This window comes from Punica granatum, chromosome 4 (genome assembly GCF_007655135.1).
Source record: "Punica granatum isolate Tunisia-2019 chromosome 4, ASM765513v2, whole genome shotgun sequence".
In the NCBI taxonomy this organism is placed as follows: domain Eukaryota; kingdom Viridiplantae; phylum Streptophyta; class Magnoliopsida; order Myrtales; family Lythraceae; genus Punica; species Punica granatum.
Window position 1 is genome coordinate 7699527 of NC_045130.1, and position 266600 is coordinate 7966126.

Sequence of the window (266600 nt, forward strand, 5' to 3'; positions counted from 1 at the left end):
GTGGCCCACTCGTTGGGATGCATCTTGGCACTTGCTCTAGCCGTCAAGCATCCCGGGTCCATTAAGTCCCTCACTCTCCTTGCACCGGTAAGCACCCGAACGGTTAGATCCCACATTATGTGACCCCGTTACTAACGATGAATATGTTAAATGTAACAAGGATTCTTATTTTGGATCTTTCCTAGCTAATTCAATATTATGTTTCGTTTGTTTTTCATCCCCTGTTAACTAAACCTTTTATATTCGACGTACCAGCATCGTACCTGCTCAAAAATTGGATCTCATTAGCATGTTAGAAACGACTTGGCCTGAATTATTACTTTAAGTTGTCTAAGATTTTATGCACCGAAAAAGAAAAGTGAAAAGGAAAAGTTATCTAGAATTTTTTTTTCTTTTTTTAGGAACTAGCTAGGACTGCTCGACCATTTAATAAGACTACAGAAAAATTTCCACAACATATTCTTTATGGTTACAATTACAATTTTCAACACTATTCTGTTAGGTTGTCTCCGCATTTATTTGCATTATTAATTGTTTTGTCGCGACTTCCGATTCTGATCATGCTCTTTCATTTTTCCGATAAATAATAACGTATGATCATAATCTTAATTAAAGTTTTACTATAATTCCACTGGCCTCCCATGTTCAGTTTATGAATGCTATATTGTGACAGTTATTAGTGTTGTGGCTGAATTAATTAATGGCAAGAGAGAAAAATGATATAATGTAGTGACACACATTCTTGCATGTTAACGACAAGATTATAGGTTCGATTTTCGTAATAGCACTACTCGCATATATTTATTAACTATCAAAATTTTTATTTTATTATATTAAATCCATTAACTTCCTTGTAATCCGAGAAAAAGAATCACAATAAGTACTCACACTACTTAATTAATAGTACAACTGCCATTGTCAACTAATCCGATAAATAATTTAAAATTCCCCTTTTTTGAGTTTTTGATATAATTAAGGATGCAATTATCCCTCCAAGAAAAAAATGGAAGGTACAATTCAATTGAACTAATTAAACTTTCTAAAAGTTCAATTACTTGGCTCATCTAACTAGAAAAGCCGGTGGGGTCGATCGTGACAAGATTTTGTACTTCTTGACATGTGTGGATCTACATGGTGCCCCACATATAATTCATATTTACATAATGCATTCAAGCAACTGATGAGATCGAACCCACACGTATTTCTGTACCGCATTTCACGACTTGTTAGGCTTTTGATCTAATGAACGTGCTTAATCAGAGATGATGCTGAAACACTGGATGTTTCCATGACAGCCATATTATCAGGTGCCGAAAGGAGCCCAGGCAACACAGTACGTGATGAGGAGGTTGGCGCCAAGGAGGGTGTGGCCTCCGATCGCGTTCGGGGCGTCGCTCGTGTGTTGGTACGAGCACATCACCCGAACGGCCTGCTTGGTCATCTGCAAGAACCACCGGTTCTGGGAGTCCCTCACCAAACTTGTCACCAGGAACAGGTACACTTTCCCTGCCAAACTTTTATGATATGTTTTTGATCATTTAGGATACCGCTTCTGGTCACTGTGTGTTTGCTCACTCAACTCTTAGCACAAACATATATTGCCGGGTGCATGTTCCTCTCTTAATTGCGTGTTTCGCTGTCCATCGCCTTTTTTTGTGCATGATCGATCGTCTACTAAATTTCTCAGCTACCAATCTATCTTTTTTGCTTGTGTTCTTTGCCTGGTCAGACAAGATTTCTGCGGACCACCTGGTCACCTATAATGATCTATCACCACGGCCATCTTTTTTTTTTTTTTTTTGGGTGAATTATTTTGAGTGAATCGTCATTGCCATCTTTAACTATCATTTTTTTTTTCGGTTACAATCTTTTACTATCATTTTAAATCCTCACCTATACTGTCTCCTAGTACGTGCATACAATCCCCTTTTTATCAGCAAAAACAAAACTACCATAGCTGCAATCTCGAATTGAATCTCTCTTTTATGTTACGGATTGTGAGAAGGTGTTTGTGCAAGAGCGTTGCTACATAATCCCCTCTTATGAGAGTTGAATTTAGAATTTCTTAATTTTAGATTCACGATGGGCTCTTTGCACACTAAACCTCATTGAGAGAATAGTTTAAGTAGTTGGTGGCAATAGCATTGGATATCATGGGCCACAATGCATTACATAATATATTTTATTATCCACTGCAAATATTTCTTTTTAAATACCATATGCATCTACAGAGCGACATTATAGTTTGGCCCCAGAAAATACAGAGGTTTCTATTATTGCCTGCTGAACTTCGCCATTTTCATAAATTGGCCGAGGGCGTGACACACACACATATATATCTCGCCAGGGACTGATGTACACCAACTTGTTTTCATTCAAAAATTAAATAAAGTTCGAGGAGAATTACAACATAAATTTACAGGAAATGTTGTTAGGTATGAATAGGATAGGACTAGTTTTGTCCGGCATATGTGAATGTGATCCATATTTTATGAATCCTCCCTCATTATAATGTCCAGGAAGTCATTTCGTATTGATATCTTGCAAGATCCACCATCGTCAGAGCATATTTAATTCCAAAGTGTATCAGAAGATATCATGCATTTGTCCATTTCAAGGATATATATTCCGTAACATATAAGTTACAAACAATAAAGAGAGTACAATATATTCGGAACTGTTTATAAACTGTCATATTGTGCAAGTCCCGCCACACCAGGGGCGGAGCCAAGATTTTTATCCAGGGAGGGCAAATTTATACTTTTTGGGCAAAATTTAAAAATTTCAAAGTTCAGGAAGGGTAAAATACTAATTTTACATTAAAAAAAATACATACTTTTGGAATAAAATTTAAAAATTTTAAAGTTTAGGGATCCTTCATTGGCTCCACCCCTACGCCCCACATATGCATCTTTCGCAAATCATTGAGCATGTAGTACGGGTTAGAACCCGTGTTCTGTGGTCATCCTATTGCTATGGTTTACGGTCGGTTGTTGGACAGTCTTCGACGGTTTGGGGACCCCGAAGTATTTATGATGGTGAATCAATGGAAGATCCCTAGTGAGCAACTTCAGGTGTCAGAACCCTTAGCAACAAGAGCTGACGTGGAGGTGGTTCATAAATTTCTCCAACTAATATACAGGTCAAGTTGACCCGTACTCGAACATGGGATCACTGATGACAAGTGGCTTCGAATTAAATATTCTAGTCACTTTCACGTTCATGAGCTCCATCGCTTTCCAATTTAAATCTGGGTTCCCTAAAGAAGTTACGAAGAATTCACCATTGCAAATTTGTCTTGTTCGCGTGTGTATCTCTCTCTCTGTACATATATATACACAAACATATACATGTATTTTGTCATGTATTTCATGAATCTTAGTGCCATTATTTGATTGATGATTAATGAAAAGAATCTGATGAAAAACTAATGTACGTTCAGGATCAGGACGTTTCTGTTCGACGTATTCTTCTCCCACACCCACAACTCAGCGTGGCACACTCTCCACAACGTCATCTGCGGGGCTGCCGGCAAGCTCGACACATACCTAGACGCCGTCAACGACCTGCTGAAGTGTGAAGTGACCATATTCCATGGCAAGGATGACGAGCTCATCCCCGTGGAGTGCAGCTACAATGTCCAGAGGAGAATCCCGCGTGCGCATGTGAAGGTGATTGAGAACAAGGATCACATCACAATTGTCGTGGGCAGGCAGAAGGCCTTTGCGGGGGAGCTCGAAGAGATATGGAGGCGATGCAGCAGTTGAGGATACATCGCTCACTCTCATATTCATCGAGTACGTAGTAGGCACACCGAAAAAGAGAATCATCCCCCGTGATCCGAGTGACCATAGAAAGATTAATCCTATCATGTCATATCCATAGATATACAGAAATCCTACCAAGCTGTTTATGCCGTCCCCTCACGTATCCTCTTTCAAGTGTGAAGTTTTTACAGTTAGGCTGCAACATAATGCCCTTTGCCTTTCCTAATTACCCACTATTATTGGAATGTTAATGCTCCATATATAGAACTATATATGATCAATTTCAGAAAAACTACGATCCATGAAAAGTTGAGATGAGCGAAAAGGTTTTTATTACGTGACCAATTTCAGAAATTTGGAATGACTAAGCTTAAAGTATAGGCAAAGGGGTTGTGAATTGTGATTCTTCGATAAATATACTTATGAAGAAGGCATTTTCCAATATATATAAATACATATATCTTTGGGATCGCCCTTCCATGTCGGGTCACCCCGCGCTCCCAAAATGTAAGAAGGGATTTCAAGTCGCTAACCGAATTCTCTTCCTCCGATAAGCAATAGTATTGATTTAGTTATTTATATTATTAAAAAAAATTAACTTTTAGATGAGCATTTCTCTCAATGACTTGAGAAGGAAAAATCAATTAAAATATTTTATTATAGAAACACGTGGCCCACTACCAATATGCCAAAATAAGTGCATCCGTGCGTGAAATGTCATTGTTGTTTCCTTATGTTGTAATATAATGAGATAAAATTACCGAAAAATTTTCTAATTTGGAGAGAACATGAAGGAGACTTGGAGTTGGGATTTGGGCATTAACTACGTAATGGGAGATAATGTAGGGTTGGGCCTACGGATGGGCCCTAAGGCCCAATGGGTCTGATACTTGTGTGCTCGTGGTCCCAACCTGTTTAATGGGAGGCCCAAGTGGACCTTGTTCGCGTATGAGCTGCTATGACTATGAATATCTCCTAAGTGGGCCATGGGCCTAGTAGTCGAGTTCCAAATTTAATTGCCTCCCTTTGAGGTATGGTAACTATTTATTTCACGACCCGACCACAATTTGTATCATGCTGAAATACAATGATATCAATGTGAATTTCTTTATAAGGTGTTTTCGCTACTAAATTTTTCAAAATCACATTGCATTCTTAGTAATTTCAAGATTCTCAGAACGCAAAAGAAAAAAGTTATGCAAACTGGAAATAAACCCGTAAATTCTCTTACAGATACTGAATTATGTCTCCTAAATAAAAACAACACAAGCAGCTCAGTTTCTTCATGGCCTGAATCAAAAACCGTTTGAAGGCCCAAATTGTAAGGTTCAAAACTTAACCGAGGTGTGCTCCCTTAAACCATTTCTTTAGCTCTTTATACTGGGCTGAGAGTCTAGGCCCAGGCCCAAAATAAATAAAACATGAAACCCGATAATCATATTAATATCAATTTCATTCTAGTTAATTGCAAGAGATAATTCAGCCAAAAAAAAAGATAAATAAGTACAGCTCCGCGCCTCGCGTGGGCACGTGAAAAAAAAAATTAAAAACTTTAATTGGTTTGACCTTTTAATTTATAGAGAAAACTCGCTCAAGATTTTCTTTTTAATATTTATCCATGAATAGGTAAATTATTTTAATTTTTCTGAGAAAAATAATTAATGTTAGTTTGCAAATTGAAAAGTTTATTTTCCATTTTTCAAAACAACAATTACGAATAAACATAATTTTATAAAAGGGAAATTACGTCATATATCCTATGATTTAACCTTTTTTTTCAAATCTATCATATGCTTTAAAAAACGTCAAATATATTTCATGATTTACATTTTTCTCCAAATCTATCATGTCGTTATATCTTCCGTTAATGAAACGTTAGTAGGCTCCAAATCTATTACATGGTTTTAATTTTTTTCTTAAATCTATTCCATAATTTTAATTTTTTTCTCATATCTATCCCGAATAAAAGGGTCACAGTGGCAAAATTGTTAAACGTTAATGGAGATACAATAGCGGGATAGATTTGGAGAAAAATATAAATCATGGGATAGATTTGACATTTTTTAAAGTATAGAATAGATTTGAAAAAAAGGTTAAATCATGTGATATATAGGGTAAAAATCCCTTTTATAAATGATATTATATCCTCCTGGTTGCCGAAAAAATAATAAACTATGATTTGATATTTTTGAAGGAAAAAAAGGGTATTATGGCGTTTCCTTATATTGTGCTCCAACTTTTATAAATTATGACTGATGATTTGATATTTGCGATTCTTTATTTCCCCGTTAATCCTACCGCCATGTGAAGTAATTGGATAGGGATTTCAACATTGTATTACTTGTTTGGGGGGGAGGACGTGTGCTTGTTTCCGGTGAGGATCAATAAAGCAGGTTAAGAATAAAGCAATCTTCTAACGTGAATTGATTTAAGCGATTTTATATTTACTTTCTTTAAATAAGATTTCGATTTCGAATTTTGCGAATGAAAAAATTCATACTAAAAGAACTTTTATCTCTTAATGAGTTGGCTCTACTTGAATTGGATATGTCATGAGTTATTGGAATCCGAATATCATGGTTTACATTAAAAAATAAATAAAGCAAACCTTTGACATCATGATTCCATCATGACTGCACGACCGGCAGTGAATTCGGCGGAAATTTTGCATATATTATGACCTTCAAAAGGCTTAGGCCGGCGCAGGTGACAGATTAATTCCACCGCATAATATCAAACACAGAAATATATTATATTGTCACACCATTAGATGCATGAACAAGAGTCAATCACGCACTCAAAAGAGAAAAGGAAAATAAATAAATAAATAAATAAATATGATCCAAAGTGTGGTGCTATCTATTACAGTAGCCGGATTTGCGAGTCGAGGGAGAGTCTTTGGCGTGTACCGGTGGTCCAACTATGGCACGCATTCCCTTACTAAAAATCCCTTTCTAACTTACCTTACCATAAACAGCCTAAGTTTGATCATATAGGTTAATTTATCTAATATATAGATCAGAAAGGGAACAACAAAATATCATAGAAGCGCAACATAAGATAACATCAGCTGAAATTGCATGGATTGTGTCTCAAGTACATCTAACGATGTTTTATGCAGGGGAAGCTAATCTACTGCCGTCGATTGAGGACAAAAACTCATCCCTCTATGATAAATTATCGCATCGAGAGGATTTTCTAACTCCTACCGAGACCGATCAATATAAAAATCGTCTCATGCGTTATTTCATTAAAAGAATATTATATTTCTTATCCACAAATATAAAATATATAATTATCTCCTATAATATATTGTGATGTGTATCGCCCAGGCATATACCCTTTCCGCTACGTCCCCATCAATCATCGACAACAAATTGCCAGATCTTTAATCCGAGGAACTTCGTTGACAATGGCTAGATCAGCCTTGTGATTCTATTATTTTTGCGATCGCGAGTAAGATAAAATTTTCTTTTTTTGTCTTTTGATAAGTAATTTGTCTTTATTTCTTGTTGTAACTATAATTGCGACCAATATTCATCACGTGTTTCATTTATCTTCTTCTAGAATCCCTACGCAGTGTAAAAGGAACCTTGGAGATGATTTTTTTATTGTTACATATATTAATTTCGAAATTTTTGAAAACAATAAAATCCTATTTCAAATGTTCTAGTTCTTAAAATATCCAAATGATATTTCTAACATTTATCATATGTTTAGGGGGAAAATTTAATTTCAATCGAGAAAACGAGATGTCATGTGGGGTATACTCTCTTGATTGGAATTAGGAGGTTTCAAATTCGACTATTCATGTGAAATTTTATGTGCCTATTTATTTAGATTTTTTTCTAATTGTAAAAAAAAAGGAATACTCATTTTCCGGCGGCTGAGTTCAGGAGTTTGAGACATGGGTTCGTCTAATAGGAATTTTGAGCCATGACAGAGTTGTTATTTTTAATTTAAGTGTTTGGTATTTTATACTCTTTAACCCAAATAGTAGAAGTACTAAATGCTTAGATTAAAAGTACTGAATGTGTTCCAGTGATTCATATCAGGTTCTGAAACATATAAAGAGTACTTGCTAGGGATGAAAGTAATAATTATTTTTTTCGATTACAAAAGATACTCAAGCTCTAGTAAAATGAAAGAAAAATAAATAACTAATAAATTGATATAAATAGTCTCAGTGGGTATTAAACCTGTGATATTTAGGTCAATATGCGAGACGTACGTTACTGTGCTGCACCTTCTTTTGCTAATTAGAACTATTTTCTCCATTATTTTGGTAAGTACCGAAGAGAAATCAACCACATGCGCCAAAAAAGAAATAGAAAAAGTTAAATTCCACCGAAGACCTTTTCCTATTGGCCAGAAATCAATTATTAACCTAATTATTAACTCTCAAAAAGGAAACAACAATTAACTTTGTCAGCCAAAAGATTAAGTTAAAAAATTATAAAATAACGAGCTATTGTGCACAAAATTCACGTTTGTGACATTCCATTTCTATTATGGACTTCACTGTGGGTTGAGTTGATCGTTGACCTGTGGGACTAACTCATATCAGATGGGCCCCATCTGCCAATCAGATGAGGAGCTCCCCTTTTTCAGGTTTCATTTATCTTCTGTGGGCTCTTGATGAGTTCCATGTATCAGCCCTGATTAATCTAAACATAAGATGTCAAATCCTGAGAGTGACAAAATCTTAATCTAATGCCATCTCACAAAAAATGGTAAAGAAAAATCAGTAAATGTTGAGATATAAAATTTAACGACAAGACTCCACCCATTAATAAAAATTATATTATCCGTGTAATTGGTGTAACGCATTCATTTGTTGTACTTTTATTGTTATTGTCTCGTGCAATTAGAAAAAATCTTTTTCCAGAGCATGAACGAGGAGGTAGGTTGCGATGTAGTTTTTCTAGGATATCCTCTTGTCACAGTTGAGTCTCCCCTTATGTTTTCGATCAAAAGCAGATTTTGAGACACTTGTGATAATAAAACTGTCACGTGATTGATTTTCTAGAATCCCTAGCTTCATATTACATGGACGTTTTTTTTTTCCTTCAATAATTTTTAATACTAATCAAATCAGATGAATTTCACCGTATGTTCTATGCCTGCTAAATTTGATATTCTATAGCCGTGTACCACTTATCTCCTTTTTCAGGTTGAAAGGTTTTTCTCATCCATATGGAAATTGTTTATGAATTGCACATAGTATGCCCATTTTCCAGATATCAGCCAATTCCTTACAGGGATCATATCGATCTAGATGTAGTAGAGACTTCCGGTACACGAGTAAACGTACTGGAAATACCACTTGTCTTTTAAAAAAAAAATTACATCGATTTGGCCTGTCATACAATTATCTGTGTACATATTTGGTTTATAAATAATGACTTGACGGAAAATAAGGTTCATATGGTTGCATTCGGGATTTCATTCGTTAGAGTTACATTATAGGTACCCTTCCCCCTTTCTCATCTTTCTATCCCATTATTGTATTATGAATTTCCGTAAATATCGAAAATGAAAATACCACTTGTCTTCAAAAAAAAAAAAGTCCTGTACTATAGCTGAAACCACAACCATACGTTCCCAATGATTTCTCTCAAACCCTCTACCTCCATCTCCGTCGAACTTTCTCCTATTCTTGAAACTCGAGAAACCTCCATAACAAATTTTATTCTGGAAATATCTTTCTCCGTCTCCTTTAACCTTATGAGTTTATATTATTCCGTTTTCCTCATTTTGATTTCACCACACCTTAAATTAAATTCCTGAATCCATCACTGTTGGAGAATCTGGCTCCGACCGGTCGCATCTAGTGCCTATCTCCCGCCTCTAGGATTAGTCATTTTTTTTCGGGTTTTATTTTTCAGGTTTATATTCGATCAATGATGATCTATGTATAATACAAACTTGACTACAAGATAATAAATATGGGTAGATTCGTAATTAGGAAACCCTTTCTATAAAAACTAAATTTAAATATATAATACAAATTTGAGTAAAAGATAATAAATAGGGGGTAGATTCATAATTCGGAGAACTCATTCTATAAAAATTAAATTTAAAACTCTATATATAATATAAACTTACAAGATAATAAATGGGGTAGATTTGATACTAGGAAAACCAATTCAATGAATAAATTTAAATATATAATATAAATTTGACTGTAAGATAATAAATAGGGGAATTAGGAAAACTCATTCTATAGAAACTAAACTTAAAACGAAATGTATAGAAAAAAAGATTTTTTAAAAAAATCTATAGACGTATTATTCAAATCAGTTATTGTTATTTCAATAGTAAATAAATATTTATAGTTTTATTAATTCATTAATATGTTATGTAAAAATTAAATAATCATATATGTTATGGTAATTAATAGTAGCAAATATGAAAATTAAGAACATACTAATTCAAATCACTTGTTGTTATTCAATAATAAATTTATTCATAGTTTTAATAATTCATAGATTAATATGTTATATAAATATTAAATAATAATAAATATTATTGTAATTAATAAGAGCATATATGAAAATGAAGAAAATACAAATTCAAATCACTTATTGTTTTTCCAATAGTAAATAATATTCATACTTTAGGAAATTAAGAATATTTATAATCATGGGAATAAAAATTTAGTAATATTACATATTATTCTAACTAGAAGTAGCATATATCAAAACTAACAAATTTTATAATTATATAAATTTAAGCTTCATTGAATAAATTTTCAATAATATAGCTAAACTTATAAAAGTTCAATTAAGTAATGTCTCACAGAAGTAATTGAGTTATTTTTAGATAAAATTATCCAAATTTACAAAACTTATTATATGAGATTTGAGGAAAAATAGTACAAAGAATAGTGAAGTTTTCTGTATACATATATGCATCTATATATATTTGACTCCCTCTTACTAAATAGCAATAGAACGGAAATTGACTAAGTCAAAATATAATCTAATAGACTGTATGTACGCCTTACCATCAATATATTTTTGTGAAAAGATATATATTTTATATATATGGGAGAAAAATAAATTATTGACAATAAATTAAATTGTTACTTTAATTACAATAATATTAGAAATATTAATTTCCATCTCTCAACACTAATAAAATGGTTATGTATGGTCTCATAATATTATGTTATCATCAATGTCAATTCAATGTCAAATTTACCACCAATGCCACTAATTATTAATAAAAGAAACCATAAATTTAGTGATAAATAAGAGAAATGGTATTATTATGGTCATTAAAATTTTGAATTTTTTTCACTAAAAATATTGTATGCACATACGAAAGAGTTTAAAGAAGTCCTATGATCTTTTCCGTGAATATTACCTATTTTCTCTCAATTGGTAATATTCATAGAAAAGTAGAATTTGAAATAAAGTCAACATTTTATTAAATATATCATATATATATATATAATTTTAACCAATGTATTAAATTGGGGTAGAAAAGAAAATGTCAAAATAATATATGGGTAAAGTGGTAAAATTTTTACTAATTCTATGTTAATATACTCTATATATATATTATAAAGAAAATATTCAAAAACATATGAAAAAGCATTTCAATCATTTTTCATCATATTTTTAACAAATAAAAATATATTCATTATTTTAAGAAAATAAACAATGCATTAAATGGGGGTAAAAAATAAAATGTCAAAATAATATAGAGATAAAGTGGCAGAATATTTACTAATACATATGTTAATATATATATATATATATTATAAAGAAAATATTCAAATGTATAAAAATATTTCAATCACTTATTATCGTATTGTTAACAAATAAATATATTCATCATTTTAAGAAAATAATTAATTATGTATGCTTATATAAACTTAAAATTAATTAAAAAAATTTAAGCATTATAGCTAATTTTATAAAAGCTTAATTAAGTAAAACTCACATCCAAGAACTGGGTCATTTTACCTAAAAGTGTTCAAACTTATAAAACTTAGGGGTTTTTACTTAAAATTGCCCATGATTTGTCCGTTTTGCCAAATCTATCATATGTTTTTTTTTGTCAAATCTATCACATGGTTTACTTTTTATATCAAATCTATCCCGGCGTTATCTTTTCCGTCGACGTCTAACGGCCGTGCTGACGTGGCACGTGGAGAGATAGTGGGCCACATTTGCCACGTAGGCGCCACGTCAGCACGGCCGTTAGATATCGACGGAAAAGATAACGCCGAGATAGATTTGATATAAAAAGTAAACCATGTGATAGATTTGACAAAACGGGCAAACCATTGGCCAGTTTAGGTAAATACCCCTAAAACTTAATATATTGAATATTAGTTATAATAAAAACACACAAGCAAATAATGATGTTTAAAAGTTTTATCTTTCAAAAGAAAAGTTTAAAAGTTTTGATAATTTGTAAGATTCTTATTCTTTCATGAAATAAAACTAACAATCTTATCTAAAAGTATTCAAATTTTAGATTAATTTTTTGTAAAAATTAATTTGATAATTGCAATGATTTATATATTATATGAATTTCTTACGTAAGAACTTTTGATATATATAATATATTCTTTTATTACAAGTTTGAATTTACTGCATAACTTTTTACATGCTAATATAAATTATAAGTTCAAATCAATTATTGTTTTCATATTTAAAATTTTATATTAAAATTTTCTTTATAAAATCCGTGCAAAGCACATGTCCAATAAATTAGTAGGATAATATTTTAGAATATAATGATTAATAATATAACTAGTAATATATTGATAATTAATATAGTTATGTAAATTTGATCTATTTATCAATTAAATGTTTACGAATAATTAATATCTTAATTAGATAGTATGGTAAGATTTTTTTCATTTCATTTTTTTCAGTTCAAATAACATTTAAATTTTGAATTATTTTAGTTGCATATATATATATATATATATATTGGTTTTGAAGCTTATATGCACGTGGTGAGGTTATTTTGCCAATATCGATACAAGCTCTTGAATCGGACATTCCTATCTATTGGATAAGATACTTACAAGGTATAATTAATTTATATTCTCTTACTTCTATTTATATATTTTATGTTTTATAGAGAGTATCATATATTTTGGTTATGTATAACTTTTTTCTCTAAATTCTTTTAATATTATAGTTTCCTCACTTATCCACTTAACATATTAATGACTTATTCACGAAAGAGATTAATGCATATATTGTTTCATAATTATTAGTAAATTTGATTTCTCATTTTATATTCACAAATTTAAATTTTTATTATAAATTTTTATTTATAGATATGTGCATTGCATGGATTTAAAAATTTAGTAATATTATACATGGTAACGTAAGGTCGTCAGGACCCTTTATCCTCTATCACTGGATCTTATTTTGACGATATCTGACGATATTGAACATGGTGTCGCATGGCCAGATCACGTAAAGTTAGATCATTACCACGAGCTTATGTCACCATAAAAAATTCTCAATACTAATGGGGGAGCTGTCTCCTCAAGTTGATGGCTTTTGAATTTGGTACCGGCGGGGTCGCGTGATCCTCATGCTCTCACCTCTTCGTACATTCTCTCTCCATCACCCAATTTTCTTCAAGTATGACACGACTTATGAGCACATAATGAAACAATAATTTCTTGCACTCTTAACTAAGTACAAAGTAATTAAAACATCCAAATTCGATGTCCCCTGATTAAGAAAATTAAGCTTAAACGAAGAAAAAAAAAAGGACAAGAAGTCCTTTTACCTCCAACAAAAAATTAACATTGATACAATTTCTCAAGGATGGCATCCTTCATAAACTCCTCGCTCGTGCAGCCTTCGGGGATTTGAACCACGACATCTTGTAGTACGAGCGCCTTCACGCTGTTGATGCTGGCGTGTTGCACGTGCAGCTGGAGCTCCTTCAATGCCTGCATCAATCTGGCTGCCGGGTGGTCCGTGTCCGGCCCCTGAACCCGTACCATCGCCTCTGTTCCTACCACCTTCACTTCCACCTCCATACGCCCTCTTGTTCCATAGTATGGCCCATTGAGTCCGTTGGGCCTCACATGGTGAACTCCTACACTTAGGGGCATGTTCCTCTGCTGTAGCGGATGCTGGGAGGGCTTGGATCGAAGGCAAGACTCGAGCTCATCGATCTTTGACCGAAGCTCCTTGATGTACGTGACCGCATCTGAAAGGAGGGACGCCTTGTCCATCTTGGAGACTTTAGGTACGACTGATCGGAGCGCATAGAACCGTTGGTTAAGTTTCTCCCGCCTCTGCCGCTCGGCTTCGACATGGTTCTGTGGCGGTGACTCTCTCTCACTCAAGGACTTCCTCCCCCTCTTCTTATTGCCGGTCGGTGTGGTCATTCCTGTGTTGGTCGAGGCAATGTTACCATCTGAGTCGGATCTACCCGAGTCTGAGGATGTGGTCCCTGTTGAAGAAAAAGTTTTTTTAATAATTATCCATAAATTGAGAGAAAAAAAAGTAAAAAATTAAAACATTATTTTTTTCCGATCTTCACGATTGAATATTCAAAATTTAATGAGCCGACTAATTAAAAATATTCCGTCATCTAAGAAATAATAATAATAAAAATGGATGGCCAACATAAAGCATTATTGAAATATCTCTATCCTAATCCACCCGATATATATATATATATATATATATATATGTGCGCGCCCGCGTATTATATCTATCCTATAATAGCCTCCAAAAATATCTCTATCGTTTAGTTTGTCTATTTATACGTGAGTAGATAATTAAATTATTCTAAAAAAAGAGTAGAGATAATTAAATTGAATATGTTATTCTTTGATGTGACTAGTGGTGCTTACGTCAATACGACAGAGACGTCCACATCCAAGAAAACAATTGGGAAGGACACGTATTTAGCAGATTCCAAGGCCGAGTTACGATGATTTCTTTCTAAATTTAAAAGTTGTCCCACAAGAATTAAACAATTAGGCCCCAGAAAAGAAATTCGGTCAAATTTAAAACGTGGATAAAATCTTAACCCACGAATTTTATGCCTTGGACACTGTTGTGGTTATAAGAGTATAATCATAATACGTAAGTAGTTGATGATACAATGAACAACCACCTTAATAATTGGAAAAGATTGAACATGCTTGCCTGAATGGCCAACATCGATCAATAGGAACATTCACTCCAATATCTCAATCAATAAACTTTCAGGTCAAAATATTAATTCAAATATAAATCAAATATTAAAATTTTCTCGTTTTGTTCACATCTTATAAAGAAGACAATTTCTAGCCTAATATGATGTCAACAGACAAAATTATGTGCTCACAAGCTGAAATTTTCTAGTTATAGCAGACCGGTTGAGTTAAATCACCAAATCAAGTTCGAGTTCCATATTTTAGGCTAATGAGATAATATTTATTAAGTAGTATACAATATAAATCACATCTTTACCTGAAAAATTTACGGCCTGTTATTAATTTTTACTTTTTATCTCCATTTGTATTCTCTTTTCTGTATTTATTTCTTCATAGAAAATTATAAGAACATGTTTACTAATGTTAAATTAGAAAATTACATGATACGAGAATAAATGGAGAACAATGACTATTAGCAGATGATAAATTATAAATTAAAAAGACATTAAAAAGGATAGTCATAGTTTTTTTTTTTTGCTGGATAGGAAAGTCATAAATTAGACAGTGGAAAAGGAAACAATGGAATAATGAAAAATTAGAAAACTAAAAAGAGGAGCTTTAACCGACCTGACTCGACTGAATCAGTTGGGACCCAATTGGACTTTCGGATACTAGAGTTCACACCAAAAAAAGAAAGAAGAGCTTTACTATTCACCCTAAAAAAAGCTTCTCTAATTTATACACAAATTGTAATAGTAAAGAAGAAATTTTTCTCGTTAAAATCAATTCATTTCACTATAAGTAAACATATTTTTTTGCAGCACTCCATTTCTTAGGAATTTTTCTTAGAAAATTGAAGAATTCTCCAAAAGTAAACATACCCTTACGATTTTCAAATAAATGGCCATGATAATTGCAAAATTTATTGTTGTATAATAATATGGGTTTGGCACTCTGCATACAAAATTATTCTCTATTATTTAATTAATTCCACGTGATAATTTTCAACATTTATTACAATCCACAAGTGATAAAGAATTAAAAAATAAGTGATAAATCACTCCATCATTTAAAAATATAATTCTTTCAAAACATATGATCACGTGAAGAATATAAGAATTGAATATTATATTAGTTAAATGGCGTTAGTTAATATGGTATTAATATATAATAAACAAAAAGAAGTGCAACTTACAGGGATGAAATTAGTTTAAGAAGAACATCATCAAACGTTAGCTACATCCGGGAAATTTTCAGCTATAGTAAAACTGATTGGAGGCGCAATTGGTATTGCTAATAAAAAAATTCTTTGTTACAAAAAGAAATTATTAATTTTTTTTATAGATATAACAATTGAATATTGGATCATCATTTCGTATAATTTCCATGGGAGAATTATTAATTGACAATCTGTAGGATTTCCAAGAAATACTATAGAATTAGAAGTCACTAATTTTATCAACTTCTGTAATATAAACAAGTAAATATTTGAAACTAAGAATATATGTAATAAAAGAGTATTTTAGAAAATTTAACGAACTCAAGTTTTTCTATATTGTCTAAATTGAATGTTTGTAATAGATGTGTATGCGCAGATGATTAAGTAAATGTACAATGCAAATTAAAAACGATAACTAGTTGTAAAATTATTACTCAACCGTTAAGTCTAATCATATTGTGGACTCTTGTTTTGGAATTTAATTATGCTCACCATTATTAAACATAAATTCATTTTCCAAGAATATGAGTAATTAGTAATATAATCACTTAAACAAATGATGATAACTATATGAGAACAAATTGTTGCAGCACATATAATAGAACGATAGTAGTGATTTCATGTTTGGATCATTGTATATTACTTATAAATTTCTTAATCGTTAATCAGTGTCAGTGGGTGATCATTAATTTTATAATGTCTCTCTATATCAAGGTGCTCGAGACTATAGAAAAAGTTATGTTGCTATGTGTTTTTTTTTTTGGGTGAAACATTTAATTGCAAATTACTAGTTAATTCCAATAGCTCCATGCTTGGCATAAGATGATAACGTATACATGAAATGCTCATCATTGTGTACTTTAAGTCCAATGGGCCGGATTAGTAATCTCTCCAGTTCCTTTCTCATTGCTATTTGATTATATTTCACAGAATTAATTTCTATAATATCTTCAAACATTCTAGAAAAAGAACTATTTCCTTTTGAATTATTTTTGTTTTGAATTAATTTCCCTAGTAAACCTATTTACACCAAACAAACGAGTCCAAGAATGAGAAATGAATTAAAAAAGAATAAGTACGACACGAATAGACGACTAACAACATATGCAAATATTCATGCCCAACCGATCGATATAGCATTCTAACCTCTTGATTATAGAGTGTAGAGACTAGCAGTGGCCAAGTTTCATGTTATATATATATATATAGACACACACACATATAAATATATATTTTCGGGTTATTTTGATTCTTTTTTTTTTGGAATAAGATGATTCTTGTATTTTATCTAGTCATTTATGGCGAGATTTGTACATTTTTGTTTTCTCCTCTCTTATTATCTCGTTCTGCATCATTGGGCTCTTATGGCTTTACTCTATATATGTCTTGATTAATATGATCTTCAAACGAAAATTGCAACTATTAATAACCTTAATTTAGCATATCGAGATTTTTTAGGAGACTAATCAACCGAACAATTATAGGGACGTAATAGATCCTCGCATTCATTAAGCAAAAAGGAAAAATTCTTCTTTTTATTGTCAGAGAAAAACATTCTTTTAGTGCAACAGAAGAGTTAAAAATAAAGAAAATAAGAAAAGGAGCCAAATTGAATTATATATAGATTTTTGTTTTTTTGGGTAGGAAGCCAATTGAATTATTTGGCCAACATATAAAAAATTAATTAATGTCTGAGATCGTACGGACATCGTACCTGCAGCTGCGGTTTTCTTCCCATAGGCTGGCTTTTCTTCAATGCCCATTACCTCCTCCTCCTGCCAAGATCCCGAGAAGATCTTCCCGCTGAGATCATTTCCAAACAAATTGGAACTCCCACCAACGCCGTGGGTGATCACGTGGACACTCTTATTAGCATGACTGTCGCTGCAAGGGTTCGAGGAGAACAAGGATTTGGTCATCTGGACGAGCCCCCAGTCCTCCTTGATGACGTCCAGGGACCCAAGCTCGACCACCCCGCCCGGGACAGAGATGCACGCTACCGTCTCGATCCCGTGCGCCCGGGCCTCCCGGATGCGGTCGCACTCCCCGAGCCTCAGCTCGCTGCCGCCGCTCAGCCACAGGTACGCCCCGGAGCTGAACGCCCCTCCGAGGGCACCGCCGTCAGAGGACGCGGGGTACGACTTTGTCACCGAGACCATGTAGTGCCACTCGGAGTCGCATGTGTGGCCGTCGACCAGGAAGCCGTCAATCGCGGTGGGCTTCCTGCTCCTCGGGGGGAAGGATGGTGGGCGGTCCCTCGGGCCCCGGAAGTGACCGTCGCGCCAGGTGAGGAGGACCCGGCCCGTGGCGCGTTCGCGGACAGCCTGCCAGAAGATGGAGTAGGCCCACCACTCGGGGCGGGTCTGGATCAGGAGGCTGAGCTTCTGCTGGAGCGCGAGGGAGCTGTCCACAGGGCCAGACGTGACCGGGGACGTGATCTCGATCTCTTCCATCATTGATCTATTAGCTAGCTGGCTAGGTTATCGTTGAGTTCGGTGAATGATGATGATCAGCTTAATTTCTTTGTATATGTATGTAGAGAGAGATGGGAGTGGTGTGTTAAATGTTGGTTGAAGGGAAGTGGGGGTGGGGGACGAGGAAATAATGGCCAGAAATGGGTCATCTATATATGAAGGGGATGAAGGTGGTGACTTTGGATGGTAACTGAGGCACCGAGTCATGTTAATGTATCACGTGTGTGCTCTGCGACAGGAATCCAAATCAAGCCGAATATGTTAAAATTTTATTTTTTTTATTTTTTATTTTTTAAAGAAGTGGAAAGCGGACATCTGCTCTCCCTCTCCTCTCCTCGTACTCTTTTTTTTTTTTTTGGGGGGGGGGGGACCGCGGAACTAGTAATTGTGTCCCCGCGGGTTTTGTCTTTTCGTTTTCTAGAAATTCAGGACCCGAGGACATGCTAATCGATCGGATCTGACTATTGTGTAACGCAAGGGGTAAGGCTGAGAATAGCAGAATCAAGCTTAAAATCTAATCTCCAGAAGCAGAGGCAGATGCATTTCTGTCATCGTTAGCGTGGGGAGTTTGTTGTCCCATGTCGGAAAATAAATTAGAAATCCATAAATTTATAAAGAGAAATTTATAACTCAAGTTTTTGAATTGGAAATGGGGTCAATCATTTATAGGCCTAATCAAGATTTCACGTGATATCAAAGCGGGTTACACATTCATGCGCCAATGTCAGCTCATACCATTCCGGACCCAATTTTGAGGTAGCCATAGTGCACCTCATCCTAATCCAGCACGAGTGCGGAACTCATGGCAAGAGGTCGGTGTTCGCTCGAGCGCGGAAGAGGAAAAGATCATCTTGTGGCAGTCAGTATCCAGTAAGCTCAAGTGCGAAGAGAAAGTCTACTTCATTATGACACGTGTTAGATAAAGTGTCAAAGCCGCATTGTCGTAAGTTTATTGGAGACTCACAACCCATCAATTCGAGTTTTTGAGTTGAAAATAAACTCAATCATTTATAAGCGCAGTAAAAATCTTATAATTAATACTAGATGTTTAACAGGAGAACGAGAGTAGATTTTGTGAACGATGAACACTGAACAAGAATAGGATTTGTGAATAATCAATATGGAACGGGAGCCGAAGTTAAGAACGTTTTATGTTGTGTACGGTTGAAAGTGAATGGAATATGTGGAAAATGCAAGGAGATGACTGTCCATTATGTTGCGAGTTCATTACAATATCGATAATGGTTGGTCCCAAGTCCTATGTACTTGGGACCCACCATCGTGCCGCGCGATGGAGTTGGGACCATCCTAAAGTAGGTACTCACTCTTACAATAGTTAGTCCCAATTCTCATCCCAATTGTGGCCCACCATCTTAATTGTCATATTAAAAAAATAAGTTTGATATATTCATTAAATATGTTGCCAAAACTATTATTAATTATACATTTATTATTTTTGGGTTCAATAAAAAAATATATATATATTTTTTATTTTTTATAATTGAAAATTACATTAGTAATAGGATAAATATATATAAATTTTCGGGTTATTTTTTCTAAATAACCTGGAATGGTATATATTTAAATTTTACGGGTTATATATATATATATATAAATCTAAGATATAATATTTGTTTTTTAATAAATTTTCCTAGTTATTAATTGGATAAATTATTTATTAATATATTGTTCGGTATGCAACGGCTCTTTCCATTCTTTAAAAAAAAATTAAAAGAGGCAAAAGTGTGGCACGTATCGGTCACTGATTGGAGCGGCCCCCATCCAGCCCAGTCTTGGATCAGAGGGACGATGCCAGGACTTGCCTCCACGTCAGCAACCAGGACCAAGTCCTAACCCCATTACACATGCTTTTTTTTTCTGAATTAAAGATTAGATCGAGTTATTAGTCCGCTGTGACTGTTCCAACTAAAGGAATGACTGTCCCAACTAAAGGAACTTAACTGTCATGAAATGTTTCTTTTGTCATAGCTCGCTGAGACTTTAGCCCAACTTGGTTACTACAGCCCCACCAACACACTAGTAAATTAAGTCTAAGACCCACTGAATAAAACATTATGAGTCGGTTACTACCATCTTATAATACACCCATATAGTTGCGAACTTTACGTTCTCAGTGAGATTCGAACTCGTGATGTTCAAGTGGAATGCTTGATACTTAATCATTAGACCACCGTGTTGGTGGTCCATTACACATGCTCTTAAGGAGCAAGGAGAGAAGTTAAGAAGCATAACTTTTTTTTTAAGCAAAAAACTTTATTTTATTTTATATTATAATTAAGGTATATGAATCTAACAAAGGAAAATAGGAAGTACAATAAAAAGTACACAAAAAAAAAGGAGAATCAATCCTCAAATTTCTTGATCTCTGTAACAAGTAGCACGTGCTCCACACTATAACCCCTTCCTAACGTAATCCTCCTTTCATTTACAAACTCGTAAGTATCCAACTTTGGAAGATTTGGAAGGATTTAATAACTATAATTTTCGATTGATCAAAAAAAGAATTACCCAAAAATTATTGTAATTTCCCTCTCCATCCAAGAGCGCGTAGGAAATTAGCAATGAAAGCAACCACGCCGGCCACTGCCCACTCGGTGAGATCAATGGAGGCTAAAGACCGTACTGGCGAATTCTCTCGCGAGGGTGATGACCAACAAGGTAACCCCGCTAATACTTGGTCCATTCTTTTTAAAAACTAAATTATAATTTAAAAGTGTCATGTCAATTTTGTTTACATATAACCTCCATTAAACTACAATTATGACGTTAAAAAGAAGAGAATGTCATCACCGTATTTTATGAAATCACATGTTGATAAGGGGGATTTATCCTATAATATTTTCTCACTCTTCCTCTCCTTTATCCTCGCGAGTTAACAACTAAAAAACACAAGGGGGCAAAAAGTTCACTTTCCACTTATTTCCCTCCTCTTCGTCCTCTCCCTCTCCCCTTCTAATGCACATCCTCTCCGCTTGCTTGCCATGAAACTCCTGAACATAGCATTATGGTTACGGCAGATCCTTTTTTTTTTTGGGGGGGTTCTTTAATGGGCTTAATCAATCACCATTAAGACAATGCAACCAATATATATATACGTGTACTTAACAAATACTATCGGTGCATATATATCATTTAATAAGTTTAAATAAGCTCTCATATTATGGAAAATCCAGAGCAGACAACTTTTTACATGCCAAAATTAACAGCCACGCACACGGTTTCGATTTCGGACAAGGGAAATATGATCATAAGGAGAAAAGAAAGGGAGCTGTAATGTGGTATTGGTGGGGTTGAATAGGTTGGGAAAGTTTCTGAGGGGGGTCCACTACGATTATGGTTTTCTTCTGCGGCTGTTTGGCTGTTATTAATTTTGCTGATATATTCAACGGAACGGTTTGTCCTACTGGGAATGAGGGTGCTGTGTGAGACATGCTTTGCTCTCTCAATAAAATGCATGGGATGCGGAGCTTATCTAGGATGAGTTAAAAGAAAAGAAAAAAGCAAATATGCTTGGCTTGGCCACCAATAATTTTGCTCACAAGTGTACAGCTATACCCTTTTCTTTTTCTTTTTTTTGGGAGAAAAGAATATCATATATTATAACTCAACCAGGCGCTATGTAAGCAGCGTTGATACAAACATCCCGAGGATTGGATATCCCCATAGCATCAGCCAAAAGAGAAGAAATAACCTCAGCAGGAGGCGATTCAAAATACAAAATGTTCTGATCTATGATTGAGTTATTCCTAAATTTATCGGTTGCTAGGCGCGCTAGCCCATCAGCTACAAAGTTACCTTCTCTATAGATATATTGCATCTTAAAACCTATGAAGCGTCGTATGAGAGTCTCACAATCCAAATAAGAAGCATAAGAATCAGATTATCACAGGATTTAGCAAAAATAAGATCATATATTACCTGGGCATCCAATTCTACAATGAGGAATTGGAGGCCTATGTGGAGAGCCATGCGGAGGCTGCCCCTTAGAGCCCAAATTTCAGCACAGATGCTGTTTGATCCATCCCCCGGGATAGTTTCGGGGGACACCCCCCACTCCTGCATAGCCCGGACAACCTCTAGCCGAGCCATTTGTGTTAAGCTTCATCCAATTCTCAGGAGGGGGATGCCCTTTGCTTTAGAGTTCGACAAGGACATATTCACTATATATTTTGAGAAGTTATAATGTATTACCCAATCATATGATTTGTAAAACTCAATTGCAACTGATATGTATAAAAATAGCAATTATAGTAGGAGTATTGAAAATTTCTCTTTTCATCTTCATATGTGCCAATTGCTCATTAAATTTTATATCATGTGACTGTATAATATTCACTAAATATTTTCTCACACATTTTAATGTAAAATTTTCTTATTGGAAAAATCTACCTTGTCCCCTCCCTGTTACTTGTTACTTTTTATAGCAAAAGGCAAAAATGGTAAAACGTAGCTTTATTTGTTTATGAAGCTATATTATAGCTCATTTAACTTCACTTTACTTTTTCGTTAATTCAACAATATAATTATTACTTTTTTTATTTTTTTCTTTAATTTAATAATAAATTATCGTACATATTTTTTCTTACTCATTATTATAATTAATTTTTTGATACTAAATTCTCCTAACTTTTCATTACTTTTCTCTCAATTTAATAACACAATCATTACTTTTTTTTATCTTCTTCTTCAATTTAATAATAAGTTCTCTCACATATTTTTTTTAATCATTATTACAATTAATTTTTTAATAATAAATTCTCCTAACTACTTTCGTCTTCATTTATTGGAGTTAAGAGGAATTATATTCTTCTCCGTTACCAAACGCCACCTTAGACATGTATTTGTATTGTTCATTACCAAAAATACTCTAACTACCGACATGAATTAGTTCAAGTGGTTCCGCGCCAATTTCTCTTAAATAAAGTCTATGATTTTGAGTTTTCCAAATGTAAAAAATCCATTATTAGAAGATGTTTATCCCTTAGTGGACTAATTTGACTTAAACCTAAATTTGTCCAGGCCTATTGGTTTCTAGATATCAAGTGGCAACGGTAGAAAAAAAGAAAAAGCAAACTTGCAAACAATTTTTTTTACTTTTATATTTTACTTCTACAAAATAAAAATTGGAAAATGAGAAAAATAAAAGATTTGGAATAAATTTTACAAAATCATTTTTCGATGAGTGGGGTTGATTAAGTAAATGAACTTACTTAAATGACAAGATAATAAAAACAAATTAGCATAGGAGGACGAAGCTGTAAGCACTCAATTACATATTTTTGAGAAAACTGAAAGTAAACAAAGTTTGTATAGCCTTAATTTGGGACTAAAACTTATTTCTATTGATATATACTTTACAAAAAGATGAATATTACAAATGTGAACTTTTCACTTCTGAAAAGAATAAACTCATCGCTATCAAAGATTATAATATATATATATATATATATATAATTGAGCTTATAAAGATTAGAATCACTATCAAAAGAGGATATAGCGTAACAACGCACACCCTCACCTGATGACATAAATATCGCAGGTTCGATATCTAGCGGGACTACCCTTACCCTTTATTAATTATTTAGGATTTATTTTTTGTACTAGGTATTAGGCCTCCTTTGTAACCGAAAAAAAAATCATTTAAAATTCGACAGGTTAGAACATTCTGTTTCACCTAGGCATAGCATTGTCCTCATTGGGCGCAGCCCCACTAAGGCGTTAGTTGTAAGTAGAAAACAGCTTACATGAACTTTCTCAAATTCGTGTGAACTTACAATTTGAAGGCACATCAAAAAGCAATTGCCAACCAATTTTGCCTTACTTATTTTGTGGACATGATGATCTAAATATTCTCAACGTTAAAACCATATCTAATTTCTTTTGGGGCCGGTCTAGATATATCAATCTATGTCGAACCTATATCATTTAATAATATACTTCTACTGACAATCTCTTCACACCATTTAAACTCGAGATAAAGAGGGGAGGAACATACTCTCTTGCCATTTATCTTCTTCTTGAAATTCTATAAGAGCAGTTAGCGATGAATGCACCAAGTAACCTCACGAAGACAATAGAGGTTCCATATTTAACCGTTAATATATATATATATATACATATATAAAATTCATTCTCAAATTCCATGATCAATGAACTAAATAATTGATATTCTTAAAGAGAATGGAGATGTAGCATAGTAATAAATACCTTTTCTTGGACAGCAAAGGTTTTTGGATCGATTTTTAGCAGTAAAATTTTCAAACCCTATGATGTACCTTCCTCGTAACCCGAAGTTTATAAAAAAAAAAATTCTAAATTGCTCATGAGAGCTGCAAAATTAATTCTCCTCTCCGCCCTAGACTTCCATCTATCGGTTGTATTAAAACGCGTAGTACTTGATCGTGATTTCGCCATGCCAAAGGGCTCTAGCTACGTACCACCTATTCATTAGCCTAGATCGACAGAAAAGTCACCGTAAGGACGAGTTTTTTATTTTTCCCGGTAAGGGAACACCGTAAGGACGAGTTTACACTGCCATTTTTCAAACAATCTTTATTTCCAAACCATCAATTACTTTCTTAAATGGGAAAACCGATCTTCTTCAACGCGAAGCCGTCCTTTCCAACTATTCAAATATGGTTTGTCATGCCACATCCACCACGAACCCTCTTCTTTTTTTTTTTTTTATACCTAAAATAGAGGAGCTGGAATACAATAAATTCACAAAGTTAACAGCCGTGGAAAGTGTAGTACGAAAATTAAGACATAAAGTCGAACGGCGAAGAAGAGCTATGTCCACTTTCATGAAAAATAACTCTGAACCTACGTAAGTGTTTGGTCCGCCAAGTCTCCAGCACGAAAATCCCCACATATAGCCATCGAATAGAGGCCAGCAAGACACAAACCCTAAGGAAAATAGAGAGGACCGTAGGAAGAGGATGTGACAAGAATAGGGCTGGACTGGTCATCGATCCTAGAGTGACTCCTATACGCACTGGGGTGTTACACGTTTGGAGGGGAAGTAATAACCATTGGATCGTATTGGATGTAGACCTGGAACGTCACGAACCCAATCAATCTAACAGACTCAATTGTATCGGAATTCATCCTGCTAGGTCTATAGTACTAGGAGAGCACAGCTCCGTGTCCTTAACATTATACCATTTGTTGGCCGCATGGGTGGAGACGGATTGATGGGACTGCTTGGGGTCACAGCCTCCCAGCTCTGCAGGAGCTCCTTAATGGGCAATGTATGCCCACACGACTCTTCTTCTTCTTGCCATCGTCTTTTTGTTTTTTTTTTTTCTCTCTCTCTCTCTCTCTCTCTCTCTCTCTCTCTCTCTCTCTCTGTGTCTTATAACCTGAGAGGGCACCAACCCACCTATGTGTATTATATACTAGGACTCGATCCCGAGAGGCCACAAACCCACATATGTGTCTTCTATATTTCTTCAGGCTTTCCTCCATGGTGATATTGTTAGGATCTCTATATCCGGTCATTTTGTGTAATTTAATTTCTGTTAGACTTTGCCTCATTTGTCCACCAAAGAGAACTCCCTCGAAAATGGGAATATCCACGAGGACTCCTCAAATTGAGGTAGTATTATTCTACAATAAAATGGATTGAAGTGCATTTATCGTACATTCAAGTAAATTTTGCATTTTTTGATTTAAAAAAAAGTAAAATTTGCATTTTTAAGATAAGTTATTTAATCTCAAATAATTTTTTTTTGTACGTTTTACTTGAGTTATAAGTAAAATCACTTGAATTTTTTCATAAATACTTGCATGTAAATCTTTTTTGGGTATGTAACTTGATATCTCAAAACTCAATAGGTTTTCAATTAATCGAGTCGAATTGGATGGGCCCACTAAGGGATGAAAGTACTCTCAAAGCTTGGATTAAATGTACCATACTTACATGTGCTATACATTTGTTTTAATTAAATGTATTGTAGAATGTTCTCCCAAAATTGGGATTCACACCTCAAAGTTCAAACAGGCCAAATTTCCCAGAGAAATGGTAAACGGATTAAACGGATTCCCCAAAGAAGCCGGAATCTATGAGGATTCCTAGGAATTCTCATGGATTCCGATAAAATATAGTGAATCACAAACCATAAAAATGCTACATTCTCCTAAAAAAGTTACTAATAATTATCATAATACTCACATGTATTTTATTACTGTAGATGTTGTGTAAATTATCTCACATATATAGCAACACTTAGTGAAATCTGGTCCCTCGGGCATTGGTGGTGGTTTTAGATAATCGAAGGGCCATGTTATCTGCATTTTCTCTTCCCCTTCACGTATTATTGATTCCAACCATGTTGAAATGCTAACCATCAGGAGTACTCCAGCTTTCAACATCAAATACTAATCTCTTGGACTCCTCCTTCATCGTTGAATCAGATTGCTAAAATGTTATCTCTTGGATCAACAAGTTTGGTCGTTCTCCATAGAAGTATCAGATCAATTTGTCACTTTGTTCAGAATCGATGCCAGCACTCTTTGAGAAAATTGAATGGTTTTGCGGCCTGGATCGTTAAGTCAAGTGTTAGTAGTGTATCTGATTTTATTGTTCAGATGTGATCTATCTACTTGTAATCCTCGGACCCTTGCGTCTTCTCTATAGTTCTTCCTTTTCACGTATTCCGGTGTTGTGTTTTGCTGGTGACTTGCATTTTCTAAGATGGTAATCTCGATCATTGTCTCTTTTATTGGATCTTTTTTTTTTTGTGAGACCTTCTTTGTCTTATTAATGACAGATTTTATGAGTAATCAAATAAAAATAGCGACACTAAGGTGCGTTTGTTTCAATTTAATTAAATAAGTACTTAAAAGTTAGTTACAAGTTAGTTATAAGGAAAAGTTAATGGAAGAAATAAGAAAAGATGAGAGATGAAAGTACAAAATCACTTAATGAAATAAGTAGAAAATTTTGACTTAATGAAATAAATTATTTTTCACTTATTAGTGTTCTTTACTCATTACAAATTTTTTTTCATCATTATCATTCCTCCTCACTTTCTGTGCATTTCTTCCTTTAACTAATTAAGTGCTTAATTTTTAAACGCTTAGGCTGCGTTTAATTTATTAGTGTGATTTTAAAATCATGATTTTGATTTTGATTGTGGAAAAAGACAAATGAGATGGTATTATAAATTTGACTTGGGAAACGTGTATTTTTGTTGTGTAGTGTGTTGAGTTAAAATCAAAATCATGATTCTAAAATCACACTAACTTTTCAAACGCAGCCTTAATTTCTGAAACACCACCTTAAGTAAACATTTTCAATGGCCATAGCTAGCCTAAGTCAACCTTGAAATTAAAAGTGCAAGATCATACAATCTCGTTTATCCTAAGATAAGATTTTTTCCTTAACTAATTAAGCACTTAATTTCTCAAACACCACCTAAATGAACATTTTCGATGCCCATAGCTAGCCTATGTCAACCTTGAAATGAATGTGCAAGATTGTACAATCTCGTTTATCCTAAGATAAGATTTTGGGAGGATAGGTGGGCGGCATGGGAGTCCCCATCGCGGTCTCTCTCTCTCTCTTCCCCCCTTTCTCCTCAGTAATTTCGAAGGAGAGAGACACTGGGGTAGACAGGTGATGGAGGCTCCTCCGTTAACCACTTGGGGGTGGGTTGCCAGCGGTCCCCTTAGTCCCCATCTGATTAATTTTTCTTTTCTCTAATTTTAATTTTTATTAATTTTTTATTTGTTTTTTTGTACTTTGAAATTATAAATAGTATTTAAAAGTGCCACCTCATAATATTGTACACATGGCGTCCTCGAAGTTGTTATTTCAGCAAAAAACAGGGACGATGAATATCCTAGTTTAAAAGGAGAGGTATTGATGGTATTTTACAAATGTATAGGGTGTGTTAGTAGGTTTTTTTAAATAGTTATCAACAAAAAGAATAAAAATAAAAATAAAAATTGATTGCATATATGGAAATCCCCAAAAGAATTAGATGGATCGATTGAAATTTCAAATTGAATTAAAAAATTTATGATTTATGGCGTGACATTTAGGATGTGTTTATTTTTTAAAATTTGTTTAACTTCACTCAACTCCACTCCATTTATCTTTAATTCAACATTACAATCATTATTTTTTTTATTTTTTAAATTTTTTAACCATTCAATTCAATTTTTAATATTAAATTCTATCAACTATTCATTACTTTTTTATAATTTAACAATACAATCATTATTTTCTCTCAATTATTTATTATTTTTTCACACTTTTCTCGTAATTCAACAATATAATCATTACAAATAAATTAAAATCAAAACTCAACTCAACTCAACTCAAAATCCAAACGCACTCTTATTCTTTTAAATGCCCCGGACAATTACTTTTCATCTGTGAATGACACGAAGTCCTAGAAATTCCCATCGTTGTAACTCAGCAAGCTTTGTCTGGGCGGCTCCATGAGAGATATGTTGGGCAACAGAGCCAATACAACCTCTACATATGTTGATGGGGACATTATACAATGTGGTGCACGTGTCGAATGAATTTGGACATGCTTGTGTTCATGTATCGAACATTTTTTGTTCCCTTTTTGTCTCTTTCCAATTTTAGCGATGCATTAGATTTTAAAGTTAAAGTAATTTTAATTTTAATTGTGAAAAATGATAAATGATATTAAAGTTAAAGTTAAAATTTTTGTGATTTTAACTGCGAAACCAAACGGAACATGTGTTTGCTAGAAATGTCTTTCAGAGAGTTCTTAACAGTTAATATCGCACATGAAACATGCCCAATGCCCTAGTAAATAATATCCAGGACAGATGGTTCGCGAGTTGGCCGGTGGGGCACAAGGCCAGTATGACCGTACAGGGTCCAAGTTAGGATCAAATTATATATACACACGTAATATCCCATGTCACCATCAGGGGATCAAACTCTCTATCTTAGGCAAGAAGAGAGCAAGATATGTAGTCGTGATTAAAATATTTGATATGGCATCAAAGATGGTGTATAGGACTATCTATGCTCGATTATTAACTAATTAAAATCTTTATTTTATTATATTAGACCTATAAAATTTCTTTTACCTCGAAAAAAAAAAGATTAGAAATTATGGATGTTGGAAACACTGTATACAGCCTTCCAAGAGAAGCCCATCACTTTCCTCAATTGGCAGCACAAGAAGAGAGGGACCATCAACCATGTGGCGATGGATTCCTGACGAGTAGCCTTCGATCCCCATCCACCCTTGCTCTTTGATTGAGGCAGTTTTATTGTCTTATCAATTGGTATGTGATCATGGTTTATATCTAAAGGCACGGACGTAATTAATATATGCATATATGGATATATTTTGCTTTTCATATTTCTTCACAATCGTTATATACGAAATAGTTTGATACTCATTTAGATACTTTCATTCTAATGTGTTGATGAATGAAGGTTTTATATTAGCCTTTGATCCGATAAATTTGCTTAATGAGGATAAAATTGAACTTCATGCAATATGGCTACGTACTTCCGGTCACATGGTTGGGGAAGGATTTAAAGGGGCGGGGGAGGATAGGAAGGGATTTAAAATCCCTTCGTTAATAAATATCCAATCAAGTGGTAGAACATGTTAAGGTATAGGATTGGAATATAAAATGGAGAAAATCATGATGCCCTAAATTATATTTTTTAAAAAACTTTGCATAACAAAAAATTCAAAATTTAAAAATTGAAGGGAAAATTAGAAAATAGAATGAAGTACCAAGATGGGAGAGGCGGCAGTGGCGGCCTAACGCCGACGACCGCCATCCTGGCAAGGTGCCACCAACATCAAGGTTTGCCGACGACCTTGACTGGACGATGGTGGTTAGCGCCAGACCTCCCCTACCCCCAGAATCATCCTCCATCTCCTATCCTTGAAGAGAGAGAGAGAGAGAGTGAAGGGGGCGGTGGTGACTCGACACCTGCTACCACCACCCAAATCAAGGTTGTTGGTTGTTAATTGGTGGAATTGGAAGCTCAGAAGCTTAATTCTTTCATTATTCATATCATGTACATATACTGCCGGTGTACAAATAAAAGAGGAAATCTAATATTATCTAATATCTATTGCCTAATTTATGAATAACTAATAAGGCTAATATATGACACAAATATCCCGCTAATCTTGGTAATATAGATATATTCTGTAATACTCCCCCTCAAGTTGGAGCATGAGGATCACGAATGCCCAACTTGCCCAAGAGAAAGCGAAATCGATCTCGCCCTAAAGCCTTCGTAAAGATATCTGCAAGTTGCAGCCTTGTCGGAACATGTGAAGTCTTAATTACACGAGATCGAATGTGTTCACGAACGAAGTGGCAATCTATCTCTATATGTTTCGTCCGCTCATGAAACACCGGGTTAGCTGCAATATGTAGAGCAGCTTGATTGTCACAGAACAACCGAGTAGGTTCACTATAATCTATCCCAAGGGAACAAAGCAAACTTCGGAGCCATAGGACTTCACTGACTGCTCCTGCCATGGCTCGATATTCCGCTTCAGCTGAAGAGCGAGACACCGTATGTTGCTTCTTGGTCTTCCAGGAGATGGGACACCCTCCTAATGTAATAAAATATCCCGTGGTCGAACGACGCGTCATAGGACAGCTGGCCCAATCCGAATTGCAATAGACTTCAAGTTCCAATGACCTTGGCCGTAGAAAAATTCCCTGTCCTGGAGACTGTTTTAAATACCGAAGTACCCGCATCGCGGCATCCCAGTGTTCCTGACGTGGCTCCTGCATAAACTGAGACAATATATGCACAGGATAGCTAAGTTCCGGTCGCGTAATCGTTAGATAAATCAGACGACCAACTAATCGTCTATACTGGCTAGGATTACTGATAGGAGCCCCCGAGTCTGATGAAAGCTGATGATGTTGCTCCATTGGAAAAGAAGATGGTCGTGCGCCAAGCATCCCGCACTCCGTGAGTATGTCGAGCACATACTTCCTTTGATTGAGAAAAAGACCAGATTCCATCCTGCTTACTTCAATTCCGAGAAAATATCATACTGGTCCTAGATCCTTGATGCGAAAGCACTTATCAAGATACCGCTTGAAGCATGTGCACTGCTCATGATTATTGCCCATTACAAGAATGTCATCGACATATACCAAGGCCGCAAGAAAAATATCACCACGATTAAAAACGAAGAGCGAATGATCTGCTCCAGATTGCCGAAATCCATAATGCCGCATAGACTCTGCAAGTTTAGCGTACCAATTGCGCGAAGCCTGCTTCAACCCATAGAGTGATTTCCGGAGTCGACAAACCACTCCCTGCCTTTGAGAAGAATATCCAGGTGGCAATCGCATATAAACTTCTTCGTCAAGATCTCCATGCAAAAATGCATTATTGCCACTGCCACAGCTAATAGACATCTGACAGTGACCAACTTTGCCACGGGTGCGAAAGTCTCATTGAAATCCACTCCTTCAACCTGAGTGAATCCTTTTGCAACAAGTCGTGCCTTGTATCTCTCTATACTCCCATCGGCTCGACGTTTAATCTTGTACACCCATTTGCAGGCAATTGGTCGCTTCCCTGGAGGTAAATCCTCAACGGTCCATGTCCCATTGGACTCTAGCGCATTGATTTCTTCTGCCATAGCCTGTCTCCATCGAGGATTAGCCACTGCATCCTGATAGGACGTAGGTTCTACCTCCGAGTCCAAAGCACTCACATATGCCAGATATCGGTTAGATGTACCAGAATAAGATAAATATTGCTGAAGAGAATGAACCATACCTGAGGATTTCGATGGAGTAGATGAGCTGGAGAGGGGGGTGTGTAAGGCAGTGTGAATACGGACTTCAAAATCTTTCAGATACTTGGGTACAGACTTAACCCTATCAGATCGTCGCAACGTTGATTCCGCTACCTCCACTTCCTCTGTCGATGGTACATCGTTCATTCCATCTGCAAGAATGACATGTTCCAATTCATCACTTTCTTCATTCTCATTACCGATTGGGCCTAAAGAGTTCGTAAGCCCATTTTCTCCTTCTCTTTCAGCTGAAACCCTACATCTCGACTCCCCCTGACTCCTTATCTGATGAACATCTTTCTCAGCGTCAATAAAGAAATTAATCCGACCCGTATCTTCCTTGCCCGCATCAGCTGTCTGTAAAAAAGGAAACTCCCTTTCGCAAAATCGAACATCTCGAGTCACGAATATCTCGTTCTTCTCGAGATCATAAACTCTCCAACCCTTCTTGCCGTATGGATAACCGACAAATATGCAACGACGAGAACGAGGTTTGAACTTATCCTTGTCTCTCGGTCTGTCGTGAGCATAGCACAAGCATCCAAATATCCTTACGTTAGAATAATTCGGTGGCCTTCCAAACAGAACTTCATATGGGCTCTTACCTTCCAAAAGTGATGTGGGGGTCACATTAATCAGATGCGCCGCCGTGGTGACACATTCTCCCCAGAATGCGGTCGGTAGTCCTGCTTGGAAAAGAAGTGAACGCGCAACATTTAATATGTGCCTATGCTTTCGCTCGACACGTCCATTTTGTTGAGGCGTGTCTGTGCCAGGATGTTTGATGAATGATACCTTTGATGGAAAAATAATTCTGCAAATCCCGCGAAATAAACTCCTTCCCATTGTCACTTCGCACTATTTTCACAGTGCGATCAAACTGATTCTTCACCAATTTGCAGAAATTAATTAGATGACGTTGTGTCTCTGATTTTTCCCGCAATAGATACAACCAAATTGCACGACTATAATCATCCACAATTGTCAAAAAATAACGAGCTCCAGAGATAGATGCCCCCTTATATGGTCCCCACAAATCACAATGAATTAATTGAAATGGAAATGCAGCTTTATTCAAGCTTAAGTCAAAACTTGACCGAGTCTGTTTTGCTCGAAGACAAATATCACACTCCTTATTTGTAGCTGCAGTTGATTCTAAATTGATACCAGTAAGTTTGATTCGTCGTGATGGATGCCCAAGTCGCATGTGCCACAAATCACCCGTCTCATCACGGGCGACCCGATTAGCCTGCTCCCTGATGCCCCCACGCCGAAGATAATACACACCCCCTTGAAGCTCACCCACTCCAATCGTCCTCCTCGTGATACGGTCCTGTATAAGACAATAATCGGTGTAAAATATTACACAACAATCCAAGTCTCCAGACAGTTGAGATGCAGAAATAAGATTGCAATTGAATTCTGGAACCAATAGAACGTTCGAGAGGACGAGAGGGCCTATATGTATGCGACCAATCCTGGAAGCATCAGAATTTCCTCCATTCGGTATATGGATCTTCGGTCTCTTGGTGAGTATTCGCGATTCAACAAATAAATCTGCACATCCTGTCATATGTCTAGAGACTCCACTATCAATTATCCAATCATGCCCAAAATTCACTGGAATAAAATTTTTACCAGTATGAGGTTGCACATTATCATCATCGGGCCCGAGAAAATCAAGTAATTTCTGGAAGGCTGAATTTGAAAGACGAGAAAGCTTGTTCAAACCGCTGCTACTGGGCTGACCAATCTGAGACTGGTGGGCCGACAGGCCAGCGAATTGATTCGGGCCCAGGTGTGAATGCCCTAATTGGGCCTGATGGGCCTGCAACCCAGAGAATTGATTTGGACCCAGACCTGCTCCGCGTTTCTGCCCCTGATGGGCCTGCGGCCCAACGAACTGATTCGGGCCCAGACCGGCCCCACGCTGTTGCCCGCCCATTCCTCCTGCCGCTCCTCCTGTCTTCCTCCCTTGAGTCGAAAACCCTAATTTTCCTCCTCCTGCCGCTCCCTTCGATTCCCAGTTCGTCGGATAACCATGCAGCAGCCAACAAGCGTTCTTGATATGGCCCGGCCGACCGCAATGGTAGCAAGTCTTGGCCGTGGTCGTTGCTCCTTTGCCTCCTCCCTGTCCTCCGTAAGTCGAATTGTCGCCTCCCTGCATCTCCAATTTCTTTTCTCCCATTCTGCCCAGAAATGCCGCTCCATCCGGTGCGGTGTTTTCGTGCGATAAGGCCACCAAATTTTGCCTTTCTTCATGCAGGATCATCGCTAGCACCTTATTGAGGGAGTGGGCAGGCTCATGGCTAAGGATATTCGACCTCACCGTGCTGAATTCCGAGCCTAGACCCATCAAAAATTGATGGGTCTTCTCCCGTTCCTTCTGTGCCGTGTACACCCTGAACGCCGAGCACGAGCACATCGGTGTCTCCAGGTAATTTTCCAGCTCGTCCCAAAGGGTTTTCAGTCGAGAATAATATCTCGAAACTGTCATCCCTTCCTGTTTCGAACTCCCTATTTCAGCCTTTAACTGATAAACCCTTGTATCATTTCCTTGCGAGTATCTTTCCCGCAAATCTTCCCACAAATCTTGTGCTACCGTAGCACAGGCCACACTGGACTGAAGCTCAGGATCCAGTGTGTTGAAAATCCACGATATCACCAGCGCATTGCACATGTCCCATCGTGCACGATTAGGGTCGCCTTCTGGTGGTTTTTGCACTGACCCATCCACCATGCCAACCTTGTTCTTCGCGATCAAGGCCGTTTTCATGGCTCTCGACCATGTCAGGTAATTCGAGCCATTTAACTTGCAGTTGATTAAACTTACCCCGGTATAATCTGACGGGTTGACTGTGTAAACAGATGATTGATCAACCCCGACAGCCACAATGCTGCCATTCTTTGACGATTCTTCATTCTTCTCCATTCCTGCCAACACTCAGATAACAACAATGGCTTTATGCAAGGTATAATCCGAAACCAGCCCCACACTGCTCTGATAACATGTTAATTGGTGGAATTGGAAGCTCAGAAGCTTAATTCTTTCATTATTCATATCATGTACATATACTGCCGGTGTACAAATAAAAGAGGAAATCTAATATTATCTAATATCTATTGCCTAATATATGAATAACTAATAAGGCTAATATATGACACAAATATCCCGCTAATCTTGGTAATATAGATATATTCTGTAATATTGGTGGTTAGAAAGGTCAACGACGAACTTGCTTGTGGCTACGGTGGCTGGCATTGAACCGTCACCGCCCCCTTCCCTCTCCTCCTCTCTTTGTCTCTCTTCGATGAGAGGAGAAGAGGGATGACTCTAGGGTGGAGGAGGCCCGACGCCGACCACCATCGAACTCTAAGATTGTTGTTTAACATTCTAGAGAGGTGATAGCCTAGGTCGCGGACATTAGGCTACGATTGCCCCCTCTCCATTTTTCTTCTATTCAGTGGCTTATTTCGGAAATATGAGAGACAAAATCGGGGACGATGATAATCTTTCCCATCAAATATTATCCTAATGCGCTCTAAACCCGCCCGTGACTAGTATTAATTCCTTAATAAATATATCAGGCCTAGTCCCGATCCTATATCATATCCCGACACCACCCAACATGAGTTTATGATTTCAGAAATTCCATGATTTCTTTTGTCCGGCCTTCCAAACATGGCAGTATGTGTTTTCTTTTGAAGAAATCACATTACATAATAGAGTGAGCATATAATATATGGCACATTTCTCAGTTCAACTTTGATGTATTTGTTCATACAATATATATATATATATATATATATATATGTGTGATTTGCAAATTATGTTAGATTTGGAAATTATAAGGTATGAGGTGTTTCTAGCAGGTTTTGTATCCCTGCATTATTGAAATTTTTCTAAATAAAAAGATCAATTTGCGATTGAGTCATACGTACTGGTTTGTTAACTTTTTATTTTATTACGAATGAAGTTCATGGATCTAGTATTATGAAATAGAAATTGTTATAGTTAATAAAGGGATATAGGTAATCCTATCACGAGAATCGGATCTAAATTTTTTCAATTATTAGGCGGTAATGTGCGTCATTACGCAACACTCTCTTTCCTTTGGTTTGTTATATTGGATTACTTTTCTTTCATTTTTACCATGTGACGCACACTAAGTTGCCTTTGGACTTTGGACTCTCTTTAGATTTTTTTCCATATTTGGTCACGAAGTCCCTTTCATATATGATCTTTCTTAAATATTTTATTCTTCGCTTAGCCACAAAAAAAAATTATTCTTCCTTAAATGTTCCATTATAAATTTTCTTTTTCCATGTGCATTCCTTACGTTCATTTTACTTGATTATTTAAGACTTGTCGAAATTTCAGATTTAAAAAAAGAAAATCTTTTTGTAGATAATAATGCAAAGGCAACATGAGGGGCAAATTGTCCGGAAGCAAATCTAAGGATTGTCAATGAAGAAAGAAGAATATTATATGCAAAGCTTTAAAGAAAATTTCCGAAAATAATACTCTAAAAGAAAAAACAAAAGGACCCATGCCATCCCATCAGGAGGGAAAAATAGTAAGGATCAAATCGTAAAAGTGAACAATATTAGAGAATATAATTAAAGGAAAGGGAAGTATATGCCTCACATGCATTGGAACCCACGTTACAAACAAAAAAGGATGAAAATGTACTTTAAGTATTTTCTAGATAAATGATATTCTTGCAGTCTTTGCGCCACCATCGGGGGAGGGTTAAGTAAAAATGGGATCAAAGTGGTACAGGCAAAAGTATCCTAATGACCTGTTAAGGATGTCTCTTGAATTATCTTTATTCACAAAAATACTGTGAAAAAAGAGATAATAGTTACCGGTTAACGTCAATCGCTAAATAGTGCAAATTAAGTAGAAGGGTTCAATTATTCAGCTAAAAAAACGAAGAAGGGTTCAAGATTCCTCTTGGTTTTATACTTCTGACGGGAAAAGATGACGATTGATTGTGTAAAACTCTTAGAATACACATGTGCGATATGCATGTGACTCTAGCTTGAGACGCGACCTTAAGAGGGCGGACCAATCTTAGCATGTTTGTGGAATATCGATAAAGAAATAATGATACTCTATTTTTAATTACAAAATCATTTGACCACATCATCGTATCTTTCGAGATTCCTCATTTCGTCCCAAAACCACCCTTGGGGTTCTTTCTGTGGGGACCTGCCTCTCGAACCGATACATCATGCTAGAAAGAACGATAATACATGGCTAGGTACACTGCTACTGAAATAGGTAAAACATGCTTATACCCCAATTGAGATTAGAAGCGAATTCTCGAACCAATACTTCATGCTTGAAAGAACGATATTAGGCACATTGCTAGTGAAACAGGTGAAACATGCTTATACCCAATTGAGATTACAAGCAAATAAAGAGCGTGAAAGTAAAAGTGAATAACTAGAATAAAGTAAAGAACCATATACTCTTCAAATCATTGGTGCATGAATCGGTCATTCGAACGCAAACTGAGATGGATTCAAATAATCAAGAAAACTGAGATGGATTCGAATAATCGAAAAGGCAGTACGGCCCCAGCAAAGAATTTTGCGCGGGCATCAACTTCAGCAATTGCCCGTGCTCTTTTCGAGAGTAAGCCATTCGGATTAATAGCTGTTAGACTATAATTACTATTCGGCAAACAAATGATGATGTCTCTGTTTCTCATTGCCTTTTATTTCTTCAATGACATGAAATAAAGAAGAAGCGATGTTGTATTGAAGAATGTGCTTGAGAAACAGGAAGCTTTGCTTTATTACTCTTACAAATTGGTTTTAGGTTGATTTGACTGACAATAATTTTCTTCCGCGAATTCAAAGGATGAGAACTCACACGAAGATGAAGAACTACATTTCCAACCTATTTCCAGATTTGTTTTTTACTTTTCATGTTTGTTTCCATACTTAGGTCTATTATAATATATTTTGTAGACCGTTTCTATTTTCAAATTTATTTTTTACCAATTTGATCTATTGTTCCCTATTTTTATGTGTTTCATGTTGTCTTTTTTCCTTTTTTGGTTTACCTTAATGGATTTTTTCAATTATGATATATTTATATATGTTTCCTAATGTATCGTTGATTTTTCTTTTCAATGTGCACTATAATATCCGAAAGTCCGAGGGCCCTGATTAATCCAGTCTGAGCTAGAGATAAATCTCTCCCGGTAAAAAATATTATATATTCACAATACTCGAATCTGGAACCTTACTTAAAGAGAATAAGTGTCGAACTGCTTCTGAACCAACCATTATTTGGTAGCTATTTTTTATTTTTCTTTTTATATGTTTCATGTACTTTTTTCTTTCCTTTATGAATACTTAGTAAAAAAGCTGAGGACAGCTCTAGTTCAGTATGTGGAGAGCTTACCAGCTTCAATCATCATACTTACTACTTGTCAAAATTGCGGATTATGGGTCATGGAATGATGGGTTACGGAGAGTTACCAAGCTCTTAGGCCATGTTTGGACGTCAGAATAGGAAATAAGAAGAGGAAAAGGTGGGAGTTTAATCCTAAGGATAATTTTAATCCTAATATTGTGTTTGGAGCAAATTAGGATATGTTAATTGGATATAGTCTTGAAATAACCAATATATCCCCATTTTTCCTTCTTTTTATTCTTGTTATAATTTCTAAACAAATTCAAGCTATAAACAATGAACAGCTATCCGACAGCATGGAATTCTTGAAGAAAGATGAAAACATAAGGGATTGAATTCTTTCTGACATATATAGCTTTTGGCCGGTGGGGGACTTGGTCCTTTTTTTGCCTCTCAACACATTAGCTATACTTGTATACCTAAGTATTAAAGAGTCCGATTCATACGTATATATCGTAACTAGATCTTTTGGCATGTGCGTCACATGGGACTTTTACTACGAATATAATTGAATTTATCTGAGTCAAACTTTACTATTTTTAGTTAAATTTCAAAAATTTTATGAACAACATTTCTTTTTCCTATAGTATATAATATCTAATAATTATATCCAAATATTTTAGGAAATTATGATTAATTAATAAATTACTATTATATTGAAGAAGGATAACAGTAGTGTAACTTTTTCAAAATTATCAATTTTCTAATTTGGTAAAAAATTAATAAACATAAGTTTTGATGATAATTTTATAATTATAATATTTAGCATAAGTTTTGAGGATATATTAAAGTTAAAATATTTCACGTTCAAATATATTTATGCATATATAAATTAAAATATTGACAAACTTTTAATTTATATGCATTTACTAATTTAATCCTATTTAATCCACATCGTATATATATTTACGATTATATCACTACCTATTACACTATATTCAAGTTTATAAATTATATAGATTAAAATATTTATAAATTATTAATTTATATGCATTTATTAATTTAATCCTATTTAATCCAAATTATATAAAGTTATACTTATTACATTGTATTCAAATTTATATATTATGTAGAATAGATCACAAACCATCAAAACAACCCGCGCTGCAAGAAATTCGGCTATTTCCGAGGGACGAACTCACAAGAAATTCAACAAACTCAATCTTTTTCGTTTTGACCTCAACTTTCGTTTGTATCGAGGAATCATATCATGACTTCTAACTTGAGTATATAAAGTAAAGGCGTGCAAGCTAGGCGGAAAAAATAGCCAAAGTGTTCTATAGATCAACCTAAATTTTTTATAGTCAAATGTACAACTTTCATTGTCGATATTATACAGCAGAATATCATACACACGTCATCGTTATGTTGCATACGATATTTTCAATCTGCTAATAGTAGACGCGTCAATTTTCAAAAATAGTCAGCGTATATCGACACCCACTCGTGCTGTGTCATGTCATTATTGTGGTATGTTTCATGCTGAAGGAAAGAGATGGATCGATTCCACACAGAGACAAAGAACAAGAATCACATGGAACCTCTGTTTAATCAAGTTCCTTAACCAGCTAGAAGTTATGAATTTAGCCGAAAAGAGAGAGAGAGGATCTTTATACAGGATGGCATGAGTTCTAGAAAGGAAAGAGGGAGTAACTGCTTGAGTTTTTTTTTTTCGGTGATTTAAAATTATCGAAGATATTGTTTTCGCAATTCCGAGAGATTGAGTATTAAAGGTTATTCGCCTTCCCAACATGTGCGCTTCCGAAACTCAAATTTATGTTCTTCTCCTTAATGGGGCTAGAGCTAGTTACCACTCAACTAACACTTAGTTAATTACTGCTTGAGATTTTATCCTATTGTTATAAGGAGATAATCCTTTAGATATCAAGCCAATTAGATAGATCATTTATTCCTTAGTTTAGTTGTGTTAATGAATTTATATATCAACCGGTTATTATTTCATGTAATTCCTTCAGTTATCAGTACAATCTATTCTCATGACTTTGACACGTAACCAACACATACTTTTGATATCTCAACTCTCCTGCTCAAGTTAGTTTTAAGTTTCTTCTTGATCCAAAGAAAAGCTGATGTCTATCCCAGTGGGATGTCATTCATATTTTAGTATATCCGTAATTAAGAGAATATATAATATAATATGGTGAGAAAGTATTTCTTGTACAATGACATGATGAAGTAACGGGATGTCACCGATTACTGAATGAATATTAGTGATTATAGTACGATCTGCTCTCAGTATGTCTGAATTGTTTTGGGTGCCACCCTTACATATAGTACCTTCATAAAACAAAGGAAGATAAATGTATCTATAGCGGCCATTTGGATGAATCGTCACTCTTGGCTGTCAAAGATGCAACATGATATGTAATGAAGATTCAGTGTAGTGATATAAGACTCTTCTACGAAACTAAGAAATTATAGGTAGGATTATAACAAACAAGTTTTTTACTATATTTTATTAGTTCTCTTTCTTTTATATATATATATATATTCTATTTTCTTCCAAGATCATTTGCCTCCTTTAGTAGCCAACTTACACTTTTCCTCCGAAATCCCCATCGTGGAAATGCACCCTTTCTCCCCCTCTCAATTTTCCTTCGTCTCCCTAACGGTCCCTTTAAAATATTCCTTCTAAACGTAGGCTTTTTTCCTCAAGCAAATCAATGAATATCATTGACAACAAAAACGAGTATAAGGTAAAATATTCAAGAAAAAGATTATAAGGAAAGAAAAATACATCAAATTCGTAGATATTACTACAAAAGAAAATATAGTGTGGCAGAAACACATTTAATAAACTCAATGTGGTCTTCTAATGTGGCCTTCTAAATGTAGGCTGGTGGTGGTAAGAGAGCTTACTCGTTACGCGTCACGTTACGAATTTCACTAATGTGGCCCAGTTCGAAATTTATTGGACTTTACTCAATGTACACCCAAATATGTATATGTATATGTATTTGTGGATGGCTTACTTAGACTACTGAGGAAAGAGATTAGTTTGGCAAAAAATTACAAGGAACTCTTTATCATGCGCAAGGACGGATTCAGGATTTTGAACAATGGGTCGGGGATCCTTGGGACAGCAAATAAGAAGGTAATTTTCCAAATTAGGAGGCAAAATATAAGTAATCCCATTAAAAAAGGATAGTTAATATTAATTTTTTTTAGAGAGTGAAAATTTTAGAAAAAGTGACTGTCTGTTTCAGCACTCTTGACAGTAATAGTTTATTCAGCTCAGAGCGATGGGATTCTAATCTGATTTCTACCATAGAGATTTAATAAGGGCTTATTTGGTTCGTGAATACAATTTTAAAATCACAATTTTAACCTAATTCTACTCATAATAAAACAAAATAACTCATACAAAGTCAAAGAGTGGGCCTATTTATATCATTTTTTCCACAATAAAACAAAATAATTTATACAAAGTCAAACGGTGGGTCCCATTTATACAACTCTTTTTCAAAATCAAAATTTAATTTTAAAATTCTACTATGAAACCAAACGCAGTATAAACATCTCCCATACTATAATCCTCATACATATCTAGGATAATGCATGGGCGTCATTTGTTTAATATATATATATATATATACACACACTAATGAGTTTCTCATGGATCATTTGCTTGTTTTGCGGACACTGTAACTTAATGTCAATTCACGAATTTGCTACATCCCTTGTCCCTTTGGTTTTGGGCACCACTCCTTAAATTTTGTAATACTGATTTGTCCTTTGTATATTGGGGGCTTTTTTATTTCATTAAAAATATTTGATTTATAGTAAAATGTAATAAAAATTATAATAGCTAATAATAAAGTATGAGTAATCTCACCACGAAAATTGAAGTTTCAACTTCTTAGTTGACAAGCGGACGACTATACTACATCCTCTTTCTCTCTTTATTCTTTTTAGATTTTGAGATAGCATAACCGTTTAACCTTTGAAATTGTACATTGCGCATTTGTTTGCTTCCATTTAATTAATTTCATGTGAATGGGCATTCTCTAAGCGTGAAAGAGAGTGTAAAAGAATAACAAATAAATAAATCATATCCAATAAGATTAACTTTTTAAATTAGACAGTTATGGTAGCTCAAAATCTCAAATTTTTCGCACTTATTTTTTAGGGACATGTGAGACAAGTTCTTGTAAGAATGTAATGTCTTTGGATAATTTTTCTAGTGAGAACGAGTTTAATTTAACCTATTACTCGATACTATCACTGTTCAGATCAGCTCGAACCACAAGGTATTTTTAACGAGTTTCAAACTCCTGCATCCTCCGTTTTGCTGCCGAGAGTCACGTCTAACTAATTTCTTTTTTGTTATTAAGGTCCATTTGGCAATAGAGTTAAATTTCGAAATTTAACTCTATTTCCATTGAAATAGGTAAAAGACAAACACGTATGTTGGTGAAAAAGTATTTATATATATATATATTTAAATGATGTTGTAATAATGAGGTTGAGGAAGAAAATAAAAAAGTAATTATTGTGTTGTTGAATTGTGAAAAAAGTAATGAATAGTTGAGATAATTTAGTATTAAAAATTGAATTAAATGGTAGTTAAGATAAAAAAAATTTAAAGAAAAATGAAAAAAATAATGACTGTGTCGTTAAATTGAAGAAAAAATAAAATGGAATGTAGTGAAATGGAGTGGAAAATCTTTCCTCTAAAGCCAAACGGACCCAGTCTTCAAGCATGGCAAAAGAAACATCAGCAATAGTAACGCTCTCGTGTTTAACGAGGGCGGCATTCCTTTTTCAAATCAAGTGCGCTGTAGTCCGTCATCCTAGCTGGTAATACATAGAATTCTCCTATAGGTGCACTCGACTGATCGCCTCCATCTCTTCGACACATTAAAGATCAAGATATCTAATCAATCAATGGAAAAGACAGGGTACAACGTTAATTATATAGATAGATTGAGCCATATCACTGGTTTAATCAAGTCTAAGTTCAAGGAAAATCATGAATGCGATTACTAAGATTAGAGCTGGTAGGTCCAACTTACTTTTCAAATATGCCCCGAGTCAAATTTTTCTCGTGTTGGAGCGCTGTCTCACTAAATCAACTACCAATCTGCTCAAACGAACACGCGACGTATGCGCTACAATGTTGTCAACTGGTTCCTCGAAGAATGTCAGGTTTCAAAAACCGATGTTAAACGAATCTTTCGTAGTTATTAACAGCCGATTGATCTTGACAAACGACCTAATGTGGAGTTCTAGATGCCCCCAGAATCGTTCCCGAGTAGATAAGATTGTTTGGCATCTCTCATAAGGACAGAATGTATGTTCTCGAGTCTAATCTTATCGCGTAAAATTTCTCAATTGGAACTACTCTGTAACACCTACCCTTGATAAGGATCTTATATCTCAAGGGTACTCAAAGGCCTCTGGTACCATACCATGATGATGCACAGTCTTCTAAAAATAGTGGTCAAACTCGGACATCGTCCAATCCATAAAGGGAGGTCCTAGTCGGGGTGTGTATGAGTATCGGGTATACTCAGAACCGGTTGGAACCTATCCTAACGGGTAGGGTCCGGGTAGCTCGTATTGAAAATAGGGTAGGTTCCGGATATTAAAATTAGGAATCTGTGAAAATTGGTTCCGGTTTCGGTTCCGGTTCCTACCTACAAGGTACCCGAAACCGGTTATTTATTAAAAAAAAGAAAAGAATAAAGTTACTATATCGTATAATGAATCAGAACAAAGACACTTTGTTGTGTGAGATCGTATTATGGATGTTCAATTTTGTCGATGGATTGATGAGATATATTATTATTTCATTATTGTGGATTAATCTAAATTTTATTGATATTCTATTCGGCGTGATTACTGATTATGTATGTGATATTTTTTATTTTATTTAGCGGGAGAAAAAAATTTACAGGTTCTAACAGGGTACCCGGAACTTGTAGTATAATACAGGTTCCGGTTTCATGATTCAATAGGGTAGGGTCCGGTTCCAAAATCATGAAACCTGTCCCTTACAGGGTAGGGTCCGGGTATTATGAAAAATACATGGTACCCAGAACCGATCACCCCTAGGTCCTAGTACCAAATATATATATATATATATAACATAAAAAAGTACAAATAATTTCATCACGAGCATCAAACTGAAATCTCTAAATTATCAAACGTAGATATATATCACTATACACCACATTTTTTATAAATTTATTAAGCGTGAACATACGCTGCTACACTAAAATCCCTTTTCTCACTAATTCAAGTAATTTAAATTAATAGTTGATTGCGATCCACCCGAATCATTTATGAACCCAATATTCCTTATGGACCTTCTAATATAGGATAACATTATTCGTATTAATTCGAACTGATAGGTGATCTTTATATATTATCTATCACTCCTTCACTCCCTTTCCTTTTTTTTTCCTCCCAAATATTATCGCTTATAAAGCAAATTGAGCATTTTCTGGCGATTTATTTTCTTTTTTTCCCTGGCCTCCTGAATTCTACACATCGCAATTTCCCACAGTTTGATAAGTTTTCGCTTTACTGGGCCTGCGAACGAGACGGCGTGAGATTATTCAAGACTACCGTAGGTGCTTTTCGGGCTTGATCCTAATTACTGGCCAGGCCCACTAGCTTTTCTAAAGTTATGGGCCAGATGAGCCCATTTTCCCGTTAAGAAGGTGCGCTTCATGGAGCCCATAATAGAAAGTATACAGAAACGAAGTGGGCTGATGAAATTCAATTCATGGGCTTTTTATTGCTTTGGAATTATCCCTCAATTAGTTGATCTTGTCGACTTAGGCGGGGCCCAACCCATTAGAGCAACAAGATTCTTTTGTATATTGTTCGAATTAATTTTCTGAGTTAGATATTTTTGTGTGTGCATATTATATAATAATTTAAAAATATACATGTTATTCTTTCTGCTTTTGTTGCTTTCAAGTTTCAATCTCAACCCCAGCCAGAGTGGATAAGAAACGTCCTGCTTCTCTCAATTTTGTTTTCAAATAAAGAAAAACTAATGATCCTCGATGGGGGTTAAATGCAATCATATTTATTCTCGACAAAAAATCAAGAAATTCTTGGTTCGAATTTCATTAATGAAATACGGTTTGAATCAAGATATTTTCGGTTCGATTTTTATTAGTAGGACTCCTTACACTTCCGGCTCTCCTATCTAGGTTTATAAGTATATCCATTGTAACAAAAAAGAAAACTAAAAATTCTTTCATTCCCCGATGGATAGTCTGTCTCATGTATATATATATTCATCATGTTTGAGAAGTATACTTTGTTATGAACAAAATATATATAAATATGTGTATTTGTTTTATGTATATAACTATGTATAATAAAATTTCCGAGTCAGTTATTTAATAAATAATGAATGATAATCTAAGTAGAATTTTGCGCGTAAATTAATTAATAAGAAGATCTGTTGTAAATTTCTTCGTTGGGTGAATATTTGTTGTAAATTTTAGTACTTTCTTTGTACTACATGTTATATACAAACCACAACTATACATTGTAAATACTCCTATATGCTCATCAAACATACTATTGTCCATATATGTGGTAAATTTGAAAATGATATATATTTATAAGAAACCTTGACATTCAAATTCATGCTGCATAACTCGTACCAAACGCTTTGCAAGATTTTCTTGTTCCTTTTCATTTGATGACGGAAATGCGTGATTTATTGGATTCGCCCCTTGATCATAAGAATTGGATCAAATCGATCTTGCCCAGGATTTTATTATAATATGCATATGGAAAAGACTCTAAAATATAGGAAAAGAAAAGTAAACGTAGTTTTCAGTCCGGAGAAGCTAAGGGGAAAATAAGAAATGTAATGCAAAATTTTCTTACTTATCTCAAAATTATTATAATGAAAAGATTTACTGTTAACAAATATTAAAGATCATGCTAAAAACATGAAAGTATTTTTCTTTATTGAGTTAACGCCATTTTTTTAACCTCATACCATTTCCATTGGCTTTCGCAAATCATATCGATCAATAGTATAATATATTTGACATTTTATATTTTTTTTCAGTGAGATTATGAATGTCTTTAACCTATTAACTAAGACTTGGCCTATTTGGGTGTCAATTTGATCTTAACTATGAAATGCTTTAATAAATTTCCAATTCGTGCACTACAAATAAAGTTCTTGACACGTAATTGCTTATATGTAATTGTCACTAGTCTTCCCTGCAATGTTTATGCTTCTAAAATGGGGGCAAATATCACAAACCTTATTAACTCTAAAGAAAATCAGTATCTAAATAACCAATTTTTTTTTTTTTTAGAATAGTGGGAAAAGTATACATTTTATCCTATAGGTTGTCATTTTTCTGCTTTTGTCCTTTTTCTATTTTCCTTATCATTTTTATCAATTACCTTACATTACTTTTCTATTTTGATCATTTCGTCAAGTTTTCCGTTAAATATGCTGAGTTGGATTACCTTAACTGCCAAGTCAGTGACACATCATCAATTTTCTATTTCATTTTCCTCCCATTGAACCAAACCGAGCAATCGAGGGTGTGAAATGAACCCAATTCAAAAATCTAGCTTCTTACAATTATCCTTCTATTCATTAAGATTTATCTCAATATATTCTTAGAAAAAATTAAAAAGGAAAAAGGAGAAAAAACAAAGAAGAATTATTTATGGAAGAAGCTGAAAAGCCATGCAGCTATATCTCTCCTTCTTCTTTTTGGTCGAGAATCTAACAAAGCATAAGCAATATCAAATTTTCCATTAGACGAACCAAAATCTGATTCAACCCAAAGGAGATAACTTCGACTAAGAGTAATAAGGACCAAAACACAACGCAACCACAATTCCCAAACACAAAGACCGAATTTAATTGGAGCGGGCAAAGGAGATAACCAATCCAACTGAAAGCAGCCAGAAGAAAAAATGGAGAGGCATGATGAAACGGTCTACTTCTTCCTCTGCCTTTTTTTTTTCCCCCTGAATGTGATGTGAAATTGAATTTTCTTATACGTATAAATTTTGAGAATTCTTTGCATTAGAGATGATGTACTTCCACAAATACATATAATTAATACATAGAACAGGATCTCCACAAAAAATTTTGCTTCGATCTGAGAAGAAGAGGAAGAAGAGATGTGGCGGCTGTTCATCTTATTTTTCTTCTTCCTTCGATTTTTTTTTTTTTTTTTACTTTGAAAAAGTGTAGGATGAGTGTTACCCGTTAAGAGTTTCACCAGTTTCGACTACTCGATTTGGTTCAAGGGGAGGAAACACATTGAAATAGAAAATTGATGATATTTCGCTGACATAGCATCCAAGGCAAACAAAGTCAGCATAGTTAATGAAAAAGTAGACGGAAGGACCAAAATGGAAAAGGAACATAAGGTAAAGGATGAAAACAATAAAAGAAATAAGAAAAGGATGAAAACATAAAAGTGATCAAATTTAAAGAACTAAAAGTATACTTTTTTTCCAGAATAATTAATGTAAAAATTGAACATTATCAACTTCTCTCTTCAGCTGTCCTCTCACGTCTCAAAATTTGGTTAGCACCAAAAAAGAAAGAGTTTCAAAATTCCCCTTCTCTCTCCAATCCCAAGCCTCTCTTTTCGCGTTCTTCTATCCCCATCTTCCTCTCAGACATAGCCACCACTTAATTTTATTTCAACAATTATAATTTAAACTAATTTTTAAAATATATACTTGAAAGTACAAATTCTCATAATAAATTTCGCTAAGTAATTTTATTGAAAAATGCTCGAAATGACAACCATGAACAAGCCATGGTGATTTGTATCGGTGAAATGGTTAGGTTCTTTTACCTCTACATAGGACGATTCAAATGGTTTGATGCCTAGTCCCCTCGAGCAAGTTCATAAAAGTGGTGCATATAAAACGTGTCAAGTTCATATTTATGTGTGTGTGTGTGTGCGCGCGCGCGCGCGCGCTTAGCATTTACATAGTTTAACATAGCGTTTGATAATAAAGTTAAGTTTGATTTAATTTGATTTGATAAGATTAAGAAAAAAGTAGTTGAAAAAAGTATGTGAGAGAATTTGAAAAAAAAAAGATTAAAAAGTAATAACTGTGTTGTTGAATTGAGAAAAAAAAGTGTTGAAATTGAGGAAAAGTGTTGAATAGTTGAGAGAATTTAATATTATAAAATTAATTGTAATAATATATAAGAAAAATATTGAGATTATTCGAAGAAAAAGATAAAAAAAATGATTGTGTTGTTGAATTGAGGGAAAAGTAAAATAAAATAAAGTTAAGTTAAATTAAATAAAATCAAACTTTGTTATCGAACATAGAATAACAGTCGCAAATCTCTTTGAAATTTAACTTTTAATGGAGTTTGAGGTTAGATTTTCATGCTGGACATATTAAAGAATAATCTATGTATATATAAAAAGTTTAATACAAGTGCATTAAATAGTGGTGTAATTGTAAATAAATACAATTAATTCAAATTAATAAAATAAATATAAAATAAATACATAATAAAATCAATATACAAGTTCTGAAAATATATGCATACATATATAAAATAAAGATATGTGTTAATTCACATGAACAAAATAAGAAATAAATATATATGTTATGAAAATATATATACATATATATACATGAAAATCTATTCTAGTAATTGTTTTTAATAATTACTAGTAGACAAGTGATCATGTAATTGTCTAGATATATAAAAATTCTATGTTTCTTAGTTTATTTAATTTTTCATATTACGGGAATGCAACTTTGCGCTTTATATAATTCTTCACATTTACCGTAATTAAAATTAAAAATTAATTAAATCTAGAAAAAAGAAGTTCACTTCTAGAGTTAACTATATTTTCATTTTTCAAATTCTTTTAAATCCTATTATGTTTCTATTCATATAATCATCATAAGATTTAAAAGAATTCACATGTTATATTTTTTACAACAGAAACATCCTCACACACGTGCAAGGTAAATATGATTTACGAATACTATGATAAAATAAATAATGGAAGGTTTACAAATTATTAAAAATACCTTCTTATTGTTATTATTTATTTACAAGTTTATTGTTCTTTGCTACATTCTGTATTATTTTCATGTATGGTTGAAAATAACTGTTCTAAATAGTCATATCTATTGTATAATTAAAAAAATGAAATGATAGAAGTGAAGAGAGGGACGTTAATTTTCTGGTGAAAAACACAGAGAGTAGGATACATCGTAGTCTGAAATAATTCGGAGTCAGTGTAAAGGGCAATTCATGGCGTAAATGCTGATGTTGACTCCACTGTGCATTCTTGTAACCCGGGCAACCCCCCCATACCAAAAAAAAAAAAAACATCAATCCAACACAACAAATATAGACAGAGAGAGAAGAGTGAGTCAGAGAGTCAGAAGAGACCATTAAATTCACTTTGATGATCACCGTTTGATTGCTTTGCTTTGGCTTCTGAAATTGATGACAGAATGATACGAACCCTAATGGCCTCCCCACATCCTGACAAAAATCTAACCTAAGTCCCCTCCCTATTTCAAAAAGCCTCCCTTATTAGATTTCCTGTGTTTGCTGTCCGTCTCTGTTTTAAACATGATGATAAGGACATTTCGACTAGGTTAGGATCTAACTTAAAATCCAAGTTTAATATTCGCTCAATTATATGCATGCGCGTAATTACTATGGTTGTACCCATTGAAAAAAAAAATTCATCACGGCTGTTTTTGTGTAACATAGCGACATAGCTAATCATCGATCAGAAACCACGAGGATGTTGCTCAATAAATAATTGAACTCACAGTGGGGGGACTTTATTTGTAATAATAAAGAGGTTTTAAATCCAGTGAAAGCATCTCGTGAACAGACCGAGTTGTATTGGAATGACATTAGACTCAATCAATAGGCTGAGAATACCGGCTATCTCACCAATTTCTCAGTGAGAATGAGCTTTACTGTGTAGATCTAGAATCTTGATTTGAGAGTTATCACTTATAAACGACGATCGGGATCCAAAATATAATGAGTCAATAACATCTTTCTCTTTCCCTTTTATGAGAGCACATAGGAGGTGTTCCACTCTATTTGATTGAAACTATTCTTATTTGGATGTCGGTTCGGCTTGAATCTGACCATGATGAGGTGCTTTTAATGAATTCAATAACATCCGTTGATTACGATAAATCTTATAAGAATAATATATTGGCTGAGATTTGTCTGGACGTTTTTTTATTTTGTGCACCAATTAATTAGGGCAAGGTTTTTTAATATTAGATTAGAAACCCGCCAAGCACACACTTTCACAGCCCGAGCTAGAGCTCTATCACATAGAGGGAGAAGTGTGCCTGTCCTCTTTGAAAATACTTTTGGTGATCACTAGCTAGTTTCCATTTTCCCAGAGTCCTACCCCGGCCGCGGTCACAGGGCCAAGCTATATAAATGCCATTAACGATAAATCCCATAATTTTTTTATGGTTAACTTGTTTCCCGAAATTAAAGTAGTCTTCCAATCACATATACATATGCTTGATGATTATCAAGGATAGCTACATGGACTGCCAACCAAGGTCGTCTGAAACTGTCCTACTGTTTTTCTCGCATGTCCATTTTCCTGAAATATCAGTCGGATGAGCCATTAGCAACTTCTTCCCTTTGAGTCTTCATGCTTTAATTGCCAAAACATGGGATAGAAAATACTCCGTGCCCTAGAAGAAAGCACTGCACAGGTTCAATTTTAACAGGACCTTCATATTTTCTCCGATAATATCAAGCAACTGTCCAGTGACTATTTAATTCTCCCCGTTCATCGATCTCTTAACCTATCCTTAGTTACCATAAATATACAAAGATGCTTTCCGAACTCGCGAGAATATAGTATAGAGCTCTCATGGTCTAATCTCCTCTCCTCTTAAATGAAAGGGACAAGAAATGTAAGGATTCACGAACTCTTAAGATATAAAAATATTTTATTTAGATTCTTCCTGCCCCAGGGGTACTATCAAAGCCATTAATTTACTCATTTGGTGTTGGTAAAATAAAAAATATTCTGATGTATGAAATAAAATATATGAAATGTGTGTATTATTGTATGTATCTGTTTGATCTGCTGCAGCTTGCTCTCATATAATGTAACAAGACAAGACTCCATGGTCTAGGCATAATCAACAGGTCCCATCATCTATCACCTCTTTCGAAAACTGTAGACCTCACAGATGTAATAGGAGCCATTAGCATCGTTTTGATCTCATTTGCACAAAAAAATGTCATGCTTTCTTGAGGACAGAGGTCTTCCCTAAAGCTTCCCTAACTCGTGCAATTTTTTATCGACTCGTTTACTGTTCAACAGGTAATGCATTTCCCGGGTAAGCTGTTGAACGAATCCCATATATTATTAGGCGAGATTATGCAGTATCACTTGACAGCATCATGTCAATGCTGACAAGTTTCCATAAGCATATAGGTAAGTCCTTACAGCATGTAAAACTTCCCGAGGGATGAAAATCTTGTCATCGACAGTTACATATGTTCAACACAAGTTTACAAAATAAAGAAGATGAAGAAGCAAAAGCTCGAAAACAGAGCAAGAGGATGTTACTCCTTTATTATTTGTCAAACTAAAAGGATTAAGAATATACATCTTTACTGGGGAAGATAAACAAAGATAAAGCCCATACACAAAGCTGCAACTAAGACAAAAAGTTATGGAGGTTAACATTACACCAAAAAGAACTTCACTGTATATATAAAATAAAACCAAATGGTATCAAGCTACCAATTTGAATAGGTCATTTACATTAGCGACTACAATCGGATCGCATGTAAAAATCGTGCCTCCAATGTTAGATCCGTCGCTTGTTATTTAGTACTTGTGATGACTAACCATGTCTCCTGTGTTAGATCTGTCGCGTGTTCTTTAGTATTTGCAACGACTATCGTCGATGAGGTTTAGTATATATGTGTAAAGGTCCTCACAAGGAAACCCTAAAGTTCTACAATGGAAGTTTGGGAAAGAGAAGATTCTTGAAGCCATCATGAGGAAACTCACACCCAATGATGGATTCTTGGAAGAGTTCAAAACATAAACAGACACTGACAAAACAAAACAACCTCAGATCTATGCATGAAATGAGTCTGATCTGAATGAAAAAAGTTGTAATGATGATGAAAACTTTCCTCCGCCTCTTCCAGTCAGAGAGGAGAGAGAAAGAGAGGGAGATTCATCAGAAGGGTCAAAGTCTATCTATCATCATTACTTCAATGATTCAATCTGTCTCATGCACACTAAGGCCCCTAATATTCCACTCAATTCTCCATGTGATAACAAATTATAGAACATCCCAAACATCAGGTCGGGTCGTAAAAGAGAACGAGATTTCTTGACAAGTACATCGAGAACTATTCTACGGGAGGAGTAAACTCACCTGAAGGAATTGAAGGTATTAAACGGAAGCAAATAATTGGGGGGAATGAAGCCTGGTCCGACGACAGCTTGCTATGATCTAGTGCACCTCTTGAGTGGATATCAGGATCATCAAGAGATTGATCATATATGAGATGGATCTGATTGGAGGTCGCCGATCGATCTAGCTAGCCACGGTCCTCGAGCCAGACAACATTCCCCTCAAAAGAAATGGCTTCCTCATACTCTAAACCCGTAGCAATAGAGATCAAAGAGAGGCTTCACAGAAGCAATTAGAGCTAGGTTTAAGAGAGAGAGAGAGAGAGGGAGGGAGAAATGGAGAGGAGATGATGGGGGTTTGTGTGGAAAATGAGAAGGGAAGGGATGGGAGATAAAAAGGGCAGGGAAAGAGAGATGGGGGTGGGTGAAAAGGACAAAAACCCCCAAAGGGGCAATAAAATTAGCTGACCACCTGACCCTACTCCCACCGTTTTGCTCTTTGGCCATTGTCACATATGGCCTCCCATTTCTTGCATTCAAATTTTGTGCCACAACGGATTCAAATAATATCGATCGGCATGATTAGGCTGACGGATCATTTCGTATGTTTACCATTATAGCTTAAAAGAATGCCGTTCGCGGTAGCTAAGCAGAAAACATGTCAAATCCATGTGTTGATGGTTATAAGTATATGTACATACGAACAACTGTTCAACGGCTCAAACTCAGCCCTTCCTCGATAATCAGCGATATGCTAATCAATGATCAATGTTCTACTAAACAAGTTTGTGAGCAGAGTCAACCATATACATGCATTGAATTTCCCAAGCATCGATCTTGAAATTATGGATAGGACCCTGACGCTATATTGTTGCAACCCATCACGATATGACTCCATGAGCTAAATCCTAACTATTCTGGGGAAAATCATCGTTAAGTCATCAATTTAATTTGTTAGACTTTGCCAAAAATAGACATTAATCGTGAGTTCAAAAATCTATCTATGATTAGGTAAATCATACGCAAATAATGGGGGAAGGGCAGGGGAGGAAGAGGGAAGGGGGGGAAAGGGATGACGATGTTGATGCAAGTGGGTTTTGGGACAGGGTGACAGTGATGAGACATTAGAGTGGTAAAAACCAACGACGAGTCAAAATTTTGGTGGAGCTACTCACCGACCCAGTTTTGGCTATACATTTGATATGGCCATATTCCTAGTCGCCCTTTGCTTCCAGAAATTAAATTCCTATTCGGATCAAGTTATTAAGCCTGTTAATTGATTATTGTAGTCATAGAGAAAGGGGTGTAATACAGTAGGTAACACCCTCACCTGATAACCTAGAGGTTTCAGGTTCGATTCTCATCAGTGGGACTACTCGTTTCCTTTTATTTAGATTTCCTTTATATTTCCTTATATTAGGGCATGAATCTCCTATTGTAACCGAAAACTCCGTCATAAATCCATCATAAATCGATGGAAAAATTCTTACGTGCTCTTTCTAACTTTCATAAAACTCTCTTAATTTGTCCTTTCAATTCAGAGATCTCACGTTTCGGCGACCCCATTAAGGGAAAATCCTAGATCCGGCCCCGACGGTTTGCTTGCGATTAACCGAGTCTAAAGAAACTAATAAGTTGAGGTCAAATTTAGTTTTCACAGGGATTTGCTCTTCAAAGTTTTATCTTTTTTGTTTCTGTTATGGGTATTTTTGGGTAATAACAATTGACTATGGGGGTAACCTTTTATTTACATGAAAAAGGGATCCCTCGTTCAGTGCAATTTTTATTTTCACTTCTTTTTCTACGCTTGCGGGGGATTCGAGAGATGACGACAGAAGGGACGACTGACATTTAGTCTAGGGAGAGTCAGCGTTCTGCCAAAAACAAAATTAATTAATTATTATCATACAAACGTATCGAATTTTAATATATTAATGAAAAATCTCAGCTGTTCTTGCTTTATTAGCACTCTGGCTTGAGAATTGAAGGGGAAATTTGTTAGCATATTCTCCTGGTGTTCAAAGCCCTAGCAAAGGTACATGGAAATTGATCTCCATGCTCCGATAGGTGAAAGTTACCGACTCCTAATTTTTAAATAGAGCTCGGGTTGGGTATTTACTTGCTGTATTTTCGAAGTAGAAATCAATATAAATCGGGCTGAATTGTAGAGTGTTTAATTGGGCTGGAGGTAGTACAGAACGGTAGCCTGCGCCGACTCGTTGTTGAAATGGATCTGAAAAATGGTTGAAGGATTTCTGGTTAGCAGAGATCCGTCCTGGTCCTTATATTGATAGTGGTATAGCATCATTCTGTGATTTCTAATTATCCGAGGAGTCAAAGAGTGTCAAAAGTTTGGTCTACATATTGTGGCCGGTAATGTTTTGGGCAGATTGGATGGCTCGAAGTTCATTAAATTGGCCGCTGAGAGTCTAGATTTATCATGGTTCACCAACAGTTTTGGGAGCACACTTCCTTTTAGTGATATCGTTACGGCTATCTTACCACATCTTTAAATAATTATTGTCTCTTGTAATGAGGCTTTCCCTGATTAGTCCACTAAAAAGAAAAATGAAAAGCATTGTTTATTGCATTTTGAATTTGTCATACCTATATATATTTGACCTCAAGATTCGTAAGATCAGCTGATTAATGACTATAATGTCAGAGATATCCTATGATTAGGATCAATAGAAAATTTTACAACTATAATGCCACGCTGAATATCTTTCTGGTATATAAATTCATAGAAGAATCCCAGCCCAATCAATATTAAGAAGTTATAGCACCTCATCGATAATTTAATTTGCAAACACTCAATTATTATCTACAATTTTATCTTCTAATTTTGCATGATTTGGAAACTTGATCATATATATTGTCAACTATGGATTAATTAATTCTTAACCCGAGTTAAGCTGAAGGGACTGCTGGACCATGCATAAAGTTGATTTCCTTACACATATATGGGAGACGCTTTTGACCTCACTTCCACAAGATTGAGGCAAAAGATTTATGAAAATTTTGAGTGAAAGCGATATCTCTTTGGCTCATATCGAAAACCATACTTTCTAATTCATGACGATTTACCTAACTTTGCCATCGCCATTGCTTTCTGTTGTTTTCACATTAATTTCTCATTTCCCACACGTAAATGTTGGCTATAATTTGTCTAGTCCGACGACTCATTATTTCCTTGCATGATTATAATTTCAACTGCCCCCACCCGATATCCGTTTTCGATATCTCAACCCTACGCCTAGGCTCGGGTAAGTAGTTGCCTCTCCTACTTTCCTTCACAGAGTCCTCGCTTAGACTCTAACAAGGTTAAGATTAGACCGTCATGGTATTTTAAAATTTCACATAGTATCATAGTACATGCTTTATACGCATGTGTTTTCCTCTTGTTTAATTAATTTTACGGGATAAACCTTGAAAACTAATTCAGTTCGCGCATGAATGGGGGTGTTAAGTAGTAAATAAAATAATGACTTAACATTCTTCTGCTAAGTTACTTATATACAATCCACCTAAGGATAAATGTCAATCACATGTTACCGCGGAGTACGGACTTGTAATTAGTCTCTCCGGCCGGGGAGTCCTTCGATCAACTTGAAATGCTCATAAAATCGATTTGATATATACCTGATCAGAAGATTAACAGCTGGCTATATAAGATAATTAATTACTATTAATTTAAGCCTTTTTTTCTTTAATAATATAAAGACCTAATAAAGCATTCAAAACGAATGCCAATAAAAATAAAATAAAATATGAATAATCCCGCAATCCTGCTAATAAGGCCAGAAGAAATTGTGGAAGAGTGGTTGAAAAGAGATAAAGGGGTAAGACCCCTTTCGGGGTCAAGCCTTTTGATTGAGGAGAGAAGATTGAAGATTCTCTCTTGGAACTAAACAACATTGAAAATCATACCAAACCTTGTGCTATTATTATAATCAACTTCAGGAAAAAAAAAAAAAGAGGCAATATTTTCCCACATTAGAAAATTATACTACCAACAAAAACATGCATACGGCGATACATTGAACTTCATTAATTATTTTCTTATAATTTTGTCGACAGCACCTGCGGATGCATTGCGATGCATTTGTTTTTATCATGATATATTTGGATTTCATTAATTTATGCATCTAATTACAAATCCGCAACGGTCGCTTAAAGCACTAATTTTATATAAACCCGCTTCGCATCCTCTGGATGTAGTATTATGGCATTTCTTTTACGATTTGATTGGAGCTTATGTACCTCGTTTACCTTATTTATTTATTTTTTCATTCAAGATCTAAGTAAATCTCTTGTTTCCAAAAAGCAAAATGCAAACGCAATTAAGGACTTTCGGCCTATCTCTAGTTGTAATACCATTTATAAATGCATCACAAATATTCTTGTAAATAGGACGAAGCATGTGTTGCCTAGTCTTATTAGCGAAAATCAATGTGCTTTTATAAAAGGTAAGAGAATTTCTGATAATATTTTGTTGGCTCATGAGATTGTCCATAACTATCATAGAAGTGGAATCTCTAATCATTGTGCTATAAAGATTGATCTTATGAAATTGGGGGTTCTTGATGGATATCCTAGAAACATTTGGCTTTCTTCCTTCGTACATCAATTGGATTAGAATTTGTGTCACATTGCCTTGGTATTTTTTTGCTGTGAATGGATCGCTTGCAGAATATTTCCATGGGGAGAAAGGAATCAGACAGGACGATTCACTGTCGCCTTATCTATTAATTATGGCAATGGAGCTCATCTCTCAGCTCCTGAACTCAGCTGTAGCTATCGGTGCTATAGGCTATCACACCAAGTGTAAAAGAGTAAAATTAACTCATTTATATTTTGCAGACGATTTATTTGTCTTCACTGATGCTTCAGAGAGATCTGTTTCAGCCATTATCGATATCTTAAGGAAATTTTATTTGTTTTCTGGGCTGAGGTCCAATCGTGAGAAGAAAAATATTTTTGTTGTGCTAGCATTTCTAAGGAGCACACCAATGATTTGTTGGATGTCTCTAATTTTAAGAAAGAGAGCTTGCTCGTGAGTTATCTTGGAATTCCTCTTGTATTTAGTAAAATGTCTGCGAGGGATTGCGAGTCTCTCACAGATATAATTATTGCTCGAATAAGGATTTGGTCAATTAAATCACTTTCTTACTTAGGAAGACTGTAGCTCATCAACTCCATTCTTTTTAGCATGGCCAATTGCTAGTGTTCGAGTTTTATTTTGCCTAAAAAGGTCATTAAAGTTGTGCAACAACAATGCATATCTTTTCTTTGGAAAGGAGTGGAAAATGCCTTACATGGGGCAAAGGTGAGTTGGTATGAACTCTGTATGCCTAAAAGTGATGGTGGCTTAGGTGTGAAAGAGTTGGAATTTTAGAACAAAATCTGTGCTCTTCAAAACCTTTAATTATTGTTAGTAAGTTCAGGTTCACTTTGGGTTGCCTGGGTGAAGGCCTATCTTATTAAAAACATGTTCATTTGGGGCCTAGATCCACAAAGTAACAGCTCTTGGAGCTGGAGAAAGTTACTAAAGCTGAGAGATTTAACCAAGCCTTTCATAAGTTACAAGGTTGGAGGTGGTCAGAATATTTCCTTTTGGTATGACATATGACTACCCGTTGATGCCTTGGTTGATGTTTGTGCTCGAAAATTCCAATGTTTCCCTTCCATCAGACCTGAAGAAAAAAAAAAAGCTATGCATCCTTCTACGTTCTAATTCTTGGTGCTGGCCACGAGTTTGTGATATCCAAGCTCGTGAACTCATTGAAAAAGCCCCACGTTTGATGGTATGGGCAAATTATGATACTCTCTTGTGGAACTCTAAGCCTTGGAGTAGCTTTGTCACTTCTCAAGTGTGGCAGGGCCTCAGACCCAAAAAACCGAAGGTACTTTTGCACAAACTCCTTTGATTCCCAGGTCATATATCATGCTCTTCCTTCATTTCTTGGCTTGCTACATTGGATAGATTGAGCACTAAATCAAGATTGGTAAATTGGGGAAATCTAACTTCTTCTCCTAGTTGTTGTGATCTATGTTCAGCTACTAGCTTGAAAGGGAGATTATTGGCTACCATCATCAAGAAATTGTTTTGGACTGCTTATGTCTACTATATTTGGCTCTATCCCAAAGAGAGTTGCCTCTATCCCGAAGCTCGATTCTAAGTTGAATTCTTATTGTTTTACCTCTTGTTTGAAATTGTCAGAGCTTGTATAAGCCTTTTTCCTTTTCCTTTTTGGTCTCAGTCTCTTTTTGTAAGCGGGGTTCTAATGAACTAATGTACAGTTTTGTGCATATGATGGAATGACAGATAACTGCTAATAAAAAAAAAAACTTTTGTTTTGATCAATCATACTTTCATTATCACTTTTTTAATGACCATTTGTTACCCGTTAACCAGTATACCCACCTATGAAAGATTTTAATGATAATCTAGACTATAATCAAGATAATACGTACTAAGCTAACAATTAACTATGCGTTTTTATTTACTTCATTTTTTTTTCCACATACTTCCTCAAGGAGGAAATGTTAAATGATACTCTAATCATACTCGAATGACGGAATTAGTATGCAGATAAAGTTGCCGTGACTGTGATAATACATTCTTGACTTATTGATGCCCAGTTCGAGTGCTCTATTACAGCAAAGGTCCAAAATCCCTATGTAATCCAAAGGATTAAGAAACGAGTCGAACTTCAAATTTTTCCTGTACTTTATATATAAGTAATTGCGAGCATCCCTTCTGATTTGTGTTTTGTCCATGTGATGAGTGAATCCTCGACCCTTCCAATATTGCTAGCTAGAAGCTAGTGAGGACAGATAATGTATAGACGAAACTGGGGATATGATGCAGCTACACATACTTTCAGTTAGAAACCAAAAAATTTTGAATTTGATTCATGCAGTGAGATTATATGTGCCTCAATATTTGACTTCCTAATTTCTTTATACTGGTACTTATAAAAAAAGTATTTCTTCATTTAAAATTCATCAACCTTCTTGTAACCAAAAAAGAAAAAAGAAAAAAAGAAAGAAGAAGAAGTGTGTAGGCTCATGCAATGCAAACATTGCACTAGCCCTTGCATTATATGATCGAGCTTTCTCCATAAGTAAACTTTAAAACATGCTTTGATATGACGAGCAATTTCATTGGGTCGACTTAGAAATTCACGTTTGACCAATTATAAAAAGTTTAAAGTAGTGATACACGGCCCGAAAATTATAAATTAAAGTTATATTCGATGTATTTTCAATGTGGAATTTTATTCATAAGAATCCTGTATTAATCTCCAACACTCTGCATCTTATGTTGGGTATTACATGGCTGTAACGTTGGGTACTGCGCTGCCTTAATTGAAGTATGCACCTTGAACATGATTCACTAGTTTAGAAGAATTTATTTACTTGCTTTGGTTTATAAATTTTCCATGCCGGGTTTTATGTATTCTTAATAATCCAGAATCGAACAAAACTTTGCATGTCGCCTTGGTTACTACAATATAGCCGGCCTCAAAGCATATATAGTCGGACATAGTTTATAATGACTTGTTTTAGTGGTTCCATCTAGCTTACCAATTATAATCAGTGCGGACAATCAATTGTTGTAGCTATGCCCTTAGACTTTGTAGGAGCTTACAGATAAATTGTCCCGAATTATGCTCGAAGAACCTTGGCACTCTATAATACTCTCCGAGCATGGCGGCACACTGCTGGTCAGGAATTTAACTTGAATTGCAGCAAGTGTATCGCCCAATATATATCATGAAGAAACATTCCAACGTAAATGGACCTCTTCAATTGGTTATAAACTGAAAAAGCTAGATGATGAATGAACTGCATTCCACAGATATAAACAAAGAAGAGGCAACCAATTTGGGCTTTTTTATTTGGGCTAGCGCCCAAATGAACCTCAGTTTTACAATAAAAAGATAAATGTTAGCCCCCCCCCCCCTGTCTCTGCTCGAAAAGTCGTTAAAAATAAAGCGTGATAAATTTTTGTTCTTATTTCCCCGGACCATCTGGTATTTGTAAGCCCACTGTATCCCAACTAACCTAGGTTTAAGTCAGATCGGTTCATTAAGGGAGTATAATTCTCTTATTTGTGAATTTTATCCATTCACATGATTCAAAGCCGATATCTTATTTAAAGAGAAGAGATCCTGAAGCACCTAACAAACGATATTCGAATTTTATCCGACTAATCATCAGGGCCTATCTAAACACCTAGCAAGTGTACAAGATTGGTAAATCGGATCTTGCAAGTGACTCGATTGAGAATATTCATCTGCATAGTTGTGTAAAAAATTCAATCATGTGTCTCTGGCAAGGTTTTTTGACCATACTACTAGTAGGCCGGCACTAGGAGGTTATGACATTTTACGACTAGATGGACTTGCAAGGCTACATAAGAACGAACTATGAGCATCCGAGCACCACCTCTGTGTCCGATGTTGCAGCTGATAGCTCTCTGGGCTCGCCAACAATTTCGAATTAGGGGTGGTCAAAGATACGGTTCCCTCCACCCTCAAACCATCAAAGCTCCCTAGATTTCAATGAATTGAGGGTGGAGGAGCCGCCCCCCCCCCCCCCCCCCCCCCCCCCCCAAACTAGCCAGCAACCCCCGGCCCAAGCTCACTAGCCCACAAACAATTTTTCTTTTTCATTTTTTCACAACGATAGCATGTAGGATTAAAGTGAACAAACGGCATAATGATGAGAATGATACTAGAAAAGCCGGGGGGGGGGGGGGGGGGACTCATAGGACAAATACGAAAATGTAGTAAGAAATTGATGAGTAAAAAGTAAATCTAGAACTCTTCTAATTCACTCGATATATTTTCTTTGAAATAGTAATTTCTAGAGCTTCTACGCGCACTGTATCTCAGCTTTTCAAGAGTAGAACAGGAGAGGTCCGGTCAACATCCACGTAATGTGTACTATTATGAAAGTCACATCTGTCGCCTCTTCGATGGATGGATGGAGGGATAGTTGCATGTAATTAATCGTCACAAAGTTTCTTTTCTACTCATGTACGTAGAATTTGCACAGAAAGGTAAATTCACAATGATAACGATTCCTCCTTGCAAGAAAATACCCTGTTTAATTTCATTGATTCAAACAATTTAGTATTTTTTTTATTAAAGAATGTCTCAAAATCGAATTTTATAAACGAAAAAATTCATAATTTTGAGGATTTTACTCCAACGTGAGCTGACTCGACTTGCAAGAAAATACGATGCACCATGAATTAATTTGAGCGTTTGGTAATTATTCTCCTTATTAAAGTTTCTGATTTGAGTATTATAAATGAAAAAAATTTAAAATTTAAAATTTTATTCTCAAATAGATTAACCCTACTCCAACTAACTTAGTTGACGTCCATCAGACAATACGCACATAAAAAAAAATGCCATGCAAAATGTACGGAAGCAGTAATATGAATCACCCATAAGTAAATCGCAAATCTCAAAATGATGCTTTTTATCAAGAGAGAATATAGCGCAGTAATGTATCTCTCGTTTGGTGATTAAGAGGTCATAAGTTTGATATTTAGTGGGACTATTCGTATTCTTTTATTAGATACTTATAATTTCTATTTCAATATATTAAGTTCACGAATCTCTCTTATAAACATAAAAAAGTGCATACTTTTTTTTCTTTTTTAAGCAACGTAATCCCCTAAATCAAGAAATACTTCAATATAGATTTTCATTTGTCATATATACATTGATCGGCATATGTCGCTGGGGTGTACTTTTATTATCATATAATATATTCAAAGGTTGTAATTAAACTTCTTTATCATTGCCGATTCATCATAGGAGGGTGACGAAATTAGAGAAAATATTGAGTGAATAGTATACAATTACTTAGTTGTATAAAATTATGCTCCCAAATGATATGTCCTATTACATAACTGTCTCTCTACCTTATTGGATACGTATCAGTCGGGATTGCAATTTTATACAATCATTTAATTATGTATTATATTAGCATTTTCTCGGGGCTTTATTTTCACATGTCGAAAAAAATTTAATTAGCATATTCTCAAAGAGACCGCCAGAGGTTTGCCACGTTATTCACAAAAAAGGGGGGACCCTATCCCTGTGTATGTCAACAGGAGTGGGAAAGGCAACGATGGTGGGACCTATGCTTTGACTTCCCACGAGTAAGTGCCAAAGATTGATTGATCCGATGATGACACGTTACCCCCGTTTTGTCCTCCACTACCCATAAGGGGTCCCAAAGGTAACCCGTCTTTCTTCTCACCCTTTTAATATTTTATTATTATTATAATTAAATATATATTTTCGAAAGAAATAGATACCGACATGAATTGGTTAAGATAATTCAATATTTATTCTCTTTAAGTAAAATTTTGAGTACGAGTATTGTGAATAGAAAAAATTTATATTATAAGAGGTTTATCTCCTTAATGGGCTGACAAGACTCGAATGAGATTATTCAAGATTCGTTGAGTTCTCAGACATCAAAGTACACAGTGAAAAAATAAAAATAAAATAAACGATGGTGTGAAAATTCTTTTTTGGTAACGACAGAGGTTCGGCCTATAGAAACCCTGAATATATAATAAAGAAATACGAGTAATTTTACATGAAAATTGAATTTAGAATCTATTGATTATCAGGCGGAAATGTACACTTGTTGCCAAATGAAAATTCTTCAATCAATTCATACCTTCAGCCATATTTTATCTTTAGTACAATTCAATGTCGTACTTCAATTCATTTATACCGTATTTTGACATACATAACAAGACGATATAGTCTACTGTAAACAGAGTATAATACAAATGAATTAGAGTATAATTATGTCGTATTCTCACAAAACACAAAATATGACTGAAAGTCCCGTGACTTGACCTTAATAGCTCTGTGGTGCCAAAATATATCTGCCATAATAAATTTTCAAATAAAAATTTAAATTGCTTTCAAAAAATAAAGTTTCTATTTATTTTAATATATACTTAATCTTTACCATAAGAAAAATCAGGGGGTCATTAACAAGCCTAATCTTTTTTTTCTGACCTAATCATTATTCGAACTGACATTAGTTACCTAGTTTACAAACAACCGCCAAAGCGCTATAGGTTGTCATGATCGCCTTACTCGTCGATCTTCCCCAAGGCAAGCATGTCCCTAAATCCTGTTGCATACTGGTCACACGTACTAGTCTTGCCTTAGGTTAGAAGATTTGAAGTGGCAGGAACAGGGTTTTACTCGAACTTGGGATGTTTAGGCAAACTAACTACCTTGATTTCTAGGCTCCCTTTTGAAGAGAGAGAGAGCAAAGGGGCAACTCCGGTGGGGGCTCTCCGCCGCCTGACCTTCCCCCGCAAGCACGGTCGTCGGAGGCCATTTCCCCCCTTTTTTACGAATAATTAGAATTTTTTTTGTTCATTGAAAATAAGCCAATATGATGTCATTTGATTATGATTGTTTGTCATTAATTTTTTGAACGTTATCGATCCACCTGGGATTCCCCATTATTTTTTCATTACTTCAATTTAACATTAGATTATTTTGATGGATGAAATTAAAATTCATGAACGATATTGATGGCTAAATTTCTTAAGGAGCAAACTAATGGCCATTCCAACCTTTAAGGAGCATTTTAATTGGTTACTCATTGATAGATATAAAAATTTTCACTAGTGAGAAAAAAAATTACAAATTTATAGAAAGGATTTAATAATTATAAATAAATTATGGCTATTAGGTGTTCATCCGACGTAATAAAATCAAAGAAAGATTTTAATTTTTATAGTTGATAGTGAAGTACGGAGAACCTCATCATAAGTACCAAATATAAAATTTCTTGAATACAAAATGAGATCATATATTATTGCGCTACATCATCTTTGATCGGTTGGATTTTCTTTTCTCAAGTTATTTCCATGGTCCTCCCCTGCCATCTTCCCAACATAAATACTTCGAAAGGCCCCATCGTCGAGGTTCCATTGTTCCTCTTGAGAATCATCTCCCTTCTTAGGAATCTAAAGGAGAATGTTACCTAGGAAACACCAAGCTTTTACAGCAACCTCACTGAACATAAAGACCACATCTTCAAGCTCATCAAATCTTCTCATGCACCAAGTCCAGAATAAGAGGAACACGGACAAGACCAAGAGGAGGTTCCGTGAGGACCAGGTCAAGTCCCTGGAGGGCACCTTCGAGTCAGAATCGAGGCCCGACTCTTGCCTCAAGCACCAGCTCGCCGACAGGCTCGAGCTGGAGCCTCGGCAGGTCGCCATATGGTTTCAGAACAAGAGGGCCCGGTTGAAGAACAAGCAGATCGAGTGGGAGTACAGCAGGCTCAAGACCAAGTACGACGACCTCACCTCGAGCTTCGAGTCCCTCAAACGCGAGCACGAGCTGTTGCTTGTTCAGGTACCCAGGTAGCCATATTTTGATTATTTGATGCTATTCGAGTAGGCTCTCGCAGCGGCCAGCTACCGGCAAATAATATAACCGCTCTACTTGCATCCCTGTCCATGCCATTCAGTAAACTGATATGATGTTGCAGCACGACACGACCTGATCACCTATTAAGTGCGTGAGCATCGGGCTTTCATTGGCTGAGATCATGGAGCATATTAGGCACCGTTTAGATTCACAACCTATTGATTTTAACTTTAACTTTAATTTTAACTCAACATACTACACAACAAAAATACGCATTTTCCAATTCAAAAATTTTAACTTTAACTTTAATTCAATACACTAAACAACAAAAACACACGTTTCTCAAATCAAATTTATAATCACATCTCATTTGTCCTTTTCCACAATCAAAATCAAAATCAAAATAACTTTAACTCTGAATCCAAACTGCCCATAAGTTTCCTGTCAATTCTAACGCTTTCTGAAAATTTGATGTCAAAAGCTGCAGAAACTGAAGAGCAATCATAGAAAGGCAAAAGGAAGCGCGCATACGCAAGCGGAGGATCATGCCAAGGAAAGCCAAACGAAGCCCGGGTATGTCGCTGGGTGTCGACATAATGCTCGGACAGTTCAAAGTGGTGATGATTGCGGAATTGCAGAGACAGTGCCAGAGAAGTTTACATTGGAACATGTAGAGGAAATGGGGCAAGACTCGTTTCCGTCGTCAGGAAGCTGGTATGACCCTGGTTATTTCCTGGATGAATCGAGTTATGGCCCAAAATGGTGGGAATTGTGGTCCTAATCGAGTTCACTATTGCTAGTAGCAAAAGCTTGGACCTGGATATTTGGATTGATGAAAAGCTCTATCACTTGTAAAAATATGTGTATCATGTAGCTGCAAAAGGTTCAGGGCCATAATTCGACCAAACCCCTTCAATTCAAACACTGCACCAGACGAAGGAATTCCTCCAAGTAATTACGGTCTATCTAAAATCAGCGCCAAAGAGAATATACAAAATCCAAATTTTGAACTTTTATTTGCTTATTTAGTGAGATTGTACAACGCGAGATTTTGTGCCGTATTAAGGTCATGAATTCAGGATCTTGGCAGCACCATCTCATACGACCTCTTACATTGAAGATACTTATATCCCATTATCACAGTAACAACATTAGAACATCCATAAAAAAATGATTTGAGCACATGTACAGTCCAATGGGACTACACTTCAACGCACTGCACGTTATCAATGGATTGTCCGGACGCTTCCAATTCTATAGAAGACGCATGGGTTTCAGATGCTCCGCCTCTCTCCAAGTGCTCGAGGAATTCCATCACAATGGGGTCGGTCCAAGGAGCTCCAATAGGAGCCTCAGCACCTGCAACCCACCCAAGATGGCCTCCTTTGGGAGTCACAATTAACAAACAGTTGGGGTTTTCCTGCAAAAAGAGGATGACAGACATTTTGTCTTAACCAATTGGGTGAAGGGAAACTCGACAAATTCCGGGCATTGACACATAATATGATGTTAAAATGCTATCCCAGACATAAGAGGATATATGGAATGTGACTTCTGCATAGAACCTAATGATGAACCAGCATGTTATTCCTAGGAGTAAAATTATAAGATTTGAACACCAGTTGCTATCAGCGGGCATAAACACAATGTCAATGTTTAGCATTGAAATGTGAAAGTGAAAAAGGCACAAACCTTGATGTCTTCTCGAGGGATTCCTCTAGCTGGTGCAATGGGGTCATTGTCTGCCTGCAACCCATAAGAACTCATTACTAAAGAAATCATACTGAATTTTTTCTTCTTCTTACATAATCCCATTAGGATTATTTCCTCCTGGAAGATTGTGGAGACTGGAGCATACTTATTTTTCTCGGGTTCCAAGAGAAAGAACCAAAGGATCGAAGTGAGTGCAGACTGGCAGTTCACAAGATTTCTCACATCTGTGACAGAAGTCTTTTGTATAGGTCCAATTGTGCATATGATTTCTGGTCAAGAATGAGAACTATACAAATGTCTATATCCAGTTCACTCTTAGTAACAATATCATGTCCAGAATATATTATGATAGAATAGAAGAAATTGAGATGCTTTCTTGCTAATTCTCTTTTTGTTTAAGAAGACATTTGAGGATCCCATATAATTAAAAAAAAAAATGTACGTATCTTGATTCTTCCTCCAACAGTCCCTAATTAGAGTAGCCACTGGTAAGAGACTGAAACCCAAATGAAAATTGAGTCATGCATCCACATGACGGAGCCATTCCATTTCAACAAAACCATTTTTGGTCTCCTAAGAAGAAGTGCGGTTTGAGAAATTTAAAAGGCTCTACGAAAGAATACGAGTTCAGATGAAAATTTCTTCGAAAGATAAGAGATCATAGAGTATTAACCTGGATACAAAGCAAAGGCGTATGGACATATTTTATGCTATCTGAACTGCTTGAGTTAGCGTAGTACTCATCTGCCGACTTGAAACCAAAAGAAACTGCATATCATAAAGAAATTTCCATAAGCATGCAAATATTTGCTATAAACCCAGACAAAAGTTGTGATTTTGAAGAAGAAATTCTTCCAAATTCAGAGTAAGAGCAAACAAGCACCTCGGGTCAGTCCTTCATCAAACTCTTTTACAGTTTTAGCACTAGTAGATAGTGGAATATTGTATTCACCCTCCATGTCTTCGAAGAGAAGTAGATGCCTGCAGAAGTACATGCAAAAATTTATCTTTAAGACCGTCCCATGCATGTGATGAGTGAAGCCAATGAGGGAGAAACAGAAGTTCCTAAAAAGACATATTACAGATATATACTTCTTGATAATGTTGCGGAGAGCACGAGCTAGAGCTTTGTCGTAGACATTGTTAAAGCCCTTACGGAAATCCTCATCTGCAAGGACTAAATTGAAAGGATTACACAATGACACAGCTCCCGAAAGAGGACAAGTATGAGATTCCTGAGAGTAGAGAAGAAACAGAGATATATCAACAAATCTTTATTGGTCAAGAAAAATGAAATTCCTGAGAGTAGAGAAGAAAGAGATACATATCAACTAATCTTTATTTCAACTATAAATCAATGAACTATCTTCTATCAACATCAAATGAAAAGATTCGAGACATGGTTCGAAATTCATGTCCTCAAGAATTGTTAACTCGATAATCAAAGAGCAATGCAAGAAAATTAGAAACATGAGCAGTGCATGGATGGCCAAGACAAAAGTATCAAGAAATGAAGTGATTCATTTCCTACCTGACCCAGGTAGCGGACGAGAATGTTCGCCCCAAGAGACCACCCGACAGCATATAAATTGGATTTGGGGTACAGACTTCCCACGTGAGCAACTACTTCTTGAAGATCCCCCGTAAAAGAAGCCGAATAAAACTGCAACCCATTCATTCAAATCCAAAACATCAAGTCTATCTTCTATACAATGAAATTGGGTCCATCAACATTGCCCTTGAAACATGAGAACAACCCGGACGGATTGACTAGTTGTTCCGGGAATACCTGCGGAGTAGTGACAGGGCTGTTTGCGCAGCCCCGACTATTGAACACCACGACCCGGAATCCCTTGCTTCGAGCTTTCAGGAGCATGTGCCTCACATAAGTATCCTCACTACCTCCCGTTAGACCAGGCTGGCAAAAAACACAACTCCGTAATCAAAATCAAATAGTCGTGCTGATAATTGCTTAAGGTACTAGATTCAATTAGAGGACCCATATTTGTCTCTGAGAAGCAAAATAACATTTAGACCTTAGGAACAGATACAATTGCCAATCCATCGGTGAAAGAGTTGACAAGCAGTAGAAATGGGAAGCAGAGAGTGATAGTGTACGGGTAAAGTCGTAGTGTTTTTACCAGTAAAATGAGAACAGGGGAATTGGGGGGGAGGCGGCGGTCGTCGCCGGATACCCAGTCGAGGGCGACGGAGCCGCCGTCGGGAGTGCGGAGGCAGCGGCGGCGGAGCCTGACGTCGGGGAGGGACCTGAAGAAGGAGGCGAAGATTGTCTCCAGGTGGCGGTTCCAGCCGATTAGCGGGAAGGGGGAGTAGGGCCGCCCCAGGGCCTCCAGTACGGGGAGGAACAGCTCCTGCCGGGCCCCTCCGACGACCTCGAGGGAGGGGTGAGGCCGGGACATAGCGGCGACGTAGGAGGGGGAAGCTTCCGCGTGGGCGGCGGAGACTCGGAGGCGGATGGCCGAGGCGGGCTCCGGTGAGACGCGGCGGAAGAGGCAGGACGGAGGAGGTGGAGGGCCCAGAAAGGAGCTCCTGAGCATTACTGACGTCGGCGGCGGCGGCGGCGAAGGGGTTGTTTGTTTGTGGGAAGCGACAGGAGAGGTTACTGGAGAGACAGAAACGACCAAACAAACAGCTCCCACGGCCGCCGATTAACGCGTGAATCTTATTGGGCTGTACGTTTTCGCCATGTGATGTCAAAGTTTCACGGCGGGCCTATGTTATGATGCAATTACTTTCTATTTTTCAATTTTTCCGACATTAATTCTTGAATTGTCTGTTAACATGTATTAAACGTGATGTTAACTTCTTCTTCTTTTTTTGGTTCATATAAAAAGAATGGGATCAGCGTGACGATGGCAGACAACAATTTTTTTTTTGTTATAATTTAGGTCTTGATAATTTCCAGCTAAATATCTTGGGTTTTCACGATAGTATGATGATTAGATTAATTTAAAGGACACATATAACATATTGATTGAACGAAAAAGAGGTATTGTTTATTTTTCCAAATAATCGATGAATTTGTGAACCCCATGGTCCAAGGTCCTATACCTATTAGGAGGAATTGTATATATTTCTTTTGATGAACAGAGGAATTTTATATAAATAGTTAAAATCTCTTGCCTCACTTGGTAGACTATTTATTTAGAGAAAATAAAAGGCTCAACTAGCCTATTTTTTTTTTTTTCTGACAGAGAGCAGAGGATGAGGCAACATCTTATCTTTGTCAGAGGCAACATCTTATCCTTGTTAGAGGCATTGCTTTTCTGCCCACTTGAAACTTCCTCGAGGAGGCTTGGATTGGCTTCTATAGATAGAAGCCCCATTCAGCCATGGAGGACAGACCAAAGGATGCAGAGAAATCGGATGAGTGTTAATTAGTAGAGGTCTATAAAATGGAAGTCCGATTTTTGTATCGATAGTTATAAAGCTCGGTTTTTTTTTTTCCAAATTCATATTGATGCTATCTCTTTTGCTTTTTTATTTTTTTTTTGCTGGGTACATTTTGATGCTATCTAGGAAAGTTATGATTGCGCCCTTCTAAGTCTGTGATCAGTATTTGTGATGAAGATTATTTCTCTCCGTACCAAAAAAACAAAACAAAACATTTTCCTGCAACTATTTTCCTTTTCATTTTTCTTCTCTGATTTCGATTTGTCCGTGTACTGCGTTATGTTTAGGTAGCATTGCATCGGGGGGAAGCAGTCGTGCCCCGCGCATTTTCCGTACTTCGTGTTTCAATTAAGTGAAGATCACCATGTTCAGTAGAGTTGATCATTTGATTTGAGCATCGTGTTGTTTATTGGATTCATTCATCGTGGAGGACATGGGCTGAATTTGGGCTCAATTAGATTTCTCGATCTTGCACAAAACCGGAAGCCTACTCATCAATCCAATTCATATGGAGCTGGGCTAAAATGTTCCAGGCTGGCCTATTTAACTAGTTCAATACATTTATATGAACTCCAGTTATTTGTTTTTCGGTTTTAAGGAATGTCCATAAAACTAATAGGGGGTACAAAACAGAAAATCAATATAAACGGGAGCCTCACTAATGAGAATTAAACTGAAGATTTCGTGCTTCTGATGAGTAGACATTTTCTAAAACTCATTTCTTCGTATGAAATTTTCTTAGTTATCACTCATTCGCGCAATGATATATATATATATATATACACACACATATACAAATACATTTTCCGATTACAAGTTTTATTTAAGTCCGTAATCAGTTCTAATGGTTTTTTTATTTTTGGCTTTTCTGCTTCGAGTTTTTTATCTGTGCGTGTATAAAATTCTACCCGAGTATGTTATTCTTTGAAAGTGATGTCACCTCAATCTTCTTGCAGCCTGAGCAACACGATCAAGATGGGAAAGCAGATCGAGGCTGAGGGGGGGGGAGGTGGTTCATGGATAAGTGAGCCAGTATGTTGCCGAATTGTTTTTCCTTCTTCCTTTTTTTTTTTTTTCGCTTTCGTTCAGATCTCATAAGATTAGTGATGTGAATTCAAACCTTGTGAATGTGATTACTTCAACTTTTGTCTTTCTCTATAATGCATGTACTAATTTATAATTCTTATTTTCCAAGATGCCTTATAATTTATTTTTTACATAAGTGGTGAACCTTCATTAAAATTCGAGGGTATTACAAACCACTCATCCAAGATCAAGCATGGAAAAGTTAGAGTAATTAAATTATGGGACATCATGGACACAAAAAGCAACGATTTGATTAGCATGAATATGATTCTTCTAGATAAGAAAGGTAAAGTATTCCTTATTTTTTGTTATATATATAATGGATGAGGAAAAATAAAATTGTATTCCTAAATTTTCGTTTTTTAAGAGTTATAAAGACTTTTTTCTATGTAAGTTTTATCTTACCTCATTAGTGAAATTAATTATTTATTCAATTACATAAATTAGTTCTTCAATCAAAGTATGTATTTACAGTTCTACTTAATCGAAGAAAATTTTAACAACCGCATCACCTTGCATGAGCTTTTTGGCCCAACTACATATAATAAGTTAGGTGTTCACCTGTACGTAGCATGGGTGTTTTACGCTAATATATTTTTTATTACAATTCTTAATTCAGTCATGCATGTTATTGAAGTCGAAATAACAACGAATCGAACTCTTGCAACGCTGTAACTACTTGAATATGTGGCTTCATGTTATATTGGTAATTGCCTAACCCAGATGTCTCCTTGTCGCAGTATCATTTTCAGTCCTCAATTGATTTATGATTCTATGCATGAGAAAATATATGTATTTACTAAACGAAGGAAATTTTCTTTTTAATTTTTAGTCATAATTTCTTTTTAAATTAGTGAAACTATTACGTGCAACACACAGACTTAACGACTACTATATATATATATATATATATATAAATATTATATGTCCCAAATCGAGGTTGATATACCACCGCACCAAATCTCATTTCTTTGATCGACTTTTTTTTCATTTACAAATGATTATACGATCTTAATACAAAATATATTTTTCTTGAATAAGAATCCATCACATATTTAATCTATACATATAAAAATAAAGCCCAAGCTCAATTCTCACACTGCCACATCATCAAAAATAAGAAACGAAGTTCTCTCACTTTGTCACATCATCACTTATATATGTATTAAGGAAATTTTTTATCATTAATTATGCAGTAAAATATATATATTATTTGTACATAACCCAACATAATATATACTATATAAACTAGCTGCTATTCAGGAAATTTTTACATTACCTATATATATAGATGCCGTATAAATTACAACTTTTATCATCATATTTCCTTTTGTAAAGAAGTGTGTGAGACTCTGTGAACTTATATACATAAATTGTGTTGCATGCTCATCTAGTGTCAATACCGATCTTATGTCATTTTGGTCGGTTTCATAGGTTTTCTCTTTGCTTACTTTGCTCCGATGATATTCTGCTTGGAGTGTTTATTAATTTCTTTTGATTCATATATTTGCTTATATATATTTATTCAATTCTTTTTTTTCCACATATTTGCATGAGAATTTTTTTTCTTTTAATTGATATATTTGCTGATATATTTTGATCCAATTCTTTTTTGAAACATATTGGTAAGAGAATTTTTCCTTTCATCCTTTTGATTTGTCTATAGCATAACAAATTTTGAAGTGCTAGAATAGTTAATTATTTGTTAAAAGAATCAGGACAAAAAAAAAAGATAAACGTACAGATTGTTTTATTTATTTAGCTATCTTCTCTTATAATTCCTAATATCTCAATTTCTTCCAATAAGTTTTTAATTCGTATATATTTTTAATATTTTTCTTCACAAAATAATATTTATTTTCTTTTTATTCTCCTCTTGCAACACAAGGATATTCAGTTAGTTTTAAGTATTACTTTCTATTAAAAGCTAAACATCTTTTCCGCATAACATGTTTAATTGATGCCACCATGTATAGAAGAATGAATTCTAGATGCTGAAGGCAGATGAGAAGGCCTGCAAATAGGTCAGTTGAGTCGTCTCTCATCATCCTACAAGTAGTTCTCATGCAGTACAGTGGTCCGTAATTTGGTGCATATTCTGAAGTATTTCCTTGTGTAAATTTCGTCGGATATTCTGAAGTATCTCTCAACTCTTTGTCAATGTCGAGAAACTACTTATGTGTCTGGAGTGATTGGCCTGTTCTCTCTTGGCAGCTGCATATCTCACTGTCACCAGTCTGAAAGCACAAAACAACAGACTCAACAATGTGATGATAGTTTTCTCGGCTTATTCCGATTTAAATACATAGTACGTATAGAAGTCCGAATTGCATAAATAACGAGACCATGTACATAGTCATAAAATATCTATCAGCACAAGGCGAAAAATCTTCAATATATATCCTAGCATAGTTGCTCTCGGGAAGGGCCAAATTACTTAGTTTTCTTCCATGTAAACCAAAATGTAAAGAACTTTCTATCTAAAACGATTCATTTGTCCTTGTAGACAAACATATCGAAGTTTCATCTTGTTGGGACATCGCTATCCATATTCCTGAATTATTATGCAAGAAAAAGATGGATTTGCAATTTATAAATTCGCTTGGGTCAAGTTGGTCCAGCCGACTTTGTTGAACTCTGACCCAAAAGAGCAGGAAATGAAGCATTATAAATTATCTTGTAAAAGATGCCATTCTGAGCAGTACTTTATAGTTTAGATCCCGATCACATATATACAATGGGGAGGTATTGCATCTCAGGATATGTGATATTCAATATGCTCTTGTTCATCTCATGCGCCTCAATATGGCCTTGTTTTTGCAGAAACTCGACCTTGTTTTGCAGAGAAGAAGAAAGGGACGCTCTGATCAAAATCCTACAAAGTCTTTCAGACCCGCTTGGGTTGCTCTTGTCGTGGAAGGGGAAAGATTGCTGTAAGTGGCAAGGAATCAGCTGCAACGCAGCCACCAGACACGTGGTCCGGCTTGAACTACTCCCTCGCTTGGAAAACCGGTCGGATGGCTCTATTCCTGTGCCTGACCATCCGTTCTACGCGGTTAGGTTGAGCAGCTACCTCCTCAACTTGAAACACTTGAACCACCTCGATCTTACTGGGATCAATGTAGATGAGAATTGCGCCATCCCTGATTTCATCGGTTCGATGAAACAGATAAGGTACCTCAACCTTTCCAACATGGGTTTTCACGGAACTGTTCCTTCCCATTTGGGTAACCTCACGAATTTGGAAGTCCTTGATCTTCGGAATTCTCCACAAAGTTGTCCGACGTTCTTTAATTATGTATCTAGCGGGGATGATCTTCAATGGGTTTCCCGTCTCGTGGCATTGAAGCACCTCGATATAAGTGGAGTAGATCTTTCAAAAGTGCACAATCTGATGCAAGTACTCAGCATGCTTCCTTCTTTGTCACGTTTATCTCTGTCGTGCTGCAGGCTCGATAATTTTCATCTATCTCCTGGTCGAGGTCTCAATTCTAGTTTTCTCTCAAATCTTCGCTACCTAGATCTTTCCAACAATTACCTTGATCTATCCAGCCCATTCCAAAACTTGACTTCTCTCAATTACCTTGATCTTTCGTACAATTCTTTCAACTCTCTTGGAAGCCACTTCCTGTCTGGTCCCAATCTTGAACACCTAGATATCTCGAGAAACCAATTTCGAGGTCAAATACCCAGGGCTCTCCAGAATATGACTTCCCTCACTTACCTCGATCTGTCAAACAATGGTTTCTCTTCGGTTCCGATGTGGTTCAGCGGCTTGAAATGCCTCATCCATATGGATATATCCGGGAACCCGTTGGGGCAGACCGTGGGAGGATTGTCACTTTTATTGAGAGATAAATGCAACCTGAGGTTTCTCAATTTGGATGGCGTTCTCTTGCAAGGACAAATTATTGGGAAGTCTAGCGGGTTCTGTGCACCGAACCTTGAGTCATTAAGTGCAGGTGGCAACTTGTTCGAAGGAAAATTGCCTGACCAGTTAGGAAATCTGGAAAATCTGAAATATTTGACGCTGTCCAGGAATTTCTTCAATGGTTCCATTCCAGATAGTTGGGGAAAACTTCGTAGCTTGTTAAAATTGGATCTTTCTTCCAACTTCTTGTATGGGGCCATCCCGTGGTGGTTGGGCCAATTACAGTCCCTACAGTCATTGGATGTTCGGGATAATGATTTTAGCGGCACAATCTCGGAGAGTCTTGGACAACTTTCAGACCTTCAATATTTAGATTTCTCGGGTAATTCATTGGAAGGCTCGGTTTCTGAAGTTCATTTGGCGAATCTTTCAAGGTTGGAATCTCTAGACCTTAGCAACAACCATTTGACTGTGAAGATCAAGTCTGACTGGGTACTTCCATTCCACCTCACATACATAGCCATGCGATCTTGCAAATTTGATACCCGACTTCCGCAATGGTTACGGACTCAAAAGAATGCCGGTGAAATAATTCTCTCAAATGCATCCATTTCAGGCGAATTACCAGAATGGCTTGGTAATTGGATTGTGTTCATTCTAGATCTGTCGCACAACCAAATCACGGGACCATTATCAAAATTGTCCAGATTCATCGGATATTCATTAGATCTATCACATAACCAAATTTCAGGTCAGATTCCAGCTACTTTTGGAAACATCTCTGTGCAGTCATCTTTGTTTCTCAATGATAACCTCATAACTGGTCCAATACCGGCGTCATTATGTGAGTACGAAGGTTTAGAATTAGATCTTTCGGGAAACAAACTGTCTGGCAATATTCCTGACTGTTGGAACAAGTCTAGTGCACCCTTACACATGAACAAAATAAATTTGTCATCCAACAACTTGTCAGGCCTTATTTCAAGTTCAATGGGGAAACTCTCCTCGCTTTTATCCCTGCACTTGAACGACAACAATCTCCGCGGAGAGCTTCCAACAGCCTTGAGGTTTCTCACTAATTTGGTATTTTTAGATCTAGGGGAGAACAATCTCTCTGGATATCTACCTTCGTGGATCGCGGAGGACCTTCAGTCACTGAAAGTTCTGAAATTGCGGAATAATCATTTCAACGGCAGCATTCCGTTGAAGTTCTGCTCACTCTCTCAGTTGAAGTGGCTGGATCTGGCGTCAAACCGTTTGTCAGGAACTATTCCTACTTGTTTTGGCTACTTACGGGGCATGACTTGGGTATCCTACACCCACCCAGGTAACTCCTCTGCCATTGCTGAGACTCCAACGGTCGTGGATAAAGCTCCAACAGCAGGGATCATGAAGGGAAATGAACTCGAATATATCACCACGGACATACAATCCGTTTCAGCTATGGACCTCTCAGGAAATAACTTGGAGGGATCGATCCCGAAGGAACTGGCATCTCTCATGGGACTGCGCAGTTTGAACCTTTCGCATAACCTTCTCTCAGGGAACATCCCGCAGAACATTGGGGACTTGAAGGTGGTGGAGTCTCTCGATGTCTCAAACAACCGTCTCTCGGGGCACATTCCCTTGAGCATTTCCAATTTAACGTTCCTGGCCCGCCTTGATTTTTCAAACAACAACTTTAGTGGGAGACCTCCTAAAGGCAATCAACTGGATACGCTTTATACAGATAATCCTTTCATGTATGCTGGCAATCCCCAGCTCTGCGGGGATCCACTGCCAAACAGATGCCCAGGTGACAAAGTGCCAGAACCTCCAAATACTCCGGGTGAAGGAGAAGAGGGGAAAGAATCAGATTCTTCGGAGAGGATAGTCTTTTATGGAGTAGTAGCAACTGGGTTTGCTACTGGGTTTTGGGGAGTAATTGGAATTCTAATATTCAAGAAGAATTGGAGAGTCACCTTCTTTAGGTTTGTTGAGAAGCGCATGGATGGGGCTTATGTGGCTATCATGGTGAAGGTTGCCAAGTTAAAGAGAAGAATGAGAAGAACTTGAGCGAATAGAAGCCATTGGCTTAACTATCTTCCGTTCGCTCTTTTCTCGTATTTTCATCTTTTCCCTTCATCTGTTTCAATTCCAGGTTGTACTCCTTTCCGGCATTTTAATTTCCTTTAAACTGTGTACTTTGTTCAATAGCATGGCCTGACTTAAGTTCAGCGGATATAATTGATATGCATACATTGTACTGCCTTTCCATTTCACTGTTATCATCTCATATATTCGTTGCTCGTGTCTACCGGAGCCAGAGAAAAGATTTTCCTTTCAGAGGAAATACAGCATTCAAATGACTCTGCTATTGTGGAACTCACATGTACCTTGCTTCCAGCTCGTCCGCATACAAACTCAGGAGAGTCAACACTCTATGGTCGATTCAGTATATTGGTTTGAAAAGTAATGGTCTATGAATGCAATTCATATCATTATACGAATATGATCGTGAGCTTCCTCTGTGACATTTATTCTGTTATCTGAGATAGTGTATTTTTGGTCTACTTCTCTTCTTTCTTCTTTTCGTTCTTATCCTCTCTCTCTTCTTTCTTTTCTTCCTTCTTCTCTTCTTCCTTTGCTAGCCCAACCGATGTAATATCGACTTTCCCCACCTTCTTCAGCTTCTACTCCACTGCTACTGGGTCCATCTGCTCGATGACTGTCAGCTTCTGCTGTTTCAGTTCAGCAGTTATAGAATCCACCCTTATTACAGGAGAAAAAAAGAAATACACAATCATGATTAACTGATGATAAAAATCTGCCTCACCAGAGCACGCTTATGTCGATAAGATTTCAATACCATTAATATCATTCGCAGTCCACTGTTTTAGATTTTACTGATGCAAAGTTATCAGCAGAATAGCATTTTAAACGCTATCCAGACAGAGCCCGTCAGGTGCAATCAGCAACTGAACCATCTTAGAACTAATCCAACGTTATGGAATAACTACCAATGGAAAAGCTTCCACTTCCTTTCGAAACACCTAAGGTTTTCTCCCAAGTGAACAACATTTACAAATCTGCTGAGTATTTAGGAAAAAGTTTAACAGCAAATAGATATAGCTACCATACATATCTGCAGCAGCTACTATGTAGGCCTTTTGCTTGGTCTTTCCATCGGCCATAGTCAGAACCTTCAATAGACTACCTTTTGCTTAAAATTGAACAAAAATAAGAAGTTAATTTTCTGATACATATTTCCGAATACAAACAACTTTCTCGATCAAAATTGCAGTACACTACCCGAGCCATACTCAGGGGAACTTCATCAAAATTTCAGTAAAGTACCCCAGCCATATTGCAGCAGAAAATATATTCTGGTCTCACTATAACCATCCCTTGCTACGACATTAGCAAACACAAGATGATTAATTTCATCGATTACCATGAAATTTTTTGATTCCATGGATACAGTGACGACAGAGGCGCCGGCGGGTTGATGCAGGTGACAAATATGAAAAAGGTCTAATCATATGCTTTGACAATCAAGAAAATATATTTTTTTACAAATCATCTTTTTTTTCCCTTGTAAAAGTTAAGAAGGTATAATCAACATGGTTTTTTTCTTTTTTTTTTAGCAAGTAATATAATTAGTTCTGTAAATTAAAGAGGCACTCCCTTAAAAAAAATTGTGTTTAATTAGAGAACAGAGAGGTCGTGTTACTACTCACAGGGTCCGTGATCTGGAGATGGGATGCTTCCATGAACCAATCCATGATCATGTCGCTGGGTAGGTAAAACTGAAGCTGGAAAATCGATTAATGCTTTTCAAAGTTACGCTTTTTTTTTTTTTCAGTTACAAAGTTACGCATGTTTTAGTAAACAAATAGGAGGTATACGGACGTACACTATTTTGAGCCTATCCTCTCATATCATCCACAACATTCTGCTTTTTAATTTTGTTAGACTAATTGGTGATTAACATTTGGTTTTGGGTCATCTTCGTTTTCTCCCGTTATCAATACAAATATGTTAGAAATATAAAATTATATATATGACTAGAAATGCCGGGTATATTTATTTTATTTATTTATTTATCTATCTTTTTTTATTTTTTGATAGGTTCCTGACTGCCCGGTCCTTTGCTTAACAACTATGACAATTCATTTTATTATTGCAAAATAATCCGACAGTTCCTCTTTAAATCTTCTTATTTAAAAAAAAAACACGTGGAGAATATGAAATGCTCTATTCAATGATCCCTTCAAATATACATTAGCTATATTCTCAATGACACGGTAAGATATATAACATGGTAGCTAGCTTATCATTATTGTATAGTCCATGGTTTATGTATACATGTTATATATTGTTTTCCAAACTATACATAACACACGTGCAGAGCTATGTGTTGGGCATTGATATAGTACTCTCCTAGCTACAATTTACGTCGATTTCCCGCTAAAAGCATCTGTTTCCTCCCAAATCTCCTGCGAATAACAACATAAGGATGATCACAATTTGTTTCCTTTTCAGCCGAAAATAATTAACTTCCTTATAATTTTAACATGAAATGGATGGATGCACATAGATATAGATGAACATGAGGGCTTACTGGGTCCAAGGGTCGGAGGTGCAAAAGCTTCCATTGACGATTTCTGTTCACCCAGGTTTACGATTCATCCCTGAACTAAAGTTTCACACATCATGTATATTATGTGGTGGCTAGATTTATGGAGGATCCATGGCTATTTTCTTCAATATATATCTCCTGCAACAACATTAAAATCTTGTGATTAAAGTAGGTTACATAGTTGGGTACAAGACCACAATATGCCGTGCCTTTCAATTCTTGAGTAAGAAAGATTCGTGAAATACTCACAGGGTCCCTTATCTGGAACGGGTTCATTTCCAGAAATCGCCCCGGACGGCGTAGGTGGAGCTGATTCTGGAGAACATTGATATTAATGACTCTTAAAGTTAGTTACATTTTCTATCCGTACATACGCCAAATCAGATTGATTAATTCTTGACATATATATGAATCGATCTGTATATATGCAGTGGACAAATATATATCACTCACCGAATTTTCGAGCAGAGATCAATTGGAGGAAGTTGAGCACCATGGTCCAAACAAAGCAGCACAATATTATAAACGAGTAACATGAAGATGAAAACCAAGAAGAAGCAGAAGAAGGATTTCTGATCTTGGCCATTTTTATGGTATTTTTAATTTTATTTTTCTTTTTCCTCTCGTTGATCGCAGGGATATATATAAACATTCATATATTTATATATAGTCTTCATTGCTGTTATTGTCGAGAAATTTAAGTATCAGACTTAGTCAGGTCCTTCGACCAAGTAATTAAAGGGGACTAACCATTAATTAGGTGAACAAAACAAATATATAATATCGTATTGCGTAGGAAGTCCCGGGCCTCATGCTACGCTCAGAATGACATGTGAGCCATGTTGTGATCATTGGAACAGTCACGGTGACATGGAGGCTTTTTGCTTGGGAGGAGGAAGAATACGATCGATGATGAAGTCAGCTCTAGAAGTGAATCAACAGATTCCAGCTATAGCAAGGTCGCTTCAACGTCCTCTGTCGCCCTCCGTTCACCTCCATCCTCATGTCCCAACCCCCGCTTCCCTGTTGCAAAGTCGATTCAGAGTGCGTAGGGTTGTCGACAGCAGCCAAGGACAAAGGCAGAGGACTTTGGACAATTACTTAGAATTTACTAATGTTCTTATTTTCTGATCTGCATGTCATTTTACTTTCTGATCGTCTAGACAATGATCTCCCATAGCATACGCATTCACCAATCAATATGGGAAGTAAATCCGTACGTGTTAAAAAGGCATCGCCAGAAGATGTCAGAGGCGTGAGCATGAGCCTTAGTGAGAGACACAAACGTAGTGAATTTTATGAAAAAATTGCGTCGAGATTTTTTCTATTGGAGGCGAGGCACTGCAATTGTATAGTGAGGATAAGCACACAAGACTAAAAGAGAGGCTTGCCATGTCCTCTCCCTCAACCTCCATTTTCCTCCATCTGAAACATATGATTAAGGAATCAAACTTGAAATTTGATTGATAGAAAGCAAGTGATATGTAGTGCAGAGTGTTGGCAATAAATTTTGCCGTATCGATCCCCAAACATCGTGGAACTACTATGAAAGTGCCGTCGCAAAGATAGAGGTAATCACCATGGTCTTTGGTCAATTCCGTTTCTGCATATATTTAAAGCCAGAGTTTCAAGCAATGTTCTTACTGACCATACCTTTGATACAAAAGATACATATATGATTTTATCTCAAGTAGTAATTAGCTGCAAGTTAATCAAATTTGACCATTTCTTCAAAGCTTTTACAGTAGAAAACCTGAATACATACCGACACATACGATATGTTCGATTAATCCTCAAATAAAATCAACCAAAATTCTCGGCATTGATGCTAGCTAGCTAGACAGCCAATTATCATCATTTAACTTATCTGGTCTATAGCGTGTCCAACTGTTGATATATATATTTGTGAGTCTATATATAGATACATATATATATATATATATATGCAGGCTGTTCCACCTTGATGGCATCGACAGTCCTCTTCTCCTACGGTACAACTTACCCCGCTCTTCAACTACATGAGTTTTCGTCCTCCCAAATCTCCTGCAAAACAAAGTTTGGTATGATCAGGCTATCGAGTTTCTCCTTGAGGAGAATGTAATCTATTAGATAATTAGCACTTAGGAAGAGATAAATGAAGATTAAAACTTTACTCGGTCCATGATCTGGAGCTGGATGACTTCCATTAACTGTTCATTGATCCATTAACAATCGTAAATAAAAGTTACATATATCTTCAAACATATATCCATCAGCTTTTACAATTAATTAATTCTTACGAGATATATTTTTGATGCAATGAGTTATTAGTAACGAAAGATGCACTCACCAGAACCTCTGGCGGAGATTATTGGCAGGAAATTGAGGATCATAACCAAGACCAAACAGCAAACCAGGATAAGCCGCGACTCATTAAAGTAAGACGAACAAGAAGAAGAAACAGCTCTAATGGCCATTTTTTTCTTAAGGAGGTTGTATCTTTTGCTTTCCCCTTGCGAGCTGTGTTGCAGTTTTGAATAATCTCCGAATGCTTAGGATTGAATGTGATTAAATTTATTTGATAGACTAGACCTTTGACCAAGCATACTAATTAGCTTTCAATCGGGTGAGCAATCAACGAATTTTCGCCTTTTCTGACTTATAAAATGTCTTGAGGTTTGTATTAAAAGTCGGGTGAGCAATCAATGCATTTTGGCCTTTTCTGCCTTATAAGAAGTCTTGAGGTTTGTATTTTTTAATACAACGTATAAAATAAAGGTGGTGATTGATTTCACTTAAAACTAATTGCTGAAAAGAGGTATAATTTAGGTGCTTGAAAATAACAATTATGCTTCGAATTGTTTGATAATCCTTTGAAATGATAAATCACGTAAATAAAAATCACGTGATTTGGACATTATTTCTAATCTATTTAAACATTATATTGTTAACGTAGAAAATCACGTGATTTTGTTTATCCTTTTAGTAGAACATGCGATTCACTTTTTATTAGATCTATTCTCATCCAAATTTCCATTCATTTTTGTTAAAATCTCACCTCCTACATCGCACACTTATCCTTGTGCCCTAATTTTGTTGATTCTTTAGTACGTCGTAAATAAAAAGCGCGCCGAAATAACAACACTACATAAATTGTCATTGGCTCTAACAAAATCACATGATTTTCTCTATTAAAAGTAAATTTCAAACCACATTTTTTTTATATGTAATTTGCCCTTAACATCCTCTATATTTATACTTGAGCCAGTACTTTGCATTTTTAACTTTTGACGCCACTATTTTTATCTTATACTAGTACATTATAGTTTTTTTTAAAATTGAAATTAAAATTTGCATTTGAAAAAGTGAATATAATAGCATGGAGTTTGAACAATGTCGCTATGGTGGCTCGTCAGTCTGCGACCACCAGACTAGTGAGTGAGCTTGCAGTGGTGGTACGTAGCTCGTCAGCTGGCCACCTCTGCCCCTCTCCCTCAGCCCGTAGTCTCCCTTCCCTTCTCTCTCTGCTGATGGTTGAAGAAAATTGACATGTCTGTCATTAGAAAAATAGCGGGGAGCCGCTATAAATAACTTAGAAGATTTGATTTAATTTAACCGGCGAATTAATTATAAAAAAAAGTAATAAATTTTCCATAAATGGATTTTAATTAGGAGACAAAGCCAAAAAAAAAAAAAGTATTTCCAAGCTTTGGCCTCCTTCAAGAAATTTGGGTATTCCGTGATTTGACTATATATGATGAGTTTCTGCTTTGTATGCTAGTTTCAGTGTACGTTAGACAAATTTAAGTATGAGAAATATCAATCAGATTATATTTGCCTGGAACGTCATCAACTGACGATAAAAAATAATATATTTACTGAGAGCTGGTCAAATTCTTTTTCCTAATCCTGACCACTCACGATAGATGGAGTACTCTACTTTCAAAGTCATTATTTATATATGAGAATTCTAATAGCAATCTATTCTAGGTACTTGAATTAACATGGCATGGTAGTTTATAATGAACAAGATAAAAAATAAAATAAAATAAAATTCAAGGATTTTGAATTATGTTTCACTTGCATTGACGCATGGGTCAGTAACAGAGAGTCTTTTTACACCTAGTCATCAAGCATGGACGGAGTCAGCGATTTTAGTCAACGGGGCACCATAATTACATAAATTTGTAATAATCAATTAACAAAATGTTTGGCCTGTTAAGATAAGAGATCACATTTTAATCTCTCCACAGAAGCGATGCAATTAGGGGGCAAATTACATAAATTATCAATGTTCCTATACATTTAGGGGGGGCAAAGTCTTGGATTCACTTATGATCATTGGTATTTCACGTATCATACGGTTTTGCTTTTCCTGTTATTGTATTAGGCTGACGGCTCTTCTATAATCAAGAAAAATCAAATACTGTCAATGAAGTGAGAAAAAATCAAAACAAATATGTCGTATTGCATAGAAGTTAAGGCAACTTAGGCAAGGCCCCATGCCATGCTCAGAATGACTTGTGGTTGCAGGCCTAGCCCACAGGCCGGAAAGGCCATATTAATTATCTGATGCGACCACCAATATGATATGGGCCATGTCGTGATCACCGAACAGTCATGGTGACATGGAGGCTTCGGCATTTTGCTTGGGAGGACCCGGAGGAGGAAGAAAACGATGACGAAGTCATCTGTAGAAGTGAATCAACAGATTAGGCAAGCGTCTACGTCCTCCGCCGTCATGTCTCGGCCCCCTTATCCCTGCTGATAGTTCGATTTCGAGTGTACATTGTTGACGGCAGCGAAGAACGAAGCTCTTCGGATTTATGTCAATTTAATGTTCTATTTTCTGGTTTGCATCTCTGGAAAAGATGTTTCGCTTCAGCACTCTAAACTGGGACTCTGCCTTGTAGACGAATATGACCATCTGGGACTTGGCTATAGGACTTCATTTTCTTCCTGCATTGATCGTCTGGACAATAATCTACCATATCACATGCACTTCACCGATCAATTTGAAAGTGAATACGTACCAAACCGGCATCCAGATCAAAGACATGCCTCGCTGGGTACGGGCCTGTTAAGCACGGGGAGACTTTGCCATTCTTTGAATGAGAATTCTCTGAGAGCATTGAGAGATTAACTAGCTATATAGCAAAGTATCTCCAAATGACACATATTCATTCCCAAAATGACTCTACCTTGAGCACAGACTGCAGAGGTTGAGTCGAAAACACTTCCGAAGACAGTAGCTGATAATCAAACCGAAATAGTGCAACTCTCTCAAAATTAAGCAACCCTGCTGAGAGCAATATTCTGAATGATCACTTGGGTAGCCTTTACCTCTCATACAAGAGATAGATATCATTTATCTCAAGCAGGTGCCCGCAAGTCGATCGATTAATTTGACCATTTCTTTAAAAATTTACAATATATGAATACACATACAACATAGCTAGCGAGAAATATGAAATGCTCGATATGACTCCATTTTCTGTAAGACATTGGTGCTACTGCTAGCCATCTAGATAGCTTATTAACATGTAACTTATCTGGTTTAGAGCATTTCCAACTCTTGATATCTATATTGTGCATGTGTCCAAGTATATAGGCTGCTCCACCTTGATGGTGTGCCGAACGACAGTCCTCTCTCCTAGGTAACTTATTCCGATGTTCAATTACAGGCGTTTGTTTCCGCCCAAATCTCCTACAAAACAAAACTCCATGGATTAGAAGATCGATCAAGTTTCTTCTTGATAAGAAAGTAATTCACGTAGATTCTTAGCATATCAGGAAAGAGGAAAGATATACGAGGAAAGACAATGAACTTATTACTTGGTCCATGAGATGGAGCTGGAAAACTTCCGTGAACAATTCCTGTGTATCCATCGATGATCATGAGCATATATGTATGTTATCAGTATACACAAATTAATTATTGCGGCATATGTTCTTGATGCAATCAAGAAATTAATTTGCCAGTGAGATAAGTACTCACCGGATTTTCTAGCGAAGATTAGTGGCAGGAAATTGAGGATCACAACCAAGACGAAGCTGCAAACCGCAGTAAACCGTGATGAATTAGAGTAAGATGAAGAAGATGAAGCAGCAGCACTAACGGCCATTTTTCTTCGGCAGATTATATCTTTTGCTATCTCTTTGCTAGCTGTATTGCGTTCTTTAATACATAGAAATATGATTAAAGTTCATCTATAAGTAGAGCGTTTGAGCTTGACCAAAGTACAAGTAGGTGTCGTTCCGGTGGGCAATTAATTCTCATCTTTCAGAATTATAAAATTCTGGATTTGACCACGATGTATGATAAAATTAGCATATGGCATTTCATGTAGTGTATTTGGATTTTATTTATAATAAATACTCAAAATATCTTGTGGTTAGAGCCAAATCAACGTCCGAATAAAGAGTAGTCTCTGCCAACCGGTGTATTAACCAAAAAAAAAAACAGATTTGAATTTTCACAATGACCAAACAAAATCAAATAAGAGACGCAATCAGGGATAGCCAATTTGAATTGGGACACAAAGCAAAAGAAAAGAAAAAACAGATTAGTTGGCACTCCGTTATTTGACTTAAACATAATGAATTTCTTTTTCTTATAATTATTTTTTAAAATAGTGAGCAGTAGTCAATCTTGTCCTCCGTTATGCAATGATCGGGCTCTCGTATTCAATCGCGAACGTATTAGATGAACTAAATAATTAGTGTAAGTATTGGCCTCGTCAGCGTAACATTACCAAAAACTTAGTTCACATAAGCTTGTCTTCCCTAAGCTCAAGTAAAAAACACACTTCTAACAAATATTTTGATGCATATGCATAGAAGAGATTCAAACTCGGGATTTTGGAGTTACAACACCATGAGAGTAAGTTTGAAACTATTAGGTCAATCACCTTTGATGATAACATCATGAGTTTCCAATTATTTGCATTGACGACTGGACTGGTCGCAGTTTGCATCACGAGCCTAGGGATGATGTACGTCTGGACTGGTCCTATCCAAGCAGGTCTTGGGTCGAAGTATTCGCGTTGCACCAGATGTTCTTTTCTAATCTCTTCTATATATCTATGGCCCAAAAAAAATGTCTTCGTCTATCTTGTAATTAATTTCATAATTCTAAAAGGAAAATCCTGTAATTCCATACAGAGTACGATTTATGCACCGTGTACTTCTTCTTCTTTTTTTTTTTATGTGAACCATGATATCGAAAGTTCAATTGGACACTAACTCATTTAGTCAAGCCAGGTCTATTCACTGAGGGATAAAACTCTCCCGACATAGATTTTCTACATTCACAATGACTTGAACCCGAAATCTTGCTCGAACAAAACAAGTATCGAACCGTTTGAACCAACCCACGTTGATTGTGTATTTCTTTGTTTGGAGTGAAATGCACTATACGTATTTAAATTGGCAAGATTAATGAATCCGGATTACTATGTTATAGACAAAACAACAATTTGGTCCCTGAAATATTTTCGTTATATAAATTAGTCATATCGTTTATAATGTTTGGATAAATTAGTCATTTCGTCCAAATTTCCGTCCATCCATCCAATCACCGACGGAAAACGCTGAAAGTGTCCCGTCCAACTATTCTTTCGTTTCCTCTCACTCTCTCTAATTACGCGCTCGCTCTCCGTCCCATTTTCCATTGGATTATACTCTTAAAATCGTAATTGGATTATTTAATTTAAAAACAATGTTGAAATACTTTTTAAAAAGAATTTATGCAAGTAATTATTTACAAAATTGAAATTGTAAAGAGTTTTGAAATATTCAATAACCATTATATATTCTGTATTAATATTAATTACACTTAGAAATAAAAATGATGCTAAAAAGAACTGATTTCTTTAGAAATTCATAAAACAGATGAAATAAATTTAGTTTCTACGTTTATTAAATTTACTTAAATTTGGAAAACTTAAATTTTATGAGTGATTTACTTTTCATTGAGTTACGAATGATTTACTTTTTGTTTCTAATTTTCAATTCCATGAGCTTAGACATACTAACGAAATCATATTCAATTTTTCAGCTTAAAAAGGATATTGAAATATTTTTCAAAAATTTCCACACAAGTAATTTTACTTACATTATTAAAACTGCAAGGACCTTAGAAAAAAATCATACAAGTAAATTACTCTAAGAATTCATACAATTAAGAAATATATATCTTTTCAAATTCGATTAATTAGAATTAGTTTCTTTTTTCATTGTCCAATTCTATGAATGCTTGATTATACTTTTGAAATCGTAATTGAATTATTTAGTTCAAAAAGGATGTTGAAATACTCTTTAAAAACTTTTCGAGCAAGCAATTACTTACAAATTAATTGTAATTGTAAGGATTTTTGAAATATTCAATAACCATTCCATGTTTTGTATCAATATTTATTATACTTAGAAATAAAAATAATGTTGCAAGAATTGATTTTTTTCAGTGTTAATCTTGGTATTCGAAAGCCAAATTGAGTTCCGATTAATCCAGTCAAGCTGAATCGGCCCACTATGGGTAAAACTCTCTCAGCATGAATTTTTTAAATTCATAAGAACTCAAATCTGATACCTTATTTAAGCTGAACAAGCTGCAATTTTTTTAATATTTTTGAAATATCGAGGGAAAATCTCTTGATAATGCTGTAGATTATCGATGGATCTTCCCTCGATATTATCGAGGGACTTTCAAGGAAAATTTCCTCTATAAAACTGGCGCGTTATCGAGGGATATTTCCTCGGTAAAAGTATCGAGGAAAAATTCATCGATAACCCCTTAAAAAGAAATTATGGAGGGTGGTTTTACCGAGGAATATTTTTCCTCAATAATCTGCAAGAATTTCGTCAATTATAGTATGAAATTGACGGAATTTCGACCACTTGCCCTCAGTAAGGGCGCATTTTTTAGTAGTGCATTAATATTTTTAAAGACATTTTATAATAAAAATATATAAATTTTTACTACGATAAATAAGGTCGTGCAACTTGCAGTTGAAATGACTAATTCACTATTGTTTGAAAAGGAGGGTGTCACATGTCACATTTGGGAAAAATGGTGGAGTCCGAAAATTGCCAAAGTTACAGGATTTGGGCTACCAGTTGAAAGCATTAATTATAAGATTGGTTTTCTGACAAGGGATGATTATTAGATTAGATGTGCGGTGGGTAAAGTCCCAAGTGCTTTTTCCTTGTCCAGCGGTCCCAATTTATAACATCTTCGAAGATGTACTTCGTAGCATTCTTCGCAGGAAAATTTGTCAAATGTGGATCATTCGTCGTCGATTTACAAACCAGATATAATATATAGGTGCATCTGTCTAAAAAGCTTTTTTTTTTTCCTTCTAAATATATATATATATATATAATATTACTTTCACCCATTAAAAATATATAGAATATTACTTACTTGAATACTGATTAAACGAAAATCTTATTATAAGATTCACAAGATTATTAACTTTATTTAATTGCCGGAGTAAACAAGAATTTAAAATTTTCTTGGTATTTAGTGAGATTTTTATGGTAATTAAAATCGAATACCTATATATACAGGGGAGGATGCATCTTATTAAAAGTTTAAAATAGAGCGATCACGAGTCGTTGGCAATGGCTCAAACATGTTACAGAGTTTATTAGCATAAATCGACACATGATCCAATCTCTAGTAGAATTTTATCAAAAGAAAAAGAAGAACAACTGAAATTATCGTAGTTAGTAAATGATAGAGGCAATAAATTCAAATCATAAACTCTCTCTCTCTATCATTCCACTGGTGAAAGTATTTCAAATTATTGATCGGACTGGACAAGACAAGCGGAAGAAACTTAAATGAAACTCAACTTATCAATTTTCTCTCTGAGCAGTAGTTGGTTGAAGATCAAGCTTTCAATTGGTTTCCATTCTCCGAACTCGTTGGCTTCTTCTTCTCATCCTCCTCGTCCACGAATGCCGAGATCGGGAATGACTTCCCAATACCCATCGGGGTCCTGAAAACGATTTTCCCGCTCGAGGGGTCATCCATGCTCATCTCCGAGATCGGGACCCACATGAACATCTGCCTGCTCTTGATTCCCGTCATCTTCTTCATCTTGAACTTCTCCACGTACGCCGTGACCTCGGTCGCGTAGCTGACCCTTGTGTTCGTCTTCACGAAGAAGTGCTCGTAGGGAGCCTTCTGCTTCATCCACACGAAGCCAGTCTCCCTCACCCGGCCGCACTCCACGAGGTCCCGGAGGGGGAGGACTCCCCTCGGGAACCCTAGCTCCTCGAGAAGCTCCACCGAGTGCTGGTAGCACTCCTCAGGGCCATACACGACCTCTGCTCCGGCCCTCACATCCTTGGCCACTCGGGACTTCTCGGTCGACATTTTTCCGGGATTGAAGGCTACCGAATCAGGTTGAATGTGTAATGAATTAGACTTGAGGAATTGATTTATATCGGTGAAGAGAGGATGATTTCTTGGGTATAAGTAGGGGAATTGAGTTGGAGTTACGGGAAGAAGTTTGGTGGGAGGAAGTTGAGCTGAATCAGATGGAATTAATACTATTTTCAAAGGATTGTTTACCCAATAGGGGCTATTGTGGGTTGGCAATGTTTTTGGTATTAGTCGATCACCGGTTTAGTGACAGTTTGTAACACTAAAATGATGTTTGGTCTCACGTTGTTTATATTTTCCCGTACAATTTGACCAGGTTAAAGCTCGATGTTTTGCAGGAAATATGCGTGAAGGGCATGGTTCTATTAATACAAGGCTAGATAAGGTTTTCCCGAGTTTAAATCAAACATAATCCCTTCTTAAACCGATTCAAGCAAGCCATCTGCATCGGATATATATAGTCCATCGTAAGAATTCGTTTCCAAGGTCTCCCGAGAGGATTTAACCCTAAGATTTTAAAGAGATGAGCAAACTCTCTTGTCATCTGAGCCAACCTCTTATCGATAGTTATGTACTTATTTTGACTGTGGGATTGATCGATCAATCACTAGATATGATAGTTGGCCAAGAGCGTCGTCGTAATGGTGGGATCGTTGTTGGTGCATGTCTATGGCCTCTCATGTAAATGCAATGAGTGGAACATGGTATTTTACCATTAAGAACATGTATGAACGATGGAGTGATACCGATGAGATATAGGGATTTGATGCCGATCAAGCCTTAAGGCCCATTTGATTTGATGAGCCGAAGTGCCTCCAACCAAAGGAAATGACAAGCCAACTCCACCAACGGTGGCCCTCAAGTCCAGTGGGAGGTAATAGCCGATGATGGAGGGGCCAAGTCCATTAATGGTGGATCGAGGCAATCAAATTAAACCAGCAGCCAAAGGTGGGCCAAACCCATGGATGACGACAGAAAGTCCACTGTGGTCTGAAAAGATCGTTAGCGGTCTCCATGCTCACAGGGACCCGAATTCTAATCATGCATTGGCGGGAATACTTCTAGCAATCGGATGATGGTTGGCTCAAGTCACTTGACGCCTAGTCATAGGCTCGAGGTTTAATGAGTTTCACGCAACACGGTTGATCCCTCTCTCTTTCTGTAGCGTACCCTCTTTCATTCTCATGCTGAATAAAGAGCGAGAGATCTATTCCACAAAAATAGTAAGTAAGAGTCCGTTTGGTTTCAGAGTTTGATTTTAAAATCATAATTTTGATTTTAACTATACCCACTGCACAATAAAAACACACATTTTCCAAGTCAAATTTATAATAATATCTCATTTGTCATTTTCCACAATCAAAATCAAAATTACTTTAACTCTGAAACTAAACGCACTCTAAATCATTCAAAGCAAACTTATGAATCATCTTTAGATTCCATATTTGTCCTGAATTTATCTTTGGTTTACAAAAAGCTCTAGCTAACTTGAATACTGTTGGAGCTCCTCGATCAAAACCTGGATCTTCTTATCGTCTTCTATGTGTTGACCCAGGCTACGTATAATGGTAACATGAAATACGATGGATCAAAAACGAAATCGATTTAAAAAGGTATAATGAAAACTTTGGATTCACACTGCATCTCGACTAGATTCGTGACAATCCAAGATTTTTCCCGAATCAAGCAGAATAGCCAGGAAGATGCTTAGAGGATGAAATGGATCCTGGACTTGTTTGATTAGGCCATGTCCTCTTCCTCTTCCTATCGTTCTTCTTAATTCTTTTCTTTCCGGATAATAGGGCCCATTCGCTCCAAGAGTAAAGTAGGCCTATTTGTGTCAATGAAGTCCGACGTGTTCGTCTTCCTTTTGACTACAAGGCCACCAAAGTCGAGGATGATGCACATAGAGCAATCAAAACATAGAGACAAGATCATGTAGAAATTGACTATCACCGGACGTAAAATCGGCCTAAAAAGTGTTGTTCCATCCTCATCTTGTATAATTGATCCTCTTTTAACTTCGAGATCGATCAGATTATCTGTTCAAAATCTATATGCAAAATTTTTTTCAGTGTTGATACTTGCCATCATCTATCTCACTCTCATTCATTTTGCCCGCCTTACTTCTTTTATCTTGTCTTCCGATATAACAACTCGGAAAAAGAGTGCATTTCAATGGCAAAGAGCAGACATCGGGAAGCTTCATAGATTAGTGCGAGAAAATGTCATAAGATCGTATATTGTCTACCGCCCATTGTCAAGTGGCACAATAAGGAAGTGACCTCGAATGTAGTACATATTTGACTTGAAGCGAATCGACCTGATATCGGCAATGATTATATCGCTTACCACCCGATCTCCAAAATCTTACATATGGCCTTGTCCTACAAGTAAGTTGCATGACCTTTCTTGATTCTTGTCACAATATAGGAGAATCGTTCCAAGATAGAAAGAAAAGTGGTCCTATTGCTCCAATAAATAGACTTTTGGGTTCTTTTCTTGATGCCTCATCATTTAGCATCCTCTCTTCCCCCAACAAGGCCCACAACATAATCACTCATTTTCCCACTTATTCTCATGGCCATCACCAATGATTACCCATACTAGCTTTTCCAAGGAAACGATTGAGATCAATTGGTTCACCATATAGTCTCTTTAATTTTACACGAGAAGCATACTGCCAAGGTCTAGCAGCCCGGTGATTAAAGCTTAGGATAGTTGCCTTGATTTTTCATATTCGAATTGCCTTCCGTGCAACTGTAATTTTCTTAAAGTAAGAGTTCTGTACGTAGTCAGGAAAGCTTATAGATGATCCACAAGAACCCGGGAGTTCACAAAAGGTGGCCCTCAATTAGCATTAGCGTCTTGGTGGGGCCTGCACTCTACCCCAAACCCTTTTTTATAAAGTATAATAAAAAAAAAAACGCAACAAGAGTAGATTTGCCTTGTCTGGCTAGGAATGCCAATTGTGAGCAAATTGCATTTTTCTAATGTATGATTTTAGCTATATATAGTTAAATTTTAATAACATTGTTTGACTAGCTATAGTAAGGACAAAATATAAAGGAGGAATTAAGAAAATGTAGAAGGGGGAAGAAGGGACTGGCCTCAAACTTCATGTGACTGCTTCTATAATGGAGTGCAGGGCAAAGCAATGGCATGTGGTCCAACTAATTCCACACAAATGAGTACTCATGTCTCTCCATATGCTCCCTCTTTTCCATCTTTTTCCTTCTTTTTCTTCCTTTCCCAGGTGAGATTCTTTAATTTCTATCTTTTATTTTCACCTTTGGTCTTTAGCATGTGATGTATTTACTTCACCTTATGATAACTTCAACTTGTATTTTACTTTACCCAAGAGCAAAACCTAAGAAAGGTAAATTGATCCATACACGTAGAACACGCCTGTAATATCATGAAATTTCAATACTAAGACAGTGATTGATTCCCGTGAGTTCATATTCAATTTGGTTTATGCCACAATGAAAAAAGAATGGAATTGAGTGACTGCATGAAGTATAACTGTTTTAAATTGTGACCGCATTCCATTATATACTCGCCATTTTGTACGTAACATATCGTAAGAGTTCAAATGAATGTTTGATGAAGTACATCAAAGACGACTAAGTTAGAAGAAATTATCAATAAGAAACTCATTCATTTTCCTCGAGGGCAAACCAATTTTTGTCTTTGGTTCTCATGAGTCTTGATAAATCTTCTGAGTCCTTGTCATTGTTATATCTCTTTGCCGTCAAGTCAAGTTAGGGTGTTAGGCATGGAGGACAGTTCTCAATGAGTGAAATTCGAGAATTAAATCAGATCCAGAAAATGCGATCGAGAAATGTTCATATAGAAGAGGGTAAGGGTTAAGACAGCAGAGGCACTGTTAACACAGTAAAATCCCTAATTATTGCAGATAAGAACTACGTATCTGCTAAGTGTCATCCGGCCAGCGGCCTATGCAACATAAAACAATTTGTCATAACGAAAATATTATCCTGATGAAGAAGAAAGATATATATATATATATATATTTTTTTTTCATTCATAGAGAATGCGCACGACTCGACAGAAAATAGAGAAACGGGGAAATAAGAAAGAAGGGAAGTCTTAGTAATACAAAAAAATTAAAACTGAGATATCTTAGTTCTGAATTGATAAGGAAGATCATTCATTGAATCACTTTTCTCAAAAAAGAAATATGTTTTATGTTCATGATAAGAATAAACTTTGCGCGGATTCCGGAACTTCTCTCGCTTTGAAGAGGCCTTTGGGATAAGATGACATGCATGAAGATGACATGGGGTCCTCTAATTCATTAATATCATTATTATAAATCTCTGAAATAAACATTTGAACTTCCCGACAGTTCGTTTATAATGTGTGCACAGGCTGATACTGATATGCTGAGCGAGTCTAGCAAGGAAGATTTATAATATAAGTTATATATAACTCAATTATATTCTTTATTCATAAAAAAAAAAGAGAGAAGAAACTCAATTATATTCTTTTTCATGCATCATGGATGGTATGTGCATTTATATATGTCTAGAAGTATTTATTTTCTTTCTTTTCTTTTTTCTTTCTCTTATGTTTTTTAGTCATCCTCCCGATAAAACTTGAAAACCTTGGTGATGACCAGGAAAAAAATAGGGAAAAAAAAATTTAAACTTCATATTAAAATTGTATATAGATATGAATGAATACGAAATAGATAGCTTGTGTAATCAACCGTCAGTTTTTGGCAGAGGTGTTCGCCGGAGCCGGTCCAAATGGCACGCGAGAGATTAACTAGTCATTAGCCATTTTTCTTTAACGTGCACCACCGGGTATCCGGTAGCCCTATCAATCCGAACTAATTCAGATTCGAGCATGATCAACCTGCTAAGGAGTAAAGTTCTCCTGATAATGAATTTTCTCCATTTACAATATTCGAATATTTTATTTAAAGGAAATATGCACCAAACCATCTGAATAATCCCAGTTCTCTAGTTATATTTATTTGAGAGTGCTTTCCGGCTAAAAAAATAAAATTAAAGGAGAGAGAAATATTGGGCCTGGAAGTGAGGCCAATTTGGGCCGAGCAGAGGGCCTGTGAAAGCCAGCTCAGTGGCCCATGGTCCTGTCCTCTCCTGGCGACGCCCGAGTCATCGATCTGGCTGGCCTCCCCCCACTTTCTCACTCTTCCAGGGAGGCGAAGGCAGTGGGATGGGGTTTTGCATCGATATCGAAGGGATAGAGAGAGAGAGAGAGAGAGAGAGAGAGAGAGAGAGAAATGATGAGAGAGAAAGAGAAATGGCGGAATCGATCATCATTGATGCCTTGGAAGTAAACCATTAATCTATTGCATTGTATTGAGCAGTGATCAGTGGGTTTCCTCCCTTCCCTTTCCTTTCCTTTCCTTTCCACTGTTTACTTCCTTCCATGGAAAGGCAGTAAAAAAAAAAAAAGCAGCTTGCAAGGAAGCCATTGTTTGCAGGAAGGGACAGAGAGTGTAAGGGAGAAAGATAGAGGGAGGAGGAAAGGGGAAGGTTTGAGTTGGTGATGGTATTGGGGATACTCCGATTTGCGAAGGAGGAGGGCAGGAGACTGATTTCCCTGACTGTTGCCGCGTCTTTGATGCTCCTGTTCACCGCCGGCGTCGGTGGCAGCTACAGCGGAAGATGGATCCTGTTCGTCCAGGGAGGTAGCGTCAGCGGCGGCGGTAGGAGCGGCAGCTCGCTCATCGGGGGCGGCGGTTTCTGGTCCTCAGCAGCGGCCCCTTCCAATGTCGGCATAGCCATCGCCGTCACGGCCATGGCCGGTCTCGCCCTCACCGCCACCGTCGTCTACTCTCGTAGGTAAAACCACGAACGAAGCAAATTCACCGTTTTTGAGACCCCTCCGGAGAACGAGAAATTGTCTGTCCCCCCAACCCCAAAATCGAATGCATTCAACCCTAGGAAAGTTTGATAGATTTGATCGTTGTGTTAGGAGAGTAAGAGAGAGAAAACCTAGATGCTTACGCAACAGAAACAACCTTTAATGAGAGCCCTCCGGCGAAGCCACACCTCGTCCTCACCGTCACCGTCACCGTCACCGTCGTCAAATTCCTCTTCGCCGTCATCTTCATCAGCTTCTTCATCGTCAACGACATCGTCATGGATTCATTTGCGATCGGTCTTTTTAGTAGTCGCTCCTTCGTCAACCTCACCAGTTCCTTCTAATCGGTGAGTTCCCAATCCCTCTTTTCTTCTATCTCCTTAGCTTCCATCAAGTTCTTTCCTATTAAATCTTCTGCTTTTTCAGTTCAATATCATCAATTCATCTCTCAGAGCTCTTCATTGACTCGTCTCTCTGCTATTCAGATCCAGTTAATGAACCTTTTCGATCTCACATTCAAAATCTGCTAGCTGACCTTTTCCCATCTCACATTTCACTTTTCCCATCAGTTTCAGTCCACAGTTCGTGCAATTTTGGCGATGGGTAGTGCTCTCAGCAGTGGAGCCTGAGGCAGGAACTGTCTAACTAGCCAAAGGTTCAATCAGTAGTCAGTGAGCCTCACATTGGAAGTGGGAATAGTAACAATGGAAGTTTTTGATAAAGTTTAATTTTTTATAAAAAAAATTGGGCGGAATGGTTGAAAAAGGTGTAATGTGTATAAGATGTTGCAATCCGTAACATTGGTTGTAACCCTTCTTCCTGAATCACCGGATATCATCGTTTCTTGATCCATTCCTCCTACCTGTAGTGAGCTGCTTAAGACAGTCTACTGCTCCTTGACGATGATCCGGTGCTGTTGGGCGGAATGGTTGAAAAAGATGTAATGGGTATAAGATGTTGCAATCCGTAACATTTGTTGTAACCCTTCTTCCTGAATCACCGGATATCATCGTTTCTTGATCCATTCCTCCTACCTGTAGTGAGCTGCTTTTGACAGTCTACTGCTCCTTGACGATGATCCGGTCCTGTTATAGCTCATCTGTCCTTAAAATATTTAAGGGAGTTTGGTTTCTCCTTTGCTTTATGTCGCTTACTCATCTAGGAAACTCGCTAGAGCTGTATTGGACTCTTCTGTCATGGTATGATCCATTGACAATAGATTGGTCTCCGATTTTCTTCTAGTGATCATATACATTGGGATGATGGTGATTAATGAACCACTTGCCCGTATGCCAATATTATGACATGCTTGCTTTATTTATTTCTAATCTGTTGTTTGCGTAGTGGTGTTCAGCATGTTTGTTTTCCATTTACTGACCTGCATCATTTGTTGTGCACATTTTGTAGGGGTAGTCTTAAATCTCCTTGGTCGCGGAGGAGAAGAAAACATGCGCTTCTGCCCAAGCAATGGAAAAGTTCTTTTCTACCAGATGGGAGACTTTGTGATGGTGGAGTGAAATTGCTGAAGAAAGTCCGAAGCGGGGTAAGTAATTCGCTTTGCAACGCAATAATTATAGTAAATCATGATTCATTTGAAAGATCTTTCGGAGGATGAGATGCGACACCAACCACCAGGGGTAGCTAATGCTTGTTCATGGAACATAATTTTAAAAGGGGAACCTTTGCAATGGACTCTATGCCAACAGGATGTGTACATCTAAACATAGGGTTCCTTAAAAGAGGATATTATCAAAGCCAAAGCATTCTTACATTTCTCAAATTTCATAAATGAAAAAACTAAGAAGAGAATCAACACCAATGCTTATTCCCTCCTCTGAAAATGATATGAACTCCTATATGTTGTCTCTTGCTTCCTCGAAGATGAATTCTTTCGTGCTGTCACATTGACCTTGATGCTTATGTTGCAGGGTGTTGATCCAACTATCAGAGCAGAGGTTTGGCCATTCCTTCTGGGAGTGTAAGTGTTTTCAGTTGCATATGGTGGATTGATTATGTCCTACTTCTGCGTTTTACTTTTCTACATTAAGTGGCTAGCCCGCTAGATTAGCCTCAAATTTTGCATCATAGTTGTCAGGCATGATATCGTCTCATTACTCCATTCCTTTGTGCTTAACTCAAGTCTATTCATGTAACATAGCATAATATCAGATTTTTCACCTTATGAAGGGACGGAGAATATTTTGTTGTTCCCCATATAGTCCACTATTGTCTGTAATGGCAGTTGTATTGAGACCTCTTTCCTTTGAGCAACCCTCATAGCTTCTCATGGAAGCTGTGCTTCTTATTGGGGTCCAGAGTTTACCTGTGACTTTAGTTCAATATATTAGTTTTTAGTGAAAATTCTCACGTTGCATTCTCTATCCTTCTTGTAGGTATGATGTGAACAGTTCCACGGAGGAGCGGGAATCCATCAGAAGTCAAAATAGGTACATTGTTGGACTTTTGGACTTCTGCCTACCCCAGTTCTCAATTGTAAGGCTTAGTCTAATTTAATTATGACTACATTGCAGAAAAGAGTATGACAACTTACGGAAGAGGTGCAGGCAAATCATCAGACGCACTGAGAAGAGTAATGGATCCAAGGAAAATGCTGAAACTAGTGAATATAGTGGGGATCTCAGCCAAGTGTTGGATTCTGGATTGGATGATTCACTAAGCTTGCAGAGATCTCCTTTAAGTGAGAAAGAAGGCCCAGACAGAGAAGCTTTGGAGAGAGAAGGCTCAGAGAGAGAAGGCTCAGAGAGAGAAGTTTTGGAGAGAGAATGCTCAGTTCCGAAGCACTCTGAAGGCTCAGGTGGTGGTCAAGTGGTGCAATCTACCATGTTGTTGAGTGAAGGAGATGCTGAAAAATCTGAAGGAGATGCTGAAAAGAGTGAAATCACATGTGTGACTGCTTCACCTGGTGATTCAGAATCAACTGACTCTGATTCCTCTGAGTCTGACGAGCATGAAATTGTTCAGCCCTTTCTCTCATCCAGTGAACTTGAAGGAAGTGATATTGTGGAGACCGAGGAAGAGACTTTGTCAACTTCTGAACCCAAAAACAAGACCAAATCGCATACAGATGAAGATTTCACAACATGGCAGAGAATCATTCGCCTTGACGCTGTTCGGGCAAATGCAGACTGGATCGTTTACACTTCTTCTCAGGCTAACATTACGGAGCTGAAGGCAAGGCGCTTTGCAGAGAGTGTTGGTTTGAAGGATTATGACCACTTGGAGCCTTGCCGAATCTTTCATGCGGCCCGTCTGTTGTCTATTCTCGAAGCCTATGCAGTATATGACCCAGAGATTGGCTACTGCCAAGGGATGAGCGACCTGCTCTCACCAATTGTCTCGGTGGTTGAAGATGATAGTGAGGCCTTCTGGTGCTTCGTGGGCTTCATGAAGAAGGCCCGGCACAACTTCAGGCTTGATGAGGTCGGGATTAGGAGACAGCTGAATATTGTCTCCAAGATCATCAGGTGTAAGGACTCCCACCTCTACAGCCATCTTGAGAAGCTAAAAGCGGAAGACTGCTTCTTTGTCTACCGAATGGTAGTGGTGCTCTTCAGGAGGGAGCTGACCTTTGACCAGACTCTATGCCTCTGGGAGGTCATCTGGGCGGACCAGGCAGCAATCAGGGCCGGGATCGCCCGGTCTGCGTGGGGTAGGATGAGGCTGCGGGCACCACCCAATGACGACCTGCTGCTGTATGCCATTGCAGCCTCAGTCCTGCAGAGGAGAAAGCTGATCATTGAGAAGTACAGCAGCATGGAGGAGATCATGAGGGAATGTAATAGCATGGCGGGTCACTTGGATGTGTGGAAGCTTTTAGACGATGCCCACGACCTGGTGGCCAACCTCCATGAGAAGATCTAGGCCTCGTTGCTCTTTTTTAGCTTTGTTTATTGCCAAGTTCCTTGTTCGCGTTTCAAGTTCTCATTTGATCTTCCTGGGGATCTATGCACAACCTCTACTTCTACATTGGGTCACTTCGCTGGTGCTCAGAACGAGCACGTGGATTAGCTGATTATTCGTTCCTCTGTCAAGTTAATCTACTACGAGATTTATGTATACTGCCCGCTCTCAGGGCCTGTCTGTTTGCCTGGGTGATGGTGGCAGAAATTGGAGACTTAGTTTAATTTGGAATTATCTAAACTGTTGGCAGTTCCATGATCTCGTTTGGTTCATTCCGAGTCTACTTTTTTCTCGAGTTTTTGCATACAATACAAACTTTGATCATTGTTATATCTGAAGCTCAGGGAAGTGATCTACTCTCAATTGCCTCGTCTGATTTCGCAGACAGAAAGCTGGCAGATAGACAGAACATTCTTACACCTGACCAGTGATGTTAAGCGAGGTAAAATTCCCGTTACTGCATCTCGTCTGCTCCTGCTTTCTTTTCTGAGAATCTTAAGAAAGGGGAATAAAGAGAACTCTGAAGTATGGCTTTGCTTGATCGAGTCTGCATGTTGGAATTTCTTGCAAGTGGTTGCTCTCCAAGTATATCACCGATTCAATAACTTTGGCCCAAAGGCTGAGGTAAAGTATATGATGATTCAGGGCAGTATGGTTTATGCAAATGTGGCAATTGCATGAGATCCCTTATATGTAATGTACAGAATGGAATGCTGTGACGGATCAGTTCCGACGTTGTTGGACGCAACAAAGTATGTTGTTCCGCAACGCCCATTTCAGCTAGACATTTAATAACTTTTCTGCTCGATCGGTGGAGCATTATTAGACATAGTCAGTGTGTTGCCTGGTGTGAAATGAAGAACATAAGCTGTTAGACGGGAACAGATCGTGGAGTTTCATTACTTGCCGAGTGGAAGGGGATGTTCAATAAATTCCTACAGAGAGGTTCAGCAGAATTTTGCAGCCATGCAACGACTAACGTCGGCAGGACATATGATCAACAATCAATTCATACAATCTGCTGATATGATTTTGATGATGATATGTTGATGTTGATCATGAAATATGAGTTTTTCCATTCTTCTGCACTAGTTCTTTGATCTTGAACATGTCTAAGCCCCTCCCTTCCTTTTTGCAAGGGAATCAGAGTAGCTTGTTTTCTCTCTCGAATTGGATTCAAACAGTTCATTTACATTGGGCATGACAAATTCACTGGAATTACTTCTCTACAGCCTGTCTTCAAGATTAATCCGCCAAAACAATAAGAAGAGAACGTGACGTTCACATTCGTTGAAAGGACAAAATTTCTTATTTTCGCAACGGTTCCTTTTCATTAACTCATTGTTCAATTCAATGGTCACCAATGGCTTCCCTGACCCTACTACCATCTGAGCCAAGATTCTGAAGTTCTGCGCCATTCAGCACGGGGTGGGTAAACTAGAGGAAGCTCTTGGGTTGATTCATGCTTTGGAATTTAGCAAAATGCCTCGCTTTTGGGTGCGATTCTCGGGGAAAGTCGCATGTGTCGCTCTGTCTTGTTTGGAGAAACAGCTGCCATGAAACTTATCGATATGGATCCATAGAATCCTGCAGACTAATTTGTCTGACCATTAAGTCATGAGGAACTCTTAAACTAACGATTTTATCTTAAAATGATGGGGAGAAGAAAAATCAGTGTAACACTAATTATGATATTTGCTTATATGATTAACACTTCATTTACGAATTTATATTAATTCTTTCTCGTATCACGTGACGGAATAAAATGGCAGATTAATTTCAACCACTTGCATGGAACCATATGTTCACTTCGCGGGGCAAATCAAGCCCACTGAAAAACAGAAATTACAAATTAATATAAAAAATTTTAAAAAAATCTGGTGTTCAGACATTTTAGTTTGTCGTTATTGTCCCGGTCACCCCGGCGAAAGGGAAACCGCGTGCCCGCCACCCCCTGATTTCTCCTCACCGCCCCATGAAAGCACCAATGGCTCCTCCATAGCCGCCCGCCCTTATAACCTCTCCACCCCCAACCCAATTCGAAGTTCATCACAAGGAATACAAATACAGAGCTTTGCTTACACCATATGTGCCGGTCAACGGATTTCCCCAACTTTCGCTCCGGCGACAGGGACCGTCTCAAGATCCGGGGCTTCTATGTCCGCCTCCCCGACGCCGACTCCCGGAGGCCCTTCCCGGAGTCGTTGACACTCCTCTACTTGCCCCGCATCAGCGAGAACTCCCTCGAGATCGACGGCTCTAAGATCCGGCCCGACCTCCCAGCCTTCGTCACCCTCCACCGCGTCGTCTCGGAGGACGGCGGAGGAGCAGGCGGTGCCGCCGCCTCGTACGGGTCCAGGGACCGGGTGTGCGCGAGCGAAGGCCTCATGTTCGAGGTCTACGCGGGGGAGGAGAAGGCGCTGAAGGGAGTCTTCCGGAGGGACGAGTACGGCGAGTGGGCGGTGGACTGCAGGTGCGCAATTGAGGGGGCCCGCGGCGGCGGGGAGGCGGAGGTGTGCGTGGAGGCGGAGGGCCACGTGACGATGGTGGAGAGGGTGGAGATGGTGGCGGCGCGGCGGAGGTTCCGCGGGCTGGAGGAGATACCGGAGGAGAGGGAGGAGGTGGCGGAGGACGAACAGGTCGGCAGCTGCTGTTGCTGCTCGTGCTCGGAGGGGGACAGCGGATCGGACGGCGGAGATGTGATGGAGTTCAGTGGCTGGGGTGGTGACGTGGAGGAATGTACGGAGGAGATTAGAGTCAGCACGGAAGGAGTGAGGTGGGCAGTCGACGTGGGGATATGGGTGATGTGTGTGGGAGTCGGGGTATTGGTGTCGAGGGCATCGGCGAGGAGACTCCGACGCCGGAGACTGATATGAAGACTTTGAAGAAACTAGCGGGGGAGAAAATATAATTTTGTATTACTTTTGGGCAAATGTATAAACTAATTCTTCTGTTATCTTCAATGCAAATTTCTTCAACCTCGAAGCCGAAATAAGAGAAGTCCAATTTTGGTTGAAAGTGTAATATAGTGAGAGGTGTGGGAAATTTCCTAATACCCGTGACAAATTTTGAGGTGGTCTTTATTATTGTTCTAGAAAGTAAAGATAATTTTCTATTATTGAAGAATTGATACACAACCATGACGTTCAAGTAAAACAATTTTTTTTTTAAAAAAGACATTAGAAAAATATTTCAAGACATCAACCTGGATTAGTTCAAGTGGTTTGACACTGATTCACTTTAAGTAAGGTCTCGTGTTTAAGTGTTATGAACGAAAAAATTCATGTTAGAAAAATATAAGAAGTCATTCTAGGAGGACTTAAGACTTAATTTTCTCCACAATTTATTTATTTATATTTCTATAGTATTTGTTTTCTCCTTACGTTATTATTAGGATCTCAATTTTCAAACCTCAATCATGTGCAGACCACGAGCCCTAATGACCTGCAAAAGGGGGGAAGAATGAGAGGAAATCTCAATTTCCCTCTCTTATGTTTATATGAGAGTGTGCTCAGAAAGTAAAAGAAATTGAACTTAGGATTTATGGGTATCTATAGAGGTATTTATGGGAGTCCCAAGATATCTTTATCGAGATATCGTAATATGTGCATAATATTTAATAAATAATAATAAGTAGATGTACTTGCCATATATATAGTTAGAGATAGAATAATATCTTATATGATATATTGACAGAATATTCTAGAGATAATATGAATGATCTTAGGAGATTTAGATAAGAAACTATACTCAATAGGATTTAGCTACCGAACGGGTCAAGCTAATTTTCTGGTCCCTAACATAAGCCTCATACTCCCGTGAGCTGGAGCTTCGAGAGATCACGAGAGTAGATCAACGTCGTTGTTGATGTCGCATCGTAGGCTATGGCCTTTTCATGTTGTGGCTAGAGTGACGTTGTGCATCGTGTCTGTCATGCTCTTTAATGGGAGGAATCCCATCGCTGTAGAAAGCAAGGGGACCTTCGCTATAGAAAGCACAAGCCAGTATTTTATTGTTGTAGAAAGCGAAGGTCATGGTTCTCGATATGGAGATGAAGATATTTGTCGGTGTAGAAAGCAATAGTCCCTTCGCTATAGAAAGCGAATGCCAAGATCCACCGTCGTTGAAAATGATGGTCGTGGTCCTCAAAGGGATATGAGGAACCCCAGCGCTATAGAAAGCAAGGGGCCTTTCGCTATAGAAAGCGAAGGTCACTGTGTCCTTGGTGTAGAAAGCGAGGAACGTGGTCCTCAACGAGAGGTGAAAAAATCCGTCGCAATAAAAAGCTAGGCCCTTCGCTGTAAAAAGTGAAGGCCTATTAGGATCCTTCGGTGCAGAAAGCGAAAGCCCCTTAATCTACTAGTGTAAAAACCAGAGGCTTAGGTCCTCAAAAAGTTGGGCGGCAATGGCAGTAGTCACATGACACGAGCATCTTATTAAAACTGGAGCTTATACTCAACATATAAGAAAGACTGTGCATTGGATGAAAAGTTTTTTTTTATTTATGAGAATGATTGCCTCAAATAGGGGTCCTTGAGCGACGCATGGGTCGTCAAGCGATGTGGGAGGTCGACTCGTGATACATCATGCTGGCTCTTTTTCTTACATAATGGATGGACTAATCCACAATCAACTCAAGGTTGTAATTGTTTTCGCGGGGATGATCAAAATCATCATGTCTCCCTTATGTTGATGGCGAAGAGTCTAAGATCCTCGAGGATGAGATGTCAACATCGTTGACGGATGCGTTGTCGGAGGAAAATATGGTGCAGCCCCCGGGTCGCTAAGTATTTTCCAAATTCCTAATCCTCGAGAGATAAACAATGTTTTTCATAATGAATATTGAAAATTTAGGCTCAATTAATAACTAGGTGTGAGGATTCAAGTGATGAATATCCAAGTATGAAATTAGGAAAGTTGAATATTTTATTTCATCATACAAAATTTTTTCTTCTCTTAATAGAGATTGAATTTTGTCAAGGAAAGTCAAAAAATTATGATGCGATGAGATTGAGAGGAATTGATCGGATTAATGGCAAGATTCACAAAGTAACCTTGATTTAAATTTCGAATATCAAAATTTTTCTTTTGATCGATCGTGAGAGTAAAAGTTAAAAAGCGGGAACTTAACTTGTGATAGCCCCGGAGCGACGGTGCTGTATATCTTTCGCGATGAAAGTCGTGACCGTCACGAGATAACCCTGTTGCGCGACTCCACCTTGTCGGTCCCTGCAACTTGCCGTGAGGGGTATGCAACCCCCATTCCCAAGTTGAGGTTTGCTTTGCTTCTTGTTATAAGAATTATCATTTCCTGATGTAGCAGAAAACAACCAATGCAGATGACTTTTCGTACCGTTTCCCACATACGACGCCAATGTCAGTATCTCGATTTTCGGACCTTAATCACGTGCAGACTACAAGTCTCGAGTGACCTGCAAAAAAGGGGAACAACGGAAGGGAATCTCGATTTTCCTCTCTGTTGCTTAAATGAGAGTGTGCTCGGAAAGTAAATGTAATTGAACTTAGAATTTAGGGGTACTTGGAGAGGTACTTATAGGAGTCTCGAGATATTTGTATCGGGATATTGTAATATGTGTAGAATATTTAATAATAAATAACAAATAGATGTACTTGTTTTATATGTGGTTAAAGATAAAATAATATGTCATGTGATACATTGACATAATATTTTAGAGATAATATGAGAGATATTACGAGATATAAATAAGAAAATATACTCAATAGGATTTAATTACCCTAATCTGGAGCATTAACATTGACACAGGATGGTAAGTCGGGGCTCAACGGATCAAACCAATTTTTTGGTCCCTAACTGTTATTTTCATTTTTGAACTCGCACAACTTCTTAGCCTACGTTTGCCACTAGACCTAGAACCCTTCGGCTCTAAGGTGCAACTGTGATACTGATTTGAGTCGTCAGAGGTCCATCGCATGGACAAAGACGCGATTTTATATGCAATTTATCCAAATATTACTACTTATGGCGCCTCTATGAAATAGGACACTTTTCCAAGTAAAGCATAAAACTGAAAACGTTTCCCCGAGCCAAACCCGCCTAATTCTGTACACACACTTCTCTATTTTCTCTCAAGATAAGACGGGGAAAAATGCAAAGCTCAAGTGCCCCAAACTTCCATCTTCCCCAGAATTGGTGACAATGCCAGTAACTCCCGCCTTCAGCACCGTCTCCTCGCCGTGCCTCAGGGTCCCCATCCGCCTCCCGAGGACATTCCATGGCTGCCACCAACTGCCCCGAGCCCTGACCGTTAGGTGCAGCAGCGGCTCGGAGAGCGGAACCCGAAGTGGGAACCTCAAGGACGCGCTGTCGGGCATGGTGGACGCGCAAGTGGAGGAGCTCCTCAGCAGAGAAGAGAACCGGACTCTGCTGGACGGGTTGGACAGGGCTTCCCAGCGGGTGGAGAAGGCCAAGAGGGAGCTCGCGGAGATCGAGCGGCAAGAAGCCGAAGCGAGCCAGCTGAGGAGTTATGTCGAACAGCTTGAGAGCAGAGCCTCTGAGGTCTCTTCCCTTCCCATTTCTCCTTTCGCTGCTCCAATCTATGATTTTGATCAGAAGACTATGTCGGATTCAATTGCCAGCTAGTGACAATTTGCCTGTCATCTTTCCTGATGATTTTTTACTGTTGACTATATGAGATGAGTTCTTGATTCCTGTTCAGCTTAGCATTCAATGAGGATGTCTAATTCATATTGAATGATGGAAATTGAGGCAGTTAATTTTGTTGAAGGCTATTATGTACTGAAGATTTGAACCGACAAGATAGTGAAAAACCAAGAAAAGAAAGGAGTTTGCTCCAAAAAAAAAAAAAAAATTACTGCACAGTTCTTTCGAGGCATGTGCGAGTCGGACTATGCTTCCAGTTCTGGGATTTGCTCTGTTTGTCCATGCTTTATGGACTGATCATTACAAGAAGTGATGAATTTGGGTCGGTAAAAACGTGATATGGAAGGAGGCATTTCCGGATTAGGGGAAACCAAACTCTCCTACTGGGAGAGCTCTGATAACTCGATTCTGGTCACAAGTAAAAGGGTTTATCTTTGACAATTTAAGCAGACCCTTGATTAGGGATCTGGAGAGCAACAGAAGTACACATTTCATTGTAGTAGTCACTTTCCTATTATGCTTAAATGGAGATTAGTTGATGGTTGATACGAGCTAGCACCTAGAGGAATGCTCCTAAACCCTTTAAGGTAGCTATTTTGATCTTATCTACTTATCACTTTCATGATAGAAGATCGCAATGACTAACCTTTGAATCGGGTTGATCTTGTTAATCTTGGATTTTGTTTTCATTATTATCTGTTGGACACACCAAACTGATACTTCTATTACACAAATCATAGATTGCAGAATCCCAGAAGGAAATACTAGAAGCCAGGGCAATGGTCGAGGAAGCAGAACGATTTCTGTCAAACATGAAAAAAAGCCAAGATAGTGCCAGCGACGACGGGGAGATTGACAAGGACAAAGAGAGATTGGAGTCTGTAAAAGCTGCTTCTGTTTCTGCCATTATAGGCACCTTAGCTGGGTTGCCCATATCCCTTACTCAAGTCAGCTCCACCTCTCAGCTGATACTTCATTTGGCGATTGCATTTGTTAGCTGTGCTCTGTTCGGAGTTACCTTTCGCTACACAGTTAGGCGAGACTTGGATAACTTTCAGCTAAAAACGGGAACAGCTGCAGCTTTTGCCTTCGTTAAAGGTACAAATGACTAACCAACCAAAGGCACTACCAGTTTGATACGCTGAGATATTCCAGTTATTCATAGCTGATGTTCTCATCTGTAGGGCTCAGTGCTTTAGGCGGGGGATCCCCTTTGGAGCTCAACCCTGGGAGCTTCATGTCACATGCATTTGATGGTGCACTGAATGTTTCTGAGAGTCTTCTGGTCTTTGCTTTCGCAGCTATCGGTCTTGATTTCTGTTTTAAGACAGGACTAATAAGCACCTTCCCCATAAGAAAAACCGATTCAAATTGAAGAATATATGGGATGTGTGATACAACTCTGTGAATTATATGATGTCACCTGATCTTCCACGGGCATTTAATCACGTCGATGCCAAAGCTTGGAGTATGGACAGGCTGGCTATTTTGGACAGCATGTCTTATATGAAAGGGTAAATCCCAAAATCTGCTGTAAATCCGAGCTAAAACTTCCTGTATAGTCTCTGTACTCATAGATGGCATTGTTGGTTATGGAAACAGAAATAGTTTGCATAAGGATTCACTGGGAAACACGTCGAGTGTATGGGACGGCTAGAAGAGTTGTATGTATGAAGCTGAAAATTGTGAAGCTTTCTGCGTGTTCCATATGTTTGGCAAGATCAATTATATTATCGAATGATAGTTTGTTCCATGCATAATTGTGATAAGATAGGACAGGATACAGGTTTGACCATGATGTACGATTATCAATCAAATAAAAAGTTATTCTATGTATCTATCCTTACATCTCCAACTACTGGTGGGGTGACAGCTAGTTTTGGGATGTTGGGGGATATCATTATTGCCGAACCTAATGCCTACATTGCATTCGCTTGGAAAAAGAGTAATTGAAGAAACATTCAAGTTGGATTTCTCAAAAAAAAAAAAAAGAGAACAAGTTGGAGATAAAACGTTCCCATTTCACGGTAAAAGCTTTACATGTGTAAGGTTTTTTAGCACGTGCAGGATTCTACTATAAATAGAAGGTACGCATTTCTATTTCAGTAATTTCTCTCCTACATGGCAAGTCGTCATCGGTCTTTCCAACTTAAGTATCATGGAGTTGAATTGAGCCATTATCACCCCCAATCAACTTTTCTTGCGTGTTTCACGTTTGAGTTGCATCACCTTGAAGGACCGAAATTGAACGACCGATGGTCACTCTTCTAAACCCCTTTTTCTTCCTCTAATAATAAAGTGAAGCCATTTTAATATGAACAAAATGTCCAAATACAACGTTATGCAAAACAAATATCTTGGGACACATAGAAAAGGAACCAAAATCAACTCGAAAAGCCTCGACAAAAAGACAAGAGCGCTTCTAATTTATATACCAAACAAATTTGTTCAACTAGTCTGGTATATGCTCCAAGATATATATATTTGATTCGATATGGATTAAAAGTGCGAATACAACTTTGGGTTATAGGTCATATCTTATTTAAGATTAGAAGACATCAACGGGGTGGTGGCGCAGTTGGCTAGCGCGTAGGTCTCATAGCTAAAGAGTGATCCTGAGGTCGAGAGTTCGAGCCTCTCTCACCCCAAATGTGTTGTTTTAATTTAGTTTTTGGATATAGAATACCTACACTTACTCAAACATAAAAACATTTCAATTTTTTTCTTCCTTTTACTCTTGATTTATTTTAGTTTCCACGACTTATAAATACTTTTGTTTTTTCTTTTTATGGAAAATGCTAATAAAATCTAGAAAGGTAATAATTAGATGGGAACCGACTCTACCAACTGAATTTAGATGACTTAAAATAATTAAATTTAATTTTACAATATCAGTTTAAATAAATGAAAAATATTACAATAGATGTAGTACAAATTAATTACAAACTAATTAATGTTTTGAATATTAATAAAAAATGATGGAAGAAATAGAGAGATGTGGACCAAGGGTTAGGGAGAGAGAGAAAAAGAGAAACGGGAGAGAGTGGGAAAGTGATCGAGAAAAAATATAATATTTGATCATGGATATTTATAATTGCAGTTTTAATTACTGGTTGTTATAAAACATAAATATTTTATAAGGTATTTAGAAAATTTAAAAGTTACCCTTCAAGTTATTCTTTTTTTTAAAAAAAAATTGCTAGTATTTAGCAATCTCGTTGGGGCTTTCATACCTCGCTTTCGTTTAGCTTAATTTCTTTGCTTTTATTTTATGCTTTTCTCTTCTGAGCTACGACTTTGTGTAATTCACCGAGAAAGATATATGCACATTATTCCAATCATCGTACAAAAATCACATTTTAGTTACCCTTTTCCTCTTAAATAATAATAATAATAATAATACGACTGATAAAATTTAATAGTTTTCCATTGTAAAAATTAGTCATAATAAGGGTTAATAATCAAAATGGGTTATTACGCCAGATATCTCATGGTATCACTCGTTTCTTGAATCTATCTACTTTAAAAATTACCCGAAAATGCCTATAATTTACATATTGTTCTAAATCTATTATGCTGTCAATTTATCCATCAATAAAACGTAAATATGTTTCAAACATATCTTATGATTTTCATTTTTTCTCAAATCTTTCTTATGATTTTAATTTTTTTCTCAAATTTATCAATAGCAAAGAACTACAATGGCAAAAATGAGTGCACTTATATTCCACGTCAGCAACACTATTAAATATTGATGGATAAATTAACGCAATGATAGATTTGGAGTCAAATGTAAATCATGAGTCTTTCTAAATAATTTTTAAACATTAGGTAGATTTGACAAATGTGTGATACCATGAGATATTTGGCGTAATTACCCATAACCAAAAAAATCTCAAACTTTTCACATTTTAACGATTTTAGCACGAAAAATTTTCTTGCTGACAGTGAGGGGGGGGGGGGGCCTCAATGCCGCCCCCCATCCCTTGAATTGGGGTCGCCGGCGACATATAAGTTAAAGGTTTTTCGATTCCGACCGGTGGAGGGCTCGACGCCGACTCCCAACACCTCCCTCCCCCAACACAAAATTAGTGTTGTCGGAGACATAAGTTGAGGGTTTCTCGATTTTGACTGGTGAGGGCCTCGACGCTAGTCCCCACCTCCTCATTAGCGGTGATGGCTGGCGTCGAGGCCCCCATCGCCGGCTAATTCCCTTCCTCCACATTGTCGGTTAGCTATCTTTTATATTTCTTTTTAAAAAAAAATTAATTTTTTTTAAATATGGGACCCACTCAGCTAATCATCGTGAGTCACGTGGCATCGTCATGTGCACATCAGTAATTTCGATTAAAATTAACCGAAATATTGATGATGTGCTAACATTGTTATCAAATGGTAGTTTGTGATTTAATTAGTTAAAGAAAAAAATCATGCTAAAATTATTAAAATGTGAAAAATTAGTGTTTTTTTTTTCCTGTTATTAACCCTCATGGTCTAATTAATCTAGTTTCAAGGGAGAAACAATTGCATTCCTTTCCAAGCAGAACAATGCATTTGTGCAAGATGTCCCCAACTAATTCCCATGTGAGGGAGCAGACGAAGTGTGCTATGTCTTCTCCACATGATGACATGAACATGAAAATGATGCATCACAAATTGTTTCCACATGTAGCTGTATCCATCTTGACCATACCCCTGACCTGACACCAACTTAATTAATTTATTATAGAAGCCTCTTCACCCAAACTCCAAAACCTTTTATATATGTTTTTTTTTTTTTCTGGAAAAGATCTTTTCTCTATGTCATTCACTTCTTAGTAATTCAGATCTATCTTTGTGAGCAAACCGTACGGGAAGGCTTTGCCCAATCTTAGTTTGTCCTAACACTCTCGAGACATGGAATGTAACCTTATGCAATCTCATTACGTGATTAACTCTCTCAAGTAGATCTGAAAACAAGATCGTAGGATGTTTGGAAACTCACGCTATCGGAAGCAAATTTTGAACCAAATTATTGCTAGCGAAAAGTGAGGTGCTCAATAACACAATTCTACAAAACCGCATGTGGTTTCAGATCAGGTGGAGAACTATTTAAGCAAAACGCCTAGAGCAACCTACTCATGAGTCCTACATATATCCCGTCCATTATACTGAAATATATAACCTAGAAAATTATGAGATTTTATGATCTTATCTCGTAATGATATGTCAATTCTTTATTTCTAAATTGTAGGATAAAAGCGACTCATATAATTGAATGACCATCGGCTATTTTCTCTAGTCGACACTACTAGCCTTTTCCTTCACGTACTTATGTTAAAATAGCTTGCGATTAACTATAAGATCTCGAGATTAGAATCCCCCGTTGAGCAATAGTTGACCTTCTAATGCAGTCAACTTGAGCTGCCGCCTCTGCCTCCGACTCCGATCCATCTCAGCGGCAGAATCAGCGGCCGGGGGGCATTTAAGTAAAACCAACTAAGAGCTGTCAGGCACCGACCCAATAAAAGCTGCCCCTTCAATCTCTTGCCCGTCGATTGAATTTAGAGAGAGAAAGTCCGATCCTCTAGAGAGAGATAGAAAGAGAGATGGCCAATCCCATTCCAAGAAGAAGGCAAAGCAGTCACAATTTCCATTTGCTGTGTGGCCTTCTGTTGTCTCTCATTTTGGTGCAATCCCCGCAGGTTTCCTGTCGGGAGTACAAGGTTGGAGATTTAGACGCTTGGGGCATTCCCTCCGCTGACAACGGACAAGTCTACGAAAAGTGGTCTAAATATCACACCTTCAACATCGGTGACACCCTCCGTAAGTAGTCGTCCCATCATGTTTTGGGTTCGATTCCATCCATTTCGACTATAGCTTTCGAATAATTGCTGACTGACCGAATAATTAACTATCCGAGAAAGTGCATCTGTTTCACGTCAGTCGTGGATTAGAATACTATTTAGGATATACTCGAGATCTAATCGGAGTGGCTGATTGCTTGCTTGATTGATTGATTGATTCAATTGATTGGGCAGTGTTTCTTTACCCGCCGAGCGAGGACTCGGTGATCCAAGTGACCGAGCAGTCCTACAACACCTGCAACCTCAAGGATCCGATCCTCACCATGAACGACGGCAACTCCCTCTTCAACATCACCTCCCTCGGCACCTTCTTCTTCACCAGCAGCGTCTCCGGCCGCTGCGAGAAGAAGCAGAAACTCCGCATCTCCGTCGGCAACGTCTCCTCTTCAACTTACGCTCCAGGGCCCTCTGCATTGTCCGACATATCCCCGTCTTACCCGACCGTCTTCGGGAGCATCCCCCAGGGGTCCTCTTCTTCTTCTTTTTCTATTTCTTTGACGGTGCAGAGCTTCCCGGTCTCATCCGCGGTTGCCATTGGATTTGCCACTTTTGCAACGGTCAGAGGCGTATTTTGATAAAAGTAATAATTCCATCTCTCCCTCTTTGTTCTTTCTTTCCAACTCTGTTATTGATAATTATTTGTTCATGGATTTATAGTTACTGTTGGGGTTGATGTGGTCCGACCATTTTATTTTTAGGAAATTTTGGTGATGTCATAAATGTTATTCTTTCCAGCAAAGAACAAGTAATAATTGTTCGCGGTTTATTCCAATATTGTGCGCAATTTATAAGCTATCATCCATTTATATAGAGCCGTGAACCCCAAAGATGGTCTTACATTCCATGTAAAATATGTACTATATATAATTAATATTCTCGGAATTTATTTCATTCATCTTCGCTCGGATCAACTGTTAATTTCGCTTTTTCATTTTCTGATGAATAAATATGGCCTTTCAATATATTTTAAATATAATAATTTCTTGAGTTATGTGTTCGATATATATATTGGGGAGGAAATATGAGAATCTATGCGAAAGGAAAAGGGGAAGCAGAGAGTGCTTTCTCTTTTGATATTTCCTAAGAAAAGGATAGCAATAGGCATCGGAATGTGGAAAAGGAAGATCTAGGGTTTGATTGGACCACGTGAGTCCAACAATTCAATTGAACAAAACCGACACAAATAATATAGTAGGGAGGTGGCCCTTGCTATGCACGATCATCAATACCCGCTAATTATAAATCGTAAAATATAAATATAAATAATATTTTTTGATTATTATTAAGTAATTACAGATCATCAAAATTTATATAGAAATTCATATAATTGATATATATTCATTGAAATAGTGAATATATTTTATATAAAAAATACTTACTTTACTCATTTGATATTGACATACCGTAATAGTTCTTTGAGCTGCATGACTTTCTTGCTATATATGATCGTAGTTTGTTTCAAACTCATAGAGATTCTTCCATAAATCTCTCTGTAAAAGGAACAGCGTTATTCATGGCCCGTGAAAGAAAATCGTGTTGCCAGGAAAAAATAGTAATGGCAATGGATAAAGAAAAAATAACAAAACATGAAAGAATGAAGTATAGGCGGTTGTGAGGCCTATATATAGTCGTAAAATGGTAAAAATTATACATATTAAAAAAATATTGGGCTGTCGCATACTTATACAATTGGTTGCATGATAATAGCATCATGCATAATGATTGGTATATTTTGTGAAGAAAAAATACATATCCAATTCGGATATAATTTAAAGCACAATTCATAAAAAGTCGAATAAAACGAAATAATAATGTGAATACACTTATTATTTTCGTTCGTTTATTCATTGAAAGTCAAATAAATATATTATAAGTAAAATTAATTTATTAAAAAATATAATAATAAATAAATAAAAACGAATGAAAGTCACGAGAATAGGAAATCAAAATCGTAGTCTGCCAAACGTACTCCAAAAATAGTAAAGTTATATATATATATATATATATATGATATGGATGTACATCTGCATACAAATCATGACAATGTTTTCTTTTGCCGGTCGGTCGCATTATTGATCCTGTGCATCCGCCAGCTATATATGTGAGTTTTGCACAAGGGCGAGCCCACTGCCCACTTGCCATGCATTATTAGTCTATGCATCTACAAACCTAAGCCCGATTTACTACTATGTGCACATTTGGGTTCCTGCTTTATTAATGTTTAATAAAAAAGTATCCATGGTAAAGCGTGTAACAAAATAGCTGATCCTCAAGAAAGGGTATGTATATTATACTATATTCCCTCCTCTCGTCTAAGAAATGATTCTCATCGGTAGAATTTCTAATATTCTTTATTGAACTTTTAATCTCTTATATAAGGTCTATAAACTTATTTTGTAATTGAAAAAATAGATGCTCTCTCCAAGGTGGCACGCTGATAAGATACTTTGAAATGCTAAATAGTGAAGCATACCTTAAGTTTGAATTATAAGGTCCGCAAATATGCTCGGGGATAGAATTGTGAGGAGAATCAAAATTCAGTAATCGCTATTAGAAATGGTAAATATGGAATGTAATTGAAATAATTGATGTGGAAGATGAAAACCAATCCTATTGGTAGATTCGTGAAGCAAGTAGTTTAACACGCATTAAACTTTTTTTTAATTGAATGTACAACTGAAATTGAATGACCTAATGTTCGGATGAAGGTGTGTTTGTTTTATAAACAATGTTCAACTCAACTCAACTCAACTCCACTTATCTTCAATTCAACATCACAATCATTATATATTTTTTATTTTTTAAATATTTTTAACCATTTAATTTAATTTTTAATATTAAATTCTCTCAACTATTCATTACTTTTTTAGAATTCAACAACACAATCATTACTTAATCATTATTTTTTCTCAATTATTTATTACTTTTTCACACTTTTTCTCATAATTCAACAATACAATCATTACAAACCAATTAAAATCAAAACTCAACTCAATTCAATTCTCAATCCAAATGCACTTTAAGTTTCAGCTTTTAAAGTGAAGATACCTTCTATCTCTTCGAAAAATTTGAATAATTAACTAAATCTCAAATATTAGTTTCAAATTGTATTGGCATACATACATAAAACTACAACTCCTCAATAACTGATTCTTGATTGTATTTCTGCGATGACGCAATAACTATACAGTAAATTATTAAATCGCTTAAACTCGATAAGGTCATCGATGATCATATTGAAGCCACAACTGACCATCCTGAAGCCGTAAGCAACAATCCTAAGTATGAACTCGAAAAATGTAAATATTGAATATGCCCATATCACCGTATCATTTTTCCTTAAAAAAATTTAAGCAATTTATTTACCAATAATGAAAATTAATCATAACCTGATCTGTGGTTGACTATAATGGATTTTACTGGAAATGTAATAAATATGAGATATGAATGGATAAGGAATTATAATGCGGAGAAAATTTTGATTGTTTGGCTGGAGGTAATAAAAATATAGTGAATGGAGAAAAACATATTATCAAAATATAAAAAATGCCATTGCTATTATAATTAGAATAATATATTATAAATACAATAAGTATTTTACTTAAAAAGATAAACAACAAGCCGTTCGAGTACATTAGGGCTTGCTGGAGTTGAATCCAGCTCCGTTGAGCCCAAGCACGGCTGGGTTCGTGACACCCAGAGCGAACGGCTTGTTGGCTTAAAGATGCCTCCTAAAACAAGATTTGGCCTCATTGGGGTCAAATATGGAATTGTTGGCTTAAAGTCGCCTCGACCGGTGCCGTCATTTAGTCGGAATTGGAAGTCCCGGCAGTGGCGGCAATGAACCGCACATTGGTTTTACGGCCCTAGAAACCTCATGAGCCGTTCAGTGTATGAAAGTAGAATTTTTCATCTTAAATCTAGCGTATGATTTTATATCGTAATTGCCCATCAAATCTGGCATATCGTAATTTCTCCATCCTAAATTGACATAAATTTTGATGTGACACGCGATGGGTAAGTCACTAAAATAAATTATGCGTCAAACAACCACTTGAAGCACTAATCGAGAGATTTTATCATTTTATAAGTAACATCCTATGTAGTCTCTCCCAAGATAATTAAATTAATTCGAATGTTTGTTCGATTTTCCTCCGGGGACTGACAGCGATGATGCAAACGGGTACGTACGTCGCTGATTATTTCCAGATGTCGGCAACTCGAGCTCGCGCTGCCTCAGACGTCATCATCACTCGTAAAAAATAACAACAAAAAATGGAGCAAGCCGCATGGCCGATCTGTAATTTCGTCGACATTTATAGGGAGAGGACGGTCCCATCCCGTCCCCGTCGTCCTCAATCAATCCCAATTTGTCGCCTTATGATCTCATATTCGCCATTGATTATCAGCTCCGACGCCCCAATACAGTACTCTCAGAAGAACCCTAGAAAACGCCCTCCCCCCTTGCATCCCCTAGCTCCGCGGTGTGCGGGGCCGTTCGATCCTCTCGACTCGATCATCGTGGCCGGCGCGCACCGACCCACCCCTAAGGTAAACATTTCCAGCTCCCCCATATTGATTGATTGCTCGGCCGGCGTTGAATTTATGGTCCTTTTCTCTGATTGCTTGCTGCATTCCTTCCGTTGTTACCGTTGAATCGTCAGTGTGATGTTTTTGGGCACTATGGACCTCCAACCTGAAACTTATGAGCTGGCTCTTTCTTTTTGTAAACAATCGGTTGCTTTGTGAAAGATTGTTCGGCTTAATCAAGTCAATTTCGGCATTAAGTTTGTTTATTTGCAAAAGATAAGGGATCTATTCGATAAGCCACGAAATGGGGAAAGTGAAACATGGCAAGGAACTTTAGCCTGATTTTATCTTCATGCCACGGCAACCTAAGTCGGCCTTTGGCTGCAGACAGTGGCAGCAGCGGGGGTGAGTCGGTGATTGAGTCATACAAGACCCAATGGTGATTGCAGTCACTTAGCCTTGCTAGTTTGTGATTGAGCACATAAGGTGGTTCGACGAAGCTTTCCTTGAATGAAATTTGCTGTATCATTCTTTTTTTGAAGGATCTTGATCTAAGGGGTTGTGAGAAACTCCTTTGGTGGTTTCCTTCACTCGCATATGGCAGAGTTGGTCGGGCCGAGGTTGTATAGTTGTTGCAACTGCCGTAACAATGTTGCTCTCCACGATGATGTCATATCTAAATCGTTTCAGGTGAACCCTTGTCTGCCATTTTCCTTCAATGGTGGTTGTGCATTCGTTTTGAGATTAGCTAAAAGGAAGTTGCACATGACTATGAAACTGAGAACTCAACTAGAGGAAGCATGATTTAACCATGATCCATGAATCTCGGGTTGAAGTGAAATTTTTTTTAGTGGTATGCATTCTCTTATGGGGACTTAATAATCAATCATGAACATTTGAATCAGGAACTTAATAATGTTTGTAAATTTGTGTTCTTTTCATGCGATGTTTCCTTATTGTACCCAGAATCTTTGTGTTCCGGTTGGGTCATTTTGCTGTGAATTGTATGCATCTATTAATGAATCGTCTTGGGGATGATACGTGTTGTTTCCAGAAATTTGCTTATTTGTACAATGAATGATAGGGGAGGAATGGTCGGGCTTTCCTATTCTCCCATGCAATGAACGTAATGGTCGGGCCAAAGGAGGACAGGCAGCTCATGACAGGCCTTCACACAGTTGCTGACGTTTACTGCAGCGATTGTAACGAGGTCTTGGGCTGGAAGTACGAGAGGGCATACGAGGAAACGCAGAAGTACAAGGAAGGGAAGTTCATCCTTGAGATGTCAAAGATAGTGAGGGAGAATTGGTAGCAGTAAAAATGCTGTTATTGGAGTTTCTTTGGGTGTTTGTTGGCTTCGGTGCTTCAAAGCCTCGATATTGTGCTCAAGAGGTGAAAGAGTAACTGTCATTGCCTCCCGTGTGCTCTTTGTTTTCGAATGTAAATCTGTATCCAATTGAATTGGATGTGTTTATAGATTCCTGTACAGATTCATCTAGCACTTTCCTATTCTCCATGCTGCTGTTCTTGGAGTCTGTTCGATGGCACGTCGTGCTATGGAACGGGATTAATATACGAATTACAATAAACAGAGATTCCTCTGCATAAAGAAGGGAAGAAACGTTTTCTTCTTCTACTGCTATTTCATTTTCGCTTGATAATTAATTCCCTCTTCCCAATCCTAAAATTAAATAAATCTATATACCCAAAAGAAGAAGAAGAAGAAGAAGAAGAAGAAGAAGAAATGATAAAACAGAAATTACCGGAATTTTTGTTACGTCGGTGACTAGATCGGAATAACTGAACTTTAAACCGGCCGTTGACCAACTAAACCGTACCGGTCTATCCTTATCTGACACGGGACGATTCCTCCTCCTCTTCTCCTTCCTCCTTCGACATCCTCGTCCCTCTGTCTCTCTCATCTCCCCTCAACTGGACATCCAACGGATCATCCCTTTCCTCTGATACCCATAAAGCTGATTGCAGCAGAGACAGACGAACGCAGAGAACAAGGAGGAGAAACCCTGAGATCCCACAGCTCAAGCTCAAGCTCGCTTTGCGTTCCCGATTGATTTGTTGATTGGTTGCTAATCTGTGGGGGGAATCCTATCTCAGATAGTTTCAGACGCGGAGGAGGACAGGATGTACGTCAAGGCGACGCCGCCGACGGATCTGAACCGGAACACCGAGTGGTTCACGTACCCGGGCGTGTGGACCACCTATATCCTCATTCTCTTCTTCTCCTGGCTCTTGATCCTCTCAGTCTTCGGTTGCTCCCCCGGCATGGCCTGGACAATCGTACATATCGCCCATTTCGCCGTACGCCTCTCTCCCCCTTTCTTGATCGATTAATCGTCTGATTAGCAGGCTTTCGGAGTTATTAGGGTTTTGCTCTGTGTGTTTTTTAGCGTTTCATCAATTAGTCAGATGGTGCAGGATATTCTGATTATTCAGCAAAAAAGGATATTCTGATTGATTATGCGTGGGATTTTGCATCTGTATGCATAATGCTTTTCTGAACTTGTTTTGTGTTGTCGATTGCCGAAAGATTGTTGGTCTGGCGGAATATTGTCCTCGCCGGAAGCAGATTTTGCTTGTGGTGGCATCTGAGGCTTATGCATGCAGACAATGTCTTTGTTTTAGTTTTAGAGGTTATGAACTACAATTATCAGGATGTTTGCATTCGCTCAGAGTAATTAACACCTTCACGGCTAGTCTAGTTTATCCTTTTAGAATTTTGTTTCCTAAGGGTTTTTCAGCCCTCTTTGAATCATCCGAACATGTGATATCAAGTTGAGTCCGATTGTAAAGTTTCCCTTTTCATGTCTTTGCTGAATTCCTGCATTTTGCTTTGCTTTGCCTCCTCATATCATGGTCGATGAACTAGTATGTAGGGATGTTTCTAAACTAGCTATGATATGGCTGATGGTGTTGGACTATATCTTTTCATGTTCAAGCTATACTGTTTTTTTGTCTACAGAAAACTATGTGGACTGTAGAAAATGGTATAAAATTTCATTAAAGGAAATCTGTCTATGATGTAAAAAGATATTATTGACCGACTAGTTTTCGTGGAGGTGATTACTTGGTTGATTCTTCTTTCTTTCTTTCTTTCATTTTTCCCCCTCTCCTCAAAAGACGTTAGGTCTACCTAATCCTAATGTATATGTTAGACAATTTATAGTTACCATGTGAGTACATCTTTTTCATTTGCCAGTGCTGCTGTGGAAGTTGTAGCCAGTTGGTATCGACAAGTTATTGTAGTATCTAAATTTGTTGTGCTATCTTATAATAACAAGAGAGTGAATCGCCTGGCATGTTCATTGCTGTCGCATCTTCTGTCAGGTTACATATCACTGCTTTCACTGGAAGAAGGGAACTCCTTTTTCTGATGATCAAGGGATTTACAATCGTTTGACTTGGTGGGAGCAGATAGATAATGGCCAGCAACTCACTCGGAATAGGAAGTTCTTGACTGTTGTACCTGTGGTGTTGTAAGTATGACAGAGCAACTCTTATTTGTTACTAGATATAACGCATTCAACGTTCTTCCTGGCTCTACCAATTTCTTCTTTCATTCGTTTCCTCTTCTGGTGAAAGGGTGTCCTCATCGTCTTCTTTGTAAAGTATTAGGCAACAGGTTCCTGTTTGTAAGCTTGATTAGTGCCTGTTAATGCACATAAAAGAAAAAAGGAAAACGAAAACGAAAGTGATTGGAGAGAATTCTAAACTACTTACGACTTCTATATCCAGCGGCAGGTCAAGGTTTGGTAGTCTACTCTGAATAGTTCTGGGACAGCAGTATCGTTCAGTTTTTGATTTAATGATGCCAGTTCCTCTCATCTCTTTTGGATATGTGGAGGACTTTAAAAATCAGTGTCTATTTTACCATTTTTTTTTTTGGAGTTATAATTGATGTCACAATACCATTATCATCAAGGGCTTCTTTGATCTTGCAGGTACTTGATAGCCTCACACACGACAGATTACAGAAATCCGATGCTCTTCTTTAATACCCTGGCAGTGTTCGTTCTGGTGGTGGCAAAGTTCCCAAACATGCACAAGGTTCGCATATTTGGCATAAATGCAGATCATTGAGCCACAATGGAGCATAAGTTGTCTGTGCTCTGCTGTGCCGATCAAAGAAAATAACCGGTGATGTTTGGCATTTGAAGTAGCAATATAGCCGCAAATTTTGGAGCTGCAAATACCCCACCTTTGGCCCCTTCGTCAAAGTGGGGATTTTGCTTATGGTGTTCTCAGCCTTCACACTGTGTGAAAATCTATACCATCAAATGTAGTTTGGAACCGTAATATATGTATATTTGTTTCTTCTTTTCAAAAAACAGCAGCTGATGAATCTTGTTGCTCCTATCATGCTGATCTGAAATTTCTCAACTCTGAATAGTGCTTCATGATACACTTGCTTCTGTATGGATAACATATGTATTTCATTTTTGGGTACTGCTACTCCGGTATTGTCGCTTCAGTAGTTTTCATGTACGTGCTACCCTGGCCCTTGCTTTTTACAACATTGATACTAATTGCTACACTATGACTGCGGAGGACAGGATGCTGCTCCAGGCATAGAGGATACGTATATCCACATTTTGTTTTTCATCTGAAATAAGGAGCAAGAATAGGGAAGACTTATCCTCCTAAGAGGATAACGCCTCAGCTTTTTTCAGCGGTTTCATCGACTTTGTTTTTCATTTTCTTGTGTCTGCAATATGAAACGTTGATCCGACAGTTATGAGGATGGGGGTTAGCAGTTGGGGGGCAAAAATTTTTGGTAGATGCTTTGAATAGTTGTGGCTATTTCTTCTATGGGCCTCATACTAGGCCGAAGAACCACTCCAAGCAATGATGGAAGTTCAATTAATGTTTCTTGGTTTGGTGTAATTTTGATCATTAGATAGTTGCAGATCTCTTCTAGTCTAAGCCCTGGTATAAGGAAGTGCGAATCAAGCCGGCATTGACTAGCAACCCGAAGTTGTAAGGAGAGACACCCTCAAAATTGGAGCCAAGCTGTGCAAATTAGGCTCGATACAAGTTGTGCTTCGTGAAATTCACCCGACGTAAATTTGTCTTGTGATATTTTGGATCATTAACCCCGACGTAAATTTGTCTTGTGATTTTTGGATCATTAACCCCGAAGAAAAAGTGGCAGTAACTTTTAAAGAATGGTTAAACAGCCCAGAGCTTTAAAAGGAAGTGACGTGAGGTGGGGGCAAGTGAAACGACGTTGAAAAATTCATTTTTCTTCCTAGTTAATTTATTAAAAGAATCCTTTCCCTGTTTTTTTCGGTAGAAGAGGATAATCTACTAATGGAACAGAGTCTAACGCAGAGGGGCAGCTAGTCTATCGATTAACGAAGTATACTGAAGCTGTACATTGTACACTACGCAGTACCCACCAGACCAAGGTGAAAAGACCACATTCTTACTGGCTTTCTTACTCGCGCTTAGGCAGATGATTGCATTTATACATTTTAATTAATTTTTTGTGAAATATATTTTTAAAATGCAATGAAATGACGACTTAAAATACTATTGATGATGGAGATCATAAAATATGGTTTTTCAAATTAGCCGTGTAGTCCACAAGTTGTGCGAGTGTCTATCTATATAATAGGAAATTCAACATAATTATAAGTTAATCTAGAAATGATAATGGTGTGGCCATACGGGACGGTGCCATAATTATGTGTAAGTCAAATAAATTGTGGAAGAATAAATGAGAGAATACCCCGATGAATCCAAGAGTCAAAAGATGACTTAATAGTAGAGAAGATAAATTTAATAAGATAAATAGTTTATGTGGCTGCACTTCGTCGGGGAAAAAGAACTTACGTGGCACGCTTCTCCATGAACGAAGGGAAAGCTCTCGTGAAAATAATTTGAATTACTGTTGGTGCAGGAGTGGATCATGGGAGCATCATTTTTAATAGTTCACTCAAAGGAAAAAAAAATGCTCTTTGTCTCTGACGTCCGTGGACTCCACTCTTGTCTAATAAGAATTACCCCTTCGTTCTTATTCATTTATAAACTTGCCATTTGTGTCTAAATCAGTTGTTTCAAACTCTGCGGCTCTAGCATTACTCTTAATCAAAATATAATGACCAGAAATAGGCCGAAACTAACCGATCGAAGGCGTATGCTGTACACTGCCCAACGCGATGATGGATAGATTACACTCTTATTAATTTTATTACTATCTTCTGGTCATGTCTTCTCTGTTGGTTCCCTTGGCAGATTATCAAAAGAAGTTGTGTGGGATGTTTCGGGATCCGATTCATTATATTGAAAGATCAATTTCAATCATGATTTCATGATTTTAATTTGGAGTTCTTGAAGGTTACATAAAGTTTAATTAACACAGAAAAGTAGGTTTTTCTTATTAATTTTAAATTTTAACTTTTATAAATGGTGTACCAAAATGAATGCAAAAATCAAAGAACACAATATTGGGTATAGGATGTCCGTGAGATACTAAGCAACAACTCATGAATGTCGCATGATTGGAGGAGACCCAAGAACGTCACGACTCCAACGAGAATGAGAAATTATGATGTGTCTCATCAGTTCGTACAACAATTCTCTTCTCTATAGATGTTTGAGCTGTAATTTGTCGGACTTATTTCATAGGATGATCACACTATTACAGAGATGAACCTAAGAATGACCAGTACAAGCCATAAGAGAGAGTACGACTTAGCTAGTCCCGTGATCACAAGTACACTATTCAAAATGAGAATCCCTCCACCTGTGTCTTTCACGTATCTCGCATCCGCCGTTATAATTTTTATAAGTTCTTTTTTTTTTTTGGGCTAAGTCTATTATTTTATTTTATTAAGTTGTAATTATAACGACATGAAAATGATTTAACATTGTTCATGAACCATGCGATCCTGATCAATGGGACTAAGGAGAACTTCTATTGTTATTTATCGTTGTTCCACATTGTCTTTTCTTCTCTAAGTTGTTTAACTTAAGAAAAATTTGGAAAATATTTCGAGTACACTATAAGTAGAAATCCTAATTACTAGACCAGGCAGTACTGTTCAACTCAACATTTCATTTGTCCCGGTTTGATGGTATCGATACTTCATTATTTGTATGAGTTATTATAACTAGTCCATATGAATGTGTAGTCAAACATGCATAAAACGATAAAAGAATTTGTTTGATCCATTCAAGCTAAGTACCTGATAGATTGATAATTAAGAATCAAAACAGCTCTCTTTTTTTTCGACAATTGAATGCACGTGTCACTGCATTAAGTCGCTTCACTTATCGTCATTCGTTCTCCTTTTTACCCTACTAGGCCCCATGCAAAAAGGGAAAATAAAAGAAGTTTTCAAAAGCGCATAAGCCAAGGAGGCAAATACCAAAGCAATTCACCGAAAAATGGAAGTTGTTACGATATTATTATGGGCACCTATTCCATGGCCAATCGATAGTTAGTCACATTCATGACAGTGCTGTATACTGAAAACTATAAAAATCAATCAATAATTAGTCATCTTAGAAGTTAAAATGGAAGGATAGCTAAAGAAGGGCAGATGACAAAGAATGGTAGATAGGGTAATTAAGGTGGGCGATCAGAATTTCTTTTCACCTTCTAATTTTGGTAAGAACATCACGAACCTGCTTAAAAGCATAATCAATTGTTTGATCCGGAAAAAGTAAAACTAAAGAGATTGAACGAGAAGTAATTAATTCAATTGCTAGAATATCTATCCTAAGTAGATCACTCACACTTAATTAGGCCAACAACTGTTGCCATCAGTGGGTGATAGATTATGCCCTTATAAGACCTTACATATCCACGAATCAATTCTCAATTGCTCGTCGCGTTAATTTTTTTTTTTAATTTTGATTATTGTTTTCAATTTTTTTGTTTTTTGTTTTGTTTACCCATTGAACCCTGCGCCTTATCTTGAACTTCTGATTGATCTGCCCATCCTAGCCAATATATGAGACCTAAAACATCAAGAATATTATTCTCTTTTCGTTAGATTTTTTTTTGGTAGAATCAGAGGTGAGTTTTAGTTTTAGTTAGTTTGTAATGATTGTATTGTTAAATTATGAGAAAAAGTGTAAAAAAGTAACGAATAGTTGAGAGAAAATAATGATTGTGTTGTTGAATTACGAAAAAAGTAATAAATAGCTGAGAGAAAATAATGATTGTGTTGTTGAATTGTGAAAAAAGTAATAAGTATTTGAAAGAATTTAGTATTAAAAATTCAAGAAAAAATGTAAAAGTAATAATTGTATTGTTGAATTGAAGATAAATGGAGTGTAGTTAAAAAAGAATTGTAAAACTAAACGGGCTATTATAATGCTCCTGGAGTAATTATTGCGTGGTACAATTAATTTTTGAATCATTCAATATTTAATTTTATTGTAATTTAAGAGTTTAAAAAAGTGATCGTATTAAAAAGTAATTGCACCTTACAATTTTTCAAAACTTCAATCATATATATTTGGTTGTAGTTAACAATTCTGTCATTTTTTTTTTATAAAAAATTTCGAGGGAAACCTATGTATGTCCGTAGAAGAAGGGCATACCAGTAGGAAAGGGGAAAGGGAAGGTAACAGGGCTTCCCGGGGCATGGGAGCAGCCGCGGAGGTGAGATTGTTTTGTTTATTATTATTTTTTTGGCTTAATGCAGCTGTAAAATCATGAGTTGACACACACACACACGTATATATATATATATATATAGCATCGGTACTGCTAATATGATATTGGGTCATGCGACACCGAGATCTCAGCCGTCTACTACGCGTGGACCCTACATGGATCCCACGTGTGAATGATTGTGATGGCATGTGATGCGAGGTGATGATAAAATTTTTCATGGAGCATATGATATATATTTTTTAATGGAACAAAATTATGACATGACATTTTTTTCGTAGAGTGAAATCCCAAAATTTATATATTTGGGGAAAAATCATAAAAATCCAGGAGGCAACTGCATCTTCAGAGATAAGTGTGACTCCGTCCTGGGGATGACAGACCATAGCTTATATGTTTTTCCTTTCAAGTCATGGGAGATCCAGCTGGGGGCTCTCGATCATTGAATCTTTCAAAAAGTGAAAGAAAAAAGGCCTAACAGTAAAGATTCAATGATCGGGAGGTTTGATTTGACGTCTCGTAACTTGATCAAAATATTTTTTAAAACCATACATACTATAAAAGAAGTAAAGTGATTGCGCTAAATTTTATTTCTTAATTATATGATTTTCGGAGCTGAGAGTTGCTCCATTAGCAATTAATTAATCTCCTCTCCGACCTTCAGTTCGGACAGAGACGATAAAATAAAAAGCTATAATTTCGACAGAGACGATCTCCGTGTCCAACACTCAATAGATAAGTGTTCGACTTTTTACAAGCTGATACTCAGCATGCTTACTAGCTGATTGACAAACTGATTGATGCGTGGACGAAACTGTTTAATTTCTTCTCTAATTAATTTGAGAGCATAATATATAATATAATACAATAGTCCTAATGATGGGACAAGCTATCTTGGTCCGGAAAATTCAAAAATAGAAAAGAACTCGAATATCATGTTAATGAAGAGGCGTACATAAAGTTTCCAGGGCTGCGAACCCCGTTTTCTTTTACCAAATTATGTACGTAGGCTGCATATTTTTCTTCCACACCTCCTCACGGTGGAGCCTAGCTTTGAAATTAAATTAACGGAGAGAGCCCGAGGACCGTTCAGGCCAATTAATGGAGAGACTATTCTATAATGAAACTGTCGTCATTCTATCATTTTATCACAATTATCGGATGACTAGTCGTCCTTGCAAAGGGTTTTCCCTTTCCGATCGATCATAGCTCAAGAACAAGCAGAGTAGGCGGCGCACTTCGAACTTCAAAGTAAAGAAGATCATGATTGATGAATAGAAACTGAGGCCGAGTTAGCTTTAATTCTCTTTGTCGTGTGTAACCAGAGACGGATGTATTTAATTAGTCACAATCCGTTCATTAGATTTATGTATAATTGCATGCATCACATCTTCACGGAATCAGTTAAACCTTACGCACATCTAAAAACTTGAGAGTTTGAATAAAAACTGATACCATGCCTTCCCTCTGATCCTAGTTAGTCGCTTTGCCTGGTGAGGTAGTGATTTAATTAGTTTGGTGATGATATAACAAGTGTCAGAAGCAGATATATGTGGACAGGCCTACTCTAAAGAATAGGTGTTATCTCGATAAAAGGCCGCTTGAATTTTTTTTATCCTTTTGGGGTAAATTACGTAGGTTGTAAGGAAATTTGTTGTTAATCGACTCAGGCTAGGCATGGCTAGTTGCTTGGAAAATAATAAGTGGTTGAATCAATGTCCGCTCTGAAAAAACTTAATCTGATAAGATGATGGATTTAATTATCTTATATATCTAGGATTTTCATTTTATTATTTCGACGTGGGACAACTAACTCTCAACTGTGTCTTTTATCACACAGTGAAAGGTGTGTGCGATAATTAATATGTCATCATACGGTTTACTGTTTACTAATTAATATAGGAAAAGAACAAGAAAAGGATTTTTTTTTTTTTGAGGAGGTAACTAGAGGAGGTTAAAAAAGATAATTTTCACCTAAATGATTCCTCGGTCGGTCCAATGTATATGTTGCTGGAAAACTTTTAAGAAAGAGACAGTGTGGCGATGGCTTTCCTGCCCTGTATTAATACATTAAGAAAAAGTCCAATTCAACGTGGGTTGTTTCAATGGTTTGGTATTTTATCATCTTATACAAGATCTTGAATTTGAATTTTGTAGATGAAAAAAAAAATCATGATTGGAAGGAATTTGCCCCCTAATCAGCCGTCGACTCCACTCAAATCTACATTAGTCGAATCATGCAAATTAGAAAAGGACAAAAAAAAAAGAAGATAAAAGTAATGATGGACTTTTCAGAAAAGAAAAGGAAGTAATAATTTTACAGGAGCATATGGGAATATTCAAAGATTTTGTCTCTCTTTCTCTCTATATATTGTTATATAGATTCGCAGAAGATATTGTGCGCAGACGAAGTCACTCTCTCTCTCCCCCCCTCCATTAACCGTGGAGTTAGTATAAAAGGGAGGAAGAGGAGAGAGACAATCAACTTTGGTGTGTGTGCGGGTGTGTGTTTGTTCCGTAGGTTTTCTTCCAACATAATCTCATGAGTCAGTGAGACTGACAGACAGACGGAGTTCACAGACACAGACAGACAAAGAAAGAGGAGGGAGGGAGAGAGAGATGGGAAGGGCACCATGTTGCTTGAAGGTGGGGCTAAGGAGAGGACCATGGACTCTCAAAGAAGATAATTTGCTCATCGACTACATTCGCACCCATGGCGAAGGCCATTGGAGATCCTTGCCCAAGAAAGCAGGTGCATGCTTGCTCAAAATAATTTAATCAGGACCTTTTTTTTTGTTTCAATTGCATAAACATACATGTAAAATATTTACATGCAGAACGATTTCTCAAAATATGATAATGCTTTTCGCTCGATTCTTTCTTTGTTTTGTCATGCACACGCATAATTCTCCAGGTCCATCTTCATGCCTTAACTTGTTGAACTAAGGTCATTTCGAGATAGCAAGTGTTGGCGAGCACATGTGTACTTACACACAGAGAGTTTTTGCATTATCTCGTGCATCTTTTATCTCATTCGTTTAGTGATTATGAACGTTGCTGGCGAGCTCGTCACGAGGTGAATATCGATCATACCACATATGGAAACCGGCCTTTCATTTGCTTGGCATTTTTCAACTCCTGACATTATATATTTGGCCCCTTGTAATGTTTTAATTTGCAATTATATTGTAGGGCTACTAAGGTGCGGGAAGAGCTGCAGGCTCAGGTGGATGAACTATCTCCGGCCAGACATCAAGAGAGGGAACATCACGGCCGACGAGGAGGACCTCATCATCCGCCTGCATTCCCTTCTAGGAAACCGATGGTCTCTCATTGCCGGAAGATTGCCAGGCCGAACTGACAATGAAATAAAGAACTACTGGAACTCTCACCTCAGCAAGAGAGTCAATGCTGATAAACCATATAGGAGTCCTAAGACGAGGAACGATGCCACAAACATCACGAAGCGCAACACTAGGAGTCCTAAGAATGCCGAGGAGATCAATATGATCACAAAAATCAAAGTCCACCAGCCAAAAGCCGTTAGGCTTTCATTCTCGCCCTCGTCAGTGCTTCGAAATGGTAGAAACTCTAGTTATGACAATTGCGTTGGTGAAATGTCAGCGAGTGGGGAAGGTAAATGTTTAGTGACGAATCTAGAAAGAGCAGCAGAAGATGTCGATGCTGACAACGATCAGTGTGAGAATCTAATGATCTGCTCGGGCTGCAACGTCCCTTCTTCTTCTGGTCCCTGGCACGACGACGTCAATCACATTCTCCTGCCCGGCACTCCAAGTAACAGGGAGATGCTGGAGAAGATCTTCGAGGAATATCAGGAGCTGCTGATGGCGGAGGACCACGTCCAGCTAGAATCGTTCGTAGATTCCTTGTTGGTTTAATTAACTTATGAACATTATTGACGTAACGGTTCATTAGTACAGCAGTGGAAGGTCTTTTCACTTTTGTCACGTTGCTAATCACTAGGTTACAACTCTCTCTAATGCTTTTGATAAATTTGGTTTAGCCTAATAAGACATTCACGTGCCTACCTAAGCTTGTAGGTGATTGAAGATCGAACATTGAATTTGGCACGTGATTGTCACGCGTTGGTTAGACAATTTCTCACCTAATTCCTCTTCTCTCTTTGTGACGAAATAGTAAAAACTCTCTTTTGCAAGCACTTTTTGCTAATCGTGGTAGGGATCTTTGATGGGTCGATTTCATTAGGTGCGATTAATCTACCTCATTGAGATCTTGCGTAATAATCTAATGAATCATATCTCATCATCACACGCATCCAAAAAAATATAGATATGGGACACAAGAACACTGTCAAGTTCACTAAAGTGATTATAATTTCTACGGAAAATTATTTATAGATCACCACCACAGCGAAGATCAGACGTCTATAACATTAGACCTCGAGTTAGTTATTTTCATGAAAAAAAAGGAAAAAAAAAAGAAGAAAATCCCGTGCGATGCCGCAGCTTAAAAAGATTTCTTCGGTCAATAATATTATAAGTATGCATATTAATTATGCGATGATTTATAAATATTAACCCTAACTTCTTATAAAAGTATTTTATTTTTTTGATTCCATAAATTTGTTATAATCAGTACGTATAAAAACTCAATATTGTTCAAAACTTTTCTTTTCATTGGTCCCTGTGTTTTAATTAATTGCTAATGCTATTTCGTTTCATTTTATCTAATATAAAATCCAAATTTTGATTAATTTTTGTAATATTGAACAGGGATATTTTTGATATTATCATATAGAAATATACCTATTTATTTATGTTCTCAATACTTTGGAATCCGTACGGCATAAACACTGTTTAACAATTAAATTTGTATGCATAAACATTAGTTAATTGTATCATACGTTAGACTTTGTAAAAATTCTACATTATTTACGGCTAAAACAACACAGATTCTTATAAGAAAGAGAGAGAAAAAAGAAGTTAACATAAAAGGGAAAAAATAATTAAAAAGGGCAAACAAAAGAAGTCTAAAATGATGGAAGTCGAGAGACTTGAATTGTCTTCCAGATTCTACCTCTCTTGTTCTCTATTTTTATTAAAAAATTTGTCGCTTTCAAAAAAAGAAAAAAAAAAGGCATATTCAATGAAAACCAAGCATGAAGCTCTGATCATCATCCTCTAAATTGTTACATATAGGGAAGGGAATCTTTGCTGCATGATGATGGGCCGAGGTCAAATTCAATGATCATACGTCCCATTGACAATGAAAACTTAGTATATCACATATTAGTCGTGGAATCCGTGTACGTACGGAAAAAAATTACATAATTTATGCTTTTTTTAATTGTTTCAAAAGCATAATAATTTACGATCAATAAAAATATATTATTAAATATATGACTAATGGTAATTTAAATGACGAATAAGATATGAAAAAATTAGATTAAAACAACATAAAAAAACATCCCTCTATTGCGCATATATGGCAATATTTTTTATTCTGAATTTCGACGTGATGTAGACATAAAATTGGAGAATCCAAAAATTTAATAAAATTTGAATTAGCAATTCAGATATTTTGAAACTATTGGTCGTATATAAGAGACAAAAAGAAAAATAAATAATTAAAAAACTCACCTTCATGTGTAATAATAGACTAACTTTGAAAAACCCAAATTCAATTTTAATATGTATCGAGAAAAAATTTCAAAGCACAACATATTGCATGCATAAGATAAATAATGAAATTTAATGAAAGAATTTTTTCATAAGAACAAAGGTAGATGTATAGAAAAGATAAGAAAAAAATATTGAGATTAGTTTATCATAATTTTCATACTTTCTAGATCGAAAATTTGAATTAAAGAGATAAAAAGCAAAAAATCTAATGCACCTTGTGGTAGATATACTTTTTTTAGGTATACTCTTTGATAGCTGAATAAGCTGTTGTTTATATGGATGATACTTCCTATATATGTGTAACATATTATATAGATTCTACAAAAAAACGTAATCTGATTTTTTTAAAAAATTAAATATGACTAATATATTTATAATATATATGATATAATTTATTTTTTAAAAAGAAAACATTACATAACTTTATTAGAGATTAAATTATACAATAGTAATCCAAATATTACAATATCAATTATTATATATCCATTATATTTAAGAATCACTCACAAATATCTTTAATATATAATAAAGATATTTTCGTAGTTTTTCTCTCACCTTCAAATCATTGAATATATAGATATTTTAGAAAATATAATCATAAATAAAGATATTTGTAATTTATAAATTTATTAAAATTGAAAATACTAACAAATGCGAGAAAATTTCATTCAGAAATAGAGCGTTTTTTAGGCATATTAACCGGACCACATTATTTCTGCTTACAGGGGCGGAGCCAAAAATTTTATCTAGGGGGGCAAATTTATACTTTTGGGGTAAAATTTAAAAATTTCAAAGTTTAGGGGGGACAAAGTACTAATTTTACATTAAAAAAACTCATACTTTTGGAATAAAATTTAAAAATTTTAAAGTTCAGAGAGGGCAATTGCCCCCTACTCCTTCATCGGCTCCGCCCCTGCCTGCTTATATATATAGATATAGTACTGATATTCTTGAATGGTCAACTATAATCAACTCAAATATGTGACGTAAGGACCATAGTAAGTCCAATCTCACGAGGTTGAAATTGGAGCAAACCAATAACCTACTTGCAGAAAGGGCAAGCTTTTATTGTGATTTCAGAAAGTCCAATCTCAACGTGGTTACTCTGATTTGATTTTATTCCAGGACAAATCACGAGAATTGAATTTGATAACTCTTGATTCGATGACAAACGTTAGATCCAATGGTAGTGTATCATGCCGATCACTTTTAGTTGGGATCGGTGGGAAGTTTGGTGCATTTCGCACTTGCACCTGCTAAAAGATGTATCTTTGCTTCATTTATTTATTTGTGTTTATTTTATTTTTTAAGCCACCGGTATTTTCATTTTATTAATGAACGAATTATTTACAAAATCAAATTTAACTTAACTTAACTTTATTTTTCCCTAAATTCAACAACACAATCTTTATTTTATTTTATTTATTTATTTTTTTAATTCTCTCACATACTTTTTCTTATCTACTATTACAATTAATTTTTCAATATTAAATTCCTCAACTATTCAACACTTTTTTTTTTCAATTCAATAACATAATCATTACGTTTTGAGTTACCAACTACCGAAAGAGTGTCATCAACCATCGATTTCGTTCAGCAACAAATCAAATATTCTATTGGCGAATCTTAACTATAGTATGAGAATTTCTAGATTATGAAGATGCTTATGAGTTTAGTAAAACAGACATAAGAAAAGAGAATAAGAGGCATAGAAATTTTGTTTATTGATCCAAATGGGAATCCGTTGGCTAAGTCAAGAGTGAGTATTGTCGCATTGAAACTTAAATTTATATAAATAAATAATGAGATATGACTCCAGTCATGTAACTTTATATTGGCCATTTAGAGTTTCTCAGTATAATGGTGGAATTGCCCTAGACTTCTTAGCCTAAAACTATGCTATAACCTCTTTGGACGGATTCAGCTAGACCATTTACATTATCATAAGAGGATATAACGCAGTGTGCACACTCTCGCTTGGTAATATCAAGATGTTTAAGGTTTGATACTCGGTAGGACTAGACGTATTCATTTATTAACTATTAAAATTTTTATTTTATTATATTAGGTCCTCAAATCTATTTTGTGATTAAAAAAAATAATTGACCATTTACATTGACGCTAATTCATTTGTAAAATTTGATTTTCACATGTTCGAAACATAAGTTTAGCACGGGGATGAGAGGATTACAGTGCCTTGCCATCCAATCAATCGGTCGTTGGTTGGACCATGAATTACGTGGCCAATGGATGATTGGATCTTAGTTTGAAAATCTCTTCGTATCAATTATTGTAGGAAAAACAGGATTGTTTGGCGGGATTGGCATTTTGACGAAAGACAATAACCTACCGACCATTTAAGATACGGTTAATTACTCATAAAAGTACGATATTTATATTTTTTATATATATAATACGACTTTTAAAAATAATACATAAATGCATGAATTTTGTATTTTTTTTAAATATAACACGACATTTTGAAAGTAGTACAGAAATGTATGATCTTTGCCTTTTTTTCCTAAATATAACACGATCTTTAAAAAATAACATAGAAAGACAAAACTTTCAGATTTACTTACGATTCTAGCACGACGTCAATTATTCGTCAAATGTAAAAGTAACAGCTAACGGTGTCTCGTGATACAACATGGTTAGACTGGTGGGTCTTACATATTTTTATTTAATTAAAAAATAAGTTCGAAAATTAAAAGATTAAAAAAGAAGATTTTTTTCTCAACAAAAGGAAGGAGCAGATTGGAGATTGTTGGTGGTGCAATCGAGATCCCCACCGCAAAATGAAAAAGCCCCTAGTTTCGAGACTCTTTCGATTTCGGCGGTAAGTGCCATGATTATGGCCACCACCCACATAATTGGGATCACGTTGCGGCTAGCGATGCCAATTGGGAGATGGTAGCAACCACAATTGGCCCCCTCCCCCTTTCCTCTTATAAAGTTAAATACCTCTTTCTTTTCTTTTAATTTTTTTAATTATCTTTTAATTAAATAAAAACTAATGGAGTCTACTCGTCCAATCATGTTGCGCTACATAGCATCGTTAGCTCCACATTAGACATTATTATTACAATCTGACAGAATAATTGACTTCGTGCAAGAAGCGCAACTAAACTTGAAAAATGTGTCTTCTTGTGTTATTTTTTAAATGTTGTGTTATATTTTTAAAAAAGAACAAATGTCGTACTTTTTTATATTACTCTCGAAAGGTCGTATTATATTTAGAAAAAAAATATAAAAGTAGTGCATTTTTATATTATTTTTTAAAGTTTGTATTATATTAAAAAAATGTAAAAGCCTTCCTTTTCTAGGTATTTAGCCCTATAAAAAAAGAGTAGAAATTTCAACTCAGATCCTTAATTGCACTCTTCCATTTTGACAAGTGGACGACTGTCTTCTATACCCCCACAATTTTAGCAATCCATAATTGCAGTCTAATTACAAGATCCCATAATCAAATTACCCTCACAAATCCCGTCCGCATTGCGATAACAACATTAATTCAGACTCGATCTGATAGATCAGTGGTGGTGTGATGTGACTGCTCAACTGTTCGGTGATGGAAGAATTTGACCACCCGGTCGATCGCCACGAGCGCGAGGTGACACATGACCTGGAGTCATGCCACCCTGGGTTATTAAGTCCAGGATGCATGTATATATATATATATATATATATATATAGATAAATTTGGACGATTGCTATAATTTATAAAATAATCAGTGATATCTCATTCTTTTAAAATTAGTCACACATATCTTATTTCGTTAATTTCTACTTTTTTTTCTTTAAATTAAGCCAAATTTGATTTATATAAAAAAAAAGGTGATGAGTCGATTTGTGTAATTTCATGACATGAAATTCACGTGACAAAATGAATATTCTCTTGACACTATATTAATGAAAAGAGAGGTGATGTATAACTAATTTTTAAAAAGAAAAATATCGTTAATAATTATCGTTAATCATTTTACCAACTATACGAGATATGCCTGAATTTACCTTATATATATATATATATATATATATATATGTGCGCGCGGGCGTTTGGAAAAGCTGTCAAAAGTCAAGTTGAAAAATTGAGACGAATATTTCCCAGATTCATTGGCGATTGATTTTTCTTAGTAAAGAGAATCTGCATTTATTTGTCAATGCAATGTGATGAAAGACGACCTTTCCAACAGAATACAAGAAACTGAACTCTTAGAACCAAGGACAGGGCACCAAAAGACACCAGAGGAATCGATCACTTCAAAAGATCTAAAACAAGTCCTTGATGTCTCCCTTGCCCAAGATTGTAGGCTCCGGGAAGGACCGTGAAGGCAATGCAGGGATGATTCGATCGGTTATTAGGTGACTCCTGAACCATCCAAGCCTTCCATTCACCGCCTGCCAGCCCAAGTCTCTCATCTATTATGACTGAATCAATGGAGTCATCCCCTCCGCTTCGGCTTAAGTGGCTTGAAGTGATTGGATGTCTCATAAGACAGAAAAAAGCTCTCTTCCTTCCCAGCTCGGGAGAGTAGTGAAATTAGCAGATGTTCTTCCACACCGATACCGATGTGTGTTTTGTGTCCGGTCAAATAAATAAAAGATCCTGCAGTTGTAGAGGAAATTGTTATCCTCCGATGTGGCACTGCAATATTTGTAAGGAAAACTACGTGGTTCCGATTTCTGAAGTGACTCAGTAACCACAATGTAGTTGAACATAATGTAATTTGAATAATGTCAGCGCCAGTGGAATTATTTCTTTGAATTTATTCCTCAAAAATTCCGTTTACTGGCCTAAGGGGTAAATTGTCTCCTCATTTTTCAAGTGTCAGTAGGATGATTAATAGAAGGAACCAAAAGGAGAAAAGACGAAAGGAAACAAGTGAACAACTCTACCTCAAAACGGCCATAGGTCCCCCCATAGAGATCTCCGAGCCTGATGGTGCAACATTGGATTCTTACTCTTTGTGACTACTATATGTTCAAAGGCACCCTCTGAACCGTCCCTTTTGGTCGATCGGCACACATCCATTGCAACCTGCCGGCCCCTCCGGACAGGTGAGAAGATGATCCTGCCCCAACCACCCCCGAGATCAGCCTGGGTTGTCTCCTCTTCTCCTCCTTCCTCCTGACCATCATCGTTAATTTCATCATTGATATCACTTTCTAAGATGTCAGACTCATATAACACCGGATCCTTCACATCGGATGGAGCATCAATTGTTTGCATCTTCAGCAAGTCCTCTGCAAGAAACAAAGCATTCGGAGTGACCTCATTAAAATTTGCTGAACAAAAGAATTTACAGTAAGAAATTACATTTGAGATGCTCATACCAAGATCAATTTCGAGATCTTCAGATTTTCTCTTAGCATGCTGCTCTTTCAATGTCTCAAACGTCATGCCATCAAGAGGCCAAGGTTCTCTGCTCAGATAAGCCAAATGCGCAAATCTCAGCTATCATTTGAAGCACGATACACCGAATCACCAAAGTGATCAAATGCAATGCATTTTATATGGTTTTTCTGTACAAATCCTCAGACAGATAAACGGATTACACGATGCCAAGTTGCGTCTCTTGAGTTCTCTTTGCGACCAAGAAGATGCTATGCAATTGAACCACCAAAACTTGCAGTTTTATGTCGAACTTTGATTGCAGTTGAAAACAGCTTGGACCTCACAGCAATTATCCATACAAGTTTTTTTGTACAGACAACTGTATAAAAGCTTACTCACCCTGGACGCTGACCCCGTCTGAAAGCTACATAACAGAATTTCTCATCCTCAAATCCACGTAGAGGCTCCCCTTTAGAACGCTGCAGAAAAGAAAAATTGCGTTCAGAGGGGCTTTTTATCAACTTTACACTTTTTTTCTAGAACTACATACAAGTACTAGCTGCTAACAATAGAAATGACTGATCTACATTGATAATTTGATGAAGCTGAGAACTGACAAGTTAAGAGATGGAAGCAGTTCCAAGTTGTAAAACAATAGATAGTACTCTCTTTCTTAAGGCCTTATATCTGAAGGCTCCCGTTAGTGAGGTGAAATAATGGCTAGTAATTTCAGCATCTGCAAAATCTACTATAGGAAAATAAAAGGCAGATATGATGTAAAACTTGAATAACCAACAAACCTTATATGCACGTTGAGATGAAGTCCTTTCCAAGCGCTGAACAAAATGACAATACTTTCCTGTTTTCTCTAGGGGACAGGGCCCGTCATGAGGACACTGCATGTAAATAATTTCAGAGGGAAGAACAAAAGGAACATGGAGAAAAAAACAAAAGCAGATACACCTGAAGAACCCAAAAGAAATTAAGAGGACAGAAGGAAAAGAAAATTATATGTCAGATCTCAACTCACAGGAGCAACAACAAATGCCCCAGTCTTGAGAGGCACCAAATCCTTACTTTCCTTATTAAGCCCCTTAGATTTGCGGAATTTCTGAGAAGTTGCACAAAAGCTATTAGACATAATGAGTGAGAGATTACTCTACTTGTCCTCTTTCATGCAGAGGTTTACCGATCTTTTCCATCACAAATTCATAACAGCATGAACCAATTACCCTTTTTTCCATCCACAATATGTGAGATCGCATCTGAGAGATAATTTTAGATCCATGTGGTGTCCCTGGCTCAACCAAAACCTGCAAGATATTTACTCATCAATAAATTGCAATTTTCCAACAATCTCAGACTGCAGCTATCAACTCAAGAAAAACTCTTGATCATATGGTAAAAGATAATGAGAAGACTGCACATTTCCCACAGATAAATAGTCTACATTTACAATGATCGAGATATTCTCAAGCATATTACTTTCAACATATGATGTGAACTCATCATAGCATAGAGCTTACCAGTACATCCCCAGTAAGATCCCATAGCTGGCGAACTATTGTAATTCGGTCCTGTAGAGATGGTATCTCACCCAACACATATGACTTCAGCAGCAGATAATAAAAGTTCATTAGTCCATATAATCTAGGAATATTATGATTTTCAGAATGCATCAGTGATAGAACTTTGAGATGAATTTCTCATGTGTCAAAATTCATAACAATGAAAACTTGAAGACAACTTACAGCAATCACAAGATCATGTTGCCTCTCAGACTTTTCGATGTTCTTACTTAAAGATTGAATGCTGTCAAAGCTATGGATAAGCGGCAAATTCTTCGCACCTAAAATTTAAAAGTGCAGAAAGTGTATGCATATATTAGAATCAGGCACACTTCAATAGAATCTTTGAAGAGAAAAAGAATTCCTTCCAAGTATCAAAAACTTGTATCTGCTACTAGTACAACAAGTCATTGGTGAATCTGTGATCCTTTTACTAGTTCATTGCAATACCATTTTTCAGCAACAATGATTTTGACTACTGCTATAACCAGAGATAAATATTAAACAACAAAATGAAAGGTGCACCTTGTATAAGGCTCCGACCAGCGCGCTGCATTGATTGAGATGGCTCCACCAAATTGACTCTCTCTAAGGATTGAGGCCAAACATCACGCAGAGCCCTGCAGTATTTTGTCAAAAATTATACCAAGTCAAGATTCTTACAACAATTCGACCCAAGTAATTATCATAAAAAGAACCGAGCAGTAAACTCCCTACCAGAAAGCAGATCCCGTTCCAGCACCAAAATCTAATACTCTCGCTGGAGAAAACCCAGATAGCCTCCTCCGAACCTGAAATACCAAAAACCAGCCAAACATTTAATTGAACACACTTTAAACACAAGCAATCACCTTTCATTCCATAGCCTAATGACACCAATTGGAAATGAGGTCTTAGTTGGGCAAACTTATTGTCATTTATAGTTCATATCCAGTTCTCTTTGCACTGAGGCTGATCACTCTAAGCAAGAACATAAAAGCTCCCATGACACAATGCCATTTTGCATCAAACTCAAAAATAATCCGGAGGATGCATAATTTAGCTTATTCTAAAAGTATAAATCTGCAAAACATAAGGCAAATGGGGTAAACGGTTCCTTAATGTCAATCCCCATTTTCCCGCTCTGCAGAGACATAGCTGCTAAAATATGGAAAATTATACAATACTGCATAAAGAAGTCATCGTCTTGCCCAAAAGCAAGAACACCGACATACCTCCTTGAGGACCCTATAACAAGCAGAATAAACGGCGGGCATTCGTGAAGCCACATAAGCAACAGTCTCATCATCCTGGTACTTGAGGCCGATGTCGCCGTACGCACTCTTAATCTTCCACCTTTTGGAGCCCTCCAGAGACTTAAAAGGGTCTTCAACCAGCTCCTTCGAGGTGGAAGTGGTGAGGTGCAGGTTCACATCCTTAATTTCGCAGAAGGAAGCGGATAGCCTCAGCACCTTCCTCTTTAGAAACGGCTCCTCTTGCTCTGCAATACCAAAAACCACAGGTTGGATGAGCTAACATGGAAACACACAAGAAAGCAGCTCTTACGATCAAGGAAAGAGTTAGGGGAAGGGAGAGTGGAGGGAGGACCTCGGAGGTACTTCTTGATGGCGCGGCGGAGGCGGACGGGGACAACGAGACAGCCCTGAGACTGCTTGGCAGCTGACCGGAGGGTCTCCGGCGTGAATATCCTCTTGGCCGTTTCCGGTATCAGGGCGGCCATTCACGGCGGGGTGTGGCCGGTGGATAGGGGGGAACCTTGTCGATGTCCGGGCGAGAATGGTGGGCAGGCCGGTTCCGGTAGAAGTTGGGGGTGTATAGGGTTTAGGGCTTTTGGGCTCATTTGCTTGTTCAGTTACAGAGTTCGGTTTTGAACTGTAAAGCCCATTAATAGGCCCAGTTCGGGCCCATTCCTTATACTGGGCTTCGATTGGATTTGCTTCCTCTTTTTCCCCATTTTTGGGGTAATTAATAATCAATTGATCTTCCTCTGCTTTAAGCGCTTGTTTGGATCTCATATAAAGGAAAGTGATGCAGGGGTGAGTTATGGATGATTATGAGGTGTTTGCATTAACCATTCATAACCTGCCTTCCATAACCCTCTTTAACTCGCGATCTAAACAAGCGATAAAGTTTCAAGTTTGAATTTTGCTTGCCTGCTTGTACATACGGACAGGAGGCGGACTTCTCTTAGATATAAATCAAGAAACTAATGTGCAATATGAGATCATATGATGACAGGCGAAGAAGATTCACCTGCTCGAAGATCAAGCGATCTCGCTTTTAGTACTTCTACCTTGTCACAGGCATGATTAAACTTTAATAATGTTTCAATGAACATATAAATGAGCGTTAAAACATATGCGGATGTGGCCCATAAGTTTATACAAAGATTATACCAAATTCTCTCTGCACCTCATTGTGAGAACATTTTTTTTTTCCTGTATATCAATCAAATATCAGCCAAATCATGTGAAAATATCTAGGGTAAAAATCCCTCGTCAAACTCACATGCTTCTTCTCTCCTTCTCCTGCACCCATTGATTTATAAAATAAGCAAATGCATCCCTTAACAAATTCACATTATCGTATTTGATTTGAAATCAAGAGAGATAATTGGAGAAATTAATGAATGTTTAGTGGAGTATATCGAGGAATATTTTTGTGCCTCTCTACGTGCACGTTTTTTCCTAATAGAATTAATGAAATGTTAATGGTATGGTACGTACACAAACATATATATATATATATATATATATTTTTGCTGAATAACAAATATATATATATATATATATATATTGTGTGTGTGTGGATGCGTTTGGATGTGCATGATATTTTTTAAGAGGAGCGTACGTTGGTGGTGGAAGGATTAGTACGTTGGTGTCTGCCGTTGTTGGCTAAAATGAATGCATCCATTGGCCCCTTCAAAAGCTTCCATTAATCATTTGGGCTTCAGCTTCATCTTATCGTGTCGACATCAATTTCATGTTTGACTATACAAAGAAAAGTTAGTAATTCTGGAGATCAATATATTGATTGATAAAGATGAATAATATTCAATTTCCCGCAGAAATTGTATCTTTAAGTTTGTGTCTGCCACAAAGCCCTTATCAATGGACATGGTACTCTCATGAATACGCATAATTTGCATGCCATAATGTTATAGCAGCAAAAAACAAAATAAATTTTTATAATTTTTAAGTATAACATTAATTATGTTATTAGTAAATTAGCAAGATAAAAATAAAAGGATGATAGGTGCATACACGGGCCAGCTTGATAGAATTTATATATGACCTTATGGATAAGTCTAGTAGCCGTGTACAAAGACATGCCCTTTTTATGGACAATTGTGTAAAATAATAATTACAGTTGAGATTACATTAATACGAAGTAAATATCCATTATTATATTTTATATATGTGTGTGTGTGTTTTCTAGCTATGTTTGGATGTTATCGATTAAGGTTTAAACCCCTTGACAGAAACGATCTTATTGAATGGCAGCAATTTGCAAAAAATTTAAGACTCATACTATATTTTGAGAAATTAATTAGAGCGAATAGCTTACCTTTACTTGTTAACTAAGTGCATTCTCACGCTTTACGTGAATATGTAAAAAAACTAATAAAATTTTATATATTCCAAATTTGTGAAGAAAATTTTCAATTTATGTAGAGAAAGTTTTCTTTTCAAGATTGCTTTTAATATTTATTCGAGATTGGAAAATAAATTATTTTTTGAAGAAAGTATTTAATATTTAGTCACGAAATGAGAAGTTTATTTCAGTTTTTGATATAATAATTAATAATGATTATTATGATGTAGTAGTCAAATAGTCACTCAACCGTAAGCGAAGAAAGTTTATACACATTATGAAATGTGTGGTGCTTTTTTCATTTTACTCTCTATATATTATAATTGATAATTGATTGATTGATATTTAAAGTACTTTATAAAAGAGATTATATTAGCTAGCTTATCGTAGTGCATTGCCGGACTATTTTTCTAGCACTTCCTATAAAGTATAGACTTAGAAATCAAATTCGATTGAGAAGAAATTGGTCCTAACCATACCATGAATTGCTTTCCTTAAACGCATGCTAGCTCCTCCATGCGCCTCCCAAACTCGAAGATACTCTTTTCATTAGTTTTTGCTAAATCAACCAACCACATGGTGGTGGTGAACCGACCCCATGTTCCACTTACACATTAAATAAATTAATACCCCTTAGTTATTATATTACATAATTAGAAATAAATTGACCCTTTTATCTCATTCAAATGGAGCCTCTCCATGTACTGTATAATTAATTAACTACACATGCTAGGAAATAAAATAGTGTGCCACATTGGAATAGGTGCCTTCCAAGCACTTCCACTATCATTATTATTCAAACTCACAAGGATCCACAGAGTGTATAATATAATATTAATGTTTAATCATTGTATCATCATAACAAAACTTAGTCCATGGAAAATCTAAAACCTTGTTCAGCCCAAAATCATTAATCCATTAATTAATTAAACAACTCCCTAGGAAGTTGCCTCCCCTTGTCCCAACTAATAACCAACCCATTACACCTTAATCACATACATACACATATACATATGTAAAGATCTCCCTCTGGCTCTAGCCAGCTCCTCCCTATAATTAAAATCTATACACCTCTACACTTCATACACATTTTTCCAGCTCTCTATATGATTTTTAACTATTTCCTTATATCATGACCTATTTGAATGAAAATCGAAAATTATTTATTCTAATTAATCTAATTAATCGATGACAGATAATTTTCCAAAGCAGCTTTCGGGTCCTTGGAAGAAACTACGGTGTCGGAGAAGACCCAGATCCTTGCGGCTTCGGTCAAGTTCATGGCTTGTTTTGACGGAGTAGCCTCGTTGCAGTCTACGAAATACTTCCCCGATACATTCAACAGCCTCGGATGAACCGCAGCGTAACATGTAGTGGCAGCAGCCTGTGGCACCATTTTTGTTTGATTTATCAAAATTCAAAGAGAGTGAATTTAACAGGAGGGAAAAAAAAAAACTGAAGGATGCATTTTGAAAAATTTATCCATTATTAGTACCTGAGGGATCGTCTTCAGAAGCTTGGAAGCCAATAAAAACACAAGATCTGCATAAAAATTAAGAAATTAAAAGAAACTTAATGAACTATCCTTGGGAGGCCAAGATAGAAGGATGTTGATACAATAATTTATAATAAAGTAAATGCTTATGCAGTATTTAGGTTATACGCTATGATATCACGTAAAATTTTAAAAGAATCACTATCAAATATTCTAAAATGTTAATACAATTAAATGAAGGCTGCAGAAAGTGATACGCGTGCTGACCCGTGATGAAGCCTTCTCGCTCTCGGGTAAGCCGAGTCCTCACTACGCCCGGATGTACGCAATTTGCTGTCACATTTGCCCCCATGTCCTACAAAATCAAATAGAAAAAAAAAGATCATAAAATCATATGGATGATGCGAAAAAAAAGGATCCAAATTCATGGAACAAATAATCAGATTAATATAAGAACCCAAGAAAGAAAGCAACAAAATTCGCTTTTTTTCAATATGTCAGCAAAGCAAACCAATGATAATAAATGTATAAAAGGACAATATATTCATCAAAGATTACGCAATTATTATCATTCGTTTTAATAATAATATCATTTAATATGAGCAATTATAAATCACACAACCAAACCAACCCACCTTGAGCCTGTAAGCGAGCTCTTTGGTGTGCAAGACGTTGCAGAGCTTCGAGAGCGCATAGGCACGTGTCGCGTCGTACTGACTGAGTCGACCCAGCACGCACGCACCCACACACACACACACACACAGAGTCAGTCAAAATCCGAGTCAACCTCCTCTCATTCCATTCATTCATTGCGAGTCATATTAGCAATTACAACTCTCCATAAACAATAATTCATTCATTGATCATTGATAGAAGGATTATGATTGTCCGGCATGACAAATTACCGCTTGTTTCGGGTTATGACCCCAAGATTTTGGATTATGTCGCCAGAGACCCAGCCATGGATCCCCGATGTAACGTTCACTATCCGGCCCTGGATGCCGGTGGCGCTTGCTGTTTCAGCCATCTTGTTCACTAGCAGCTTCGTCAAGAGGAAATGACCTAAACCAGATTTACCCCATAATTAATTATAATAATAATAATATAACGTGAATAAACAGATTACCAATATGTAGTAAGGTCATGTATACTTTTCTTGCTGAGTTAATAAGTCATGTAATAATTTGTTTAATTGTGGTGGATAGATGTTAATTACCTAAGTAATTAGTGGCGAAGGTCATCTCGATCCCGTCTTCGGATATTGCATGGTTGTGAGTGAACTTACCAGCATTATTTCTGCAATTTATTAAAGAAAATAATCAACATATATTCAGCATGATTTTCCTTTAGAAAAAGAACCAAAAATACTTTTTCTTTTTGTTTTTCTGTTCTTGGAAAAAAAGAGCAGTAATGCCATTGGATTGATTCATCGACGGGGAAAAATAATTGGAAATTAAAGGCAAACATTGCTCCTAAAAAACAAAAAGAGAAAAAAAAATTCAATTTTTTTTTATAAGAGAAACGTACTATATGAGCTAGTCAAAGGAAAAAGAAAATAATGAAAAAGGGAAATTTACCGGCTTAAATTAAATCCAAAAGTTTGATTTCAGACAAATGCGTGTATACTATCAATTTCATGGGGGGGGGGGGGGGGGGGGGGGGGGGTTACTTCTACGTACATGAGGAGGTTGAGGGGCAAGTTGAGGGACTCGAACTCGGACGCAAACTTCCTCACGGAGCTGAGGGAGCTGAGGTCGAGAGCCATGACGAGGATCTCCGAGTCAGGAAACTCTGCCACTATACGGGCACGGGCTTCCTCGGCCGCCTTCAGATTCCGGGCCGGGAGCACCAGCCTGGCCCCTCGCTTCGCCAACACCCGAGCCACTTCGGCTCCGATCCCTGACGTCGCACCTGACCATTATCACGACACATAGGAACCAAATTTATCACTAAACTTTTCGAATAATTCAGGAGAACATAAGGTGCTGAATTATAGTGAAGGTGATCGATTATGGAAAAAGGAAAACTGTTTAGGTTTGCCGAAAACGGAGAGATTTGATCGGCGGAGATGACTCGAAACATCACGGAATGAATGAAACTGTCGTACAAATTGAGACCACTTTCTTTTCGTAGGGTGACTCCATTCCATCATAACTAACGAACGAAACGTGGTCCACGCACGAATATGAACAAGAGAGCATGACACCCTTCACTGGAAAATGGTCCAAACCGTAGGTCGGGCCGAGCGTGTACGATAGGCAGATAGCGATTGTTACTTAATTACCGGTGATGATGGCGGTGACGGAGCGGAGGTCGGGGCAGCTCTCGGTGACCTCTTCGGCGGCGGACTTGGAGCCATAGCCGCTCGGCCCCGCCGTGCCGATTAGGTACCTCACCGTCTGCAGCATGTTTAAACCAATCGAATCCTCTGCTTTCACTCCTCCCCGGACCGTGACTGAATCAGTCTCTTTAATCCTTGCCCGGGTTTTCAACTGCACTGCACTGAAGGAACAGAACAGAGTGAGGCAGAGCGAGAGGGAGGCGTGGGCGGGGGTGAGCCTGTAGGGAGTTGACTGTTTTTAACGTGCGGGAATCCCAAGAGAAACAGAACAGGACAGGACAGAACAGAACAGAACAGAACAGAGAGAAGATAAAAACGTACGTGCCTGCTCTCCTCTTTCTGTTCTCTCTGTCTGAATAGGGTACTGAAGGTGAAGGCTCAAGCAAGAAAGAAAGGGAGAGGACAGGCCGCTTCGTCTTCTTTGTCAGACGCCCTGCACCACGCCGCTCTCTCTCTCTCTCTGTGTCTGATGATGGTGATGAAGAGTGTATAGCCGAAGCACAGAGGAAAGGGTTTGGGCTCGGATTTTATAATGGCCCCGTGCCCGTGGCTGGCCGGAGGGAGGGGAATACGGATTACATATTTGTCACTGATTGATGGAGATAAAATTTTGCATGATTGGGTTTAATTGTTGTATTTATTTATTCATTCATTCATTCATTCATTAATAATAATATTTTCTTTTTGGTTTACATTTTTGTAATCTTTATTAATTATGAATGCGTTAAATAATGGAATCCTAATCTGATCTTCTAATCTAATCAAATTGCTAATGGCTGAAAAGGTTTACTATAGATTCTTTTGTTTGTCTAAGTGTGGTGATGTGAACAAACGACGCGTGTGTGTCTATGTTCGGGTAGTATCCCGCCAATAGTACGGTACAACTGGCTTTATTACAGTTAGATTCGACATTTTATTTATTCATCATTTTTTTACTTATCAATCCAACGGTTATATAATCAGTAATACCATACCCGCTGACGGGATGACAAAATCTCCCCGTAATCGGATTGTTTCTTCTCTTTTTCCTTCCTATCTTCTTTTCTGTAATCACGAGAGAGAGAGAGAGAGAGAGAGAGAGAGAGAGCAGACAGACAGGACTTATTAAGGTGGACTGGAATGGACTGGACTGGACTGGACTGAGTTGATCTCTGTCACTGTACCCATCGTTTTTCTTCTTCTTCTTCACTGTTTGCCGGTGAGAAGACTTGCCGTATCCCCATTTTCCAACGCGATGAGAAAATTCCATGCAAAAAGGTATTATCAATTTGTATATATACTCAGACACATGATGCAATTTATAAATTGAACTATTATTGCGAACTTTGCCTGTTGTATAGGGATTTGAAACGTATCAGAAAAAGCAATGCTTAATAGGTAATCTCAACCAGTAGGCTGTAATCTGCTTTAACGTAGAAGATGTTTGTGGATAGCCAAGGGATGGGATGTCTTGCCTTTATGATCAATTGCATTTTCCCTCTTTCTTTCAATAGTTTTTTTTTTACTTTGGTATCTTTGCTGCTTTTAAGTCCAAACAGGGTCTCCTTGTGATATGTCCGTTTCATTGCCTGCTTAATTTGCTTTTTTCTCTTGGCTTGGTATGGGGTGTGGGGCGTAGATGTGCTTTCCTGATTCCATTGGTAAGCATAAAAATTGCAATGTAATTTATTGTGAGTTTTCTATTTGTCTGGCATTACCCTATATTTCCAAACAGTAGAAGATATAAGAATTAATTAGAGAACAATTTAGGTGATTTAATTTAGTTTCATTTTTTATTTAAGGAAAGAAGTTTGGTGCGATTGCACAATTTGCCCGCTCGAATAATGAGGTCCTGCGTTCGACCCTCATCAATGGAAATTCCATGCCCCTTCATTAGTTTCCACACAATTCTTGTACTAGACATCGATTTTTCCTTATGATCGAAAGAAATTTAGTTTTTTCTTTTGGAAACACTTGTATCGCCAGAAATGGATTTGTGTAATATGCCATATGTTCATGCACATATTTTTGGATTGTCACTAATTTACATTCCAATTACAGGAGAAATTTCTAATTAGTCATATCACGATGAGAAAGAAACAATAAGATTTTTACAATAAAAAATAATTATGACAATTGTTTGAGAATTAGTACTCATTTTTTCATTTCTTTCTTGCAGTCTAATTAGTATTTATCAGACAACATGGCAAGATAAAATTACCGAAAAATTTCTCTCCGTATAGGGTGATTTTATAAAGATACATTAAAAAAAGAATATATCACAAAGAAACTGTCTAACGTCTCTTAAAAAACTTAGGTTTCGTTTGGAAGTGTGGTAGCGGTTAGACAAATACTTATTTTATTGAGTTTTAAGCAGAAGGGGTATTCGGTGAATTCTTTCAAAACTATGGTTTGACTAATTTCAACTATTGAAACGTCATTTTTTTCAAGCGGGTTGATAAGTGCTCATAAAAACTATTTTTACTTATTCTCTATTTTAAACATTAATTTTAATTTCATCAATTTCAAATTGTTACATTCCAAATGCTTTAGTTTATTTTGAAATTCATTTATTTTCAGCGGTTATACTTCGGCACTTTTATTTCAGCAATAGCGCTTCCAAACAAAGCCTTGGTCGCCCTGTTAAGTATTTCTAGAGACGTCAGTTTTCATCCATTTATTTATTTATTTGTTTTTTATTTACCTATCAAAAAATTATACATTTATTAACTTGTTTCTTATTAATTGATGGAATAAAAGGAGGTTTAGAATGAATATTTCCTTTCTATACATTTTATTTTCATAAATCTAAGTACTTTTAGAATTGCATTGTTTGTGGTCAATTTTAAGTTTTTTACTAAATCCTTCATTTTTCGTCCTCTTTTTAATCAATTATAGCGACTAGTTATTTATTTTACTTCAAAAAATAGTAATAATTCTGGGAAAATAGAGAGAAAAAAAAAAGAGAGAGAACAAAGAGGTAAAGGAATTAGAAAAGTGGTGGGTAGCTTGACATCGGCCACCACTTGCCAGAGGAGAGGAGGCCGTCGGAGCTGTCACTGCACTCCTCACCACCAACATTTTGCTCTCTCTCTCTCTCTCTCTCTCTCTCTCTCTCTCTCTCGCAAGGGAAGTTGGCGACTTCTCTAGAGGCCAATCAAGCGAATTGTTATCACTGCTTTCCAAAGATTAACAAACTACTGTAATATATATGTATGTCGACCCAATGAATTCAAACTCTATTGAAAAAGTGATTAAATTAATTTTTAGTTCAAACTCATACATGTATAGCCGATTAGCTGCGTATCGTTCAAATTGGGTCGTGAAATTAAATGCAGAAGTGTAAATCATCAGAATCGCCCAGGAGCGATCAACATGTTAGTGAAGTGAAGAGAATAATCCTTTATTTTTCCGATAGAGACTGACCTCGTTGTTAATTGTTAATATATAGATTATTTTCATAAACCATGTTCACGTACTATATACCCTATGAATTTAACAAATCAAGTCACATTATGGTCCATGCGCTCATGTCTTTATATATATAATAGTGTAATGATTCCCTCGGCTGCATGGTAGCACGGTTCTTGTCTCGAATAATTAACCTATTCCCTTGCACGTCTTATCCCGTTAAAATCCGTTCTCTGTAATCTTCTTTTGTACTACCTCCATATCTTTGTTGTTCCAAAGTTTGTTGCTTCTAATCTTGAGAAGATTTTTAGATCTTTTCTCTGTGGGGGGTGAGACTGATTCGAAAAAGATGTGTTTAGCGAAATGGGAAGTTGTTTCTTTGCCCAAAGAGAGTGGGGATGCGAGTGTTGGTTCTATGCTTAACAAGAATACATCGATGTTAGCTAAATGGCTTTAGAGATTTGGGTCAAAGGGTGATTCACTATCGAAAAAGGTTATTTGCAACATCCACCACTTATCTCTCTCTTCTTGGCTTCCCTCACAATGTATATTCTCCTCTAGAAGTCCTTGGTCTTCTATCATTAGAACATGCTCCATGGATCCTTTCGTTCATTAAATCTTGTCTTCCAATATTTCAATCTCGATTGGAAATGGTCAAAGTACACTATTTTGGTCTAATACATGGATTGTGAATGAGCCCCTTAAATATAGTTTTCCAAGACTTTTCTCGCTATCTATTCATGAAATATGTTTGTGGGAAGACTCAGGTTGGCATTGGTGTTTCCGATGGAGAAGATTATTCGAATGGGAGCTAGAATTGCTAGATGGTCTAATTTCTCTGCTTGACTCTTGCAAATTATACCAAGGATACTCTAACAAGATCATTTGGAAACCCACTATTGATGGTGAATTCATTGTGAAGTCTCTTTGTAGACTTTTATCCACTCCATCCCAGCAGGTGGACTTGGCTTTCTCGTATTCTATTGCATGGTGTGGATTAGCTCCTCCAAAGGTGGAATTCTTTGCTTGGCTAGCTTTCCACAAGAAGATCAATACAAAAGATGTTTTGTTGAAGAAGGGTTTTATTACCTCAAACCATACTAGTTGCCTTTTTGCACTTCTAAACCAAAAGCAATAATGTTGCGCCTGATATATGATAGTGGAAGACAATATGAACGAAAAGCAGAAATGACACACGAAATTGATTACCCAGTTCGTCAATAATTATGACAATTGTCTGGGGGCGCCGTTAAGTCAGGTATTCTATTATTTTGAGTTAAGGTTACAAGAGATATAAGCTGTTACTTATAAAGAGAACAAACCTTAATTACATCACCAATGGGCCGCTCTTGATATGGAATCACAGTACTTCATGCTCCATAACTCAACAATCTCCTACTTGGACACTGAACACGAATGTAATTATCTCTTCATCTTCCATTGCAAACTCCCACTTGCTCGAGTGCTCACTCTGCATAGCCTCAGCATAACATTCTGGCTCACCACTATCAGTCAACAAAAGATAGTGTAAAGAGGGCGAGTACCTTTCCGGTGCGTGATGTTGTCTTTCTGATCTCCTCAATGGATCTACTGGCGTACTTGGTTCTACCTTAACAACCTCCTGGTCATTCTGAATTTTGCTAACACGTGAGTTTGAAATATCCAATTCAACAAACTGAGGCTTTTTACCTTGAGTACCTGCACTATCAATGTCTGGTGCACCCAACCTGTCTTTGTACAAGACATGCTCATTAAAAATAACATCTCGACTTCGAATTATTTTTCGATTCTGATCATCCCAAAATCTATAACCAAATTCATCATCGCCATATCCAATGAAAGTACATTTCACAGATTTTGCATCCAGTTTACTTCTAGCAGTGGCATCAACATGAACATACGAAACACAACCAAATACTTTAAGAAATGACAGGTTTACCTCTTTACCACTCCAAGCCTCTTCTGGTATGCCGTTATCCAAAGGAACTGATGGTTCTCTATTAATTAAGAAAGCAGCAGTGTTAACTGCATCTGCCCAAACTATCTTCGGTAACCCACACTTCAATTGCATGCACCTAGCACGTTCATTCAAGGTTCTGTTCATTCGTTCTGCAACCTCGTTCTGTTGAGGGGTCCCTCTAACAATTTTCTCCGAACTCATCGAGCTCATATTCTCCACCATTATCAGATCTCAAACACTTTACCTTCAGGCCCGTTTCATTTTCTACCAAAGCTTTCCACTTTCTGAAAGCATCAAAAGCGTCAGATTTACGTTTAAGAAAATAAACCCATACCTTCCTCGTGAAGTCGTCAATGAAGGTCATGTAATATGATGCGCCACCAAGAGATGTGATCGGTGTTGATCCCCATAAGTCACTATGTACGAGCTCCAACTTCTGCTCCTTCAAAGTTCTACTAGCCTTCGAAAAACTAACTCTTTTCTGCTTCCCGAATACACAATCCTCACATAATCCAAGCTTAACTGTTTTTAGACCTGATAGTTTGCCCTTTGAACATAATTGTTTCATCCCTTTCTCACTCATGTGGCCAAGCCTACAATGCCACAAATCTGCATTGCTGTTTGCACTAGCAAGTGCAATGCTATCATGGCTGTTCACGATCATGTACAGTGTACCCTCCTTCTTACCTCGAGCCACCACCATGGCCCCTTTGATTATTTTCCAAGAACTAGAGCCAAATGACAGGTCATAACCCTCGTCATCCAACTGCCCTACAGAAATCAGATTCCTCTTCAAACCAGGAATGTGTCGCACACCACGCAACTGCCATATGAGTCCATTCGGTGTTTTAATCCAAACATCTCCCTTCCCTGCTTCTTCGTTACACCTTTTCTTGGAAAGTTTGGTGCCATTTTATATCGTAGTGAGGTTCTTTTGGGTGCTTTGCTGAAGATCTGCCCTCTTCCTTTCTCCAATGATCTCAATTGGTTGTGGGAAAGTTTCAAGGAAGGCATGGTCTATGCTATCCTATGTTATCGTTTGGTCCTTTTGGCTTGCGAGGAATGATGTCATTTTTAATGCAAATGAAGTTGATGTCCATGGTCTCTTGGAGATTATTTTCCTTCGTCTATCAACTTGGGTCAAGGTCATCCAAGTCGATCATCAGAAGGTATCCATAGATGGTCAAATAGCAGATACAAGCGCCCCCATATCTCTTCGTCTGCTCCTCCTGCAAGTTGGATCAAATGGAACACTAATGGATCTTCTCTTGGCAAATCCGGTCCGTCCGGTATCGGATGTGTTCTTAGGAAGTCTGATGGTTGTATTATGTGCATGTTCTCTTCTTCATCGGGCATAATTGATTCAAATTAAGCTCAATAAGGAAAGTTCTTCAAGTTTCTTCATCGAATCCTTCATTCTTTAGCTCTTCTCTCATAATCGATTCTAACTCTAAGAACGTGGTTTCTTGGATCAATAAGACATCGGGCTTCCCATGGAGATACAAGAGTTTCTTCTTAGATATTCACCTGTTTTCCCTTCACTTTCGTCAAGTTCGATTCCAACATTTTCCAAGGGAATCAAACACTTTCGCGGATTGGTTAGCTAAATCAGGGGTCAATAGAGTTTCGGATTTTGTTGCTTGGATGTAGCACAAATCTTTTCATCGTAATTACTTCCTGTTAACGTTTGTTGTTGTGTATAACATATGAGATCCTTGATTTCTTTGTTGTACTCTACAATATTTTCTTAATTGAAATTTTAGATGAGTTATAAAAAAAAAACCTATTTCATGACATAAGACACAATACAATAAAACAGAAGAAAATAAGAAGAAAAGCAGGTAAGATAAATTAAATTTGATGTTTAATTTCAAGAAGCAAAAAAAAAAAAAAAAAGCAGAGCCCTGATTTTATCGACCCAATAAAATTCAAAGAAATCAAGGGATTACTCTTCTACCGATGCCATCAAATCTTTTTCATGTGTAGCTAGCTTTGCTTTTCTTCAAAGTTAAGTTTAATTTGTAGCTATTAGCTGTCCTAATAGGCTAATATACATGTCCATTCTTATATGTTCATGATCCAGCATCCTATATATATACATATATTTATGTATGTTATTGCCTTATATTCATATTCTAATAATTCCTAAATTTTCTTGTAACTGCATGCAAAGCACCAGACGATGTTTTATGCTAGATATTTGGGCCAACCTTTTTTTTTTTTATCATGCATAATATTATCAATCTGTAGTAGCATCTACATAAAAGTTCGAATACCCCTCATATGTACATAGAGAGTGAAAATTTGACATGTAACCGAACTGGCATATGTCATGAGTGAGAGAGTTTTCCAACATCGGGATCCAAGTACATAACCATTCAGTAAAAAGATTTAACATACTAGTAATATCCGAAACTATACTTCTAATCTCCCATGGTGCATTGCGTGGGTGTAAAATGACATCTACTAATAGCATGGCGTCACAATGTAGCCAGATCTTTCTCCATCCTCGGTCAGCAACTATGGATAGAGTAAGAATGACATATTTGGCTTCTGCCTGTAGTGGCTTTGTTTCATGCGAGATTTGGAACCATGAGAGTGCCGATGGTCTATTTGGTTGCTGCAAGACACCAACAAGGCATGATCTGCTGATGTTCCAGGCTGTATCAGTGCTAATGAAGCCCCCATTCTGATCCTGTAGGTTCCAGCCTTGATTCCAGCTGTTGTGGTGCAAATGTCGAGCTTCCTTCTTGTTGTCCTATGTTGTGTCCCGTGCTGAGTGCTCCCTCTATGTCCTCTTGATTTTTTTTTGATAGTTTCGTGTACGTTTGTAGATTTACTTGAGTGTGAGACATCATTCTGTGAGATCCACAATTGATAAAGAGTAATGGCGGCATATAATGAAAAGCAAACTTTATCATCAAAGTTTGTAATCAAGGTAGATGGAGGGCAAATAACGAAGTAGATCAAATCCTTGACAGCGGTGTTTGGGATAATGCTTGATTGCATATCCCAACCTTATACAAAATTGAAATGTATAATGACACTCCATAATCCACTACTTTATAATCCTTCTTACCACGCAATCCAAACAAGTAATTAATTCACCCAAAAAAAAAACTCTTAATCGCACCCTTGAAGCGACATTGCTCACTTCGGCCACCACCCATAGTGCTTGCTGGATACTTAATTATTCAATTAGCTTAGTCGGTTATGTTAATTCTATCAAAAAAATGAGCCAAGAAAAACGTTGTGGCGATAGTACAAGCTGAGGTGGCGTGAGAAATTTAATTTGGGGCCGGAGATTAGTGAATTATTATGATTTTTCCGGTAGAAATTATTATGAAATTAATTATTATGTGAAATAATTAATTGGGGAACGCTCTCCCCGCAAATAAAATAAAGAGAAAATTATAATAAAAAAAAAGTCATCGCACGTGAGGGCTGCTCAAGTTGCATTGTCAAGTCAGTCAAATGATCCTACGGCCTTGAATTTGGCAACATTGGGAACTATAAACAAAAATTAAAGATTTTACATGGTCAATCTATTTATATTTTCCTATTATGGATAGTTTGTTTCCTTTTACTTTTTTAATTTTTGTCTGCAAAAATGAAATCTTGGGATACTCAAATCTACAGCCAAAGCCATACTCTTTTCTTCGTCGACTCGTAGAAAATCAACACCATGAGTCAAAGCCATGTCATAACTCACCCAACATCGTCATTTAAAAAAAAAAAAGCCAGTAGACTTAAAAAAGAAAAGATAATTAAAGAGAAATAAAATGAGAAAGTCCTCACTATAGTGAGGATCAACTCAACCTTTTTGTAGTAAGTCGACAGCGATGCGACCTTGCTTTCTCATCGTCATCCCAAGCTAACTTTATGAATGTACGTGAACAATGCAAAGCCATGTTTGGGAACAAAGAGTTTTATTTCTGTCAACGTGTTATAAGAAGCGCATAAAATTGTGAAACCATGCTCCTGTCATTAAACATAATAGTTAAGAAATATTAAAAATATATGCAAAAAAATTATCAGAGTTGTTCTTAAAGCATATTAATTGTGTGGAGTTAATTACTGCAATAAACTCCTTTCTCTCTATCCCTCTTTCCGATCATAAGTGAAACTTATGAGTTCACTATAATGATAGAAAATAAAGCGAGATACATATAAGTCTATCATCGGTGCCTTGTGCCACCGTATTAAAACCCCTTCATCACTCTCATTGTCTCTCTTTGGTCATTCAAGTAAAATGCTTCCTTTATTTTCCTTTTGCAAGCGATTTATACTTTCATAAGTAATTACACATTTACTTCGCGATTCCTTGTTTATGATTATTATTTTTCTTATGAGATCAATTATCTAATTTATTTACATAATTCCTTGACTTTTACTTGTACCTTTGAAACAATGTAGACCAAAATTAAGAAAAAAAAAACTGTTAGTTTGAAAGTGAGGCCACATGTGTAAAAATTCCGCACATAATGCGTCTAGTATATCCCAAATAAACAATAACATGGCTGGCCACTCTTAACAATAACTAGGCAAACAATAACATTTCATTTTCTCATCAACCCTCTACCTTTCTATGAGATATACACATTTTTATGAAGAAAATAAATCAAGTACAAAAGCTGGATAAACGTAGAGTTAAGACAAATCATGTTATATACATATTGCTTTTGCTAGGACTGGCATGCACGATTTAAGCTTATTAAATATTCAAAATCATTCAACTAAAAATAAATAAATATATTTCGGTGAACAAATACATATATATATGTGTGTGTGTGTGTGTATTATTATACGCATCATTCCACTATATGGAATTTCCCGAGATTCTGCTTGAAGATTTGATTGAAACAACTTTGCAATTTGTCATTTATGAATGTGGCTGCAAATTGTAATCTTCAGATTGGATTATGGAAGTAGTGCGTGTGCATGGGTCCTCCTTTAATTGCCAAAAAGTTGGATTAAAAAAAAAAAAAACAGAGAGAGCGAGAGAGAGAAAGAGAGAAACAATTGAACTTTTATGGAGCACTTCCAAAGGACTTGTGCCACAATGGGGGGACCTGATGACTTCATATTCCCCCCGACTTTTTCTTTGCTTCCCCATAACCACAGCCACATTTTCATCCCGTTGGATATCCCGAAACCTCAAAAAATCCCTTCCATTTCGTTCGTCCAACTCGTTTTCTTTTCACTTTTCTCTCTCCTCGCAGATGCTACATTACAGAAGGATTATCGAGAAGGAGAAAACGAAGGGAATATTTCCGTCCGGCATATTAAATAAAGAAATGGATATGCAATAAAGATTTTTTTTTGTTACAAAAAAAATTTGTGGAAGACACTACTCTCGTAATTCCGGGAATTGAGCATAGTGTTACTCTCCCTCCCAACAAGTACGTCTTCCGAAATTCGAATTCGTATTCTCCTCATAGGAGGTTGAATTTGCTTACCACTTCAACCAATAGATTGTTTATTGCAATAAAGATCTTTCATGTTCAATCTGCAGACCGAACATTCGCTGATTAATTAATTAATGTTAAACACTTCTAGACAATATCTTATATATGACAATGTATATTTGCATCTTCAGAATTCGAGAATTCCTAATCTTCACTGCAAGATCAGCATATTAGTCAGGCATGCTTGTGGTGCTTAGCGGCAGGGAAGTGTTTTGCAAGTTTTGCATATTTGTGTGTATAATCATAATATAAATGTATATATGCAAATTATACATAGAGTCAGAGATACATAAAGTAGGAAAATCAAGAGTATTTTCCATTTTGCCTTTCTCAAGGAATATTGACAACTTGAAAACTGTATATATATATACTATCATGTATGCACTAGATAATGAAATTCTACAAATACAATCATCTGTGGGGTAGAATTCAGAGAAATGATGAAGGGCTTTTTATTTTGTTAATTCTTTTGAATTTTTCTTTGGACAATTGTGATAAGAAGATCCCTATCTAGTGGAAGTGAGGCCTACTAACAGATCATAACCCAATGTTTTTTCACTTTCAAGCTCCTGAAAATCGATAGTTGATGGCCAGCTCGAGTTGAGGGATATGTATATATCCCTACTTTTTTTTTTATTTGGTATGAACCCTAGTATCCGGAAGTTCAATTGGATTCCGATTAATCCCGTCGAGTCGGGTCAGCTCACTAAGGGGTAAAGCTTTCACAGTATAGATTTTATGCAATCACAATGACTCGAACCCAAGCCCTTACTTAAACGAAACAAACGCCAACCACTTGAACCAATCCATGTTGATTATATCCCTACTTTTTTATCCGAGTGAAAAAGCAATGGCCCAGGTTTTTCTTATACTTATTATCTAATTTTTCAAAATCACCTTCCACAAGTTTCTTGAAAAACTAACAACTCGATCTTCTAGATGCAAAGATAAGAAGGTTCAATAATTGTACAACTCAATACTATCATTCTAGTGGTCTAAGGGTCCGACTTTTTTTGGTAAGGTCCAAGTTTAAGTTTCATTGAAATCATATAGGAGTATATTTCCTATTAGACCACCTGTACGGCATGTGTCGGATTGACTTGTTCTATAAGCGTGCATGATAAGCACGCAGGGCGCGAGAACTAGCCGAACAAACCCAGACATCCCTCGTTTAAAAAAAGAAAAGGAAAATTGTGTATATTCTTTCGACATCAAGCCCTAGATCTTTGACTTATCATGCTATATATGTGTATATCTATTTATACGTGTATGAACAGTGAACTAGCTAGGTAGTTTTACGTATGAGTTGGTGGATATATATAATCAATCCTCTCATGAGTTGCATTTGCATCTTTAACAATGACAGATCATTACACTATGAATTGCAAGAATCATATCATATTAATTGCATTCATTTTGATGGTCGTCAAACAGATATACGAGGATATAAACAACTTGTGTAATACATCATCCGTTCAATCAGTCTCTCTAGCCCTAATCTCTAAGACAGAATTATATTATATATGTTTATGCTTTTGGGGAGCAATTATAAAATCAATCGAGAGGGCCTGCATTTGAGTTTGATTGTCTTAAAATTAGGAAATGGCACATGGGGGTGAAGGGCAAGATTTTGACCAGAGGGATATCGACCCATAGATTCCGGTGGGGCAATTATCTGTTTGATTCATTACATCGAGCCCCATATCCCTAATCCTCAAGTACACCAACTTTATTGACTTGCTCTTCTTCTTTCTTTTTTTTCTTGGATTACTTTTATCTTATGTTGTGATCTATATCTTTAATTAATTTGAGAGGGGGCATCGCGATCTTTCTTTCTCAAGGCTTCTTGATCTTTGTGGATATGTTCTTAGCTCCAAATTAATTGTTTCCAGATCGCAGGTGGTGTTTCAAGGAAAAGAATATGATGTGTTTTGTGACGATCGAGAGTATTCTGGCTATTAATCTCTCCAGACTGGTCCAAACAATTCATCTAAATTAGGTCTAACATATATTCGCGAGGACCAATTCCCACGTGCTCCCAGTAAAATTTGGACTCTCGACAACTCAAAGAGAGGAGCGACCTTGCTTATCACGTCTGCCAACTTCTACATTGAAGTGGAAACTTAAATAATATCACAATGTATATATGTTCACTCTTTCAATTTCTTTTGTAGCTTCGCTCCAGATTGTTTCAATTCTGTCTATACATATAATACATACATACATATTATATATATATATATATATATATATCAGAAGTCACTCAACGAACTATAGATCAATCGACCAAAAGCATTTGAGTTCAATTGATAATTAAATGATCGAGTGTCAATTATTGATCTAGTTCTCCCTATTCACGCTATGCATTTAACAAAACCAACATAGATAGAATAATTGGTTTTATACGTACATTCGATATATATAGGATTTCTTTTGGAGAAAAATATATGTGTATATACACTTGGATTCATTCCGGAACTTGTTTTATAATTAAGACACATCGATAGGTTAATAATATTCAAACCTGTATTGCAAGTTAAAACATGTTCACCTTAGAAAATTTTTTGAATCGTCATTCTTCACCTTAAAAAACTTTCGCACGTTCTTCGACAATTCAAGTGCTTCCATGCAGTCTCAGTAAAGGGCAAAAGGGAACCATGCAATTCATGTGTAAGGTCCATCTAGATAACCAAATAAATTATATGCAATTTTGGGTATTATATAGCCCAGACATGCAAAACATGTTGTCTTAAAGCAATCGATATATGGCCAGTGGTAATAAAGTACAACAAAAGAACCAATTATAGTATTCATAATTTCACTCCAAAGAATTTTCTAAAGTGAAATTCACTTTGCCAAGACTAGAAAAGTTCCTCCCCGTACACAACTTTCACCATAAAATATAAGTAGATCGGGAATTTATTATTAAAATGATTAGGAAAAAATATTAGTGAAAATTTGTTATTAAATGAGAAAAAAAGACAAAACAGTAATGATTGTGATGTTGAATTTGAGAAAGAATATAGTTGATTTGGGTAAAGTAAAAAATTTTTATTCGAAAATCAAACAAAGACTTGTATTCCAACAACTTTAATTTCACTATGATTTGCCCCCTGAGTGAAGATACAAGTAGCACCAAATACTAATTACCAAGCATTTGACTAATTAATTTATGTATATGATCTTTCTGTCATAAACTAATCATAATTGTCTTCCCTTTTCCCTCATTTCCATGTTCAATTAGCCAACCCCATTTGACTATTGTGTCTCATCCTAAAGAGAGGATACCGAATCTCGGGCGCATCGTGCATGCCCTCTAAATAATATTTCCACCCCAAGCTCCTAAATCTAGTAATTCTTATATGATCTATAATTGCTAATACAGTTCTATCACGCGTAGGGTTTTCTACCTGGCTTTTGTTTGAAATTAAGTTAGTTCTAACCCAAAATGTTGGTCTTCATGATAATCGTATCTCATATGGATTACCTATTTTTGTAGGAGTAGGCGCATCTTAACTCCAACTCTTGTTTTGACTATGAAGGAGAAGAGTAAGGGATAACCAGCTAAGAGTGGGACATAAGTATCCTTGAATCATGTAAAATGTTATAAGTTCGGATAAATGAGCTAGCTCAACTTAAAGTATTGTCATACTAGCTGCCATATACGTGCATCACCAAATGAGCTAGCGCAGGTTGGTCATCCTAACAAACTAACTATTTCAATCTTTTCGCATCCCTTGGAAGGCCTTTCTCCGGGTTAAGCTTATGCTGTGCAGAGTGGAAAAAATCGTCGGAAGTATATGTATCGGAGATGAGAAGATCATCTCACTGATAATTTAATTAATCCATCCTCTTTAATCATATAGAGCATTTCGTTTGTTTCATGACAATCAAACTGAAAATTGTGTTTGGGTGTCGATCGGCATCAACCAATTAGGCACCATAATAATACCTAAACTTGTAGCTATGGTTAAAAATGAAAAGATCACGCATACATACAAATTATATTAATGTATGTTTGCATTAATATATTATTAGATGGTGTCATTTATTATTGTCAGTCATCAATGATTGATCCTCTTTTATGTGGGGAGACTCGAATCTTAGATGGTCCACATCCTCACAAATTAAGAAATTCAGATTTATAGAGTTTGCAATTCATTGGCTCGAAATAATTATTTTTCTAATGTTGATGAGCCTAATCATCTCTCCACCTTCCTCATATAAATAAATCTCTTCAGCCGAATGATAATCTTGACATTAATGTTTGTTTTAAACCATTGATGTCAAAATCAAGTTCTTGTGTGTTACCACTAATTAATGTTTTAAATTTAACTATTATCATGTTGAATTCTTTTTACAATTGGAAATTGCACTTAATCAAGGATAGAGACGATACAAAGGGAGAGGGGGGAGATTGTGACAGAAATTTCTTTGAGAGTTCAGATTTGGTTCTATGATGAACAGTTCTAGAACAGATTTATTAATTGTTCAACATGATTCATGCCAGATACATTATCATATTGTATATCGATCACATGTACATTTCCTAACCCAATGAACTCAATCGGATCACAGTGCGAACATGTCATATCCGAATCGACTAAATCTTATTTCCTCTAAATGATAATCACCTTTTATCATTATGGAGGATGGGATTAAGACGTGCAATTTGCTATGCCATTAATTATGCTCAATAATTAACCATGTCTTGTCATTTATGATTAAGAGGTGCTCTTCTTCTTCAACACGTTTCAAATTTTTTAACCTTTTCCCAACACAAATTTGAGAATGGTATCCCTACAAATTAGGCTTTCCAATTAGAGAATTAATTTAGCTTTGGTCATATTAGGGCTCCTTCGGTGGTTTAAGAAAGAAAGGAGGACCCTTGATGACCGCCACCACCACCCTCCGCTAATTAAAAGGAGTCCCAAAAGGATATTATGTTATGTATTTTCCCATAAGATATACATATACATATATATATATATATACAATCTACTAACATACATCAAAAAGAGGGGTCATAATTAAACTAGATTCAAAAAATTTCCGTTCATAAACCGATTTAGTAAATTAATCAATTACAGTTCAAAACTCGTATGATGGACGAACTTATTTTACAGAATATATGTATATATGTATATTACAAATAATCATACATGTAATCTTTTGTCTTATCGATATATGTGACCAGTTCAAACCATTAAACCTAACCTAAATATAATGAAAATCAATATATCTATGCGGAGTCTATGGGCAATCACTAACCTCTTTGTGGGGGGATTGATTATGTCTCATCTTTTGTCAGTTCAAATTGTGGTTAAGATGTTGACATAAATCTATTAAGTAGAATGCAAATGCAACTAACTCCACCACCTTAGGAAAGATTAATGATTGCAATTATAATATATCCATGTGATTATCCTCTTCGAGGATTTTTGTGCTCCTAATTGAACCAATCAATCCAAGATCTTTTGTTGTCACCACCATAACCTAACGGCTATTTCTTTCTCCTTTCTTCCCCTTTTCTTTTGTGAAGTTGGGGATGATAACCTTTAATTTTTGCACCGAACTTTAACTTCTGTTGTTGTGAGTAACTTATGAAATCCTTGATCTCTTTGTTGTACTCTACAATATTTTGTTAATTGAAACTTCAGATGAGTTATCCAAAAAAATTTATGTAATGCATTCTAAGATCTCAATCTCAAATAATCGAATCACTAATGGCTAGTGTTTCAGAAAATTAGAGGCAATGACATTAAATCACAATAACAAAAGCTAAATGCTATACTAGGATATCATCAGGTGATTAATTATGTCCACAACATGGATTGATTTTTACAATTTTCATATGATACTATGCTTATTTCACGTTCTAAAGTAGAATCGGAGTCAGGATGCAAGATTGTCTTAACATGTGTTTGAATCTGTAATAACGTATCTGAATGGCATCGAATTGGGAAACTTATGCTGTATCTATCTAGTGGCATGCCGGTGCATCGAGTCGAAAAATATAAAGGATCTAGTTATTTGCATTGAATCGCAACATTTTCACATGCTAGTTATGGAGAGTATTTTGAAACAACTCAAACTAGAGGATGTAGTATTTCTCAAAGCCTTACTAAGAACTTGAGAATTCAGAAGGAGATTCAATGCAGTGACGCTCGTATTTGATTTGGAGCCAAGAGCTCATATATATGTCAAATTTTCGTGAATGAAATCTTCTGATATACTCTATTTCCCTTCTTCTATCCATGGCAGAAATACTGGGCTGCTTTTGGGGCCCAAAGGCCTATCAGCACTTCAAATCTTACTTTAACTGGAGCTTAAGGTGCATGCCACTTTGTGTCCGACTATTATCAGAAAATTCTTCATGCTCATTCCTTTTTCACAAAATGAGATTACGAACCCTTCATGAGAATTTTAGATGGCATAACCGTCTAATCTAAAAGGTTAAATTTGTTAGATATAGTGTGGGCTGTATATTTATCACTCAAAACCTTTAACTCTACAGCTAAAGAAATATCGCACATCCCCATAGAATGGAAGCAGAAATGGTATTCGAATAAAGATCCCGAACCAACTTCTAGCATATCCCACATTCGGTTCTAGCATTGCAGATGAATCAGGAGCAAATGTACTGTTATTCTTGTGGATTGTTATCCTAGGACAAGGATACTCCTAGTATTGATTGTTATATCTCCCCTTTAAATCATAGTAATGAAGTAAACCTCGGTAATTAGATCGGATTTAGACGGTAGGGAGAGAACGGAGATGAAAGGTTCTTCGTTTATAAATAACTATAAGTAGGTATAAGGATCCAACATCTCAGAGGTAGACTACCCAAAATAATCAAATGAAACCTTGGTCCTAAATCAGATTATTGCATTGGCATCAGAAGCTGGTGATGGCATGCGGAGCGCTACAAGCGCCGTAAGAATTCCAGCATATATCTTAGGTTGTTACAGCAGACATCTCGAACCTCATTGGCACCATATCTCACGGTCTTGAGGCCACCCGAACTCCTCCAAGAATGCCAGCACTACTCCATTCGACCACCCAAAACCAGTCTGCAGAGTCAGTAAAATCAGTTCTATGTCAAATCAAAGTTGAAACGCCACTACCACAAATTACAATGTACCCCAAACATATCTCGTTACACAAATTTTTTTGCAGATGTTAGCACCGGCGCAGGATTTTTGCCTGTTCTGTTCAGCAGAATTTGAAAGAAGAATTCAGTTTTTTCATTCTTCAACTAAGATTACGCCGTGGATCATTAAAGTTGCAGCCCACCAAGTTTTTCCTTTTGATTTCTTTGTACTTAAGAAAAGGAATACGGAAAATTGGAAAAATGTTTTGCAAATCCTCCAGAGTTTTCTCTAGTTTAAGGACATTGAACGAATGTAAGCTTTCAAACTTACCTGTGCCACAAATTTGCCACCCCCTCCATACGCTCCGCACTTCTCCACATCGTACTTTTCGTACATTACACCCATTTTCTTGTAAGCGGCATAGTTTGTTCTGATCCACCTGATCATGATTTCTTCTGCTAGTGACTTAGCATCACTTGATCCCGATGATGCAAGGCCCTCAACTATCATGTGCTGTACCGGTGCCCACCCATTGGGAAAATCCCTGTGAATACGAGCTCAACAATATCTTGAGCATCCTACTCCTCCGTAACAAAATGCATTTCCCCAAGAAGGAAACAGTTCCAAATTTGTTCTCGACACATACCATTGTTGTCCCGAATTAGTCAAAGAAGTTGCAATACCAGCATGGAGAAGCAGCCCCGAAGTTCTAAGACTGCTCACGACTTTGTCAGTCAATTTCTTATCTGCAGATGTTCAAGAAAACAGATTACATTATCCATCAAGCAGCACATTTCAATTACTCGGTACTTTGTTTCAATAGGCTAAACTTTTGTTAAACAGTAAATGGACCATTATGAATGTGTCACCATTTAAATATTTCCCTTAATCAGGGCATTAGCTCAAAGTGACAAATGAATGGTTTACGTCATATCCGTTGGATTTTCCAGGAAGACGCCCAATGGACATTGACAGATCACTGCTCTCACACATCACATTTTTAGAGGGACATCTCTTATTTATTTATTTATTGTTGATAGGTTGAAACATAACGTTAAAAAATTACAACAATGAACCTGAACTGAATGGTTCAATCCACAAAGGAATGAAATTTGAAGCAAACGCAGCCTGATTTTGCTTCCCGTCTTCAAATAATTGAGCTTCCTTTAACGAATTTAAGGAAGCAAGTCAGAAACATTTGCAATCTTTGTATGAATATCACTGCTGGTGAACATGAAAATTTTGTGATCTAACCTTGCATGAACTGTGATTATCAAGCCAATAATCGAACCACTGCCCCTTCATGTCATTCCAAAAGATGGCTCTAATGGCCTTCTCTTGAGCTTTTGAAGCTTCCAAGAAATGGTTGGCTGCACTATGATTCCCAGCAACTTTTGACAAGAATGATATGTCAAGTTCCATCTTACCAACATTTCCAACAGAGCTTTGTCAGGGGAAATCAAATGGACTTTTACTTAAATTGCTGCTAAAGGAAGTAATTGGCCGTACCCCGAGTATGTACGCATTCAAATCAACAGGTAATATAGATGTTGTTGTCAATGTGGTAATGTCCTTCAGATTCCTGGTTAAGACACGTATACCAACATCTTAAATATTTCAAGGTTGAATTGGCCTTATATTTTGCTCATTGAATAAGAAAACTAAGCATGTCATAATTTATAATACTCCTGATATTATGCAGACGATGCAGTAAATCAAAAGATATTAAAAAGGATCGAATTACTCCTTTTGCTCCTTTCCTAGAGGGATTATTTAAGATAGGTGCACAGAGGTATTTTTCTTCCATTGTCAAAGCATGCTATAGTATAGTAAGCACAGAAACAGAGCAATGGCTAGCAACGAAAGGTTGTAAATGATTAAAGATCTAATACTGGGAAAAAAATGGCTTTCAAATTGTTCAAAAACTACCCTAATGCAAAATATAAGTGATAATTTATGGTTTTGTACACATATCATGACAAAAGAAGAACAATTAACATGTATTACCTCATCCATCTGGTGCTAAAATCCCAACCTGATTCAGCTGCTGTAGCCACTTCCCTGTAAAATTGCCGCTTTTCAGCACCGCTCGATATATTTGAAGCAAACTCCTTATCCTGCGAGACGAAGAAGTTAATATTCACCTCTAGCTCTAACATCTCAAACAGTAACGATCACATTATTTATTGTGTGATATGACTAAGGGGAGCACGACTTGCAATGCTCAAAGCTTCAGGCCTGGGCTTATCCCACATTGCATAATACCGACTTAGACAGTGACTCTCAGCTTGAGCATCCTGCACAACAATCTGATGAACGCCTGCAGAGTATAGAGTGAAATGATTAATAGATGAAAGAATTAACAAAAGAAGTCCGATTTGAATGCTTTATCACCAGAAGTCCAGAATCCATGTTCTTTGAGGAGAACGGGGAGAGCTTTCTTGACCAAATTTATATCATGCGTCCTGCTGTATATGGCCCGAACCATTGCACTTAAAAGGGGAGGTTGACTGCAAAAGTGTTGCCATAGCTTTTTAAGTTCGAGATTGTAAATAAAGCATAAGAAATGATGCGTTCATTTAAACAAGTTTAAACATTCTACTACATTTGTCTCATCAAATTTTCAAAAACATAAAAACTGAACTCTAGAAATGACTCTTATCGTCCAAATTTAGGATCTCAAATCGTGACTTAGTGGAAAGAACCCACGACAATCAAAAGTTTCTAGTAAGAGATATTGGATATTTTGTGTAATCTTGTTGGTCTGCTCCATCAAACTAATTTCATGTAATAATATTTCTCTAGATGTCATGGGAAATAACTCAGTAGGTGAATCGAAAGAAGCACTTGCCTTCGGTTAGTATAGTAGACCCTCGCCCCATTTAGGACATGACCATAAGTGTCGAGAAGGTATATGAGGTTTGTCACTATCCCTTTAGCAGTTTCATACATTTTACTCGCCAGCAATCCCCTGCATACGAATACTGAATTTCATGAAACATAAATTGCACCAGAAGAACAGATATTCTACGACTGAACAGATCACGACAGAGATTCCCGCACAAGCAGATGCACCGAGTTTATGTAAGTAGATGGCTGTCACTCAGCATTAGAGAAAATAGAAAAGAAAGAACCAAATTACAAACTCGACAAAACATGTAAATTGCTGATAACGTAACAGAATCAGAACAGACCTGATCACCCAATACGAGTCCCAGTAGTACACCTCCCTGAAACGCGAACCGGGTATAACGAACTGCTCTGGCAGGGGAAGCAGCGTATGGAGCTCGGGTTGGTCCCTCACAGAACTGGTCACTCCCCTGCTCAGGTTCTTCCACAGCGCATGAATCTCCAGAGCCCAGGACCTCACCCCCGGGTGCTTCACCTCGGCGGGGACATAATCAGGCAGGTCCGCGACCACCAGATCCTCACCCGGACTCCTGAAGTACTCGGCTATGAACCCCTCCAAGTCTGCAAGGGGGACGGTGCCGTTGCGGGACCTGGGGAGGGAGTTGAAGGCCTTCTCGACAACAGGCAAGCTGAACCTGAGGGACAGGTCGATGTAGAACTTGGAGTCAAAGTTCTTGGGACCGAAGGTGGCGAAGGCAGCGTCCTGGAGGAGCTCGAGGAAGGTGATCAGGGGAGTGGTCTCATTGACCGGGCACGCAGAAGGTGCTGCAGTGGTCATCGCTGCTGCTAGTAGTAAGAGAAAATGGGGGGAGAGCGAGGTGTAGTGAGAGAATGTGGGGGGAGAGCGAGGTGAAGTCTCGTATGAGGCTTCGACAGTGTTGGGCTAGACAAGAGCTTTATGCTCCGGAGGATGCAGATGGCCTTAAGGAGGAGGAGAAGAACAGGGAGAGGAAGGAGACATGGCGGCAGTTCTTCGTAGAAATTGATGTTGATTGGCCATCAATTTGGAAAATGACAAAATGTGTGTCGGACCACGTGCAGAAGAAGAAGACGACAAGAGGAGGGAAATGGACAAAAAAAAAACAAAAAACAAAAAACAAAAAAGATACCAACTTTTTGAAGTCTGTCTGACTCAGTTGTCGGAAAGTTCAGTAGTTCCTGTCTCCATCATCTGGCAATTTTCCGATGTATTGTCCTCTCGAGTCCGACTGGAAATGGGTACAGTTTTGCCTTCAAAAATTACTGCCGACGACAGTTCTATTTTTTCTCATTGCCAACAATTAGAAATTGTTATGGACAACGATCAGATCATGTGAGAGGAAGGCAACTGCTTTGATCATATTATGGAGAAGAAACCGAGAAAGATAGAAGAAGAGATATTATTACATCCAAATGGCTAAGTTGGAGAATGTGCCATGACAAGCAAATGGGAAATCTCAAAGAAGACAGACAGGCGAAGCGGAGTGATAACGCTCAAAGGGATGCAAGAATTTTGGCATCTATTTTAGTTTGGTACAGAGCACATCTGGAATCTCATCAGCACCCTATCTCCTGGTCTTGAGGCCACCCGAACTCCTCCAAGAATGCCAGCACTACTCCATTCGACCACCCAAAACCGGTCTGCAGAGTACGTAGAATCAGCTCTATGTCAAATCAAAGTTAGAACACCACTACCACAAATTCTAGTGCAGCCTAAACTTATAGATATATATATATAAGTAAAATATTAGCACCAGCATAGGATTTTTGCCTGTTCTGTTGAGCAGAATTCGAAAGAAGAATTCAATTTTCCATTCTTCACCTAAGATTAACCCTTGGATCATTAAAGTTGCAACCCGACAAGATTTCCCTTTTGATTTCTTTGTACATAAGAAACTAATACAGAAAACTGGAAAATGTTTTCCAAATGCTCCAGAATCTTTCCTAGTTTAAGGGCATTGAATGAATGTGAGCTTTCAGCGTACCTGTGGCACATATTCTCCACCCCCTCCATAATCTCCGCACTTCTCCACATTGTACTTTTCATGCATTACACCCATTTTCTTGTAAGTGGCAAAGTTTGTTCTGATCCACCTGGTAGCAATTTCTTCTGCTAATAGCTTAGCATCACTTGATCCCGATAATGCGAGGCCCTCAACTATCATGTGTTGTATCGGGGCCCACCCATTGGGAAAATCCCTGTGAATATGAGTTTAACGATATCTTGAGTATCCTACTCCTCCATAACAAAATGCATTTCCCCAAGAAGGAAACAGTTCTGAATTTGTCCTGCGCACATACCATTGTTGTCCTGAATTTGTCAAAGATGTTGCAATACCAGCATGGCAAAGCAGGCCTGAACTTTTAAGACTTCTCAGGACTTTGTCCATCAATTTCTCATCTGTAGATATGTCCAGAAACAGCATCATCCATCGAGTAGCACGTTTCAATTAATTGGCAATTTTTTTCATTAATACATATACATACACACACACACACACATATATATATATATATTGGATAAGTAAAGAATGGGGTGAGAGAGGCTCAAACTCTCGACCTCAGGACAACTGAGAAGCTATGAAATAAAAGCGAAGGTTCCATCAAGATTTGAACTCGCGTTACTGGATTCAGAGTCCAATGTCCTAACCACTAGTCTTTTGTGAAACATAGGCCATCATGTCCCTTTCTCCAATTATATGTTGCCCTTAATCAGGGTATTCTGATTTTAAGCCAAAATTAGCATATAGAGATACGCGAGAGTGGTTTACATCTTATATGCTAGATTTTCTGGATAGATCCCGCATGAACATGGACAGATGAGATCACAATTTTAGAGGGAAATCTTTAATTTATGTATTTTTGATAAGCTAAAGAATCATGTTCATGAATTACAATGAAGAACCTGAATTGAATGGTTTGATCCATAGAGGGATGAAATTTGAAGCAAAGACAGCCTGATTCTGCTTTCCATCTTCATAAAGTCGACCTTCCTGTAACGAATTCATAGAAGCAAGTCAGAAACATCTGCGATCTTTGTATGTATATTGCTGCCGGGGAACATGAAAATTTTGTGATCTAACCTTGCAGGAACTGTGATCATTAATCCAATAATCAAACCACTGTCCCTTCGTTTCATTCCAAAAAATAGCTCTGATGGCCTTCTCGCGGGCTTTCGAAACTTCCAAGAAATGCTTGGTTACGCTATGATTCCCAGCAACTTTTGCCAAGAATGATATGTCAAGTTCCATCTTACCAACATTTTCAACAGATCTTGTCATTGGAAATCAAATGGACTATTACTTCAGTTGCTGCTAAAGAAGGTAATTTCCCGTACCCCAAGTATGTATGCATTCAAATCAACAGGTAATATTGACGTCGTTTTCAATGTTGTAATGTCCTTCGGATTCCTGGTTAAGACACAAATACCAACATCTTATATTCTAACTAGAACATATATTTATATATTTCAAGGTTGGATTGGCCTTATATTTTGTTCATCGAACAACAAGATTGAGCACATTATTAGTTTATACTCCTGCATATTCTATAAATCACAAAATTCATATTCAACATAGTTAATGAAAAGAAATTTCAATAAGAATAGAATTACCGCTTTTGCTCCTTCCTCAGAGGGATACCTTTTTTTTTCTCTAGAAAGGTGCGCAGATGTATTTTGTTTCCACTGTCAAGGCATGCTATAGTATACTAAGCATAAGAGAGCAATGGCTTGCGTGAACCACAACATAAGGTGGTGAATAAATCAAAGATCTTATACTGCAAATAAAATCCGCACTTTTAAGTGGTTCAAAAACTGCGCAAATTACAAGTAAAAAAAAATGTATGGTTTTGTATGCATATCATGACAAAATAAGAACAATTAATATATATTACCTCATCCACCTGGTGCTAAAATCCCAACCCGATTCAGCTGTCGAAGCCACTTCCCTGTAAAACTGCCGCTTTTCAGCACCATTTGATATGTTTGAAGCAGATTCCTTATCCTGTGAGGTGAAGAAGCTAATATTTACTCTAGCTCTAACATCTCAATGGTAACAATCACACAATTAATTGTGTGAAAACTAAGAGGAGCAGGACCCACAATGGTCGAAGATTCAGGCCGGGGCTTATCCCACATTGCATAATACCGACTTAGACAGTGACTCTCAGCATGAGCATCCCGCACGACGATCTGATGAACGCCTGCAGAGATTAGAGAGAATTTATTAATAGAAGCAATAATCACCAAAAGATGTCTGATTGAAACTTTATTTACCAGAAGTCCAGAATCCATGTTCTTTGAGAAGAACGGGAATTGCTTTCTTGACCAAATTTATATCATGTGTCCTGCTGTATATGGCCCGAACCATGGCGCTTAAAAGGGGAGGTTCACTGCAAAAGTGTTCCAATAGCATTTAAGTTTGAGATTTGTAAATAATGAATTATAAGTTATGCATTCAGTTAACAAGCTTAAACTTGTTATGACATTCGAAGTGGTCTCATCAAATTCTCAAAAACATAAGTAAATAAATAAATAAAACTCTATAGACAAACACTCATGTAAAAATTATTAGGATATCAAACCATTTGACCTAGTGGAAAAAGGAAAAAGAAAAATGTTAGTCAAAAGTTTTAAGTGAGAGATATCGGATATTTTGTGCAATCTCATTAGTCTGCTCTATCAAACTAACTTCATGTAATAAAATCTCTGTAGATGTCATGAGAATACCATAAGATAAGTAAGTGGAGAGCAGAAAGCAAAGGATTCTTTGTATTCTTAGTCTTCCACACAAGAAGGGAATTGATAGGGTAAATTTCTTTTTTTTCAATTTTTTATTTTCGTTTTCCGAGTCCATAAGAAGCGATCCCCTTTCTTTCACTGGGTCCGGGTAGAGACCGAGGGTCTTGAGTGATCGATCCGGCAAAACAATTCAAAAGATAAAGAAGTATCATTAATTTCTTCACGCTCATCCCAAGTTCAAAGTACCATTTGTATAAATAAGAATCCTATGGTTCGGGGGATTTAGCAGGTCTATTCATAGAGACCAAAGATTATTCTCCGATGCATTGACATTCCCTAGCTCAATCGGTGAAATGGGAGGAGCACTTACCTTCGGTTAGTGTAGTAGACCCTTGCACCATTAAGGACATGGCCATATGTGTCAAGAAGGTATATGAGGTTTGTCACTATCCCTTTAGCAGTTTCATACATTTTACTCGCCAGCAGTCCCCTGCATAAGACAGAACAACAAACATTTATGTTCCATGACTTAACAGACTACGACAGAGAAATAACCTCACAAACTGACGCACCTAGTTAATGTATAGATGACTGTCCCAAAGCATTAGAGAATGAGAACATGTCAATTGCTGATAATGTAACAGAATCAGAACAAACCTGATCACCCAATACGAGTCCCAGTAGTACACTTCCCTGAATCGCGAACCGGGTATAACGAACTGCTCTGGCAGGGGAAGCAGCGTATGGAGCTCGGGCTGGTCCCTGACAGAACTAGACACTCCCCTGCTCAGGTTCTTCCACAGCGCATGAATCTCCAGGGCCCACGCCCTCACCCCCGGGTGCTTCACCTTGGGCAGGAACCCCTCCGGCTCGGGAACATAATCAGGCGGGTGTACGACCACCAGATCCTCACCAGGACTCCTGAAGTACTTGGCTATGAACCCCTCCAAGTCCGCAGGGGGGACGGTGCCATTACGGGACTTGGGGAGGGAGTTGAAGGCCTTCTCGACTACAGGCAAGCTGAACCTGAGGGACAGGTCGATGTAGAACTTGGGGTCGAAGTCCTTGGAACCGAAGGTGGCGAGAGCGGCGTCCTGCAGGAGCTCGAGGAAGGTGATCAGGGGAGCGGTCTCATCGACCGGCCACGGGGAAGGCGCAGAGGTGGTCATCGCCGCTGCTAGCAGTAAGAGTATGTGGAGGAGGGTAAGGTGAAGGCTATTATGAGGCTTCGACATTGGTGGGAAAGAACTCTGTGCTAGGACGATGTTGATGGCCTGAAGGAGAAGAACAAGAGGGCGAGGAAGGAGACATGGCGTAACTTCTATGAAGAAGTGACATTGATCGGCCGGCAATTTGGAAAATGGGTATTGGACGGGCAGAAGAGACGACAATCGGAGGGAAATTCTTTATCTTTGTTTGATCTTCAGTTCAGAAGAAAGCTCGGTTTCATCGCAATGGACAAACGGAAACCAAAAAGATACCAATTTCACCGAAGAAATGGCCATCAGCAAGCAAAGGGCATCTCACGAATGAAAGGCGACAACCGAGAAACTCCAATCTCTAGCAGGAGAGATGCTTAAAACCTCTGTCTGTTCGAGATTCGTTTTGAACAGTTAGTCTGCGTCAGATGTAGGGAAATTCAACAGCTCCTGTCTCCGACATTTGTCAAAATTGCCGGGAACATTGTCCTTTTCCTTCGGCAGAAGGAGAGCTTCCTCCCGACCGGGAATGGCTACCGCATTCCTTTGCCAAGTTATTGTCGATAACAGTTTTTTTTTTTTTTTAATAATTGTCAATAACAAGAAATTGTTTTGAACGACGATCAGATGATAACAGAAAATGGGGAGTCTCAAGAAGACGGACAAATCTTGAATTTGATCGGGTCTCAGCAGCAACATTATCCATGAAAGCTAAAGGGGGGTCAGTCCGAGCTGAGCTCCTCAGATGTCTCTTCAGTTCCACACAGCTAATTCGACCGCCGACTGCGGCGGCCGGAGCTTCAGGAATTGGAACGACATCGAATGAAACATTCATCACCGGAGCTGTCGGCAGATTCGTCAAAACCAGATCCGAAAAAAATTGGGATCAGAGGAAGAGCTTGCTAGCTTGTGATTATTCAATCTCACTTCACTTCTCGCGTTTCAAATTCCAATCGAGCAATGAGCCAGAGAGAAAACGTGGGAGACCAGTCAACACCCTAGGAAGAAACCCTAGACACTATGTTAGGAATTTAGGGGGAGGAAGGTCCCGATTTGCAGAGCTCATGATGGGCCTTCAAGTGATTAATAAGAGAACGGCCCAGAAAGTAACTACGGGTTGGGTGGGACCATTCAGGCTTGGCTTGGGATGCTGTCCTGATGTAATAAAACAGAAAAAAAAAATTGTTGAATTATTATCAGAAAGAGGCATAATTGTCAATTTCAAGAATAAGATTGAATGAGAGACGCGATACGAACTTGGATTAGTCAGATCCCATTAGTATTATCAGGTGGTGCAATATTTTAAAAAAAAATTGAAAGAAACAATTTAAAATTAATACTTGAAATAGAGAATAAACAGAAAAGAAAAAAGAACTTTATGAGCAGTTGCAATATGCTATTACGAGATACTGTTTTAGATTAATAACTATTAGAAAAAAGATTTTTTTTAAAAAATAATAATTGTGTTGTTGAATCGAGAAAATAATAAAATAAAGTGGAGTAAAGTGTTATAAAATTTTATTTTTAAACCAAATAAAGCAAATATGTGTATGGAGTGACTAGGTAAACTTTTTATTTTTTAATTCAGCAAAATATTGTTTAACTGAGTTACCGTCTTTCCTGCCCCAGTATCTATTTAGGAAGTTGCTTGTAGGCCCGGGCATCTTATGAGGCACCTAGGCTAGGACCTACGATTGTCAAATGGACAAATTCCTACGATTTATTCCATGTTACATTTACTGTGTGCTCTTTGAATTGAGAATCCGGTTTTTTTTTTTTTAGTTGTTCACGATCAAACCAGCGCTCCATAATTTTAGTTTGAATGAATGCCTTGGCACATGCCCATTGCCCCCAAAGGTTTCACAATCCTTTCTTGTCCGGAACCCCACGGTGTCCCCCCCCCCCCCCCCCCCCGGCGACTAATTGAGCAATCTATGCCGTTGCAATGTTGCATTCACAAGAAATTCGAGAATAAAGCAAAATTTACTGAATGCTCCGTCTTCCCTAAGAGGGGAGCTAGCAACACTCCATGAAAAACATCGGATGTCAAATTTAGTAGGTTTTGCGCGTCCAAGTAGAGCTCGAACTCACTACCTCGTAGACGTCCCGTCACACCACACAAGTCTCCCAACCACCAACCCTTTCGGGATTATGTTGTCCGATAAATGCATCCCATTCGCATCCGCAATGGAGGCCCAATTTTGAAGCCAGTTGGATCCACGTGGCAATTGGCCCAGTCCCGAAATGGCTCTCCCGAAGCGGGAGACCTGAGCCCACTGAATCGGGCGCGGCATGCTTGGGGACCACTCCTGCCAGCCCTTTTGCTCAGTTTAGTTTTTCTTTTATTTATTTATTCAAATATATAACGGCTGAAAGTGCTGTTGGGCCCTTTCAACCATTAATGATTATATTTCTTTTAAATAATTGCAATTTACATTGCAAAATAAAATTAAATATTAAATAGTTGCAATTTTAATTAAAATGCTTATTTATTAAGTAACTATAATAATAATTTAATAAATACATAAATATATTTTTAAAGGAAAAAATCAAGTGAAGACCACACGAGTGTCACAAAATGAGACTACTACTGTAGAGGGAGTACCGGTTTTTTCCTTAGGTGCCACTTTGCTTACTTGGCCACATGTGGAGGCCCCCCAAAAGGGGAATTGGCCTCCGTTGCACCGCGGATGCTCTCAAGTCTCCTTTACCGAACATTTTCGTATCGGGATAAGTCACATTACCCAAACAAGAGGAAACACCTCTTTCCATTATTTCCCATTGCATCAACTATAGCTTTTACTATCTTTGCTACAAGGAATACAGTAAAAGATAAAATAAAGAGAGACAGGAAAAATCCCAGTAATGAGTATCAAACCGCCATCCTCGTCTGTGGGACCGGGAGCAAGGAAAGAACATAGAGGAGAGCTGATGCAATGGCCTAATTGGGGGGGAAGCCAGTACATGATAGAGAACACACCTTCCCCTTTTAGCTCCACTGGCTTTGTCCTCAGTAAGGGCGGCCCCCCACCCCCTCAACCCCAAACCCATCCCCAGAAGCAAATGCCAAAAGCCACACACCATAATCAAGCTGTGTTATGGCAGTCAAAGTTGAGTACCATCTCTGTTCCCCCCATTATTTACTCTGCCTATCACTCTCACTCTCTCTCTCTCTCTCTCTCTCTCTCTCTCTCTGAGACCACATAAATAGGGAAGGGACATGCCATATAACAGCAAACACTGAGGACTGAGGAACCACCTTCATCATCATCAGATAAGGGGAAAGCTGGCTGGGGGACTCATAATACTGATATTTAATGGCAAATAACAAAATGTGGCTGAAAATGACTTGTCTGCCCTTCCCACTTCAAATCTGAGTTATTAATGGTTTTTTGCTCCAGCAGTTGCAGGAAAGCTGACTGAACCCAAAACCCCAACAAGTTTTCCTCAGAAAGGCCCTATGTGGTCCTATACTCCTTTTTGCCACCAATCCTGGAGGAAGCAGGAAAAAAATAAGAGGAAGAAGGAGGGATGCTGACAACTATGGACTAATAAGTGATGATGATGATTATGATGATGTGGGAGACAACTCATATGGAACCATGGAGAATTGCTAAGCCAATAGGAGGGGATGCCAAAAACCACAAATCACACCACACTAAAACAACAGCAGCTCCTTTCTCCTTTTGACAGATTAAAAGAAGGAAAAAAGAAAAAAAAAGTAGATATATACATAGATGTGTAGATATATAGATAGCTTAACTAGGCCAGTCAGTCCAGTCTTTGGGCTTTCTTCACCAGTCAATGCAATTATTTTACCGACCCCAAGGAGCAACTGAATCACATTGAATTTGAAATAACTCCCTCGAGAAAGATTCCCATAGGAAGGGTGGGCTCTCTCCCTATATCAGGCTCAAATAAGATATATGAGGGTAGTAAGAAGAGAGGAGAGGCAAGAGAGGGGACAGAGGTCAGTTAGTTCCATGGGGCTGTCCACGAAGTACTCGCAGAAGCAGGGTGAAAGTCAGATACCGAAGAGTGGGGTTCTGAAGGAGAAGAGAGCGAGGCTGTACATTATTCGACGCTGCGTCTTCATGCTACTGTGCTGGAAGGATCATGGAGATTGAGAAGAACTGACACACTCGGCAACACCCTCTCTCAGCTGAAGTTGAAATGTTGACCCAAAACACTTCAAAGCTTATCAAATGATGAGGGTTCCCAGCAAGTACACACAGCCTACGGATTTTTAGGAGAAAGCAACGCCACTTACTGCTTGTTGTAGATGTGTGAGTTGATTCATTCATTTTCTCTTGACTGGATATATGAATTTCCTTTTCCACAAGAACTGCAATCTTGAGTTCTTTTAGAATGCCCGATTCCCTTCCCTCCTACACGCCATGCGATAAACACATGAAGAAGTTGCAAGCATTACAAAATAAAAATTCGAGGAAACATGTACTGATGGTTGTTAGTGATGTTGGAGGAAAAAGGAAGAAACATGATAAACAGGGGCTTTAGAGCTGAAATCTCAACGCGTCAGAGGTTTTACCATTGACGCTTGTGTGTGGTTCTACAAATAAGCACTGAAATTCTATCATAAGCATACGAGGAATATCTTAGGAAAATTGGTGTAGCACTCTCTCTGATAGATTCATAGGGAAGAAACTGTGTTGAGGTCAATATTTGATCCTTGCAGGGTGAGTATAATAACCCATATGAGCTTATCATGTCCGACTTCAGAGACAGTTGCTAATTACCTTCAAGAGAAGGTAAACAACAACACTACAAAATAAGTATACGTTAACCGTTAGCTGATAATAGACATTTCTAGCTCCAAAGGGCAACCCGCAAATGAGGCAAGCCATTGTGTAAGGAGCTCGGTCTCAAACGTCACCTAACTATGACATTACAAAGGCTGCCAGCAACTACTAAAAATATAATCTAGTCTCCTTCATCCAGCAGGAAAACTGTATAACAACTTATTAAAGCACTTGCTGCATGGCAAGAATGCAGGTAGAATATCACTTAAATTGCCAAAATGACCAGGACTGTAAACCTAGAACCACCATGATCAGCACGAGTAGTTCCAATATCCGTCCTTTCCTCGTTGCAACAACAAAGACCAAAGGAGCAGCTACAGAACAAGGAAAGCGCTTTTCCACCCGTTTATCTACTGGGGGGTTTCACCTTGGAAAAGAAAATGTTTCATGCTAATGGGATGATGCCAGAACACATTTTTATTCAAACATTTATTTTGGTCATCTTTTCAATTCAAATTCCCTAAAGCTTCGGCATAAAGATAAAACATTCCAGTTGTATGCGCAGCTTACTATGTTCAGACTAAACTCAATCCGAGCACGAAGCAGCTCTTAATAGCTCTCCCTATGCAACCATCTTCTCATTCAATGCTACAGACAAACTGCATCGAACATCCAGCAATTTAAGAGCGAACATTGAAACAGCCTAATTTGATGTTGGAAACATGGATTAATTCACCTTCTAGTACATTTAACAAGCTTAATCGGATAAAACAGATTCAATGGCCTGAAGAGCGATCCAAGTCGGAATGATAGAATTCATACCAACCAATGAGAGAGGAAGCTCAAGGCAGTAAATTGAGGTCTAGCAATTTTATTTCATTAATAATACTTTTTTTAACAGATATAAACTCTGTTGAGTATCACAAATTATATAAATCCCTTCATCATCAACAAGACAGATAACATGATTATAGACAGAACAGAAGCCTCGTCTTCCAAACATAAGGACCACGATCTTTCAATTGCAATGTCTTACCTAATAAGCCAAAATTGAATCAGTTATCGGCATGTAAAAATTGGGTATATTATGTGCACCAATTTAACACCAACTAGTCTAGGAGAGACGCCATAGGTACCCGGAGAATGAATACCCCAGGGCAAGCGAATCGATTGATCAGACTGGGAGGTTGGCGGCGTCGGTGGGATCAACGACGGAGGAGTTGGAGAGGTCGAGGGTGAGAGGGCGGTCGTTGGCCTCGTCCTCCTCGTCGTCGAGGTCGGTGGTGGAGACATTGACACAGGAGAAACGCTCCAGGGAGGAGAAGAAGGCCGAGGCTACGGTGGCGCCGAGCCACGTCGCCAGCTGGTCGATCTTGCTGCCATTGTTGTCCTCCATTTGATCTTCACGGGTGATGGATTGGCTCTGATGACGATGACGACGACAACGACGATCCTGTCGCACAGGTAGAGAGAGAGAGAGAGAGTCGACAAAACGAGTTGCCGGCGAACTTATATGGTCGGGCTCGAGAAGAATGGAGCTCCCATGGAGACGGGATTGATATGACGCTGACAGGTAGGACGAATTTATTTATTTCGTATTATGTCCCTGTCGTTAGAGATAATTTTATATTTGCCCCCTCAGTTTTCGCTTTGGACAAGACGCCCTTGAACTTTGCCTGGCTAATTTATTGGGGGTTTTCTAGGAAAAGGACGGAAAGAGATAAAGATCAACAACCTTGTAAACGATGTGAGGAAAGGTGTCGAGAGGACACTGAAATAGGAATCCGCCAAGAAAACGATAATTCGCCTGTCATTCGATTCACATAAAGAACAGGCGTAAAACCCGCTTAAATCACCAACGTATGAAATATACTATACGTTACTCGGGTTTTTCTTTCCGAAGAATACAAATGTTGCAAAATTGATTTAGAAACATAAACCCAGAAATTAGATGATTAAGAGATCTTATCTTTCCAATATTCATAAATTGAGGGAAAAGAAATTTTATGTTTTTACCAAACATGCATATAATTTTGCACACATCTTTCCAATATTCATGGAACAATATCAAACTATAAGCATGAGCACCATATTCTCAGTATCACCGGCAACTGCAAAGACCGGTATTTTGTCATGCGTTGAAGATCATCTCTTCCCCCCCCAATCCCCCCGGTCAAGTCTGATATATTTCGAGCTTGAACAGTTCTAGCCTTCTAGGACGATTGGAGGAGCTTCTTATAATCATGGAAATTCCCCTGGAACGGTGTCACCCTCCCTTCGGATACTACCCAAAGCTCCTCTACACTTCCCGATATTAGATGCTCGTCGTGACTAACCTGTGAAAAGGAGAAGACCAGGAGGTATTCAGTATTCACTCATGATGAAGTTCGACTTCCTGGCTTAATTTAGGTTAGGACGGGAGAGAGGCAGTACCATGAGGATTCCCCCTTGGAACAACACCAGGCCTTGAATAAGTGCCTCCACAGCATCCAAATCCTACAGTAAGAAGTCAAAACAACTTTGTCACTCTTATCACCGAATACAAGTAGAGAAACCATTCCCATCCGGCCAAACCTCAGCCAGAACATGATCAGGTCTACATCCAAGATGCACAAACGAACTGTATCTGTTGGATGGCATAGGGTCCACAGACAATGTAAGAGGCGATGAAAAGTTGTGGTTAGTGCAAAATTCCTTGGTTTAGGATAATATGTTTCTCACTTTGGAAATCGAACCATATGAACACTATACACATTTCTTTTCTTTTTTCTTTTTTCTTTTTTCTTTTTTGGCCGAAAACACTATACTTGACTCTGCAGTTCAAACTAGTAAAGCATGGATCCTGATGGACATGCCTAAACAAGCATACTCGTGCAGGAAATGAGCATACAAAGCAGATTGGACGAGGAGGAGCAATTCATACCAAATGATTAGATGGCTCATCGAGTAGAATAATGTGAGGCTTCTTGAAAGTTATCTTTGCAAATGCGACTCTGCTCTTCTGCCCGCCTATTGCATCACATGGGGAACGGGAGTAGGTTACTCAACTGATCAAAGGATATAAGTTTGAATGGCAAGACAATATGAAAGGAGAATAGAGGCAATACCGGATAATGTATACATTGGCTGAAGTGCAAGATTTCCAGCTACCCCAAAAGAGCCCAAGTGGGCACGAAGCTTCTGCTCAGGTACGCCCTACAAGAAGAATTTATAACATGATATATAGCACACTTGTCTTAATTCATGATATAGCATGAATAACTTGAATGACAATTATCAAAAAAAGAATTGACTTGAATAGCATTTGACTAGGACGCAATATCCACAGCACTAGGTATTGCATGAAACAACAGAGGATGGCATTAAACTTCATTTCAAACAGTAAGAATGAGTAATTTGGTCAAAAGAAACTTGACCTCTATAAAGAAAGATTCCTTTTTTTTTTAATGATAAATAAAAATTTCTATTACTTAAAGGAAGATTCAGATAATTACAATATCATCAACAAATTCTATTGCTTAAACTAATCAAAATTAATATAAAAACCGATCACAAGATATCAAATATTATATTAACATTTAAAAAAAGTTCATAAATTTTCCCCCCGCACAGCATGGGCAATCTTCCTAAAATATAGTCCTGCTCTCCCATATCCTAAGCAAAAATATTAAATAAGAGTGCTTGTGGATATATTCTTCCCTTAACAAAATATACGCATTCTTCCAAACTCAGTTATTGCATCCATCCAAATTCACATATTCCTATGTGATCAAGACTATTTTATGTAACCTTTTCCTTTTTAGTCAATCTGCCACATGTTGCCATTAAGACGCCGTCCCTACATAACTCTAAGTAACAATCTAAGAAACTAGAAGGTTTTGAAAGGAATATAAAGAAACAATAGGACAATGACAATTCTACTTTAAGTAGAGGCATAGGATGCATCAAATAATTTCACATATAGGATGTCAAGACAAGAACACTGCTTTTGAAGAGAATAGATTGTGCATTTGAACAAGGACTAGAAACTCACTGGGAAGCAGCGCATCATATATAGAAGTGGACTTGATGACAGATCTAGCCCATCGACATGGTGCTGACTGAAAACAGCAATACGGACCTGTATGCAGCCAGCTTTCACCCTCATCAAAATGAAATATTAGAAGCAAACTCTAAGCTAGATAGAGTTGGATTCACTGCTATACTTTCAGACTTGAAAGTATAATCTAATCTGTTATCCATGAAAATTTAAGATAAAAATAACAGGGTTGACAACAACAAGACCTTGAGTTATTAATTTACTGGAAACTAAAGGAAATATATTATCTTAGCGGAGGGAATTAAAAATAAATGAAACACGAAGTATGAGATAAGTTTTTCAAGGAAATTTACAGAAACTACCACATGCACGGTACACAAAACAGGAAATCAAACCTTTGCTGAACGGAAAACGGTCCCCGAACTAGGTTGCAGGTCCCCGGCAATTAGTTTGAGAATTGTTGATTTACCAATACCATTTGGGCCCACCACTGCACAGCAGGAAGCCCATTAATGCACCTAAAGAATGAGCCAGAACATGATATAACACAGTTGAAAATCAATAAACCATTCTTACTCGCAATCCGGCTGTCAAGATCAATCCCAAAATTCAGGTTCTTGAACAATAATGGTCCACCAGGATAACCAAATGATGCGTCACTAAAATCAAGCATGATCAAACATCAAAAGACAATCCAAAAACCATATTCAACATCCTCTACATTCTTTTAGAAGATGGTGCAAGAAACACAATTAGGATAGGGTGCCATAGAAATGGAACAATATTTAGATTATCAATTGAATAACATAATTAAAGTTATAGAAGTACAAACCTAAAACTTATTATAGGAGGACCAGGCCGATCATCTGGAGTTGGAAACTCAAATTTGTAGCTGCAAAAAGCAAATTGTGATATAATAAAAAGGTGTCACAATGAAGTATATCACAATGAAGTCGACTAAAGCGGAAAATAGACTAAGTGAGCAAGCTTACTCTGGATCATTGACAATTTGATCCACATGTCCCATACGATCCAGTGCCTGAAATCCAACAAAAAGGTAAATCACCAGAAAACTAGAAATTGTTGCTTTGACTAAACACGTTGAACAACACTGCTGGGAATTCAGAAAAAAAGCTGACTAGAGTTCGACTCTCAAAGCAGGAGGCACCTTGATTCTTGACTGTACGAGAGAAGCCCTCTTTGCATTATATCGAAACTTATCAATAAACGCCTGCAACACCAACCGGAAAAATCAGAAAAGCAAGTCATGGCCAGAATACATTTGAGATGCATGAGAAAGAAATTTTCTTGTGCTGAATTCTGGGAATATTTCGACAATAAAAGTGACTGCTACCGACAGGTTGCAGTTCATGCTGCTTTCAGAATAGGATGATTTTGAAAAGTCGAAGTCACACAGGAACTACAATTAAATGCAAATGATCTTCTGGATCAAAGCGTAACAGCAGAAGAGGAATTTTGCATAAACATAACAGGTAGCAACACCAAGGACCAGGAAAGAAATGCTAAAATAAACAAGCAGCAACTTAAGGTAACAAAGTTAAAAAAGCAGAAGATAAGATATATATTGAATCAACATATTATCTTGATGTGTGGCAACCTGCATATGGCCCCTCGCTTTTTCATTAGCCTCAAAAGCTTTTTGTTGGTTCTTAAGCTGTTCCTCACGTGTCCTTTCGAATGTATCATAATCCCCTTTGTATGCGGTCAATTTTTGTCCATGCAAATGGAGGATATCAGTCACCACCTACAAAATCAAACGAAATTGATGAAAACAATGAATTTAGTTTATATGCTATATGTATTCCCTGATTATAAAGACAGTGAATAAAGATGCGAAAGATTTTGAGAGCATTACAGTGTTCAAGAACTCCCTTGCATGAGAAACAACAATGAAAGTCTTTGGCCATTTAAGTAAATAAGCTTCCAGCCACAGCACGGCATGAAGATCCAGATGGTTCTGCAACAGCGAAAACATGCATAATCAGACTACTCCTCTGTAATAGAAATCATTCCCTGTAACAGATAAAATGATCGCCAATACTCACAGTAGGTTCATCAAGGAGCAACAGGTCAGGCTCTATAAAAAGTGCACGAGCAAGAGCAATTCGCATACGCCATCCTCCAGAAAAAGTTTTTGTAGCTTTTCGCTGCATTTCTGGAGAGAAACTTAGACCCTGGAAATAATACATGTTAGTTTGCACTACTATAAGATCCATTAACGACCCCTTACAACCCGTTCTTAACAATAATGGATGCATAGACATGAATAATCGGGTACTAACTTTACTGTTCTATCCACAAAAAAAATATGCAAGAATGGGAGTTCAAAAAGGTGAATGAAAAGCTAAATGCAACTAGGAACCAAGAGCAATTGTCCAATTTAATGGCACAGCAAAATCATTTGCAGTTAAATTTGTTCCCAAGTTATGTTTCCCCATGGATCTCTTTTCTGTAAGCTTCACTAGAGGTGTCCACCCTGCACAGTATATTATTTCACTCTGTAGGCATAGATCAATGCAAGAGCATTTTCAGCAACAACAGTGCCTGAGATAAGCATGTGCGTGTGTGCGGTAGAGGGTGAGAGGGAGAGAGAGAGAGAGAGTTACCGCAAGAATAGAAGCTGCCCGTGCCTCTGCAGAATAAGCATCTATAAACTCAAGCCTTTTGTATATCTCCTCCAGTCTTGTTGCAATGGCATCAGAGGTTGGACCATTAAGGTCCCCGTTGCTCTTGTCACTTGCACTAGTAAATTCGAGTTTGCTCTAAAAATTAAGTGACAAATGATCAGTATAAGCATAGAGATAAGCAGGACACTATCATATATGGTTGCCGCAAATGGACCACGAAAAGTGTCAAAAAATAGAGAAAAAGGAAAAAAGATAAAATTGCAATAGACTTAAAAACAAAATAGTGACTATTAAACCTGCTGTGCAAGTAAGCGAGATTCTTCTTCTAAGAGCTGGGTTCTTTCGATATCAGAGTTCAGAACACATTGCAAGGCCGATATATCATCACCAACCACTTCCTGCTCAACGTGCAATATCTGGCAGTTTTGAGGGATACCCTCAATGGCATGCAAAGCCATATGCCTGAGGAAAGTTGTTTTCCCAGTTCCATTTCTTCCAATTAGCCCTACAAACAGATGCTTGTTTCATTTGCCTCAAAATCCATTTCCCTGGGCCTATATCTAATAAAATGACCATGACAACTTAACCTTCACAAAAAATGCAAACTCACCATAATGCCTTCCATATGAAAGTGTTACAGTACCATCTACGATTAGGTCACGGCCACCCACAGAGACATTAAAATTTTCCAAATGGATGTCCCGGAAGGCTGGTCCACCGCTGTTGTCATGATTCACGCAAACAAGGGGCATTCCTGCTCTAACTGCTTCCATTTCAGCCAAATGCATCTGATACTGAGCCTGCAGAGACAGCAACAAAACTGTCAGAATAGGATTAAACACCCAAAAACCATTACCCAGCATATCCAAATCACAACACAAAATCTTGGAATAATACCCAGAAGAGCAAATAACATCCAATGAGTACTCGATTTTTTTTGCAGAATTACCTCTCTCTGTCTCTCCTCTTTCCTTTTCCTCCTTTCGATCTTTTGCTTGTCGCGTTCAGATAAGAGAGGGCCATCAAACACCTCTTGCTTCTTCTTCGGAGCCACCTCCTCATCCATCCCGTCATCCATTCTAAAGGGCGTTGCGAGGCTCCTCACGGTGGGTTTAACTTTGACAAGGCCATGCTTTCCGAATCTCTCTGTTATTTTACTACACACCTATCATGAATTATAAACCTATAATGTCCGTGAGAGTGTCGCATGAGCTGAAAACCCAAGAGCGAACATTCCATGACAAGCAAGCGACTAAATTGAATACAGAAGCAATGGAGGCGAGAAGGACGGCAATGGGCATTGGAACGGCGGGGAGATATCAGCCAAGATGGCTCCTCTACTCAGCAACGGACGGAATGATAAATGGGCACTAACCAGTCGAGATTCCTCAAAGTCGTCGACACACTCAGCTCCGACAAGGAGCTCCCCAATGGCCTCGAAAGCGCCCCCGCCATCGATGCCGAAGTCGAAGTCCTCGTCGGCGAGGACGTTGACGATGTAATCAATGATCGGCTGATCCACGTCCTGGACTCTCCGGCCAAGAACTTCGTGAACTATCGAGCTCGCCACTTCAGTCATCTTCTTCTTCCTCTTCCTCTGCCGGGCAAAGGGGACAAAGGGTTTCTCAAAGAACAGAAGGGAGGAGCAAAGATGGAGCTTCGAGCTCTATCGAACTCCCGCCGACCTTCACAGGAAAGAGCCCATCTTCGGCCCATCTTTGCCCATTTTGGCCCATCCTTGACTACATTAATTTCTCAGAAAAATGGGGAGAGAAAATCCGAATTTCAGTTTGACACGCATCAGATTCGCAGCCCACCGGCGTGTTCAAAGTCCGAAACACATCGACCGTGTCCGAGGTTCTTGGAGCCTTGTTGACCCCGCCGAAAGTTTCCTCCTTTTATATATTTAGAGCCCGCGGTTGTGTGGTTGTCCGAACTTACCCGCTCGGATCCGGCGATTCGACCTTTACTCACTGCCTTCCCCCTAACTCAGCCCGGCCTTCCCCGGCGTCTTTCCCTCACAGAGCGGCTCCTCACCGCCTCTGTCCGCCTCGTCCACAGCCTCTCCGCCGTCCGCCCTGCCCCTCTTCAACAAGTGGGTCCCCTCTCCCTCCCCCTTATCGTTTAATTATTCCTAATAATCTTACCGAGAGAGGATTTTTGGACAATCCGCAAGCCAAACGACAAGGCCCCACATCCAAACTCTTATGACAGAGTCCACCTGGACGTTCTGAACTCTGAGGCATCCTCTGGTTTTCCTTGTTTGTCCGACAACTCTACAGAGTTTCGTGCTTTTCTCTCTTTCCATAAGTGGGTTACCTTTCCTTGTAGTTTCTTGGGCTTGCTGATAAGCTGTTCGAGATGAGGCTGCTGAAGGTGGCAACATGCAATCTGAACCAATGGGCTATGGATTTTGACTGTAATATGAAGAATATAAAGGAGTCCATTTCGAAGGCTAAGGAAGCTGGGGCTGTGATTCGGCTTGGGCCGGAGCTCGAGGTCACTGGCTATGGCTGCGAGGACCACTTCCTGGAACTTGACACTCTCACTCACGCGTGAGTCTGTCTTGCCTTCTCTGCTTCTGATTTCTTGTTTTCTGCATAAATGGGGAGCAGACTACTTGGTGCAGTGGGGGTAGGAGATACTCTTTCTACAGAAATATGAACTGTAAAACAAGAAAAGCAATTAAACTTTTTGGGTCGGAAGTTGAAATTTTTTAGTTGAAAAGGGCTGGAGACTTTGTCCATTGTGGATGTACACAAAAAATACCTCCTTTTGATATCGAATAGAGGGCATTAGTGGTAATTGGCTACATTGCTATAAGGTGGTACAGGGGGAGTGACTTTGTTGGTACAGGAGAAGCAGTTTAACGTAAGAGATGATTTCCTGATACAAGAAGAACTATGGTAACATATTACTTAATTAGGCTTATGGTTAAGTAAATCGACTCGGAGTAAAATGGTGTAGCAGGAGGGTCCTGAATGCTGTGGACAACAAGAGCTTTTGATCACTTCTGATTTCTTGGATTTGATGGAAACTCCTTGAATACTTTTTTCTTGAAAATTGTCTTCTTGATATTTTACATATGCATATAGTGGAGTATGAAATTCTTCTGAATTCATGTAATGACCATTGTCTCCCAAAAGCTGGCTCATTTTGCTATCAAAGATTTTTATGTGGCTTAGTACATTAACTGTCTTCTATTCTATGGTCTTGCAGATGGGAATGTCTCAAAGATATTCTGCTTGGTGACTGGACGGATGGAATACTATGCAGCATCGGCATGCCTGTTATAAAAGGGTCGGAACGTTATAATTGTCAAGTGCTCTGCATGAATAGGAAAATTCTCATGATTCGCCCAAAGATGTGGCTTGCAAACGATGGAAATTATCGAGAACTCAGATGGTTCACGCCATGGAAGGGGAAGTACCAGCTCGAGGAATTTCAGCTCCCTTCTGAAATTTCCGAGGCTTTGTCACAAAAATCAGCACCTTTTGGATATGGGTACATCCAGTTTTTGGACACGTAAGTAACAGCTCTTTATCCCTCTGCATGTTGTGGGGCGGTTGATTTATCTACCTTCCTCCTTGACTATCATGTTCCTAGGCTAACTAGTTTGTCTCAAATGTTAGGAAGTTATTCATTTATAACCTTTGGTTTAGTATGTTTACTGTATGTCTATCTATAAGTTGATCTTTTTTTGGTTGTTAAGGTAGTATCACTCAGTGTATTAGCGAAAGCTTTCTTTTTGCCTACATTATTTGACATGGATGACGTGATTTCTTGCTAGCTTTGACTATATTGACTATTTAGAGCAGTGGCGTACATTGAAACTCATCAGCGGTGCCCTGCTCTGTCACTTTTTATCGGCATCAATTTTGAAGCATCTTTTCACTCATTTCCAGAGCTGTTGCTGCTGAAGTTTGTGAAGAACTTTTTACACCTATGCCTCCTCATGCTGAACTTGCTTTAAATGGGGTTGAAGTGTTTATGAATGCAAGTGGAAGTCACCATCAGCTAAGGAAGCTCAATCTTCGTCTTCACTCTTTTATTGGTGCAACTCACATTCGGGGAGGAGTTTACATGTACAGTAATCACCAAGGATGTGATGGAGCACGGCTTTATTATGGTAAATAATCTGCATTGAGTTTCTGAAGTTGTTGGTATTATAGGGGTTTGTTTGGTTATTTAAAACTGCTTAGAATAAGGATGATTCTATCACTCAGTCCACCATGGTGGAGTTCAATTTCCATTCCCTTATATTTAGGGAATTTCAATTGTGATTAGGGATATACTCTTTTAGACTTAGGTTCCATTTCAGGTTCCACAAACCAAACCAAACCTGCAATGGGAAGACGTTTCTAGTGTATTCATTTCACGTCACATAGTTATTAAATCAGCTTTCTTGAATTTTTTGCTCGTATTAATCACAGAATTTCTCCAATATAATCTGCATTGAATTTATGCATTTCAGATGGCTGTGCTTGTGTTGTAATAAATAGTGACGTGGTCGCTCAAGGCTCACAATTTTCATTGAAGGATGTTGAAGTTGTCATGGCTCAAGTTGATTTAGATGCGGTAATTTATACTTTCTTCATTTTTTTAAGCATATTGGCGAGCAACATACTGAGAGCATATGTCTTCAGTAAAGGTCAAATTTCATTTCCTCTTATTTTTGGGAAGTTCGAAGCATTTATGCCTTTCTCAAGCAATGTTTTGGATAACGATTAACCTGTTTCTTTATGATTATTCAGAAGTCTATAACAATAACCCACATCCTTTCTCCCTTGAGTTATCTGTCTTTTATGCATGAATTCTCAATGGCCAAATGGGTGAACTAACAATTGCAACTGCTTTTGTTAATCTTTCCAAAGAAATATTTTGAGTTCCTTGTCTGGTTGATGGCAGGTTGCAAGTTTAAGAGGTTCTGTAAGTAGTTTTCAGGAGCAAGCCAGCAGCAAAACTAAAGTACCATCAATAGCAGCACCGTACAGTCTGTGTCAACCCTTCAACCTTCAAATATCCCTTTCAAGTCCACTTAAGGCAAGGTTCTTCTGAAAGCCATTTTGATTTCTTAAGCGGTGATAGTTTTCAGGAAGGTTTGGTTCAGAGCTTTGTCTATGCGAACCCAAAATGTTGGCATATAATAGCATGCATGAATGTAATGAAGATTTTCAATGAGCAAGGTAATGAGGTTTTATTATATGCATAAGGTAGATGGTCTAAAGATAGTAAGGAGTTGGGAGGGAGAGGATGAGGATGAGGAGAGATCTTAAGGTTCCAATTAAGTTAAAACAACTTAGTGATTTGGCATATTGACAACTAATAAATGAAATAGGTCATTTATAGCCTAATCAAGTGCCGTAAACTTTCACGAAATAAGTCTCCATCCACTCCCTTTCTCCCATTCATTCTTTTCCTCAACTATTTTGCCACTAATGTTTGAGCACTTAAAGTAGCTTTTATCTGTGGGGCACTGGTAAGATCTGAATTAAAGGGGGCAAACTAGCTGTAACTTAAACCACTTGTATTATTTATTTGGATCTCTGGACGATTCTGAACTCAAGAAGCACTTGTAGATCCAATATCACTCTCCTGAGGAGGAAATAGCCTTTGGACCAGGTTGCTGGCTCTGGGACTATTTAAGGAGAAGCGGAGCTTCTGGGTTTCTGCTCCCACTTTCTGGTGGAGCAGATAGCTCCTCTGTGGCTGCTATAGTTGGGTGCATGTGTCAACTTGTCGTAAAAGGTCAGGTCAATGAAAGCCAGTTATACTTTGCAGTATTTCCTTGCTTTGCCTTTAATGTTACCTTTTCTGATAATAGCTTATGTTACCACTGATGGGACCAGAAATTGTGAATGGAGATGAACAAGTCAAGGCTGATGCGATACGAATTGGGCAGTACACTGACGGACAATATCCCACTGACAGCAAAGAATTTGCCAAACGGATATTTTACACTGTTTACATGGGTTCTGAAAACAGGTAAAGTTTCACTATAATGAATTAGTTTAGGAAGTCTTCTATTGTGCTCTTTTGTTCTCGTGCAAGTAAATGCCGAAATTCTCAGATGTAGCGCGAATAAATCTCTACTTACAAGGAAGAAAACTAAACAGTTCCAGTAGTTGTGATAACTGGTCCCAGAGAGGTAAATGGTGGAACTTAAATTCTTAAGACTTGTTTTCAGGACTCCTTATCTAATTTTTGCTATCGAACTCCATGTGCCTGGTTTCTCTCCATTGGATGCTTTATAGCAATCTTTTATCTTTTGATGGGAGCACCCAGTCACCACACAGTCTATCATTCCCTTGCCTTACTGTTTTAAACTTAAAGTTCATTATTGAATTCCATGGAAATATTTTAAACAAAAAAAGAAGAAATTAGTTAAGTCCGCTGACAGGGTACTTTTCCTCTCAGTTCTGAAGCAACGAGATCTCGAGCAAAGTTGCTCGCCGATGAGATCGGGGCGTGGCATCTTGATGTTAGCATTGATGGTGTTGTTTCTGCCCTCCTCACTTTATTCGAAAAGCTCACTGGAAAGAGACCACGCTACCAGGTAAGAAGAGCAGAATGAGACATGGTGATATTCCAAATTTAACTTGATCGTAGCTTTATATGAACTCGGCTCGGCTCATCCCAGTTATAGAAATAGAAAGAAAAGAAAATTCTTACTTTCAAAAGGCTTAATTCTTTCCCATCTCGCAATTAGTTTTGTTTTCTATCAAAAAAAACAATTAAATCATCTATCCACTGCCAAATTGCCTTTAGCACCTCTTTTAGGGCAAGAGGTAATTTTTTATATGGTCATCCTTAGTCCTACTTTATTTGTGTTTTTCATTGAGTAATGCTGACAGACGCATGATTTCATTCATCAAAACCAAAATGGAAATGCATTCCCCCTTTCAAATTTCTACTATCCTTTTTTTTTTCTCTCTCCCTTTTTTATGTGGGAGTAAAAGTTATTGTCTCAATAACTTTTTATGAACTAAGGTTAACTTTTAATGAAATCTTGTAGTTAATCTTAATTTGGACTAATATATGCTTGCTTCAGAATTAATTGGTGAATTTGTTCTGTTTGTCAGGTAGATGGGGGATCTAACATTGAGAACCTAGGACTGCAGAACATTCAAGCTCGGATCAGAATGGTGCTGGCATTTATGTTGGCTTCGCTCTTGCCTTGGGTTCACAGCAAACCAGGATTCTATCTCGTTTTGGGCAGCTCCAATGTGGATGAAGGATTGCGTGGTTATTTGACAAAGGTTTAGAAAAACACGCACGCGCACTTTGTTTTCAGACATGTTCCCGGGGTAAATTCTGCTATTAATCTAGTCAGATGGAGAGGGCTGACTTTGTCATCTCATTTCTGCAGTACGATTGCAGTTCAGCTGATATTAACCCGATTGGGAGTATAAGCAAGCAGGATCTGCGAGCTTTCCTTCGATGGGCTGCTGTCCATCTTGGGTACCCATCTCTTGCAGAAGTCGAAGCTGCTCCACCAACTGCCGAACTAGAGCCGATACGCTCTAACTACAGTCAGGTATTTAATTTACTTAGCTCATCACTGAATTATTATGTTGCTCTGACTTTCTTCCTCCTGATACCTCTCTTATTAGTTGGGGATTCCTGATTTTTGAAGAATTGAGATAACATGTCTAATTTTGGGGGATAATTGACTTCCCCGATTTAAGATTAATTTTGTTTCCTTTTATTTTACTTTTATGACACAGCTCGATGAAGTGGACATGGGAATGACGTATGAGGAACTCTCAGTCTATGGAAGACTTAGGAAAATCTTCCGTTGTGGTCCAGTATCAATGTTCAAGGTTCGTTATACTTCTTTGATTATAGTGAATGGAAGAAATGAAACTTTTGGTAGCACTTAGTACCACTACATAATATTGATGTGTGTAAGAATTTAACTGAAACTCGAGCAGCTAATCTACTAAGATAATTTTGTCTAAATTGCACGGATACTCTATGCTCTAAGTATGGATTATGAATCTCTGGTTTGATTGTGATTGCAATAGTTATACTTAGTTCGAAGTCCCGGAAGAAATTAAATCGCAGAATATGACCACTAATATTGCTTAGAATTCATGGGCATCTCCTTTATCTGCACTTTCAGTATGACAGGTTTCTTCAGGGATGACAGTTAATCCCCATTTGCTTGAATGCAATGCGTCTAAATAATCAGAGTTGTTAATATGATCTCTTTTCCATCCCCAACGGAAAATATTCATACTTACTATGCTAGCCCACATGGTTGCAGAACCTCTGTTACAGATGGGGCGCAAGACTAACTCCATCGGAGGTGGCCGAGAAAGTGAAGCACTTCTTCAAGTACTATTCCATCAATCGCCATAAGATGACAGTCTTAACACCTTCCTATCACGCCGAGGTATTTCAACCCTAACGAAACCTCTGGTGCATAGAGACTTGCAGTAATATTTTTCTCGCTTGCTAACATCAACTCTCACGTGAATTCCATGCAGAGTTACTCGCCCGAGGACAATAGGTTCGACCTCCGGCAGTTCCTCTACAACGCGAGATGGCCATACCAGTTCCGCAAGATCGACGAGCTTGTAAAGAATTTGGACGGTGATAAGATTGCCTTTGAAGAATCGGATGATGTGGGGAAAGTTGCTGCAACATCCGATGTAGGGGGAGGGATGGGAGTTGTGGCCGCAGGATCAGGGGACCCGAAAGCTGGTATTTAACTTGAGGGTACATCAGTGCGATTTTTCGCGTTCTGGAAAATAAACTGTGCAGTCTTTATCTGTTTCCGGTGACCCCCCCCCCCAACAACGGGTCTGATAGCGTCTCTGTGCAATTGATTGATTTGATATGAATAAGCTCACGGTCAAAGTCTTACATAGAACTAAAAAATCCACTTAGTGTATCTATTTCTGGAAATTAATGAAGTTAAGACCGACATCGCAATGATTATTGTTGATCCAAATTGCATCGTTGTTTTGGAAGTTAAGACCAACATGGCCAGTGTTAAGGATCATTGTCATCGTATGGAAGTGGTAAGGAGTTTATTCAGTTATCCCAGAAGACTCATTTACGGCCTGTTTGGTTTCAAAGTTTGATTTTAGAATCATGATTTTGATTTTAACTCTACCCACTACACAATAAAAATATACGTTTTTCAAGTTAAATTTATAATATCATCTCATTTGTCCTTTTCCACAATTAAAATTAAAATCAAAGTTATTTTAATTCTGAAATCAAACGCACTCTTACCATTGTAGATTGGAAATGGAAAATTGAAAATCAAGGGAAGATTTTCCAAGGAAAAACAAGAAAACTCCATATTAGGAGGTACACACTAGCAAACTGAAACTGAGAAATTTCAATATTTTATTAAATATCCGTGATTGGTCAATTTTAGTAGAAAATATTGAATATTGAAAATACAATTAAAAATAATAATTTATGTAAAAACGCAAAAATACTTCAAATTTGATAAAAGTTCCATTGATAATCCATATGATTTGTAGACTTAACGGGTAATCCCTTCCACAATATTACTAAGAGGGTGGGTTATAAATCACTTTTTACTTCCGGACACGTTCTTTGAGGAATACTTAACTTTTATTTTTAAGAACTTAACTAGAACAGAAATGTCAGAGAAAACTGATACTAGAGGTTTTCTTACCCAAATAGAAGGAAAAAAAAAAAAAAGAAGGGAAGTACGCTAACCCAAGTGAGCAAAAGAACGTTGTGTTTCAAAGTATGTTCTCCTCCCAACAAAAAGAAAGGCCATCAGAAAAATTACATCGGAACAATATCATCCTCGCCTAACAGTAAAGTAGCCTAATAGGAGTAGTCCCCCCTAGTTTCCTCTCTCCGTGCCCTGCTTCAATTCACAGGCCGAGAGAGATTTCATTCAAAAAACACGTCACTCAGTCCGCTGCTTACAGCTCATCGTGCTCATCCTCTTCGGTTGATTCACCGCCGGGGGCGCCACCAGACCTCTGGTACACTGCCGTGATGATTGGGTTGCACACAGCCTCCACCTCCTTGAGCTTCTCCTCATAGTCTTCCTTCTCGGCGCTCTGGTTGTCGTCGAGCCACTCGAGGGCCTCCTTGGTGGCGGTCTCGATCTTGTCCTTCTCGTCGGCCTCGAGCTTGTCAGCGAGCTTGTCCTTATCGTTGACCTGGTTCTTCATGTTGTAGATGTAGGTCTCGAGGCTGTTCCTCGCGTCAATCCTCTCTTTCACCTTCTTGTCCTCCTCTGCGAATTCCTCTGCCTCCCGGACCATACGATCTATCTCCTCCTGACTCAGGCGGCCCTTGTCGTTGGTGATTGTGATCTTCTCTGACTTGCCGGTGCCCTTGTCCTCGGCCTTCACGTTGAGGATACCATTGGCATCGACCTCAAAGGTGACCTCAATCTGAGGGGTTCCCCTGTTTGATGGACAAATCAAAGTTCAGTTAACCAGCTACCGCAAAAATGACTAAAGAAAACAGATTTACACCGAAACAATGTAACCGAACTGAAAGCAAACCTCGGAGCGGGAGGAATTCCACTCAAGTCGAACTTCCCGAGCATCCTACAGTCCTTTGTCAGACTCCTTTCACCTTCAAAGACCTGGTCAAAAAACACGGCGAGTCAGTAATGCATGTCTTCCGATTATATAACGAACTTGCAGGAGATATTCCATTCCACGTTGACCAATAAAAGGAACATAATGGTACCTGAATTGAGACGGTGGTCTGCTGGTCCTGGTAGGTGGTGAAAACTTGGGATTTCTTGGTCGGGATGACAGTGTTCCTAGGAATCAACTTGGTCATCACTCCACCAACAGTCTCAATACCAAGGGTTAGAGGAGCCACATCCAACAGAAGAATGTCTGCATGTATCAATGATTGACCCATTAACACGTTAGAAATTTCAGACTTCGAGCTGATTCCTCTGAGGAATTCAGTGAAGGAAAAATGCGACCGAGCAAACAAGGTATAGTACCTTTGGTTTCTTCGCCACCCTCGCCACTCAAGATACTTCCTTGTACAGCAGCACCATAAGCAACGGCCTCATCAGGGTTGACTCCCTTGTTTGGCTCCTTGCCATCAAAGTAGTCCTTCAGAAGCTGTTGGACCTTGGGGATCCTAGTGCTTCCACCAACAAGTACAATCTCATCGATCTGGTTCTTCTCCAAGCCAGCATCTTCCATGGCCTTCTTGACGGGTCCCATGGTCTTCCTGAACAGGTCATTGTTCAACTCCTCGAACCTAGCCCTGGTGAGCGGCTCAGAGAAGTCGGTGCCATCGAAGAGTGACTCAATTTCCACACGGACCTGGTGCTGGCTACTAAGGGCCCTCTTGGCACGCTCACATTCCCTCCTCAGCTTACCAAGAGCCCTGTTGTCCTTGCTGATGTCCTTGTTGTGCTTCTTCTTGATCAGCTTAATGAAGTACTCCATAATCCTCTGATCAAAGTCCTCACCTGCAAGGATAAAGTTTTCAGCAAATAGTTCCAAACTTATTCTACTAGCAAATTGAAGCATGACTAAAAAAGACAACCTATTGACCTAGACCAGATATATACTAACCTCCCAAGTGGGTGTCACCATTAGTGGCAAGAACCTCAAAGACGCCGTTGTCAATGGTCAAGACACTGACATCGAATGTACCACCACCCAAGTCAAAGACAAGGATGTTCTTCTCACCACCTCTCTTATCCAGACCATAGGCGATGGCAGCAGCAGTTGGCTCATTAATAATCCTAGCAACATTCAATCCAGCAATGACACCGGCATCCTTGGTGGCTTGCCTCTGGGCATCATTGAAGTAGGCTGCACAGTGGACGGAATATTAGAATCAATAAATTTCAAGAGGTAACAATGGGGAAATTTTCCTTCGACTGAATAGGTTAATATTATGTCCTACTCACCAGGAACGGTGACAACAGCATCCTTGATTTTCTTCCCAAGGAATGCTTCTGCTGTTTCCTTCATCTTGGTCAAAATCATGGCGCTTATTTCCTCGGGGCTGAAGACCTTGGTCTCGCCGTCCTTGATCTTCACTTGAATGTAAGGCTTACCATCCTTGTTCACAATCTTGTAGGGGACAAGCTTCATGTCCTTCTGGACCTCCTTGTCCTCAAACCTGTCAAAAGATAAAGCCTTAATTAGGTACAGTGCTGTTTAACTCAGGTATTAAAATGTCTTTCACAAATTATACTTACTTCCTTCCAATGAGTCTCTTAACGTCAAAAATGGTCCTCTCCGGGTTGACAGCTGCCTGGTTCTTGGCAGCCTCACCGATCAGTCTCTCACTATCAGTGAAAGCAACCCACGATGGGGTAATTCTGTTTCCTTGGTCATTCGCTATAATTTCTACATGACCGTTCTTGTAAACACCCACACACGAATAAGTTGTACCAAGGTCGATACCGATTACTGTCCCCAACTTAGTGGCCTCCTCCTTAGCGATGGAAATCGCAAACAAACAACCTGTCATCCACAGTATACACAATTTAATACACACTAAAAGAAATGCACATACTAATAATGAAAATTAGTGTAACAGGACATAGTATGCATATCCTCGGCTAAGGCAGATCATTCATAGAAGTATTATGATTGAATGCTAAGAGAGTGAACAAGGTCGATCATACATAAGAAACTGAATGTCGAAAGGACACAAGATTACAAACTATAGACTTGTCCGTATTAAATTAATGCGGGAAGGTGTTCCGACAATATTTTTGTCTGAAATAATAATTGCCTGACCAATCAGTGACGTTAAGACAGTGCTAAGCCCTCGCCATCTTATATGATAGGGAAATTTACTATCCAAAACCACAACTATCATAGATTCAGAAAATGGACATAACTATAATCGTCTGCTGTCATGGCATAGTAAACATGAAAAGGAAACAGCTGAGGTTTCAATATATTGCTAAGAAAGAAACCAACGAAGAATGTCAGCAGCAGATCAGTGAGCTAATAATTTGGCAAATCCGAACCATACAAGTAGAAAGCAAATGGCCTATGGCTGTTTTTTTCGATCCAACAAATTTCGCGTAGAAGTCGTAAAAACATTGAAGATGAAATCACAAACCGATGGTACAAAAGAGTTCCTACTGGAGACGGCAATGTCTCGCTAGCGTAGAGAGATCTACCATCGCTTAGTCTAGTTAGATCGAAGCTACGAATATCACAAACTTCACATAGCGCAAACAGAAAGGAAAAGAAATACATCATCTCAACCAAATCACGAACATGATCTGCACAGAAAGAGCTAACGAGTAACGACAAATCCAAACTGATGCTATAACAATATGAAAAGCTGGATCTACTGCATTCCATCGGAATACATGTCCAAACGCAGCGCTGAGCGGAAAAGCAAAGCAGATCTGGCGCACTGAGGAATAAGGTTTTACCGAAAAACAGAATGGACAGGACAATCAACGAGCCACGAGCTCTCCACGAGCCAGCCATGGCGCTTCAACTCCGTCGCCTTCCTCTCCGCGTCGCCCCCTCCTCACAGGCTATATCCAGAAGCTTCGACGGCGAACTACGAGAATCGCGGGTGAGCTTCGAGGTGCTGATGTCTCAGAGATCGAGTTATGGTTTTTTAAGTTGAGAGCTCTTCGCTTGAGGGAGTTGGCTTTTATACGGAGAGAGAGAGAGAGATCTCTTCCGATTGTCCGGTTCCATCGAATGGGAAAATGGGGTGTGATGAAACATGTCATCTGAGATGACGTGGACCAATGAGATTTCAGGAACGGACGTGGGGAGCCAATGGGATTGCGTCTTGTGTTGGGAGGATCGTGGCCGTTGATTAGCATCATATGACTTGTTGAGATCCCATTGGTTTGCATCTCGTCACACAATATTCTTAGAGGGTGCCGTCGGTTGACTTTGGGCCGTGGCTGGTCGGCAGTACGGATACGTCACCGGTTGGTTCTGTTCGGCTCAATGGGCTTTGTTATAGACCCAATGGGCCTCGTGGGAGGCCCGCCATTGAGTTCTGAACGGCCTAAAGCCCAACCTTCGGAAGGATCTGGAAGATTCTTGGGCCCTTAATCCCTGACGTCTAGTGGCAAAGGAACCAACATATTATACATCAACCCTTTTTTTTTCTTTTTTTCTTCAGAGGATTTGCATCTTGTGAAAAAATGTCCATGGGTTGTTCTAAGAAGTACACGATAACATTCCTAAAGTACTAAATACAAGTGATATTTGCTATTTCCGTTTATCTTTTATACGGCGAGGTTCTTTGTTTATATAAAACTAGAACTTACACCAGTGCCACGGGTGGTTTATAAATTAATGTTAAAATTTTTCGATAAAAAAAAAACAAAAAGTCATACTACAATGAAAATAAAAACAAAACTAAAATGGAATAGAAGGTAAGGGCGAAAGAAACGGAAGAGAATGGAGAGTAATGGGGGGAGGGGAACACATGGCTTAAGGAGCTATGGGTGATGACGGAAGTAACTACTTTTACGCACTATATGAGGGTGACTTGATAAAATTATAGTTAAGATAACTATTAGAGAAGTCCTCCTTTCGTATTGTAGCATAGTATAGAAATATAAATAATGTATATGTAGTACTCTCAATTATGATTGTTAGTATTGTGTTCTATTAGAAAATACAACATATTACTTGGTTAAATAAATTTTTGAACTTTACGTGCAATTGTTTGTATTGAATAACATACTTCTACAACACTTCACATAATAGCAACTATAGTATCCTATGAACTTAATTTTTTTGGTATATTCCAGAGACAACCTATAATTTCGTGAATGAATAAAAATAACTGTAATTTCACTTTTATTTTTATTGATATGGCAAATAACAGAATGTCACATTCACATGATTACGCATTTTTAAATATTATTTTTAATTTTGAAAATTAAGAATTTAAAAAGTGATTGCACTCTAAACCTTCCATAAAAGGTTCTATTGACCTGTGAAATTTATAGTGTTAAATTTTATATAATTATATCACTTTATTAGTTATATATTTTTCGATTACAAAGTAAGCTCATAGGACTAATACAATAACATACAAAATTTAATTATAATTGTTAATAAAGAGATAAGAATTCTACAACGAGAATTGACTATGCAGTCTAGTTTAGAGGAGAGGGTTACATCCTCTTTCTCTTTTAGTGGTTCATTTAGTATAAAGAGAATGAAATAGAATACCAAACTTTCTATTTTGACATGAATTGTTCCGGTTGTTATTTACGCAATTACAACGCTTTGTCAATCGGACATTTAATACGAATACAAATACATATTGTACTACCCATATCTCCTTCAATACAATATTTCCATAAGTTTATGGAGAAATTATGTTCACGGGTACGGGAAGAATAAACTTCACGTAGACGCAATGGAAAAATACCCGTCGAATACAAAAAGTACAATTCGCGAGAAATCCATCATTAGAGAGCTATCAATCTTTTAGTGCAAGCATCGTAGTCGAACATATCGCGATCGCCATGATTATCAAAGTCAAAAACTTGCAAGCAACGCAGAATAAGCCATCAACCCTCAACCGGCCGATTTAGATACCATTGGAAGGAACAATTATTGGGAGGTACGTGACAAACTTTGAGTTTGGGACACTGTCTAATTTAAAAGAGCCATTCTAACCCGAACACTCTACTCAAATCCTCCCCTCGAAGCAAAATACGGTTCCGTGGACTGGACGCTGATTCCCATACTTCCCTTACCGACTTCAAATCTACACCACCGTCTCCATCAAGACCATCGCCATCAACGCCCGAAAGCCTCCTCGTTCAATCTCAGCCGTCTGTTGCCATTTCTCGAAGATGTGAACCCCATTTCTCCTGCTCTCTCTGCCCTCTGCTCTGTAACCTCGCTTCTCTCTCTACACGCACTCTCTCTGTCTCTCTCTTTTTATTTTTATTTTTATTTTATTTTTGTGTTTTGGGGTTTTCGTCTTCTTGGAAGCGCCAAAACCTGTTGGAAACCCTAACCTGATCAGAGCACCTCCAATGGCGATCGCGTCCCCATCGGCTCCGGCCTTCTCGGCCTCCTTCTGCAGCGGCCGCGGCGAGTGCACCCGGCTCATCCGCTTGCCGCCGGCGGCTGCCCAATCCCTCAAGCTCAACAGTCGATGCCAAGCCTTAACTCGCCGGCTGACCATATCGTCGCGGCTCAACTCGTCCACGCCCGGCCCCGGGGGCTCCGTGTCCCCGGACAACGGCGATCTCCAGTACGAGCTGCAACACATGCTCTCCGCCCGGAGGCGGAGGCGGGGGTCGCCGGTGTTCGTCACCCTCCCGGCGGACGCGGTGGGCCCCACGGCGGGGCAGGTGCGGAGGCGGAAGGCCATGGCCCAGTCGTTCCGGGCCTTGGCGGCGGCTGGAGTGGAGGGGGTGGTGATGGAGGTGTGGTGGGGGTTGGTGGAGAGGGATCAGCCTGGGGTTTACAACTGGCTTGGGTATTGGGAGATCGTGGCAATGGCGAGACGGTGTGGATTAAAGGTTAGGGCGCTGATGGCATTTCATCAATGGGGTGCAGGGCCCGGTGATCCTCAGTGGTTAGTTAGGATTCCGAAAAATTGCTTACTTTTTTTTCTTTTCTTTTTTTGTTCTGGGGATTTGATAATTGGCTGTTACTGCTCGTTGATGTGCATGTCTTCTCTCATGGGGTCCTTCGATTCATTTGTTTGATGGAAAGATTTTTGAGCTCCATCGAAGTCCTTTTGCAGGGCTCATCGAGCGGAATTTTCGAACATCCCAGTACAATTTCTGCTACGAATAATTTTGTAGTGTAGCTCCTTGGACTTGGTGTCTGACAGTGTCTGATTGAAATGGAGGATTCAGGAAGTCAACGATGAAAAACTTCACATTTCTAGATACCGAAATGCGCCCCTTCTGAGTGGCAATGGCTATTCAATCAAAAGGTTTTGGGTTGTGCCCTCTTAGTCCTTGAATTCAAGGTTTCATGTGTTGTCTCTGCTGACAATCTGGTCCTGGCAATGGCGAGACGGTGTGGATTAAAGGTTAGGGCGCTGATGGCATTTCATCAATGGGGTGCAGGGCCCAGTGATCCTCAGTGGTTAGTTAGGATTCCGAAAAATTGCTTACTTTTTTTTCTTTTCTTTTTTTGTTCTGGGGATTTGATAATTGGCTGTTACTGCTCGTTGATGTGCATGTCCTCTCTCATGGGGTCCTTCGATTCATTTGTTTGATGGAAAGATTTTTGAGCTCCATCGAAGTCCTTTTGCAGGGCTTATCGAGCGGAATTTTCGAACATCCCAGTACAATTTCTGCTACGAATAATTTTGTAGTGTAGCTCCTTGGACTTGGTGTCTGACAGTGTCTGATTGAAATGGAGGATTCAGGAAGTCAACGATGAAAAACTTCACATTTCTAGATACCGAAATGCGCCCCTTCTGAGTGGCAATGGCTATTCAATCAAAAGGTTTTGGGTTGTGCCCTCTTAGTCCTTGAATTCAAGGTTTCATGTGTTGTCTCTGCTGACAATCTGGTCCTGACAAGAGTCACTTGTCCGTGTGTTTCTTTTAGAAGAGATGTCTATTTTATTACTGAACAGATCTATGCGTATTCTGTTACATTGTAGTCATGGCTGTAATATTTCTTCTTTTGGGCTATTATTGAAGGATACCTCTTCCTCAATGGGTGCTTGAGGAGATTGACAAAAATCCAGATTTAGCATATTCTGATAGATTTGGAAGAAGAAATGTGGAATGCATTTCACTAGGATGTGATATTCTTCCAGTGCTGCGGGGAAGATCGCCAATTCAAGCATATACAGATTTCATGAGGAGCTTCAGGGATGTTTTCAGGCCCTTGCTTGGAGATGTCATAACAGTAAGATGTTTTCATTCATTATTCGGTGCAATTTCTACTTTTGTCGCTGAAAGGAATACTTCGGTTTCATCCTCTAGTAATTTGGTATCCCCAGGGAATTCAGGTTGGGATGGGTCCAGCCGGTGAACTAAGGTATCCTTCGTGCCCTTCCCAGAAGCTGATGTGGGCTTGGCGTTCGCGGGAACTTGGAGAGTTTCAATGCTATGATAAGGTGCGGGATCAAAGAAACAGAAATTAAAATAAAATGCAAATGAAATTATAGGAATAGGCAAGCATGGATACTTCAGTTCTCTTCCAAAATGTTACAGTCTATATGTTAGTCGAGTTCCTCTCCCCTTACCTGAAGTAAAAGGGCATCCTCCGCTTGCTGTCTCCTCTTTCTTCACTTGTCTGTATCAGTTTTTCTATGTTATCGTCTCCTATTCATTTATTGGCTTCATTGGTCTTCCCAGTACATGCTTGCATCTCTAAATGCTTGTGCACAAGAGATTGGGATGCGTGAATGGGGAAATGGGGGCCCTATTGGTGCTGGCAATTTAATGCACGATCCTGAACTCACCGAGTTCTTCAGAAGTGAGAATGGATCATGGAATTCTCCTTATGGCAAATTCTTCCTCGAGTGGTACTCGAGAATGCTGATATTGCATGGGGAGAGGATATGCAGGGAAGCCGAGACTATCTTTCGCGGCATTGAAGTGAACACATCAGCTAAAGTTGCTTCCATTCACTGGCATTATGGGACACAATCTCATCCCTCAGAATTAACTGCAGGCTATTATAATACTTCTACAAGGGATGGTTACCTCCCGATTGCTCGAATGTTTGGAAGGTATGGGTTCACCCTCTGCTGTACGTGTTTCGAGATGCAGGATGAAGAAGAGAAGCAGATGAATCCAGTGAGCAGTCCCGAAGGGTTCCTCCGGCAGCTCCTGTTAGCTGCCAAGCTTTGTGATGTACCCCTCGAAGGCGAAAACTCAGCATCGAATTTGGATGACAGATCCTTCCAGCAGGTACTTAAGATGTCTAGATCCTTTTCTGAAGGTGTAGAGAAGCCTTCCTTCGTGTTCAACTTTGTCAGGATGGACAAGAACTTGTTCGAGTATCAGAATTGGGTGCGGTTCACCCGGTTCGTGCGGCAAATGTCCGTCGCCAATATTTTTCGAGCCAGACTAGGGCGGGCAGATATTCATGCTTCCACAACAGATTTTTCAAGAGGTGGTTTCGCATTCTCCTGCAGTTGAAGGAACTCCCAGCCTCGTAAGTCTTAGTACCTATTTCTACTACCCCGCCATCTCATCTTGTATATTTCATCATACATAAGTATGACTGATTATTTATTGTGAAATATGTAGTAATACCCCAATTTTTCGTAGTTTACTTATTGATGCTATGTATGGCTCATCAAGGGGGAGATTCATCCAATGTACCAGTATACAATATTGCCTTCCCATAATTTTTAGAAATGGTTGGCTTTCGACATTAACAAGTTCGATAGTGTCACTGTCTGTATTAGTTGCAGCTTTCGGTCTGTTCTGCAGTTCTGTAAAGCTAGCCCCGGTTAGGGGGCTAATTGGGCCGATTCTCATTCTCTCGTCTCAATCAATCTTTTAACGAAATATTCCATTTACTTTGGTCGAAGGGCCTACTACTAATTGCTCTGTTAACACCAGTAGCGATGTGGCATTTCCCGACATTGTGTATTACATGAATAACGGCCGAAGCCTATGACATATCAAAAAACACATGGTATGGAAATCTGAAAACAGAAAAATGTGCTAAGCCAACAGGAATATGAATCCGAGATATGCAAGCCCCGGCAGTAGAAATACGGCTCATTTATTATAGTCGATCAGCGCAGGAATGACCATCATGATAGACGATTACACACACCAGCAACTTCCAGTCCCCTGATAAAATGATATCCTCGATCTATCAAACCAGTAGTCGAGCGATTGGAGCGCAACGATCTTTGACCTGTTACTAGACCCCGAAATAACCTCAGGATCTACCTCGAGAATAAGTCTGTCATTTTTCCCAGAAACCAAATTGTATGCCGCAACAACATATAGAATCTCACCAGGCAACTTGTCAAATTGGCATTCAGCAAAAAGGAAATAATTGAAAAATACATTGGCCTGCTTGGCTTTTCACATCCTCTGATCGGAATCTCTTGCTTTCCTTACCACAAAAGGCTAAAGGAAGCTCTCTCTTATGCCAGAGGGATCGGCCAAAATTATAAAAAAAAATAAAAGGTCAAGGGAAGGTTTATATATATATATATATATATATAGAGAACAAATTTTCAAAATAAATAAAAATATACAGAAAGAAGCTTACGACGTGGAAGATTGAAAATCCGCAGGCTGCCTGATAGAAACTGAAAGCTCACTCAATAATTTACAATGGTGAGCTCCACTGTTATGTCAGTCATCCCATAAACAAATCTCTTGCATCGAATGCTAACGCTTCTTTCATTCATTCAATCACAAATATGCGAAGACGCAACAAATTCTGGAAAAACTTTTATATTACAACTTGGACGAATTCTATAAGGGAAGCCAAAAAAAAATAAAAATTCTATGCCAACTCTGACGTACCAAGAATCTTGCAGGACTTGCCAGGACGATTACTTTTTCCCTGACAGAGCAAAATGCTCACTCTCCGGAGCTCTCACACGAGCTCCCGAGATTGGCCATCACGTCATGAACTAACAACCTAATCATGTTGCAACCTGAAGACCGCGAGATGTCGACGCACTCTTGCCAGTCTGCATTGCAAGCAATCAGAACCCACTCGTGGTCGTCATCGAGATACTTCACATCGAAGGTTCCGACCTCTAGCTTCAGCCTCTTTGCCACTTCCTCCTTCAGTTCCACTACTTTGGAACTAAAAGAGATCCGGAACCTTATTATGTCTTCCCTGTAAGTGGCCTTTATCGTTATGCTCTTCATGTCCTGTCTTGCAGGTCCTTGCGCTGTTACTGCTCGGAAAGGGGGGCGGAGGCCCACGTGCTGCTTTGAGCTTGAATCTTCCAACACAGTGTCTGCCCCAGAAGGGCATAGGTTTCTCAAGTCCTTCGAGCTTCCCGCATCTTCTAAAAGCATTCTTTCAAAGGTTTCTTGTGCTTCTGTTGGCAGAAGACTGTTCGGAATAACAGAGCAAGCAGAGAAGTTCAGCTCCTCGGTGGGCTTAGTAAATGGCAAATCAGGAGAGGCCCTGAGTCTCTGGCAGGGATCAGAAGGTTGCTCCTTTGGAGGTGATGAAACAAAACCTAAACCTTCGTTTATGGGGCTGCCTTGGCATGACCCATGAGAAGTGGGGGTCCCACAGCTCTCTTCTCTTGAGCCGGTCCCGTTTCTGGGCCGGTTCAAGCCCTTGTAGAGTTCAGACATGCCCCCAGCTCCATTCTGCTCATATATAAGCTGCTCCTGACTCAATATCCTTCCCCCAAGCCAATTTTCAATCGCAGGGTCTTCATCACTTCCTGGTGTCCTAGGGCTGGGTGACTTAATGACCTTCTCGTTGAGCAGTTCAGATGGTTTCTCTTTCTGCTCGATTTGGTTTGGTTCGTTGGACCCTTTCAAGCTCGATGGCCATGAAATTGAACCAACAGCAACAGGAAGAGGACTCGTGGCTGCTAGAGATCCCAGCCCAAAAGCTTCATCTGCACCTTGAACAGACTCGATTACACGCTTCAGCTTAGAGAGGGAACGGTTTACTTTGTTGATCTTGCGAGATGGCCACCGGGTAATACCATGCTGTCGACAAATTCGCTTCATGGTAGTGGGACACACTGGCAAAGAAATCAAAATCATGATCAGTTATAGCCATTGAAATTTAAGTACTTTTGATAAATCAATCAAGAGTAATAAAAACGTGGAAATGTTCGTACCACCAAGGCTCTTCGCAGCATCTTTCAGGCTGCCTGCGAAGTACTGTTGGAGAACATCGAGACTAATCTGTTTCTCAGCTTTTCCACGTTTTTTCTCCGACTTCTTTGCTTGTTTCTTGTTATCAGAGCAAGGAACAGGGTTCTCATTTACAACTTCTACGATTTTTTCGGCGTTATCAACTGTAACATCATTTGGTACATTGACCTGATCTACCTCCCTTCGGATACTTGGTAAGTTATACTGCAACCTAGATGTAGCTAATTCTGCACCACCATCAGGTACTTGAAGAGGCTCAAGAACAATATTTGTCTCATTCCTCTCATTTAAGGAAGAAGCTTGAATGATCTCAATAGACTTCTCCTCTTGCTCGAGTTCTTTCCCCGACCCGACTCTGAGGCTCTTAAAGTGCTGCTTCATTGTCCCCATTAAAGATCTCAACAGAATCTCCTGTTCATAACTGTCCACGATGTTAGGAGGTAGAAAGAACTCCAAGATATACTCGTCGTTTCCTGTAAAGCTGCTCCTCAGACAAATAGCAAAACAGCTCGTTATTCCGAACATACGAGCGTAATGGACCAAAGGGTACTCAGTCTTGCAAAATTTGGTTATATCTTTGCAGAAACACGAACTACGGGACAAGAAAGCCCTCCCAGCAACTCCCTGTCCCTTCTGCAAGTGGTGCTCAGCACAAGCTTCTCGGAATCCCCAAATCTGAGCATCCACTACATAGTACGCCACGTCAGTTGTGGACATGCAAACCTGTCCCATGCAGCTGCCATCAAAGCTCGAGCAGCTCTTCTTGAGGCCACCTCCATCAGCAAGCACGCTCCGGTGCCTACATGGGACCCATGTCTGTGCCAATGGGAGCTTGTGTGTCTCGCACAACACTGTGAGTATCTCGAGAATCTCGACCAGTGCAACGTGGCGACCTTCATTGCATATCTGGTTTTAAAGAATTAAATAGTCAGCAAACATTTGCAGAAAAAAGGACCAATAAACTGTCTGCTTATAGAAAATTGTTCCCAGATTTCTACGTATGTGCAAGCTTTGCACTTTGATAGAAACTAACTTAATAGTCCCAACAATCTTGTAAATTATATCCTAAAATTCTTCCTTATTTTCATTATCTTTTGCCTTGTTCCTCTTTATCTGGCATATTTTGAAGAAAAGGAAAAGAAACAGATTCAGTTACAACAAATACAACTGAAGAGATTAATTTTCTTGGATTTGGTAAGCTTTTGCCTTAGTTTTTCAGACAGAAGAAAATCAACCAGTGCCTTATAAAAAATGTCTTCTTTGTGCAGCAGACTACATCTTTTGAGTGAGAAGAGTTGTTATTGGACACATGTTCGTAGAGAAAACCCAGAGCCTCAAGACAACAAAAAGATATAACCTGAATAATAGAGCCCACCTGTGTGTTCGAGTGATCCAGAATTTCCGAACTTTTCAAGTTTACTGCCTGCAAAAAAGCTGAAACTATGTTACTGTGAAATCTCAATAACTTGAGATGGAGAAAGTGCAGAACGTCCATCGTCCAGAGCTATTAATGCAGTTTGATGGTGAAGAAACCAACCTCAAGAGCTTTGCAGACTTTATCAACCTCGGGAGCGTAATTAATCTTCTGGGAGGTCATTATAAGTTCAAGTACACCAACACAGGACTGCCCCGAAGGCTCAAAAACAGGCAAAGCCAAAGTCCCCCGCACATCACAGTGAAGCGCATGATTAAGCCGAGAATACTCCTTGCGTGAGTAGTACTGAACGTTCGGGGTCCACTCGGGCAGTTTCTGCCTGAATACCCGACCAGGAAGTCCTAGCTCTCCGTCATTGTCGCTGTCCACTGAAAATATGTACATGAGGGAGACCATCCTATACTGGTGGAGCCCATTAGTGTTGGGATCGAGAACAAAAGGTTGGCCTAAAGTCGTCAGGACATAGCGTCCCCCGTTCTTTACTGGTGCCCACACTTGGGCGAGGACGTGCTGCTCGGTTGATTCTTTTAAGTAACGGAGAGCTTGGGTCATTCTTTCTTTGATTATGCAGTAATTGTCAGGGTTCTCGAGGGGTGCCAGCCCAAGAAATGGGGATGGATGTTTCCGGGTTTCGTCATTTTCAGCGACACTCTCGTTTTCCAGATTAGGAGCACCTGAAATTCATAAGAACTGTTTCGTCAATACCCTGATAAGAAAAGGACCATAGCCGGTACTCAGTTGAAGCCATGACAATACCGGATGACTAAACTTATAGGGAGTGTGGAATCATGGAATACACGCTTTAAGGTTCAGAAACAAAGCTTTCAAAATCAGGAAATCCCCAAAATGGGGAGTGATGTGAAGCAAAACCACTTTGTTCTGGAGAGAAAACGAAAGGACAGAGAAATCCAAACGCGCACGGCCAAAGCCAAAAATCCAAGCTTTAAATGGAGAAACATCAAAGATTAAACAGAAAGTTAACAATTTTGGCCGAGTAAATTTCAAAGAAGTGAAAGGTAAAAACAATTGGGGCCAATCCATTTCTTTGTGTTTTCCATTTGAGCTGATCATTTCCTCGTTAGAAACCTCGGACTGATAGAAGAGAGAACCCATATGCAGAAGGGAGAAAGTACAGTTAGAAGGTTTAGCATAGAATTAGGATGTTGAATATGAAGAACTTTGAAGACGAGAAGCAAGGAAATAGGGGTGACCAATCAAAAAGAAGCTTTTCGACAGGGATTCAACTTCTATTGGTTCAGCACAATCGGACAAAGAAAAACCAGATTAAACCCACAAAGCACACGGGGGTAAAAACAGGAAGTCAAACTTCCAAAAAGACCAAACCCCAGCTCAATCAGGACCAAGACCACTCCCACATAGAACCGAAACAAACGGAGCTTGAAAGGCTGACTGACATGTGAGGAGCCGGGGATAGTCGGACAGGCGGAACCCGCCGTTGACGGCGGCTGCTGCGGAGGAGGGGAGCTTGTCGTCGAGGCCGTCGGAGAAGGCCCAGAGAGGGGAGCAGGGCTGCTCGGTGGAGGACATGAGGAAGGGGGACATGGGGTTGGCTGCGAGGAAGGAGATCTGGTCCATGGGCCAGGAGCCGTCGAGGTCGAGGTCGAGGTCCATGACCGACTCCCTCCCAGGGGAAGCCCGGGGCCTGTCGTCGTCGATGTCGGGCATGGCGTCCAATGACAAGAAGTTCCCCGGGAAACCCGAATGGACGAGGAGGAACAAGAAGGAGAAGGAGAAGAAGAAGAAGAAGGGACAAGAGATGGGCTGTGGCGAGCAGAAAGGAGAAAGAGACAAAAGGAAATAACAAGAAGCAGAAGAGGACGGAGGTGGAAAAGCTGAGGGCGGGGGAAGAACGGTAATTGGAGAAGAGGGGGGAGAAGGTGAGTGTGATTCCATTTGCATTGGAATCCAACAGCTTGTACTACTGCTGCTGCTAGTTGCTCCCATCTTGTTATTAAAATACTCAAATATAATTTAATATATATATATATATATCAAGAATAATTGAAAAGGATGGGCTATGATCCCCTGCTGCTACTTCCACATCCACCGATTTCGCACGAGAAATTCTTATCCCCCGCTTACGCTTATCGATTGTCATCGTCGGGGACCGGTTGGAGCCTACGATTCGATATCAAAGGGTCAATAAGAGTTTGACATGGGTTATGTTGTCGAGCATCATATTATGCTTTCAGTGAACTCTTATATTACTTACAGGGATAAATTATGGTCAGAATGGCGGTTAAAATTTGTTATGCGGAAATTGCATTCGAGTACCTAAGATCCATCCCAAAAACTATTTGGTTTGGATAAGAGTTTTCACTGAGTCATCGACCATGATAATTGCGAACTATACTATGTGGATAATAAAAACAATCTGGATTACTATCAATTAAATTACAAAAATAATATTGAACAAAACTGTTTGAAGATAGCCACTAAACTAAAGTAATAATCTATATAGACACCCCTCATGCTGGCTATATATATATATATATTACCGTTTTGGTGGCATCGTGCATTACCATAGCAATCATCAAGACTGTCAGTAATGTGATATAACCACACACAGCAATCTTGTGAGTCCAAATAATTTAATCTAACATTATCAATAACCTAAGGTTACCTCACACCAAACACCATAGTGAAAATGCAAATATATAAGTTAGAAAGATGGTAGAGCTAGTCATGTTATCGCGCGTTGCACCGACATCTGTATTTTTAAGTTTTTATTTATTCATTCATAAATTGAATTTATAAAAGTTAAATTATTATATTAATTACATCAAGATGTGTCAAAATATGTTTTTATCCTAGGAATGTTCTCTTAAATCAAATTAGAGACTGCGTGAATCAAAGAGTATATTAATTAATGGGAACATCATAGGATAAATAATCAACGAGAATGAGATATTCGAAAGAACAATCAATAGGAATTGAGAAATGATTCAAAATACATGAATAGAGATAAACAAATAGATTTTGTTATGAGTATATTTTAGTAAAATGGCAAAGATGTGTGCACTTGATATCTATCTAAAATAATGGTAATCTGCACATTGCACTTCAATATCACTTTTCTATTGGAAGAGAATGATATCAACTTTTTTTCTTGCTTTTAACTCAAATCGATATAGATGTTCAAGAAAAAGAATTCCCATATTAAGATATATTGAACGCAAAACTACATTAAAAAGAAAAATGGAACGAAAATGAGAAAGGAAGGGTCATGCATATATTTTCAACTTCTGTTACGGATTTCTCTGTGAAAAAATCCACGTTAGGGTAAAACAAGAAGGGACTTGGTCGGCATGGGGAAACCGATAGCTAAGGGGACGAGCCACTCATTCATAAAGAAACCGAAATGGAATCGTATCCCTCCCTATTTGCATAAAGAAACCAAAAACGGAATCTTCGAGTGCAAACTTTATTCAAATTCAACACATCCCTCTCTTGGGCCACTAATTAAAATTAACATGTTCTTAGACCGATAGTGAACCGCATTTTTATTACCTTTGACTGCAATAACTGAGAAAAAAGAATTTATGATACTTAACTAGCTAGTGGATAAGAAAATATAGAAAAAGAACTGGGACGTTTCAGCCCCTAATTCACCCCAAAAAAAAAAGGGTTTCTTTATGAGAGAATTATTAATTGGCCGGAGAATTTCGTTCTGTTTGTGCATTCACAAAAGGAAACTCGTTATCTCATAGATACATAACGTGTAGGAGCTTTATTGCAGTCGTCACTCCATGATGGACCATATAAAGATAGGATGGATGAGGATTTAAGAATTTGAAAAATATGCTTTTGAGAGACATTAGAAAATAGTCAGTAAAATAAATTAATAATCAACAATTAGTGCGAGCAATTGACCGGTTCCAATCATAATTAAGAGAAATTAAAAAAAAAAAGCCACCTAATGACATACCACTAATTACCATTTTATGCATCTCTCCAATAATGCGGCAAAATGCCAGAAAAAGCAGTTCTATTCTATTATCATTTTTTTATGAATAAAAAAATTTAGCAATTTTGTTGACATATTTAGAAAGGAAGATGTTGCTTCAGCATCATTAGCCGGTTTTATATATGGGTATATATATATATATGTAGTGATTAACTTTATGCACAACAGTTCTTGTTGTCTTTTGTAATGCACGAAGTGTCTGCTTTTGTTGTTTTATTCTTTTTATATGTAAGAGTGGGAAAACTCACTATGGTGATTTTTCTATTAATTTATTTCTTCTTTCATGATGTCCCACATTTTTATTATTATTATAAGAGAACTACTAGTCCCCCAGCCCTTCCTGACTCCTCTAAGTTTAAGAAAATAATGTTTTTCTGTAAGTTCGATGATTCGTTTTCAAGAAAATTTTTAGGGTCACTACATATTGTAATAGTTCAGCCATAACTTTGCACATATACATATTAGCATGACAACGCATGTTATTGATTATGAACCAATATTATATGAAGTTAAAAAAAAAACGATGTGCCAACATAATAAGATGCTGCATATTGTCGATTGGTCCTATTTATTTGCCCACGTATGAGTAGTTGCTACATGTGTAATAAGTAAAATTAAGATCATGTTGCAAAACTATCATGATTCCTCAACTTTGATCCTGACGTATCGATCATTTGAATTTTCCCCTTGCATCGAATTAATTTTCTAATAAGAATAACATTAGATGATCCAATCTAAAGGAACTATGCCCCCATTTTACATGCTAAAAATAAACACGACTAATTAATATTTGAATTTCCCGATTTAATGCATATATTTTACGTCCACACACCAAAAGACACAAAACAACCGTATCATCAAAGCAGGGACTTATGGTGTCCTGCGAGATGTGAATGGGATCAGATGGCTGTTGGGTTTGCTTCGAGCTAGCTCAAATTCATGTGCTCCTCATATGTAGCTTCGATACGGTGAGCAACGACATTCGGAAACCGTGATCGGAGTATTTAGGTTCGTCAACACAACGTACCGTGAGAGAAATTCTTATCCATATATAACATGGCGATTGTGTTGCACTTGGCACTGAGAATTCATTTTCTATCACCTCCCACTCACAGAAAGACATAAGAACATCGAAGTTCATTTTGTCATTTATATATATGTATATATATATATACACACACACACACACATTTTATGTAAGAATCGAAAATATTTTCTTCTTCATGATGATGAGCCACAACCATATTTCCTTCTTCGCATGACGCAAACTATGGTTGGTCACCAACCCAATCGACTCCACCTATAACTTTTGAAGTGCGCATTAACATTTTCGCCAAGATATTTGGTTTATTTATGAAGAACATTTCTAAGGCATGAGAAACTAAATTGGAAATTGACAATAATGTGCCAATGAAGAAGTGTGAGAACAATGAAATTATGACAAACTAATCTTTTGCTAGATTTTGGAAAAATATCGTAATTGCGGTTCACAACAACCATTTACTTTTTCTTATTCTAACATTAATTAAATACATGGGTCTTGTTCACACCCATCTTCCAACACAAACCACCCCCCCCCCCCCCCACAAAAAAAAAAAGGAAAAAAAATTACATGGGTCTCTATAATAAAAACTAATAAAATTTACCAAAACTATGGTTATAAATAAGATTGACTAAAAAATGTTGGTCTGTATGGTTGGACTGGGGAGAGAAGAAGGAGGAAGAGAGTGAGAGAGAATGGAGAAAAAATGGGTAGGGGTAGTTAATTTGTAAAATTTACTATTTTAATTATAATTTAATGGTTTTATTATTAATTAAACTAGACGAACGTACTCGCACTACATATGGGAACATAAAAAAAATGAAATTATTAAAAGAAGGAAAATAAGAAGGGGTGATTGACAAAATATGAAGAGAGAGAGTAGAAGGTGGAGAAAAAAGTGGATGAATAGACGTGGAAGTTATTTGATGAAATTACTAAATTATATAATATATAGTAGTTGTAATAAATTAGAAAGAATGTTTCATGGGCATTTTGGAAAATAAAAAATTATATCAAATGAGAAGGTTTTGGCTTTATATAATAGTTTAGAAGTATAGATGATATTTTTTTTGTCAGAATTGAATAGTATTTAGGAGGGATTTTGGAAATTAAAAAAGTGAGATCAAACCCTCACCTTCTGCTTTATATAACATCTATATATTATATAAAGTTTAATACAGTATAATACATAGTGGCATAATAGTGGATATATACGATAAGGGTTAAATAGGATAAAATTAATAAATGCGTATAAATTAAGAGTTTATAAATAACATTAGTAATATCTTCAGTGTATAAACATTAATATATTTGGACGTGTAATATTTTAATTTTAATATATCCTCAAAAATTATGATAATTACAAAATTATCCCCAAAATTTATGGCATATTAATTTTTGACCGAATTAGAGAAATGATAATTATAAAAAAAAGTTATATTGCTGCTCCTTCTCCAATATAGTAGTAATATATGAATTAATCATAATTCCTTAATATATTTGGATATAATTATTAGATATTATACACTATAGAAAAAAGAATTTTTTTTATAAAAAATCATATTTGTAGTAAAAATTATCTGCAACACAAGGGCAGAAAACCTAGTTATAGGGTATAAGAAAATAGAATAATATAGATCACTAATTTTAGAAGTGGTGTAACATTTGCTTTTCGCTATTATTCTTAGAATAATAACTAGAAAATCGTGGCCTTAGATTTAAAAGTATAATTACAGATTCAGCATTACTTCTATGTACTCATTACAAGTTACTCCATAATCTATCTATTGTATATAGCTATTCAATGTACTCCCACGAAATTCTCCCATTGGATCGATAAGGGCATGTCACATCAGCATCTTGAGAGATTCTTAACGTGCCACATCAACGTCTTGAGAGCTTTCGGTGAAGAGTCTCGTCATGCTCTCTACATTTAATATACGACTAGATACACACATATTCTTGGGTGAAAAAACCTTAATTAGTTAAAATGATTAAAGAAATTAAATAATTTATACAATTAAAATAATTAAAAAAACAAAAGAAATAATTTACAAATAAAAATATTAGTTCCACGATCTTTCTCTACTCTACAGCTAATGGTCTGCCTCTCTTCTTCATCTTCCTATTAACCGAATTTGTACATCTCATTTCTTTCTCTTTGTTCTCAGCTTCTCTTACTCGCCAAAGTAAGATTTTTTGAACATATGTTTTGAACCATATTCTTTCTTGTGCAGTATGGTAAGTGTAATTCATTTAACGATTAGTATTTGACAAAAATATCCATTTAATATTTGAAATAACAATGCAAGTCTAATATATTTTTTATTAGAATAAGTTAAACACTTAAAAGTCAAGATTTACCATAATATATTATCAAAAATAAAATAGTCCATATTTCCGCGCATCACGTGGGCCATGTGACTAGTTTTCTCTCATTCTCTCCTCTCCTCTCCTCTCCTCCACCGCCGACACCTTTCTCTTCCTCTCATACTTTCATAATTTTTTTTCATTATTATTTTATTCCTTAATTTTAAAAGTAATAAAATTCTTTTCTGAGTTTTACACTAAAAAATCAACATACATGTTTAAATTATGAAAGTATTCGATATTTGTTGCAGTGATAAGAAAAGAAATATATATATATATATATTAGAACGCGCGTAGCGCGGGAATGAGTCTTGCGTTTTATATACCGCAGAAAAAACTTTTATCTTTTCTCTAGACAACTTATCTTTAATTTATTGATTCAAAGAAAAGGAAAAAATATATATTAGAATGCGTATAGCACGGGGATGAGTCTTGCATTTTATATATTGCATAACAGACTTTTAATATATATTTTCTCTAGAAAACTTATTCTTTAATTTATTGATCCAATTTATTTGTGAATGGATGCTTCTCTCTGTATTAAAAAAGAATGCACGCAGCCTAGAAGAGAGAAAGGAGTTCAATTTATATATATACATACTTTGTATAGTTGTTTGGTTATGCTTTACACTAGATTATAATACAATCTTGAATATGATTCTGAAGTCACAAGTAATTATTCATTCCAAAAGGGGGCAAAGCTTTGGGTAAAGTATTTAATTTAGGGACTAAATAATTTTAGTTTAGTCTATAAACGCAAAATAAAATTCTCTAAACCATAATTAAGAAATCTATAGTATTCTTCCATATGGAATCCACCTAGACATTTTTTTAAAAAAATATGGAAATCTGAATTCATCCAGATGAAAATACTTAACTTCGATTCCATCAGGAAAAAAATCCACCCAAAAATATTTAACTTGTAGTATAATTATATTTCCGGTAGATTAAAATATTGTAATCGGCCAGTTGAAGATGGTTAAAATTAATGGTTTGCGAGGAAGAATTTATTCTTTTGTTTTCTCGAATTTATTCTCTTGTTTTTTCTAGAAATGGAAATCATATAAAACCGATTAATGCTACACCCACCACTGCCACACCAAAAAGAAAACCAAGAAGAATGAGCATTTTTCTTTATTTGATGTGTACCACGTGGTATTTGGAGGTAAGTATCGAACGATTGACCACCAAGTACAAATTAAATAATTATAGTTTTTGAGGGAAAAAAGAACAAAATCAAGTTTAATTTCAACGTGAGATCGTACATTATTAAATGATTATGTTCTAATAAGTATCAGATGTCGATATCAACAAAGTAATATAATTAATATAGAGTATTTAAAAACTAAATATGTAATTGGGCAAGTAGATTCATATGGATATGTGGGTTATCAGGGTTAATGAATCCCAAAATTAAACTGTCTTTAGTGCAACCTAGACCGGTCTGGATGAGGTAGGTCTATGTGTGGTGCGGCGACTTGTGATTAATGGCGTCATCCCTTTTTTATTTTTATAATTTGTTGGTGCTTCGGCAATTAATATAATATGATCGTAATTATACCAACTTTTAATGGGTGGGTTAATTATAATAAATTGTTGTCCATGATGGTGAGATGTTCAGGTTGATTTAGGCTTGGGCAGCTGTAACCCAAATGTATAGCAACAGCAGCACGAGTACGCCTCATGGATAAAGAGAGGTGAATTTTATGATACTACAAGAAAATGATAATTTCACAATTAAATTGATAGGTCCGTTTGCTAAATACAATCCTTTGTTATTTCAGATCACACGAGTATCAATGATCTAATAAAGAAAAAAAAAAGTATCGATCTATTTGATTTTATTGAATCTTATCAAGTTTAATTTTGTCCTTTTTTTTCCATTTCCGTCACATTTTCAATTGTTCTACTTGTAAATAGACATAATGAATATCGATCCAAACATATGTAAGAAAATGTTAACCAATGCGAACTTTTATATATTTTATTAATTATAATAAATTTATAAATAGGCCGATAAATTTTATTTGAAAATATAACTGCCCTAATTATTATTTTATTATTACCATTTACAATAATAAAAAAATACAGGGGGATAGGAAGATTAACCGAGAAACATAATTAAATTCAGATTTCGAATCTTTAATTTGTTCAAAAATAAAAAAAGCTGCCATAAGCGAAAATTGGGAGGACAGTGATCTTTTGACTTTGCAGAAATGTCAGCTCGGGGATCTGAAGGTCAATGGTTCAAGGTCAACCCTCATTAAGAACGCCACGTGGCATCCTGTTCTTTTTTAATTTCTGAACTTACCACGTGTCCTCCTGTTCGAAGACCCTTCTCCAACAATGTGGTAGCGCAGATAGAACTTTATGTCCAAACTAATATACTCAGAAAAAAAAATACAGTAGGAATACTTTATTTTTATTTTTTTCCTGTGCCCTTTAAGTTATAATAATTAAAATTAATAGATGTATAGTATGTCTACGTTACACATGGATTTTAAATAAAAAAGAAGCTCGAAAAAAAATCTCATTATTGTAATTTACTGTGTATTTTTATTTCATGTCTTTAATTGTCAATCACATCTATGAACCTCTTTCATAATTATAAATTTGTAAATTTTGTAAACTACAATAAATATTTATGATAACAACTAAAAAAACAAAAAACTTGGGTGTACGTCGATAGGAGAAAAGAGAAAAGTGGAAAGTGAGGCCATAAGTTACTTAACAAAATTACTAATTTGTTTAGAATCTAATGATCATAATTATTAATTAATTAACGTTAAGGGGTAATGAGCAATTTAGAAACAAAAGCGAGTTCAAAGAGTGAAGTTTCGACTTTATATAATATATAATAGTGTAGATATCTGTGATAAATCAAAGTGTGGTTACTTGTGGAAGATTTCACAAGTTGATCCGAACTTTAATTAACTAGCCAGATTACCCGCATGCTATGCAAGATTATTATTTGTGATGCAAATTACTATATATTATAGGGTAAACAAAGCAAACGATATTTAAATAATTTGATGGGAGATTTTATCTTGAAAGGAGTATTCGTCCCCTCGTAAATGATTATTGGAATGACTCAAAAATTAGTATTTTGATAAGCACTATTGACTAAGTTGAATCATTTTACGTTTGCACATGCATTCATTAATATTTCCTTATTGAGTTTTTTTATTGTTTGTAGTTAATATTTTGTAAATTAAATTTACAAATATTTATATATAATATTTTTTTCATTTTTATTTTCTCAGCGTATTAAATTCTTAATTATTAAGCACAAAAACGTGTAATGATTTGGCCAAATATAAATAGATTGATTAGATTTTTTTCTCTTGATTTGTTTATACTCAATTTTTGATCTTTTTAGAAAATATTATAATGATTGGAATTTGATGGAAAATTTATTTTGTGGCTTCGAAGTTCGAGAAATTATCTATAAATAATTACCACGTTTAGTCAATTTCAAGTGTTTATTTATAACTTGGAAATTTGTGGAATTATCTAAATAATAAATTTTCCAGTAAGTATCTATATAATAATATTTATGCTTATTATAATATAAATTAAATCTACAAGTTTTTATACATAATATTTCTCTTTCCGATTTTGCTAAACAAATTCCATGGTAATATTAATTGGTATTATATTTAATTGATAAACGAGCCAGACATGATAAAGAGGGAGATGATCAGGTTTTCATTTTTTTTTTCTTGTGAAAATAAATAGGTCAGGGTCATTCTTTGCCTATTTTTACTTTTTAATATTTTCATCCAATAAATATAGTAGTAGTAGTAATAGTAATAATAATAATAATAATAATAATAATAATAATAATAATAATAATAATAATAATAATAATAATAATAATAATAATAATAATAATAATGATGATGATGATTCTTCTCCAAAATTTCAGGAGGAAATAATATTCTATACCGGGGAGGGGCAGGGCAGCAATAGAAAAATACACTCATTATTGAAAATTGGATGGTCGAGACACACATGGGAGGTAAATATATTTGAGTATCCAGATGGTTGCGTCAACATGATATGCATATTAATATAGTAGTAGAGGAAGAAATAGTAAAAGATAAAAGGATATCAATTTTTTGTAATAATTTTCTAATAATTTTCGCAATACTCATATATCATATATAATAATAATAGTCGCGACAGACAAAAGGATTTTGTTGGTTTACTAAAAAAGATAATACTTACTTGACCATAAGTCCTCTGTTTTTAGTTTTACCTTTCCTATTGCAACTCCTCTTCATGCTTTCTTCTCTGTTACTTCTACCGATTCTTTGTTGTATTAACTCTATAATGACTTTCATAGTTATATTTTACTAATGACAAAATGTGATGTGATTTATTTGGAAAAGAAAAAGAAGATAAAAGGTTTTATATAGCCAAGGCACCATAGAAAGAGACCCTCGAGTTAGCTCAAATGAAAATTGCTAGAGTTCATCTTATCATAATCATAATTTCATTGGTTCCACTTAAAGAGTACTATATCAATATCTTTTACTTCAAACTCGATCTTATAGTATCAAGAAATTTTGAAACTCATGCGGCTCCTATAACAAACAATAAGCGCCCAGTAATTACATAAGTTGTTGACAGCCGCCCCCGTGCACAACGGCTTGTGCTGTAGAAATAGTTAATATCGAATACAACATATATATTTTCTTGGGTGAATAAAACATATCTATCTTTTGGATGTCTTTCGTGGTTGGTAACTAGGCCAACTATATACCAATGTGGGTTGGTTCAAGCAGTTCGGCGCTTATTCCGCTTAAGTAAGGTCTTAGTTTCGAGTCTTTGTGGATACAGAAGATTCACGCTGTGAGAGTTTTATCATTTAGTGGGCCGACCCGACTCAACTAGATTAGTCTGGGCCCAATTAGACTTCCGGATACTTGAGTTCACGCCGAAAAAAAAACAAAACTAGGCCAACTATATATGGAAGTCAAATTCAAAAACTAGGAAGACAATATAGACTAAACATCGTATCTTACTTTTGATCTCATCACTACATTAACTCCATGTGATTTACAAAATTTCTTTAATTATTCATGTTCGTACTTGTTTAGGGATTTATTATTATGATTGTGTATACGAATTGCTTTTTCATTTGACGTAATCATCCAATTATATATTGTAGATAGATGCATCTCATGATCCTTCTCTTTTCCTCTTCTTTTAATAACTTATTCGTATTTAGATTTTGCTCGACTAATCTTGATCACGATCCATTTGAACACCCTCTAAGTCATGGGGACATGTAAGCCCAATCACATAGGCCATGTGGATATCCCAAATAGGAAATATTCTTTTGCATGATTTTACAATGGCTTAAATTTGAGTCTTTACTGAGCAATCATTAGGCCAACCCTATTTGATTATTTGTTGATCCTTTTCTTTCTTCTTTTTTTTGGGCCATAAGTGAGGCTCGCGATTCCATTACAATAATAATAAACAATACATAATAAATGGATACATAAGTCTCATTGATGAGAATCGAATCCAAGACCTTTTGGTTTCGAATCAGCACCTTATACCATTGTATTAAGACCATTTCCTCGCTGATCCTTTTAATTTTAGTATAATGTTTATTTTATTCGATAGGCTAGTACAATGTTTCTTTAGATTCCAGGGTTCAAAGAAGAAAGGAAAAACAGAAAGAAGTCTGCTTTATTTGACGCCGAGACATATGAGAAGCAATGCAATGACAGATTTGGTGCGCGGGAAGGAGATAGTCAAATATATAGAATGAAATTTAATGACAATGAGAAAAATAGTTAATTTTAGTTTGATCTTGAAAATATGAGAAAATATAATTTACAAACGTGACCTATTTAACTATATGTTATTTTAAGCCATCAAAATTCATATCCCTTCTCGATCCTCTTTGTTTAGAATTGTTGAAATGGTGAAACGAATTTTACTTATCCTTTTAGGGTGTTCATTTTATCAAATTGAAGGAAACATGATCATCTCGATCAATCCATATCAAATGCTCACTTTATCTCTCATGAGTACAATTAAATAAAGAAATGCAGTAAAAAAAATGATAATCATGTACTTCCATCTCATTCCATTTCCCATGCCAAACTTAATTTCAAGCATTCAGTTTTTTTTCTGTTCACAGATGTTTAGGCTACAGTGTTTAACTTCTGTTACAATATAATAATTGTATATCAATTTCACATATTATTTGTATCAAACAACAATTAAGAATTAATTGAATTATATTAGATAGTAGTAATTTTTTAGTAAGTGAGTTCACAAACTTTTGAATTTTTATTTAGTGAAGTTTTGTATTTGGATAAAAATAAAACTTCGTATAAGTTGTAAACTTTGAAAATAATTAATTATTACTCTTTGGATAATAATTCTTTATTATATATATTTTTGGAACCGTATAATTGGTTATATATTATATATGTTTATCCATATATACAAATTAATTTACAATTTCATCATCTTTATTAATTCACCTCATTAAATTTATCAATTCTCCTTTACTTATGTATAATAATATTTTCCAGCTCGATACATGGATTTTGATGGTGCTTATCTTGCTCATATTTGTGTTAAAAATATTATCAAAATTAACAAATTTTAATTGAAAGTTTTTATGTTATGATATATAATCATATTTTGGAAATTCAAATAATGAATGAAATATATAACTGTGAAAGAAATATAATTAATTCTTTTACCAAGTGATTTGTTTTGTGAATATTTATATTTTCAATCTATATCAAATATGTTTTCATAAGTAAATTGTATCTTTTCATGAATCTTGTATTAATAATTTTCTTGTTATATAAAAATATGAAATATATATATATATTTCTTCATTTTTTTAAATCATAAAAATCGAAATATAAAGATATAGTACGCAATACTACTTCATTAGTATATTATTGATGTTATATATATACATATACTTAATTGATGCAATTATAATATAAGAGCAAAAAGCTTATTTACGAAATTTATTTAAAATATTTTTTAGTTACTATCATGGTAGAAAAGTTATAAGATCTTTTATTTGAAATATTTTCTTGAAAATAAAAATAAAATTGATTAATTAGTTGCACTAAAATATTGAATGTGTAATAAATGTACCAGTTCTCTTTTACTATATGTATGAGGTTTGAATTTAATCTAACTATATAAGAGAGAGTAGAATCAATTATGAGGTGATTTTGAACTTGTGCTCCGATTTTTCCATCTTGATCTATGAATTTAGTGCGATCTAGGTAATTCTCTAGTTCCTCGGGACTTAGTATCTTCATCCAGCTTACTCGATTGGAGGTATTAGATCCTAGTCCTAAGCAGTTCGACTCCACATAGGTGAACAAGTTCTCGTCACAGGACATAAAAAAAGTATACATTAAAAATAGATCGACAATGGGACTTGAAGCATAATATCTTACTTTTGATTCCTAAAGTCCCAATCATCCCAACCTTCGATAGGTACAATATTGCTGCCAAAGTATGTCTCAGAAAATATCACTATAGAGTACGTTCTGTATGCTCCCCCGTGATATGTGAGCCAGTTTCCATCCAGTGAGGCGCCCTTGAATATGGAACTACTCATATCAGTTGTCGTCTCTCTCCCTTGTGTTGTGATGTGGCCGGTGACTATTTTCCCATCGCAAATGACTTTCGTGATGTTTATGTTACAGCGCTGTCCATAGTATTAAATGAAAGATATACTTTATGGTACTTCTGTGAAGTTTATAATACGTACACATATGCCTTTGCGTATTTAATTTAATTATATAATGCAATCTACGAATTTTGATATATTTTAATAAATTTACAAAAATTGGGTTCAAAACATTTTTATTTGAAATAATTCATATTTTGTATCTATACTAATATATTGAAAGCTATAAATAATGGTTGAATATCATAAAACTAACAAATATGTGAACATATATATATGTATGTATGTATATACATAAAATATAAATATGTATTCACATATCAAGTAAATAAATGGATCCATATAAAAAATAGTCAATGTTAAATATCATTGAAGATGAAAATTTTTCACCATTTCTTGTACTATGATTTCATTAGAACATATAAATTTATAATGATCATCTATATTTCTATAAAAGTTGATGATAAATATATTAGATTAAAACATTTAATACATAATAAATGTATGATTCTACTTTTATATAAATGGATTATAAATATAGATGGTATAATCGAGGCCAAACCTTACATAAAATAGTGCGTGTAGCACTATGTACTGGCCGGATCCGACCTCTAGAGTGTATCTATATATGTACATAAAAGTGAATAAGCATGTCATAGAGAATGGACCAAAAAGAAGAAGAAAGAAAAATAGCACTCTATATCCTAATATTTACACTTTTTCTCAGTTTTACCCCAGCATCGATTTTTTTTTTCTGAAGTATCTTAACTTTACTGGTTTGATTTCAAATCTATCTTACCGTGATCTCGCCATTCATTTTCAATGGAAATTGCTGACGTAGCCCCATTAAGTGCTGAAGTGGACATTTGTGTAGGCTTCTTAACACGTGGATTAATCTCTCTCCGCCACCTCAGTTCTAACCTTTGCATCTCTCTCTCTCTCTCTCTATCACAGGCAAACATACACACATATAACCAGCTCTTTTTTCCTCTCTCTCCGTCTTCCTCATTGTCATCTCTCCTCCTCCTTTCTCTGTGATCTTCTCGACCACAACAAGGGAAGCAGCTCACTATCATCCTATCCATCTCTCTCTCTCTCTCCCAGTTGCTCTCTTGTTCTCTCGGTCACTCTCACTCTAGGCTTCAGCATCAAACATGGCTCTTTCAATTCTCCTTTACTTATGTATAATAATATTTTCCAGCCCGATACATGGGTTGTGATGGTGCTTATTTTGCTCATATTTGTGTTAAAAATATTATCAAAATTAACAAATTTTAATTGAAAGTTTTTATGTTATGATATATAATCATATTTTGGAAACTCAAATAATGAATGAAATATATAACTGTGAGAGAAATATAATTAATTCTTTTACCAAGTGATTTGTTTTGTGAATATTTATATTTCAATTTATATCAAATATGTTTTCATAAGTAAATTGTATCTTTTCATGAATCTCGTATTAATAATTCTCAGGTTATATAAAAATATGAATATATATATATATATATATATATATATTTCATTTTTGAAATCATAAAAATCCAAACATAAAGATACAGTATGCATAACTTCGTCATCAGTATATTATTGTTGTTATATATATACATATACTTAATTGATGCAATTATAATATAAGAGCAAAAAGCTTATTTACGAAATTTATTCAAAATATTTTTTGGTTACTATCATGGTAGAAAAGTTATAAGATCTTTTATTTGAAGCATTTTCTTGAAAATAAAAACAAAATTGATTAATTAGTTGCACTAAAATATTGAATGCGTAATAAATGTACCGGTTCTCTTTTACTATATGTATGAGGTTTGAATTTAATTGAACTATATAAGAGAGAGTAGAATCAATTATGAGGTGATTTTGAACTTGTGCTCCGATTTTCCCATCTTGATCTATGAATTTAGTGCGATCTAGGTAATTCTCCAATTCCTCGGGACTTAGTATCTTCATCCAGCTTACTCGATTGGAGGTATTAGATCCTGGTCCTAAGCAGTTTGACTCCACATAGGTGAACAAGTTCCTGTCACAGGACATAAAAAAAGTATACATTAAAAATAGATCGATAAGGGGACTTGAAGCGTAATATCTCACTTTTGATTCCTAAAGTTCCAGCCATCCCAACCTTCGATAGGTAAAATATTGCTGCCAAAGTATGTCTCAAAAAATATCATTGTAGAATATGTTATGTATGCTCTCCCGAGATATGTGAGCCCGTTTCCATCTAGTGAGCTGCCCTTGAATATGGAACCACTCATATCAGTTGTCGTCTCTCTCCCTTGTGTTGTGATGTGGCCGGTGACTATTTTCCCATCGCGAATAACTTTTGTGATGTTTATGTTACACCCTTGTCCACAGTATTAAATGAAATATATACTTTATGATACTTCTGTGAAGTTTATAATACGTACACATATGCCTTTGCGTATTTAATTTAATTATATAATGCAATCTACGAATTTTGATATATTTTAATAAATTTACAAAAATTGGGTTCAAAACATTTTTATTTGAAATAATTCATATTTTGTATCTATACTAATATATTGAAAGCTATAAATAATGGTTGAATATCATAAAACTAACAAATATGTGAACATATATATATATATATATATATATATATGTATATACATAAAATATAAATATGTATTCACATATCAAGCAAATAAAAGGATCCACATAAAAAATAGTCAATGTTAAATATCATTGAAGATGGAATTTTTTTACCATTTCTTGTACTATGATTTCATTAGAACATATAAATTTATAATGATCATCTATATTTCTATAAAAGTTGATGATAAATATATTATATTAAAACATTTAATACATAAATAAATGTATAATTCTACTTTCATATAAATGGATTATAAATATAGATGGTATAATCGAGGCTAAACTATACATAAAATAGTACGTGTAGCACTATGTACTGGCCGGATCCGACCTCTAGAGTATATCTATATATGTACATAAAAGTGAATAAGCATGTCATAGAGAATGGATCAAAAAAAGAAGAAGAAGGAAAAATAGCATTTTGTATCATAACCTTTACACTTTTTTTTAGTTTTACCCCAATGTCAATTTTTTTTCCTGAAGTATCATAACGTTACTAGTTTTGATTTCAAATCTATCTTACCGTAATCCCGCCGTTCATTTTCAATGGAAATTGTTGATGTGGCCCCATTAAGTGCTGAAGTGGACATTTGTGTAAGCTTCATAACACGTGGATCAACCTCTCTCTGCCACCTCAACTCCAACCCCTTCATCTCTCTCTCTCTCTTCCTCGGGCAAACATACACACAGACACACCAGCTCTTTTTTCATCTCTCTCGGTCTTCCTCATCGTCATCTCTCTTCCTCCTTTCTCTGTGATCTTCTCAGCCACAACGAAGGTAGCAGCTCATCATCATCTTATCCATCTCTCTCTCTCTCTGTTGCTCTCTCATTCTCTCGGTCACTCTCACTCTCAGCTTCAACAGCAAACACAACTCTTTCCATCACTGGCCTTGAACCACACCATCTATCTCCGGTACCGTTGCCCAAAACCATCTCATTTCCTTCTCACCAACTTCCATCACAACCTCGATCACTCCCTCACTCTCGAACATCCTCTACCCCTCACCATTGCCAACACCTTCATTTTCCTCCCTCACCTCTCAGTAGCAGCCCACATCCATCACCAGCACTTTCACCATCTGCCTATCTCATCCTCTACATCTCCATCACCAATAGCTCACCATCATCATATGTTTCTTCGCCCTCTCCCTTTCTCTCTTTCTTGACCATAACCTCCTCTGCCCTCTCTATCACTTCAACAACCTCATCCCTCCATCACCACACTAGCCACTTCATCATCATCTATGTCACCTCACCTCTCTTATCTCGGTTCTTGTAACACCAACACACCACCAGCACCCTTTCCTCTCCATTTTTTGCTTCTCTCATCTCCATCACCCTCCTCTTCATCACCTTCTTCAATTCTATCCATCATCACATCATCGTCTTCCTGCCTCCTTCCATCACTATCCGGCCCCATAATCATTTCCTAAGCTGCCATCATGGAGGAACTGAGAAGGATTTGAGGGCAGCGACTGTGATGATGATGGTGAAGTTGATGGTGATACATATGGAAATAGATGGAGGAGAAGAGGGTGAGAAAGAAGTATATGAATGAAGAAGATTAAGAAAGAAGGAAGAGGACCAGGAAGATGATGATGGTAGTAGATCGTGGAGATGTTAATGGCTATGGATGAGCCGTTGATGAGGGTGGCGTGAAGATGGAGGTGGTAGTGGAAGAGAAAAGAAAAGGTGATGGTATGTGCTGCAAAGAATGAGAAAGGTTAGAGATGGTGATGGCGGTTGATGCCAAGAGTGGATGAGGAAGGGGGCTAATGTGTGGGTCAGTGATGATGGAGTCAAGAGAGGGAGTGGAGTTGGTGAAATGGCCAAGAGGGAGATGGAGAGGTTAAAGTTAAGGTGGCGGAAAGGGATTGGTCCACGTGTCAAGGAAGCCCACACAAATGTCCACTTCAACAATTAACAACACCACATCAGTAATTTCCGTCAAAAATGGACGGTGGGATCACAGTAGAATAGATTTAAAATCAAACCAGTAACATTAAGATACCTAAGGAAAAAAAATCGACGTTAGGATAAAACTAAAAAAAAATGTAAAGATTGGGATACAAACTGCTATTTTTCCAAAAAAATCATCAACCTTCAAACTATATGAATAATATTAAAAGAATTACTAAATTAAAAAAATAAAAAATTAAAGAAATATTATGCATATCATGACAATGGCGTAAGCGTAAAATGTTATTAGTGCTTTAAAAACTTTTATTGTTGGTGCTTGGACGAGTCAGAACTCATAATCAAGAAAATAGGCTAAGTCTCTTTTTTTTTCTTTACTAAATAAACAATTTTAAGAAGAGGCAAAGTCAACTGCATCAAGTATTGTAGTTGTTCACCTTCTAATTTTTCAATAAGGGATATTAATATTTTTTTTGGGCCAATCCATGGAAAAATTAGTAATATATTAAATTTATTTATATAATTATGTATATTCCATGTGCGCCCCTTAATAATTATTTATGAGGATCCTAAGTTGTCAGGAAGTTATTACTTTTATATAGATATCAAGAAAAGAGCATGGCTCAAGGTTAGTTGTCGAGAGCAGACGTTTAAGGGCACGTGGCATGTGTCGATAAAGAATGGGAAATATCACACACTACCATGTGAGGGCGGGTGTCGAGAGTGAAAAATAATAATCCCACATCGGCCATACAAAAGAAATTGGAAGGGTTTATATGAGGTTTGTGACCACAATCTAATAGCTTAAGTTTTTTGATTTGAGATGAACTCCAATCCTTTTAAGCCCAGTATAATTTTTTTAAAAAATAGTATCAAAGTTAGGTCCGGTTTAATCCCGACACTTGCTAGCGTGTAATGTGTTTATAAGATGATTGGGCTTTGTATCTTATCGGCTTGTCCTTGTAGGCCCATTGGATATTGAAGAGGATCAACATTTTACTGATCAAGGTTCGTGACTGAGCCATGTACACGTCCGTGTTTCGACTGTGTACCTATTTGTGCATGGTTATTAAGAGCATCCCGCTGAGCGGAACCTCGATTGAGGAATATTTGCATCCCAGTGGAGATTTATCAAGGCATATTATGGAGCACCACCAATATATATATTTTTTTCTTTAATTCCAGCAGTTTTTGTAGACTTTTTAATAGCTCGATATACCAAACAATCTTAAAATCATATTTCCCTCTAGCAAGGTCAATCAACTTGATTATATTCATATCTACTTGAAAGTGGAAAGCAAAAGGCCCCAACTTGATAGGATTTCATCCATCGAGTATCTCTTTAATTGGTTTTCAAAGGAGCCAATGACTAAGAGTAAACAAATTAATAACATTCCTTTATGTTTTGTGTTTTCCTATAATGGATCAATTGAGCTCAAGACCTTTTGTTCCTAACCGAACCTTCTAGGAAAACATTGATATGATCAATTTTTGCACAACAATCAAGTTTTCGGACACTTGAGAGATCCCCCTAACCGGGCAGTTTCAAATTAACAGGGGTTAATAAAAGACAATTAAATGGATACGGGCCGGAAGTCCCATCAGTAATTGACAAGTCGCGTGAGACCTCTGTAGAGTGGGTATTAAGTTGCTCGAGGGAAGTAGTTTTATCGTATGGTAAGTTTTGGGAGGTTCTTGGTCTATGCTACGTTAGTCGAAATAGATGTTGCTAAAAGTGTCGCCATTTCACATGTTTGTGAATGAATGATTTAAGTATGTTGGTGTTTCGGTGTAAGAGACATTTGTATATGTGTACTGAAATTATATTGGGGCCGACCCTTCGAATGAGTAATAGGCTTTCAGCTTGTGGAAGTAAAATGCTCCATAAACTTGTATTGAGATGATTATTTCTCTGAAACTTTGCTAAAGGCTCGACCAGAGAATCCAATATTGCAAATCCTATATTGGCGAGTTTATCGTTAATCAGTTACTTCCCTTCAACTTGCAGATATCGAGCCTTTTGGAGCGAGAAAGAGAATAGGATTGATGGATGAAGATTAAATTCTCGAGTTCCTGTCCGGTTGGCATAAAACCGTGCAGCGGCTTCGTTTTTCTTGTAGACTATATGAAAAGCCAAGTTGACAAGTTGTACGGTGTGATTCTACATACATGTACTTTTGTTTCTTAGTGGATCAATCACTTGCTTCATATAATTCTTTTCCCCGTTAGTTCCATGTTGTAAAATCGATCAGGATTGGTAATGAGAACATGAGGAAGTAGCCAACTTGGCAAAGAACCTGTTTGACGTTACTTTAGCTTTAATGTTGTGTTGCCTCCCGTTATTGGCAAGTTACACTGTATAATTCAAGGTTTTTTTTTTTTTTTTTAAAGATTCAATGTCGAGGTGGACTCTGGGTTCTCGCTCATGGGCTGGTGATGGTGTCGGATGTGTGTGCTTCAACCCTCTACCTGATGGTTGACCAAATTTGGTTGTTGATGCCGAGGGAACGGCATGTGGTTCTTCAAAGTAGGTTCCGAAAAAGGCGACTCGTCTACAGATTGGCTTTCAAGTAGAGGGCAGTCATAATCCAGAGGGAAATTTCAGGACATTGTTTCCGGCATGGAGGATATACTGTTGTTGGGATCTATAATTATTTCTCTCGATATTCATAAGCTGAATGATTGCAGCCATTCACTTGATATGAAGTAATCCCCCTCCATGCTAACTTGGTCCTTTTGTCTTGCAGGGGCGGCTCCAGGACAAAAAATAAGAGTAACTCGGCTCATCGAGGTATGTAGTTACACTCCTTGTCTTTCTTCCCCTGCCATATCCTTGCTCTCGACTTACTCGTGAATCTTGTTACATTTAAATAATGCTGTCTCGATTGTTGACTCGACTAAGTCAGATGACGAATCAAAAGACCAGGCAGTGAAGAGAAGGTATCTGATATTCCCCTTACGGCTCTCAGAACATGGAAAACTTTTATCCTGAGAAATTCCTGAACAGGATATTAAACTTTTTCCACAGCAGCACTCCCAAACCAAGCCTCAAGCTCTGAAACCACCGGGGTCACGAGCCTCGGAAACCAGGGAATGCCCCAAGATCCCTAGACAATGCGCATCCGAGCAGCCTGAGGGATGCTTTATTTTTCTTTGAAATTATTTAGCCAATGTATGCTCAAAAGCAAAATGCAGACCGACCACAACTAGTGTAAGGAAGAAACTGCAGATAAATTTTATCCTATGTAAGAATGCATCGTACTTTTGACCTGAATCAATCGTATCACAGTGTATTTTGCTTGGATCTTATTCCATCAAATGACTGTAAAATGAATCATGAGTTTTGAGTCGATGTTAGAAGAGACAAAGGTTCCACCTGGAAGCATCAAAAGTAGAGAGGCCTTTTCGACGCAACAGAGGACAGTTGGCCTTTTATGCAACAAATACAACTCAATTATATGGAAGCACTGAGTACAGTTCATTTTAGTCTTCCACTTGAAAGATCTTCACATGCATGTAATTTATGTTGAACTGGAAAATGAAAGTTGCTAAATCTCCTCTCTTGATTTTCATCAGTCGTCTGCTTGTGCAAGATTTCGGATTCGGAAGGACAGAATGTTGCCCATGGATTCCAAACAAACTCAAAGTGTAGGTATGGCAGGTCCAGGACAGTCCTTCATGCATCAATTTACTGAGGAAGAAAGGAGAATATTTGACTAAAGTACTATATAAATGGCTTACTGCCTAGGGTTGAAGCGTGGAAGAGCTCGAAGTAAGGAGATGAACTGCAGAACTCTGAGAACCGGTAATAGTCTCGCTCGAAATCCTCGTCTGGCCTGCTCTTGCCCCGGAAGACGTGCAACAGCTCCTGTTTCTGGCTCTGGGGCTGGATCTTTTTGTTCTCGGAGGTTGTAGTCATCCGAGTTCAGGCTCTTATGGTGCTCAGTCTCTTCCTTACCAGGCACATCAGCTATCCATCTCTTCACCCTCTTTTCTGTCTGCGTCAACAAGAGGCGGCAGCGAAATAGTCTCGATTGCCTTTCACATTAGGAAATTTTCATTTCGTCAGCTGAGTAGGATCATAGCGAGATAAAACTTTTCCTAGAATGCAGAGGTATGAGTAACTTGGGAATAGAGAAATAACGTATACACAACATATCTACCTCGACAACCAATGCAATAGCTCTGTCTCGCTCTAGGGCTGGATCTTTTTGTTCTCGGGTGTTGAAGTCATCCGAGTTCAGGCTCTTATCATGCTCGGTCTCTTCCTCACCAGGCACATCAGCTTCCATCTCTTCACTCTCTTCTCTGTCTGCGTCAACAAGAGGCGGCATAGGCGCAACAGTCTCGAATGCCTTTTACATTAGGAAATTTATGTTTCGTCAGCTGAATAGGATCATAGTGAGATAAAACTTTTTCCTAGAATGCAGAGGTATGAGTAACTTGAGAATAGAGAAAGAACGTATACACAACATATCTACCTCGACAAGCAATGCTATTTTTCTTCTTCGTGCTGGTGCTACTGCAAGACAAAGAGAACCGGATCAGCATGGAGACGAATTTCAAATTAATGAATTGAAAGTAATAATAATTATCAACATTGATGACTGATCGTCTTTGACGATGAACTGATCTGTTAATGCTCAGCAGTAGTACTTACATTTTGACGTGACCTGTTGCAGGGCGTAGTCAAGCATCCATTCCTCTGCAGACTTTCTTTCTTCTGCCGATGCATCACGCTCTGCCTGTTGCGGGGCGTAGTCAAGTATCCGTTCCTCTGCAGACTTTCTTTCTTCTGCCGATGCATCACGCTCTGCCTGTTGCGGGGCGTAGTCAAGCATCCATTCCTCTGCAGACTTTCTTTCTTCTGCCGATGCATCACGCTCTGCCTGGACTTCTCTTACCACTACCCCGTTGTCTCTGTGGTAAACCCATCTTTTACCTTCTCTCACCACCCGAAACCGCCCTCGGTTGCCTGCTGCTACATAGACAAAGTCAAGCTTCTGCCGGTCAGCGACAAAGCTCAAACCTTCAGGCACTACCCTTCTCATTCTGGCACAGTTGGCAACTCCTAGGTGTGAAAGACAAGCCAAGGCTCCTTCTGCAACCTTCCATCCCTCCAAGCAGCTCAGCTCACTGAGAAGCAGGCTTCTCAGTTGAGGAAAGCCTTGTGAGGAACAGGCCATCTCCTTCACCATAAAGGCATCCTCTAGCAAGTGGAGGACGATCAGATTCTGCAGCTTCTCCAGCTTCGGCATTGGATCCTCCTCGAGCTTGGACTTCTTCAGGATCAACTTCCTGATTCGGTTTGGAAAATGCTTGTCCTCTGGCAACTTCTGAATTGATCCTTGAAGGAAGAGGTTACAAGGATGGCGGTATCCTGATAATTGCCCCAGATTCGGCTCTGGAAATGTCCAGGTGATTTTGAAGGATGTGCATCGGATGCGTTTGAGGGTGATTCCTCCGAGTTTGAGGACTTGCTCCAACCCCTCGGTACCTTCTAGTGGACAAAATGTCAGTCTTCGTAGATTGGTGAGTTTCTCTAGATCTTTAACCTCACACATGGTCGGAGAAAAATTTTTCAAAGTTTCCAGATGCTTCAGACTATGCAGCTGCAACTTCTCCGAGCCCCTTACAGAAAACTGAAGAGGAAGGTAGAGATATTTCAATCTTTTCATCTTCCATAACACATCAGGAACAAGTACAGCTCCGGCTCTGGAAACCCGTAAATCCAGGGTTTCCATGCATTCAAGGTTCCCCAATGACACAGGAAGCTCTTCAACTCTCGTGTTTCTTAAGTTCAAGTACCGTAAATGGACCAGATCTCCAACTGATTTTGGGAGGGCTCCTGCCAGAGAATAGAAACCTTCCAGGTCTAATACTCTGAGAAATTCATAGTTCAAATATAGAGTTTGCATTTGCTCCCAACTTTTCATCCCACATCCTTTAGGATCAAACAAGATAAGAGCTCGGAGATGTGAAGTTTCTCCAAGCTTTGATGTCACCGAAGGCGGATACCCTTCAATACCATCCTCACCGTTCAAGTATATGGATAGCCTTCGAACTTTGAAAGCCGAAGAACTGTCAGTAGTTTCATTGATTTTCTGAAGATTTATGACATCAAGGAAGTTTTCCTCCTTCGCTTTCAAGATGCAGAGATCTCGCATAAGATCGTGAAGGTGGCAGGTCTTGATTTTCCCAGTTGATTTCGATACTCGTGCTTGGACCAATCCTCGATTGACAAGTTCATTTAGGGAGTGCTCTGCAACGTCTTCGATCGTCCTCTCTCCCTTCCCACCGGATGCTGTGGACGGGAAGAAGCCTTCAGCAATCCACATGTGAACGAGCTTCCTAGCAGGAATAGCCACATCTTCTGGGAAATTCGCGAAATAAAGGAAGCATGGTTTCAGATGGTAGGGCAAATCCTCATAGCTCAGCGCCAACACTTTAGATACTTCAATCCGGCCCTTCTGTAGATCTAAGTCTATGTTCCGTTGAACTGTTTCCCACTCACTCAAAGTCTTTTTCTTTGCCAGGACTCCACCAAGGACAATGACAGCCAAGGGTAAACCTCCAGATTGTCTAAGCATATTCTTTCCTAACCGTTCCATTTCCGGGTGAATGGTTGGATCTACAAAGAAGAGGAAAGTCAATTTATTCGATCAAAAGTGACGCTGTCGGTCGTTGGGTATCAGGTCTAAAGTAACTTAATGGATATCAACAACATATGTCTGCCTATTAAAAATGCTGGGATGCGCATCTAGACTGAACAACTGAAGAATAAATGATGTGAGATTTTATTCATGAAGATGGAGTGGTTAGAGAACTATGGTGCATTAGCATACCGGCTCTTCCAGGAAAGGCTTTCCTCATCAGCAACTCCCAGCTCTCCTTTTCAGACAGGTACCGAGGTTCATGGACAAAACAGTGTGGATCTACATACTTTGCTATGGTCTGATTGCGCGTAGTCAACAGGATCTTGCTGCTCGTGTTTTCCATGGGAAATGCACCTTTGAGATTGTCCCAAGCTTCAGTTGTCCAGACATCATCAAGAACCACAAGACATCTCTTCTTTTGCTGGGCTATGTATAAGGTTTTCAGTAGCTCCTGTTCCCTCATCTCTAGAATTTCCTTCCGCTGATCGGGTATGAACTCGATGAGGATCTCCACCAGTATTTCTTTCACCTGGTACTGCTGAGACACACATGTCCAGGCAAAGCAGTCAAAGTTGCGCCTGACCTCTTCGTGAGAGTAAACTTTCTTGGCGAGTGATGTCTTCCCACGACCGCCCATTCCGCAGATGGAAACAACGCGGTGCTGCCTTCCTCTCTTTACCATCTCCCCCACCATATCTTTTATGCTGTCCTCCATCCCGACAAAATCTTCCTCGACATGGGCATGGGATTGGTTTGTCTTCTGTTGCTTCCTATAACAGGATCTCAAGCTCTCGCCTTCTTTTATAGGTCTTATGCCGTATGTCTGCATACTCGCCGTGAGGCTGGAGATCTTAGACTTGATATCCACGATCTCGTTTCCGGCTTTGTGGACGTCCACGCAGACGCACTTCGTCAGATAGCCAGTCAGTAACTTGAGATAGTTGCTGCCAGCCTTCTCCTTATTCAATGTGACTTTAAGGATGTAGGTCTCTGTAACATCCTCCGCATCGTAGGCGATGTCTCTAATCTCGGAGACCCAGTTGTGGATGACCTCGTCCTCATCTTGCCTCCTGTCCGCATCTTTCAGGAAGCACTGGATTCTCTTCAGCTCCTTCTGCATGTCCTTCACCTGGCCTTCCACTTCCCACAAGAACTTAGCCTCTTCAATGAGCAGATCACGAACTCTTTCAACGGCAAAGGACACGATCGACTCCGCCATTGAACACTGGGATGCTCGCCTAGATCCGGAGATTTAGGAACTTATTTGGTTTGACTTGTACAGAAGATGGTATGATCCCAAGTGTATTGGCATTAACAGATTGTTACAAGTCTGTCTGGCAGATGAGAACGAACCTGCGAAGACAAATGCAGGTGGTTGCAAGAATATTTTATGATAGTCATAACTGGTACAGCTAATATATCATCTTTTAATATAGAAACATTTTTAAACAAATACATTTGACCAAACAAAAACAATTGGGTTTAAAAAAGGAGGGAGTAACGTAGTGATGTACACTCTTGTTTATTGACCTGAAGATCGCAAATTCAAAACTTAATGAGACTATCAGTGTCCATTTTATTAATTATTTAATATTCATCTTTTATTATACTAAGTGTTGGGCCTCATTTGTAATTAAAAAAACAAAAATACATTGATGTAATACACCGACAAAATGCATGTATTATACATTCATACATTCATTAATACACCGAAAAACAATTGAGAAGGAAATGGGTTGGTCTATAATACAAAAACAATAAGAACAAAAAGATATATATTTATGTAAGATACATTCATTTTCTTTCTTCTTCTTTTTCGGTGAACAAGATACATTCATTTTAGGCATATCGTATAAATTTTAAAAATTCTATTATACATATACCTAAAATGCATGTATGATCATACATGGATTTACTTGAAAGAGTTCAAGTAATTTACTCATATTCAAGTAAGTTATGTAAAAAAACAAGTATATCACTTGAGATTGAGTAAATTACTGGAAAAAGTACGAGTAATATATATGTATGTATTGTACGCTTATAAAAAAAGAAAATTCTATGTATGGTAGACGAACTCAAAGTTCGATAAAAAAAATCCCATATGCTTTAGTTTAGTTAATTTTTATAACCGGCCCGGGCATCCTTATTTCTAATCTCCGGTTCAGTAGCCGGTCCAGCTGTGAAGGGAACCGCCGTCGTCGGCTTAGGTTCGGAATACATCAACTCGCCCGAATAGAGAACCTCCGTTTCGGTTTCCCGCCATTGACGACGGGGAGAAGCACTGAACATCCTCTATCACTCCTCCTCGATTGACATCTCTTCTTTGAGATACTGACATCGAAGGACGTGAAGAAGCAGAAGAGTTCGCCGGAAGCGCCAGGGATCGGATGGCGGACGTGAAGAGGTGGAGCGTCACCTATACCAAGCACTTGAAGCAGAAGCGCAAAGTCTATCACGATGGCTTCTTAGTTCTCCACTCTTCAGCCCACAAGGTATGTCAATATGTTCTTCTCTTCTGCATTCTTTAGTACACTGAATTTAAGCTGTTGATTCGTCAGTTAGCTTGCTCGCTCGCTCATTCTGCCGTCCAACTCGAGTTCGTTAATCCACAGGTTATGCTCTACGATGAAAGCGAGACGCTGTTGGAATGCAGGATTCTCAAGGACGAAGAGTTCGTCAGATCGGGCGAGTCGTTGACGTTTAATGCTTATCTGATCGATGTTGGCGACCCCGAGGGCGATCTAGAGGCCTCTAAGGATTCCAAAAACAGTTCGATGAGCAGAAATGAAGCCATGAGCCCTCCTGTTTCTGCCGGTATTGGCTCCGCTTTTGTTTTCCTCTGATGTCTAATTGCTTTGAAACATCAAATTGATTCCTTTCAGTTGATCTCCCTTAGGCTGGGTGAGTAAAACTGAGAAGAATAAAGCACAGAATATTAGCCTCAGTCCATCCCGGAAAATCATCAGAGGTTGGCGCAGGATCCTCTTTCATATTATTATGTTTTTGGTTCAAGTGTTGTCATTCTGAATAATAGCATAGAAAGGAAAAGAAATTAAGTGGTTCACACTTACAGTTCCGGGCAGTTAGATTCAAGCTCCGAGTTTGTTTGGCATCAATTTTCCCCAAGGAAATGTATGTCTTCCCTCGGATAAACATAATATACTACTTGATGTTTGCACCTTTGTTTCTTCCAGAGTTCAAGAAGAGGGAATTGCACAAGTATGGCACTCTGCAAAAGAGCACAAATTCAGTAGAACCTAGGGGAACAGGTTAGCCTCCCATCTATTTACTTCTGTTCTAAGTGAACACGGACTCACCATTTATCCTTCTTTTTCTTTTTTTCTGCGGATTTAATTTTGTCCCGAGATTCTCTTTGTCCTGAAGTTTCTGTAATTCCAGAAAGATAGGTTACTCAACATAATCGCATTGAAGTAACTTAAGAGGCCAATAACACAATAACTGAGTCAATTTTGTATTGTTTGATCTTGATATATATAACAGTTTCGCATTCACATGTTCATGATTTGCTGTTATATTAACCACATCCTATATGCAACTCACATCTCCTCTATTTTGAAAACTAGAAAGACACTTGGTTTTGGGGCTTTGGTATCTTTAGTAATCCCGAAGACTTTGCTGTTTTTGTTCCTATCTTTCTTACAATTAATTCTTTCCCTAATGTTAGAGTGGCAAGTCTTATATACAACACAGTTAACTCAAAAGGCTAAGAAGTACCACGACGGCTTCTTGCGTTGCCCAAACACTGGCTCTATGGGTAGGCAGGTTGATCTCTCTCCCTATTATTGGCAAGTAATTTTCTAGTTCTGTTTTCATTATTTTAATTTTGCTCTATATCCAACATGTATTTTAAATTTACTAGTTACTGGTTTCTAAAATTGGCTCATATAAGGAAAAGAATTTATGGTCTTGTCATGATGCATGTAAACTGGGATAGTGCAGACCCTTTTAAATATTTCTCAGGTTATGCTGTACGATGAAAGCTGGAAGCTATTGGAAAGTAGATTTCTGAAGAAGGGTGAAGAAGTAAGGTCTGGCGAGACAATGGAATTCCACGGGCTCTTGGTTGAGGTTGGTGAATGCAAAGGAAACAATAAAACTGTACTAGATATGAATGCTAAAGGAAGTAGCTGCAGTTCTTTCCAGAAATTAGAGGCGCCGAATCAGCGTATCGACATTAATGTGGGTAGAGCAGTAGTAAAAGGTAATTAGCATTCACTTATCTGAAAAAAGGGGCTTAGCGCGAAATGAAGAGTCTAGTTCATTCTCTATCAGTCATTATCCTTTCTATGTTTTTTCTTTGCAACCAAATTATCATATTAGATGGTGCTCCCTCTTGTCCTCTTGTTTCTTTTTTCACAATGCTGTTTAAAAGTTTTCTTCTTTTGCCACTTCACATTTATGATAGTGCAAGTAAGAAATATTTCTGCTGTTTGAAGTGTTGAAGCTTTGAACCTCTCCAATTCACTGCACTTATGTCATGATTCTTTTGATTCTGTTTATGCAGAATGGCAAGTGTTGTACACCACACAAGTAACTCAAAAGGCGAAGAAGTATCATGATGGATACTTACAGCTTGTAACCTGTGGATCCCTAGGGAGACAGGTCAATTCAAAGGATCAGTACATTTTCTTTGACAAACTTTTTTTTTGCTCTTTGTTCATTGTATTGCAGATTTCATGTCTGCTATTTTGTATTTATCTTTCTTGTGGATTTCTACACAGGTCATGTTGTACGATGCTAGCAGGAAACTCTTAGGCAGTAGGTTCCTCAAGAAAGATGAAATAATAGGTTCAGGTTTTTCTGTCACGTTTGATGCTCATCTAGTTGACATCGGGGAACCAGAAGGGCAAGGAGCTGCACCGACAAATTCAAAAGATCAAGGAATCTGTTCTGGTGGCACTGGTGACATAAGGATAGGCCATGGAAACTTAGATTGTACCAAGGTTAACGAGTCAATGAAAAGAGGTTGGTTTACTTTGGTTCATGAACTGGTTGAGATGAGGAAGTCATCTATAGACTAATGTTGCCAATTTTCTGTCCTGAAAATGTTTTGGCATCAAGGCAGTCCATTCTTCAGAGATGACTTGCTCTGGGAGAAGTGCCTGCACAGACAGTGGAAGCTATTTCTCAGAAAAACAGAAGTCAAGCCAAGGAATTTCAAAGGACAAGCCTCTACGTGATGGTCAGTACATACTTTTCAAGTTGCCTACTTACTGCACTCCAATTATGTGGTCTTGGGAGTACTGCCTTTGCAGTGTCCCATTCTCCAGAGAGCTTTCTTCTTTTGCTCTTTCCTTTTCACTGTCCCATCTCATATCGTAACCTGTTACTCCATGGTAGCCATCACTGAGCCCATCTAGTTTGCATGCAAAATTTGTGTCTCTGCAATAGACTTCTATTGCTTAGGTAAATATTAGTAAATGTTTACAACCTGATACCTTGTGCGAAAGTGCGGGAACATCACTGATGAAGATTGCTTTGATGTCCTACTATTTTTTACTAATTGCTCCCTTTCATATTTAACTTATGCTTAGTTATACACCGGAGGAGATATTTGTTGTGAATGACTTATGATGACTACAGGCCTTCATATCCACGACGCCGTCTAGGAGAAGAAACTGAAAATAATTCGACCTAATATCGTATTCAAAACTGTGCAGCTTTAGGAATATTATCGATCCTCCAGAAACCAGCTTATAAAGGGAATGTTGCTGCTGATTATGGGAACAAGTCATTGTTGGTGACATTAGATTCCCCAACCAAGAAGATTGAGGAGTCAGATGCTTGCACTTTTAATTCTTGCAATGATAATGAACTACTGAGTGCATTAGCAACAGAAGCTGGCTCAATTGAACAATCCAACGAGAACCCGAGAATTAAGAGGCCAACCTCCCTTGGGGGTACTACAGGTAAGTCTTTTTATCAATTTCTTGTGCTCAGCATTTTATTTTCTATCTATAAAAATTAAGTTTTCAGCATTTGATGAAAATTTCAGGTGAAAGCGAGAGCAAGGAGAAGAATTTTGCCAGGGGATCTGCCATTGATGAAGGCAAGATTTCAGGAGTTGAGAGTGCATCAAAAGTGGATGAAGAGTGGCCAAGTTTTGATCTCGGATTTTGAGCAGGCAGTGCTGCATTTTAATTACTCGGTAATGTCTTGTAATAATATTGCGTTGATAAAATGAAGGCCGGAGAATCTTACAGCTCATACCAAACACTGTCCAGTATGAGAAACACTTGCACAGTTGCTTGACCCCAGTCATGTACCGCACTTTTGGGTCTTATATCTAAAGTTCTTTTTCTTTTCTTTTATTCTTCGTTGAGAACCAAAAAAAAAAAAAATATATATATATATATATATATATATATCATTTTGATAATTCAAAAACTTTGGTTGCCTTTTCTTTTACTTGTGCAGTATCCCAACATTAGCCTCTCTGAACAGAAATTTTTTTTCTCGAAAGGCAAATGGAGACGGCGTTTTACAATTTGCATTTGATAGAATTTCTAGTGATGCAAGCTAATATTCATGCATTAATTACTTCTATGCTGTTGCAAATGACTTGCATCGGTCGTTTCTCATTTCTCTTGTACCAATTCCAGAATCTCCGTCATCTGTCTCATGCAAAGGCGTACATTCATCTGTAATGGCAGACTAAAAAGTCAAAACTCAAAGCTTCAGTTACCTTATGAACTTAGGACAGTAGTCAATCTGCTTGTCCAAAAGATATGGTAATGCTTTTGAGATAAGGAAAACCTCTGTGGTGTCTACACTTAGATGCTGTGGGAAATGCTCGTGTTCTGGCACCTTTTCTGAGTCCTTTCCGGTTTAGTTTTAATGGATTGGGGGGGGGGGGGGGGGGGGGGGGGGGGGGGGGGGGGGGCGCGGTGCCATTTGTTCCAAATTGGGTTTTGTAAATTCGCCATTAATTTCGAATGTGATTCTGGCGTCTGGACCAGGGCTGACCGTTCGGCACTTTCCAGGGAAGAAATTGTTAATTACCAAATTGATGCAGATCTTTCACTTCACGTGCCTTTGGAGAAAGTTCTGCAAATATACTATCAGCACAGAGCATTCAATATCATTTGGTACATGCATCTCATTTGTTTTACGAACTTTTCTAGATCAAAAAGCATACGCCTCAAAAAATGTCGCAGCACGTATATAAAATCATATGCGCCGCATGTACCGGGGCAAAGTAGATGGAGGAGAAACAGCGACCAAAAAGAAGTAGAATCAACAAATTGGAATCGACCTTCAAAACTTTGATTTCAAGAAAAGATGAACTAAATTGAAGTCTTGGACACTCTGTAATGGAGGGCAAAGAGGAAAGGAAGCGAATGTCTTCCGTCTTCCCATTCCAAGATCTCATTGCCTGCAACATCAATTCAGTTCTCATCCAAGTACTTGTATAACGATCCACCCTTTTTGGGCTTCCGCATGTTAAGCAAGGCCCTGAACATCCTCTTGTTCTTGCTGGCATATAACTCGAGGTCGTTGGCCCTGTCCCTATCAGCTCGAGCGCTTGGCGAAGCTGATCTTCGAGGCTCTGATGGATACTATAAGTGCAAGAAAGCGAGTCTTGTTAAGATCTTGACTTCTTGTTGACAAACCGAAAAAGATTACTAACATCAGTCACGTTTATGTCTTTTCTAATGAAAGACAGTACTATCCTTACCCGCCTTTTGGTGTTTGAACTTGAAGGAGTTGGAGAGCTTGACCTACTAGCAAGAGATCCGGAGCGCATTAACTGAAACCGAAATGGGGAGGTTGCTCGTTTATCTGATACAGGAGTATCAGATTAGTATCCTTCCTACAACTACAACCTCAAGTTGATCAAAATCTCTGATCTCCTCTTACAAACCTGATCTTTTATGTGGCGAAGCTTCCGTAAATGAGAAAGTCACTTCAACCGGTGAGGACTCCGGAACATGTGCTGTGGGAGGCTGCCCTCTTCTGCATCAAAGTTCCAGTAGTAGCTATTGATGTTCCAGATACAATGCCAGCGCCAGAGAATTAAATTGAGAAATTATTACAAGATTTACCTGATAAATGATGTAGGAGGCTCTTTGCTCATTTCACGAAGATCTGCAGCAAAACATTATTCTTCATGAATGAACTAATGCTCCCACTGGACCAAAGTTTTAATTCGAACAGGCTGTATATAATTGTATACTGAGTTTATTGCTTGTAATGTGAACTTTGAAATGCCACTGCTTTTTGTTGGTTCTGAAACCGAGACAGAAGTCGAAGACGATGAAAGCATGATATTTTGAACTAGGGAGTCGGAGATGGGAAAACAGCATAAAATAACTTACCTGGTAAGACATAGTGGGTATGGTGATTGTGAGTTTTATGCAACAATGACTGCTGAGAAAGGCCTCCGTGATTTATGAATTGTTGGCATGCTTGAAGTCTCTGAAACGCCAAAAGAAGAATGAAAATCTGCACTTACATAGCTCTGAGTTTTTTTCGTGCTTCACGAATATAGAGGGCCTCCTTCGGTTTCGAGTTTTTCATTTCCATTTTCTACTGAAACGGGGTGGAGAAAAAGTTCAGTGAAGAAGCAAATTTGCTACACCGTCCTGTTGTATTATTTTACATACACGAGCATAGTACATAGTCCACCAGACTGTAGATCCAATAATGGGAAATTCAAGCGAAAGGACACCTGCTCGAAGCAAGAGAATGGGAGCTCAATCGTCGAGAGTTCATCAGACTTTTCATTCAAGAGGCAGTTAACCTTGTACGACATTGAGCCCAAGTGGTCCACCGTGTTAACCAATGCTTTCAGAGCATAGTCTTTCAGGGATGACATCACCCTGCAAATATCATTTGTTGGGAAATATTGGAAAGAGTAACCGAAATGGGAACAGGTAAATATAAGATCACTTGGGTACATTTGGAACGAGAGGAAAAGCCGAAGAAAGAGACTTGCATTTGCGTCTGGTCATGTTTGCTGTAAGATGATTCAAAATATTCTGCAGCTGAATACAACTGCTGCTTTAGACTCTTCAGGTCCTGAAATCAATGGAACCAATCACAACTCAGAATTGAGGAGGAGAATATCTCCTGTTGAACTTTCAGTATTTCCCGTGTTTACGGTCCGGATATTGTCATCCACCGTTACAGAAACACTCAGTGGAACCTTACTACTGACAAAGGCAAGACATCATGAAACGTCTTTCTTGGAGTGCAAAACGGAGATCCCTATTCAAAACAGAAATGATGGTACAGTACCTTCAAGCGATCCGAGAACTGCAGGGTCTGCTGCATCGAGAATTCGTCATAGCTAGAAGCCCGATGCGAGACGGGAATCGGAGAAGCGGCAGTCTTCATGATGAAAGCTGATGCTGTGAGAATGAGAAATGAAACTCACCTGTCACCTGTTACATTTAACAAACACACACCAAATCATGCATGGAAACACCGAGCTTTCTTTTGGCTTTCCTCTTTCAGCTACCTTTACATCCGTTTTCAGCAACAGGGTGACTGTATGCGGAAAAGCCGAAGCAACCACGTACCTCCGCTTTCACTTCATCTGCAACTAATGTTTCAGTGGGTCTTCTGTACTTTTTGCAGTTGAAACGAAGACAGGACGCCTGATTAGTTGATTCTGGTGAAGGCAGTGAGTGAAGCTGTTGCTTAAAGCGCTCAGATATATTGTCCACACGGGAAGATTGAGAAAAAAAATTACAGGAAAAAATTGGCTCCAACAACCTATCAACTTAAATTTTAAGTTTACTATTCATTTCAAACGGGGGAGAGAGAGAGTAATTATTGAGGACATCATGAACCCAAACAAACGCGGACAGGACAATTATTGGAAGTGTTTGATTTTCTGGGGGAAGGAGTCATGGCATTAATCTCTTAAACAAATTCAAAGAACAGAAGAAAACTACCAAACTGAATATTGCAACTGACAGTACTACTGGGCTCCAATAATTTGTTGCAAAATTGACCCCACAAATAGGAAAAAAGAAAATTAGTAGTTTCCCAATTTTAATTTTGCACCAAGAAATACGGTAATAATCACGAGATATAAAACACCTGGCAAGCGTCTCTGCAAGTGAGCAAATTTTATCTAAAAATGCGTGAGATCAAAACTCACTCTAAGTATTCCATAAATAAAAATAAATTCAGTTCAGATAATTTCAGTTAATAAATAAATTGAGAATTTTTCGTGATTAAAAAAAAAAAGGGAACTGCTACACTCACTATTAGATGATGGTTTTCTGGGTAATTCTTGTCAACCAGTCAGGACCCACTAATTAAAGCAGCGACAAGATCAATTCTTGGTTACATCAGAACCAATCTACTTCCTTGCCTGGTGGGACATAATTGCGTGCAGCTTAAGGCAGACACTCCTCTAGTAAATTGTCTTCACTAACAATTATGGGATAGACGGGACGCGCGAGATCTTTTACCGTATTATTTAGATGTTAATAAGGACTCTTACGAATCAGATATTTAAAACTTTCGGCGCTTAAGCAATATTCCTGAAGTTTTACGGTCGTAATTCACCCTCTACATCTTCGGAAACAGACCGACCAATGATGCAGCGGTAGTGTTGATGTTCACAAGAGCTGGTGGCATCACCCTATCCTGCATTCCTATGGACAGAAAGTAAGTTGCTTGCCTCTAACATCTACCCTATCCTGCAAGAATCCCGATTACTTGAAACTAGTACTTATAGATGCTATAATACATATATGCATACACGAACATCTTGACCGATACCCGATATAATTAATTATGTCGATACCATTAGGGGTCGTCAAGGTCTCATGTAGGTCCATCTTGAAAAATTGGAAAGGTAGCTTTCGATGTCGATCCTACAATTTTTCTATGCACTAAAAACAAGAGAAGGATTTGTTTGGCCTCAGAAAAGGGCGAATCCATGAAAGTGTTGCGACCAAACCTAAAGCCAAAAGATTTCATTGTTGGATGCATTGTTGACTTCAATTGTTAGCAACTTTATTAGCTTATCAACTATGGCCTTTTTCGATCGAGTAGGGGGACATGGCCGACACCTATTGATAAATGGAAACAAAATTGGGACTTGTGGAGCAGATGTCCCGACGGGGAATTGTGAGCCCACTAAACTTATTTTTTTAAAAAAATAATAATAATAATAATAATAAATTTTGTGAATATACAAGCAAGATATAGTTGACAAATTACATTACCAATTCAATGAGCAAATTACCTACCATGAATGCATTCGAAGCACTTTGTGGTTAGAGTATGTGGAATCCCGACCAGCTATAAGTCTCAATTAATAAACTCATGATTCTTTAAAAAATAAATAACAACACAAAATAAATTTATATAATACTTATCCACGAAGAATTAATAATGGAAGAAAAAGGGGGGTTGGGATGACATAGTGGTTGGGAATTGCTTTTCAGATAATTGCAAGCGTATGTTGTAGGATTTGTCATATATATGGTATGATTGTCACATTTCAAGCAGTTAATAAATCGAATTCATGCAATAAAGTGAAGTGGGTGGCGGCATCATATTCCTAGTCCTAATTACTTGGCTCAGTGGTTTTGTTGCCATTAAATTCTTTGCTCAGTGGCTTGCTTCTGTTGATCTCCAACAATTTGGCCTGCCAGATGTGCGATCAACCAATGATTGGGTAAACTGCATTGAAAAATAGAACTCATTTGATACATTCAATCAAATTATCGAGGCATAAGCAAGCGAAGCCACGGACAAGTTACTTCATAATCGCCTCGCCTCGAGAAAAACTCAAGGTTAGTTTTAAAAGTCCTCAATTCAGTTACACCGCTAACATATGAGACACTACGACGAACGAAATCCAACAGGTCTTGAAATTTTTCCGGGACCTTATAAAACTTCTCCCATTGTTTCCAATTTAATATGCGCGTGGAAACTGAATACGACGTCGTATAACCGCATCAAGCTAAGTATCATTTTGCTGCTCTTTCCCATGCTTCTGTCTGTTCCCTTTCTGCCAACCACCTTGTGCTGATATTACCCCTTTGATCATAAAATTGAAATTCTGATCTTCTGCAGATCGGAGGAATGAAATAGAAAAAACGAGACTTTAATGGAATTTTCGTGTCGGCCATAAGAGTCCTCGGAGTACATTTAAGGCTTGTTTGAATAGCGGATTATTGCGGGGCAGGTTATGAAAGGAAATTATACAAATCTGCATAACGCACTGAGCGAGTTACTTGGGAGGATAAAGGTAAAACGTCGTGTCTTTGGCTCTCAGTTACGATGATCTGTCGTTCTGAAGGTTTAATACTGTCCGTGAAACCTGAGCTAAAGAGAGAGGCAACACACTCATTTATGTTGCCCAAAACTATATTGACAAGGTTGTCCGGGAGGGGGGCCAAGGTTCAAGCACGGGTCAAGAAGTTGATGCGGCGATCTTTTGCAACAGCTATGCATTTCATATCGAGAGAGGATAACTAACTTCTCATGCTGAATATCTCGGGAAGAATACCGAGGTTGGTTCATCGCTTTGTATCCACAGAACCTTCAAATACTCTGAGAGCCAAAGTATCTCCAAGTATATAGGTGGAAATAACATTGGAAGGTATTACCGTTCGTAAAGCCTTTGCTAGATGATACTGAGATACATCACTTCTTCCAATGTGATGGATCCAGCACGGGATGATGGGACAAGTGAAAACCAATATTCCTCAACTACTCATACTCTCAAACTCGATACTGAGAGGGCTTTTCGACAAAGTCGAGAAGGTGAGAACAGCTGCAGTCAGCTTCTTCAATGACCTTGAAGGATCAAATCAGAGAAAATGTGGATGATAACCATTGCTAATCGAGTATCCAGTTTGTCCGGGCCGAAAGCACCGAAAGAGAAATTGAGCTGCTCTTTCAGAAATGAAACAACAATGAACACAGTAGCAGAGGCACTGAGACATCACCACCCTCAAGTGATCAAATTTAGACTCCAAAATGCAAAATCTTAGGTTCCATTGCGAACGGGTCAAGGGTGATGGCGTCAGCCCCATATGATTGAGTCTGTCGTACAAAACATAGCTCCCTTAAACGATCCGCTCCAATTCTCTCGCATAGCTGAGGGTCTGATTGATGAGCTGAAGGGATGGAATTTCCTTGGAAGGTGCCGACTCTTTCGCCTTCTGGAAGAATACAAAACCGTTCTTGATCTCCCACTCGGGATGCTCCTGCAATAACAAAAGTGTTCCAACATAAGCTGCAGTCAACAACTAAGGCCACCCTGTCATTTAATTTTAGGGGACCTTCTCTGAGAGGTAGACACAGAAAAATATCAGTTCAGGAAACTACGCCAAGCGTATAAGAGTTTACCTCTTTGATGTATTCTAAGAGTTGGTTGTCGGAAGAGAATAGAAGCGTCTGCCTTGCATCACTAATTGACAGATAATCATATGCTTTTTCGCTGCATCCAGCTATCTCATCTCTGAATTACAGAAGAACAGATAGTGAATAACAGAGAAAGAAACAGGCCACACATATCTGACGATTAACCAATAGTATCTATTTAGTCACAAGTACAAGTCTCAAAAGCGCATCAACCCGAATTCATCCTACTGGCAATCACAATTGCTTTTCTTCTATTTGAATGGTAGTACTAATATTGGGTATTTGACTTTCATTTTTCTTTTCGTCGCGATCTTGAAAACTCTCATAGATTCTATGGAAATTTTTAGGATAAAGGAATTGAGTGCTTTCTTCATCCCCAACAACAAATTCACATGGACTACCTGACAGTCTTCGCCAACAGATCCATAAAATAGACAAAAGTTTCATGAGGCACGCTCTGCCTGGCGCTCAATACCCGGTTGTAAGCCCCTTCCATGAAGGATTGCTCCAACTCAACAGCATGCTGGATGCAAGGATTCTCCATGGCAGAAGGTGATAGCAACTCGAGTTCCGTATGGAATTCCGCAATTCTATTTTGCACAAGGAGTCTCAGCAAGTTGAGACCTAGTATAGGGCACTCCTGAGGTGACGGAGGAATGAGCTCACTGGTCCACCGAATAGCAAGTTCATCAGCAAAAGTTAAGAGCACCACATGCCAAAGAAATAAAGAAGCATAAAGATAAATGAGGAAAAGAGGAAATTTATTGGAAGCGACAGCCGTTCCCATTTGGCTTCTAATTAACCAAATCTTTCTTCAACATCCCAAGTTTAAGTAACAAAGAGAGGGAGATTATTGAATCAGTTAACTGGCCGCAGGAGTATAGTATATCTTATTCATTACTGTTCCAGTGAAACTCTTAATTGCTGCATTGCTTCCCTTATGAACTACAAGCAATATGTGAAAACAAGAAATTACCGGGCGTCTGTATAATAGGGCTTCAGTTGAAAGAAATCTCTCTCAAATGCATCTTGATCTTCCATCTTTACACTTAGAATGACAGCATGCTCATATACATCCCCTAGATTCCACATAGCACAAAGAAGTTGCAAGCAGATTATAAGTCGGCCATATGCAATTCAGAAACAAAACAAGGCTGCCATGCAATGCACTTTTTGACGTCATGGCTACAATAATTTATAATAAAAAAAACGCTGAAAATGAGATATAGATGAGAATATTACTTCCAAGAGTCAGTTCATGGACAGCATTAGGGGTCTTCTCGAACAAAGGCGGAAGACTCTTGAACTCTGTCAGCATAACCTGCAATGTGGAAAACGAGATTATCCCCGGGAATTTTGGTTTGAACATTCCACCCGGGTCATTTTGCAACTTTTGGAAACTCCGGAGTCCCATCAAACTTGGAAGGAAGATACAGAACCAGAAGGATAAGCGCCTCAAAGGAGCTGCCTTATACGTATGCGCAACATATTCCTCACTCTTTTTTGTGTCAATTCATGAATAAACTTGACCGGCTCAGCAAATCAGGAAAAAGCAACACAGTGATCTAAACTTCAGTACTACCTAAGCAAAGAACTTCTACCAGTAACTTCCGGTGGATTAAGCAATTCTTCCACACATTTCCGGCCCTTCCAAAAACATCATCAACTCAAATCAAAGGGCTCGACCCTAAATTCAACAGCTAGCATCCCATTTTCTTCTAGAACGAAGCTCTAGGTCTAATTAAGAAAGAGCGGCACATACAACCACGAATCTCCCAACGAGCGGGATCGGCACCAGCTCAAAACTCTAGGAATGGCGCATGCTCGCGATGCTAGGGGGACATTAGGGTTTCAAAGGTTTGGAGGGAGCGGAGCGTGTACCTTGAGCTGGGAGAGGAGATTGGTGCAGGTGTCGAAGTCGTTCCTGGCGAGGGCCGCTTTGAATCGGTCGAAGACCTGAGAGACCTCCAGCAGCTTCGGATCCATTGCCTTCTTTCTTCTTCGTCTTCCGTTCAGCTGCTTCTTGCTCCGATTTGCTTTCCGGCCGACACTGTATTTCTTTCTTTCTGAACAAGAAAAACTTGGGACCTTCTTTCTGCTCTTTAGCTTTGGCTGCTCAGTTCTCTACTTTATCGGAGAGTACGCAGAGAAACGATTCCCCTACAAATGGGCCGGCCATGCTCACTGTTAGGCCCATTGGAATGGTTGGGCTTGGGCTCTGCAGGGAGCCCATTGAAATCTTTTTTGAACCTCACTACGTCACGTCGTAATCGCGAATGCATTGAATCGAGATCACCCCGTTTCGTTTTGCAATTTAATTTTAAAATTTTAACTTTAACTTTAACTCTATTCACTATATAATAAAAATCAATTTTTTCAATTTAAAAAGGTGAACTCCATATATAAACCCACAAACAACTCCATTATATTCAATTTAATTTTTAATACTAAATTATCTCAACTATTTTTTACTTTTTTTTACAATTCAACAACACAATCATTACACAATCATCACTTTCTCTTAACTATTCATTACTTTTTCTCATAATTCAATAACACAATCATTACAATCAAATTAAAATCAAAACTCAATTTTACTTAACTCTAAAATCGAACGCATCATTTAATAATCATTGGTAGCTATCTACCTATGTTTATATATGTAGTTAACATCCATGGGGCAAGCTTCTTTTCTTTGACAGAGTGATTTGAAGCTCCAAACGCCAAATTCGCCCTAGCCATGTACTTGATCTTTTCATGCACCGGAAAACACCCAAAATTAATATTTCTTTGCGTCGAATGAATGTTCCAACTTTGTAAGGAAATAGATGTAATGATTATCGTTGTTAAAAGGGAGAAGCTGCATTGCAATTTCCACTCACTGACGACCGTCGTTACATTGTCCATAAAAAACCATATTTACATTGAGACCAACTAAAACCCCACACCCTTCCGTTCCCACCCTTGACAGCAACCAAAATATTCACAGATTCTAAGTTCCGACTTGCCCTCCCCGACTTCCCCAACTAAAATGCCAACACGACCCTACGACCGGTTTACAAGGTTAGCTCTTAAAAATGAGCTCATATTACAAAATATCCAAGTCTCTGATCTGTCAAACTAATGATGAGAAGAGAATCCTTTCTCGATAGATGACACAAAATTTAAACAGACATGCCCTCCTAGAACAACAGACAACTAACAGCGCAAAAGTAAAGATGACTAGCAAAAAACCGAATGGCGAGTCCTGTCGGATCAGTTTTCAGCAGTGTCCGAGCTTATCATGGTCCCTTCACCTTCTACTGGGGACACAGGGAGCTTCGTCCCGGAGCCCATCTTCTTTACATCCTGGCTCGAACATATGAAAATTCGCCTCACCATATTACAGAATTCCCTGCAAGATAATCTCACAGTTATGACTATGTTCTTAATGTACCAATTGGCAGTAGTGCTCCAAAAACTCTTAATTGTCACATCTAAATATTGACATTCCTGCATACGAGATTTTGGATCTTTTGTTAGTCTCTGTTTGTCTGTTCGTAACATTTAGCGTTTAGTAATTGGTTCTTACAGCCATGGATCGTCGCCCAAAAGCATCATATCCCCTTCATCATCAGTGAAGACAATTTCCCACTTATTTCGGGGGCGGAGCTGCCCCTTGATCTCGAACATCTCTTCGAGCTCATCTATGAGCTGATTGTACCCTTCAAGTGTGGTCAAGTCCACCGCACGACCAACAGCAATCCCTTGCATTTGAACCTTTCAGCACACAGAGAAATTCAATACCATAACCAGATTTGTCCAAATATACGACTATCAATTACTGCTGCTCTTACCTTCGTGCGACTTCTCATAGATGCAGAAGTTTGCTTTGCTTGAGGATCCTTTCCCAGGATCGGTAGCTGCACTTTTTTATTTTCTTTGGAACCCTTAGGAAAATCGGACTTTGGGTCAGACTCTGCAGCTGAAGAGATGCTATGGACATGTCCCTCAGTGGTTCCACTAGAAACAGAGAGTTGTACAGGTGGCTTTTCTACCAGTGGCAAGCTTGTGGAGTGACTAATCAGTTCTATACCAAACAATCTGCAGCTAGTAGTTCTCTCTACAACTTTTTTCCCTTCTTCAACAGGGCTTGGCAACTGTCCATTATGCAACTTACTGGGTTGAGTTGCTGGGTAGCCCGAGATGACAGAACGAGCAGTGGCAGATTTGCTATCCTCAGACATGTCCTGGGACAAGCGCTGAGAAACACTAAAGCGGGGAGAAGAAAGCCAGGGCCCCTCAGTTTGCACCCTTGTCACAGGAGAGTTGCTATTTACATTAATATCCATCTGCTGCTTGTGATTCCACATGAAATAATTCTCAGTTCTCTTCTCCTCATCACTGGAATGTCTCAAACCAGAATTCCAGAGGGCCGGTGTAGTTGTAGTATCTGTCGCAGGAAAGATAAAATGTTAAAGTTGCATGGATAGACTACAGCTCAATTCCAAAGCATGAGGAAAAGTAAAGTACCCAGGGGTGGAACTTCAGAGGGTGGTCGAGGCCTCTTGTTCTTCGATTCTGTCGGTTGAGTTAAGCTGGCAGGTACAGAGGGTACAAAGTGTTCAATTTCCCAAGGAGAAACTCTATCTGGTCTGGGGATTGACGCATGTTCATCCCATTGAACCTAAAGAGCGGAGAAAAAGAGTGAGAACAAAGTAAATTTTTAGACTCAAATCTGATGGGGAACCATGTTGAAAACACTTACTTTCAGAGACCGCCATCTTGAATCAACCCAATGAGGAGAAAGATCTTCCACCCCTATTATCGTACCAGAAAATCTAGCAAACCAAAGAAAAAAGGATAATTCAGTATGGTGGTTAGTAACTAACAAAAAAGAAACAAATGGAAAAACTACTTATTTGAATCTCAGTACCTTCTCTCAGGGGAATCCTCGCCCTCAAATCTCATCTTGAATCTCATGCCAACTGTAAAGCTGTTTTTAATAGCCTCTATATACTTGTTCAAGCTAATGATGAACTGACTCGTCCTGATGATTTCCAGCAAACCAGTAATTAGCAAAAGCAGAAAGCATGCAACTCTATGGCAACTCGATAATTAATTAAAACGTGAATATGCAATCTAGTTGAACAGCATTGTCACACCTCGGCTTATAGTATACAACGAAAAGGGTTTGAGTTTTAACAGAATGTGAGGCAGTTGCAAGAACTCCGAGGTGCATGCTCTGGCTTGATATCACTGATGAAGGCATGGAGCCCTGCTGACGAGCAAGGCGCCTCACCCCAACTCGTAACTCTCCATTTTCTCCCCTGTTACATCAATCAGTTAGATGTTAAAAGGCCTTATCTTACTTAGAAAAGAACAATATTTATGGCTCGTGGATGTCCAAATATAGAGCAAGTAGTCACCATCTACGGATAGGGAACTGCAATTGCGGAAGATATTTATCAAAGTATACCTGAGGAATACAAAGGAATCACCAGCAATCAATCTCTTGGAAGTGACAAATGTACTCCATCCTGTAGTAAGCAGATGCCTTCGCGGCTGACCTGTTAGTATGTTCAAAAACTAAATGTAAGTCATGCTTTCATCTCTCACAAGAGGATACCTTTCAGTGTGGAAAAGGTTCATCTATGGCTTATCTATTCCAACTTATATCATAAATAAACCAGTTCATTTCACAATTAAAACAAGTTGAATTGCTTTCAAGAACAGAGCTTATTCAGTCCATAATGCATTGCACAATATATACCTCTGTATATATGCTTGAATTTCCATTCATAACCATGAAGATCTTTTGCAGCCAACTCTTGAGTCGGGGTTGCTTGGGTCATGTCCTGCAGAAAGAGTAAAACCAATTATTTCTAACCAGGGAACCGCAAAATTAAAGAAACTATGCGTAAACAAGTTTTAGATCAATTACCAGCGGAGGAAGACATTCAGTTGCATGTTTCCTGAGAACGGAAAATCCACCATGAGTACTAGTGTCAGACGCGGTCAAAACCTTGCAAAAGGAGTGAATTTTCGGTCTGGGAGTCTCGGGAAGACATTCATCAGGACTTGTAGGTTCAACTTGCTACATAACAATGACACAACCCAATCAGTTCATCACTGAACAACATCTAGCCTTCTTCGGGGATGGGGGAAGAGCACATAAGCCTTGATTAAGAGAGAAAAGGACTACAAACTCACCTCTGAGTCAGGAATAAGAGTAATTTGGGCATATACCTCATCCGTTTCTTGCTCGGCCTACAAAATACCAACAATAGAGAACATGCTACCTTAGATCACAATTCCAAAAAACAAAAAAAAAAAATGTTCCCCCCCATTTTCTAAACATGGGTTCTTCCTAGAAACAGAGATCTGGGTTAGCTAGTTTTCAGAACTCCATTTTTCTCAGAGACAGAGTTATTGATGGGAAAGAAACAAGCAAGAGAAGCTGAAGTATACCAGCAGCTGAACGTGCATAACATGACAAAGAATTTTGGAGGGAAGGCCAAAGAGAGGAAGGCTCTGATTGAGTTCCTGATTTGTTGAAGCCTCCAACTGCAACACAACACCGACACAGAGATGGCAAAAAATTTAATTCCCCACCAGAAATAAAGGCACATCCATACAAGGAAACTCAACCCAAGAACCAGAAAAAAACTGCTGTATTCCCACAGACAGAAACCTCAGCTGATACAAACATTAGAAAAAAAAAACTCACTTGCTCCATGTGACCTTGGGGGAAGTAGTAGACCCTCTCTCCTTGGCGAGGAACGTCAACCAGTGGACCCGCGCAGGCCTTCCATAGCTCCGCATACAGATCGTCCTCCGCAGGACCTAACATCAACCACCAAAAACCCACAAGATTTCAGGGATTTTCCCGGGAAAATGGAGGAAAAAGCAGACAGAAAGCACCGGATGTAACTTCACTTCACCTTCAGCTCGATTCGCCATCATTGAAGCCTACCCCCAGAGTCAACGGCTTAAAAACAGCTCCACCAGACCGCCGCAATAGCCCCAACTAGCAACCCCTGTACCCGCGGCGGCAACGCCCCATTATATACCACCAAATCCACTCAGTAATGGAGCAGTAATCTCTCGGAAGATGAACCGTCAAGCTCCGAAAAGCGACAATCAATGACCCGTAACGCAAAAACCGCCGGACTCTACCTCCTCTTGTCTCTCGTCTCCCACTCCTGCAACCGTTACGAGCTCGGAGACCCTCTTCCTCTCACTAAGAGCTTGCTGGCTGCTCCGACGAAGGAATCAACGTGGAGGGGGGGGAAGCAAACGCCGTTCGACAAAGCCCCGGAAACCGCTTTGCGCGCGTCTTGTTGGTACGCAACTCCTCTTCCGGTACCCCCCCTTTATCTCTCTCTCTTTCTCTCTCTTACTTTCTCTCTCTTCTGCGACGAGAGGTACCATAATTGTCTTCTCCCTCGAAGCGATTGGTTAACCCCTGAGGAGGACTATTAACCGTAGTTGGGTTCAGACCGGGAGGGGGGAGGACTTGGGTTTAACCGCGGTAACGGAAAGGAAGGGGGCTGCCGTTAAGTAACGGCTGCAGAGTGTGAATTTTTTTTCTTATTACAACATGAGGTCCGTCACCATATACAATAAAAAAATTTTAAATAACTAATAAAAGAACGAGAATAGTTCTATTATATATCAAACATGTCATTTTTTTTTGTCAACAAACGAGAATGTATGACAACATATTACATCATTTTTGTGATAGAGTGTTGGGTTTCCATATCGATGATTATTAAAAGAATCATATGGCGTACGGACGGGGCATGGGGAAGCGTGTGGTCCGGCGTAACGGAAGCCGTTAGGGAGGGGAGAGGGGGGAGTCCGCCGTTACCGTTACCGGCCGTCTCTTTCATTGTCTGCTTCGAAGCAGGCAACAGGGTTGGCTCGAGTTAACCCGGCAGAATTTCGGAGTTTTTTAAATTTTCCTTATTTTTTGTGTGTGTCTGTGTGGAAATGGACAGTCGTAGTTTGACCTTCAGGGGAGAGGAAATTACAAGTCTGTCCCAGAGGGAAGGCAAGACCGGGTTGGTTGTGTCCCCGTCTACCGCAACAACAGGAAAAGGTCGTAAATTAGAATTTTCGTGTTTTGGGTCCGACGGTCAGGGACTTAATAAGAATGTATAAATCCAATTTAAATCTCTTCCGGACTGGTCCAAGCATGACATTCATGTCGGGCCTTGCACGATAAATGATAGTATTTCTTACGGCATCCAACTGGATTTGAACTTCAAATTTTGCATAACTAAATAAAGGCTTGTTTGTTTTCACAATCAAAATCACATTGATTTTAATTTTAACTTTGACTCAACACACTACACAACAAAAATACATATTTTTCAAGTCAAAAATTGTAACTTTAACTTTAATTCAACACACTACACAACAAAAATATACTTTTCCCAAATCAAATTTATAATCCCAATTCATTTGTCATTTTTCACAATCAAAATCAAAGTCATTTACCATCTGAATCAACCTCTTATCATGATCTTGAACTAAATTTTTTACGATAATTGATTTTTACAATCATATCTATCTTTCAAAAAATGTTATTAACCTGTGCAATGGTAACCTTTATAAAGAAATGCTAAGGGTGTGTTTGTTTTGGGAACAATGTTTCACTCAATTCAACTCAACTTCACTTATTTTCAATTCAACATCACAATCATTACTTTTTTATTTATTTTTTAAATATTTTTAACCATTTAATTCAATTTTTAATATTAATTTCTCTCAACTATTTATTACTTTTCCACAATTCAACAACATAATAATTACTTAATCATTATTTTCTCTCAATTATTTATTACTTTTTCACACTTTTTCTCATAATTCAACAATACAATCATTACAAACCAATTAAAATCAAAATTCAACTCAACTCAACTCTCAATCCAAACGCACTCTAAATATTCATAAAACAATACATTTTCAATGCGATATTTGTAACTTTCATTAATTTTTTCACGTTCTTTTAACAATTAAAATCTTTTGGGTTTTTTTCATTACAAAAAAGTCTATAAACCTAATACAAAAAATAAAAATAAAAATTCTAAATAGATTGATTCATATACTCTATCGATAATAATTGAATGTCAAACTTTTTGATTTTATATGAGCGTGAGAAAGCGTCATTGTACTCTGCTCCCTTTTTCTCTAACATCTTTTAGATTTGATCTAACTTGTCCTCTCTCTGAACGACTCGAGCAAGTCATCTACATTTTATCATAATTTTACACCAGGAAAAGGTAATCATCAAGAGATGAACGAGGAATATTAAAGGAAGCTGCCCTCCTTTGATAGGACATTGTTGGCAAATTTCGAAACGATGTGAAAGGGGATGCATTTACTTCAATCTGTGTTTGGTGAACGGATATGTGTAAAACATATATATATATATATATATACGTACGATATTTTGAAGTCATCACCATGTGCACATATGCCTCAAGATGGGGCACTCTTATGTTTTCTAGAAACTTAGGCCCGTTTGGATTGAGAGTTAATTAATTTTAACTTTAACTTTAACTTTAACTTTAACTCAACACATTACACAATAAAAGTACACATTTTCCAATTCAAAAATTTTAACTTTAACTTTAACTCAATACACTACACAGCAAAAACACATGTTTCCCAAGTCAAATTTATAATCACATCTCATTTGTCCTTTTTCACAATCAAAATCAAAACCAAAGTAACTTTAATTCTGAATCCAAACGGCCATTTAATTCCTCCAAGAGCACAGTTCACTATGGATTAGCGGCTGGTTAGCCATGGCAACAATTAATTGTGGATTAATTGTCGACTGACCATCCTTCGTCATCGCAAATCTCATTGAGCATGAGCTCCATTTTCAAGGTAGCCACGTTCGGCTTCATTATCCTCTTGAAGTTTCAGTGATGGCCGTCTTGCCTCAATGGAGGCATGAGCATCTTTGATCGAGATGCCCAAGCCTCGATTGATTGAGATCTCTAAGGTATGTCGACCGAAGGCATAGAGATCTCAATAAATCATCGTCCAAACCCTTTGTCGAGGCATCATCCCGAATTGAGGCCCCGTGACTGTGACCTCAACAAAGGCACCTTCATAGCCTCGAAAAATGGCCTATGCCTTCACTCCACGATTGAGGACTCGCTGACCTTAAAGAAGAATTTGCAGCCTCTATCGAGATGCAGCGACCTTGATTGTGTTGTGGTCGCTTGTGGCGGCATAGGCCGAGCCCACCACCCACCACCCACAATTGGTGGTATAAATGGTTAGACAATATTCTTATTATATATTTAATTTTCTCAAATAAAAAATCAATATTATTTCACAATTAATATGAGTTGATTTAAGATGTTCAACCCTTATTACCCTTAAATAAGATTCCGAACTCGAGTATTATGAATTAAGAAAAATAATAATAGGAATTTCTACTCATTTAATGGGTTAACCCAGGTCGAATCGATTAGTTGGGACTCATTGAACTTTTCGAATTCCGCAATACACGCCTCAAAAAATTATTTCCTAACTCGATATAACATCATTATATCCATATTAATATTGTGTTTGATAATGGAGTAGAGTTTAATTTAATTTAATTTAATTTGATTTGATTTAACGGGATGAAAACAAAAGTAATTAAGAAAATTCATTGTTAAAAATGAAGAAAAAGATAAAAAAAATAATGATTGTGTTGCTAAATTGAGGGAAAAATAATGAATAATATAGAGAATTTAATATTAAAAATTTACTTGTAACACAAATAGATAAGAAAAAATATGTGAAAAAATTATTATTAAATTTAAAATATATATAAAAAAGTAATGATTTATTGTTAAATTGAGAAAAAAAAAATTTATTTTATTTTCAAATGGAGCATTAATCTTTACTCATTGCCCTCCCGACCTCCTTCCCTAATCAAATGCAACTTAGAAACTAAACTTATACATCTTGCGTGTAGGAGGGATCAGAGGGTTGAGGAGGCAATTCTCCCTATAATCTTGACATTCAAAGAAAATTAATAATACTATCTGTCAAATTTTAGTAGAAGCCTTGTACTCGCACCCTCTCGGAAAAAAATCTCTCTTATCCTCTCTCAAAAAGCTCAATCCTACTCAGTTCAAATCCTTGGTTGGGAGAGTCAAAAGACACGCCATACCAACTCTTTTTTTTTTTTTCTTTTGCGTGTAAACCACATCATTTTCAAGCTCTACAGATTTCGATTAATTTAGTTTAAGTTGATCGGCTCATTAAGATATAAAATTCTCTCAATATGTAAATTTTTTATATTTACAATACTCGAATTCAATACTTATTTTAAAAATAAATAAATATCGAATCACTTGAATCAACTCATACCGATCAAATAAGCTCATTTTTCAAGCACAGAAAAAACTTTCGATTCTTTTGGTGGCTAAATATAAGTAATTATCCACTTTAACTGCTACACAAAATCCGGGAAGGTAAGCTGAAATCCGCAAAGATAAGCACCACCGGTATTTAAAGTGAATTGAACTTAAGCTTCAAGAGCAAATGCATCAAGTTCACCTTCAATGTAGATCTCGAAACTACAGTCTCAGCTGCCTGTGAGCACCACCAACCTCCAAAATTATATATGTACGAGTATGTCCTCGCGTCCCGTATTCTCGAATTTCACGCTTTTTTCAAGAACCACATGCTCGATCGCACAACGCATCGTAATGACACGCACATACTGGAAACGCTGCGTCGCGGACATGTTCCGAGCTGGAATACATTGTATGTAACGATTTCTCTCCATATCACGAGAGTAATTGCTCGTGCAATATCTCTCAGTCCTTGGTGGGTCGTCGGTGCTGGCTGCTGGGATCATACATCAGTCGTCCCCTGCTGCTCCGAATCTGATTCAAGATATCGCATAATGGTAGAAATTCACCCCCAGCGGTGGCGAGGGCCCACTCGTGATGCGTGGTGATTTAGTGGGAAGGCCGTATATGGTAATAATTCAATGGCACAGTTTTGCTCAGATAGAGAGAGAGAAAGAGGGAGAACAGAGAGAACCCTTTTTCCCTTGGTCAGGGTGCCGGACAATCTGGCAGGGAGGGGGGCTCAGTGGTCCTGATTGGTACACGTCAGCAGGCGGTCACCTGGCCCGTCGCTTGGGCTAGTCAGAGTGGGCCCCAACACCACGTGCGTTACTCCCTGCCGTACCCTCCTCCGTAAAATGATGTTCCTAAACAGTTTATATACGTTCCAGTCTGCGAACTACGCCATCAATCTCTAAAGTATAGTAGCGTGATGAAATATATGTACGTATTTTAATTTGTTAGTTATTATTACTACATATCATCCGCGATCTAGCTAAGCTATATATATACATGTGTGAAATTTCCCGACAATGGCGGTACAGTGGTCTGGCACCGGCCACTGCTTTTTGGAGGGGAGGAGGACTCTGTGCCTCTGTGGTGGGGGGTTGATTTTGACTTGTCTGAGTCTGAGCAGCGTTTTCATCATCCCTCAACAAGGTAACGTACAAAAGGAAAGGGCACATTGTGAGACAGAGGGAGAGAGCATCAATTGCAAATCCTGCAAATTTTCCTTGTACAATGTCGTTTCGTGCAGTTCCACTTTTGAACCCGAAGATGCCCCCCCAATTGGACTTTTCCCCATTTGTTGAACATCGAAAGCTTTTGCTTTTTTTTTTTTTTTTTTGGGGTTTAAATAATAATGATAATACAGTCTCTCACTTATCCTTGAAAAGTAAAAGGAAAATCGGCAGATCTCTCGATAAATTCTTTGGACAATACCATCTTGACGCATGATATGAGAAAGTATGAATAGATTGCGATAAATATATTAGCATATATGAATAGGGGTCCATGAATTCTTATAAATTATAACAAAGGAACGGTGATTGTAATGGGGTCGAGCCTAGTCAAGGCATGTAATGGTATAAACTTTCGATTAGCAACAAATAGGATTCCTCTAATGATCCCGAATGAATCTTTAATTTTTTACGAGATTTATACGGATGTGGGTTCATATCCACTTAAAAGCTCAAACTGTCAAACGAAAATACCCAAATCTTATATAAATCCTCATAATTTTATTTTCTTTGATTGGTATGGGACAAATCCCAAATTTCAATGGAAAAATAAAAGAAGAAAATATCCGAAACAAGAGCTCTAATTTTCAAAGGCAACTCTAGGGAGTTTGAGATTGCTTCAACAAGCAGCAGAACGTCACTCTCTATCCAACATGTCGACCAATCTCCGTAACCCATTCCTCCATAACTCCACATAACACGCAATGCAAACAACTACAAAACCGGCTTACTAATGAAGACACTGGTCATGAGGGCTTCCCCCCTTCCGCCCCATATTTCAAATGAAAAAAAGAAGGGAAGAAAAAGGAAAGACACTAGTCATAACCTTGCTTTCCCTTCTCTATAGACATTGCTCCTTGTTGACTTTTCTTATCTGGGCATCATCATGACCATGTGTTTCTCCCTTACTTGACATGGAATGGTCCAGTTTTTCCCTTGAAAAAACGAGGATTCTTACTCCAGTGGAGGGTTCAATTCAAATAGAAAGTGCTAAACGAAAAATTACCAATCAAAATCATTCGGAAAATTCTTTTAAGGTGCATTCCAAGGGAAAATGCACAAGCAGAAGACAACATATTAAACTCGTAAGAGTATCTATAACGCTAGGAGGGCAGCATGTCATGTCCTCCCAGCACCATGGAATGCCCTCCTCGGCTCCTCCTGCACTAATAAAAGGGGTTCTGCTCCCTCGGGCTACGGTTCTAGGTGGAAGGTCGAAGTATAAGGATTCACATTTATGTACGTACATAGATTTTATGACTTTGAATAATTGATCAATGGACTTATTTGAGAGGCAATTTCGTGGCTTTTTATTAGTGTACGTTTGCGGGGTATATATATATATGTGTGTACATGATTGTACATTTTTATATTGGTGAGTGAATGGGAACGCGTTCGACGAGAAATTAATGTAATGCAAGGTCAAAGTTTAATTTCTCATGTAGCTAATTCCCGGCAGCAAGGAGATGATGATATTGTTTTCTATTCGGGTCAAGATCAGTGCTCTCAATGGGACAACTTCTATTCATATATGCCAGTAAAAATAAAAATCTATTTTCCGGGGAAAAGGAATCTAAAACCTCTGTAAACAAATTAAAAAACAAAAATGTTTTAATCTACAAATACTTCCATTAAATAAGGGGAAACTTCTCTTCCTAATTCCCGGACAACAACATATGGGGAAAACTATTGGTGTTTACAATTTTTAATTAAAGAATCTAAACAAATCAATTTTCACTTTTTTTTTTGTCTACACCTCGGTATTCGGAAGTTTAACTATAAATTAATTCAATTTGAACTGAGTCAATTTATTAATAAGTAATAAAACTCTCTAAATTATAGAAAATTTTCATTGACAATATTCGAATCCGAGACTTTTTTTTAACAAAAATAAGTATCGAATTGCTTAATTCATCTCCTATTTGTAATCAATCTCCACTTTCATTTGGGTAAGCTCAAGTTTCATTAATTAATTAATTGATCGGTTGATTAAGTTGATTATATAATATCTTAATTAGCTAACTTTGCATCTTTTAACACATTAAGCAACTTTGTCTCCCCTATGAGGAATTTCCAAGATGCCTTCTCCACAATGCCCATTACTTGCTGCTTGTTCTTATGGCTTAATTAATTATCATTACTTTTTAATTATATCAACGTTGTAGCTCATTATATAATTTGCAGATAATGAGCAAATCACACATATTCTCATCCTTGGTGCTCATATCTCTTAGACGGTCGGTGATAAAATTCTCCAATTTTTTTTTTTTGATTCACGATATCTTTCGCACGCAGAATTTCCACGATCTGCTAATATTCTAGAAGAAAAAGAAAAGGTGGTATTATATGTATTGATTGTTTCTCATTGGCTAATTTCTCTACCACTTCTAAGGTAGGATATTTATGACCGGATTTTCTTAGTGTGCTTGATTACTCAAAACCTTAATAACTATGGAGATCTTTCGAGAATGTATTTAGCTTTCTGATCGCTAAATTGTACATTAAATTATTTTTGTGGTTGAATTTTTGAGGAGATGCTGGGCATCCCAAGCTTATTGGTTGATTTATTATTTTCCGTCTTAAAGGGTCCATTCCAAAAAGCCTCGTTACAAAATGATGAGACAAAAATTTCCGTCTCATCCTCGACTGAGATAAAAGTTTGATTTATGTCTCGACCTGATAGACAAATTATACTATCTCAATTTTTGTCTCACAATTAATACAGAATGAGAGATGACGCTTTTCTGACTCTCCATGAAAGAGGAAAAATTCCGTCTTTCTCTCTGTTTCAATCTTTCAAATCGAAGTCTGTTGAAAAATGTAAAAAGAAAAATACATTGGGTTGTCGAAGCTTGGAGAGAGCACGGGCTTTTGTGTGCCCACCACCTATACAAATGGTGCAATGCACCGTGTCTCACTAACTATGGTTGGCTTTGCACTCGCGGAGATTTGAACCAAGTCTTCACCATAGCGAGCATGCGTGTTACCTCCTAGACTACTCACATTTATTGACACATTTTAACATTTCATTTATTTGTTATACAGCTACAAATTTCCATTTTAAAACTAATATTTAAATTTATATTACTTATTTTTTAAAATGTTTTCAACTGATTTTACACTTTCAGTTATTGTAGTTTGTACATATTTTTCTAATACTATTTCTCTCTTGTCTGTAATTTATTTATTATTTATGTACAACATTTTTAATGTACAATCAATATATGAATTTTATTTTAATAATTTTTGAAATTTTTATATAGACTTTTCTTATAATTTATATTCGTATGCCTAGCTATTTTTTTTTATCTCATTTACACTCAATATTAAAACTAATATGAGCAATTAATAACTTATTTGACGCATTTAATATGCGAGTGATTAATTTTTAATTTTTTTGTGTGAAACCCTAAAAAACTTTGGAGTTTTACAGAAGGAGAGAAAGAAGATTCGGGATGAAAAAATTGAAAAAAAAGGATAAATAAAGATTCGTACTGATAAGTAGTATATAGATCTATAGAGACAGAAATTTGAGACAAAAACTTTCGTTTCATGATGATAGAGATGAGAATTTGATACATATATTTCCATCTTATTATTAAGATGCGAAGTTTTTCGTCTCATGATCTGTCTCAAAAAAAGAGATGGAGTTTTACATCTTATTTCCTGTCTCTTTGATGATAAACGAAATTTTCCGTCTCAATTTAAAATTTTCGTCTCAAAATTAAGACATATCGGTTTCATCTCAAAATTCCATCTTTATAGGAGAGACGAATTTTGAGATGGCGAGTGCAGTCTTCATATTAAGAGATGGTATTTTCTATCTCCTAATATGAGACGGAGATTTTTGTCTTTTTTTCCCATATATTGGGTGATAGACGAAATTTTGCGTCTATATTTTTAAAATTTCCGTCTCAAATTAAAGACAAACTCATTTTATCTCAAAATTCCGTCTCTATAAAACACTTTTCCGGTAATATGAAACTGCTTTGCGGGTAAAATCTCCGCCTATTGACAGTGCATGTTTGTGGTTAATTAGTTCATACAAGAGCTTGTCTTCTTGCGTGGCAAACAATTTGTTTTGGTAGATATCACGTGGCATATATATGGAAACTGAAGATCGATACATATGAGACGAGATTAAGTTAAGTTGATTCCACATCAGCCCGATTTATAAAATAATTAGCAAAGACTAGTGGCGTGAATAAGCACCTCATTCAAGCTTAATCATAGACACTAAGACCTTTCTCATTGGAGAACCTCAATGCAAAAAGCACATACACACATAAATATGTTGTGTGAGGATTAATTAGCCAATGAAAATCATGATTTGTGAATGTGTTGTCTGTCTTCCCCGTGCACATAATTTGTCTGGGTCTGCTCAGGTTTAAAAAGATCTTTCTACCGACTTTAGTGGTTGACACCTGTCCATCGCTGATTAATTTCATAGTTTAAGATTTGTTAATTAATCAGTGCTCCGTGGTGATCAACGAGTGATCTTATTATGCCCTTTGTGACCTTTCCTAACTCCGAAGAGTGATATTTTTTTTAATAAATATTTTTAACACGAGGAATTTCTCAGTTCCACCCATATCGTAATCCCATTTATATAAAGAAAGATCGACGCCCAGCTAGCATTGTGCATTTTCACCTTTGGGGTTGAATATGCATGCATAATCCTAAAAATTTAGGAGTAGTTATCAACATTAGTTGGTTCAAACGGTTCGACATTTACTACGCTTAAGGAAGGTCTCGAATTTGAGTCATTGTGAATGCAGAAAATTCGTGTTGGGAGAACTCTATCTCTTAGTGGGCTGACTCTGCTAGACTAGATTAATTGGGTCCAATTGAACTTCTCAATATCAGGGTTCACATCGAAAAATTTAAGATAAGTTTACCCTTGATAAAGCAAGAAGCTATATGGTACAACAAATAATAGGGTCTTTTCTTTATTGGGTGATATACGAATCCTAATTCTCGTAAAAATATTCCTCTACCAAGCTTAAACAATGGCGCTCGATGACAGCCCGGTGTTGACCTAGTGCACCAACACGGGAATGGATATAGGAATTTAATCTAAGAGGGGCGAAATCCAAAGGAAGTTTCTATCTTTAAATCAATGAGGAGAAATATGATAATTTCATTGAAAAATGATAAATCTGGCCAAGTATAATAGAAATTTTGCAACTTTTTCCGAGTCCAAGGAGCGACCCCCTGCCCTCTAAACCCATCCTTGCAACTCTCTCTCTCTCTATATAATAGTATATGCTAGTTCATTCTTATAGAATATAGATAGCTAGATCTATTCATAGGAGAAAAAAAAGATATAGATCTGTGCTGTCGTTGATATTAGACACCAATCAATTTGCACGTATATATTTATCGTAGGAACTAACCGATATATATATATATATATACATACATTAATCCTAGGATTGGCATTATCAATGTCTCGATAATGAAGCCTGGATTTGGTTCTATTGGGGTTGCGAAGGCTGGCTATTAGTTTGAGGGTGGATGAACTGTTCCAACTATCCTATAACCTCACCGTTTCGGTGGGTTGTGGACAATATATTTGATAATTATCCAGATTAAGGACTTTTGCTCTTTCCATGGCGTCACCCATGAGGTTGGACTTTAATTAGACCTAATTAACGACATGACATCTACTTATGGATTAATTAACAAATGCAAGTGGTTCTCGATATATTGCATGATCTTTTCAATCACCTCACTATGCACCAATATATTGCGTTCCATACATGACTCAGGACTACCTGCTTGGTACGCCGGTGAAATAACCTCAAATAGGCCAATAATGTTCGAATTACATGTCATATGATGGAAGCTGCACCAAGATGGATAACTATCTTTATTAATAATCTAATCGAGGATTACAATGAACGGTGACAGCCCCAAGGGCAATGTTGATTAGAATCTCAAAATGGATTATCAACAAAGACATTTGTTTAAGATGGTTGTGTAATTGTTGCTTTTGAACTTTACCAACAGAAACTCGAGGACGGTACTCAATTATATAAGGTCGGTGATGCAAATCAATAATCTTCTTGTGAAGATGATTCCACGCAATCGAATCTGAGGTCACATGAATTTCTTGTCATCACCATGGGTTAGAAGTGTATATGCTCTTGTGCGGTACCCTATATACAGACTCGTTAATTAGAACATAATTGAAGTAGATTAATTGCAGTTTCATTACTAGGAGTCAGTCCAACACATCACAAGCTAAAATCAAACGATTTCAGAAAACTTGAACCATCTTTTTTTTTTCCCCGTTTTTGTATTGGAATCCGTGTGATGATCACAATCATGAACACTCGTAAGATTTATAACACTTCTAATTAAGTATTTGAGACACTTAAGTGGGATTTTGATCCCCTTTGGACAAAAAAGGATTGTTGACTCGCCCTTTTGACTTTTTTCCTTCAGAGGCCATTAGCACTTCTACTTTTGTAGTTCCTATTTTGGGTGAACATCTCTAATTAATAAGAAAACACTTGCCCCGTTTGGATTCAGAGTTAATTGATATTAACTTTAACTTTAACTCAACACACTACACAACAAAAATACACATTTCTCAATTCAAAAATTTTAACTTTAACTTTAACTCAACACACTACACAACAAAAACACACGTTTCCCAAGTCAAATTTATAATCACATCTCATTTTTCATTTTTCACAATCAAAATTAAAATCAAAA

At 37.6% G+C, this 266600-nt stretch overlaps 29 protein-coding genes, 2 long non-coding RNA genes and 1 other non-coding gene across 50 annotated transcripts in view; 14 read left to right on the forward strand and 18 right to left on the reverse strand.

Moving 5' to 3' along the window:
- Positions 1 to 4059, forward strand: part of LOC116202517 (probable lysophospholipase BODYGUARD 3) — a 5611-nt gene extending 1552 nt beyond the window's left edge. The window contains exons 2-4 of the mRNA XM_031534093.1: positions 1 to 87; positions 1296 to 1495; positions 3443 to 4059. The exon at positions 1 to 87 is cut by the window's left edge and continues 242 nt beyond it. Coding sequence (XP_031389953.1) covers positions 1 to 87; positions 1296 to 1495; positions 3443 to 3767 — 612 coding nt within the window. The 3' untranslated portion in view covers positions 3768 to 4059. The remainder of the gene's footprint in view (positions 88 to 1295; positions 1496 to 3442) is intronic.
- A 9348-nt stretch (positions 4060 to 13407) lies between these two features.
- Positions 13408 to 18774, reverse strand: LOC116205898 (transcription factor MYC1-like). Its single transcript, XM_031538594.1, has 2 exons — positions 17844 to 18774; positions 13408 to 14216 (listed from the first exon to the last, which is right to left on the reverse strand). The coding sequence occupies exons 1-2, from the start codon at positions 18583 to 18585 to the stop codon at positions 13555 to 13557; spliced, it is 1404 nt and encodes a 467-aa protein (XP_031394454.1). The 5' UTR covers positions 18586 to 18774; the 3' UTR covers positions 13408 to 13554.
- A 46373-nt stretch (positions 18775 to 65147) lies between these two features.
- LOC116205179 (homeobox-leucine zipper protein ATHB-12-like) lies at positions 65148 to 66623 on the forward strand. Of its 2 annotated transcripts, none has more exons than XM_031537685.1 (2): positions 65148 to 65686; positions 66189 to 66595. In XM_031537685.1, the coding sequence occupies exons 1-2, from the start codon at positions 65303 to 65305 to the stop codon at positions 66480 to 66482; spliced, it is 678 nt and encodes a 225-aa protein (XP_031393545.1). In that variant the 5' UTR covers positions 65148 to 65302; the 3' UTR covers positions 66483 to 66595. The 2 variants fall into 2 exon arrangements, with proteins under 2 accessions (XP_031393545.1, XP_031393544.1); XM_031537684.1 differs by having other exon boundaries at positions 65162 to 65686; positions 66183 to 66623.
- A 69-nt stretch (positions 66624 to 66692) lies between these two features.
- Positions 66693 to 70169, reverse strand: LOC116205178 (embryogenesis-associated protein EMB8). Of its 2 annotated transcripts, XM_031537682.1 has the most exons (8): positions 69556 to 70164; positions 69204 to 69332; positions 68946 to 69077; positions 68507 to 68649; positions 68298 to 68395; positions 68088 to 68182; positions 67394 to 67447; positions 66693 to 67121 (listed from the first exon to the last, which is right to left on the reverse strand). In XM_031537682.1, exons 1-8 carry the CDS (start codon positions 69970 to 69972, stop codon positions 66903 to 66905), a joined length of 1287 nt encoding a protein of 428 aa, XP_031393542.1. In that variant the 5' UTR covers positions 69973 to 70164; the 3' UTR covers positions 66693 to 66902. The 2 variants fall into 2 exon arrangements, with proteins under 2 accessions (XP_031393542.1, XP_031393543.1); XM_031537683.1 differs by lacking the exons at positions 66693 to 67121; positions 67394 to 67447 and adding an exon at positions 67454 to 67910 and having other exon boundaries at positions 69556 to 70169.
- A 4350-nt stretch (positions 70170 to 74519) lies between these two features.
- Positions 74520 to 78274, forward strand: LOC116205831 (receptor-like protein EIX2). The gene is made up of 2 exons (XM_031538504.1): positions 74520 to 74659; positions 74738 to 78274. The coding sequence occupies exons 1-2, from the start codon at positions 74652 to 74654 to the stop codon at positions 77838 to 77840; spliced, it is 3111 nt and encodes a 1036-aa protein (XP_031394364.1). The 5' UTR covers positions 74520 to 74651; the 3' UTR covers positions 77841 to 78274.
- Positions 78275 to 82308: 4034 nt separating this feature from the next.
- Positions 82309 to 82939, reverse strand: LOC116205675. Its single transcript, XR_004156553.1, has 2 exons — positions 82736 to 82939; positions 82309 to 82449 (listed from the first exon to the last, which is right to left on the reverse strand). It is a non-coding gene; the product is annotated as an uncharacterized LOC116205675 (long non-coding RNA).
- A 1892-nt stretch (positions 82940 to 84831) lies between these two features.
- Positions 84832 to 86640, reverse strand: LOC116203146. The gene is made up of 5 exons (XR_004156216.1): positions 86384 to 86640; positions 86221 to 86262; positions 85587 to 86092; positions 85419 to 85507; positions 84832 to 85344 (listed from the first exon to the last, which is right to left on the reverse strand). It is a non-coding gene; the product is annotated as an uncharacterized LOC116203146 (long non-coding RNA).
- Positions 86641 to 90010: 3370 nt separating this feature from the next.
- Positions 90011 to 90920, reverse strand: LOC116202715. Its single transcript, XM_031534325.1, has one exon. It carries the CDS (start codon positions 90767 to 90769, stop codon positions 90281 to 90283), a length of 489 nt encoding a protein of 162 aa, XP_031390185.1. The 5' UTR covers positions 90770 to 90920; the 3' UTR covers positions 90011 to 90280.
- A 5054-nt stretch (positions 90921 to 95974) lies between these two features.
- LOC116203412 (small G protein signaling modulator 1-like) lies at positions 95975 to 100856 on the forward strand. 2 transcript variants are annotated; one of them, XM_031535115.1, is made up of 5 exons: positions 95975 to 96621; positions 98051 to 98186; positions 98572 to 98621; positions 99037 to 99090; positions 99175 to 100856. In XM_031535115.1, the coding sequence occupies exons 1-5, from the start codon at positions 96326 to 96328 to the stop codon at positions 100523 to 100525; spliced, it is 1887 nt and encodes a 628-aa protein (XP_031390975.1). In that variant the 5' UTR covers positions 95975 to 96325; the 3' UTR covers positions 100526 to 100856. The 2 variants fall into 2 exon arrangements, with proteins under 2 accessions (XP_031390975.1, XP_031390976.1); XM_031535116.1 differs by having other exon boundaries at positions 96263 to 96990.
- A 1592-nt stretch (positions 100857 to 102448) lies between these two features.
- LOC116203413 lies at positions 102449 to 103682 on the forward strand. The gene has a single exon (XM_031535117.1). It carries the CDS (start codon positions 102652 to 102654, stop codon positions 103438 to 103440), a length of 789 nt encoding a protein of 262 aa, XP_031390977.1. The 5' UTR covers positions 102449 to 102651; the 3' UTR covers positions 103441 to 103682.
- A 2934-nt stretch (positions 103683 to 106616) lies between these two features.
- LOC116206301 lies at positions 106617 to 108960 on the forward strand. 2 transcript variants are annotated; one of them, XM_031539132.1, is made up of 3 exons: positions 106617 to 107102; positions 107948 to 108305; positions 108399 to 108540. In XM_031539132.1, the coding sequence occupies exons 1-3, from the start codon at positions 106743 to 106745 to the stop codon at positions 108404 to 108406; spliced, it is 726 nt and encodes a 241-aa protein (XP_031394992.1). In that variant the 5' UTR covers positions 106617 to 106742; the 3' UTR covers positions 108407 to 108540. The 2 variants fall into 2 exon arrangements, with proteins under 2 accessions (XP_031394992.1, XP_031394991.1); XM_031539131.1 differs by having other exon boundaries at positions 106620 to 107102; positions 108392 to 108960.
- Positions 108961 to 109770: 810 nt separating this feature from the next.
- Positions 109771 to 109855, forward strand: TRNAM-CAU. Its single transcript is given in 2 exon segments — positions 109771 to 109808; positions 109820 to 109855. It is a non-coding gene; the product is annotated as a tRNA-Met (tRNA).
- Positions 109856 to 112579: 2724 nt separating this feature from the next.
- On the forward strand, positions 112580 to 113880 carry LOC116202598 (early nodulin-like protein 1). Its single transcript, XM_031534200.1, has 2 exons — positions 112580 to 113012; positions 113228 to 113880. Exons 1-2 carry the CDS (start codon positions 112796 to 112798, stop codon positions 113626 to 113628), a joined length of 618 nt encoding a protein of 205 aa, XP_031390060.1. The 5' UTR covers positions 112580 to 112795; the 3' UTR covers positions 113629 to 113880.
- Positions 113881 to 117313: 3433 nt separating this feature from the next.
- LOC116204633 (protein yippee-like At4g27745) lies at positions 117314 to 119217 on the forward strand. Of its 4 annotated transcripts, XM_031536806.1 has the most exons (4): positions 117362 to 117604; positions 117971 to 118022; positions 118126 to 118273; positions 118668 to 119188. In XM_031536806.1, the coding sequence occupies exons 3-4, from the start codon at positions 118181 to 118183 to the stop codon at positions 118893 to 118895; spliced, it is 321 nt and encodes a 106-aa protein (XP_031392666.1). In that variant the 5' UTR covers positions 117362 to 117604; positions 117971 to 118022; positions 118126 to 118180; the 3' UTR covers positions 118896 to 119188. The 4 variants fall into 4 exon arrangements, with proteins under 4 accessions (XP_031392664.1, XP_031392666.1, XP_031392665.1 ...); XM_031536805.1 differs by lacking the exon at positions 117971 to 118022 and having other exon boundaries at positions 117367 to 117604; XM_031536804.1 differs by lacking the exons at positions 117971 to 118022; positions 118126 to 118273 and having other exon boundaries at positions 117314 to 117604; positions 118668 to 119217.
- A 240-nt stretch (positions 119218 to 119457) lies between these two features.
- Positions 119458 to 122075, forward strand: LOC116204634 (uncharacterized protein C119.09c-like). The gene is made up of 3 exons (XM_031536808.1): positions 119458 to 119902; positions 120929 to 121077; positions 121543 to 122075. Exons 1-3 carry the CDS (start codon positions 119726 to 119728, stop codon positions 121679 to 121681), a joined length of 465 nt encoding a protein of 154 aa, XP_031392668.1. The 5' UTR covers positions 119458 to 119725; the 3' UTR covers positions 121682 to 122075.
- A 6540-nt stretch (positions 122076 to 128615) lies between these two features.
- LOC116205321 (transcription factor MYB1-like) lies at positions 128616 to 130360 on the forward strand. Its single transcript, XM_031537892.1, has 2 exons — positions 128616 to 128982; positions 129423 to 130360. Exons 1-2 carry the CDS (start codon positions 128850 to 128852, stop codon positions 130127 to 130129), a joined length of 840 nt encoding a protein of 279 aa, XP_031393752.1. The 5' UTR covers positions 128616 to 128849; the 3' UTR covers positions 130130 to 130360.
- A 5639-nt stretch (positions 130361 to 135999) lies between these two features.
- On the reverse strand, positions 136000 to 140604 carry LOC116205320 (methyltransferase-like protein 17, mitochondrial). Its single transcript, XM_031537891.1, has 13 exons — positions 140390 to 140604; positions 140017 to 140282; positions 139520 to 139593; positions 139328 to 139422; positions 138986 to 139083; positions 138761 to 138844; positions 138467 to 138547; positions 138265 to 138345; positions 138035 to 138130; positions 137634 to 137713; positions 137234 to 137322; positions 136796 to 137143; positions 136000 to 136505 (listed from the first exon to the last, which is right to left on the reverse strand). Exons 1-12 carry the CDS (start codon positions 140520 to 140522, stop codon positions 136797 to 136799), a joined length of 1524 nt encoding a protein of 507 aa, XP_031393751.1. The 5' UTR covers positions 140523 to 140604; the 3' UTR covers positions 136000 to 136505; position 136796.
- Positions 140605 to 143207: 2603 nt separating this feature from the next.
- Positions 143208 to 146844, reverse strand: LOC116205977 (short-chain dehydrogenase TIC 32, chloroplastic-like). 6 transcript variants are annotated; one of them, XM_031538692.1, is made up of 9 exons: positions 146558 to 146844; positions 146176 to 146388; positions 145571 to 145802; positions 145108 to 145187; positions 144797 to 144953; positions 144527 to 144608; positions 144159 to 144246; positions 143892 to 143938; positions 143208 to 143780 (listed from the first exon to the last, which is right to left on the reverse strand). In XM_031538692.1, the coding sequence occupies exons 2-9, from the start codon at positions 146297 to 146299 to the stop codon at positions 143574 to 143576; spliced, it is 1017 nt and encodes a 338-aa protein (XP_031394552.1). In that variant the 5' UTR covers positions 146300 to 146388; positions 146558 to 146844; the 3' UTR covers positions 143208 to 143573. The 6 variants fall into 6 exon arrangements, with proteins under 6 accessions (XP_031394552.1, XP_031394551.1, XP_031394553.1 ...); XM_031538691.1 differs by having other exon boundaries at positions 146176 to 146393; XM_031538693.1 differs by having other exon boundaries at positions 146554 to 146844.
- A 4995-nt stretch (positions 146845 to 151839) lies between these two features.
- On the reverse strand, positions 151840 to 152285 carry LOC116203328 (uncharacterized mitochondrial protein AtMg00300-like). Its single transcript, XM_031535020.1, has 2 exons — positions 151917 to 152285; positions 151840 to 151866 (listed from the first exon to the last, which is right to left on the reverse strand). The coding sequence occupies exons 1-2, from the start codon at positions 152283 to 152285 to the stop codon at positions 151840 to 151842; spliced, it is 396 nt and encodes a 131-aa protein (XP_031390880.1).
- An 11530-nt stretch (positions 152286 to 163815) lies between these two features.
- On the reverse strand, positions 163816 to 167983 carry LOC116203612 (trehalase-like). Its single transcript, XM_031535419.1, has 11 exons — positions 167339 to 167983; positions 166996 to 167115; positions 166539 to 166654; positions 166364 to 166464; positions 166152 to 166261; positions 165654 to 165726; positions 165399 to 165566; positions 165221 to 165308; positions 164791 to 164890; positions 164475 to 164688; positions 163816 to 164123 (listed from the first exon to the last, which is right to left on the reverse strand). Exons 1-11 carry the CDS (start codon positions 167830 to 167832, stop codon positions 164037 to 164039), a joined length of 1671 nt encoding a protein of 556 aa, XP_031391279.1. The 5' UTR covers positions 167833 to 167983; the 3' UTR covers positions 163816 to 164036.
- Positions 167984 to 168367: 384 nt separating this feature from the next.
- LOC116203611 (probable trehalase) lies at positions 168368 to 174010 on the reverse strand. 2 transcript variants are annotated; one of them, XM_031535417.1, is made up of 12 exons: positions 172432 to 174010; positions 172145 to 172264; positions 171310 to 171425; positions 171136 to 171236; positions 170928 to 171037; positions 170647 to 170718; positions 170371 to 170443; positions 170117 to 170284; positions 169939 to 170026; positions 169335 to 169434; positions 169019 to 169232; positions 168368 to 168674 (listed from the first exon to the last, which is right to left on the reverse strand). In XM_031535417.1, exons 1-12 carry the CDS (start codon positions 173007 to 173009, stop codon positions 168591 to 168593), a joined length of 1824 nt encoding a protein of 607 aa, XP_031391277.1. In that variant the 5' UTR covers positions 173010 to 174010; the 3' UTR covers positions 168368 to 168590. The 2 variants fall into 2 exon arrangements, with proteins under 2 accessions (XP_031391277.1, XP_031391278.1); XM_031535418.1 differs by lacking the exon at positions 170647 to 170718 and having other exon boundaries at positions 172432 to 174009.
- A 4568-nt stretch (positions 174011 to 178578) lies between these two features.
- On the reverse strand, positions 178579 to 179269 carry LOC116203613. The gene is made up of 2 exons (XM_031535420.1): positions 178870 to 179269; positions 178579 to 178769 (listed from the first exon to the last, which is right to left on the reverse strand). The coding sequence occupies exon 1, from the start codon at positions 179127 to 179129 to the stop codon at positions 178908 to 178910; it is 222 nt and encodes a 73-aa protein (XP_031391280.1). The 5' UTR covers positions 179130 to 179269; the 3' UTR covers positions 178579 to 178769; positions 178870 to 178907.
- A 389-nt stretch (positions 179270 to 179658) lies between these two features.
- On the reverse strand, positions 179659 to 186123 carry LOC116203610 (ABC transporter F family member 3). Of its 2 annotated transcripts, none has more exons than XM_031535415.1 (18): positions 185796 to 186123; positions 185370 to 185585; positions 185031 to 185220; positions 184717 to 184925; positions 184400 to 184555; positions 183839 to 183967; positions 183649 to 183750; positions 183391 to 183537; positions 182941 to 183003; positions 182765 to 182811; positions 182605 to 182664; positions 182349 to 182431; positions 182168 to 182262; positions 181767 to 181853; positions 180841 to 180928; positions 180657 to 180742; positions 180167 to 180229; positions 179659 to 180069 (listed from the first exon to the last, which is right to left on the reverse strand). In XM_031535415.1, exons 1-18 carry the CDS (start codon positions 185997 to 185999, stop codon positions 179947 to 179949), a joined length of 2148 nt encoding a protein of 715 aa, XP_031391275.1. In that variant the 5' UTR covers positions 186000 to 186123; the 3' UTR covers positions 179659 to 179946. The 2 variants fall into 2 exon arrangements, with proteins under 2 accessions (XP_031391275.1, XP_031391276.1); XM_031535416.1 differs by having other exon boundaries at positions 185370 to 185603; positions 185796 to 185936.
- Positions 186124 to 186379: 256 nt separating this feature from the next.
- Positions 186380 to 193379, forward strand: LOC116203609 (glutamine-dependent NAD(+) synthetase). 2 transcript variants are annotated; one of them, XM_031535413.1, is made up of 14 exons: positions 186380 to 186515; positions 186752 to 186975; positions 187640 to 187945; positions 188326 to 188549; positions 188895 to 188998; positions 189329 to 189463; positions 190000 to 190168; positions 190270 to 190405; positions 190838 to 190976; positions 191503 to 191679; positions 191790 to 191957; positions 192148 to 192243; positions 192690 to 192818; positions 192913 to 193379. In XM_031535413.1, exons 2-14 carry the CDS (start codon positions 186782 to 186784, stop codon positions 193135 to 193137), a joined length of 2202 nt encoding a protein of 733 aa, XP_031391273.1. In that variant the 5' UTR covers positions 186380 to 186515; positions 186752 to 186781; the 3' UTR covers positions 193138 to 193379. The 2 variants fall into 2 exon arrangements, with proteins under 2 accessions (XP_031391273.1, XP_031391274.1); XM_031535414.1 differs by lacking the exon at positions 186380 to 186515 and adding an exon at positions 186645 to 186662.
- A 721-nt stretch (positions 193380 to 194100) lies between these two features.
- On the reverse strand, positions 194101 to 198045 carry LOC116204063 (endoplasmic reticulum chaperone BiP). The gene is made up of 8 exons (XM_031536120.1): positions 197814 to 198045; positions 196614 to 196881; positions 196320 to 196534; positions 195979 to 196221; positions 195393 to 195872; positions 195125 to 195279; positions 194935 to 195017; positions 194101 to 194833 (listed from the first exon to the last, which is right to left on the reverse strand). The coding sequence occupies exons 1-8, from the start codon at positions 197869 to 197871 to the stop codon at positions 194341 to 194343; spliced, it is 1995 nt and encodes a 664-aa protein (XP_031391980.1). The 5' UTR covers positions 197872 to 198045; the 3' UTR covers positions 194101 to 194340.
- Positions 198046 to 200069: 2024 nt separating this feature from the next.
- On the forward strand, positions 200070 to 203774 carry LOC116204822 (beta-amylase 1, chloroplastic-like). Its single transcript, XM_031537138.1, has 4 exons — positions 200070 to 200959; positions 202046 to 202256; positions 202351 to 202467; positions 202709 to 203774. Exons 1-4 carry the CDS (start codon positions 200412 to 200414, stop codon positions 203495 to 203497), a joined length of 1665 nt encoding a protein of 554 aa, XP_031392998.1. The 5' UTR covers positions 200070 to 200411; the 3' UTR covers positions 203498 to 203774.
- Positions 203775 to 204703: 929 nt separating this feature from the next.
- Positions 204704 to 209570, reverse strand: LOC116205104 (protein NLP7-like). Its single transcript, XM_031537587.1, has 5 exons — positions 209036 to 209570; positions 207723 to 208294; positions 207561 to 207608; positions 206149 to 207091; positions 204704 to 206049 (listed from the first exon to the last, which is right to left on the reverse strand). The coding sequence occupies exons 1-5, from the start codon at positions 209538 to 209540 to the stop codon at positions 204911 to 204913; spliced, it is 3207 nt and encodes a 1068-aa protein (XP_031393447.1). The 5' UTR covers positions 209541 to 209570; the 3' UTR covers positions 204704 to 204910.
- Positions 209571 to 230548: 20978 nt separating this feature from the next.
- On the reverse strand, positions 230549 to 235142 carry LOC116203334 (putative disease resistance protein At1g50180). Its single transcript, XM_031535025.1, has 5 exons — positions 234113 to 235142; positions 231928 to 233898; positions 231749 to 231789; positions 231431 to 231622; positions 230549 to 231305 (listed from the first exon to the last, which is right to left on the reverse strand). Exons 1-5 carry the CDS (start codon positions 235140 to 235142, stop codon positions 231234 to 231236), a joined length of 3306 nt encoding a protein of 1101 aa, XP_031390885.1. The 3' UTR covers positions 230549 to 231233.
- Positions 235143 to 236153: 1011 nt separating this feature from the next.
- Positions 236154 to 240255, forward strand: LOC116202562. 3 transcript variants are annotated; one of them, XM_031534155.1, is made up of 11 exons: positions 236154 to 236415; positions 236536 to 236737; positions 236820 to 236891; positions 237118 to 237192; positions 237609 to 237706; positions 237884 to 238145; positions 238449 to 238546; positions 238666 to 238909; positions 239010 to 239126; positions 239605 to 239853; positions 239940 to 240255. In XM_031534155.1, exons 1-11 carry the CDS (start codon positions 236311 to 236313, stop codon positions 240062 to 240064), a joined length of 1647 nt encoding a protein of 548 aa, XP_031390015.1. In that variant the 5' UTR covers positions 236154 to 236310; the 3' UTR covers positions 240065 to 240255. The 3 variants fall into 3 exon arrangements, with proteins under 3 accessions (XP_031390015.1, XP_031390016.1, XP_031390017.1); XM_031534156.1 differs by having other exon boundaries at positions 237905 to 238145; XM_031534157.1 differs by lacking the exon at positions 236820 to 236891.
- A 758-nt stretch (positions 240256 to 241013) lies between these two features.
- LOC116202938 (protein ABIL2-like) lies at positions 241014 to 243815 on the reverse strand. Of its 2 annotated transcripts, none has more exons than XM_031534577.1 (9): positions 243408 to 243815; positions 243185 to 243330; positions 242883 to 242965; positions 242616 to 242766; positions 242263 to 242362; positions 241990 to 242032; positions 241809 to 241900; positions 241623 to 241726; positions 241014 to 241503 (listed from the first exon to the last, which is right to left on the reverse strand). In XM_031534577.1, exons 2-9 carry the CDS (start codon positions 243281 to 243283, stop codon positions 241333 to 241335), a joined length of 843 nt encoding a protein of 280 aa, XP_031390437.1. In that variant the 5' UTR covers positions 243284 to 243330; positions 243408 to 243815; the 3' UTR covers positions 241014 to 241332. The 2 variants fall into 2 exon arrangements, with proteins under 2 accessions (XP_031390437.1, XP_031390436.1); XM_031534576.1 differs by having other exon boundaries at positions 243469 to 243810.
- Positions 243816 to 246729: 2914 nt separating this feature from the next.
- On the reverse strand, positions 246730 to 249401 carry LOC116206217 (26S proteasome non-ATPase regulatory subunit 8 homolog A). The gene is made up of 6 exons (XM_031539029.1): positions 249167 to 249401; positions 248528 to 248606; positions 248262 to 248364; positions 247687 to 247950; positions 247271 to 247382; positions 246730 to 247128 (listed from the first exon to the last, which is right to left on the reverse strand). Exons 1-6 carry the CDS (start codon positions 249269 to 249271, stop codon positions 246988 to 246990), a joined length of 804 nt encoding a protein of 267 aa, XP_031394889.1. The 5' UTR covers positions 249272 to 249401; the 3' UTR covers positions 246730 to 246987.
- A 745-nt stretch (positions 249402 to 250146) lies between these two features.
- LOC116205119 (auxin response factor 9-like) lies at positions 250147 to 254703 on the reverse strand. Its single transcript, XM_031537611.1, has 14 exons — positions 254209 to 254703; positions 253995 to 254110; positions 253736 to 253831; positions 253478 to 253534; positions 253209 to 253361; positions 253038 to 253122; positions 252744 to 252834; positions 252430 to 252594; positions 252201 to 252314; positions 252033 to 252105; positions 251798 to 251951; positions 251122 to 251717; positions 250857 to 251044; positions 250147 to 250679 (listed from the first exon to the last, which is right to left on the reverse strand). The coding sequence occupies exons 1-14, from the start codon at positions 254228 to 254230 to the stop codon at positions 250541 to 250543; spliced, it is 2049 nt and encodes a 682-aa protein (XP_031393471.1). The 5' UTR covers positions 254231 to 254703; the 3' UTR covers positions 250147 to 250540.
- Positions 254704 to 266600: the final 11897 nt, after the last annotated feature.

Bases quoted from the DNA above. Each gene is read 5' to 3' on its own strand.
- LOC116203413 (XM_031535117.1), top strand. From the start codon at position 102,652: ATGTGCCGGTCAACGGATTTCCCCAACTTTCGCTCCGGCGACAGGGAC.
- LOC116205119 (XM_031537611.1), bottom strand. From the start codon at position 254,230: ATGATGGCGAATCGAGCTGAAG. The intron at 253,535-253,735 runs GTATACTTCAGC...GGTATTTTGTAG, and splicing joins TTATGCACGTTCAGCTGCTG to GCCGAGCAAGAAACGGATGA. The intron at 250,680-250,856 runs GTAAGAACCAAT...ATTATCTTGCAG, and splicing joins TTGGGCGACGATCCATGGCT to GGAATTCTGTAATATGGTGA.
- LOC116205104 (XM_031537587.1), bottom strand. From the start codon at position 209,540: ATGCAAATGGAATCACACTCACCTTCTCCCCCCTCTTCTCCAATTACC. The intron at 207,609-207,722 runs GTTGGTTTCTTC...GCTTTTTTGCAG, and splicing joins AAGTCTGCAAAGCTCTTGAG to GCAGTAAACTTGAAAAGTTC. The intron at 206,050-206,148 runs GTACGAACATTT...TTTCTTTGCCAG, and splicing joins TGCTGCGAAGAGCCTTGGTG to TGTGTCCCACTACCATGAAG.
- LOC116203328 (XM_031535020.1), bottom strand. From the start codon at position 152,285: ATGGTGGTGGCTCGAGGTAAGAAGGAGGGTACACTGTACATGATCGTG. The intron at 151,867-151,916 runs GTATGGGTTTAT...TGATGCTTTCAG, and splicing joins TTGACGACTTCACGAGGAAG to AAAGTGGAAAGCTTTGGTAG.
- LOC116202562 (XM_031534155.1), top strand. From the start codon at position 236,311: ATGGCGGACGTGAAGAGGTGGAGCGTCACCTATACCAAGCACTTGAAG. The intron at 236,416-236,535 runs GTATGTCAATAT...GTTAATCCACAG, and splicing joins TCCACTCTTCAGCCCACAAG to GTTATGCTCTACGATGAAAG. The intron at 239,127-239,604 runs GTCAGTACATAC...AAAACTGTGCAG, and splicing joins GGACAAGCCTCTACGTGATG to CTTTAGGAATATTATCGATC.
- LOC116203610 (XM_031535415.1), bottom strand. From the start codon at position 185,999: ATGACTGAAGTGGCGAGCTCGATAGTTCACGAAGTTCTTGGCCGGAGA. The intron at 182,263-182,348 runs GTAAGAATGGTT...CCTGCTGTGCAG, and splicing joins TCTTGACAGCCGGATTGCGA to TGGTGGGCCCAAATGGTATT. The intron at 180,929-181,766 runs GTGAGTTTCTAG...TTCTTCTTGTAG, and splicing joins ATATGATGCGCTGCTTCCCA to GGCGTACCTGAGCAGAAGCT.
- LOC116206301 (XM_031539131.1), top strand. From the start codon at position 106,743: ATGCCAGTAACTCCCGCCTTCAGCACCGTCTCCTCGCCGTGCCTCAGG. The intron at 107,103-107,947 runs GTCTCTTCCCTT...CACAAATCATAG, and splicing joins TTGAGAGCAGAGCCTCTGAG to ATTGCAGAATCCCAGAAGGA. The intron at 108,306-108,391 runs GTACAAATGACT...TCTCATCTGTAG, and splicing joins AGCTTTTGCCTTCGTTAAAG to GGCTCAGTGCTTTAGGCGGG.
- LOC116203609 (XM_031535413.1), top strand. From the start codon at position 186,782: ATGAGGCTGCTGAAGGTGGCAACATGCAATCTGAACCAATGGGCTATG. The intron at 188,550-188,894 runs GTAAATAATCTG...TATGCATTTCAG, and splicing joins TGGAGCACGGCTTTATTATG to ATGGCTGTGCTTGTGTTGTA. The intron at 190,406-190,837 runs GTAAAGTTTCAC...TTTTCCTCTCAG, and splicing joins TACATGGGTTCTGAAAACAG to TTCTGAAGCAACGAGATCTC.
- LOC116205898 (XM_031538594.1), bottom strand. From the start codon at position 18,585: ATGATGGAAGAGATCGAGATCACGTCCCCGGTCACGTCTGGCCCTGTG. The intron at 14,217-17,843 runs GTACGATGTCCG...TTTCTTCAACAG, and splicing joins GAAGAAAACCGCAGCTGCAG to GGACCACATCCTCAGACTCG.
- LOC116205977 (XM_031538692.1), bottom strand. From the start codon at position 146,299: ATGCTGCAGACGGTGAGGTACCTAATCGGCACGGCGGGGCCGAGCGGC. The intron at 144,954-145,107 runs GTAATTAACATC...AATCTGGTTTAG, and splicing joins CTTCGCCACTAATTACTTAG to GTCATTTCCTCTTGACGAAG. The intron at 143,781-143,891 runs GTACTAATAATG...ATGGTGCCACAG, and splicing joins TTCTGAAGACGATCCCTCAG to GCTGCTGCCACTACATGTTA.
- LOC116202938 (XM_031534577.1), bottom strand. From the start codon at position 243,283: ATGAAGACTGCCGCTTCTCCGATTCCCGTCTCGCATCGGGCTTCTAGC. The intron at 242,033-242,262 runs GTAAGTTATTTT...GTTTTGCTGCAG, and splicing joins TACCCACTATGTCTTACCAG to ATCTTCGTGAAATGAGCAAA. The intron at 241,727-241,808 runs GTTTGTAAGAGG...CTCCTGTATCAG, and splicing joins TTCGCCACATAAAAGATCAG to ATAAACGAGCAACCTCCCCA.
- LOC116204633 (XM_031536804.1), top strand. From the start codon at position 117,329: ATGGAGCAAGCCGCATGGCCGATCTGTAATTTCGTCGACATTTATAGG. The intron at 117,605-118,667 runs GTAAACATTTCC...AATGAATGATAG, and splicing joins CGCACCGACCCACCCCTAAG to GGGAGGAATGGTCGGGCTTT.
- LOC116205320 (XM_031537891.1), bottom strand. From the start codon at position 140,522: ATGGCCGCCCTGATACCGGAAACGGCCAAGAGGATATTCACGCCGGAG. The intron at 138,548-138,760 runs GTAAGCTCTATG...AATATCTTGCAG, and splicing joins ATCTTACTGGGGATGTACTG to GTTTTGGTTGAGCCAGGGAC. The intron at 137,323-137,633 runs GTGAGTAAGCTT...TTATCTGAGCAG, and splicing joins AGACGGGGTCAGCGTCCAGG to AGAACCTTGGCCTCTTGATG.
- LOC116202715 (XM_031534325.1), bottom strand. From the start codon at position 90,769: ATGTCGACCGAGAAGTCCCGAGTGGCCAAGGATGTGAGGGCCGGAGCA.
- LOC116205179 (XM_031537684.1), top strand. From the start codon at position 65,303: ATGTTACCTAGGAAACACCAAGCTTTTACAGCAACCTCACTGAACATA. The intron at 65,687-66,182 runs GTACCCAGGTAG...TGATGTCAAAAG, and splicing joins ACGAGCTGTTGCTTGTTCAG to CTGCAGAAACTGAAGAGCAA.
- LOC116202598 (XM_031534200.1), top strand. From the start codon at position 112,796: ATGGCCAATCCCATTCCAAGAAGAAGGCAAAGCAGTCACAATTTCCAT. The intron at 113,013-113,227 runs GTAAGTAGTCGT...TTGATTGGGCAG, and splicing joins CAACATCGGTGACACCCTCC to TGTTTCTTTACCCGCCGAGC.
- LOC116203334 (XM_031535025.1), bottom strand. From the start codon at position 235,142: ATGGCGGAGTCGATCGTGTCCTTTGCCGTTGAAAGAGTTCGTGATCTG. The intron at 231,790-231,927 runs GTAAGTACTACT...TTTGTCTTGCAG, and splicing joins GCAACAGGTCACGTCAAAAT to TAGCACCAGCACGAAGAAGA. The intron at 231,623-231,748 runs GTAGATATGTTG...CTAATGTAAAAG, and splicing joins AAATAGCATTGCTTGTCGAG to GCATTCGAGACTGTTGCGCC.
- LOC116203613 (XM_031535420.1), bottom strand. From the start codon at position 179,129: ATGGAGGACAACAATGGCAGCAAGATCGACCAGCTGGCGACGTGGCTC.
- LOC116205178 (XM_031537682.1), bottom strand. From the start codon at position 69,972: ATGCTCAGGAGCTCCTTTCTGGGCCCTCCACCTCCTCCGTCCTGCCTC. The intron at 68,396-68,506 runs GTATATATCTGT...GTACTTCTGCAG, and splicing joins CTCCGCAACATTATCAAGAA to GCATCTACTTCTCTTCGAAG. The intron at 67,122-67,393 runs GTTTGTGCCTTT...CTCTTTTTGCAG, and splicing joins TCCCTCGAGAAGACATCAAG to GAAAACCCCAACTGTTTGTT.
- LOC116206217 (XM_031539029.1), bottom strand. From the start codon at position 249,271: ATGGATCCGAAGCTGCTGGAGGTCTCTCAGGTCTTCGACCGATTCAAA. The intron at 248,607-249,166 runs GTACACGCTCCG...TCCACATTGCAG, and splicing joins ATCTCCTCTCCCAGCTCAAG to GTTATGCTGACAGAGTTCAA. The intron at 247,951-248,261 runs GTAATTTCTTGT...TCGGTGGACCAG, and splicing joins CCCTATTATACAGACGCCCG to TGAGCTCATTCCTCCGTCAC.
- LOC116203611 (XM_031535417.1), bottom strand. From the start codon at position 173,009: ATGTCGAAGCCTCATAATAGCCTTCACCTTACCCTCCTCCACATACTC. The intron at 172,265-172,431 runs GTTTGTTCTGAT...TGTCTTATGCAG, and splicing joins GACTCGTATTGGGTGATCAG to GGGACTGCTGGCGAGTAAAA. The intron at 171,038-171,135 runs GTGGGTCCTGCT...TTCACCTCACAG, and splicing joins GGCCTGAATCTTCGACCATT to GATAAGGAATCTGCTTCAAA.
- LOC116204634 (XM_031536808.1), top strand. From the start codon at position 119,726: ATGTACGTCAAGGCGACGCCGCCGACGGATCTGAACCGGAACACCGAG. The intron at 119,903-120,928 runs GTACGCCTCTCT...ATCTTCTGTCAG, and splicing joins TACATATCGCCCATTTCGCC to GTTACATATCACTGCTTTCA. The intron at 121,078-121,542 runs GTAAGTATGACA...TTGATCTTGCAG, and splicing joins ACTGTTGTACCTGTGGTGTT to GTACTTGATAGCCTCACACA.
- LOC116204063 (XM_031536120.1), bottom strand. From the start codon at position 197,871: ATGGCTGGCTCGTGGAGAGCTCGTGGCTCGTTGATTGTCCTGTCCATT. The intron at 195,280-195,392 runs GTACTATACCTT...TGATACATGCAG, and splicing joins GGGTGGCGAAGAAACCAAAG to ACATTCTTCTGTTGGATGTG. The intron at 194,834-194,934 runs GTTTGCTTTCAG...TCCATCAAACAG, and splicing joins GGAATTCCTCCCGCTCCGAG to GGGAACCCCTCAGATTGAGG.
- LOC116203612 (XM_031535419.1), bottom strand. From the start codon at position 167,832: ATGACCACTGCAGCACCTTCTGCGTGCCCGGTCAATGAGACCACTCCC. The intron at 166,262-166,363 runs GCAAGTCGTGCT...TTCGTCTCGCAG, and splicing joins GGCCTGAAGCTTTGAGCATT to GATAAGGAGTTTGCTTCAAA. The intron at 165,727-166,151 runs GTAATACATGTT...TGTCTTAACCAG, and splicing joins TTTAGCACCAGATGGATGAG to GAATCTGAAGGACATTACCA.
- LOC116205321 (XM_031537892.1), top strand. From the start codon at position 128,850: ATGGGAAGGGCACCATGTTGCTTGAAGGTGGGGCTAAGGAGAGGACCA. The intron at 128,983-129,422 runs GTGCATGCTTGC...ATTATATTGTAG, and splicing joins ATCCTTGCCCAAGAAAGCAG to GGCTACTAAGGTGCGGGAAG.
- LOC116203412 (XM_031535115.1), top strand. From the start codon at position 96,326: ATGGTATTGGGGATACTCCGATTTGCGAAGGAGGAGGGCAGGAGACTG. The intron at 98,187-98,571 runs GTAAGTAATTCG...CTTATGTTGCAG, and splicing joins TGAAGAAAGTCCGAAGCGGG to GGTGTTGATCCAACTATCAG. The intron at 99,091-99,174 runs GTACATTGTTGG...ACTACATTGCAG, and splicing joins TCCATCAGAAGTCAAAATAG to AAAAGAGTATGACAACTTAC.
- LOC116204822 (XM_031537138.1), top strand. From the start codon at position 200,412: ATGGCGATCGCGTCCCCATCGGCTCCGGCCTTCTCGGCCTCCTTCTGC. The intron at 200,960-202,045 runs GTTAGTTAGGAT...CTATTATTGAAG, and splicing joins GGGCCCGGTGATCCTCAGTG to GATACCTCTTCCTCAATGGG. The intron at 202,257-202,350 runs GTAAGATGTTTT...TGGTATCCCCAG, and splicing joins TGCTTGGAGATGTCATAACA to GGAATTCAGGTTGGGATGGG.